General features: G+C 42.7%; 2 protein-coding genes across 5 annotated transcripts; one reads left to right on the plus strand and one right to left on the minus strand.

Annotated features, from left to right (window-relative positions):
* Nucleotides 1–19,350: 19,350 nt before the first annotated feature.
* On the plus strand, nucleotides 19,351–157,806 carry SGSM2 (small G protein signaling modulator 2). Of its 4 annotated transcripts, XM_087957329.1 has the most exons (25): nucleotides 19,368–19,705; nucleotides 41,750–41,825; nucleotides 97,529–97,691; nucleotides 99,417–99,488; nucleotides 101,183–101,344; nucleotides 103,360–103,427; nucleotides 105,476–105,621; nucleotides 109,701–109,835; nucleotides 111,927–112,051; nucleotides 117,792–117,859; nucleotides 119,680–119,843; nucleotides 120,245–120,380; nucleotides 123,331–123,465; nucleotides 127,905–128,052; nucleotides 129,028–129,092; nucleotides 132,708–132,853; nucleotides 135,342–135,470; nucleotides 136,242–136,418; nucleotides 141,352–141,756; nucleotides 143,177–143,301; nucleotides 146,460–146,542; nucleotides 150,493–150,602; nucleotides 153,036–153,132; nucleotides 153,889–154,056; nucleotides 156,082–157,806. In XM_087957329.1, exons 1-25 carry the CDS (start codon nucleotides 19,649–19,651, stop codon nucleotides 156,168–156,170), a joined length of 3,249 nt encoding a protein of 1,082 aa, XP_087813455.1. In that variant the 5' UTR covers nucleotides 19,368–19,648; the 3' UTR covers nucleotides 156,171–157,806. The 4 variants fall into 4 exon arrangements, with proteins under 4 accessions (XP_087813460.1, XP_087813463.1, XP_087813455.1 ...); XM_087957334.1 differs by lacking the exon at nucleotides 99,417–99,488 and having other exon boundaries at nucleotides 19,351–19,705; XM_087957336.1 differs by lacking the exon at nucleotides 123,331–123,465.
* A 4,463-nt stretch (nucleotides 157,807–162,269) lies between these two features.
* On the minus strand, nucleotides 162,270–234,285 carry MNT (MAX network transcriptional repressor). Its single transcript, XM_026682693.2, has 6 exons — nucleotides 233,898–234,285; nucleotides 206,372–206,948; nucleotides 202,507–202,548; nucleotides 200,651–200,762; nucleotides 164,577–164,769; nucleotides 162,270–163,550 (listed from the first exon to the last, which is right to left on the minus strand). Exons 1-6 carry the CDS (start codon nucleotides 233,965–233,967, stop codon nucleotides 162,844–162,846), a joined length of 1,701 nt encoding a protein of 566 aa, XP_026538478.2. The 5' UTR covers nucleotides 233,968–234,285; the 3' UTR covers nucleotides 162,270–162,843.
* Between the last annotated feature and the right edge of the window lie 54,073 nt (nucleotides 234,286–288,358).

Below are 288,358 nucleotides of genomic sequence, written 5' to 3' on the forward strand. Positions count from 1 at the left end.
GATCTTGCAGATACTGGGTGTCTGGCTGGTGTTGGAAACTTTTAGTTTCGGGTGGAGGTGGGGATCGCTGAAAGGGAAGAAGAAGCAAAGCAAAAAGCAGGAAGACCCAGTTTCCTAGGTCTGTGGGCAGAGATGCTTGCTCATTCAACGATAGATAACATGGCCTGCATAAGCTGGAATTTGATGATTCTTCCAGAACATTTTTTTACAGCAATCCTTTTGGTTCCCAAGGCCTAGTTAATGGAGAACAATGGGTGGGAGGTCTAAAAATTGATTTCTCCAACCTGATGCCCATTGGATAATTGGGCGAACTCTTATTAGCTGTCTGTAGGATACTAGAAGTGGGGTGCTCAATGCTTTGACGCGTTTCTGGAGACTATTCTCCCCTTAGTGCTGACCTCTATAAAAGTGCTGGTGTATTGTAAAGTTAAGGGGTTGGTGTATTGTGTCCCAACACGGGATGGCTCAGTGGCTAAAACCCTGAGCTTGTCAATCAGAAAGGTCGGCAGTTTGCCGGTTCGAATCCCTAGCAACGTGTAATGGAGTGAGCTCCCGTTACTTGTCCCAGCTTCTGACAACCTAGCAGTTCGAAAGCATGTAAAAATGCAAGTAGAAAAATGGGGACCACCTTTGGTGGGAAGATAACAGCGTTCTGTGCGCCTTTGGGCATTTCGTCATGCCGGCCACATGACCACGAAGACGTCTTTGGACAGCGCTGGTTCTTTGGCTTTGTAAAGGAGATAAGCACCACCCTCTAGAGCCGGAAACAACTAGCACGTATGTGTGAGGGGAATCTTTATCTTATCCCAGCTTGCTTTCAGAAATCATGGGCAATCCATCACTGGAGGTTTTTAAGAGGAGACTAGACAATCACTTACCTGAAATGGTATAGGTTCTCCTGCTTGAGCAAGGGGCTGGACTAGAAGACCTCCAAGGTCCCTTCCAGCTCTGTTCTATTCAGTCCCCTAGGCTAGTCTTTCTCAATAAGATATGAGGACTTCAATTCCCAGAATTCCCCAACCAGCCATCTTGGCTGTGGAATTTTGGGATCTGAAGTCTTCATAATCCTACAGTAGCTAAAGTTGGGAAGCGATTCCCTGAGCCTTAGACCATTGTTCCCAACTGGTTGAGCACTGCATGTGTGGATTACAATCCCCATGGTTCCTGGTCACTACATCATTATGGCTAGGAACTGTAGTTCCAGGAGGTGGAACTGCCAGTTGTATAAAGCCAACTTTTTCAAACAATTCTGGGAAGATGGGAGAAAAGACATGTTATCTGTTGAGATTTAGAAAAGGTAGACAATTTTTTTTTTTTTTTAGAAGCCCAGAATTGAGACATAAATTTTGGCTGGCAGGATGTAGGTCAGTGACTTCTCCTCCTCCTCCTGGGGGCAGAGTTTAGGATGAGTACCAGCATAGCATCATAGCAATTTAAAAGTATCAACTTCTAAATGGAACTTCCCTATTCAGGAGCGGTATATCTCAGTATCAGATACCAGTAAGGAGTAGGATATATTCCCTTTGGTGCCTTTGAGGTGGGTTGGGGTTAAAGACATATTCTTGTTCCAAACACATTTAAGGTCTCTCCTGGCTAGAATTCTCTCTTTCCCAGGGGGAAAAAAACTAGCAATATAAAATTGGATGCTTCTGTGTTGCTATGGTAAAAAGACCCAAAAGCTAAATTGTAAGGAACTGCTTTAAAAAAGAACCCCAGTTAACATTGGTCACACATGTGTAATGTATTATATTCTCTTGCATGAGACTAGATCTCATTGAGATAATCAGTCTTGGAGTATTGAAAAAGCATCCACGGTTGGAATATTTCTTCAAAACTTGAAATATCCACAGCAGGTGGAAACCTAACCCCATCATCCAACCAATTTTTCTCCATGATTTTTCTAACTTTCAACTCTGTCTAGTCCACTCAAGCAATCTCAACTGGACATAAGCCTATCTCATGTTACTGAAGATGGCGAACATTTTCCTTTCTGCAGTTCTGGTTAGTGTGCCCACATGGGCTTGAAATAAGCATCAACATTTTTGAAATGTGCAATAAGGTTTTTTTTGCTTAAAATGCTGTTGGTGCAGGCACAATAGCCAAGTGGACGGCTCCCAGCCTTTCTGTAAACATTTCTGGGAGGAAAATAGTTCCGGGTTTTATAAAAGCAGGTTTTTCTTTTTTGGCAAAAACGAAACAAGAAAAGCTTGAGCTGGAAATTGGCAGATTAATTCATGCAGATTCCAAAGTCAGGAGGATGTCATCCTTAGACACTGCTCCAGTAGCATTTCCTGGAGTGTAATTGTGCCACAATCATGACATAGGGATTAATTGGGAAAACAGGGAAGTTCCAAAGGCACAGGTTACTGATTTCTGTGGCCATTTAGCCATGTATATCCTTTTGCTTTAGAAATGGCCTGTAGCACTGGCCAGTGTTCTCCCTTAAATCCAGCATACAGGTAGCCCTCAAGTTAATGATTGCAGCAGAGCCTACCCATCATGGTCGTAACTTGTGGCAGTTATAAATCAGATCACCTATGTAAACCGTCCTAATTTTACAAACTTTGTTGTGACGAAAACCAGAAGTAAATGACAGTTTACCGCAAAATTGTCATGAAATGGCATCACTTGATCCAGGGACAGCCGGCTGTCAGAAATTAAAATCCAGGTCATAAGTACTCCCAGGGAGGTCTGTTGTAACTTTGAGCAGTCGCTAAGTGAACACTTATAAATTGAGGACTGCCTGTACAGACTCTTGCAACCTTTCAGATTTAACTGGGTGTTTAGCAGCCTAAGCCAGTGGGATTTGTTACGAGCATATGAACATTCAGCCTTCTTTAGATAACTTCAGATGCACCATCTCTACTAAGACCACACCTAGAGTACTGCATCCAGTTTTGGTCACCACACTATAAAAAAGATGTTGAGGCCGTAGAAAAAGTGCAGAGAAGAGCAACCAGGGTGATTAGGGGACTGGAGACTGAAATATATGAAGAACAGTTACAGGAACGGGGCTTGGCTAGTGTGGTGAAGAGAAGGACCAGGGGAGACATGATAGCAGTCTTCCAATATTTGAGGGGCTGCCACAGAGAGGAAGGGGCCAAGCTATTATCCAAAGCACCCAAAGGCCAGACAAGGAATAATGGAAACTGAACAAGGAGAGATTCAACCTGGAAATAAGGAGATATGTTCTGACGGAGAACAACCAATGGAACAGCTTGCCCTTGGAAGTTGTGGAAACATCCATCGCTGGAGGCTTTCAAGAAAAGATTGGACTGCTATCTGTCAGAAATGGTGCAGGGTCTCCTGCTTGGGTGGGGGGTTGGACTAAATGACCTGTAAGGTCCCTTCTAACTCTGTTAATCTGTAACTAGCTACATTAAATTACTTAGAATTGTGGAAGACCCCGGAAGCAGATGCTGTGGGAGAAAAATAAATAAATATGGTTCTAGAGCAGGGGTCTCCAACCTTGGCAACTTTAAGCCTGGAGGACTTCAACTCCCAGAATACCCCAGCCAGCAAAGCTGGCTGGGGTATTCTGGGAGTTGAAGTCCTCCAGGCTTAAAGTTGCCAAGGTTGGAGACCCCTGTTCTAGAGGATTCAAGTCAAAAACAAGGGACTCTGATTGCAAAATGGAAGAGGGGGAGGTGGGGAAGAGGGTGGGGTACGCAGTTCAGATGAGCAAGTCACATGGGGTGGGGTTAGAGCGATGCTATGGGAAACCCCACTTTTTATATGGCGACAGAGGAAAGTTGCGCTGGGAATCATGAAGAGGGTTCGGGAGACAGGGTAACCCACAGCCCTGGTTGATAACAGGTAGTCCTCGATTTACGCCCACAGTGGAGCCCAACATTTCTGCCGCTAAGTGAGACAAGCGAGTGCCCCATTTTGTGACCTTTCTTGCCGCAGTTGTTAAGTGAATCGCTGCAGTCGTTAAGTTAGTGACACGGTTGTAAAGAGAATTTGGCACCCCCAATGATTTTGTTCCATCAGAAGGTTGCAAAAAGTAATTGCGCGACCCCGGGACACTGCAACTGTCATAAATATGAGCCTGTTGCCAAGCATCTTTAATTTTGATCAAGTAACCATGGGGATGCTGCAGTGGGCATAAGTATGAGAACCAGTCATAAATCACTTTTTTTTTTTTTAGTGCCATTTGAACAGACACTAAAGGAATGGTTATAAGTCAAGGACTACCTGTATCCCGGTGGCTGAGACAAGTGCCGCCTCAATTCAAAAAAAGGTTTTGAGTTTGAGGGGGTTCATGCTGATAATCTTTGGTGCTGTATGAAGCCTTAAATTATTCTGTCCTTCCTACCTTAAAGCCTCTTTTTAACCTGCGGGAACCTGATTCCAGATGCTGGAACAGATTTTCTGTGAATGAAAGCCTTTGCATTACAATAAGCAGCTGGCTGTGTGAAAACTGGTTGCTCCAAATGCTGTGAGCCTTGTATTTTGGAAATTGGACGGTGACTTCACTCTGTACCTAGCACTGAACAAATAAAACAACGTTTTTTTGCTGAGTAGCACTAATTTTCAACTGTGTCTAGTTGAAAAAAATCTTGTGGGTTGGTTTGGACATAAGAAAAAGGGAGTCAAATGGAGTTTCCCCCATATATTTTTTTTCCCTGATAAATGGAGGCTTGATCTAATCATCCTTAGAATTGGCTACAGGTAGTCCTCGACTTACGTGTCAGGATTCCGGCAGTTACCCCAATTAAATAATGAGCCTGGAGCCAAACTTCCAAAACTTCAAAAGGATTTATTGGGAGTTAACATGTCCAGCACTGCCTGGGTGTAGCCGACTCTGATAGACATAATTCATTGTCACCCTTGACCCTGGTTTCCCCACCACCCCCTGGGTGTATCATAATTCATATTCTCCAATGGGACACATCCATAGCCAAGAGTCATCAATCATACTCTCCAGTTAGAATTTTGCGCGGCAGAAACTTCAGCCGCTTAGTTACTATCTTTGAAAAACTATTTATGGAATGCACTTTCGATTTCCAAGCTGCCACACTGCTCTTACAAACCCCTTTCCCCCCCTCCCTTTCTGTTGTCAACTCTAAAAAGAACGTGGAAATATTTTATGAGTTGACATTACGACCACAATTGAGCCCAAAATGTATGTTTCTAAATGAGTTTTGCCCCATTTTACGACTTTTCTTGCCACAATTGTTCAGTGAATCACTGCAGTTGTTAAATTACAGTTGTTAAGTGAATCTGGTCACAAGGTTGCAAAAGGCGATCATGTGACCCTGGGACACCGCAACCGTCATAAAGACGAACCGGTTGTCAAGCATCCAAATATAAATCACATGACCCCGAGGATATCTGCAATGGTCCTAAGTGTGAAAAAGGGTCATAAGTCACTTTTTTCAGTGCTGTTGTAACGTTGAACATTCACTAAATGAACTGTTTTAAGTAGAGGAGTACCTTTGCTAGATTAAAATGGAGGATGGATGCATAGAGCGATGGCCGTTATTGGACCCACAAAATGTGGAAGTTTTGAGTTTCTTTTAACATTAAGAAACTAAGTTCTGAGGTTCGTGATAAATTAATCTGCTGAACTTTAACGACTGTTACATTCGTACATTGGTGAGTTGACATGATAGCAGTGCCTCAATATCTCAGGGGCTGCCATAAAGAAGAGGGAGTCAAGCTATTCTCCAAAGCCCCTGAAGGAAGGACGAGAAGTCATGAATGGAAACTTGATCCAGAAGAGATTCAACCTAGAACTAAGAAGGAAGTTCCTGACAGTGGGAACAATTAATCAGAGGACCAGCTTGCCTCCAGAAGTTGTGAATGCTCCAGCACTGGCGGTTTTTTAAGAAGAGGTTGGAAGCCATTTGTCCAGAATGGTATGAGATCTTCTGCTTGAGCAGGACGTTGGGTTAGAAGACCGCCAAGGTTCTTTTCAACTCTGATTCTCTCTGCGCTTGGCATAGAAGGTAAGAATTTAGCATTATTATTCCAATATTAGAAGCATCTCACATTTACTCACTCGCTCATTGGGTCCATATATAACAGTGAAAGCTCCTTGTGGCTAGTGAAGCAACAAAAGGATGTGGAGTTGTGCTTAGAGGAATTGCTGAGATCATCTTTGATGGAACAGAAGATGGAACTTCAATCTTCTCTTCTCTCCATCTCTCTTTTCAAAGCAGAACTGGATTATCTTACATGAGTTGCTGGTACCCTTAGCTCCGTTCATCAATTTTGAATGGTCGCTCTTCTAATAGTTTGGTTAGTTATCAAGGAATATACTCTTGCATTGTCATCTGTTCCAGACCTCTTTTCCAGCAAATACAACTATTTAGTCCTTTAGTATCCAGCTAAAGAACATTGCCATCAGAAAAAATAAGATTGTTTCTAAGAAACTCCATTGCTTTTGAAATAGATTTCAGTTAGGTTTCTAGTCCTCATGAAGAACAACCTGGAAGGAGCTTGCTGTCTTTCCTCTTCCTGTTCAATCTAATAGCTAAATACAAATCAGGGAAAAAAAATCTGCAATTGCAGAAGTCAAAGCAATTACAATTACAACTGCTGATGGCACCATGTTAAGGAGAGCCTTGTTACATGAGGGAATTATCCCACTGCCTCCAGCCAGGTTCTTTCAAAATTGTCCAGTAATTTTTTTCCCCAACAAGAAGGCTGTCAAAAAGAGGGCAGCCTGATGAGAACTCCATGTCACCCGTGGCTCGATAAATGCCAAGCCAAATCTAGAATGTTTAACCTTCATCTGATATTTATTGACATTTATCCATCAGTAACGCTCCGTTCCGCTGGCATTTTAAAAGATCGCTTTGCACAGTTAGAAAAGCTGATAAATTACATTAAAAGGGAGTGGTGATGATGGAATAATCATGGCTAAATCTGCCCTCCAGTGGATCAGAGTTAATGTGGCGGCTGCTCAAAGGCGGTGTCTATTTGCTTTAAAACACAACTTGGGGTACGTCCATTTTCACGGTTCAGAGCCTCACTTGCTAAATTCAGCCATACAGCTCTGCCCTAGACAAAGGATGGGGATTAGGGTTAACTATTTGCACTTGAATCTATGAAGAACATATCCAATTTAGCTTTATACAAACAAAAATATTGCCTATTATCTGATTTTTGGTGTTTCAGACTTTTATTGCAAAATAAATGCAAATGGGGAAATAAATAAAAATCTATCTATCTATCTATCTATCTATCTATCTATCTATCTATCTATCTATCTATCTATCTATCTATCTATCTATAGATATCTGTAGATATATAGATATAGATATATACAGTATATAGATATAGATATATATACCGTAAAGCCTACAAACTAGAAATGTGGCACATATGTTCCTCTTGGCTTCGAGGTGCTCACTGAGAAAGGATTTTTGGAAATGACCATCAGAGCATTAGTATTTCGTATATTATTATTAACACACTCTGATGCTAAGGAGTTCTACTCCCCTCCCTAATCTGTTCCAAATGCAAAACACAAGCAGAGGAGAGGAGTTTCAATTTCAGTTTTACTTTCAAGCATCAAGCAGCTTTAGTACAGAACAGTTGAGCTAAGCCACGTCCAGGCTCCTTGCTATCTCCTTGCTCACACAGCAAATACTGTTTCAGTTTCCTAACAGCCCTCAACTCTCTCACACACTGACAGGACACTAGCCAGATGAATACTGATGGATGCTGGTAGGCAGAGCCAGAATTCGTTTTCCTTATTTTTCTCCCCCAAAACTAAGTCCGACCACATAGTTTCATAGCAAAGCATGGGTATCGAGCTAGTAAATAAATAAAACTAAATGCAAATCAGAGGCTCCCAACCTTTTGTGCTCCGGGGACTTGTTCTGTGTAGGTTTTTCTGCAGATCGGGGCAGTTTGGGGACCTGTTGTCAAACCTGAAGTTGGCCTGGCCGAAGGCATCGTGGGGCTTCAGTGCTGCCACAGTGATGGGGGGGGGGGGGAATAGAGATAGCTGGGGTTGTGTAGTCAAAACAAAATACTTTCTCTTGGGAACCAAGAATGTTCTCACACCTGGCTGGAGGAAGGAGGAGTGATGTCAGCGGGTCAACAGATGGTGCCGTGATTGGACCGTGTGACTGATTGTTCGGGGTTGAGGGAAATTTTTTTACTTTTAACTAGGTGAAAACCACGGGACCCTTCAGAGTCGGTTTTCAACAGATTTGTGCCAATATAATATATCTAATAATCCGTCTGCCTCGGAGTTTTCCTTAGTATGGGTCTATAACTTGGAGCCCTGACTCCTGTGAGGTAAATGGGAACAAGGTAAACCGGTAAAACCATCAATTAACCCAAAGTTCTCCTCCAAGGGATGAATAACTAGGCTCAAATTAGCCTACTACAGACCCAGGTCCCTGGAGAAGATTCTCATGCTGGGAAATGGGGAAGAAAAGAGAATAAGAGGATGAGCAGACACAATTATGGTGGCAACTGTTGAAAGAACTATCCATCTAGTTCAGTTCCAAGGCAGGAGAAAGACACTAGAGACAAAATGGAGGCTGGAGGCTGATTGGAAAGAAAGAGAACCACCAAGCATAGGGTTCTGTGGTGCAGCTAAACACATGGAGTTCAGTGTGGGGGAGGGGGCTTTTATACCTTCTCTTGGGCTTCACACTTGAGCTTCCTGTTCCTGTGTAAGAACATGTATTGTATTGGCTGTTGTCAGATTCCCATGGGGCCATCTGGGGTCTTGTTTCTCTGAGATAAGTTTGGTTGAAGTTTGCTGGGTGATGCACTGTCCTGAGGAGATTTTGCAATGCTGCTAGATAATCCTACAGTGTCCTGGAGGGTCATGTCTTAATCCCATCACCCTGGAGCTGAACGTCTTTTGTCTTGTAGAGAGGATGGCCCAGTCTTTCTTAATGGGCACCAAATAGCTGTTGGAGCAGGGCGTTTCTGTCTCCCTTAAGATTTCTATTTCTCTTTTACAGGAAATATAATAATCTGCTTTTTAAAATTTTTCTCATAATACTTCATTCTTCTAGGAGCAGTGACTTCCATCATAACGAATGCACCATTGGAAGACTTGAAAGAATAGGTTAGGGACAGATCGCCATGGATTAAAATCTACACTCCTCATTTAACAACCAGCAACTATCGAAGTTATGATGGTCTTCCCCAAATAGCAATAGCACTTAGACTTATACAGGTAGTCCATGAGCTATGATCACAATTGAGCCCAAAATTTATGTTGCTAAGTGAAACCTTTGCTAGTGAGTTTGTCCCTTTTTACGACTTTGCTTGCCACATTTCTTAAACAAAACACTGCAGTTGTTAAATTAGTAACACTGTTGTTAAGCGAATTTGATTTCCTCCATTGACTTTCCTTGTCGGAAGATCACAAAGAGGGATCACATGGCCCCAGGACACTGCAACTGTCGTAAATGTGAATCAGTTGTCAAGCATCCGAATATAAATCACATGACCATGGGGTTGTTGCAATGGTCATAAGTGTGAAAAATGGTCAAAAGCCACTTTTTCCAGTGCTGTTGTAACTTTGAATGGTCACTAAGTGAACTGTTGTAAGTCAAGGACTACCTGTATACCGCTTCACAGTGCTTTACAGCCCTCTTTCTAAGAGTTTTACAGAGGCAGCCTATTGCCCCCAATAATCTGGGTCTTCATTTTACCAACCTTGGAAGGATGGAAGGCAGAGTCAACCTTGAGCTGGTCAGGATTGAACTGCTGGCAGTTGGCAGTCAGCAGAATTAGCCTGAAACTTGCATTCTTACCATTGTGCCACCCTGGCTCTTAATGGCTATCAATGACCCATTTTTGAAGTTGTGATGGCTGCCTTCACAGTCACATGATCATATTTTGGGTGCTTGGTAACCAACTTGCATTCATGGCTGTTTGCAGTGTCATGCAATCCCATAAACATGCTTTTGGAGCTATTTTGCTGATCTCCAGGATTTACTTTTGAATTTCTGGCAAAATAGATTTGTTTGATATCATGTGTTTGTTTAATGACTGGTGTTTAATTTGTTCAACAACTGCTGTTTATTTAATGATCTTTGCAAAAACAAAAGGTGTAAAATCAGGCATGATCACAGGGTGACCTGCTTCATGACTGTCACATCTTACAACTATAATTACTAAGCCATGAAAGCCAGCTGGGAGACTTTAGGCCTGTCACTCTCTCTCACCGTAAGCCACCTCACAGGGTTGTTATGAGGTAAATAGAAGGTGAAAGGTTGGCTGCACCAGAGACAAATTTCTTGTTATAGAAAGAATTATAGATTATAGAATTCTTTATTGGCCAAGTGTGATTGGACACACAAGGAATTTGTCTTGGTGCAAATATTCTCAATATACATAAAAGAAAAGATACATCCGTCAAGAATCAAGAATCATGAGGTACAACACTTAATGATAGTCATAGGGTACAATAAGCAATCAAATCATACTAGGAAACAGTCAGTGTAAATCGTAAGAATACAAGAGACAAAGTTACAGTCATACAGTCACAAGTGGGAGGGGATGGGTGATAAGGAGTGATGAGAAGATTAACAGTAATAGTAGTGCAGACTTTGTAATAGTTGGATAGTGTTGAGGGAATTATTTGTTTAGCCAAGTGATGGCGTTCGGGAAAAAAACAGTTCTTGTGTCTAGTTGTTCTGGTGTGCAGTGCTCTGTAGCGTTGTTTTGAGGGTAGAAGTTGAAACAGTTTATGTCCGGGATGTGAGGGGATTGTGTGTCCAATCATACATGGCCAATAAAGAATTCAATTCCATTCTAATGTTTGCTGTCTTGAGTTATTTGTAATAATAAGAAAGGCAGGATAGAAATAAGATTACAAGTAAAAAAAACCTTGCATACCCAATTTAGTGCACATTTTTAAGGTATGGAAGCTGTGATGGATTTCTGTGCTGAAGCCCCTGTAGAAAAAGGTTTGTGTGTGGTGGCAAAACACACACTTTTCTGAGTAACACATTTTTATTAAAAGACATACGCTTTCTTGAGCTGCACTTTAATAACATTTGTTAGTCAGAAAAGGTGCTACCAGACTCTTTCTGACTATTTGCTTAAGCCAGAAATCCCCACTACACCTAAATTACCCATCTGTTTCAACGGTAGCATACTACCTTTCTCTTTAAAATTAACATTTCTCTCCTGAATTCTCTGAGGAGATCCTTTACTTCTGTTTCACATTTCCATGGTCTCTTTTTTTAGACATCTGCTTGCATTTCTGGCATAAACAGTTGGCAAATAGCTTCCCAGTTATAGATTTTGGCCATGCTTTTGATAGGAATTGTAATTTATGCATTAAAGCCAGGGTGCTTCTACCGTTCACTCCTTGTATAATCTTTAGCAAATCACATCTGGCTCTCTTAAAGGGATTTGCCTGAGGTAAAGTGGCCATAATTCCTCCAGTAGATTTCAGCTTTACCAAAAAGTCCTGTTGGACTGTCTCAAGAGTGCATTTCAACTTACAACCATTCAATTAGTGACCATCAAAGTTACAATGGTGCTAAAAAAAGTGACTTATGACCTTTTTTCACACTTACGACCGTGACTGCATCCCCATGTAATCAAAATTAGGATGCTTGGCAACTGGTTCATATTTATGATGGTTGTATTGTCCTGGGGTCATGTGTCATCATCTTTTGCAAACTTTTGAGCAAAGTCAATGGGGAAGCCAGATTCATTTAACAACTGAGTTACTAACATAACAGTGATTTACTTAACAACGGTGGCAAGAAAGGTCTAAAATGGGGCAAAACTCAATAATTCATGTTTAGCAATGAAAATTTTGGGCTCAATTGAGGTCGTAAGTTGAGGACAATCTGTATTACAGACTAATCAGTGGTGGTAGAATTTAGTTTCTTCAGATATATAACTTAGCTAGCAAATGCAGACAGATGTAATTAACCAGATGATTGTAGAAGAAAATATAAATGCATATAGACATATATTACAATAGAGGAAAATATAAATGCTATAAAAATATAATATTTTTTAATAAGATCCGCTAAGGACCAAACTCTTGTTAGAAACTAAAATGTTCCATGCTAATGAATGCTGTCTGGAAAGCAAGTTATGAGCCATGGTGGTGCAGTGGTTAGAGTGCAGTACTGCAGGCTACTTCTGCTGACTGCTGACTACCTGCAATTTGGCAGTTCAAATCCCACCAGGCTCAAGGTTGGCTCAGCTTTCCATCCTTCCGAGATGGGTAAAATGAGGAATCAAATTGTTGGGGGCAATATGCTGATTCTGTAAACCACTTAGAGAAGGCTGTAAAAGCACTGTAAAGCAGAATATAAGTTTAAGTACTATTGCTGTTGCTACCAGTCAAATAAATAATAACTAATAATTCTAATAGTTGGAACAAAGCTTTGGGTCTTCTTGCCTGATTCCTAGATAAATACAATTGCACTTATGTTGTAAATCTTTATCCCCCTTAATGTAAACTAATATTTCTTATTTTTAACACCTATTAGCCACGCACACACAAAAGGAACTCTCCACCTTATTTTTAGAGCTCTTAAGTTTGCTATTTGATAATGATACGAATTCATATACTATTGTTGTGCCCCCCTCTCTCTTGCTTTGGATGTTTATTTTTATTTTTATTTAGTTAACTTCCTATTCACGAATGCTTCCAACTAGTAAATATTTGGTTGTTTTTCAGAGGCAACATGTAGAAGTTCAAAATCTGTCTGCTTGCTAGTCCCTAGATGCTTCTCCTTCCAGCTTGTAATTAGATAGCATAGGGGGAAAAAAGTGTCAAAATGCTCCTTTGAAAATTCCCCGGCTCCGTGATTTTGTTTTCAAGCTGCAGATAAAAGTTGTTGGAGAACAGATGGTGCGGGCAGTCACACTGCAAAAGAGACTTTCCATCACTCTGTAAACAGGCAAGAACCGTTCTGGTTTCAGAAAAACAGGAACCTAATAGAACAGGAAATTCCTTCTGCTGCTACAGGTAGTTCTTGACTTATGAACATAAGCGAGGCGGTTGTTAAGTGAGTCATGCCTGATTTTAGCAAAAGCAATAGCAATAGCACTTAGGCTTATATACCGCTCCATAATGCTTTACGGCACTTTCTGGGCAGTTTACAAATGTCGGCATATTGCCCCCAGCAATCTGGGTCCTCATTTTCCCCAACTCGGAAGGATGGAAGGCTGAGTCAACCTGGAGCCTCATCAGGATCGAACTCCAGGCTGTGGGCAGAGTTTGTCTGCAACATTGCACCCTAAATCATCGCAATGACACAGTTCCTATTTTGTGACCTTTTTACAGATAAACAGATTAACAGAGCTGGAAGGGACCTTGTAGGTCATCTAGTCCAACCCCCTGCTTAGGCAGGAAAACCTACACCACTTCAGACAAATGGTTATCCAGTCTCTTCTTAAAAAATTCCAGTGTTAGAGCATTTACAACTTCTGAAATGATGATTATCCAAATGGAAACAGGGAGACAATGATGTGTGCATGGGGGATACTACCTGAATTTCATTGATGTCATTTTCATTTAAGTCCAATCGATATTTAATGGAATCAATTTCCGTTTGGGCCTGGTCCACCTATTTATTTATTTTTTTTGGAATGCTGCTCCCAATACCTCAATATGGCTCTCAGCCAGCAAAGCCCCAGGATCAACCAATACTTGGTCCACAGGAGCAAAAATCTGCTTCTTATAATAGTTTTTGCACCCGGAGGAAGAGATTCCTCATTCCCAGGCCAGCATCATAACCATGATACTGTACTGGATCAAGGAGAGGTTCTTCTTATTTAGTTTTTTTTTAATCCCACCTTTATAATTTTTATAAATAATTCACAGTGCCAAATATATTTAATCTCCTTCCTCCTATTTTCCCCATAACAACTACCCTGTGAGGTAGGTTGGGCTGAGAGGGAGTGATTGGCCCAAAGTCAACCAAACTGGCTTTCATGCCTAAGGTGGGTTTAGAATAGAATGAATGAGCTGGAAGGGACTATGGAGGTCTTCTAGTCCAGCCCCTTGCTCAAGCAGGAGAACCTATACTATTTGAGATAAGTGACTTGTCTAGACCCTTCTTAAAAACCTCCAGTGATGAAGCATCTACAACTTCTGGAGGCCAGCTGTTCCACTGGTTAATTGTCCTCACTGTTAGGAAGTTTCTCCTTAATTCCATGTTGTTTCTCTCCTTGATTAGTTTCCATCTATTGTTTCTTGTCCTGCCTTCTGGTGCTTTGGAGAATAATTTGACCCCCTCTTCTTTGTAGCAGCCCCTCAAGTACTGGAATGCTGCTATTATGTCATCCCTAATTCTTTATTTCTTTTAGACTCACTAGCCAAACCCAAAACCTTCTTCATATGGTTTAGTCTCCAGGCCTTTGATCATCTTAGTTGCTCTTCTCTGTACTTTTTCCAAAGTCTCAACATCTTCTTTCTAGTATGAGCTCAGTCTCCTGGTGATTGGTCCAAAATCACCCAGCCGGTTTTCATGCCTAAGGCAGAACTAGAACACACAGTCTGCTTTCTAGGTCAGCACCTTAACCATTACACCAGACTGTTGCTTTTTTGCTATTTGCTTACTTGATATTAGGTGATGGAGTGAGTGCCATCCTAGAACTGCTGTGCAAGGCAAGATCAAATTAATGAAAAACTGGATTAAAAAAATATACTCTGTTAGCTGTGTCCCCTAACACTAAGACATAATTTTGATTAAATAAAAATCTTCTTCAATGTCGGGTAGCTTCATGCATCTTCATGGGTTTTTTTTTTCTTTGTGGCAATAAGATAGTGGGGTCTGACTCTGTCTCTGTCTTTGTGTGTGTGTGTGTGTGTGTGTGTGTGTATTGCAGTGGTGGGATTCAAATTTTTTTTACTACCGGTTCTGTGGGCGGGGCTTGGTGGGCGTGGCAGGGGAAGGATACTGTAAAATCTCCAGTCAGAGGTGATATTTGTTCGTTCTCTGAACTACTCAAAATTTCCGCTACCGGTTCTCCAGAACTGGTCAGAACCTGCTGAATACCACCTCTGGTGTGTTGGAAGAAATATCCATCTGGGTTCAGTTCCAAGTGGGAAGAAAGACACTGGAAACATGGAGGCTGATTGGAAAGATGGTTTACTGATGGACAGGACCACATGGGTTTTAGGTCCTGGGCAGCTGAACACATGGAGGAGAGAGAGAGAGAGAGAGAAGGTATTTATACTCTCTCTTGGGCATTGCTCTTGAGCTTCCTGTTCCTGTGCATATCTTATGTATTCTATTGGTTTCATATCTTATGTATTCTATTGGTTGTCAGACTCCCAGGGGGCTATGCAGAGGTTATAGCTGAGGTAGTCTGAGATAAGTTTGGTTGAACCTTGCTGGATGATGCCATTGATGAGCTCTGCTGAGAGGTAATCCTATTATGTCCTGGACAGTCATGTCTTAATCCCATCACCCTGGAGTTGAAAGTCTAATTGCCTTGTAGGTTGGCTGGCCCAATCCTGCTAGAGCTATTGAGAAAGGTGGGGGCTGCTTTCCAAGAGCATTTTTCTCCTTTAAGGAAATATAATATTCTTCCTTTTTAATATTTTCTAAAATATTTCATTCTTCTAGGAGGGGTAGGTACTAAACTTTCTACATGTATATAATATAGTCATACCTAGATATTTGGTCAAATGGTACTTCAAACATCTTTCCCACTTCAGCAGAATGCTTATATAGTTAACCACCATCTAGCATAGTGTCTGAACTGAAAAGTATTAATCTATAGCTAATTAGGCTCTAAATCAGTGTTTCTCAGCTCTGACAACTTTAATGTGTAGATTTCAATTCCCAGAATTCCCCAGTCAGCAATATTTATGCCTCCAATGGCGACTTTCAAAGGAGTAGTATTGTTAGGGATATACACCCTAGCAGAACCTGCATGGCAGTCAGGCAGGCAGGCAAATATGTGAGACAAACGTTTTTGTAGCTTACACTCAGTAAAACAGATACAATGTGCTAGTTAAATAGTTTATTCCAGTAATAGTTTTAGCATAGTCAAAACAGTCCATATATCATACACTAGTTCAGTCCGTCCGGGGATTATTCAGTTGCAAAGTCCAGAGTCGAAAAAGAGGTCAGTAAACTTACAAATATCAGTCCAGTAATATATCTCTTCGCAGTAGAGATATGAAGAAGTCAAACCTCCTTTCTTCCTTCAGCAACAGCAAAGAACACGCAGTTAACGAACCATCAATCCATCATTGTCTGCAAGCAATCCAGTAAGCCAGCAATCAATCCAGTTCTCTTGCTCCCTCTTATGGCGATTTACAGCCGCACCCAAAATTACAAACTTTGCATTTAAAGTGACACACACTTAAACTCACTATTATAGTCTATATATATTATTTTACCCAAACTACGTTAGGTAACCTATGTTATTCCTAACAAGTATTTTCAGTCCACAATTTATTTTGTTGATTTTGCAATGTTTATAGCCTGCTCTAGTCCTGATGAACTCTGTGTGGCAAACAACAAAGGCCTTAAATCACCATGACAAAATATAAGAATGAAACAAGCAGCATAAAAAAACCCTAGATTTCTGCTGGGTAGTCTACCTTAGGTTGCCTTTGAAGACTAATCAAAAACTACAATTGATTCAAAATGCAGTATATTTGCGAATCAAAGTGACCATAGCCATTTCATACTTGCTCTACTGTCTGAATGTTCACTATAAACAGTTTTCTAAGTGCAATTCAAAGGGTATTTCTCTATTTGCATCCTGCCCAAAATATTAGTTGTTTTTCAGTTTTCAAAGTGTTTTTCAGTGATGCTCCCATATTTAAGGGATCCTGTTGCTCTTTGAAGTTAGCTTTTTCTATTGCTTCAGAAAATGAGCTGCTTTGGGCAATGAATGGTGATTTTAGTAGCTTTGTAGTAATTGCATCACCATATTCTTCTTGATTCTTTTACATTAATATACTATTTTTACCTTGTTGGGCTTTCATGACCTAAACCAGTAAGAACCATGTTCTGTGGGAAGAAATATCCGTCTAGTTCAGTTCCAAGCTGGGAGAAAGACACTGGAAACATGGAGGCTGATTGGAATGATGGTTTAATGATAAAGCAGAACCACATGGGTTAGTGGTTCTGGGTAGCTGGCAAAATGGAGTTGAAGGTGGGGTTATACCTTCTTTGGGCTTTGTATTTGAGCTTCCTGTTCCTGTGCAAGAACATGTATTCTATTGGCTGTTGCCAGATTCCTTTGGGGTCATGTAGGGGTCATGTAGCTGGCTCTATAGGCAAAAGAGGAAACACAAATTCCTAGGTGTTTGTCTGAGCTCCCAGGTTTGGTTAAAGTTTGCACTGCTCTGGGGGTGATGCAATTCCTATTGTGACTTAATGGCTTTTGTCCTGTTTTGGCTCTTGGGTGAGGGTATTTGCTTATGAATGGAGCTATACTTGTCTTTTTTCAATAAGCTCTTTATCTCTTAAGTGTTGACATCTGCTGTAGGCTATTAAGAAAAGGAGGGGTGTTTTCTGCCTCTAATTTTTTTTCTCCATTTCTCATTTAGGGAAATACAATATTCTGCATTTTTAATATTTCCCAAAATATTTCATTCTTCTGGGACGGGGGACTTTCCACAATATAAAAATGAATGAATGGATAAAGAAAATCCCTAGCTTTTGCTAAATGAATGTTGAATAATGAGTTACCTACACTGTGGCAAATATTTTCTCCCTTCCCTTCCCATAGCAACCATTTTGTGGCAGCTCTCACGAGAGAATCTCCAAATTCCACACCCGTTTTCTATTCCCTAAAAATTTGCTCCCACTATGCCGAGTATGTTTGCATACAATTGTGCTCTGTTAGATCTGAGAGCTACATGATAACTGAAATCTAATATTTCTAATTTATCATCTGCTGGCCAACCTTCAACCAAGGGAAATAAAACATTCCTGTTTTCGAATACTCTAAACCTCTTTAAAAGAAAACAAAAACAACCCATTAGAACAGATTGGTATTTTGGATGAATGGCCCCAAAGTGCACAGAAGGCTAAACATTACTCTTACTGTACCTATCAAACACTTTTTGGAGATTGAATGTGAGAACTTTACAGCTTTAATAACCCAACAGCAGGTGAGTGACAGGTACAGGTATGATGTGTGTTCAAAAATGATGACAACTGTTCATTATCTTGCAGGCGGGAGCCAGCTCTAACACAGATTCTAAAAACAAATTTTCTTTGCTGCATCAACTCCTTAAGTTATTAAATCATATATTCAGAGATACATCCAGTCTCAGCCATGGAAGAGACCTCAAGGGCCAGTCCTATCGTCTCACTGCAACCTATCTCTGCAGGGTTGTTGTATGGAGGAGAGGGGAGCACTTGACATACTTCCAAAAGGTGCTTTTTCTAGAGGCAACTGGACTTTCTAGTTTTTCTTGAAGATGTTTTGCTTTTCATCCAAGAAGCTTCTTCAGCTCTGACTGGATGGTGGGAAATGGAAGGCTCCACTATCCAGTCAGAGCTGAAGAAGCTTCTTGGATGAGAAGCGAAACATCCTTAAAAAAAACTCCAGAAAGTCCAGTTGCCTCGGAAAAAGCACCTTTGCGACAACCATGACCTGGATGGCTGAGAATCTAGATAGACACTTGACAAACTGCCTTAGCTCCTAAATGAAAAGCTAGGATTATCAATCCAATCAATTAGACTGCAACTGACACGGGAGTGCTTTTCTCTCTCTCTCTCTCCCTAAGTTTGCCTTTGCAAATCAACTAACTGCACATGTTTTTACACCCATAAGCCCCGATTACCTCATGATTTACTGCGGGCACCTGCAGATTCAAACCAACGTTTCCTACCCTTTCTATACATGGGAGTTAGAGAAGTTGAGCGGCAGAATCTATACATCAGGGTTTACCCAACGCCGTTTTCTGAGTGGCCAGAACTCTTGTGAACCACCAACTAATCCCACGAGTTTGCCCAACACACTTTGATCCCGTCTGAACCCAGAACACGGATAGGACGAACAGGGGCCCTTCAAGCGAGGAGCCTATAACCTGGAACAACACAGCTCCCGCCCCCTGTAGTCTACCTCGCAGGGCTATTTTCTAATTCAAGCAGGACGGGAGGTGGGGGGGAGGACAGAACGAGCTTTGCAACCAGGATTGCAGGGTTAAGAGACACCTTCCACCCCACCCCACCCCGGCGTTCTGTCCATGCTCTGGAGCCCTCCATTTTTCTCCAGGGTTTGGAGATATCCACCCACCCCTTGCCTTGCCCAGGCAAGGGACAACCCCCCACCCGCCGCCTGCGCGCCCCTCCCCCATCACACAAGTGTATTGTTACTCGATAATTCCCCCCCCCCGCCGCCGCTTCCCTCCTTCCTGCTCTTGCCCCCCCCCCCCGGGGAAAACCAGGTTGGGCCAGCGGGAGTGACGTCAATGTGGGGGAGGCCGCGGAAGATGGCTGCAGCGGCGGCGGCGGCGGCTGAAGGGGTTGCCCGCTGCAAGAGCGAGCGCAGGGCTGCGGCGGCGGCGAAGCAGCAGGAGGAGGAGGAGGAGGACGAGGAGGAAGAAGAAGGCGCCTGGCTGGCTCGCCTCTCCGGGGCCGGTCGGTCCCAGCTCTGCAGAGCGCAGCGCGAGTGGGAGACCCCCGCCCTGCCCTCGCCCCCGGCTTAGTTGGCCCTTTCTCCCCTTCCGATCGCTCCGGACCCTTCGTCCCCCCGCGGCACCATGAGTTGCTCGGGTGATGCCGCGAAGGAAAAATTGCTTTGGAATGTGAAAAAGGAGGTAAGGAAGGCGTGGGGTAGATTTTATTTGTGTGTGTGTGTATGTTAGTGGTCGTGATGCTGATTAGTAAGAGATCCACTGGAGCTGCAAGATTCTTCACTCAACATACAGCCTAAATAGTCGATAGTCAACCGTTTGTCTGAAGTAGTATAGGGAGTTGGGCTAGAAGACCTCCAAGGGTCCCTTCCAACTCTATAAATCTGTTGTTAGCTTCTTTACCTTACTTTGACCGATTTTGGGAAGGGAGAGTAGGAGAGAACCGGACCATCCCTCTCTTTCTCTTGCCGAGGTTGGTTTGCATTTTGGGGTTTGCTGTGGTTGGCATCCTACGGTGACTCTGGGGTGGCTACCAGATAAGTCACTAAGTGGGAAAGTCCTCGCCTTACGGCTCCTAACTACGAGTTGGACGCTGCTCCGGTCTTAAAAAGAAATAACAAGGAAGGCGAGTCATTCGCGGCCGTGTTCGCACGACTCTCTTGCCTGCTTCCCAGCACGGATCTGTTTTCCGCTAGCGCAACCGACCTTAATCCGCCAGCGAGCCACTCGGGTTTGGGTTCATTCAAAACGCTAAGTTGAAATGAAGTTGGCTTGCATAGTGGCTCCGTGGCTGCTTTCGCACAACCTGTAGTACGTTCGAGCAGAAAACGTTTGACGAAGCTGGTTTAGACCTTGATTTTTCTTTCTTTCTTCCGGCGTAGTGTCTGGTTATGGACCTGGCTGTGTGAATCCAAAGAGTGAGTTAATTCAGTAGGGAAATCCTGAGAGGTGTCTGAAGAGAACCAGTATGTTGTGTGAAACCAATTATTAACACCCTATTGAGGGAATAGAGCTGAATGCACAGACACACCAAAAACGGGGTGAGGATTAAAATTTGCAAAGGGCATTTATAGAGCATCTCTTTTGGAGTGAAACTGCAGCTGGTGGATGGTTTCAAAATCTTTGAGAGAGAAATGGAGAATTTCTCGTTCCTGAATCGAGCAAGTCTGCCTGATTTTGATCAAATATGCACCCTTTACAAGCTCAGAGACTCCTTTGTCTCTCCCTTGTCTAACCAGGTGAGATGAGGGAGGACAAACACAGGAGCCTTTTACCCTTTTCCTAATCATATTTACTTTGGCACAAGCTGTGTTTGATTATGATGCAACTTAGTCAAGTTCATTTTTATCCATCTTCAGCTTGGCAACCAGTCAGCTTTCAGGTTGCCTTTGTGGGGTGTATGCAGGTGGTAGTAGAATTTCTGGAATCATGCAACTCAAAAACAGAATATTGTCCTTAAAGGCTGTTTCTCTCTCTCTCTCTTTCTCTCTTTTTTTTTTTCCCATCGAAAGGCTTCTGGTTTAATCCTTGACATGTCTAGTTCAAAAGGGATCAGTTGATGCAAAGGACCTGTTTATGAATAGGATCTTGGAAAGGGAAACGAATGTAATACAGGTAGTCCTTGACTTACAACGGTTCAGTTAGTGACCATTCAAAACTACTATGGCACTGAAAAAAGTGACTTTTATGAACGTTTTTCAGTGACGACCCGTTCAGTATCCTCATGAATAGGTGATCAAAATTCAGATGCTTGGCAACTGGTTCATATTTATGACCGTTGCAGTGTGATTCTCCTTTTGCGAACTTCTGACCAGCAAAGTCAAAGGGGAAGCCAGATTCACTTAACAACGGGGTCACTAACTTATCAACTGCAGTGGTTCACTTAACAACTGTGGCAAGAAAAGTTGTAAAATGGAGCAAAACTCATTTGACAAATGTCTCATTTAACAAGAGAAATTTTGGGCTCGATTGTGGTTGTAAGTTGAGGACTATTTGTATTAGGCAAAATGTTTAGTCTACTGGGGCTGATCAGGGCCAGTCAACTTTGTCTCTGCTGATAAACAAACAAGAGTGCCTCTGAGGGCATGCAGAATATTATTGTCTCACAAAGGACCTGTTGCTGACAGATATTTTCCTAGGACTGGTGTGATGGTTGTGGGGTCAAAGGAGCAAAGTTAGAAAGCTGCCTACATCCTCTGAATCATACATATCAAATCTTAAAGACAGTGATGGAGAAATGCTCCAATCACTGTAAATCTTGGCCTGTTTTATTTATGTATTTAAAAAAATCATCTAAAATCACGATTCAGCATTGAACCCAATTCCTAGAGATTTCATAGATCCATCTATGCAGTTTCCTTGGCATGAAACGATTTGATTTATTACAGCTTCCTTTCAAGTTATTTTTAGGACTTCTCAGCGCTGAAATTTCCTGGTGGTATCCCATCCAAGCACCATCCAAGCACAAACTTGCTTTTTCTAAGATCTGTCACAGTCCATTAGGGGTATCACCTAATTGGGCTGGAACTCCATTATGCAGTTGGTGTGCGTCAGGACTACAAAGCCCAACATTTTCAGCCATGGAATTTTGGAGATTATATTCTCAGGTGAAGGTAAAGGCCACTGGCCGACCGTAAGCATGTACATTTGGAAAACATCAGTTTGGGGAAGGCTTGGTATGGCTTAGTACTGTGCTGCTCAACTTTGGCAACTTTGAAGATGCGTGGACTTCAACTCCCAGAATTCCCCAGCCAGCTGGGAAATCTGGGAGTTGAAGTCCACACGTCTTATAGTTGTCAAGGTTGAGAAACACTGGCTTAATATATTTAATAGTCTTCATTGCATGCTTATGGCCAACAGTGGCTTTCACTTGGAAAGGAATCTTTTTTTTTTTTTACCTAGAGAATCAAACTGCCAGGTGGTCTGCCTGCTTGGCTCCTGTGCCAGGGTGCAGTTAAGAGGGCAGAGAGCTTTATGGCTCTTCAGAAGCTGAGAGGTATGTTGCTGCAGAAGCCTTTATACAAGGAAGATTGCAATTTAACGATCAATCTCTGCAGGAAATTGACAAAGATTTCGTTTGCCTTATTGCTCCAGATCTGCAACAGCAAAATAATTTATGTCCCTGTTCTTGACAAGGAAGATGCCTGGGGTAATCTGCTACTCTGAATAAATTCTTCCGCTCAGATTTTTTTTTTTTTTTTAAAAAGTGTATCTTTCTTGCATCCGGACCGGTTGGTGGAATTTGGGAATTTCCAGTCCAAATCCAATGGCATCTTGTATAGCTGAATTGCCCACCGGTGCATTACTTTCTCAACATTTCGCTGGATGCATTTGAAAATGTTATCTTTAGCTGGCAGGAATGTGATCATATAAGGCTTGGGCAGTGTCAGGAGGGGTGTGGGGGAAAGGATTGCAAAGAGCAGAACAGAATGTCCCTTGAATGCATCTTTTAAGAAAAGATGCTAAAGCCTTTTTCTGGAAAAGGACAGTGATGAGCAATATATGGGCTTTATCGTAATACTCAATTTCTCTATCTTCTTTCATTATCTCCCACCCATCAGTGGCTCTGATCTTGATGACGCAGATGCTACTGTTGTCCTTGCAACTGTGAATCTGTGTTTTGGGCAGGAGGGGCTGTGCAGGCTGGAGGGTTGGGGGGGGGAAGATAGATCAGCATTCATTCAAAAACTAAAACCTTACCATCTTCTTCTATGTTACCGATGCAATTTAAGTTCTGCTCTTTCCATGGTTCAAACAGGTCGTGGCTGATTAACCGCATGAGCATGAATTCATCCGATAGCCGACTTTAAAAAGGTGCAGCTCCGTGGGTGAATAAATCCGGTGTTTTGTTGGGTCTGCAGAGAGCAAAGTCATTATTTCTTTGCTTTACAATGTGGGGTTGCAGCAGTTGTGGGCTCAAAGCAGGCATTCCCTTTTATTAGACAGAAGGAGAATAATTTGGAATCTATATATAAAAGCGAAATACCACTCACTCATCATCACAAAACCTCCAGAACCGTAAAGCCTACAAACTTGAAATTTGGCAGGTATGTTCCTCTTGGCTTATAGGTGCTCACTAAGAAAGGATAGTATTTCGTATGTTATTATTAACACGCTCTGATGCTAAGGAATTCTACTCCCTCTCCCCACCTGAAAAGAAATCTGTTCCAAATGCAAAACACAAGCAGAGGAGAGGAGTTTCAGTTTCAGTTTTAGTTTCACAGCAGCAACCAGCTTTAATACAGAACAGTTGAGTTAAGCCACGCCCAGACTCCTTGCTGTCTCCTTGCTCACACAGCGAATACTGTTTCAGTTTCCAAACTGCCCTCAACTCTCACACACACTGACAGGACGCTATCCAGATGAATACCGATGGATGCTGGTAGGCAGAGGCAGAATTCCCCCTCCTTTAATTTGCTCCCCAAAAACTAAGCCCGACCACATAGTTTCTTAGTGAAGCACGGGTATCGAGCTAATCTCTTCTAAAAGACATGTCATGTATTGGATAGACATCTTCCCCCCTTGCAATTTCTCCCACCCCTCCCCTATACAGGTAGTCCTCGCCTTAAGAACAGTTCATTAGGTGGCGGTTCAAAGTTACAGTGGCGCTGAATAAAGTGATGTATGATCACACTTACAACCTTTGCAGCATCCCTATGGTCACCGCGATCAAAATTCAGATGCTTGGCAATTGGGACGTATTTACGACGGTTGCTGTTTCCCGTGGCCATGCGATCCCCTGACGAGCAAAGTCAATGGGGAAGCCAGATTCAGTTAACAACCAGGTTACTAACAACATCTGTTCTGACCAAGGCTTCCTGAGACACCAACAAACACACATAAAATCCAAGACACTTTTATTTTAGTTCAACGGCTGTGAATTATCGTCATTCACAGCCCGGAATGAGTCTTAACGGGTTATAATTAGTCTCAGGGATGTTTGCCAAAGTTCTGCCAACGACTAAAGTCCCAAATTAGTCTTTCCAAAACCAAACAGAGAACAAATTCACCATGGAGCTTTCAGAGTCCAAACCGATCAGAGTGAATGACGTTGCTTCCTGCAAAGGTTTTCCTACCTTTGCACTTCCGTTATACCTTATGGGAAGAGCAATCACCTCCAAGCCTTAGTCCCGAGTTGCCCCTTTCATCTTAGCTGCTCTTGCCTTTTAGTAGCTCTGCGCACACGCGCACTGGGAACAGGCTCTCCTTGTTCCTCTGCCTCGCTGCTGCCAGATTCTGGAGGCTCCGGAGTCAGCACAAAACTCCCAGATGGCCCTGGCCCCATCTCTGCATCGGATGCAGGACCCTCCTCTGAGTCCTCCCCAGACTCCCAGACTGGTCCCAGATTCTGCTGCCATCTGCATTGGTGAACCACAACAACATCTGCAGTGATTCACTTAACAACTGCGGCAAGAAATACCATAAAACGGGACAAAATGTTGGGCTGATTTGTGACTGTAAGTCAAGGACTACTAGTATAATCCACATATTTTTCCTGTCATTGGAGAGTAACATTTCCCATATCCCAAATCTGTATGTGATTCCAGATAAGTGTGAGAGTGTGAATGGGAGAGAGAGGGCGGGGTTGGGGGAGAGAGTGGTCATAAAATCAGGCAAAATTCACTTAAATGTCTCACTTAGCAACAAAAATTTGGGGCTCTTTGGGGTTACAAGTCGAGGATTACCTGTAGTTTGAGATGTAAGCATATTTTAAAAATATAATAAAGTGAGCCCAGTTTCATAGAGCATCAACATGGTGTCATTAAATATTGGAAATATTTAAGACTTGCATATATGGTAGTTGCTTAATTCGTTTCAACTGTTTTGTATGCATCAAAACTAGCTGAAGGGAATCCATGAAATCTTTCCTAAAAACATGCAAATCATTCATAAGCCTATGCTCTTTTTACACAACTTTGTTATATTTCAAGAAAAAACTACAAAATACCAATATAAAGAGCAAAATAGTCAGAAGGGGAAAAAGTTAAAAAGTTAAAAAAAAATGGGGAAACTATTATGTGTAGGAGAAGATCAGGCTGAGCCTGAGGGAGGCGTCAAATGCACCATAAGTCAAGAGACCCTGGTGGTATTCTACCAGTTCGGCCCGGTTCTAGCGTACCGGTAGCGCTGAAAATCGGCGGAGATTGAACCGGTTCTCTCTGAGGAGCTGCTGGAGTTGCTGTTGGGCTCATCTGCTCGTCTGGGCTCCCATACTAACCTTTATGTCCTGCTTTTGAAGCGCAGTTGCTTTGCGTGGTACAGCAGATTGCCGTGCGTCAGCTGCTGAAGCAACAGGGAGAGTGCAGGATTGCAGGAGGTGAGTCGGAAAGCCTCTGCGCCTGTGCAAAGTGAGTGCGCGTTTGGTACGCGCGCGCACACAAAGTGTGCCCACTAAGCCATGCTCACTGAACCGGTGGTAATCTATTTTGAAAGGTACCACTGCCCTGCAGACCCACAAGAGATCTGACTGCAGCCCACCTTGAATTCCTTTCTACTCTTATCTCCTGCTAATTTCCCTTGGCTGTTAGTGGTTCAGATTCTTCTAGAGAGCTTATGCTTGCAATAAATCTTTATATTCATTTGAACTGCCTCAATCTCCTGATTTCCTGGCACCTAGTGTGTGTGTGTGTGTGTGTTGGGAAGAAATGACATTAACTTTCCTTAGTACCAATATAATTATATAATCAGATAATCTCTTACTCTGAGGTAAATCTATGCTTTTCTGAGTCTATGGAGTGTACTCTTTTATAGCCATGAGGAACTGACAGGCCTTGTGATAGGCTTAATGTAGGTTGGTGTGTTTATATAAACAGGTTAGGTGTACAGGTGGTCCTCAACTTATGACCATATTTGAGCCCAAAGTTTCTGTTGCTATGTGAGCCATTTGTTGAGTGAGAGTTTTGCCCCATTTTACAACCTTTCTTGCCACACTTGTTGTGGGAATTGCTGCAGTTAATTAGTCACACAGTTGTCAAGTGAATGTGGATTCTCCACTGATTTTGCTTGTCAGAAGGTCACAAAAGGTGATTACATGACCCCAGGACACAACAACCATCCTAAATATGAGCTTGCCAAGCATCTGAATTTTGATCACATGGGGATGCTGCGATGGTCCTTAGTGTGAAAAACGGTCATAAGTCACATTTTTCACTGCTGCTGTAGCTTTGAACGATCAATAAACAAATTGTTGTAAGTTGGGGATTACCTATATTGTCACCGTCACCGTCATCATCATCATTATTATTATTTGACACAAAAAACAACAGTGTACACAGCAAACGAGATAACTACGCTGGGTTTCGTATCACAAATCACTAGTTGAACGCTTCCCAAGCGTTTGGGACTGCATGATGTATCAGCGGATTATGCGAGCAGATCCCAGTAAGGTGGCCTTCTGCAGCTGACCAATGGTGATTTTGCCAGCACCAATTGTTTTCAAGTGCTTGCCTAGGTCTTTAGGCACAGCACCCAGTGTGCCTAGTACCACTGGAACCACCTGCACTGGTTTATGCCAGAGTCTCTGCAGTTCGATTCTCAAGGACTGATATCTGGTGATTTTTTCAAGTTGTTTCTCGTCGATTCTGCTGTCATCAGGTATGGCAATGTCGGCCATCCACACTTTTTTCTTCTCCACAATCGTGATATCTGGGGTATTGTGTTCCAAAACTTTGTCAGTCTGCATTCGGAAGTCCCACAGTAATTTTGCATGCTCATTTTCGACCACTTTTTCAGGCTTATGATCCCACCAGTTCTTTGCTACAGGCAGACGGTAGTTGTGACACAAATTCCAGTGGACCATCTGAGTGACTGTGTTGTGACATTGTTTGTAGTCAGTCTGAGCGATTGTCTTACAATAGCTCAGTATGTGATCGATGGTTTCATCTGCTTCTTTGAAGAGTCTGCATTTGGGGTCAGCAGCAACTTTTTCTATTCTGGCTTTGATTGCATTCATTCTGATGGATTATTATTATTATTATTATTATTATTATTATTGTTGTTGTTGTTGTTATTCTTCCACCAAGCAAAGTCAACAGGCAAATCCAGATGCACGGTCTACTTAACAGCTGGAATATTTCACTTAACAACCATGGCAAAAAAAAAGGCTGTAAAAATCGGGTGCGCCTCACTTAACAGCCACCTTGCTTAGCAACCTACATTTTTGCCCCCAATTGTCATAAATGGAGGACTGCCTATTTTGCATTGGGAAAAAGAGAAATGGCTGGTGGGCTCGCTTTCATAAAGCCTAGAATAGTTGCTGGTCAAAACCTCATGAAGCATTTTTGTAAACTTCTATGTAATTGCTTTCTTTTTTTTAAAAAAAAAGTGTATTTCATTCTTTGCAGGGCTCGATTGTAAATCTCCTTCTGTGCTCTTTAAATGTTTAAATGTAAAGGTGTTAAGTAAACAAAATGAAGGAATCTAATTGAATTCTGCTGAAATCAGCCTTGTCTTTTCCCATATTGAAGCATTTCAAAGGGAAGCTCATAACGCCGCTTGGAAATTTGACTGGAGTTGCTTGCTTTTAAAAAGCTCCTGTGTCTTAACAATTCGCTTTTCTGTGACAAAATGGAAAGGGGACACCAAGTTCTACAAAACAGCATGCTGTTCAGCAGGCCTATCCATCAGATCCCGGATCTCTCTGCTTCCATTAACAGCTTAAGTCAGAGGTCCCCAAACTTGGCAACTTTAAGACTTGTGGACTTCAACTCCCAGAATTCTCCAGCGAGCTATTCTGGGAACTGAAGGCCACAGGTCTTAAAGTTGCCAAGTTTGGAGACCCCTGGCTTAAGTGATCTGGTTACTCACAGCCATCGAAGTTTCTAACACAGGTAGCTTTTTAAAGGCTCACCATCTTTCCCAGCAGGGGAGTGAAACTGGAGAAGGCCTGTCTTGCATCCCAGAAAGATTGGCTTCTGAATGAGAATAACAAGTCTTAGAATAACAGAGTTGGAAGGGACCTGGGCCTTAGTCCAACCTCCTGCCCAAGCAGGAAATCCTATACCACTTCAGACAAAGGGTTGTCCAATCTCTTCTTTAAGAAGCATTCACAGTTTCTGGAGGCAAGCTGTTCCATTGATTAATTGTTAAATTTCTCCTTAGTTCTGGGTTGCTTCTCCCCATGATTAGTTTCCACCCATTGCTTCTTGTCCTGCCTTCAAGTGCTTTGGAACAGTGGTCGCCAACCAGTGGGCCGGGGACCCCTGGTGGTCCATGAGAAAATTTTGGTGGTCAGCAGAGAAATGTCACCCCCAAAGCAATTAATCCAGGCTGCACAGGAACACAAAGCTGTGCCGCCCACATGGCCTACGGGAACACAAGGCTTGTGTGGCTTGTGTTGCAAACAACACGAGATAGTGAGGGGAGGGGGGAAAGGGCGGAGGGGGGAACTTGCCCCATGCGCCTGGCCTGGCCACCGGGCTGCTTCTTTCTGCTTCTTTCTTCTTCTGCTTTTGGCTGCACGCAAGGAAAGGAGAAAAAGTTTTTCTTTCTCTCCCCCAAACTCCACCAGAAATGAGTCTTTGGGGCCCTGCAAGGCATCTTGCTCCAAGAGGCTGCGCCGGTGTGACAAATCTGACAAAGACTCATTTCTGGTGGAATTTGGGGGGAGAGAAAGATAGACTTCTGCTGCTTTCTTTGCATGAAGCCAAAACTCACTCACTCTCTCTTTCCCCTGAGAATGGAGGTGGAAATGGTATTCTGTGGTCCCAAATAAAGAATGATTGATTGGTAGGAAAACGGGGTGGGAAATTTTCCTGCAGACTTTTTTGGGGATTTTCCTAGGGTCTCTTGTCCGAGTTTGGTGGTCCCTGAGGTCCAAAAGATTGGCGACCCCTGCTTTGGAGAATAGCTTGATTCCCTCTTCCTTGTGGCAGGCTCTCAAATCCTGGAACAGTGCTGTCATATGTCACCCTAGACCAGGGTGTCCAACCTTGGCAACTTTAAGACTTGTGGACTTCAACTCCCAGAATTCCTCAGCCAGCAGCTGGCTGAGGAATTCTGGGAGTTGAAGTCCACAAGTCTTAAAGTTGCCAAGGTTGGACACCCCTGCCCTAGACCTTCTTTTCATCAGACTACACATATCCAGTTACAGCAACTGTTTTAGCCTCCAGTCTCCTAATCATCTTTGTTGCTCTTCTCTGCACTCTTTCTAGAATCTCACCGTCTTTTTTACATCGTGGCGACCTTGACTGAATGCAGTATTCCAATCATCTTCTGAAATGGGGCAAGGAAAGTCCCCTTTAGCAAAGCATTTCAGATCCTGGAGATTTTCCAACTGTTTGGAAAATCAGAGGACTGTTCCCTCATCCCCACCCCTCATGGGCTAATAATATTATTATTTTTTTAAACGATGGGACATCTGGTGGGAAATGTCTATGGAGATTCTCAGTCCTCCAGGTCATGGTCAAAGGTGCTTTTTTCAAAAGGCAACTGGGCTTTCTTCATCTTTCCTTGAAGAGGTTTCACTTCTTATGCAAGAAGCTTCTTCGATTCTGACTTCAGTTCTGACTTTTTCTGGGGTGTGTGTGTGTGTGAATTGCTGAAGAGTGAATCAGAATGAGTTTAGGAGGTGAGCATTGGCGAAAAGCAGCAGCAGAATGATTATTCCCAGATTGCTCAAGTTGCCTTCACACATTGCCTGTATTTCAAGCCTGCTTGCTTTCCCAGCTTGTCTGTTGCCAGCTGCCTGGTGAGCAACACAGCTTGAAAAGGGGAAAAGGAAATCAGCTCTCCGGGCACCTCACAGTCCGTAGAAGTTTCCACGTTTTGTTCAAAAGCTGTTGCAGCAGAAAAACACAGTTGGTAGGTTTTTTTTTCCCCCTCCGTCTTTGTTTTCTCATTCCTGGCTGTGAAGCCTCATGGAGGAAGAGAAATGACGTTGGATGATGGAGCCCCAATGCATGAGTAGAGACTGATGTGATTTGGAGTAGAGAATAATAGAATAACAGAATTGGAAGGGACCTTGGAGGTCTTCTAGTCTAACCCCCTTGCTCAAGCAGAAAACCATTTCAGACAAACACTTGTCCAGTCTCTTAAAAGCCTTGATGGGTCATCTCTTCAGTGGTATTTCCTGCTATTTATCATGATGCTCTCAATAGCTCTTCGCATCCATTCCCAGTTGCAAAGCCTGGAGAAATTCTTGCCCTTTGGGCAACCCATCCATGGGTCTAACGTTCTGACCAAAGAGATCACGAATCTATCTTCTGGAGACTCAAGTCCAATGGGCCTTTTGCTTTCTTCAGAACTGTGTTCACCAGAGAGGGCAGCTTAACTCCTCTTGTGGCCACTTGTTCAGAGCAAATCGCTCTGGATGAGCTAATGCGCAGGATCATAGAACACAGAATATCAGAGTTGGAAGGGACCTTGAAGGTCTTGTAGTCCAACCCTCTTCTCAAGCAGGAGACTGTACTCTATATCAGGGGTCCCCAACCACCGGGCCCCGGACCGGTACCGGTCCGTGGGTCATTTTGTACCAGGCCGCAAAGAAGTGGGCGCCGCCATCTTGTTTTGACGGCGCTTGAGAAAGTGCTTCCGGGTGAGCTTGTTGGAAAGCAGCGTTTGGGTGCTGAAGGAATCCTCGTGCCTTAGTTTCGTGGAAGAGGGTGGTGGCTTCGAACAAAGAGCCGTCCCGATGGCGGTGGAGTCTCGCGTTACTCAGGAGGAGATTAAGAAAGAGCCCAAAAAGCCCATCAACCACGAGAAGGTACAAAGGAGGAGTTGAAGGTGGCGGGGAGAAGCGGGGGACAGCTGGCTGGCCGGTCGCTCGGCTCGCCTTGCCTTGGTCGTGCGTGCTGATGCCGGTACCGGTCCGTGGATTGGTCCGTGGATTGTACCAGTCCATGGTACAAAAAAGGATGGGGACCACTGCTCTATATTATTTCAGACAGGTGGCTGTTCAGTCTCTTCTTAACTGCCTCCAGTGAGGGAGTGCCCACAACTTCTGAAGGCAAGCTGTTCTATTGATTGACTGTTCTCACTGTCAGGAAATTACACCTTAGTTCTAGGTTGATTAATTTCCATCCATTGTTTCTTGTCTTGCATTCGGGCACTTTGGAAAAAAGCTTGACTCCCTCTTTTTTGTGGCAGCCCTTCAGATATTGGAACACTGCTGTCATGTCACCCCTGGTCCATCTTCTCACTAGGCAAGCCATACCCAATTCCTGCAACCGTTCCTCATATGTTTTAGTCTCCAGGCCCCTAATCAACTTTGTTGCTCTTCTCTGCACTTTTTCCACAGTCTCAACATCTTTTTTATAATGTGGTGACCAAAACTGGATGCAGCTTCCTTGCTTGCAATGATATTTCCTACTGAATGCCAATCCTGGAATGTTGCACAGATCTTTCATAAAATTTAAGTATTATCATATTTATGGTGACGTGATAGCAATAAGCACATAAACATGCTTTTCTCCCAAATTTTGATCTCTTCCTCTCTGTCTAGCATTCAGAATAGCTTGCAGCAACAACACTAATTATAAAAGATAAAAATAAAAGCAGTGCCATTAAAATGTTCCCATCCTGATGTCATCTAGGTTCATGCAATTGGTGGAAATTAAGATATAAAAGATTGAGAATCTCTGATGTAGATGGACACCTGTTTTGTTAGGTCACCCTGGGCTTTTTTCCCTCAGAAATGGATGGTTATGTAGCTACCTGGTATCAGGCTGGAGCAAATTTGGCAGCTGTTTAATTTAAAAGCCAAGAAGATGAATGTTTTTGACTCGGAGGTGGAGATGATTACTAAAAAGCACCATGGACAGCAGGAGAAATCAATTAATCGTGGACCAAATAAAGACAAACTGCTCTCGTAAAACTATAACGCATAAGGAGAAACTCGCAGGTCTTGAACCTGTGGTGCAAGTGGAATGATGGATTAGGGCAGGGGTCTCCAAACTTGGTGACTTTCAGGCTTGTGATTTCAAATGTGGCTGGCTGAGGAATTCTGGAGAGTTGAAATCCACAAGCCTTGAAAGTTGCTAAGTTTGGAGAGCCATGAGTTAGGGAAAATACAATTCTTTGCAGCTTCTTTTTTTATATCTTCAAAGTCTTGACTTTCACACAGCACTTAATCACACTTTGGAATTTACTACCATGATTTGTGATGTTGGGCACCATCTTGGCTGGCTTCACAAAAGGTTGGACCAACTCATGTCAGAGTCATTCAGTGATCTTAGCATAGGTGGCTGCCTCTGAAGGTCTTCTTCTAAGAGATTGGTGGACTTCCTTGTAGAATTGGTCAGTCACTGCACAAAGAGGTTACTGGACTGAATGATCCAGAGGTCCAATCCAACAGAAAATGGCTTATGTGGCGATGATTCCTGGGAACTAGCTGGACAATGTTCCAATATTTGAGGGGCTTCTACAAAGATGAAGGGGTAAACTATTTTCCAAAGCATCAAAAGGCCAGACAAGAAACAACGGATGGAATCTAACCAAGGAGAGAAGCAACCTAAAACTAAGGAGAAATTTCCTAACGGTGAGAGCAATCAACCAGTGGAATAGCTTGCCCTCAGAAGTTATGGGTGCTCCATCACTGGAGGCTTTCAAAAAGAGACAGGACATCCATTTGTTAAAATGGTATAGGGTCTCCTACTTGAGCAGGGGGTTGGACTAGGAGACCTCCAGGGCCCCCTCCCATGCTATCATTCTGGGTTCTAAGTCCATGGGGTTTTGGGGGGAAACATTTTCAGAAGGGTCAATGGAGAGTCTCAGTCATCCAGGTCATAATTGTTCCAAAGGTGCTTTTTTTTTGCAAGAGGCAACTGGACATTCTTGTTTTTTTTCTTGGAAGATGTTTCGCTTCTCATCCAAGAAGCTTCTTCAGCACATTCAGTTGCCTTATTCAGTTTCCTCTTGAAAAAAAAAACACCTTTGGGACAATTTTCAGAAGGGGTTCTTAGGCTGAGAAAGAATGAGAGGCACAAAGATCCTCAATTGGCTCTGTGCCTAAGACAGGACAAGAAATTCATGTTCTTCTAGTAGTTTCTAGCCTGGTGTCTTTAAGCACTACACCAAACAGACTGTTTCTGGAAGTAGCAGAAGACACAGATTGAAACGTCAAACATTACAAATGCAGAAATTAAGCTTAGATTGGTCTCACCTAATTAAACGAAGAAACTATTCAAGGTCCTTTCTGTGGCATTACATACATTGCATTGCCAATTTGGGGCTCAGATTGGATGGTTATGGCCTGATTATGTGCTTTGGGTTTCTGTTGTTGAAGCTAGAACTAATTTGTTTTATAGTTGCACACTGCCTGGTGGAACCTATTTGGTGAGTTGGCCATCAAGTCATTGTCCTAGTGACTACCTAGAAAGATTGTCTCTGGGATGATATGTTCCCTAACCTGTTCCTTCTGCTCTTTCAGTGGTGACTTTCTGGAGAATTCTGGGAGTTGAAGTCCACAAGTCTTAAAGTTGCCAAGTTTGGGGATCCCTGCTTTACATTATTGCTTAGCATAATGGATGACTTTTTCTGCTATCCAGGTAGTCCTTGACTTACAACAGTTCTTTTAGTGACTGTTCAAAGTTATAACGGTATGGAAAAAGGTGACTTATTATGACCGTTTTTCACACTTAAGACCATTGCCGCATCCCCATGGTCATGTAAACAAAATTCAGAGACTGGTTCATATTTATGACGGTTGCAGTGTCCTGGGGTCATTTTTCAACCTTCTGACAAGCAAAGTCAATGGGGGAGCCAGATTCACTTAACAACCATGTTCCAAACTTAACAACCGTCACGATTCATTTAACAAATATGGCAATAAAGTTCATTAAATGGGGCAAAATTCATTTAACAGATGGCTCACTTAGCAACAGAAATATTGGAAGACTGCTATTATGTCTCCACTAGTCCTTTTCTTCACTAGACTAGCCATGCCCAGTTCCTGTAACCGTTCTTCATGTGTTTTAGTCCCCAGTACCTTAATCAGTGGTGGGATTCAAAAATTTTTATTACCGGTTCTGTGGGTGTGGCTTGGGTGTGATGTGGCTTGGTGGGCATGGCAGGGGAAGGATACTGCAAAATCCCATTCCCTCCCCACCCCACTAACCTGATTTCCTGCTCCGTTCTCCTGTGCAGGGCAACAAAAGAAGATCCAGCCAATCAGCTGGGACTCAGGAGGCAGAGAATAGATGGGGGCGGGGCCAGTCAGAGGCGGTATTTGCCGGTTCTCCGAACTACTCAAAAGTTCCACTACGAGTTCTTCAGAACTGTTCAGAACCTGCTAAATAACACGTCTGCCCCTAATCATCCTGGTTGCTCTTCTCTGTACTTTTTCTAGAGTCTCAACATCTTTTTTATAATGTGACCAAAACTGGATGCAGTACTCTAGGTGTGGTCTTACTAAGGCTTTATAGAGTGGTATTAGTACCTCACTTGATCTCGATTGTATCCCTCTGTTAATGCAATTTAGGATTACATTGGCTTTTTTGGCTGCCGCTGCACACTGCTGGCTCTTATTTAGCTGGTTGTCCACTAAGACTCAAAGATCCCTCTCACAGTTACTGCTATTGAACCTGGTTTCATCTAGTCTATATGTGTACTTTTGGTTTTTCTTGTCTAAGTGTAGGACTTTACTTTTCTCTATGTTAAATTTCATTTTATTAGATACGGCTCAGTGTTCTACTCTGTGAAGATCCATCTGGATCTTGAGCCTATCTTCTTGGGTGTTAGCTATTCCTGCCAGCTTAATATCATCTGCATACACCCACAGAGCTGTTTGGAGATATTTTCAGGTGAAGATGAAGGGAATGCTTACCCCCGTGGCCTGTTTTTGGCCGGCAAAGGCACCTCAGGCTGGTCCTTCGATATTTCCAGGTCGGCCCTGTGGGCCAGATCTAAGCAACCCACAAGCCTGGCATAGACTTTTGGGCTACTCATGATCAAATTCAAAGTTATGACGGCCCTGTCACTGTGTTTTATGGTACTTCCAGTTTTAAACAAAATCATGTCATAGCAAACATTGAGTTCGCTTAATAACCACAGCATTCACCTAAGAACTGTCACAAAAAAGCCATAAAATGGCGTCGGTCAGGTAGAATTCAGGCTGTCCTGGTGATTGGCCTAAAGTCATTCATGCCTAAGGCAGGACTAGAACTCCTGGTCTCCTGGTCAGCACCTTAACCACTATATCAGACTGGCTCTTCTGTTCTGGTATTTCACACATTCCTCCATGCTGTTCGTTCTTTGCAAACTTTGTGGTTTCCCCAAAGCATGGAAATGCTCTTGCCTGTAAACATCATTGTAGGAGATGGGTGTAAAGTCCGTGGCAGTCCAAAATCAGGAAGAATCGTCCAGCATCTTTTCCACCTAACAAATTTTATGACGAGGCAGAAATCTTTGCAAGTTACAGCTGACTTGATTCAACAAATAAAACTGCCTGGAGGCAATTGCCTGTAGGTTATCTAAGGATCCCTGCACAGAGAATAAATGGGCAGTTAACCTGTAACATAACCGATTTACTGTGAAGATAAATACAACAGAGCTAGCCAATACAAATACTATGAATATTATTACCAATCTCTACTGTTATTAAAAGATTAGGGGCGGGGTTGTTTTGTTGTTGCACTTAAAAAATGGCAACACACAAATAGCACTTAGCAATAGCATTTCAATTTATATAGTTTTACAGCCCTCTCTAAGCAGTTTACAGAATCAGCATTATTTCCTCCAACAATCTGGGTCTTCATTTTACTGACTTCGGAAGGGTGGAAGGCTGAGTCAACCTTGAGCTGGTTAGGATCGAACCCCTGGCAGTGGGCAGAGTTAGCCTGCAATACTGCATTTTAACCACTGTGACACCATGGCTACTACCTGCCAGAAACCTATCGCCACCTACCACCCAGGAAAGAATAGGCTTTGTCACTGAAAACCTTTCCCTCTGTTGTCTCCTTCATAAGTCACATTTTTCAGTGTCGTAACTTTGAACAGTCACTAAACGAACTGTTGTAAGTTGAGGACTACCTGTATAGACAATCCTTGACTTACAATCACATTTAGGACCAGAATTTCCATTGCTACAAGATAATTAAATGAGTCGTGCCTGATTTTATTATCTTTTTACCACAGGTATCACCAATGTGCTGGTGTTCTCCATAGTTACTGGTACCTCAGAGAATTCATCTGTGTTGTCAGTATCTCATTCAAATGACATGTCATTTTTAGCCTTTCCTTTTCCTCTTCCTGTGTTTATAATAGAAGCAGCAGCCATTTTAAAAAGTGGATTTGATTGTAACTCTGTGGAAAAATGATTGGAGCCTTTTAAAGTAGCTGTCAGCATTCCAGCAACCCCCCATTCCTCCCAATAACTCCGAGACAGACATCTTCTCAAAGGTTCCTTTCTGTTTGGATAGTAACTGGCACAACTGGGGAATCCCGAATCTGAAAGTTCCAGGCTTCCTTACAATAAGTAAAAAACTACAAATCCATCTCTTGCACCCATCATCACATCACATGGCCCAATCGCCATCCATTCCAAGTTAAGACTTCCTCTCACTTATGTACAAAATAACCTGACCTTGAACCAGAAAAAGAATGTTGTTATATCTTACTAGATATACTCCAATAAATTCCCCCCTCCCACTTTCCCAGACTAAAATGTGGCAGTGTGGGAGCATCTGATCTTAATATAGCTTCCAAAGCTGACAGGAGCATCACCATAGACTGAGAAGGTCACATATGGTGATCACATGACCTCGGATGCTACAACGGTCACAAATATATGTCAAATTGCCAAGTGCCCAAATTTTGATCATGTAATCATGGGGATGACCCCTCATATCCTGGATATAAATTGTTTCATCTTCTACCCTCAAAACGACGCTATAGGGCACTGCACACCAGAACAACTAGACACAAGGATAGTTTTTTCTCAAATGCCATCACTCTGCTAAACAAATAATTCTCACAACACTGTCAAACTATTTACTAAGACTTTACTACTATTATTCTTCTCATCCTTCCTATTGCCTATCTCTTCCCACTTATGACCATAACCTTGTTGCTTGTATCTTTACGGTTTATATTGTTTTATTTAGTTTCCTAGTAGGATTTGATTGCTTATTTAGTATCCTATGACTATCACTAAGTGTTGTATCTTATGAGTCTTGATGAATATATATTTTATGTACATTAAGAGCATATGCACCAATGAGAAATTCCTTGTGTGTCCAATCACACTTGATGAATTATTATAAGTGTAAGGACCCGTTGGTTGTAAATTGCTTTTTCCAGTGCCATTATAACATTGAATAGTCATTAATGAATGATAAATTGAGGGCTCTCTATACAGGAAGTCCTTGACTTACAACCACAATTGCACCCAAAATTTCCCTTGCGAAGCAAAACATTTGTCAAGTAAAACATGCCCCACTTTACGACCTTTCTTGCCACTGTTGTTAAGTGAATCTCTGCATTTAAGTTAGTAACATAGTAGTAAAGTGACCCTTGACTTCCCCGTTGACTTTGCTTGTCAGATGATCGCAAAAAGTGAATTACATGACCTTATAGAGGATACTGCAATGGTCCTAAATTGCCCCAGTTTCCAAGGGACTGAATTTTGATAACGGGGATGTTGCAATGTTTGCAAGTGTGAAAAATGGTCATAAGTCACTTTTTTCGGTGCTGTTTGCACAGTCACTAAACTAATAGTTGTAAATTGAGGACTATCCGTAACTAGACATGATGCTGAAGCAAAGAATGAGTGGATAAAGATTGTACAAACAGGAGCAGAGGGGCACCTTTAGTTTAACAATATTCCACAGATCTCTCAAGGATGCTATTTACAGGCTAATCTCGTCTGCTAATGTTTCCTATTTCTTAAAAAGCAACAACTTCCACCTCCCGCTGTTTTCTGTGGATCGAAGCAATTTGTTTCTGGAATGATACCTTTCCCTCCCTTCTGGATCGATAGTGTGTGGCAAGGAACCAACAGTCCAAGATTATCTTTGGCTGAGTGATTATTATTATTATTTTGTTTGTTTAAATTGGCAAGTGGCATAAGTGTTGCCGCCACCAAAGATACGTTTGTTTGCTGTGGGGTTTATTTCCTCTCAATCATGGGCTATTTAAAGCAGGGGTTGCCAACCATTTGGACCTCAGGGACCACCAAACTCATAATTTTAAATCCTGTGGACCAGAGACCCTGGGAAAATGCCCAAAAAAGTATTCAGGAAAATTTCCCACCCCGTTTTTCTACCAATCAATCATTCTTTATTTGGGACCACAGGATACCATCTCCAGCTCCATTCTCAGGGGAGAGAGAGAGGGAGAGAGAGACTTTTGGCTTCATGCAAGGAAAGCAGCAGAAGCAGCAGAAGCCTTTCTTTCTCTTCCCCCAAACTCCACCAGAAATGAGTCTTTGTGAGACTTGTCATGCCAGCGCAGCCTCTTGGAGCAAGATGCCTTGCAGGATCCCAAAGACTCATTTCTGGTGGAGTTTGGGGGAGAGAAAGAAAGACTTTGCTGCTTTCCGTGCGTGCAGCCAAAAGCAGAAGAAAGAAGTGGAAAGAAGCAGCCCGGTGGCCAGACAAGGTGTGTGGGGCGAGTAGGACAAGTTCCCCCTCTCCACCCTTTCCCCCCCTCCCCTCACTACCTCGTGTTGTTCGCAATGCAAACAACACAAGCCTTGTGTTCCCGCGGGCCATGTGGGCAGTGCAGCTTTGTGTTCCTGTGCAGCCTGGATTAATTGCTTTGGGGGATGCTTTGGGGTAACATTTCTCTGTGGACCACCAAAATTTTCTCGCGGACCACCAGTGATCCCTGGCCCATTGGTTGCCAACCACTGATTTAAAGGACACCACAACTGTTATTAAGTTACTTTTGTCTCTGAAGCTCTAGGACAATGGTGTCCAACCCAACTTTAAGACTGATGGACTTCAACTCCCAGAATTCCCCTGCCAGCATGGGAAAACTGCTGAATTTTTGCAGGATTTGTTGTTCTGGCTTGATGTATTTTGAATGTTGAGGCGAGAATGACCAAATCTTGGACATTTATTTATTAATATTTAGTTTTCTTATGTTGACACTGAGTTTATCAGTGGTGGTTGTTAGGATATGTGCAGAGTAACCCTTGTATAAAAAGGATATGCACACAGAAAACAGTTTATAAGAACAGTTATGAAGAAATATACAGCTACACAGAGTTGAACAAGTTGTATTAATGTTTACTTGAAGAAATAGCACAGCCCAATAAACAGTCCATGTCATACACGTTTTTAACAGTCCAGAAATATCCAGTTATAAAGTCTTTTTACATATAGTTATAAAGTCTTCTTACCAGTTCCATGTCTTTTACAGCAGACAAATATCAAACCATAATATAACAAATAACCTTTGATATCAACAGAATATCAAAATAAACAGGGTTAGTCAGTGTCAGTCTGTAGTCAGTTAGTATCAGTATCAAGAAAGATCATCAGTGAAAAAGAGAAAGAGAATTAAACCATGATCTATAGCTACCTCTTATGGCAACTTATAGCATAATTAACCAACCAGAACACGGCATAATACATTGCAGTGTTTTTCCTTAAAGCTACAAGCATATATATTTGTAGTTTATATATTGTCAACCCAACTACGTTATTTACATATACATAATAGTGGTCTTCAAAATGCTGAATGGGATGCAGCAGCAATTCCTATGGTGAAAATGTCTAATGAAAAATATACACTGTTTTGCTAATTTCTAGCTTTTAGTTAGCCTTCCTGACTAATAGATCATGCTGTTCTAGGTATTTTCCTCCCTTCTCTTAATGGACCAGCAATGTAGGCTGTATGTTTGTTTTTAAAATTGACTATTCCAAAGGTTTAAGGGTTCTTAATGATGTTTACTTTTGCGTGCCATTTGACATAGCCTCTGCTTTGAGCTAAGAGCTATTTGAATCAGGCCCGTAATGGCTGTTGCTATTTATATTTATTTATTGCGTCTTACTGTCCATTCTGACTATATGGAACATCAGATGTCCTCTGATCTATAAGCTATCACCAGGTATGGCTGTTATCATGCAAGCTGCCACAAAGAAAAGCACCTGAAGGCAGGACAAGAAGCAACGGCAGGAAATTTAATCAAGGAGAGAACCAACCTAGAAATAAGGAGAAATTTCCTGACAGTGAGATCAATTCATCAGTGGAATCACTGGCTTTCAGAAGTTGTGGATCCTTCAGCATGGAAGTTTTTAAGAAGAGATTGAACAACCATTTGTCTCAAATGGCATAGGGTTTCTATTTTCCACACAACAACCCTATTTAGGTGGGATGGGTTCAGAGGGAGTGACAGGGCCAAAATTACCCAGCTGGCTTTCATGAATTAAGGTGGAACTAGAACTCTCCATTTGCTGGTGATTGGCCTGTAGTCACCCAGGTGGCTTTTATGCCTAAAGCAGGATTAGAATTTTCCATTTCCTGTTGAATGGCCCAAAATCACCCAGCCAGCTTTCATGTCTAAGGCAGGATTAGAACTCACAGCCTTCTGGTTTCTAATCTTGTGTCTTCACTGCTAGACCAGACTGGCTTTTGGGATGTTGCCTCTAATGATAAGTCAAGTTCTTGGCTTTCTATGTGGAAGGTTGAAGAAGATTCCATTTCTAGCATCTCCAGTTAAAAAAATCTGGAGCAAATGATGACAAGCCATATCCTGCTGAAAATCCTAGCGAGTCATTGCCAGGAAGAGAGTGAGTCATGGTACTTTGGGATGTTTTTTTTTTTTTTTGAATGAAAAGTGGACTAAAATATTTTTTACAAATAATACAGCTGTAGCTGGAGATCCAGATTGACATCTACTTATAGCCCATAGAAACAAATTGTGTTTGTGCTGATCTACCTCTTCCAACCAAACCTACCTCACTGAGTTATTTTTATGTGGATACAGTGAAAGGTAATTTGTGGGCAAACCACTGAGGTTCCTTGAAGGAAGGAACTCGGGGAATTAAACAACCTGTCTTTTATTAGGCTTTAAAATGCTTTTATTTTGTCACCTGCAAAAATTAGGGAGCATGTGTAAAATCAATAAATGCTTTAATTTTGAATATGCTGCTCTGGCATATTGATTGGGGAATTCTGCAAGTGAGTCCATGTACCTTACACTGGCCAAATTTGAAAAACACTGGTTTAACCCTACGTGAAAATCCAGCATTAGTTTAACGTGTTTAATTAATTAATTAGTTAATTAATATAACTTAACATTATGCCTATCGGTTTCAATACCTTTTACATTCTTTTCATTTTCAGGTCAAGCAAATAATGGAAGAAGCTGTCACCAGGAAGTTTGTGCATGAAGACAGCAGTCATATCATTGCCCTGTGTGGTAAGCGATGAAGGGGGCACCTTTTGGCCCTGCCCTTGCGATATTTCTGCTTTGTGAACATATTTTGCTATCAGTGGTATCCCAGTGATATCACAATATCCCAGAATAGAGGCAAGAGATATGTTCGGAATCCTTGTCTCGGGTCCCCAGAAGACACAGCCTGCTTACCTGAATTCACTTATCATTTACTCCAGTGTTTCCTAACCGTAGCAACTTTAAGATATGTGAACTACAACTCCCAGAATTCCACAAATAGTCTTGCTGAGTGCAGAATTCTGGGAGTTGAAGTCTACATATCTTCAAACTGCTACGGTTAGGAAACGCCGATTTATTCAAACCAATTTTCTGGCATGAAAAGTAGACCACTCAGTGAGCCATATGGGTTAAAATACAGTCGGCTAATTTGTGATTCGTTGTGTTTTCTGAATAGAACAAGCACAAGTTAGTATGATGTAGTGGATAAAATGCTGGATTAAGACTAGGGTCAGTCTTAAGAAGCTCCCTGTGGACATTTTGGCTAGTCCATCTTTCTTAGCTTGGCCTACTTACAGAGTTGTGGTTTGGGAGATAAAATTAAATTATAACCCTTTGAGGTCCTGCAGTCAAGGCAAATTATTGATCTAATAGTCACATGTTTATCTATTTTGTCCCACTGTATCTTCTGAAATCCAGTTGGGGATGATGGTTGGGGGTAGATTAGGGATACGAGACTCAAATTTGTGTCACCCTGAACCATGGAGGCTCACTTCATGATGTGGAGCCTGTAAGTTTATCTCAGCCAATTCTATCTCACAGTTTTCTCATGGGGAAAAAATAAGATGATAAAGTGCTGTGAATGCTGCCTTGGATTCCTACAGGAAAAATCAAGCTACAAATTTAATAAATAAAATAGACCATCTTATGGCTGAAAGAATGACCAATCCACAGCCTTGTAAGCATGGTGGGGTCACAATTTTGAGCAAGGACCATGAAACTTTTAAGACCAGGGCTGGGAACTACTGTAGTAGAGCAGAGCCTTCTTACAAATCCAAAACTTTGACCTGGGGAATCTGCCTGAAAAGACCATTTTGACTGAAGAGAGGACACGATGCTCTAGAGCAGTGTTTTTCAACCTTGGTTACTTTAAGATGTGTGGACTTCATCTCCCAAAATTCCCCAGCCAGCATGCTGTCTAGGGAATTCTAGAAGTTGAAGTCCACATATTTTAAAATTGCCTAGACCGGCAAACACTGCAGTAAACAGCATTTCATTGTTTTTGTATTTTATTTGAATATTTTGGGTTTTGATTAAAATTTTCATTTAAAATTTTAGTATTATATTTGTTTTGCTTTATTTTATTTGCTGTGTAATTGGCTTATTTTGTCTCCCTTTGGTCGTCCTATGTAAACTCTGCCATTTAACTCAACAAAATTTGGTAAATGAAGAATTGGGTGGCATTCAGTTATCTAAGGGTTTGATCAATGCTTCATTTTATCCAAAATTTGCTTATCTATCTATTTCTCTTTCTGGGAGTAATTGATTTTCATAGCCAAGTCACAAAATCACTGGGTGAAGATTTGCATCCTTTTTTTAATGAATGCAGCATTTGTATATTTTGGAAATAGTATTTTTCCCTCAACTGATAGTATAACAAAAGAAAGGAAAAAAACAAAGGAAACACAAACAGTGTGTGTGTGTTTCTCTCTCTCACTTTGGAATAATAACAAATGCAGCTGTTCAGAGACACAGTTGCTTAATCCAGACACAATGTGCATTTATTTTTATCTCATTCTGAACCATTCTTCCTTCTCCTCTCCTTTTTTCATTAAAAAAAATGTTCACAGCTGTGAAATCAGAAACTGTCATGCCAAGGCTAATCACTGTCAAATGCCCCAGTGATTTATTTGAAGTGTGGTTACAGAGATCAAGCCAGCTTCTAAAATAAAAAAAAGTTTGTCTATCTTGTTTCTACTCCATTGTAGTAAAAAGGAATTGTAATCTGCCAAACCATGATTGGAAATGGGGAGGTGAAATTTGTTCCAAAGTTGCTTTTCAAAAGGCAACTGGACTTTCTTGGAGAGTTTTTCTTGAAAACATTTCACTTCTTATCATGAAGCTTCATAAGCTTCAGTAAAGTATATTCTTGGCAAAAAACAAAAAACAAATGGCCAGGAATCTTTCTTTGCTGGATGACTGAGTGGCACAGTTGACAGTTATATTCTTGTGAATAAACTGTGAATTTTAGATGTCAAAATACACCATAACAATTCACATTATCTTCTCCACAGATGGGCTTATCTGCAAGCATAAAGAGTAATACTTATTTTTAAAACACCCATATATTCTTGCAGATAAGCCCTTCCGGGGATAAGCTGACCCTTATTAACCAAAATACCATGAAAAATGAATAATCCATGGATTACCTATGATTAAGGCAATCGTGAAAATTAAAACACACAGACATTTTGAAGGTCGGCTTATCTGTGGATAGTATGTTTTTCACAGTAATTTGCTTAAAAATTCCAGAGTTGGTTAATCTGCAGATGGATTCATATGCAAGCATATTTAGTTTTTAAAAATATACAGGGTAGGCATGAAACATATAATAATATGAAGGGGCATCAGACAACTTCTATGAACCTAGAGCTTTGAATTATGTATCCAAATCTATAAACCATAGTCTTCTAGAAGGTACAATATGAAGCATTGGCCACAAGGAAGAAGGCTGGTGACATCATAGTCATTAAAAACCCCAATTTTTCTAACAATAGATAGTATAAAGGATGTAGCTTTTTGTTATATCTGAAATGGGTCGAAATAGAAATCTAAGATGTGATCTCCACAGTGTTATGCAAGGTTTGTGCCTCTGCGTCTCCTCTTAAGATGCTGAAACAGGGAAGAAGAGCATCCTTGTGGTTTGAGATGGTTATTCTTAGATGTGGCCCCCTTTCCCAAGATGAAAAGAATAGCAGCACTTTATAGAAGAGTCAGCAGAGCTGAAGGACACCCGACTGGGAAAAGCTGAATAAGATTTGAGGGCTGACTGAAATGCCCTAGAGTCGGACATCACTGGCAGGTAAACCTTTACATACATGGACATACATACTTACATACATATATACATGGATACGTACGTACATGCATATATGTAAAGGTTTCCCTGTCGTGTTCGACTTTAGGGGACGGTGCTTATCTCCCATTTCTTGCCTGAGGGAGCCAGCATTATCCAAAAACAATTTCTGTGGTCATGTGGCCGGCATGGCTATGTGCCAAAGGTGCATAGATTGCTGTAACCTTTCCACCGAAGTGGTACCTATTTATCTACTTGCATTTGCATGTTTTCAAACTGCTTGGTAGGCAGGACTGGGGCAAATAATGGGCGTTCACCCTGTTGCGCAGAGTTCAAGTCTTGAACCTGCCTGTCTCAGCATCTTTAACCATATCTATCTATCTATCTATCTATCTATCTATCTATCTATCTATCTATCTATCTATCTATCTATCTATCTATCTACTGTCTATCTACTATATCTGTCTCTATCATCTGTTGTCTATCATCTATCTACTATATATCTGTTTATTATCTGTTTCTATCAATCTATCATCTGTTTTGTATCTATCTATATCTAACATCTATTCTCTACATCTGTCTGTACCTACCTACCTACCTACCTACCTACCTACCTACCTACTAGCTTAGCCTAGGAAATAGATGAAAATAGCAAATTGTACAGCCATTCGGTTGATACTTAGAACAACTGGGCGAGGTGGGCCCACAGATCACCTCAGGATGTCTCATGATTCAGTGTGCACTTTGCAATCTGTTTGAGCGGATCATTTCCTTTGCTGTTGTATGGCATTGAGAAGGTTATTAGATTTGATCAACACCTGCTGTTCTAAGCTAGTTGCTTTTTATACTGACTCATCATTTTAAGGATGAAAAAAGAGAAAGAGAGAGATTCCTGCCTTATTAGTCACAGGGCTTGTGTTTTTTTAAAGTTGATGGACAAAAAAAGTTAGCTCTTTCCGCTGCATGTTGATAGTAACAAGTCCTTCCCGGATAGGATAATTCAAATAATTAGATGCACTTTCTGAAGAATTGGTTTTTGTTTGTTTGTTTGTTTCAATAATGGGTAACAAGTGAAGGTTTTTGATTAGAGATTCTTAGTCTTTATTGCCAGAGACTCTTTTGAGATGGACGCATTCTTGAGAAAATATATTTAAATGCATAAAATAGCATGCATAGATGCAGATAGGATGTCCTTGACTTATGACCACAATTTGGACCAGAATTTCCAGAATTTCTATTGTTAAAGAAGGTGGCTGTTAAGTGAATGGTGCCTGGTTTTATGACCTTTTTTGCCAAGCAAATCACTGCAGTCATTAAATGAATTGTGTGATTGTTAAGCAAATCTAACTTTCCCCATTGACTTTGCTTATCAGGAGATGGCAGTGAAGTCCACAACTGTGATCCCATGATTGTTGTAAATACACACCAGCTGTATAATATGCTTGCTTCCTATTTACTTTTAGGTAAGTGCCCATCAAGGTGTCTGTGGGCACCATGGTAGTAATCCAGAGGTGATGTCCAAATCCAACCACCAGCCTCACCTAAGGCATTTTTTTGAATGCAGATGTTACGACATCCAGATTAGCTTCCTGGATTTGTGTTTGGAGATTAGAGATTAGATTAGATCATTGTTTGTGCAAACCTGTCTCCAGCCCATCCAGAAACCGACTCTTTTAAACGCAGCTTTAGCAATTAAACCTGCCACTCATCCCCTTACCAAACCTACTCTGCTTTAGTAAGACTTGGAATACTGCATCCAGTTTTGGTCACTGTATTTATAATACGGTGGAAAGAGTGCAGAGAAGAGCTACAAAGATGATTAGGAGGCTAGAAGCTAAAACACATGGGGAACAGTTGCAGGAATTGGGTGTGTCTAGTCTAGTGAAAAGAAGGGCTGGGATTACACGATAGCAGTCTTCCAATATTTGAGGGGCTGCCATAAAGAAGAGGAGGCCAAGCTATTCTTCAAATCACCTGAAGGCAGGACAAGAAGCAATGGATGGAAACGAATCAAGCAGAGATGCTAGAGACCACAAATTATTTCATTGCCCACGATCCTTAATTTTATGAAAAGCTCCATTTCAGTTAGAGCCGGGGTGTTAAACTCAAGACTCATTGGGTGGATCTGGCCTGCAAGGTGCTTAGATCTAGCCAGGGGTGGGATTCTACCAGTCCGGACCAGTTCTATAGAACCGGTTGTTACGATTCTGTGCAGTTCAGAGAACCGACAAATTGTGCCCCTGGCTGGCCCCTCCCCTTTCCACCCACCCCTCCCTGGCCAGTCAGTCCTTATTGTGCACACGCAACATTGTGCGCATGCCTGACATCACTGATGGCGTTATCCCCTGCCCAGTCACTCCTTAAGGTATTTCTTTTTTCCCCCTCCCGACGATCACCTCTTCCGATGATCAGCTGTGCCGGGATCCCCCTCGCTGTATTACTGCTTTGCTCAGGAGGCTTTCCTGAGGCCCAGGAGGCAAAAAGGGGCACATGGGGTGTAGGTGCTGCCCCCAGGGGTGGGATTCAAAATTTTTAACAACCAGTTCTGTGGGCGTGACTTAGGTGGTGGGAGTGGCTTGGTGGTCATGTTATTGGCTGGGCGTGGCCAACTCAATATCACTCACATCGAGGCATGCATCTCCTCGCCTGGGCCTCTCATGACTGTGGGGATGCTGCAACAGTTGTAAGTGTGAAAAATGGCCACAAGTCACTTTTTTCAGTGCCATTGTAACTTTGAATGGTCACTCCACACAAGCAAAGTACCAGCAAAGGAGGGGAAAAAACTCCAGAGATGTTTCTGAGACAGGAAGTCTAGTCCTGCCAAGAATGTAATAAGGGTTAACGGAGAGGCAGTTTCTGTAAGCAACACCAGAATGTTTCCTTCCTGCCTTCCTTACAGGATTAGGCCAGTAATTTCTTCTAACAACCGGTTCTCCAAACTGCTTAGCATGAACAACTGGTTCTAGAGAATAGGTGCGAACTAGTAGAATCCCACCCCTGGCTGCCCCCCCACCCCGTGCGTTCCGTTTTTTGCCTTCCTGGGCCTCAGGGAAGCTTCCAGAGAGCAAAAACACTCCCTCAGGAGGCTTCCCTGAGGCCTAGGAGGCCAAAAATAAAGAGTGCGGGGTGGTGTTGCTGCAAAAAAAGAAGCCATGCCCTCCCAGTCACATAACCATGTCCACCTAGCCATGCCCACCTAGCCACACCCACAGAACCGGTTGTTAAAAAATTTGAATCCCACCCCTGGATCCACTCTGGAAATAGTGAAGGACCGGTCCGCGGTGCCTCTGCCAGTGAAAATGGAGCCTCGGCTGCAGGAGGCTGGGGTGGGCTGCAGGAGGCTGTCGCGGCTGAAAATGGAGCCTCGGTGAGTGACATCAAGCTGGACATGCCTCCCCCAGCTCTCCCCCCCCCCGAAGTCAAACACAACCCTAGTGCAGCCCTCAATAAAATCAAGTTTGATACCCCTGAGTTAGAGGTTAATAAAAACAAGGTTGTTATTCTTCTCCTCATCCATTGCCCCACCTTCCGTGAATATCCTTTGTTCCAAATATCCTCTTCCAGAGTGATGGTTGAATGAGAGAACATGTTAAGCATACTTGAAATACAACAGTTAGCGGTTGATTGGATGCAATTCACGGGTGAATTAGGATGATCAAAGCAGGTAAAGCTGTTAACGTTGGCCGAAACAAAAATTCTTCCAAATCTATGATCAAAAGCAAATGATGATGTGGCTTGATTTGGTTAAGATTAGTTGTTTGTGCGAACATAACTATGCAGTTAACAAACAGCTGTTTATGGTTTAACATATTGGGTTGATCATCGGCAGATTTTGGAAGCTAGTAGGGCACATCTGGAATTTTAACTCAACAAAAGGTCATGGGTGGTATTTGGTGTGACAGAAAACACTATTGTACAGGTAGTCCTCAACTTACAACCACAATTGAGCCCAACATTTCTTTGCTAAGAAATTTGTTAAAAGAATTTTGCCCCATTTTATGATATTTCTTGCCACACTTATCATAGCAATAGCACTTAAGACTTATATGCTGCTTCACAGTGCTTTTCAGACCTCTCTAAGTGGTTTACAGAGTCAGCATATTGCCCCCAACAATCTGGGTCCTCATTTTTACCGACTTGAAAGGCTGAGTCAACCTTGAGCCTAGTGAGATTCGAACTGCCAAATTGCAGTCAGCTGGCAGTCAGCAGAAGCAGCCTGCAGTACTGCACTCTAACCACTGCGCCAGTGAATCACTGCAGTTAAGTTAGTAACACGGTTGTTAAGTGAATCTGGCTTCCCCATTGACTTTCCTTGCAAAAGGTGATCACATGACCCCAGAATATTACAACCGCTGTAAATATGAGTCAGTTGCCAAGCATCTGAATTCTGATCAGATGACCATGGGGATGCTTCTCCTTGCCTGGCCTCTCATGACGGTGGGGATGCTGCAACGGTCATATGTGTGAAAAAACATTATAAGTCACTTTTTTCAATGCTGTTGTGACTTCAGATGGTCATTGAATGAACTATTGTAAGTCAAGGATTACCTGTAACCCAGTGCACACACTTCCAAACAAAGCACTGGACTGCCACTTGCCCTTTTATCTTCTAAGAATACCTCCCAGGAATGTGGAGGAGGCTTGGAAGCATCCTAAGTAAAAGAGGAGAAGTTAACTCCTTTTTGTCAGCCAACTTGTGGTTGCTAAGCTCCTCTGATTACTTCTGGGAATCTAACCAACCACCTGGCCTGACATGTGGGGAGGTTCCTGTGATAATTGCACTGAAATAACCCGCAGGAGACATCTGTCCGGGTGTTGTGATCACACCATGACCAACTGGACCAAGAAAGACCAAGCTGTTTGGGAGAAATGGCATTTCCCTTGGCACTGACTCCCGGATAATATATTTAGCTTGTTTTCCGTCTCATTGGGATCCTTGCAAGCATGTTCCATTTCACACACACACACACACTGAGTGAGTCACTTGCTGCAAGCACAGGGCTTGGCTCTGGGTTTGTGTGTGTGTGTTCTTGATCTTATGCCATTACATCACTTAGCAAGTGCAAGAGGAAATGGTCAGCGGTGTCTGGCATCTCATTTATTTGCCCATTCATAAATTCGGATCACATGGTTACCTGTATCTTAAAGCTGCCAAGATTACAACACACAGACTTAGAGAAACAAATTCACAGTGAAAATTGTTGCTTCAGTGGCAATTCATTATGACAAATCTCTCTCTTACTTTCACTAGATTGTGTGTCTTAAGACCAGATTTTGGGTGAAAACCACAGTGAGAAGATGAACAGAATGGAATGGAATAGGAATAGGATAGAATAGCTGGAAGGGATCTTGGAGGTCTTCTAGGCCAGGGGTCCCCAACCGCCGGTCCGCGGACCGGTACCGGGCCGCGGAACAACCCTTACCGGGCCGCTGGTTGCTGGGCGCCGCCATCTTTTTTTGGTAAAAGCGCTTCTGGTGAGCTTTTCCGGTAGAAAGCTCACGAAGCGCTGTTTCATCATAAAAGATGGCGGCGCAGCGTTCGGTGAGCTTTTCCGGTAGAAAGCCATTTCTACCCGAAAAAGCTCACCAGAAGCGCTGGCGCCGCCATCTTTTTATGACAAAACAGCGCTCCCGTGACGCCACCGGAAGCGCCTTTTCGTCATAAAAGATGGCGGCGCCCAGTTGACGCCGGTACCGGGTCGCGGCGCCCAGCTGATGTCGGAACCGGGCCGCGGCGCCGAAAGGTTGGGGATCCCTGTTCTAGGCCAACCCTCCTCCCATCTCAAGCAGGAAAACCTATACCATTTCAGACAAATGGTTGTCCAATCTCTTCTTAAAAACTTCCAGTTTTTCACAACTTCTGAAGGCAAGTTGTTCCACAGATTCATTGTTCTAACAGGAAATTTCTTCTTAGTTCTAGGTTGTTTTTGAAGTCAACCACTCTGAATAAAATGATATATTGGACAACCTTAAGATCTGACTTAGTAGTGGTCTTATGGTTTATTTGCCTGTCTGCTTTCCAGATGATTGGTTTTATTCAGATGGAAGTGATGTTCTGCTTGGCTTTAGTAAAACCAATAGGGGTAGATTGCAGTGCACATTCTATCAGTTTAATTCTCTCTTTCCCACTGTACACATACTTTTATAAGTTACATGTGGGACTCCATCGTAGATATCTCTCTTACCAATAAAGGAAAGTATTTGTAGCTCAAGGTTGAAATGATTTCGCAGTTCAGTTGTTTTCTTGCAGATATGTTCTATTACCTAAACTAGTTAACATCAGTGCAGTTGATATAATCTAGTTTGGGTAATAAAACATCTGCAAGAAAACAGTAACAGTAACAGGGATGCAAGGGACCTTGGAGGTCATCTAGTTCACCCCCCTGCTCATCCAGGAGACCTATATTATTTCTGACACATGGCTGTTCAGTCTCTTAAAAGTCTCCAGTGATGGCACACCCACAACTTCCAAAGGAAATTTGTTCCACTGGTTGATTGTTCTCACTGATAGGAAGTTTCTCCTTCATTCCAGGTTGCTTCTTTCTTTGGTTAGTTTCCATCCATTGTTTCTTATCTTGCCTTCAAGTGTTTTGGTAAATTGTCAACCCTGAAGCTTGCTATGGGACTATTACTTGGAACCCTGAAATCGATAAGTTGGCCTCCTCTTCTTGTGGCAGCCCTTCAAGTATTGGAAGCCAAGCTCAGAGAGCACCAGGGACTCCACAAAATTATGTTGCTTTTTTTCATCTTCTGAATGATGGCGTGTGTGTGTGTGTGTGTGTGTGTGTAATTTGGGGCAACTTTTTTGGGGAAAAAAGTGGGGCCCCTCTGCTTTGCTTTGCTTTAGCTATGACATTTGAATAATGCACTATTGGCTTCGTTCATTTGACACAAGCAAGCTACATTATGGTTTAGCATCGTGAAGGACATACTGAAGATGAAGCTGAGATACTTCTGCCATCAAATGAGAAGAGAGGAGTCCTTGGGAAAGACCCTGATTGGGAAAGCAAAAGGAGAAGGGGATGACAGAGGGATGAGATGGTTAACTAGTGTCATCGACACAATGAACATGAATTTGTGCCAACTCTGGGAAATGATGGAGGACAAGGGGACCTGGAATGCTGTGTTTCATGGGTCATTAAGAGTCTGACACAACTTAGCAACCAAACAACAGCATCATGATTTAGAAACAGGTCAACCTTTTACTTGGGGAACACATATTTGGCTAATGCTCCAACCCCAAATTTGGCCTCCGGCTCACAAAATTGCTTCTCTTCTTCCACCCCACCCTGACTCCTCTACATGGTCCCTCTGAGAGCAAACAACCATCTTGTTTGAAGTACCGCTGCCAGACCCAGTTATATAAGCCTGCTCGGGTTGTTTCTGAAAACCTCCGGAGACACTGCATCGTTAGAGCTTTAAAATTAGAATTTTAATATGATTCCAAAGAGCTCTGTTTTTTTCTCAGTGCAAGCAGCAGCAGCAGCAGTGGCAGCTCTAACTCTGGTTGAAGCCACCATGCCCCTTGTAATGCTAATGTCTGAATGGGAAAACAACATCTTTTTCACTTAGCATTTACTAAAGATATGGGAAACAAAGTATTCCCAGGGTGCCTATAAAACAGCAATTTAGCGCCATAATTCTCCAAATAGGGTTTACTTTGCCTCTGTGCAGCAAACCAACAGGGAGAGGAGGATGTAGCTTGCAAGGAGCCATTTTGCATGTGTGCGTGTGCATACAGACATGCGTGCCTGTGTCTCTTCTAGGTTTCTAAGCAATCTTCCATCTGGTGTCCCATTTTCAGGTGGGTGACAAAGAAATATGTGGGAAACCGAAGTTCCTTGCAGCTAGTAGAAAACCTTTGGATTTTTTGACCCCCTACAAAGCCCAATTGCCTATTTATAAATTTTAAGAATTTAAGAAGGCGTAATCTATCCATTTGCAGCAAAATAACAAAATCTTAGAGCACCTTAAAGATGATTATTTTGACTAAGGTATATGTAGCCATAAACACTGTACCACATTGGGTTATGTTTAAATGCAGGTATCTCTTTCAGATCCATCAGAGATCATTTAGAGGCAGGATCTTCTCCATTTCCCCCCCACTGTAATTGTCACGCCTTTAATTTGGGCCCAGTTTGAACCGCCTCTCAGAAGAGAGAGGCAGAAAACTGTTTTTTCTCTCTCTTCTCATTGATGGAGTAGAAGACTGGCAAGCAGAAATGGCTTAGCCTATTGTTTTCTGGCCGAGATACAGTATGTCTGTTCGTTACATAGCCAGTTTGATGCAGTGATTAAGGAGCTGGCCTGGAAAAGGAAAGCTAGCTGGGTGACTCTGAGCCAATCAGTCTCCTTCAGCCAACTCAATTAGAATTAGAATTCTTTTATTGGCCAAGTGTGATTGGACACACAAGGAATTTGTCTTGGTGCAAATGCTCTCTGTATACATAAAAGAAAAGATACAACATCACTGTTGTTGGGAAAACAGGAGAAGAAAGGAGACTGTTGGGTATGTTCACTGCCTTGAGTTACTTGTAAAGTAAAGATGGGATAAAAGCCTAATAAGCAAATATTAAAGATTCCTGTCACACCTCTATTCCGGCATGCATAATACTTCCTCTTCTAGTTTTCCCATAACAACTCTGTGAGTAGGTTGGACTGTGTAGATAGTGTCCCAGGTCAGGATGAAGGCCTTGCTAATAATTGCATCAGCTAATAATTGCAAAACTAAAATAGTGTGAATTCCACTTAACTTTTTTTTGTAGCTTAGCATGTTGCACAAACCCAATCTATTAAGGGAGAGGTGTCTAACCTTGGCAAGTTTAAGACTTCTGGACTTCAACTCCCTGAATTCCCCAGTCAGTCATGTTGGCTGGGGAATTCTGGGAGTTGAAGTCCAGAAAACCTAAAGTTGCCAAGATTGGACACCCTTGGTTTAAGGAGATGTGTAAAATCTGTATATTGCATAAACACCCCTCACATACATCTTGGGTTTAATCTACTAACCAGATTAATCATGTTGCATGATTGGGTTGGATGAATTTTGTGGTTAAAGATGGACTTCAATCTGGGTTTATCCAGTCCTGTTCTAAAATGTTCCTCAGGACTCTGCACTCAAATGATGGTTTCAGTCCAGATCAACGCAACAAGCTTGTGGGACAACAGGTTCTCCAACCTCATGTCTCTCTTGTTTTAGCCTCCTGTTTCTTCACCGTGTCTGAACCATCTACCAGCTGCCTCTGTCCATTTGAAAAGACAGAAAATGCAGATGGACTTGGCTGGCTAAAGTGAATCTCTCAAGGGTGATACAAGAGTGCGGTTGTGTCTTGTATAATTGAACCAGCTCTGTTCTGAATTTCCAGTTTGCTGCCGTCATTACAGTGATTATGGGAGCTTTGGTAACATCCCCAGTGCTGGGGTGGAGGAAATATTCATAAGTGTCAGTCCATTAAGGGCTATTAATAACTGCTGGCAATCTCAATAGAAAGGAAGCGCATGGCAGGAATGAGAAAACAGCTCAGATCTCTAGATAGCTGTGTGGGCTGTAGAGAAGACAGCAATGGAAAATTTATCTCGTGGGCAGAAGCAAGCGGTGAGCCCACCTGCCTCTCTCTGAAAGACGCTGGTTATCAGGCTCTTGACATGAGGAAGAAGTGCCCTGTGAGAAATGCTGAGCTAGACTGGCTGTTAGGAATGTGAGTCACCTAACAGCTATTTGGGATGGAAATATATAAACCAAGATAGACATTTTAAAACTGTAAGAAATTGCGAAACTGTAATTGGGTGTGTTTTCTCAAACGGCCATAAGATGGAGCCAGAAACCTGGGTTGTCTTAGTCTTAGTCTCAGAAGAGAGTGTGAGTAAGTCTCTGTTTCCTTCTGTTGGAGAGTATTGCCGTTCCTTCTATTGACTGCTATTTTTGGATTTGATTTAAGTCTGATACTGAACTGTTTTTGACACTGGACTTTGTTATTGGATTATCCCTGGATGAAAACTGACATTTAACCTGTGAATGACTTTGGACTGCTTGTTTGAACTTTGCTTAAATGTTTCTGGAAGTAAAAACCTACTTTTACTGTACAGTGTATCTGTGTGCTGTGTTTGTATTATTCAAACACTACTCTCAAAATACGTCTCCCTGTATGCGCTCATTCTCCTAACGGGGAATTACCTCAACACTGGTTATGGGCCCAGGCCATACCAGGCTCAGATAACTGAGAGTTAGTGTGAATGCACAGTACTGTATACAGACAGCTGTTTACTGTTTAATTGTGGGTTACTATCCTGGTAAAGATGGCACAAGTCACTTCAACAAGTCTATCACTGATAACCTGATTGGATGGAACAAACTATGTTTCCTGGTCTATGAAGTGCAGTCTACTTCTGCGTAGAGAAGGGTTATGGAATGTAGTTCAACACCCACCGGATGTAAATGCTTGGGATCCAGAAAATGAGGATGATGCCAAGAAGCTTGTTGACTTTAAACAGAACAACGAACGAGCTCTTTGTATAATTGAACTAACACTGAGTGACCAGCAGCTAGTCCAGGGGTGGGCAAACTACGGCCCGCGGGCCACATCCGGCCCGTTGGTCTGTCCAATGCGGCCCGCCCCTGAAAAAAAATCGCTGCCATTGGTCTGTCCAATCCGGCCCGCCCCTGAAAAAAAATCGCTGGGCGTGGTGTATTGCCCTGTGCCGCGTGGCCTCCAAAGCTGCAAAACAGTGTGGAGCGATCTAGGGGTAGGAAAGAAAAGAAATTTGCAAAGGCCTCGGCTGGGAGTTCGAAATCACCTTCGAGTGCGACCTCTCCGAAGGTGAGTCCCCACCGATCCCCCCTTTTTTCCCGGGGCTTCCAGGCTTAAACTTTGCAAAGGCAAAGCTTGCAGGCTGGAGCGTCTTCCCGCCGAGGAGCGGGAAGGGTTCCACCCGGCGGGCGGGCGGGCTGCTTGGAGCCACCTAAAGCTAGGCCGCTGCTGGTGGAGCCTTGCCCTGCCATGGTGCCCCGTTTCCCGGCTCGGCGGTCCTGCTCGGGCGGCACCCGAGCAACTTCCCAGCAACTTTCCGCTTTGTTTTAACTCGCGGGCGCTCGCACCTGGCCCCGAGCTGTGCGGCGGAGGGGAAGCCCGGCGGGCGGGCGGGCAGGCGGGCTGCTTGAGGAGGCGACCCGGCGGCGCTCCGGGCTTCCCTCCGCCGTGCGGCTCGGGCGAGGCATGAGCGCCCGCGAGTTAAAACGGCCGAAAGTTGCTGGGAAGTTGCTCGGATTTCCGGGCTTCAGGCTTAAACTTTGCAAAGGCAAAGTTTGCAGGCTGGAGCGTCTTCCCGTCGAGGAGCGGGAAGGGTTCCGCCCGGCGGGCGGGACGGGCTGCTTGGAGCGGGCTGCCGTGCGGCTCGGGGCGAGGCGCGAGCGCCGCAAGTTAAAACGAAGCTGAAAGTTGCTGGGAAGTTGCTCGGGTTTCCGGGCTTCCAGGGCTTTGCAAAGGCAAAGTTTGCAGGCTGGAGCGCCTTCCCGCCGACGAGCGGGAAGGGTTCCGCCCGGCGGCGGGCGGGCTGCTTAAACTTTGCTCAGGCGGCACTTTAAAAGCCTGCTCCCAGCACCCGAGCAACTTTTCAGCAACTTTTATCTCGCGGGCGCCGTGCCTCGCCCCGAGCCGCACGGCAGCCTGCTCCAGCAGCCCGTCCCGCCGCCGGCGGAACCTTCCGCTCCTTGGCGGGAAGACGCTCCCGCCTGCAAACTTTGCCTTTGCAAAGCCCTGGAAGCCCCAGAAACCCAAGCAACTTCCCAGCAACTTTCAGCTTCCTTTTAACTCTGGGCGCCGCGCCTGGCCCCAAGTCGCGCGGCGAGGGGAAGCCCAGCGGGTGGACTGCTTGAGGAGGCCCCGGCTTCCCTCCGCCAGGCACGAGCGCCTGCGAGTTAAAAGGAAGCCAAACTTGCTGGGAAGTTGCTTGCTCGGGCTTCCAGGCTTAAACTTTGCAAAGGCAAAGTTTGCAGGCTGGAGCGTCTTCCCGCCGAGGAGCAGGAAGGATTCCTCCCGGCGGGCAGGCGGGTTGCTTAAACTTTGCTCGGGCGGCACTTTAAAAGCCTGCTCCCAGCACCCGAGCAACTTCCCAGCAACTTTCGGCTTCCTTTAACTCGCGGGTGCTCGCGCCTGGCCCCGAGCCGCGCGGTAGAGGGAAGCCCGGTGGGCGGGCAGGCTGCTTAGAGGAGGCGACCGGCGGTGCTCCGGCAGCAGCAACAGGCAGTTTCGCCGGGCTCCGCTCAGGTGTCCTGGGGCTGTCAGGAGTTGCTACCGCCGGCTCAGCTCCGGCGGCTCCAGTCCCGCGTTGCCTTGGGAAGGAAAAGGCAAAACCAGGAGCCGCTGAGCCTGAGCCTCCGGTGCCGCTGCTCCCGTTGCAAAGCACTGCCGCGGCTCTTCCTTTTTGCCTTTCCCTTCCCGAGGCAACGCGGGACTGGAGCCCGCGGAGCCGCGCTGGCGGTAGCAACTCCTGACTCAGGGGGCCTCCGAGGGAGGGGAAGGAGGAGAAGAGGGGGGGAAGGGTGGGGGGGGGCGATTCCCAAAAAATCTTGTGCTGACCCGGCCCATCTGTCAAATTTTAAAAGTCAATGCGGCCCCCAAGCCAAAAAGTTTGCCCACCCCTGAGCTAGTCCATATTCGTGGAGAAGAGTCTGCTGCTAAGTGTTGGGAGAATTTGAAGAGGATTTATGTTCGTGACAGTGTAGGTGCACACATACATCTTACACATAAACTGTTTAGAGCACGTCTTCTGAAAGGTGGAAATATGTTAGCTCATTTGAACTTCATGAAAAGAACTTTTCAAGAGCTACATGAAAAGGAACCAATATTTTCAGAACTGCATCAAGTTTACATCATTCTTTCCTCTTTGGATGAAAGTTATGATGACTATGTATCTTCACTGGAAGTCCTGCCCAGAGATAAACTGACATTGACTGACATAACCGGAAGGTTGTTAGAAGCAAGAAGACGGCTGGATAGGGACCAACTGAGGAAGAAACAACCACAAGAAAAGGATTTGTGTTCAACTGCCTATACTGTTAGGAAACGTTTTTCTTGTGGGGCTAGGGGACATATAACTAGATTCTGTAAAAAGGGAAAAAGACAGAATGCTGGTAATCACCAGAAGGCCAAGAAGAATGTTAGTTTAGCTATGTCTAGCAATTCAACTGTAAACCATGATTTGTGGGTTGTTGATAGTGGATCATTGCAATGCATTACTAAAGATAGAATAAGGTTTATAAAGATGTCTACAAGTAAACAACATGTATCATTGGCAAATGGATGGAAGATTAAAGCATCAGGTGAAGATACTACATATTGTTCTTGTATAAACAAACATTTAACTATGTTATATATACCTAAACTGAAATTTAATTTATTATCAGTAAGGGCTTTAGTTAATCTTGGTTATGTAGTAACCTTTAGGGGAGATAACTGGATAATAGAGAAAGAGGGTAAAAGTGTTACTGCTAATTTAGAGAATGATTTATATGTGATACATGATGACCAGTTGAAGATGGCTAACTCGGTTTATAACAATGTTAAGCCACATGATGAATGTATACATTTATTACATAGACATCTAGGTCACATTAATTTCAAAATGCTCAAACAAACTGTTGAATTGTCAGAGTAAAATTGAAACCCTGTAGCAAGTATTTAAACTGTAATGCTTGTAGCCAAGAGAAGAGTAAGGTTACTCCTGCAAACAGACTAAATGGGTTTAAGACCAAAGAACCTTTAGAGGTTGTTTTTGCTGACATAATTGGTCCTAAAAAACCAAGTTTAGGAGGTGCCTGTTATATTTTGAGTATTATGGACCATTATTCACGATATGTTGCTGAAAGAAAAATGAAAAGTAAAGTAATTACTTTAGTTACTGATAATGGGACTGAATTTGTTAACAAAAGATTCTGAACTATGTTGAAATTGGCTGGTATTGAGCATAAACGTTCTGCACCTTACAGACCACAACATAACTCGTTTGTAGAATGAAGAGGGCAAACATTACAAGCCATGGCTCGCACTATGTTATCTGACTCAGGTTTACCTGAAACACTGTGGGGTGAGGCCATAATGTGTAGTAACCATGTTTTGAACAATGTAGTTAGCACAACAATTGGAGAATTGCCATTCACTCTTTGGCATGGCAAAAAGCCAAATTTTAAGTTACCTACACACATTTGGAGCTCCAGCATGGGTGCGTATTCCCTCACAAGTAAGACTGAAAGGGCAACATAGAGCTAAGAAGTTATTTTTTGTGGGTTATGAAGCCAACCATAGATCATTTAGATTTTGGGATCAAGGCACAGCTCATGTTTATTGTAGTGCTAATGCAAAATTTCTTGAGCACGTTGGGTGGGATAAAGTGGAACAGGAATCCAGCAATAATAATATTATTGACACCCAAATAGTCCCTACAGATCATATAGATAAACCAAGAATAGCCATTAAAGAGGAAGAACAGGAGAAAGTAGGAGAACAGGCACAGGAGGAAGTAGAAGAACAGGAGCAGGTGGCACAGGTGAGTCCACCAGTAAGCCCTGTATTACCAAGACGTTCAACCCGTGTAACACGACCACCTGATAGATATCAGGCTAGTGTTGTATGCCAAGTGAATACAGTTCCAAGTAATTATAGTGAACTAAAACTGTATCCTGCTAAGGATCAGGCTGCTTGGCAGGTAGCAATGAATAAGGAACTGGAATCATTAAAAAAACTGGAGGTATATGAAAATGTTAAGTTACTACCAGGTAAACATGCCATAGGATGTAAATGGATTTATAAACTTAAGACAGGTGTGGATGGGACTGTTACCCATAAAGCCAGGTTGGTAGCACAAGGGTTCAATCAGACAGCAAATGACTATGATGAGGTGTTTGCACCTAATCTGAAGGCTGCTACATTAAGGGCAGCATTAGTGTGGGCAGCTAAGGAGAAATAGGTTATAAATCATTTGGATGTAGAGACTGCATATCTGCATGCACTGTTGCAACACACTATATATTTAAAGAAACCTTTAGGTCTAAAAAATGATAATACAACTGATTGCTGGAGATTGAAAAAGAGTCTTTATGGCTTAAAGCAATCAGGATATGAGTGGAACCAATGTATAGTTAAGGAATTAACTAAGATAGGTTTTGTAGCTGGCATGGCTGATCCATGTTTGTTTAAAAGAAAAAGTAATGGTGTAATTTCATTGTTGCTATTGTTTACTGATGACATAGCATTAATCACCAAAACTGAACAAGAAGCTACTAAAATAATCTCACTGTTAGAGAGGAAATTTAAGATAAAACAGTTAGGAGAAATCAAACAATATCTTGGTTTAAAGATAGATAGAACTAGGGGAGGATACAAGATCTCACAGGCAGATAAAACTAACCAATTACTAAAAAAATTTAAAATGGAACTTTGTAAACCGGCTGAAACACCAATGAGCCAGGAGTTTAGCAATAGTGATGTTCAAAGTCCTATTTTTGATAAGAACATTTATCAGTCTTTGATTGGTAGTTTATCTTATCTCAGTAATTGGTCAAGGCCAGATATAGCATACAGTGTTAATCAATTAGCGAGATTGAACGCTGAGCCGACTGAAAGGCACTGGCAAGCTACTAAACGTGTGTTAAGATGTCTGAAACAAACAATGCACTATGCATTGTATTTGGAGCCTAAAGATGAACTGAATTTAACCGCATATGCTGATGCAAGTTTTGCTACAGACATAAATACACGAAAATCTACATCAGGTACTGTAGTATTATTGGGAAAAGCATTGATTGGATGGAGGTCTATTAGACAGAAACATCTAAGTTTGTCAACAATAGAGGCTGAATTCTCATGTTTGTATTTATTATGTACAGATTTAGTTTTGTATAAACAATTACTAACTGACATGGGAATTGATGTAACAGATTCTTATTGTAGTTTACGAAGACAACCAATCAGCAATACAGATGGCTTCAAATATTGCTGTTAAAACAAGAACGAAACACACAGATTTAAGATATTTAAATGTGAGACAATGTGTGCAAAGTAAAATGATTAAGCTGGAATACTGTATGTCAGAAAACAATATAGCAGATCATTTTACAAAGGCCCAAGGCTCTATAAAGAATAAGGCATGCTGTGAAGATTATGGACTTAGAATGTAAGGTTGTATATATTGTCCTACCCAAAAGGGGAGAATGTTAGGAATGTGAGTCACCTAACAGCTATTTGGGATGGAAATATATAAACCAAGATAGACATTTTAAAACTGTATCTTTAAGAAATTGCAAAACTGTAAGTGGGTGTGTTTTCTCAAACGGGCATAAGATGGAGCCAGAAACCTGGGTTGTCTTAGTCTCAGAAGAGAGTGTGAGTAAGTCTCTGTTTCCTTCTGTTGGAGAGTATTGCCATTCCTTCTATTGACTGCTATTTTTGGATTTGATTTAAGTATGATACTGAACTGTTTTTGACACTGGACTTTGTTATTGGATTATCCCTGGATGAAAACTGACTGATTTAACCTGTGAATTACTTTGGACTGCTTGTTTGAACTTTGCTTAAACGTTTCTGGAAGTAAAAACCTACATTTACTGTACAGTGTATCTGTGTGCTGTGTGTGTATTATTCAAACACTACTCTCAAAATACATCTCCCTGTATGCGCTCATTCTCCTAACGGGGAATTACCTCAACACTGGCCAACAGTCAAACCATATTAATTTGTTTCTGGATTTCTTACAGTTTAATTGATCAAGTCCATTGCTCTAAATGTCTTTGGCTTCTGATGTTGAGATCTACTAGATCACTCCTTGGATGATGATCTTCCCTCTTCGGTTCCTGAGTCTGAAAGCCTTGAATTGAAACTTGAATTGAAGTAACAGATGGAAGCCTATCAAAGAGAGATTGAGCCTAGAACTAAAGAGAGATTTCTTGACCGTGAGAACAGTGGAACAGGTTCTCTCCAGAAGTTGAGGGTACCTCCATCACTGGAGGTTTTAAAGAAGAGATTGGTCAACCATTTGTCTGGAATGGTATAGGGGTCTCTTGCTTGAACAGGGGTTTGGATTATAAGATGTCCAAGATCCCTTCCAAATTCTGAATCAGGAGTGGGTAAAACTAGATATTTTGGCCAAAACTGTCAGCAGTATCTTCGAGCATTCAAATGGTTCTTCTGTTGGAAGAAAAATGCAGTCTGGTTCCAAGCCGGGAGGGGAAAAAAATGCTGGAAGTAAAATGGAGACTCTATTTATTTGGTTTCCAGAACCTTCAGTGACAGCAGTAATGTATCGGGGGTAGCTGACAAAATGGCCGAGTGAGTGGATGGAACTTTATAGGGTTCTGAGGTTTTTGTGATTGAGATGCTCCAAGGGGTTGTACAATGTAGTGAGCCTTGTGTCTTTTGTTATTCTAATAGTGATGGGAAAGTCCTATTATGTCCTAAAGGTCATGTCCTGTTCTTAGAATTTGGGGTGTGTGTGTGTAAATTCTTAATCCCACCAGCTCCAGACAGCCTGGGGGAGCTGTGGCTGAAGGTTTTTTTGTGTGTGGATAGGCTGGCCTGGATTTCTGTAAATGGATACTGAATGGAACACTCCAGTTTTCTCAATAGATATAAAAATATCTCATTCGTAAAACTTAACTGTTGGAGGGAGTGCCTGGAGTGTTTTCCTGACAGTGGAGAGAAGTAAATAATTTGATCCTTGGAAAGCCTTCTTTTTATGGAGTGTGGGTGCTGATTTCCTAAACCTGCATGAAGCTAAAAAGACATTATGGGTTTCCAAGCTCTTCAAGAGTCTATCTCTTGAGCCAATAGATAGTATAATACTGATGCCTGAAAAAAACAATCTTCAGCCCAACATGGTCTCAAATGACAAAGAGGGAAGTAGGGAGGGAGGGAGGGAGAAAGAAGAGAGAAAGAAAGAAAGAAAGAAAGAAAGAAAGAAAGAAAGAAAGAAAGAAAGAAAGAAAGAAAGAAAGAAAGACTGTCCACTCTGGATAGATAATAGTCTGCCTTTTCCTTTATACATTTTTCATATTAAGTTTATCATTGTAAACCTTGCTGCTTACGTATATCTATCTCTGTAAACTAGCATAAATAGCCGTTTTTTTTTAAAAAAGTGCTAAAGTTGTAAGCATTGACTCAGATAAGTTAGTTTTGTTCTATTGATCTCCAGCTGATTTTTTTTTTCTTTAGCTGTATTTTACACTATGAATATACTGTGCTATTCATTCCTTGTGCTGCTTATTATAACCTCTTTTTGAATGCAGTAATGACTTGAGAATGATTGGGTAGATTTTAAAATGCACATTCACACACACACACCTCACCACCAGGAAAAAAAATGCATTTTCAGAATTTCTTGGCAAATGTAAATATATTTTTACAAGAACCCCTTGGGAGACAAACTTTATTTTGACGAGGTGGGATTGGAATCCTCAGTGGAAATTTTTGCTGTTGCTAAATTAAACCGTTAGATTCATAAGTAGACAAGAAGGACTTTAAGAAAACATTAGGAAACACTTCTTGATGACCAAGTTTTTGTCACTCTTAAATCTGGATGATTCTTTGCAAGAAATGTAGGGTGCTGAATCGGTGATAGGCTAATAGGTGACTGTTGAGGCTGCTCTTGATTCTGTGATTCATGAATTTGCATGAATTTTATGAAGTCTCCAAAATAGTTATTTTTCTTCCCTTTTATCCCCCAGATCATTTATTTCAAAATTTTCACAGGGCCCATGTTTTTATATCCAAGTGCTTTGGAAGATGTAGTACAGGAAGTCCTGGACCTATGACCACAACTGAGCCCAAAATGTCTGTTAACAAGGCAATTAATGGAGCTTTGCCCCATTTTATAACCATTTTTGGCCACAGTTGTTAAGCAAATCACTTAGTTGTTAAATGAATCATGCAGTCGTTAAGCAAATCTGGCGTCCCCCTTTGACTTTTCTTGTCAGAAGCTGGCTGGGAAAGTTATAAATGATGATCACATGACCCCAGGACAATGCAACTTTCATAAATAGCTGCCAGTTGCCAAGCGACACGTTTTGATCACATGTTTGTGGGAACTCTATGAAGGTTTTCAGTGTGGGATCCTATCATAGGTCACTTTTCTCAGTACCATTGTAACTTTGGTCATTAAATGAATGGTTGAAAGTCAATATTAATTGGCTGTATTAGCCAATATAATTTTGTTCACACAAAGTATGGTATTCCAATAACATCATAAGTCAGAATAGAGCTGGAAGGGACCTTGGAGGTCATCTAGTCCAACCTCCTGTTCAAGCAGGAAACCCTATGCCATTTTAGACAAGTGGCTGTCCAGTCTCTTCTTAAAAACCCAAGTGATAAACACCCACAACTTCTGAAGGCAAGCTGTTCCACTGGTTAATTGTCCTAATTAACTAATAGTTAATTAACTAATAGTTAATATACATGCTGTAGTATTAACTATCCACTTTTATTATCACAGACATGGCTGTGTGAATCCAAGCTGCTGCTCCCTCGATCATATCCAGTACCTTTTTATATATGAAAAATCATCTGATCATTGTTTCTCCTTTATGCCTGGAGCCAAAAATGACCTTCCATTTTGTCTAAAGACAGGGAGAATTCATTGTGGAATCTTATAAGTACTCTGACATATTTAATGAAGTTTGTTTGTTTATATAACGTAAAATCTCTCTATATAAAAGCGAAATGCCACTCACGCATCATCACGAAATCTCCAGAACTGTAAAGTCTGCAAACTTGAAATTTGGCACGTATGTTCCTCTTAGCTTCTAGGTGCTCACTAAGAAATGATTTTTCGAAATGACCATCACAGCATTAATATTTCGTATATTATTATTAACACACTCTAATACTAAGGAGTTCTACTCCCCCTCCCCACCTGAAAAGAAATCTGTTCCAAATACAAAACACAAGCAGAGGAGAGAAGATTCAGTTTCAGTTTTAGTTTCACAGCAGCAACCAGCTTTAGTCCAGAACAGTTGAGCTAAGCCACGCCCAGGCTCCTTGCTGTCTCCTTGCTCACACAGCAAATACTGTTTCAGTTTCCAAACAGCCTCAACTGTCTCACACACTGACAGGACGCTATCCAGATGAATACTGATGGATGCTGGTAGGCCGAATCCCCCCCTTATTTTCCTCCCCAAAAACTAAGCCCGACCACATACTTTCGTAGGGAAGCACAGGTATCGAGCTAGTATCCTAATAAAATGGTAAACTGGGGACTCTATGTGATGGATATCACATTGGCCTGAATTTTATGTATGAATTTAAAGAAGATCTGTTGTTCTAGTGAATAAAGACTTGATCCAATGTACTTTTGCTCTTTTTCTTCTTTTTATCACTGTAACTCCATTTTGCTCCAATCCTTCATCCCACTCATTTGCAATTTTAAAGCACGCATAAAAAATCCGTGCCTGTCTCCTTGCACATTCCTTCTGATTTTTGTACACATTTCTGCATATATGAATTTTGATCAGCAACTTCCTTTAATTATATATTCCCTTTACAAGTGTGTATGCTTTTCCCCCAAGGGTGTGAATTTGAGCGCCTTTCCATTGCATGCTCATTTTTGGGGCGTCCCATCTCCTTTAGAAGACTGGCATTGCCAGATTTAGAAATGTTCAGAGACGAAGGACGTACCGTATTTGCCGGCGTATAAGACGACTGGGCGTATAAGACGAGCCCCCAACATTTCCACTCAAAATATAGTTTTTGTTATATACTCGCCGTATAAGACGACCCCCCACTTGGAGGCATGCTTTTCAAGGCAAAAAGTCGTCTCATACGCCGGCAATACGGTAAGTTGTAACACTTGGGGTATTCTGGATATAATTCTTGATTGACACCCCAACCCCTTTCCCCCAAACTTACAAAGCCACCAAAATGCTTTAGAGAGGCAGCTTCGCCTTTCTCAGGCTGGCACTCAATTCCTCTCCCTTTCTTTGTGACAGCCCCGCGTGCGTGCCATCGGGACTCCAAGGGTGGGAGATGGACAGCTGCCAACTCTCTCTCTCTCTCTCTGTGTGTGTGTGTGTGTGTGTGTGTGTGTGTGTGTGTGTGTGGTGTGGAGGGTAATTCCGGCTATCTCTGGCCTCCGCTCGGTTTTAAAGTCGCTTGGCCGGTTCCCAAGTCGCAGCGCGCTGGCTGGCCGGGAGAGACGCGGCGCCGGGTGGCAGCTCGGTGCAGGGGAGGCAGATCTTTCTCTTAAGCGGGGAGGGGAGGAGGGGACAAGAGGAGGGACGGGACGGGACAGGGGGCGGGAGGAGGGCGCTCGCCTTCTTCCACCGCCCACCGGACCCTTTCTTCCCAAGGGGACCCTGGAAAGCAGCTCGGGAGCCGGGTGGCCCTGCCCAGCGGGTCCCATCAGGAACTTCCTGAGGACATCCCCCCCGCCCCAAGCACAGCCCTCCCGGTCTTTCAAAGAGGGAGGGAGAAGCGGAGGAGCAAATTGCCGCCCGCCCCGCTGCCCAGAAGGAGAGGCGCCACAGTCCACCCCCACCACCTTCTCCCCCCACTCCCTGGGCCATTCGCGGCTCGGGGCTGGCTGGCGAAGCGGCCCGCCAGAGACCCTCCCGCTCCACCCCCACCCCACCTCCAAATTGGCCTCCGCAAGTGCCCGAGCCAGGCGGTGGGTGGGAGGAGGAGGAAGAGAGACTCCGGCTGGGCTTGAAGGGGCTTCGCAAGTTGCGGAGCTCCACCCCGTCGCTCTTGCACCGAGTGACAATGTATTTACCGGCGTATAAGACGACCCCCCCACTTGGAGGCATGTTTTTAGGGCAAAAAGTCGTCTTATACGCCGGCAAATACGGTAACTGAATTCCGACTAGTATTCCAACTCAGAAAATATGCACGAAGGAACATTTGAATTATTTTGTCAATGGAGGAAATTTAACTCCCATTGGCCTGCTGTTTTGTGCTGTGGCTATTATCAGCTTTTCCAGATTTCAGCCAGAAGGCTCTTTACACGCACTGCTCTATCGTTTTATTATAGTATTTTTCTATTTCTAATCAAGAACCATTCCCACGGCAGGGAAACGGGTTCCAGTTTTCTATTTTTACAGGTACTTCTCAACTTACCACCTTTTTGTTTAGTTGACCATTCAGAGTTACAACGGCACTGAAAAAAAGCGACATGACTGTTTTTCCCCATTTAAGACCTTTGCAGCATTCCCCCATGGTCGCGTGATCAAAATTTAGAGGTTTGGCAACTGGTTCACATTTATGATGGTCACAGTGTCCCTGGGCTCACGGCGATCCCCTTTTGCGACCTTCTGATAAGCAAAGTCAATGGGGAAGCCAGATTCATTTAACAAATGTGTTACTGTCTTAGCAACTGCAGTGATTCACTTAAGAACTGTGGTAAGAAAGGTCATACAATGGAGCAAAATTTGCTTAACAACTGCCTCGCTTAGCAACATAAATTTTGGGCTCAGTAGTAGTGATAAGATGAGGACAGCCTGTTTTTTTGGCATGAAAAAATGGGGATTGACATTGATAATTCAGAGAGGGATTTGTCCAGGGGTGTGTTTCAAATATTTTTACCACCCGTTCGGTGGGCTTAGCTTAGTGGGCACGCTTTGCACGCATTTTGAGTCACCTCCTGCAATCCTGCACTCTCCCTGACGCTTCAGCAGCAGCTGCGCAGCAATTGCTGTGCCACGCAAAGCAGCGGCACTTCAAAAGCAGGATATAAAGGACCGTACGGGAGCCCAGGCAGGCGGGTGGGCCCAACAGCAGAGTGTCGGAGAGAACGGGTTCGGTCTCTGCTGCTCATCGCCGCTACCGGCTCGGCAGAACCGGGCCGAACCGGTAGAATACCGCCACTGGATTTGTCCCTGTCTACACTGCCAATTGTATGCCTTATAGCAGGGGTGTCAAACTCAAGGCTTAGATCTGGCCTGCAGGGTTGGGCTGGAAATACGAAAGGACCAGCCTGCGGTGCCTCTGCTGGCCAAAAATGGGGCACGGGGGGATGACGACAGACATGCACGATCTGCCCACAGCCCGTTTTTGGCTGGCAGGGTGCTGCAGGAGGCCGTCCAGGCCAAAAATGGGGCGCAGGGGCACACATGGCCCATCCATGCCCCATTTCAGCCGGCAGGGTGCTGCAGGAGGCCGTCCAGGCCAAAAATGGGGCGCAGGGGCACACATGGCCCATCCATGCCCCATTTCAGCCGGCAGGGTGCTGCAGGAAGTCGTTCAGGCCAAAAATGGGGCACAGGGGCACACATGGCCCATCCATGCCCCATTTCAGCCGGCAGGGTGCTTCAGGAGGCTGTCCGGGCCAAAAATGGGGCACGGGGGGCGCACATGGCCCATCCATGCCCCATTTCAGCCGGCAGGGTGCTGCAGGAGGCATCCATCTCCCCCTCCCCTCCCTGCCCCCTTTCCCCTCCCCCCCTGGCCCACGGAGGAGAACTACAATGCTGATCCCGTCCTCGAAGAAATCCAATTTGACACCCCTGCCTTACAGCTTCAGTAGATGGTTCCTAGTTCAGCAGCTCTGCCTGATGATCAGATTGCCCAGAAGTGAAGCATGTATTTTACTACAGGGGTGGGGAACCTGACTATAAAATCTGAGTGGTCTGCGTGATTACTGTTCACGCTGACTAAAAGCTGAGAGTTCAGCAACATCTGTGGACAGTGGGTTCCCTATTGCCCGTACTTCACCGCTACGGCTTCTGTGAGTGGGAGTTTACAATCTCCCCCTTCGAGTCGTTTTTGCAAACTGCCAAATCTAATTTGGTCAATTGTTACCAACAAGGGCTTTTCAATGGCACTTGACTAGGTTGCGGCGTTCCAAATTAAATTGGTTGAAGTGCAAGTAATAAGCTTTTGCATTCAGGTGGGAAACAGATTTCCATATGGATGGACTGATCCCCACTTTTTGGGGTATTGTTGTGGAGGATAGCAACGTGGCACTTAAACCACCACATTTTAAAAACCCTGTCCTTGATTACACGAGAATCTAGCCACTGTAGAGAAAATTGTATTTAATGCTGGATGGGGAAATGGCTTTTCTAGCTTAGGGCGAGAGTACAGGGGATAACCTTTATGTTCTTATAAAACATGCAATGTTTGGGGGGGGAAACGAGAGCATTTACATGCAGAAAAGCACACAGGGGAAACCGAAGGAGGATGTGAAGGGCTTGCTTGCACATCGCACTAAGCTATAACATTGTTTTTCAGTTTTGAACCCAGCCAGCTGTGGTTTAATCGACAATGGTTTAATTCATGTGTAAATGTGGCTCGTGAAATGAGCCATTATGGTTCCTAAAACATTTATGGTTCATGAACCATACATGAACAAGAGCAATGGCAGTTTATTTGACAAACTAAAAACCCACTCCAGAAGCCAGGACTGAATGTAAGGTGCATTTCAGTTAAGAGAAACATTAAGAGCCATGATGGCAGAGTGGTTACAATGCAGCATTGCAGGCTAATTCTGCTGACTGCCAGGGGTTCGATCTTCACAGGCTCAAGTCTTCCATCCTTCAGAGGTTGGTAAAATGAGGGCAATGTGCTGACTCTATAAACTGCTTAGAGAGGCTGTAAAGCACTGTAAAGCGGTATATAAGCCTAAGTGCTATTGCTGCTGCAGGAAAACTCTGCCCACTGCCAGGTGTTTGATCCTGACTGGCTCAAGGTTGACTCAGCCTTCCATCCTTCCGAGATCGATAAAATGAGGACTCAGATTGTCGGGGGCAAGAGGCTGACTCCGTAAACTGATAAGAGAGGGCTGTAAAAGCATATATAAATCTAAGTGCTATTCCTGTTTTGATTGATAATCAATCAATGGTTCTGGGAACCAACCAGGGGTGGGCTTCAAAATTTTTACTAACAGATTCTCTGCCTGGCAGGGGCATAGTGGGTGTAGTATAAACGACCGTTGCTTGCGTTCACGCATTCTATGAAATCATACACTAAGTTTTAGGAAACGTTAATGGCTGGTTTCGCAAGCCACACTGAGGCATGATTTAAACCTGCCCTCAAATCACTGTCAGCTCCTAGTGACTGCAGAGATACGATACAGCACCACTGTAACTTTGAAGGATCAAGGCCCTCCACAGTCACATGACTGAATTTTGGGCACTCCGCGACACTGCCACATTTGTGGCTGTCTGCAGCCTCCCAAGATCACATGACCGTGTTTTTAATGACAGTTTTGCAGAAACCCAGCAATTACTTCTGGTTTTCGACAAAATCCACCCCATGGTGAATTTAGCAGCTGCAGCATTTGCTTAACCACTGCTGCAAAAAAAATCCATAAAACCAGGTGGTTCACATGACCAATCCAATTTACAGTTGTCACGACTTACGACCCTGATGCTTTTGTTATGATCGCAACTGAAGGACTACTTGTAAATTCTTTTCTATATGCATCATTGAAGCAATCTTAGATGGGCTAAAAACATATAAGCAGCTTTGAATCTAGTTCATACTTGGTTAGGACATTGTTGGGACATTCAAGGGATGTTGCCCAGACCTGGAAGTTGGAAAAATATCCTGAAAGAAAACAGTGGTCAACCACTTCCATATATGAGCAGCTTCTGTGAGGCCCCTAGCAATTGATTCTAAGGTAAAGATAAAGGTTCCCCTCGCACATACTTGCTAGTCGTTTCTGGCTCTAGGGGGCGGTGCTCATCTCCGTTACAAAGCTGAAAAGCCAGGGCTGTCCAAAGACATTTCCGTGGTCATGTGGCCAGCATGACTAAATGCCGAAGGTGCACGGAACACTGTTATCTTCCCACCAAAGTGGTCCCTATTTTTCTACTTGCACTTTTTTACATGCTTTCGAACTGCTAGGTTGGCAGAAGCTGGGACAAGTAATGGGAGCTCACTCCAGTATGCGACACTAGGGATTGGAACCGCTGAACTGCCAACCTTTCTGATTGACAAGCTCAGCATCTTAGCCACTGAGCCACCATGTCCCTTGAGCAGTTGATTCTAGGGTATCTTAATTTTTTAAAACTTTTTTTGTGCAGACCTGTAGGGTATTTTTTTTTCTTTTTAGCACAAGTGCATCACTTTTCTAATAAACCAAAATCTCAACTTTGAGTGCCACTTTGGGGAATTAATTCCTGAACTCTCTAGAAGTGGTTTTTTCCCACTGTTTCTGTGTCCTACCTCAGTAGCCAGTAGCTATCCATGCTCATTGAGGGAATATCTCTGAGCTGACAAAAGCAATTTGAATAAACCTCCCCAGCAGCTTTTGAGCTGTCAGGGTTCATTAGCAAGCACTCCAGTGTAATTAAAAAGAGAAGAAGTGTGTGTGTGTGTGTGAGGGAAACAAAGAGATCTTTTCGCTTCACGGCCAATGTGTTTCCCTCTGCAAACCATCGCTTGTCAACCTTACAGCTGGAATAAGCACCAAGCTTTGCTGCGTCCTGCAGATCACATCTGGAACCATTGCTCCCTTCATTTGTTGCCATGGTAGCCCCTGTCAGCTTTTCTGATTCTTAAACCTCTCTTCTGTCACTTGAGGACACGTGGAAGTTTGGCTGCATAAGTTCCTCTGCTATCCTTCTGAGCATTGGATCATTATTCTTCAGCTATCAACAAGTCTGGGTTTTTTGAGCCAGCTAATGAGTGATTGCTGTGTTGACTGTAATGAGACGATTAGTGCAATTGACTCTGTCTCTCTTGCCCTCTTTCTCAGTGCTGTTAAATGAGCTGGGGGTGTGTGTGTAAGTGGGGGCATTGCCTCTTTGCCTAAGAAAAATAGAGCCCAGGATTGCAAATCAACAGGACCCAGGAGGGGAAAAATAAAGAAAACAATGCAATTTGCACTGTCTGGCTTTCTACTTTTTAACTTACTACATGCAAAACAATTCTGTGCGCTCATTTCAACCATATCTGCTTAAGTACTATTGTAAGAAATATTCATCAGGGTTCAGTTCCAGGTGGGGAGAAAGACACTGGAAACATGGAGGGTGATTGAAAAGGTGGTTTATTGATGAACAGGACCACAGGGGTTTTAGATCCTGGGCAGCTGACCATATGGAATGGAGAGTGAGGGTTATTTATACCCTCTCTTGGGCCTTGCCCTTGAGCTTCCTGTTCCTGTGCAATAAATGTATTCTATTGGTTGTTGTAGGAGTCACTGCTAACTTTGTAGGCTGTCTGAGTCCCAGGCTTGGTTGAAGCTGCTGGGTGATGCAATGAAGGGGCTTGTTGTGCCATGTGGTGAGCTCTGTTGTTAGATGGTAGAGGGCTAATCCAATTATGTCCTGGAGGGTGATGTCTTAACCCCATTATCCTGGAGCTGTTTTGTTTTGTAGATAGCCTGGCCCAGTCCTTCTGAATGGGTACCAAATATCTGCTGGGGGCAGAGAGTTGAAGCCCTGAGTTTCTGTCTCCCTTAAGATTTCTATTTCTTTTTTAGGGGAAATATAATATTCTACCTTTTTAATATTTCCTAAAATATTTCACTCTTCTAGGACAAGTGTGGCTGCTAACTTTTCTACAGTAGCATCTGTTGCATATTGAGAATTGAAATTTCTGGGCAATTAGGAGATAGGACTTGGGTCTCAGACCCATCTTAATGATGTTACCTAGCTTCTTAGCTATTTTTTCCTCCTTCAGAGACATTACAAAAGAAATGCTTTGTTTATTTATTCCATCAACTTTTTTTTTTCAGGGAAAAAATCAAAAGTGGAGAATGGCATTAAAACAGAAACATTGTTACATCACAATTTTAATTCACCCTGGATTTTCTGAATCTCTCTTTTCTTTCAAAAGAAGTTGCGAGCCCACATTCTTTATATGGAGACACTGAAAATGTATAGGTGTAGGAGGGATGATCATATTTTCATGACTCAGATGATAAGCTCCAATAATTAAAAACAAAATAATAGTGATGTGCTAAACTAGGGGTGTCAAACTCAAGGCCCATGGGTCAAATCCGGCCCACGGGGTGGTTATATCTGGCCTATAGGGCCTCCATGGAAACAGCAAAGGACTGGCCCGCAGTGCCTCTGCTGGTGGAAACAGAACTCGGGAGGGCTGCAGGTGGCCCTCCCGAGCTCCGTTTTTGCTGGCAGAGTGTTGCTGGAGACCGTTACAGCCAAAAACGGAACTTGGGAGCCCGTTTTCACTGGCAGAGGATTCAGGCCACCACAGGCATCCTTAACAGTGATGTCAAGCTGGCTACGTCCACCCTGGCCATGTCCCCCTGCCCCCGAAGTCAAATACAACCCTGATACAGCCCTCAATGACACCCCTGTCCTACACAATCTTTAATGTAATGTATTATGTTTTTTATTTTGACAAAAAAATGCTCTTTGGCTAGTTCAGAGGTAACTCTAGATCCTAGGACTTCTGGGTCTTCAGAATGAAAGGTGGGATGGTGAGAAAATTAGACCCGATAGACTCCTTTAAGACTCTGAAGGGCTGCCATGTTGCAGGCTGAGCAGACCTGAGCAAAATTATTTCAGAAAAAGACAATGGCTCTGAATGAGGGAGACTCGGGGTCTGTCCTCAAAGTTGCAACGGTCATAGCATCCCTGTGATTGTGATTCGGGTACTTGGTAAATGGTCCACGTTTCTGACGGTCACAAAATCCCACCATTTGTGATCACCATTCTCTATTAGCTTCCCACAAGCAAAGTCAATGGGGAAGCCTGCAGAAAGTCAGAAGTCTTGGTCATCTGAGCATCTGAAATCCAGTCATGTGACCGTGGGGGACATCGTCGTCGTCTGGCTGTTGAAACTTTGGAATTGGTTTGTGACTCCCTTTTTTTTCAGGTAGGTCATAACTTTGAAGAGTTGCTAAGCAACCAGTTGTAAGTCGAGGACTACCTGTATCTTTTCAAGTTAGCACCAACACTAGCACTCAGACTTATATCCCGCTTCGCAGTGCTTTATAACCCTCTCTAAGCAATTTGCAGAATCAGCATTATTTGCCCCCAACAATCTGGACCCTCATTTTACCAACCTTGGAAGGATGGAAGGCTGAGTCAACCATGAGCCAGTGAGAATCTACCGATTGTAGATTGTAGATTGCAGTGTATTTCTCGATTGCTTGTTATTTTACTATTGACAGTCGATCATTATCAATTGTAAGGCTGCTTATATTGATTGTACCACATGCTATAATATTGAATGGAGGACGGTGAGCAAGGGAAAAGCTACAGAAGAATTAGTGAGGCCATCCTGTTTTATGGTCATTAACCCCAGTAATGGTATATGCTTATTTAATGAATTAATCATTTGGCTGCTACTTGAAAGATATATACAGTATTTCACTCTTGCTTGATTAGCATTCCTATAATCATGCTCCATTTGTGTATGTGTGTGTTTGTGTGTGTATATATATGTGTGTGTGTGTTTTCCTTGAAAACTTATGGCAGTATCTTGATGCCTGCCAAGGTTGTTTTTCACCAGTCTCCTACAGCAGCCGATAGGGCAAAAGAAAACTGTGCTGTGGAAATAATTAGATTCCCCCACCATCTTACAAATGCAATTAGGAAGCCCTGCTTGCTTGGATTCTGAAGCAGTGAACTGTGGATGTGTGTTTGTGGTGTATTTCACCCCAGCCATCAAAATAGTCAAACTGTGTTCTTTTTAAGCACTTGCAAAATGACAAACGGGGAAGGCAAGATTGCAAGGCAATTCTAGTTTCACAATATCCAGAAATTCAGGGTGGGATGGATGATTACCACCTATGCTTCAATTTGGAGGAAACTGGGAAGCACCTGCTATGTATGTAGTGAAAGAACAAAAAAAATAATTGATTTTTTTTGTCTGGGTTTTTAGATGGAGTGATGGGAGGCTATTGTAAAGATTTGTTTTTGATTGTTTTAAGCTCCTTTAGAGGTTATACCAGTGCTTCTCTACCTTAGCCATTTTAAGATGTATGGACTAAATCCCAGATTTCCCAAGCTGGCATTTTAAGAGGTGTGGACTTCAACTCCAAGAATTCCCCAGCCAGCAATGCCTAAAGTTAAGAATCACTGAATTGATTATAGTTTTTATGTAGGGTCTTGCTAAAGTATTAGGTTTGGACTCTGATCTAAGTGTGGAGCTCACAGCATGCCTTTTGAGTCTGTTGTGGGCCTACGTCACAGGACTGTGAATGCAAAAGGACAAAATGAAAGTAGAGAAACCTGTATGATAAAACGAGAAGATAACATCCAAACAGAACATGAATGAGTGCCAACTGATTAATTGACGAGACTGATAGGTTGTTTCAATCGTGAGACTCTTGGTGGCCTACCAAAATAAAATATCTGTGGTACATAGATGGCGCAAACAATTAAAATAAGCAAACAGCATTAATCTAAAACTGCAGATGAGCACGGTAGCTCACATGTTTAAGAAACTGGGTCTGATAATCAGCAGGCTCTTGTTTGAGACTCGGTTGCTGCCGCGTGGTGGGGTGAGCTCCCATCACTTTTGTTCCATCTCCTGCCAACCCAGTAGTTCAAAAGCAGGCAACTACGAGTAGATAGATGGGTATCAGTTCAGTGGGCAACTAAACAAGGACATAAAAGGAGTCCCCAACTGGGCATTCATCAGGCAGTGGTGATGTCACCAGTTGAATCTGTGCTTTCAACATGTAAATATAGTATAGTATCTAAAACTGCAAAAGCATCTGAACAATTCCTGAGGGATTAGCTAAAAAATGCCCTTGGAGGGTCATCAACTCAACATATAATGTCATTAGTTCCTCAAGGTTTTCAGTTAGTTGTACCCTTACTATGTGCTGCATTCTCTACTAACGGTGACAAGTGTTTTGATTTTGGCACAAGTTGGCCAGTAGCAGCATAAGCAAGCTTTTTAAAAATCCATTTTTATCCCAGGCATACGCATGTCATTGCAAGCAAGCTATTATCTTTAATCCAAGGACTTGTCTTGCAAGCCGACATATTGTTGCTCAGTTCTCACCAGCTAGGAATTATCTGCAGTTTGCTGACACACATCAAGGATGGACAGATAGACTCCCATGAAAATTACATAAGAGGAGATCTCCCCCCTCTTTTTCCTTTAATTTTTTTTCTGTGCTTTATTGAGCAAATGAAAATAAAAGCAATAACAGTATGGTAGCAATACAAAATATGCAAGTGAAATTCACCTCTGAAAGATAAATGCTAACCACCAATATACAGGTACTCCTTGTTTAGCGACTGCCTCATTTAAAGACTATTCACAGAAACAACAGTGATGAAAAAGTAAATTTACAACCAACCAGTCCTTGCATTGATGATGAACGCCAAGGAAAACTGTAGTAAAATCATAAGCACGGTTGCAGTTTCACTTAGTAGCTGCTTTGTTTAATGACAGAATTGCTGGTCCCAATTGTGGTTGCTAAATAAGGACTACTTCTAATCTCAAGAAATAAACGAAGATGAATAGATACAGCAAAATTATTGGATTTGTGTGACACAATTTCCTTTTCCCATAATAATAATGTAACTTTTATTTAAGGGGTAGAGCTATATTTTTAGTCCTTCTTTGTTCATTTATTGGAAGGAATATTCCTTCCAAAAAAAAAAAGAACAAAAAAGGACTAAAAATACAGCTATGCCCCTTAATTCAAAGGAGTCCCGGAATGCTTTCTGCAGCTGTTCAGAATGTCGTGAATCTGAGTTACAAGTCAAAATCCATCATATGTTGCCCATCCTGTTATAAACAGTTCATATTTGAAGAAAAAATTAAATGATATTTTAAAGATTTTTAAAGCCCCAGCACCTTTTCGCAGATTTGAGATGTACAAGGAACAGATAAGATCCATGAATTTATGGATTTAGCTTATGAGAGAACGTTAATATTTCTCTCTGGAAATTAACCTGCCCTTGGCCAGCTCTGAGCAGACCTCAGTTAAACAATTTCAGCTGGAAAAGTTCAATTAAACCTCCCTGCTCCATCATCTCCACCTCGAGGTAGATTTTGTAGAAAACTCACTTTCCTGTCTGCCTTATTACTGGGTTTTTCCTTTCTGTGATCTATGGGGTTTTATTCCTGTCAGCTTGCAGTGTTGGTTGATATATAGTTTAATTAGTTTCCTTTCCTAACTCACAGGGCCACTTTAAGAAAGCTTTTGAGTTCCCACCACTACCAAATAAATTCCATTTATGATTCAGCCCATTCTTCAGTGATTGGGACAGCCCTGGCCAATCTCAGAATATGTAAAGTTTGAAACAGAATAAGAGAAGTTGGAAGGGACCTTAGAGACCTTCTGGAGCAGGAGTCGTCAACCTTTTGGACCTCGGGGACCACCAAACTCATAATTTTAAATCCCGTGGACCAGAAGACACTGTGAAAATCCCAAAAAAAGTCTGCAGGAAAATTCCCCACCCCGTTTTCCTACCAATTGATCATTCTTTATTTGGGATCGCAGGATACCATCTCCAGCTCCATTCTCAGGGGGAGAGGGAGGGAGGGAGGGAGGGAGGGAGGGAGGGAGAGAGAGAGAGAGAGAGAGAGAGAGAGAGAGAGAGAAGCAAAAGCAGTAGAAGTCTTTTTCTCTCTCTCCCAAACTCCTGTCAGAAATGAGTCTTTGTGAGACTTGTCATGCCGGCGCAGTCACTAGGAGCAGGATGCCTTGCAGGTTCCCAGAGACTCATTTCTGGTGGAGTTTAGGGGAGAGAAAGAAAGACTTTTGCTGCTTTCCTTGCATGCAATCAAAAGCAGAAGAAGAAAGAAGCAGCCCGGTGGCCAGGCCAGGCGCATGGGGCGAGTGGGGCAAGTTCCCCTCCTCCGCCCTTTCCCCTCTCCCCTCACTACCTTGTGTTGTTCACAATACAAGTGATGCAAGCCTCGTGTTCCCACGGGCCATGTGGGCGGCACAGCCTTGTGTTCCCGCGCAGCCTGGATTAATTGCTTTGTGGGGTGTTTTGAGGGTGACATTTCTCTGTGGACCACCAAAATTTTCTTGAGGACCACCAGTGGTCCCCAGCCCACCAGTTGGCGACCACTGTTCTAGAGACCAACCCCTGTTCAAGCTGAAGGCCAAGCTGAAGGTGTCAAAATCAAGGCCCATAGGCCAGATTCGGCCCACGAGGTACTTAAATGTGGCCCATGGGGCTGGCCTGAAAATAGCAAAGGTGGCGCCTCTGGCAGCCAAAATGGAGTGCGGGGGAGGCTCGTGGTGTCTGGCAGCCAAAATGGAGTGCCGGGAAGGAGGCCATCCAAGCCAAAAAAGGGGCACAGGGAGGCTTCGCACGGGCCCCTTACACCCCGCTTTGGCCGGCAGGGTGCTGCAGGAGGCTATCCAGGCTGAAAACAGGATGCAGGGAGGCCCCACGCTGCTCTCCCATGCTTTGTTTTGGCCAGCATGGTGCTGTAGGATGCATTAGTCCATCCAATCTCCTCCCTGCATCAGCCCGCAAAAGAGAACAATTCTGATCCGGCCCTCGAAGAAATCCAGTTTGATACTCCTGCCCTACACCACTCCAGACAAATTCTTATCCAATCTCTTCTTAAAAAACTCCAGTGTTAAAAAACTCCACCCATAACTTCTGGAGACAAGTCATTCCTCCGATTAATTTTCTTGCTGTCAGGAAATTTCTCCTTATTTCTAGATTGGTTCTCTCCCTCATTAGTTTCCATTAGTTGCTTCTTTTTCTTCCTTGAGGTGCTTTGGAGAATAGATTGACCCCTTTTTCTTCATGACAGCCTCTCAAATATTGGAACACTGCTATCATGTCCATACATTGCAACTGGGAAAACCATAGCCTTGACTATATGCCCTTTTGTACATTAACATAATCTTGCAAGTCTGAAAGTACCCCTCTCTCTGGTTAGAATGCAGTATTGCAGGCAACCAGTGGTGGGATTCAATTTTTTTTTACTACCGGTTCTGCTACCGGTTCTCCAGAACTGGTCAGAACCTGCTGAATACAGATTTCCGGTGGCACTTCCGTCAAAGATGGATCGGAGTCCATGATTGTGCACGGCTTCGATTCATGCTCTACCTGTTGGGGGGTCCCAAACGGGACCGGACCCACCCTGGAGGGGTGGAAAAAAAGGGGGAGACCGCCTGCTGAGTTGAGGGAAGCAGCATCTCCCTCCCTGGCTAGGAACACTCCTCCCGAAGACAGGCTGTAGCGGCAGACTTTAATGGCTGCCTTGAAGACAAGAAGCTATCCGGGAACTAAGTTTGTGCTGGAGCAGTGAAGTGATGAGCAGTGTGTGACCAGGTGAAATACTTTGGACTTTTTAAAAGTAACCACGGGAAACAGAAGGAAAGAGTTAAAAATGTTAAATTGTTAAAAATTGTGGAAGCGGCGATTTGAAAGAAAGAGGAAAATTATAAAGGTAAAGAAATGGGACTGTAAAAAGACCTAAACGGAAGTGATATCACTCAGAGAAGAATTCTTAACAATAACAGAATAAGAAACTAAAATTGGATAAAAATGATATTAATTAGGCATTGATTAGAATCCTGGAATTGACTATATTTAAAAGACATAACAGTTAATGATTGAAAATTTGCGGAGTTAATAAAAATTTAAAAAGTGAAATTTAAATGTGGAAAGTGAAAACTGATGTAAGATCGCCATCTAATGGTAAAAGGAATTCTTTTTTCTCTGATTTTATGGAAAATTACTGATCTAGTAAAGGTGTGAATTTGGAATGAAATAAAAGACTATAATACAACAATAACCTCAGAAACAAAAAAGATTATAGTAAAGGGATAAGTGAAGAAACTACCTTGGGATTGATTGGTGGACTGGGACTGTGATAAAGAAATAGAAGGATTAGCAATGGAAACCAAGGTAAATGGACACTGTTGGTAAAGACTAAAGTAAAAGACACTATTTTTAATAAGCTACAGAACAATTTAATTGGATATAAACATTAAAGAAGATAAAGAGGAAGCAAGTGAAATGAATGAATTATGCAAAGAATCCAGATTGGAATTGCAAAGCGTGAGGGGAATAATAAAAGAAAGCTTGGAACTATGGAATGTCCTGGCAGAAAAATTAAAAATGGAGATGCAGTTCACAGAAGAACAAAGAAAGCCCAAGGAGGAAGAGTTAAAGAAAGAGGAAACCAGCTTAAAAGAGCAAAGAGAACAATGGACATTGCAAAAAGACACAAAAGGAATTAAAACTAAGAATTTAATGAAATGTGATAAATAAAGGGGAAAATATCTCCAAGAACAAATAAAAGAAGAAGAGGCTACAGAAGAAGAAACTACAAAAGGAAAATCAGGAGAGGGAGGGGGAAAATAAGCAAATGGGAGATGAAAACAAGAATAATAACAGGGGGAAAAATAGGAATTAAGAGAAAGGACCGAAAAAGGGTAGAAAATGAAAAACAGGCAAAGATTAGAAGAAATTACAGGGCTGACAGATTAAGAGACGATGGTTAAAGATAGAAAAGGGGGGATTCCACATGATGGGGGGGGGGGGGGCCCCCCCCCCCCCCCCCCCCCCCCCCCCCCCTCCCCCCCCCTCTCCTCCTCCTTTTTCCTCTTCTTCCCCCTTTCTTTTTTTCCCCCCCCCCCCCCCTTCCCCCCCCCCCCCCCCTTCCCTTTTCTTTTTTTTTTTCCTTTTCCCCCCCCCCCCCCCCCTTCCCTCTTCCCCCCCCCCCCCCCCCCCCCCCCCCCCCCCCCTCCCCTCCCCCCCCCCCCCCCCCCCCCCCCCCCTCCCCCTCCCCCCCCCCCCCCCTCCGAAATGTATTTTGGTATTTTAGAAATAAAGATTAGGGAGTTTGGAATCTAAAGTCTATTGGGAATTACTATTAAAAATAAAGAAATTTAATTGAAATTGAAAGGGAAACAAGAATTTATTGTAAGAACATTATATAACGACACGATGAGGAAAATGATTATAGAGTAAGAGAAATTAAAATGATTGTATTGTTATTCACACACACACACATACACACATATATAGGATTAAATGTGAATGTAATAGAAAATATAATTTGTTATATAAATGGTATTAGAAAAACAAAGAATACGGAAATTACAAATGATCGTATTGCTAATCAAAGTATTTAAAATGAGTTTATCATATTATAACTACCAAGGTGATGAATAAAATTAAATATAATGCTATATTTAAAATTGGCTAAATGGAAACAAATATAAAATATGAAATGGTTGTATGAATATTCTTGGAATAAATGTAAGATTCATTGTAGATGCGGGGGAAATACCATGTAGATCCTGAATGGCGGGGGGGAGAAAGATATGCAAATATAATAGTAAATAGGGAATTATTGTTGCTAATGGGAAGGTAGTAATTAAGAATGACTATATTGATATTAGTTTTCTTTTTGTTTTTTATTTGCTATACGTCGGCTTTGAGAAAGTAAAATGGAAAGAACATATAAAATAAAATAAGTGGTAAAATGGAATTGACAATAAAGGGGATAAATATTAGATAATATGTTCTAGGATGAAAATGTTTTTCTTTCTGGAAATGATGAATGAAATAATATGAAGTGAAAATTCATTAAAAGAAAAATGAAATAGATAATGATTTGATATGAAACTAGATAAGAAAGCTGAAAATATAACTATGACTATGTATGTATGTTATAACCTGGAATCACATTGCTATGCTGACTGGAGAATTCTGGGAGTTGAAGTCCACAAGTCTTAAAGTTGCCAAGTTTGGGGACCCCTGATATAGACCATTGTCTTTATAATGTGGAAAATAAATCTCTCTCTATATATATTTCCTGCTGCTTTTTCCTCTTCTCTGCACCCATCTCAGCATCTCCATAACGCTGGCTTTTTACAACCTGTGAGAATGGCCTTCAGATGGGATTAAAACCATTTATCTAGCCGAGAAGGAGAAAGCAGATTTCAAAAGCCTAATGAAATAACCTCCACTACCTGTTGCTTTTTCAAAAAAATAGATATTTGGGGCCACAAATAAGGTGTTGGAAGAGACTCCAAAGGAGAAAACAAAACAAAAAATAATGAAGGCATGGGTGATGGATTGATCTAGGCTGCTTTTTAACCTTTTCATTCAACCTGTTTTTCATTTTGTTGTTTTTTTTCCTGTAGAACAGTGTTTCTCAGCCTCTGTTACCTTAAGATGGGCAGACTTCAACTCCCAGAATCCTTCAGGATGGCTGGGGAATTCTGGGAGTTGGTTCACACATCTTCAGGTTGCTGAACTTGAAGTATCTGCCCAAAGGGATGATGACAATGTTAAGTAAACTCCTGGTTGCCTTGTGAAAGATTGATGTGTCTTGCACACCTTCTCTCAAAGCATCCCATAAACTTTGCTTGAAATGGCAAGTTTGTATGTGATTTTTTTAAAAAAAATTTCCTTGATGCTATCGGATACTGCTCTGGAAGGTGGGCAGATAGCTTATGTTGGCATTGGGATTTGGGTTCATATTCTACTCCGGTGTTTCTCAGCCTTGGCAACCTGAAAATGCATGAACTTCAACTCCCAGAATTCCCCAGCCAGGAATTCTGGGAATTGAAGCCCACGCATCTTCAGGTTGTCGGAATTGAGAAACGCTGTTCTACTCAATGGTTTTGGAGGAATAAGATAAACATTGAATTGATTGCACCAGGGTATCGTTGAGGGACATAAAAGTCAAGATGGCTAAGTATTCTACTAAATATGATAGATTTAAACATGGAGAAAAAATATCAATATTTAATTTTGTACATCATAACTGCGGCCAGAATAACCTACGCACAAAACTGGAACCTGTCTTTCATTCCTTCAGAGGATATGGTAATTAAAAAAAATACATGAATGTGCTGAGATGGATAGCCTAACCAAATTGTTAAAAAATAAACAAGATAGTGACTATTATGAAATATGGAACATTTGGTATGATTGGTTAAAGAAAAGGTAATATTTGATATTTGGATAAGTTATGGAAATTACAGAAGACGTGCATTTAATTATAAACTATATAGAGAAATTAAAACATTAAAAGAACGAAGGAGTTATTGTAACAAGGCAGATCACGTCAATGATAAAGATAAAGAAAAAAAATTAACCAATGCTCAATATATGCTGTAAAATGTATATATGTATATGTCTGTCTGTCTGTCTGTCTATCTATCTATCTATCTATCTATCTATCTATCTATCTATCTATCTATCTATCTATCTATCTATCTATCTATTGATTTGTCTGTTTTAAATGTATGTCAAATAAATGTTTTTTTCTAGAAAAATTTTTAAAAAATCAAAAAAAAATTCAAGGTGGCAACCGCAATTATGTTATCAAAGCCGCACCCTTTTTTACCTGTGTCGTGGCAGACATAAAAAGCAGCAGGATATCGATTGTATGTTTATGGCCACTCGACTTTTTCTCCATCCTCACAGGCATGGTTGGATTGTATCTCTGAGCCATCAAACTGATGTTCTTCCCTTCCATGGTGGACTCCAAAAGATTAATGACCGGTTCCAAAAATGGTTTCTTGGCCTGAATTGGACTCTCTGACAGACCATATCTTTGAAGTTGGGTTAACTTTGAGAGCTAACCAAAATGAATAAGGAACATTGCAGAGTAATTCCTTTTGTTTTCCCCTAAAAGGAGCTTCAAACTAGGCATGTTGGAAGTTACCCAAGAATGTTGACTTCTGACAATAGTTTTTCATGCAGTTGTCACTATTTGGATAGTGCCAAGGCTGATAAGGATAAGATTGCTTTGGATATCAACTGCAACCCCGAGAACAATGAAAACCTTGATCTCCTGCCCGTTTTCGCTCTGGTTTGTTTCATTAATATTTGATTGATCTCTTTCGAAACAAATTGAAACAACAGCAGTAGAGCTACAGCAGGTTGTTCCTAAGCAACACGGTCACTTCTGATGCCCACTCTTTTTTTCAAAGCTTTATTAAGGATTTGGAAGCTGAGGGTGCTCCTTGGTATCCGTTGTGTTTTGTTGAAACCCTGTTGAAATACAAAATCTGCCAGCTGTCCTTTCCAAGACTTCTCTTCCCACTCATTTGACACACATTTTTTTCCCTGTCTTCCTTGCTCCACCCGTTTTCTAAAACATATATCAAATGTGCTTTCATCATTGGGAATAGATCAGTGCTGGGATTCAAATTTTTTTACTACTGGTTCTGTGGCCGTGGCTTGGTGGGTGGGGCAGGGGAAGGATACTGTAAAATCTCCAGTCAGAGGTGGTATTTGCCGGTTCTCTGAGCTATTCAAAATTTCCGCTACCGGCTCTCCAGAATTGGTCAGAACCTGCTGAATACCACCTCTGGAATAAAATACATTGGTGGGGTCTTTGGTGCTCTCTGAGCTTGGTTGTTTTCTTGAAGTTGTCTCATCACCCGATTCGGTAACATCATCAGTGCCAAGGACATGGAATTTGTGGTCCTTCTGATGCTGTGGGAGTTCAACTCCCTCCCACTCCAACTATAATAAGATCAAGGAGGAAGGGAGTTGTAATCCGACTGGGCCACCACAGTTTGTGCAAACTGCCTATAGTTTGATAGAATAGGAATAGGAATAGGAATAGGAGTGCAGTGGAGTGAAGTGGAGTAGAATGTTCTGACCCAAACCTTGTTCCAAGGAAATAAACATGAAACGGAGGTAACAGCAAAACCTTTTAATGATTCTTTATGAATTCCATTTCTTCACGGTTAAAAGGCTGTTTCAAACTAATTGTCTCTGATAAGAACAAGCCTTGCCAAGGTTGTGCAAGGCTGCCAAGAACACTAGATAAAGTTGCCAAGAAATATTTCAAACACAAAGAGTCTCCAAACACCAAGCAAGATACTCTGAACATCCACAAGGCTTGAGTGCAAAAACTTCTTTGCTTCCTGCAAAGAACTCCAGTTTCTCAGCTGGCTTTTATCTCTTGAGGGAGGGGCCATTACCTTGTAGCCTTACTCCCGAGTCACCCGTGCTGCTGCAGCTTCTCTTTCCTTCGAGCAGCCCTGCGCACACATGCACGCACTGGGCACAGGTTCCTCGGGGACCTCTTCATCACTGCTGCCAGCCTCCACAATCTCCGAAGGCAGCAGTCCACTCCCTGATGGTCCTGGCCCCATCCCTTCATCACACGCAGGCCCCTCGCTCTCCGAGACCTCAGCCGTCCGGACCTGCTGCCAGCAAACCACAACAATACAGAATACAGAATACTGGTAAGAGTTGGAAAGACCTTGGAAGTCTTTGAATCCAACCCCTGCTCAAGCAAGAGACCATATGCCATTCCAGGCAAAAGTTGTCCAATCTCTTCTTAAAAGCCTCCAGTGATGAAGCAACTACCCATTCCACTGCTTACTTGTTCTCACTAGGTCCTCGACCTATGACCATTCATTTAGTGACTACTCAAAGTTTAACACCATGAAAAAAATGACTTATGAGCATCACAGTGTCCCCATGGTCAGGTGATCAGAATTTGGCAACCAACAAGTATTTATGGTGGTTTCAGTGTGCCAGAATCTCATAATTGCCATTTGCAACCTTCCCAGCCTGTCTCTAACAAGCAGCGCCAATGGTGGAAGCTGGATTTGTTTAATGACTATGGGATTCATGCTGACTGTGCCAAACATCGTCATAAAATTGGGCATCAATCAGAATAGAGTTGGAAGGGACCTTGGAGGTCTTCTAGTCCAACCCTGCTGCTCAAACAGGAGACACTATACTATTTCTGAAAAAGTGGCTGTCCAGTCTCTTTTTGAAAACCTCCAGTGATGAAGCATCCAGAACTTCTGAAGGCAGCTGTTCCACTGATTAATTGTCCTCACTGTTCGGAAGTTTCTCCTTAATTCCAGGTTGCTTCTCTCCTTGATTAGTTTCCATCCATTGTTTCTTGCCTTCTGGTGCTTTGGAAAATAAATTGCCCCCCTCTTCTTTGTGGCAGCCCCTCAAAGACTGGAATGCTGCTATCATGTCTCCCCTAGTCCTTCTTTTCTCTAGACTAGCCCTATCCACTTCCTGCAACCGTTCTTCATATGCTTTTGTCTCCAGGCCTTTACTAGTTGCTCTTTCTGCACTCCCCTCCCCCAATGACTCACTTAGAATCTGCTGCACTTAGAAGTGGAAGTTCTCATCTCAATTGTGGTTGTAGGTCAAGGACTACCTGTGGTTAGTAGCAGCAAGGTAGAAATTTAAGAGGACAACGCTTCAGATTCAGTGCTTAAAAAAAAAAAGAAAGAGAGAAAATGGTTTGGAACGAAGAATGGAGCTACAAATACCTGTCAATTTCCCTTTAAAACAGCCACATCTTTTTATAACAACTGATGATAGCTGCAGAGGGCAATTATGCCATCTTGGGAAAAGAGAGTTATCTAAGTCCCTCTGCTAGTTTGGTCTAGTGGTTAAGGTGCTTAGTCTAATCCCACCTCAGACGTGGTAGCTGGCTGGTTGACTTTGGGCCAGACACCAAGAGACTTAGAGTTCTAGTCCTGCCTTAGGCATGAAAGCCAGCTGGGTGGCTAGTCATTCCTTTTCAGCCCAACCCACCTCACAGGATAGTTGTTGTGGGAAAAAGAAGAGGAAGAAGGAGTATTAGGCATTCACCACCTTGAGTTATTTATAAACTAATGAAGGTGGAATACAAATAAATATATGCATCCCAAATCTACAATTACAGGTGAAACAAAGTGAAAATATCCAGAGGTGAAGAATTCTGGAGTCAGGTGGAAAAGATAACAGATATTCAGAGTTGGAAGGGACCTTATAGGTCATCTAGTCCAACCCCCACCCAAGCAGGAGACCCTACGCCATTTCTGACAAATGGCAATCCAGTCTCTTCTTGAAGGTCTCAAGTGATGGCGCTTCTACAACTTCCAAGGGCAAGCTGTTCCATTGGTTGATTGTTCTCACTGTCAGAAAGTTTCTCCTTATTTCCAGGTTAAATCTCTCCTTGTTCAGTTTCCATCCATTATTCCTTGTCTGACCTACAGGCACTTTGGAAAATAGCTTGACCCCTTCCTCCCTGTGGCAGCCCCTCAAATATTGGAAGACCTCTATCATGTCTCCCCTGGTCCTTCTCTTTCTAGACTAGCCAAGCCCAGTTCCTGCAACCATTGTATGTTTTAGCCTCCAGTCCCCTAATCATCCTGGTTGCTCTTTGTACTTTTCCTAGAGTCTCAACATATTTTTTAATAATGTGGTGAACAAAACTGGATGCAGCATTCTAGGTGTGGTCTTACTAAGGCTTTACAGAGTGGTATTAGTACCTCACTTGACCTCAGTTGTATCCCTCTGTTAATACACTTTAGGATTGCATTAGCTTTTTTGGCTGCTGCTGCACACTGCTGGCTCATATTTAGCTGGTTGTCCACTAAGACTCCAAGATCCCTCTCACAGTTACTGCTATGAGGATGAGTTGAGCTTGCAGTTACACAGATATCAAGATGGACCCCACAGGTGCCCCCCATATTTCCTAAAATGCTTCTCCAATATTCAGATAGTTGCGTAAAATTTCTTATGCATTATGGTTGCTCCTCATAACTGATTTCGTATGTGTTGCATGCATGATATTTATTTAAAGTATATCTTCTCCTTTTAGTCTACAAGGAATACACCACAATGGAGCATGGCTGGCTAGGGAATTCTGGGAGTTGAAGTCCACAAATCTTAAAGTTGCCAAGGTTGGACACTCCTGCCGTAAAGTCTTACCTAATAATAAAAATAGGAAGTTGCTGTCTTTGAGTTTATTTACATTATAAAGAGATTCAATAGTAAAGAAAAGAAGGTCGGGAGGAAAAAAATAAAATAAATTAACTCCACTCCTAATTCTTACGATTTAATCAACAGCAGCTGTGGTCAAAAAGTAGAAGTGAGCAGTGAAGGAGAAAGGCCAAAAGACTAATATCTCTAGAATTTATGCTCTTAAGGCATAAATTCCAGAGATATTTTAGATCCTTTTAGACCTTTATTTCTGGTATAAAGAGTTTAATATTGGCTTTTCTGGACAGCAATATTATAAATGAGAGACCACTAACCCAGACATAGTAACAATAAGTGGAGCTGACCTTTCATTTTTCTGAAGATTTCTGTGTATTTTTAATGTGTGTTTCTTATCACCATTCACACAGAAGCATAGAAGAGATTTCGCTTCTTATTTTAAAGAAATAAAACTTACACATTGGCTAACTTGTACCCCCTTTTTATACAATACCTGCAATTTTACATTCCTTGCAACCAAATATTTTTTCTTTTGGTGTTTCTCCTCAACTTTTGAACCCAAGCAAAGTGTGTGAGCTTGTATTAGTACTTCTGCAAATCATTGCATCAGTTTTAGCTCCTTATTGCCAGCAATAAAACTCAAAACAATTTTTTGAGAGAGGGCCTGGTTTTGCAACAAGTGATCATTTTGTGTGTGACAGCAATTTGATTTGGGATTGATTTTAAAGAGGATCCACTGAGGTGTGTAGATGTGCAGTTTAAATTGATGTAATTGATGCAAGCATTGGAAAGCATTGTTTTAAAGAAGGCGTCTCATCATTCCCTCGCAGAGGAGGGTTGGCGTTAGGTTTATGCATTGATTCAGTGAAATTAAAATTGTTTGGGGGAAGTGAAGCTCATGGCCCAGAGGATGCTGGTTGAAAATGGGCTCTTGTTGGTCTGATGAATGAAGGCAAATATATGTGATCCAGGGTTATGTTGCAGGAGCCAGTCTTGGTCGGTTTTGTCTTCCGAGCTTTTGCACTTGTGATGGGGCTCATCCTCTCAGGGACCTTCTCTCGTATGTGGTATTTATAGGGTGCCTGTTGTGTGGTTTTTTTTTTAATATATTCAACCATAACAATACAAGAGCAAACAATAGATACAAACTCAAGGTTAATCCACCAAACTTGATTGCAGGAAATACAACTTCAACAACAGAGTGGTCAATGTCTGGAATACTCTACCTGACTCTGTGGTTTCTTCCCCAAACCCCAAAAACTTTAACCTTAGACCAGTGGTCCCCAACCTTTTTGTACCAGGGACCAGTTTCAAGCACAAACACTTTTTCAAGGACCGGGGGGGAAGAGTCCGAGTTTGGTGGTTTTGCTTGCAGACGTTTCATTACCTGACTAGGTAACATCTGATGTTGTTATCTAGTCGGGTAATAAAACGTCTGCCAGCAAACCACCAAGTTCAGAGCGCCTCGGCCCTGCCTCCCTCAGCCCCATCCCTCAGGTGTCTCCCTCCCTCCCTCAGGTGTCTGCCTCGTTCCTCTCTCAGTCGCTCTCTCGCTGCTCCACCAGCCCAGGAAGAAACTGCTTCAAAGAAGCCGGGGGTGTGTGGCTTTTCCTGTCACCGCAGCTCCTCCGAGCGCCTGTTTACCCCCACCCGCCCGCCCACGCGGTTCAATCCACAGTGCTCCGTTCTGCCTGCCTGCCTGCCTGCCTTCTTCGTTTGGAGCAGCTTCGGCTGATAAAAAGAGGCGAATAGTTATTATTCTCAGCGAAGCTGCTCCCAGACAACCAGACAGGCAGAACGGGGCACTGAATTGAAGCGGGCGGGCGGGTGTGAAAGTGCGGCGCCGGAGGAGCTGGCGACAGAAAAGCCACCCGGCTTCTTTGAAGCAGTTTCTTCCTGGGCTGGTGGAGCAGCGAGAAGCGACTGAGAGGAACGAGCGGGAGAACCGAAGCCGCTGAGTCAGAGAGCAGGACAGGCTTCGGTTGCTTCCTCCCTCCCCTTCTTTCATTTGTGTCCTTGATCCCGATCCCAGCAGGATTCACCGAAGGCGAAGAAAGCCGCCATTTTTTTTAATTTTTATTTTTTGCGGCCCGGTACAGAGTGCTCCACGGACCGGGACCGGTCCGCGGCCCGGTGGTTGAGGACCCCTGCCTTAGACTGTCTACTATTGACCTCACCCCTTTCCTAAGAGGTCTGTAGGGGGCGTGCATAAGCGTACCTACTGTCCCTGTCCTATTGTTTCTTTTATTTTTCTTATATGTATCCATAACTATATTTTTACTTATACCTATTACCTTGTAAGCAATTGACAAACCAAATAAAAATAAATGTATGTATGTATGTATGTATGTATGTATGTATGTATGTATGTATGTATGTTGAGGTGTTGATGGCTGGTTAATTATATAGTTGGTTGTTGTTTTCTTGTGCTGCCAAGCCTTCACTTCCTAAGTATTTGATAAGCTGGCAGTAAATCAGTATTTCTGTTGACTGGCAAAGGGCCCGTTTCCCAGGCTTCAATCACTTCCCTGGCTATTTTTGTGCCTGCTCGCCCAACAATCTTAATAGCTGCAAAATTGAATGTATTGGTCTTGTTGGTCTGGGCAGAATTAAATAGAAATAACAGTAGCATTTAGCCTTATAGACTGCCCGATAGCATTTTTCTGCACACCCTGGGCAAAAATAGAAGCATTATTTGTATATTGCCCCCAACGAAGTTGGGTCCTTATTTTACCGACCTTGGAAGGATGGGAGGCTGAGTCAACCTGGAGCCCTGTCAGGATTGAATGCCAGGTTGTGGACAGAGTTTGCCTGCAGTACTGCATTGTGCCATCAGGGCTCCTTAAATACAGTAGAGGGGAACAGCCTTAACTCAGTGCCTTTGTCTGCGACATGTGAACAATGGCTGAAATGCAGGTAGTCCTCAGCTTATGGCAATTCATTTAGCAGCCACTCTAAGATAACACCACAGGAAAAAATGACTTATGACCAGTCTTCACATTTAGGACCATTGCAGCATCCCCACAGTCATACGATCAAAAACTCCAGTGTTTGGCATATATTTATGATGGTTGCAATGTCCCATGGTCATGTGATTGCCATTTGTGACTTCCCAGCTGGCTTCCGACAAGCAAAATCAACGGGGAAGTTGGATTTGCCTAATGACCGCACTATTAACAATTGTAGGGATTCGCTTAACAACTGCGGCAAAAGGGTTGTAAAATCAGGCATGATTTCCTGAACAACTGCCTTGCTTAGCAACAAAAATTCTGGTCCCAAATGTGGTCGTAAGTCAAGGACCACCTATAAAAGTCTTAATGTCTGCAGGTCATATGGCTGCCAATCACTAGATAGATATCCTAAGCAGGAATATTTCTTATTGAAACACTTACCTTCCACAATAAAAAGTGTCCTCTCATATTGCATGATGGTTTTGGTATGCTGGATAGAAAGATATTACAGAGGTTGGTGAGCACATCACTAAACATTGTGGGCTGTTCCCTGACACCACTAGATGACCTCGCTAGGGCTCACTGCCTTAGAAGAGTGAGGAGAATTCTCAGGGACGACTCACATCCCAGTCAGCGCTTCTTCACTCTCCTACCATCGGGTAGGAGATATAGAAGCATAGCCAGCTGCACCAACAGGCTGAAGAACAGTTTCTACCCGTGGGCTGTCAGACTTCTGAACGGAAAATAACCTCATGTCAACATAGTATGATACACTTGCAGGGACGGCATGGTGTGCAACAAGGTCACATAGTGTAACAAAATTGGGACTGGGTTAGGGACTTCTGTCCTCACTGTGAGTTGTGTTTGGGGGGAAGGTGCACGAAGGGAGGCTCAGCCAATCTCATTGTACACATGTTGTACTCTGACAAGAAAGGTAATAATAACTTAGTAGTAGTTCTCGACTTATGACTGCCAAATTTACCTGAAAAGGAGGAAGTTACGATTCAGATTTGAAGTGCTGATGGCCGTCTCCTGTCCCCCATTCCCGAGGTCACATGATGGCATTTTGGGCACTTGGCAAATGGCCTGCAATTTACGGTTTGTTTTCGTGTGTTTGCAATCATGTGGATTGTGATTTACAACATTGTTTTGTCTGAAAGGACGCATTTTCAAACAGGTGAAAGGATAGGCTGAAGTGGTCTTTAAGCTTTCTGTGTGTTACCTCCCACCTTCCCTCCGTAGAAAAATGTTTTTTTTTAATTACTGTAGCAAGCTAGCTAATTGGATTTTCAGTCGCTTAGTGGATTAAGTTAGATTAACTCAACAATATATAATCAACCCCCCCTCCTCTCCCTGCCTGGTTCCCCCAAGGTCTATAGATCTCTTAGCAGAAGAAATTATTTGCATGTAAAAAAGAATCATGGGTTTCTTTCCTGGCAATTGCAGGTCCCAACCTATAATAGATTCTAAATACTTTAAAGAAATTCTAAATAAAAGATATCCATTTACCTCGCTAGTTATCTCTTTAGATAGATAGATAGATAGATAGATAGATAGATAGATAGATAGATAGATGATAGATAGATAGATGATAGATATCTGTCTGTTCATTTATCCATTCACCTTCTGTCTGTCTGTTTTCCATCCATCCATCCATCCATCCATCCATCCATCTATCTATCATCTACCTACCTAGCTATCTCACTATCTTTCTCATTGGCACGTATGTTCTTCTTCATTTCTAGGTGCTCACTAAGAAAGGATTTTTCAAAATGACCACCAGAGCATTAGTTTTTCGTATATTATTATTAACACGATCTGATGCTAAGGAGTTCTACTCCCCCCACACCTGAAAAAAAAATCTGTTCCAAATGCAAAACACAAGCAGAGTAGAGGAGTTTCAGTTTCAGTTTTAGTTTCACAGCACCAAGCAGCTTTGGTATAAAACAGTTGAGCTAAGCCATGCCCAGGCTCCTTGCTGTCTCTTTCTTGCTCACACAGCAAATACTGTTTCAGTTTCCAAACAGCCCTCAACTCTCTCACACACTGACAGGAGGCTAGCCAGATGAATACCGATGGATGCTGGTAGGCAGAGGCAGAATTCTCCCCCCCTTATTTTCCTCCCCCCAAAAACTAAACCCGACCATATAGTTTCGTAGCAAAGCACAGGTATCGAGCTTGTGTGTGTGCGCGTGTGTGTATTCATTCATCTATCATCTAACTATCTCTTTCTGTCTCTATCTGTTTGTCTGCCTGCCTATTTATCCATCAAGCTCTTTGTCCCTCCATTTGTCCGTCCATCCACCCATCTTGATAAAGATATTATAACGAAGTGAAACACCTGGTTAGACCCAGCCATTTCCACTTATCTGATAAACCATTTTCCCCTGCAGAAGGCTTTCTGCCATTTCAGTGTGTATCAGTACTTTGAGTGTAACTGCTTAAGGCTGAAAAGCCAGCAAAGGTCAGTCATCTTTCAATTCAGATTCTCATCTAGACTAGAGAACATAGCTGGCGTTGAATAGCATGAGAATGCTTGGGGCAAAACTTTGGTTGAATTTATAACGCACTGGCCCATTTTTTTTATTTTTTCATTTAGCACATCTCACAAAAAGAGACTCTGGGCAGCTTCTGAGCAAAGTAACAATTAAAACCTTTTCAAAATATTTAAAAACAGAAATAAAAACGTAAAAGAATCAAACTTAAAAGAACTCCAAGATAATTGGAGCACAAGCATTATTAAGCCTCATTAAACCATTTTTAGGTTCACCCTGGGATGTCCAAGGTTGATGGAAGGACCATGTTTTCAGAATAACAGAGTTGGAAGGTCTTCTAGTCCAGTGGTTGCCAACCAGTGCCGGGGACCATTGGTGGTCTGAAAGAAAATTTTGGTGGTCCGCAGAGAAATGTCACCCCGAAAGCACCCCCCAAAGCAGTGCTTCTTTCTGATTCTTTTTTCTTCTGCTTTTGGCTGCACGCAAGGAAAGCAGCGAAAGTCTTTCTTTCTCTCCCCAAAACTGCCAGAAATGAGTCTTTTGGACCCTGCAAGGCATCCTGCTCCAAGAGGCTATGCCGGCAAAGACTCATTTCTGGTGGAGTTTGGGGGAGAGAAAGAAAGACTTCTGCTGCTTCTGCTGCTTTCCTTGCATGAAGCCAAAAGTCTCTCAGTCTCTTTCTCCCCCTGAGAACGGAGCAGGAGACTGTATCATGCGACCCCAAATAAAAAATGATCGATCAGTAGGAAAACAGGGTGGGGAATTTTCCTGCAGACTTTTTGGGGGATTTTCCCAGGGTCTCTGGTCTATGGGATTTAAAATTATGAGTTTGGTGGTCCCTGAGATCCAAAAGTTTGGTGACCCCTGTTCTAGTTCAACTGCCTGTTCAAGCAGGAGATCATATACAATTCTGAACAAATGGTTGTTCAATCTCTTCTTAAAAACCTAACACCCACAATTTCTGGAAGCAGTTTGTTCCACTGATTAATTGTTCTCACTGTCAGCAAATTTCTCCTTAATTCTAGGTTGGATCTCTCCTTGATTAGTTTCCATTTGTTGCTTCTTGTCCTGCCATCAGGTACTTCGGATAAATTGTCCTACTTTTATTTTGATAGCTTCCCAGTCTTGGGAGACTGATATCATGTCACCCCTAGTCCTGTTTGTTAGATTACACATACCCAGATCCTGCAAACATTCATCAAATGTTTTAGCCTCCAGCCCCTTAATCATCTTTGTTGCTCTTCCCACAACATACTTTTTATATCCTGGTGACCAGAACTGGATGCAGTATTCCAAGTGTGGTCTTATCAAAGCAATATATAGAAGTACTAATACTTCACATGATCTTGATTCTATCAGTTTGGTCCTGTGACCAATCCATTTCACGACCGTCATGACTTAAAATTGTGATGGACAAGCTCCATTACATTCATAAGCTGAGCACTACCTTGTCTTGGAGAACTTCAGAACATCCCATTCTAGTCAATTGGTTTCCAGCTGTTTTTTTTTTTTTTTTTGATGGAGTACAATCTTTTATCCCTCACTTTTCCATCGTCCTCAGCTGTGGAACTTAAATGAGAGCTGCCTGATGTTATATTTCTCAGAGCTAGAGCCCTGTGTGGCCTATGTTTTTGTCAATATTTATTGACTGCCATTTACCACTGACCATTTGCTGCAAACATTATGCCATTAAATTTCATTCCAGTTCTTTGATTAAAGTTAGTCCTGATGGAGCTGGTAATTAACCAAAACAGCAACATCAACCCACCACTGCTGTCATTTGGCAAAGAGGTGTGTGTCTTCAGGCAGCAGTTATCAGCATGGGTCAGAGTTGTGGCACAGTGTCTGGATGTACAGCAAGAGGTTTTCATGAGAGTTTAAAGGTGGAGTCCCAATCTTTTCCCGTGGTATATTTCTGAGATAAGCTGTCTTGGAAGGAGAAAGATTTTCTGCCTTTTTTAAAGCAAAAAACCCCCACCTATCCTTTCCCCATGGATCATGATTTTTCTGTTGCTTTATTATTATTTTTTAAGCTGCAAAAAAGCCAGCTTGTTTGCTTAGAAATTGCTTGCTCTAATTGGCAGGCCAGACAGACCTCTGTGGTTAGATTAGTCTGGAAAAGATGAAATCTATTTTATAATGCTCCTTTCAGGAAGGGTGCAGAAATTTGTAGAGTAGACTGGGAACCAGGCTATCTCTAAGATTTCTGTGCCCTCCTGTGCTGTGCATCTCTTTTTGCTATTGCATTTTTTTTTAATGTAATCACAGATCAACCGAAGTTGTTCATAGATGAAATATTCTGTGGGTGTTAAGCACAAAGAGAACCGTGCAGTTCAATTCAATTGATAGCTTCAGAATTTAATACGTGGGCATAAACGGTGAGATCAAAGAGGAGAAGGAGCTAAATTCAGCCATCGGTAATTTAACAAATGAATTACATGTCAGATGTCTTTATCAACATTGTAGAGTCACAAACATTTCTCATTTCTTGTAATCTAAAGTGGTGATTCATAAGCTTTCATGTTTCTGAGAGCTCATTTTACATGATCTGGATTGTGTTGGAATAATTGATGCCAATTCCCAGAGAGATTGATGGATGACTCTTACATTCACAAAGGCTGCAACTGTTGGAATCAAATGTTGAATTTGAACTAAACGTCCTTGGTTTAAACTTCAGTGTTATGGGTCCTTCCTTGTACACAGCTGGCTATGATCACACATTAAACACAACCATATCAACTAAAGAGGGAATACACTTCCATTTTCACAAATGCAGCTTGGCAAGTGTTAACTTGGTGTACAATTTTAATGGTTTGCTGTGCTGTTTGAGATCCTTGGTGTTCTCTGAGTTGAGTTGTTCTCTTGCAGATGTTTCATTACCTATCTTGATTACACCATCAGTGCTGATATCTGCAAGAAACATCTGCAAGAAAACAACCAAGCTCAGAGAGCACCAAGACCTCCACAGTTCAGCCCCACAGTGTGCTATGCTCTATGAGGTCCTTGGTGCTCTCCGAGTGTGTTTTCTTGCAGACGTTTCATTACCCAACTAGGTAACATTATCAGTGCTGATATCTGCAAGAACCATCTGCAAGAAAACTATCAAGCTCAGAGAGCACAAAGGGCCCCACAGTTTAACCTTGAACTACAAATATTCTGTGAATCCAGCACTTTTCCTTAATTTGTGGTTCAGTATCCCAAATATGATTTTTTTCAGGAGCCAACTGGACTTTCTTATTTTTTCTTTTGAAGACGTTTCGCTTCTCATCCAAGAAGCTTCTTCAGCTTCTTGATAGGATAGTGGGGAATGGAAGATAATCCTCCAAGTGCTTCAACAACTTTCTAAAAGGATGCAAATGACCAGCTGTCTGCAAGGAATATAAACCCTTCCATTTCTCATGCTGCCTGAATTCCCTTGTTTGCGTGGCCTGGGTTCTGGCATACCGCACCCAGTACTGGTTCCCAAACCAGGGGTTGGTGACTCCTGACAGAGGCATGAATGTATGTATGTGTTAAATTTGTATCCTGCCTTTTTATAGAAGCTCAAGACAGCAAACATTCTGCTTCCTTTTTCTCACTTGTACCTGCAAGTCTAAGATCTATTTAACGCCTATTTTGCCCTCGGATCTTGTCTCTTTAATTTGTGTCGTGCCTCCCAGCATGCTGTTTGGAGGGCCAAGAATGTGTCTACTGAATGTGTCAAGCTTTCCTTTACCTAATTTTAATTCTTCCCTTTATTTAAAATTTGAAAAGTTGATTGAGGAGCCTCTGCCTACCAGCATCCATCGGTATTCATCTGGCTAGCGTCCTGTCAATGTGTGAGAGAGTTGAGGGCAGTTTGGAAACTGAAACAGTATTTGCTATGTGAGCAAGAAGGAGACAGCAAGGAGCCTGGGCATGGCTTAGCTCAACTGTTCTGTACTAAAGCCGCTCGATGCCATGAAACTAAAACTGAAACTCCCCTCTTCTGCTTGTGTTTTGCATTTGGAACAGCTTTCTTTTCAGGTGGGGAGGGGGAGTAGAACTCCTTAGCATCAGAGCATGTTAATAATAATATACGAAATACTAATGCTGTGATGGTCATTCTGAAAAATCCTTTCTTTGTGAGCACCTAGAAGCCAAGAAGAACATATGTACCAAATTTCAAGTTTGTAGGTTTTACGGTTCTGGAGCTTTTGTGATGATGCGTGAGTGGTATTTCGCTTTTATGTATATAGATTTCAGAAGTTGTGGGTGCCCCATCACTGGAGGCTTTCAAGAAGACATCCATTTTGTATTTATAATTACATATGTATGTATGTATGTATGTATGTATGTATGGTATGTATGTATGTATGTATGTATGTATGTATGTATGTATGTATTATCTTGTCATATTTATGTTTATATTAGAGGTGGAGACCTTTCGACAGCTGTATGCAGTGTAATTTCATTTTAATGTATGACGATGAGTGTGCATTCAACGTGACAATAAAGTTATTCTAAGTTCTACATTTCTTGTCCAAAATAGCATAGCCTCTCCTGTTCTAGCAGCGGGTTGGACCAGATGACCTCCAAGGTCCCCTCCAACTCTGTTATTCTATGATTTAAACATGTGTTTCTGCTACAGGAGGCTTTGGCTCACTGGCCCTGTGTCCTGTTTTTTGTTTCTCTTTTCCCAGGGATGGTAGAAATTTGCCTTCTCCACATGCTGAAGCGTCGGGCATCTGGCTTCTTACGGACGGACAAGATCGCTGCACTTTTCACCAAGGTTGGCAAGACCTATGACGTGGCCAGTGAGATATGCAGGAAAGTGCAGGAGTTGCTGCAACAGGTTGAAGGCAGGTGAGGGTGATGTTCATTTTGTGTGTGTGTGTGTGTGTGTGTGCTTCCTAGTGGCCAGTCAGATGCCTCAGGCTGCTCACCATCCTATTCTTGGGTGGCACAACCGGAAGAGATAATTATGCATCTTGCACTCTCTGCAGCCACCGTGATTATTTTTAACGTGATGATTCCAGGATCAGAGCATTGTTGATAGGGTCCATCATGCTTCTTTGGTATAACAGAATATAACGGAATAACAGAGTTGGAAGGAACCTTGGAGATCTTCTAGACCACCCCCACCCCCACTCATGCAGGAGACTATACCATTTCAGACCAGTGGTTGTCCAATATCTTCTTAGAAACCTCCAATGTTGGAGAATTCACAGCTTCTGGAGGCAAGTTGTTCCACTGATTAATTGTTCTAACTGTCAGAAAATTTCTCCTTAGTTCTAGGTTGCTTCTCTCCTGGATTAGTTTCACCCAGTGCACAGCCTTTTTGACCCAGTGCCCTGGAATCTAACCAAGTAAGATTAGGGAAATGAAAGATAGTTCTCCTGACATAGTGAGATAGTTCTTTCAAGTTATATATGATTCCTGGGAAAGGCACAGTGAGGGAAGGAAAAAAAATAATCTGACCACTATTAATCGAAGTATCCTCGACATACGACCTTCGTGGAGCCTGTCCATTGGGGTCATATGTTGTAACGATCATAAAATTATGACTTTTTTGCAGCGATTTTTAATCAAATCCTATAGTAGTGACAAACCCTGCAGTCATTAAGCAAACAAAAACCAAACCCACAGTTTTGCCAAAAACAGGAAGTAAGTGGTGGGTTTTGGCAAAACCATTCTAAGATCCAGTCACGTGACCACAGGACACGGTGAACCGCCATTAATGCGGCCATTTTGCTGAATGCCCGAAGTTCAGTCATGTGACCATGGAGAGGGTCTAACCATTAGAACTTTGAATTCAGGTGGTAAATCTCCTTTTTCAGGTCAGTCATAACTTCAAACAGTTGTTAAGCAACTGATGATAAGTCAAGGACTAACCGTGTAATGCTGCCCAGTTGATTCCCTTTCTACTGGGTCTCCTAAAGCTCATGGTAGGCCTTCATGATTGAGTTTATCTTCTCCCTATATCTTCCAGAGACTTAGAATCAACCTTGGACCCACAAAGTAGATTTTTATTCTCTAATAATTTTGCTCTGTGAGGGAGATGGCCAGTTTCCAAATTTGGTAATTAAATAGCCCAAATTGGTGCTTGAGTCTCTCTAACCAAAACAATGCAATTAGATCAGCAGATAAATTGTGGTGCCTTCTAGACCAGGTGTCTCCAACCTTGGCCACTTTAAGACTTGTGGACTTCAGCTCCCAGAATTCCTCAGCCAGCTTTGCTTTAAAGTGGTACCTATTTTGCTGGCTGAGGAATTCTGGGAGTTGAAGTCCACAAGTCTTAAAGTGGCCAAGGTTGGTGACCCCTGTTCTAAATGTGTCATTCTCCAGTTTCCATAAGCCCACGTCAAGTTCTTATGCCGTGCACCTGTGAGAGATTGGAAAAGTTTGCTCTGGATCTAAGTTTTTCAAACTTGGCAGCTTTCCTTTTCTCCTCAATTTAGCAAGGAATCCCTTGGGGATCATGTTGACTTCTGTGTCTGTTAAGTTGAGATCCCAAATTCTATCTGTGCAAACTCAATCCCACAAAGAGCTTCAAAAGAGAACGTGTCCATTTCTTCTTTTCCTTTGCAGGTCATCTGTAAGCAACGGGGAGAATGTAGGCAGGTGGTTCAGCTTTCCGACTGGGTTTCCATCTCTGTTCAGGTCACTAGTTTTATATTAAGTAAGAATCAGATGTAGTAGAGAAAAATAAGATCCCCTTTTCTTCCTTTTGACTGGGAAATTCGAAGAGGGAAAAACGATTTCCAGATGTTTTGTTTCTCCCCCCAATTCCCATTTTTAACTAGTTTGTCCGTAGCCATTTGGGTGGTCAGGAAACACTTTGGAAAAATATGGATTTTTCCCCCCACTTAGTGAACATTTCAGAATTTAAACAGCAATTGAGTTGGCTGCGAAAGGAATTGGTTGAATTGGCAAGCAATGTCACTGCCTTTGCCAGTGAAACCACTAGTTTTCTTGGCCGCTCTTCCCTCTTTAAACTCGGTTTTCCACCACTTTGTGGCTGGATTTTACATAGCAATTGCCAAGGATGGAGACAATTCATGATGAAGAGACACAAAATAAAATACTTATTTAGGCTGCCCTGCCTGGCAGATTTTCTTCTGGCAGACAGGCATAAATGGAGCCACGGATGCAACCTCTCATTATATACGGTACAGGGGAGAATTACATAATTTCTTGTGTACTTTCAATATATTTGAGAGAGTTTGTTAAGTCATTGCCTCTGCTCACTTTCAGTTGGGCAGCAAAGGGGTTGACCGCACAGGGATGAAATCGGTTTATTTAGCAGATGCAACATTATTCCAGGATTTTTATTTATATCCGCCTTTACTATTATTTATCAGTAACTCAAGGCGATGAACACAGATAGGACAGCTCTACAGAGGGTTAAACGTCATTCCCAGAAGATCATTGGTTGCCCTCTCCCCTCTTTGGAAGAGCTTTATAGCTCCTGCTGCCTTAAGAAAGTTCAAAACATTCTCAAAGATCCATCTCATCCTGGGCATCCTTATTTTGAACTATTACCACCTGGCAGGCGGTACAGGGCAATAAAGACAAGGACAAATAGGCTGAAAAACAGCTTCTATCCCAGAGCAGTAACTCTATTGAATTCTACTGTATAGTGCAATATTAATGCAATCAGGGGTTTTCAATTCAGTTGCATAGAACGTGAAGGATGTGTGTTTTTATTTTATTTTTTATAGTTTTCTTATGTTTAATGTACACTGAAGATGGCATTTATTTTCATTGTACGAGGTGCAATGACAATAAAGTACTACTACATCCTCCTCCAATCTTTTTCACAACAACCCTGTGAGATGGGTTGGTGCGACTAGAACTCACAGTTGCCTGGGGATTGGCTCAAAGTCACCCAGTCGGCTTTCATGCCTAGGGCGGGACTAAAATTCATGGTTGCCTGGTGATTGGTTCAAAATCATCCAGCCGGCTTTCATGCTTAGGTGGGACTAGAACTCACGGTTGCCTGGTGATTGGCTCAAAGTCACCCAGCTGGCTTTCATGCCTAGGATGCAACTAGAACTTACAGTCTCCTGGTGATTGGCTCATAATCATCCAGCCGGCTTTCATGCCTAGGACAGGATGGTCTGCTGAAGTCCTCACATCTTAAAAGTTGCTAAGGTTAAGAAACACTGTTCTAGTTAGTTAATAATTCCGTGGGAAAATTAAAATGAAATAGAAATTGATACTATTGGAGCCTCCTTTGTGGTGACTGAGACTGGGGCATCGGTGCTCTGCCAGTATTTGGAGATAAGAGTGTACGTTTTGCAAATACAACCTTTGATGTGGATTCTGCTTCTTTTTTTTTTTTTTCCTAACAGAAAATACCAGCCAGCTGGCCAAGAATCCCTGAAGAGGCAAGCTTCAACCACAAACAAACCCTCTTCGTTGTCCCCACAAGCCATCAAGCACATCTGGGTGCGCACTGCCCTGATCGAGAGGGTGCTTGATAAAATTGTGCAATACCTTGTGGATAACAATAGGTAAGAAGAGTGCCAAGGTTTACTTGGGTTATTTTTGTTGTTGTTGTTGTTGGGATGGTATATGCCAGGGGTCTTCAAATATGACAGCTTTAAGACTTGTGGACTTCAACTCCCAGAATTCTTCCTCCAGTCATGTTAGCTCAGGAATTCTGGGAGTTGAAGTCCACAAGTCTTAAACTTGCCAAGTTTGAAGACTCTTGTTGTAGAGGCTGATGGACAAAGCTGGGGCTTGGATCTTTGGCCCCATCTATAGGTAAAACAGTGCTATTTCTCCCCTTTAAGATAGTTAAGTCTTCCTGGGAGCACAGAAAATCATCTGTTTTAGGGACTTGGAGATTAGGTGGAGACTAGGTTGAGATGTTGTGCTAAAAATTCATATGGCATGCTTTATATATGAAGTCAGCCATAGTGATACACTATGGGTTCAAAGAAAGCAGGGACTATGAGAGTCCAGCTGAAATTTGTCCATCTAACTTCTGCCTTGCAACAAAGATGATTAGGGGGCTGGATGCTAAAACATATGAAGAACGGTTGCAGGAACTGGAAATGTCTAGTTTAATGAAAAGAAGGACTAGGGGTAAAATGATAACAATATTCCAATATCTAAGGGGCTGCCACAAAGAAGAGGGGATCAGCCTATTTTCCAAAGCACCTGAAGGCAGGACAAGAAGCAATAGATGGAAACTAATCAAGGAGAAACCCAATCTACTACTAAGGAGAAATCTCCTGATAGTTAGAATAATTAACCAATAGAACAGCTTGCCTTTAGAAGTTATGGATGCTCCATCACTGAAAGTTTTTAAGAAAAGATTGGACAACCATTTATCCGGAATGATATAGGGTTTTCTGCTAGGGGAAGGGGTTGGACTACTCCAAGGTCCCTCTCAACTCTGTTATTCTGTTATCCTCTTGTCACCAACTGAAGCTTTTCACGGACTCAAGATGTTCCCACCACTTGCTCTGTGGTTAAGGAATAACTCTTTCCACCCCTTTGATTTCTTTAGCCTCACTTGGTAGGTCAAAAGTGGTTTGCCTCTTAGCTATTATTTTATTTATTTTCTGTTGTACTTTTTTATTGCATTTATATCCCAACTTTCTTCAGGAGTTCAAAGCAAGCATCTGTAGGGGGAATTCTTGGAGTTGAAGTTTATTTTCAAGCTGCTGAGATTTAAAACACTGGTTTTTGTTGGATTTTGCAAGCGATCCAATCAGCGCGCAAGTAAATAATTCAGCAGGATTCATTTATAGAAGTTTAAATTATTTTATATTATTGTTTATATACAATAATATAAAACATGATGCATATATACAATACCCATGCAGCTCTTGCATTGTGGTAGCAAGCCGAAGCAACCAGAACCACCAGAATTCCAGAATCATAAAATTTATACAGACCAGTTACCCTAAGCCATGGCCAGGCTCCGAGCTGTCTCCCAGGTGCTGTTTCTTAGTCACCAAACAGTTCCCATTGGCTAACTCCTTGTTATGGCTATCCCAGCTCATAATGTCTTATATACTGGCAAGATTTAGGATAAGAAGACTGAAGCCGTAGATCTGCATACATCACTAAGCAACATTTTTATGATGTTATCCATTCAGTCATGTCCGATTCTTGGCGATTCTATGGGTCAGGTTTCTCCACACCTTCTGATCTTGTATCCCAAAGCAGAGTTCAATTTCTGATGGCAGTTGACTATCAGGTGTAAAAATAGAGAAAAGGAAGATTTCATAAGAGGAAAACTTTGACTGCATCTAAACTTAAGTGAGCATGTAGGTTGAAGAGGTTTTGATCCCCCATTGAACTTTTCCAGATGTTCCCCCTTGCCATAACTTTTCCAGATGTCCCTTTTCACACATATGCACATAAAAGAGGGAACAAGCCAGGATTAGGGTCACTTTAACTTCTATTCCATTCAAAAATTTGCCTTAAAAATATTACCTCTACATACTACAAAATATATTGTGCTCACATTTTTCCTTTGTTTTAATTGATCGTGGGGATTGGTTTCTTCTAGCAAATATTATGAAAGAGAGGCATTATTGGCAGATCCAGTATTTGGACCCATCTTGGCCTGTCTTCTAGGTAAGTATCCTTTCTAAATGTTACTTCTATACAATTTTGAAGAACTTGGTTCCCTATGTTGTTTTCTAAAAATTAAATGGTGAACCCCAAATGTAATAGTTGCACCAGAGGAATTTGTGTGTGTGTATGTGTGTTGTGAATTGGTATGTTTAATCCAATATTTCTTAGAGTCTCCTAAACTATTTTGTAAGATTGTGAAAGTTTGAGAATAAAAGATATTAGAAATCTTTTGGAGAACATAAAATGTAACTGTTCAAAAGGATTTAAACTCCCATATTCACTGCATTCATTCGCCGTTTTCCTACACTCTTTCCTGCAAATCCAAAGTTTTCGTAGAGGCCCTTGCAAATTTTATCTCCAACACAGATCTATCAAGATATTTTAATTGGCTCAGAGTTACCCAGTGAACTTTGTGGTTGGATGGGATTTGAAGATGAGTCTCTCCAAACCAAGTCCAACACTTTAATGGTTAGATTACAGTTAGTCCTTGACTTACCACCATTAGTTTAGCAACTATTTGAAGTTTTATACAGCACTGAAAAACCTATGCCTGGTCTTCATACTTAGAACTATTCCCATAGTCACATGATAAACATTCTTGATAACTGGCATATATTCACAATGATTGTGGTGCCTTGGAGTCATGTGATTTCCATTTGCAATCTTCCCAGCTGGCTTCTGACAAGCAAAGTAAAGGGGGAAACCTGGATTCATCTAACAATTTCAGTGATTCATTTAACAATTGTGGCAAAAAAAGTTTATGAAAGTGAGTGTGACTCTTTTACAACTGCCTTGCTTAGCACTTAGAAATTCTGATGACAACTGCAGTTGTAAGTCAAGGACTACCTATACACTATATAACACAAATAGGAGATTTAAATGCACTACAGTTTCCTCTTCCTCTTCTTTTCCTTCCCCCAGAACTTGTGTGCTTCATTTATCCTTAGGGACAAGTCAGAGAAACCTCTGGATTTGACATTTAGAAAAACAGATAATCAATGCCTGTTGTTTCCAGCATTTGGGGTTTGAACCTAAATACATCCCTCCACCAAATAGAGTCAAGTTTCAAGATTGACTTGGAGGAAGCCAAATGGCGAATCTGGGGGAGGAATTAAAAGATGGATTAGCCTAGAATCCTTACATAGCAACAAGTGAACTAAATCTAATCTCCCTTGAATTCCATGGACCCTTAGCTAACTCCAAGCAGGTGTTAACTGATAGTTGAGAAGATTTCTATGCATAGGCTGTTTAATTAGACCTTCAGGTGCAGGCCTGGTCATTCAAACCTGACACCACTAAATCTACAACAGGCAAGGTTGGAAGATCTGTAGCCTTCCAGATGTTGTTGATCTGCAGCTTCTAACATCCTTCCTCAGTAGCTGTGATGGTTGAATTATAGGCCTGTGGCTTGAAAACCAGCCAGCTTTCCCCCCAGCATCATGCCCAGCCGGAGATAAAATTAGCTAGTATAAAATTTCAGGCATTTTGTAGTTTTTATGTATGCCTCGCTTCCCAGCTGTTCACCACTTTTACTATCCTGTGGCTGAACAAATTCATAGCTAGTTGAGTTAAGTCAATATTTTGTTGTTCACAGGATTGGTCTAGTAGGGACCAAAATGCCCTTCCCTCCTCTTCCAGGTACACAAGCAGTTCATTTTTGAAACAAAATGGCTGCTCTAAGAGACCCAGGCCTGACCACCAAATATTTTGCTGACATTTCCAGATCTAGTATTGGAAATGAATACTTTCTTCAATCTAATGACAGGGATAACCCTGACCTTCCAATTTGGGAGGGAAGCAAAATCTATTTATCATTTAAATCAGAATCTCTCAGTCTTAGCAGCTTTAGGATGTGTGCACTTTAACTCCCAGAATTCCCTGGCCAGAATTCTGGGATTTAAAGTCCATACATCTTAACTGCCATGGTTGAGAAACACTGGTTTAAACAAATGAATATTTACTTTGAGGATTGGCCAGCCGACCTCAATTTTTAGGCCTCTTTGGGGGAAGAGAAGCATGTGACTCCATTTTCTCTGTCTGGCTTTCAGTTGGGCCTTGCGCCCTGGATTACACCAAGCTCAAAACGGCTGACCACTTCTGGACAGACCCTTCGGCAGATGAGTTGGTCCAGAGGCATCGGATTCATGGAACCCATAGTCGCCAAGACTCTCCTTCTAAACGGCCAGCCCTAGGAGTAGGTGATTTCTTCTCCTTTAATATCCCTCAAGTCTTTTTTTTTTAAAGTAATTTTGGAATACTTATACATACTGCTTTCCATTTCTTATATTTCAGAACATTTTGTAGCAGAAGCATGAGTTTATATAGGTATCTTCAGAACATCAGGTGGTAGAAACAGACAGTGAAAGAGGTGTGCAAACCATTTCAAATGCAAACGGATCTGAATCCAAACACCCCATTTTGATCAAACATGGGCTCTTGATCATTTGGAAGTGTTCTGAACTCAAAACAACTCTGTTTTGATCTCACAATACTCCCAGAGTAGCAGGAACAGCTTGTATTGTGCTCAAAAATGCTGTTTTGATACATTCTATTGTCTCCCTTTTATGAATGGTTTTGCACAGCTCTACTAATATTAATTACCAGGATTTATATTGCAAAGTAGGGTGCTGAATTAGGTGGCCAGTTCTGACCTTTGTTACTTGAACATGGCATTGTAATATAATTTATCTTTTTTCCGGGGGGAATCTCAATATTGCAGGGATTAGTAAATTCTTGGTTCTCTGGATTTTGCTGAACTAAAACTCCTAGCAGCTCCTGGTGTCTGCATCTGCTGGGACTTGTAATTTTCTCTGAAATTTACAAATACTCCCTTTCCATAGAAAGGGAACTGATTGATGGGTAACCACGATGCAAAAGAGATATTGAGATCCGAAAAACAGTGCAGAGAATAGCAACGAAGTGATAAGAGATCTGGAGGCTAAATTATATGAGAAATGACTGAAGAAACTAGATATGTCTAGTCTAATGAAGAGAAAAAGACTAGGGGTGATATGATAGCAGTCTTCAAGTACTTTGAGGGGCTATCACAGAGAACAGGGGCTCAACCTATTCTCCAAAGCAGGGGTGTCCAACCTTGGCAACTTTAAGCCTAGAGTATTTCAACTCCCAGAATTCTCCAGCCAGCAAAGCTGGCTGAGGAATTCTGGGAGTTGAAGTCCTCCAGGCTTAAAGTTGCCAAGGTTGGAGACCCCTGCTCCAAAGCACCTGAGGGCATGACAAGAAGTAACAACTGGAAGATCATTAAAGAGAGATCCAGCCTAGAACTAAGGAGATAGTTCCTGGCAGAGTGAAGAATTAATCAGTGGAATAGCTTGTCTCCAGAAGTTTTGGGTGCTCCATCACTCCATCAAGTTTTCAAGAAGAGATTGGACAGACATTTATCCAGAATGATAAGATCTCCTGCCACGGGCAGGGGATTGGATTAGAAGACTTCAAAGTCCCTTCCAATCCTATTATAGTATGATCCTCACTCAGGGTTATTTCTATTTCAATCCTATTATAGTATGATCCTCACTCAGGATTATTTCTATTTCAATCCTATTATAGTATGATCCTCACTCAGGATTATTTCTGTAGACCAAGGCGTTTAGTTCATACTAGACAACCTGTGTCCCATTAGGTCAGTGGTGGCTAACCTTTTTAGGCTCCTGTGCCAAAAATTGCGCATGCACCGGTGCGTACACACTTGTGTGCTAGCACCCAGAATGCAATGCATGCGCCCCTCCCCACACTCCCTGTGCATACGCGTTCAATCCCCCCACCGCCCCCTTTCCTGAACTGCGCCTCACAGCCGATTTTTTTTCCCCAGTTGGTTTGAGGCCTTTTTCGGCCTCTCAGAGGCTTGGAAAAAGCCTCTGCAAAGCTTTTTAGGTGAATTATAGGCCCGTTTTGTCACTTTCGGAATTACAGGAAGTGATGAAATGGGCCTATAATTCGTCCTAAAATGCCTTGCAGAGGCTTTTTCCAAGGGAGGAAAAAGGAGGCCGGGAAAAAAATGGGGGAAAAAAATCAGCTGTGAGACGTGCGCATGAGCAGTGAGCAGTTTGCCTGCAGCTTGCGTGCCAACACAAATGGCTCTGCGTGCCACTTGTGGCACACGTGCCATAGGTTCTCCATCACGGCATTGGATCATAATTTCAGAGATATTTTCTTACCAGATTCCCCAGTTCCTTCAATACAACTTCTCAAATACTGCCTTCACTCAAAAAGTTGGGATATCTTGAGAGATATATCTGCCTTGAAAATAACCCGTTGAATTGTATAGCGTAGCTAAACAACAGCACAGGAAATGCTTTATAACATTCAGTATTACATCATAATCACCTTTATGATAATGTTTATGTCATAAACTGTTATATAAAATTTGCCAAATCCACGGGAGCCATAGGTTGCAGAATTTGGACCTATTCTGTAAATTAGCCCATTTGAGGGTACCTTGGTTCAAAAAATGATGCTCAGTGATGCACCATTTCACTCAATTCAAGGTTACAGGGAATCACAATTTTAGTAGTATGTTTTATATATCTCTCTCTCATTTGGAAACATAAAATCTTTCTTGAGTTGACCTCAACTCAGTGATGACATCTTGGCAACAATAGTTTAGCCATTACCTTCTTCTGGTATAGACATCTCCTGATTTATTTACTTTTATTCAATGGCAAACATGAAAAAGTATTTGTATCTTAGGGACCACCCAGAAGAGCAGCGCAGAGAGAGGGGGGGAGATAAAGCTTGTTGTAGCTCAACGGACAGATCCGCAATTAAAAGTTTTATCCAGCAAGGAGGCAAGCAGCCATAGCACACTAGGACTGCCCGAGGGTTATCAGTTTGCAGCCAGGTAGAAAATAGGGCGCTCAACTCACAAACAACAGTCCAATGAGTATCTCTTTTGCAGTCAGAGATAGAAGCAAATCAACTCTTTTCTTTTCCCCTCCTTTTCTCTCCTTACCAAAAACGCGTAATCACCACATCCTTCTCTGCAGCTCCAGAAGCCGGGCCTCTCCCCCCTCTCTAGGCATTTAAACCCCCCACTTTGATTACAGTTTAAAGGACACACATTTAAACTAACAAACAAATATTTACCAACAGAGTAACCAAACGTATCCAGTGATGTCCACCATGGAGGATCATAACAAGCACTATAGTAGTCAATGGCAGTGTGAACCTAAACCCTGCCCCTTTGCACATGTATGCAATGTCAAAAAGCATAAAAAGGCTTGGTCTCTACTACAACAACTGCCATCTGGTTTTTTTTATCATCCTCGTGGATGTCCCATTTTCTTCTCACGTCCCAATGCGCCTTTCATCCTTTTTCATAACTTCAGTTAAGCGAACATACCTATGGTTCTCAGCATTTTCCAACTTTCCACTCAATCCTGCTTTGTTTTTTTAGATCAGCCAAGATCATCTTGACTGATTTTTAGATCCAACCTCGACAACTTTTAAGATTTGTGGACTTCAGCTCCCAGAATTCTCCAGCCAGCATGGGAGTTGGCTGTCTAGGGAATTCTGGGAGTTGAAGTCCACAAGTCTTAAAGTTGCCAAAGTTGGACATCCCTGATCTAGGTGTTTCCACCTGCTGTAATTTATCAGAAAACGCAGGCAGCATGCTTTATGTTAGAAATTGAATTGTTCATGAAGATATTTGGAATGGATGGGGAAGATTCAGGAAATAGTTGATTGATGATAAGGAAACAAAATCTTTCGTGGAGACCAGGAATGGAAAGGACAATTTATTCAATTAATTAAAAAAAATTGCTGTAATAGAGGTGTTGGTGGACATTAGCTGAATGGTGAGTAGCTTGCAAGGTTGTCCTTGGAGACAACCTCTATAGACATAAATGTTTTGTTAACCTGGACTTAAAGTTTAATTCATTATATAGAGGTAAGTATTTTATGGGAAGAAAGGCCCTGAGAAGCATCATCTCAAAACTCATTTTCTGCTTGATAATGTGGGATGGATACATTGGTACAGGGAGTCCCAAAGGTGCTTTTTCAAGAGGCAACTGGGCTTCCTTGTTTTTCTTTGAAAATGTTTTGCTTCTCATCCAAAAAGCTTCCTCAGCTCTGACTGGATGGTGGGGAATGGAAGATTTTACATATATTCCTTACAGGCAGCTGGTCATTTGCATCCTTTTATAGAGTCATTGAGGCCACTTGGAGGTTTATCTGTGTCCTCAGGGTCATCTGAGTAGTGCTCAGCTTTTTCTTGTTTGTAACTTGATGTCAATGTTGGATTCTTTTGTGCCTCAGATCAGGAAGCGCCACTCAAGTGGAAGCACGTCAGAAGACCGCTTTGCCGCTTCGGCCAGAGATTATGTGGAATCGTTGCACCAGAACTCACGGACACATTTATTGTATGGAAAGAACAATGTGCTGGTTCAGCCGGTAAGTGCTTAAGAGTACAGGAAGCCCTCAACTTACGACCGCAATTGAGCCCAAAATTTCTATGGCTAAGTGAGACAGTTGTTAAGTGAATTTTGCCCCATTTTACGACCTTTCTCACCACAGTTGTTAAGTGAATCACCGCAGTTATTACATTAGGAACACGGCTGTTAAGGGAATCCGGCTTCCCCGATGACTTTGCTTGTCACTAGGTCACAAAAGGGGATCACATGACCCCCGGGACACTGCAGCCATCATAAGTATGAGTCAGTTGCCAAGCCTCTGAATACGGATCATGTAACCATGGGGGTGCTGCAGTGGTCGTTAAGTGTGAAAAATGGTCATAATGGTCACTTTTTCCAGTGCCGTTGTAACTTCATTCACTAAACGAACTAACTGTATAGTAGGTCATATACCAGTAATCTTTGACTTACAACCACAGCTGGGATCAGAAAATTTGATAGTATGGTTGTTAAGTGAGCTATCGTGACTGCACCCAATTTTACATATTTTTTTGCTGCAGTCTTTAAGCAAATCAGTGCAGTCAATAAGCAATGTATCATATGAACTCGATTTGCAATTTCCCTGCCAGCTTCCCCATTGACTTTGCTTGTTGGAAGCCATCTGGGAAGGTTACAAATGGCAATCACATAATCCTAGGGCAATGCAATTGTCGTAAAAGTGAGCGCCGAGGACCCAGATCACAGTCAAAGGAGTCCCAGGGATTCTGCAACAGTCGTAGGTTTGAGGACTGTGCTTAAGTCATTTTCTTGTTGTAACTTCAAATGGGCACTAAGTGAAAGGTCATAAATTTAGGATTACCTATCTATGGAGATTCCCAGTCATCCAGGTCATGGTTGTCCCAAAGGTGCTTTTTTTTCAAGAGGCAATTGGACTTTCTTGTTTTTCTTTGAAGATGTTTCACTTCTCCTCCAAGAAGCTTCTGCAGCTCTGACTGGATGGTGGGGAATGGAAGGATTTATATTCCTTGCAGACAGCTGGTCATTTGCATTCTTTTAGAGAGTTAAAAAGAAAAAGGCTACTCATTTGAGGACACAGACAGAGAGTCCACATTTTGGACAGAGAGGCCATCTATGTCAAAATTGAACTGGTTTGAAAGAGGCCATCTATGTCAAAATTAACAGCCCTCCCTCAACAGAAGGGGAGGGATACCAACATCATCTATCTCCAGTCTACAACACGGTCCTTTCAGCAGTTCCAAGAAGGCTCCACATCCATTTGCACTACTCAGGTGACCCTGAGGATACAGATAAACCTCCAAGTGGCCTCAACGACTCTCTAAAAGAAGGCAAATGACCAGCTGTCTGCAAGGAATATAAATCCTTCCATTCCCCACCATCCATTCAGAGCTGAAGAAGCTTCTGGGATGAGAAGCGAAACTTCTTCAAAGAAAAACAAGAAAGTCCAGTTGCCTCTTGAAAAAGCACCTTTGGGACTCCCTGTACCAATGTATCCATTCCACATTATCAAGCAGAAAATGAGTTTTGAGATGATGCTTCTTAGGGCCTTTCTTCCCATAAAATACTTACTTTTTTTGTAATGGATTAAACTTTAAGTCCAGGTTAACAAAACATTTTTGTCTATGGAGCTTCTCAATCATCCAAGTCATGGTTGTCCCATAATTATCCTGTGGTTGGAAAAGCACCTTTGGGACAACCATTCATTTAGTGACCATTCAAAGTTACAACAGCAGTGAAAAAATTGACATGACCATTTTTACACTTATAACTGTTGCAGCCTCCCCCATGGTCAAATGATCAAAATTTGGACACTTGGCAACTGGCATTTATTTATAATTTAAATACATGTATTTGCAGTGTCCCAGGGCCTTTTGATCACCTTTTCCAACCTTCCAATAAGCAAAGTCAACTTAACAACTGCAACAATTCACTTATCAACTGTGGTAAGAAAGGTCATAAAATGGAGCAATATTCATGTAACATCTGTCTTGCTCAGCCAACTGAAATTTTGGCTCAAGTGTGGTCGTAAGTCAGGGACTACCTGACCTTCAGCAAATGTCCAATATTTCTGTCTTGTTGTTTCTTATCACCATTGGGGTCACTTTTGGAACAGAAAGACGACATGGAGGCCATTCCAGGATATCTGTCACTTCATCAGTCTTCTGATTCTTTAACTCTGAAATGGACACCAAATCAGCTCATGAATGGGAACCTGGGGGATTCGGAACTGGAGAAAAGGTAAGTCATTCCTTGGGCGAAAGATTAAAGGTAGCAAGGAAAAAGACATATAGATGTGCTCCTAGCAAATTCCAAAGTATTTTCAGCAAAGTATCCTTATTAAATTCTAAATTTAATAGCAAGAGCAACAGTGTGGAAGAGCAATTCAAGGGCAATAGTGCATGAAGAAAGCTGTGTTAATCTATGGTAGCAAAAAAACAGGAGTCTGCTAACATCTGTTTCTCATTCGCAAATTTTATTCAGAATCGCAACTTTTGCAAGGTGTGGCTGGGTTTGTCAGATTGAAATGTTTTTCAGCCTTGACATCTTTAAGAAGTTTGGACTTCAATTCCCCAGCTGGGGAATTCTGGGAGCCATCTTAAAGTTGCTAAGATTGACAAACACAGGACTAGACTGTTGTAGGATTTAAAGTAGGATGATGCCAGGGAAGCGGGAAGGGGAGGTGAAGACAAAGTTTTAATACAAATACAAGTTACAGGTTGTTGAGGTAATTCCCCGTTAGGAGAATGAGCGCACACAGGGAGACGTAGTGAGAGTAGTGAAGAATAACACACACGTAGCACACAGCCACACTGTATAGTAAAATGTAGGTTTTTATTTCCAGTAAAACGGTTAAGCAAATTCCAAACAAGCAGTCCAAGTCATTCACAGTTAAAGCAGTCAGTTTTCAGTTCAGGGATAATCCAAATAACAAAGTCCAGAATCAAAAACAGTTCAGTAACAGACTTACATCAAATCCAAGACTAACTATGATCAGTAACACTCAATAGGAACGGCAACACTCTCCAGGACAACAGAACAGGACTAAAACAACCCAGGTTTCTGGCTCCATCTTATGGCTGTTTGAGGAACCACACCCAATTACAGTTTTAGCATTCTCTTAAAGAGACAATATTAAAATGTCTATCCTGGTTTATATATTTTCCAACCCAACTGTTAGGTGACTTACATTCCTAACATTCTCCCCTTTGGGTAGGACAATATATACAATATATACAACCTTACATTCTAAGTCCATAATCCTCACAGTAAGCCTTATGCTTTATAGAGCCTTGGGCTTTTGTAAAATAATCTGCGATATTATTTTCTCACATACAGTATTCCAGTTTAATCATCTTACTTTGCATACATTGTCTCACATTTAAATATCTTAAATCTGTGTGTTTTGATCTTGTCTTAACAGCAATATTTGAAGCCATCTGTATTGCTGATTGGTTGTCTTCGTAAATAACAATAGAATCTGTTACATCAATTCCCGTATCAATTAATAATTGCTTATAACAAACTAAATCTGTACATAGTAAAGACAAACATGAGAATTCAGCCTCCATTGTTGACAAACTTAGATGTTTCTGTCTAATAGACCTCCATCCAATCAATGCTTTTCCCAATAATACTACAGTACCGGATGTAGATTTTCGTGTATTTATGTCTGTAGCAAAACTTGCATCAACATATGCGGTTAAATTCAGTTCATCTTTAGGCTCCAAATATAATGCATAGTGCATTGTTTGTTTCAGATATCTTAACACACGTTTAGCAGCTTGCCAGTGCCTTTCAGTTGGCTCAGCGTTAAATTACGCTAATTGGTTAACACAGTATGCTATATCTGGCCTTGACCAATTACTGAGATAAGATAAACTACCAATCAAGGACTGAAAAGTGTTCTTATCAAAAACAGGACTTTGAACATCACTATGGCTAAACTCCTGGCTCATCAGTGTTTTAGCCGATTTACAAAGTTTCATTTTAATTTTTTTTAGTAATTGGCTAATTTTATCTGCCTGTGAGATTTTGTATCCTCCCCTAAGTTCTATCTATCTTTAAACCAAGATATTATTTAATTTCTCCTAACTGTTTTATCTTAAATTTCTTTTCTAACAGTGAGATTATTTTAGTAGCTTCTTGTTCAGTTTTGGTGATTAATGCTATGTCATCAGTAAACAATAGCAACAATGAAATTACACCATTACTTTTTCTTTTAAACAAACATGGATCAGCCATGCCAGCTACAAAACCTATCTTAGTTAATTCTTTAACTATACATTGGTTCCACTCATATCCTGATTGCTTTAAGCCAGTGATCCCCAACCTTTTTGACGCCGCGGCCCGGTACCGGCATCAGCTGGGCGCCGACCAGTACCGGCATCAGCTGGGCACCGCCATTTTTTTGATGAAAAAGTGCTTCCAGTGACCTCACGGAAGCACGCGTTTTCATCAAAAAGATGGCGGCCTTGCGCTTTCGTGAGCTTTCCGGTAGAAATGGCTTTCTACCGGAAAAGCTCACCGAGCGCTGACGGCGCCATCTTTTTTGATGGCGTGCTTCGGTGAGCTTACCCTGAAAAGCTCACGGAAGCACTTTTTCATGAAAAAGATGGCGGTGCCCAGCTAAGCCGCCCGGTAGGAGTTGTTCCAGCGGACGGTGCCGGTCCGCGGACCGTGGTTGGGGACCCTGCTTTAAGCCATAAAGACTCTTTTTCAATCTCCAGCAATCAGTTGTATTATCATTTTTTAGACCTAAAGGTTTCTTTAAATATATAGCGTGTTGCAACGGTGCATGCAGATATGCCGTCTCTACATCCAAACGATTTACAATGTATTCCTCCTTAGGTGCCCACACTAATGCTGCTTGTAATATAGTAGCCTTCAGACTAGGTGCAAACACCTCATCATAGTCATTTGCTGTCTGATTGAACCCTTGTGCTACTAACATGGTTTTATGGGTAACAGTCCCATCTACACCTATCTTAAGTTTATAAACCCATTTACATCCTATGGCATGTTTACCAGATGGTAACTTAACATTTTCGTATACCTCCAATATTTTTAAGGATTCCAGTTCCTTATCCATTGCTTCCTGCTAAGCGGCCTGATCCTTAGCAGGATACAGTTTTAGCTCATTATAATTACTTGGGACTGTATTCACTTGGCATACAACACTAGCCTGATATCTATCAGGTGGTCGTGTTACAAGGGTTGAACGTCTTGGTAATACAGGGCTTACTGGTGGACTCTCCTGTTCCACCTGCTCCTGTTCTTCTACCTCCTCCTATGCCTGTTCTTCCGCTTTAATGGCTGTTTGTGGTTTACTTATTTCATCTTTAGGGACTATTTGGGTGTCAATAATAACATCATTGCTGGATTCCTGTTCCAGTTTATCCCACCCAACGTGCTCAAGAAATTTTGCACTAGCACTACAATAAACATGAGCTGTGCCTTGATACCAAAATCTAAACGATCAATGATTGGCTTCGTAACCTACGAAAAATAATTTCTTAGCTCTATGTTGCCCTTTCAGTCTTACTTGTGAGGGAATATGCACCCATGCTGGTGCTCCAAATGTGTGTAGATAACTTAAATTTGGCTTTCTGCCATGCCAACGAGTGAATGGCAATTCTCCAGTTGTTGTATTCACCGCATTGTTTAAAACATGGTTACTACACATTATGGCTTCACCCCACAGTGTTTCAGGCAAACCTGAATCAGATAACATAGTGCGAGCCATGGCTTGTAATGTTTGCCCTCTTCGTTCTACAAACGAGTTATGCTGTGGTCTGTAAGGTGCAGAATGTTTATGCTCGACACCAGCCAATTTTAACATAGTTTGGAATCTCTTGTTAACAAACTCAGTCCCGTTATCAGTAACTAAAGTAATTACTCCTCATTTTTCTCTCTGCAAACCTTAGCCAATTAAAGAAATGTTGGAATGTTTCTGTTTTGTTTTTCATGAGATAGCAGAAATCGTACCATGAGTAATGGTCCATTATACTCAAAATATAGCAGGCACCTCCCAAACTAGGTTTCTTAGGACCAACGATGTCAGCAAAAACAACCTCTAAAGGTTCTTTGGTCTTAAACCCATTAAGTCTATTTGCTGGAGTAACCTTACTCTTCTCTTGGCTACAAGCATTACAGTTTAAATACTTGCTACAGGGTTTTAATTTTACTCCATCTGACAATTCAACAGTTTGTTTCAACAGTTTGAAATTAATGTGCTCTAGACGTCTATGTAGTAAATGTATACATTCATCATGTGGCTTAACATTGTTATAAACCGAGTTAGCCATCTTCAACTGGTCATCATGTATCACATATAAATCATTCTCTAAATTAGTAGTAACACTTTTACCCTCTTTCTCTATTATCCAGTTATCTCCCCTAAAGGTTAGTACATAACCAAGATTAACTAAAGCCCTTACTGATAATAAATTAAATTTCAGTTTAGGTACATATAACATAGTTAAATGCTCATTTGCCTAAGAACAATATGCAGTACCTTTACCAGAAGCTTTCATCTTCCATCCATTTGCCAATTATACATGTTGTTTACTCATAGACATCTTTATAAACCTCTCTCTTTCTTTAGTAATGCACTGCAATGCTCCACTATCAACAACCCACAAATCATGGTTTACAGTTGAATTGCTAGACATAGCTAAACTAACATTCTTCTTGGCCTTCTGGTGATTACTAGTATTCTGTCTTTTTCCTTTCTTACAGAATCTAGCTATAGTCCCTAGCCCCACAAGAAAAACGTTTCCTAACAGTATAGGCAGTTGAACACAAATCCTTTTCTTGTGGTTGTTTCTTCCTCAGTTGGTCCCTATCCAGCCGTCTTCTTGCTTCTTCTAACAACCTTCCGGTTATGTCAGGCAATGTCAGTTCATCTTTGGTCAGGACTTCCAGTGAAGATACGTAATCATCATAACTTCCATCCAATGAGGAAAGAATGATGTAAACTTGATGCAGCTCTGAAAATATCAGTTCCTTTTCATGTAGCTCTTGAAAAGTTCTTTTCATGAAGTTCAAATGAGCTAACATATCTCCACCTTTCAGAAGACGTGCTCTAAACAGTTTATGTGTAAGATGTATGTGTGCACCTACACTGACACGAACATAATCCTCTTCAAATTCTCCCAAAACCTAGCAGCAGACTCTTCTCCACGAATATGGACCAGCTGCTGGTCACTCAGATTGCAAGAATTTTATCAAATAATAACTGCCATATGTTAAAACACATTCCAACTAACCAACTCCTAACCAATAGCCTCTGAAACAAGCATTTTCTCAAAGTTCCATTTTGTTAGAGTTGTCATACTGGCACATTTGGGAAAACCCGAATCTGAGACTTCCGGGTATTCCCCTCCCAAAGAAATTCAAAGATCCATCCCCTGCACCCACCAGTCCATCACATGGCCCAATAAAATGCTGTCCAACTGGAGACATTCCTCCAGACACTCCTCTCCAGGTGCAGGGTAACATGTCCTTGACTTTCTAAGAAAGAACGTTGTTGAGTCTAATCTTCCACCTCTCTGTGAAATCCCCCCTCCCAAATTCCCAGGCACTAAATGTGGCAGCCTCGAAGCTTCCAAGTAAAATATGGCTTCCAAGGCTGACAAACTCGTTGTGTTGTAAGACTTCTTGGATATATCTGGCTTGGCTGTAAGCTGAGGGCATATATACCCATCCAGTACCTGATTTTTTTCATGTAAACAATGCTGCACTTCATTGACGAGATGGATTAAGGGCCATCTTCATAGTTGTTGTCATTGAATATGATTCCACGTCCAATGGTGTTGTTTAGTATCTTAAAGTCCAGTTTTCTATGCATGAATCCAAATTACAGCTTTCTTGATAGATGGTGGCCTTGCCTCTGTTTAAACCCCTGAAGGGAATGGAAATCCATCCTTCTCTTTTCAACTGTTGTCACACTTCAGTGTCATTATGATCTCGTTTTCAGCATCTACTGGGACTACGCCTTGATTGTACCGTTCAGCCAAATTGTCTGCATCCACTGCCATCAACAACGTAAGTCTTCGTATGTGATGGGTTTGAACACCTACAACAGAAGCTAGCAGTGATTTAAGAGAGCATCTTTTCTCAGAGTTGCCATAACTGGTGAAATCTGTCTTGAAATAACACATTAATCACATTAATTTATTAATGAATTGCACCGATTTCATGTGGTGGGTGATTTAACTTGGTACGCATCCACTTTAATTGAGTGCTGTCAGAGAAGGAATTTGAAGTGGCTGGAGAACTTTGTGATGATCTCCAGAACATAGGATGATTAATGTGTTGAATAAAATAAACTAGTAATTGATGAAACAAAATGATAGGATCAAGGTCACATGAAGTGTTAATACCACTTTATAATGCCTTAGTAAGGCCACACTTGGAATACTGCATTCAGTTTTGGTCACAGTGTAAAAAAGATGTTGAGATTCTACAAAGAGTGCAGAGAAGAGCAACAAAGATGATTAGGGGACTGGAGGCTAAAACATATAAAGAACGATTGCTGGAACTGGGTATGTCCAGTTTGATGAAAAGAAAGGACTAGGTGTGACATGATTGCAGTGTTCCAATATCTCAGGGGCTGCCACAAAGAAGAGGGAGTCAAGCTATTCTCCAAAGCACCTGAAAGCAGGGCAAGAAGCAATGGGTGGGAAACTGAACAAGGAGAGAAGCAACCTAGAACTAAGAAGAAATTTTCTGACAATTAGAACAATTAACTAGTGGAACAACTTGCCTCCAGAAGTTGTAAATGCTCCAACGCTGGAAGTTTTTAAGAAGAGATTGGAGAACCATTTTTTTTTGAAATGGTATAGGGTTTCCTGCCTAAGCAAGGGGTTGGACTAAAAGACTTCCAAGGTCTCTTCCAACTCTGTTATTCTATTCTATTTTAAATAAGCAGACAATTTCTTTTGTATGGGGGTAGGGGAGAGAGAGAGTGCTGCAGTGACAAACATGTAGCCTATGAAAAATATATCTGACCCTCCCCACCAGTAAATGCTCATTTGGAGTGGCATTCTGTTTATGCAGTCTAGAACTCTGTTGGCTTTTTTGGCAGCTGCAGCATGCTGATGGCTCATATTTAAATGATTGTCCACTAGGACTCCCAAGATCCCCCTCGCAGTTACTTAGGGGAGTGGAGGCTAAAACATATGAAGAACGGTTATATGGGCATGGCTAGTCTAGTGAAGAGAAGAACCAGGGGAGACATGATAGCAGTCTTCCAATACTTGAAGGGCTGCCACAGAGAGGAAGGGGTCGAGCTATTTTCCAAAGTATCCAAAAGCCAGACAAGGAATAATGGATGGAAACTGGTCAAGGAGAGATTCAGCCTAGACATAAGGAGAAATTTTCTGACAGAGACCAATGGAACAGCTTGCCTTGGGAAGTTGTGGGAGCTTCATCACTGAAGGCTTTCAAGAAGAGAATGAACTGCCATCTGTTAAAAATGGTGCAGGGTCTCCTGCTTGGGCAGGGGTGGTTGGATTAGGTGATCCATTCCAATTCTGTTAATCTGTTTTTAAAAAGCTTACCTCCAGTTGCAGATCACTAAAGGTTTTTAAAATAGACTAGACAACCATTTGACTAGGATGGTATGAGACTCCTGCATTTAGCAGGGGGTCGGACTAGAAGACCCACAAGTTCTCTATCAGGCCTATGATTCTATGATTCTGAGAAATAGATGTGCAAGGCATTCCTAAGTAATTTCTTTAAAATGGACTTTGGATCCTGCTTCACTTCAACAACGGGTTGTGTTTTAGGATTGCAGTTCTATTGTGCCTTTTGTTGCTGTGGTTTTTAAAGAAACCAATAGCAAGGAACATTTCTCCCTGCAGCTGACCAAGGTGGGACTTTGGTGCTGGTGAGCCAGGATGGTATCCAGAGGCCCCCACTCCATTTTCCACCTGGTGGACATCTCCTGGCCTTCCTTTCTTGCCTTGAGAATGGCCTCCTGCCCCGTGGACAGCTGGAGCCTCCATTGTGGTCCCAACAGGGAAAGGTAAGGCTAGAGACTCCAACTCTGTAGAATCATTGCTCTGCTTCAGCCTTCTCCAACCTGCTACTACCTCTAATTAACACATAGTCCTTGTTAAGCAAGGACTATCTCTCTGGAGGAGGATTGATGGGCATCAAGTTCTAGAGTAGGGATGTCCAACCTTGGCAACTTCAGCCTCTTGAATGGGGCTTGGGGAGGAGTTTCCCATGTGCTCAGATACAAGGTTTTATCTGGTCCAGGTGGCATTTTTTTCCTTTTGTTTCCTTAACAACTTGGCACTTTCTAAACTTTCCCAAGGAATCTTTTAAATAACATTCTTGGCTTTTGGTCCTCTCTGCTTACCTGCCTGCTTCATCTTTAGGTATGGCAGCTTCAGCCTCATCTCACACCACCTTGTCTTGCAGGGCAAAGTTTTTCCAAAGCTCCGGAAACGAAACAGCTACAACCGGTCGATGGACATGGAAGAAATGCCATCGGTCATGGAGACGGCTACTGATTACGTCTTCCGGATTATTTACCCAGGTCACAGGCACGAGAACAGTAAGGATTTCTCCTCTTCTGGTTTCACAGACTATGAGAGAAAGGGAGCGTGCAGAAATGGAGGCTTGCAATCCTGGCATTTCATCCAAACAAATTCTTAAAATGAATTCCAGGTGGTCCTCGAATTACAGCCACAATTGAGCCCAAAATGTATGTTGCTCAATGAGAAATTTGTTAACTTAGTTAGTTTTCCTCTTGTTATGACCGAATCACTGCAGTTGTTAAATTAGTAACCTGGTTGTTAAGTGAATCTGGTTTCTCCATTGACTTTGCTTGTCAGAAGGTCGCAAAAGATGATCACATGATCCCAGGACACTGCAACCATCATAAATGGAAGTTAGCTGCCAAGCATCCAAATATAAATCATATGACCATGGGGATGCTGGAATGGTTGTAAGTGTGAAAAACTCTCATAAGTCACTTTTTTCAGTGCAGTTGAAACTTTGAATGATCACTAAACAAACTGTTGTAAGTTGAGGACTACCTGTATAATATAAGCCTCTTAGTATGATGTACGCTGTGGGAGATGGGGAAATTTAATCTCTCAATATCCTCAGGTCTATGGTGACAGCCAGAACTTCTGTTCTATTCTGCAATTTCAGGGAGCTGACAATCAGGATTTCGGTGTCCGCAGAATAAGGAGAAGTAAAATTCCTATAGTGGTCATAACCCAAATCTTTTGTGGGAAATTATATAAGATTGTTGCAATTCTGATATTGAGGTTGCTAAACCAGAATTGGAAACCTACAATCTTGCAAGAATTAACTCTGCACCCTTTGTAGGACCAATGTGTTCCCACTCCTGCGCTAACCCATAATTAAGTGCTGAGATAAAACAGCTTTATAAGCTGTATTGTGGATGTTGCTTTGGTTAGCCAAAATTAAGATTAACATCAAATGTGTCTGTGTTTGAATGGCCCAGCAAAAATAAATGAAAGGACAGCCAAGCCTTTAAGTTTTCTTGTCACATCAATGCATAATGTTGGGACTTGTGTAATTTATTCTTATTATTCTGAATTACTGTTTTTTTGCTATCAGATCAGAATCAGCTAGGTGAGTTCTACTTTACGTTCAGGCCAGGGGGATTGACTGGTGACATAATACTGAGGCATTTGGAGGACATTTTTATGCCTTTTATTTTTTCTGTGTATGCAAGTTGACCAACTCCAGATGGATTAGAAGTAGAAGAATCTGTTTCGGATCCATTCTAGTTGATCCATTCTAGTGATTTCTCAACCGAAATGTTCTGACCAAGATTTCCTGCAACCGTAATTAAGCACACGCTTAGTCCAAACCACTCTTGTTTTATTTCAACGCTGGGAATTATGTTCATTCCCAGCCCGTAATGAGTCCCAAACAGTCTCTCGAGATAAGCACCCACCTTTATCTTTGAATTGCTGCCAACAACTAAAGTGCCAAATTAACTGAAAAAAGCCAAATGAAGTACAAAGGCCACTCAGAGCTTCAAGGTTTAATCCGAACAGAGTGAACGACTTTGCTTCCTGCAAAGGTTTCTCTACCTTTGCATTTCCTTTATACCTTATGGGAGGGGCAATCACCTCCAAGCCTTACTCCCGAGTTGCCCCTTTTGTTTTAGCTGCTCTTGCCTTCTGGCAGCTCTGCACACTTGTGCACGGGGAACAAGCTCCCCTTGTTCCTCTGCCTCGCTGCTGCCGGATTCTGGAGGTTCCGAAATTAGCACATAATTCTCAGATGGCCCTGGTCCCATCTTTGCATTGGATGCAGGACCCTCGTCCGAGTCCTCTCCAGACTCCCTGGCTGGTCCCCGTTCTTCCCCACTGTCCGATTCTGCTGCCGTCTGCACAGGCTGCCAGCAAACCACAACACTAAACTACTTCATTGGATAGTCCTTCTGAATGTAATTGAGCCCTGCAGTTATAGTTATAAATCGTGACAGTCATAAACTGGGTCACTACATAACCAGACCTGATTTTACAACCACATTTTTTACGGTGGTTGTTTAGTGAATGTGGCAGTGCCAAGACATTATGTGAACCCATTGTGCAGTACAGGGCTGTTTTTGCCAGAAACAGGATGTAAACACTGTTTTCTGGCAACAATACTGTAAATTGTGAACCTATGACTGTGAAGTGCTGCAAATGGCCATAAATGTGGACCTCTTGCTAAGAGCCCAAAATGTGATCATGCGATCATAAATGTGGTCTGGACATCGTAACTAGGAAATGAGATCCTAAGTTGGTTTTTTTGTTTTATAAAACTTGTTGGCCGCCCATCTTACCCCAAGTTCCTTTTGAGGGGAGGGGTCAATTGCAACTTTGAACAAGTCCCTAAGTGACAGGTCATAAGTTGTAAAGAGAAAGAGAAATACATGCGGTCTTTTGCTCCAGGAGAAGTGGAAAATTGATGAAAAAACATTCACTGCATTGTGTAACATCCTAAACTAGGCTAAAACTGAGCTGGGTCAATTGTAGATCATCACAGTGTAGAAGCCAGCCATTATTTTAGGCTATTGAATGAACCTGGCCCTCATTTTAAGCCAAGATACGGTTAATAAACCATATGATGATTCATAGGAATAATATATTATCTGAATATGGAAATTTGGCTTTGTTCATCTTAGTCTAGGGTTGCATGTGTGCCCCTGAAATGGCCTTCCATGGAGGAAAAGGTAAGGATTTTATGAGCAGAATCTGGTGGATTACATGCAAGTTTGACCGATTGAGTAATCTACTAGCTAACACCTTACGAAAACATCACCTGTTGTGCACCAGTATTTGGATGAGAGAGATACAAACTCAGGGTTGGGTAGAGAAGAAGTTGGAAACTAAAAGTTCCGCAAATCCATGAAGGTGGAATGATATACTGACCCCTAAAGGAGGGGAGGACCACATGTCCTTTTAAGACTTGATTGTCAATCCTGGCACCCGTTTTGTTTTCTTATGCTCCTCTTTCACTATTTTTTTGAGCAGTAACTATTAACTACCACCACTTAGCTGCCAGCCGCTCTGCCTCCGTCGACGATGACGAGGAGGAGGAAGACAAACTGCACGCAATGCTATCCATGATCTGCAATCGGAACCTCACAGATTCTAAAAGGATGAAAGGTTTTTATCCTTCTCCTCCCTGCCCTCACTTCATTTCTCCCACTGGCTCTGGAGCAACACCTGCCCACTCAATGTACAACAGTGTTGGCATTACTGCAATGTCAGCCCACTGCTGGGGCACCCTTATGAGTCAGGGAAAGCAACGGCATGGAAAGAGGAAGAGAAGAGAACACGGTCTCTCTTTCCAGCCTATCGAAGAGAAGGATTGGGGGTGAGGGGGGAAAGAGAAATGATAACTGTCTTCTGGGACGAGGGGCTGTCACAGAGAGGAGGGGGTTGACTTATTTTCCAAAGCACCAGAGGGCAGGACAAGGCACGATGGGTGGAAGCTTGTTAAAGAGAGATCCAACCTAGAAGGAAGGAGAAATTTCCTGACAGTGAGAATGATTCATCAGTGGAACACACCTTGCCTCCTGGAGTTGTAGGTGCTCCATCACTGGAGGTTTGCAAAAATAGACTGGACAGTGCAAAAATAGACTAGACAGCCATTTGATGCTTGTCTTTTGACCTAGGCTTCCCCAACAGCATGAAGCCATCTTGATAAACCCCTTTTATTTAATTTAGAATGAATTTCCTCTCCAACAAAGTCCCGCCCAACAGTCTTTCAAGGTAGTTCCCAATTACAGACTTTTATCAGGCTTGGAGAGTGGCCAGGCTGATATCTTTCAGATGCTGGAATACTTGGCAAGCATGCCGGAATGAACTAATTGTCTCCTGTAAAGCCCCACTCCCCTTTTGCTCCTCTTTTATATTCTAGGAGAGGGGTCATTCACCATCCACCTGTGGCTTTAATCCCAAATCTGTCCTTGTTCCTCAGCTGCTCCCTTCTTCTGCCAATTCTGAGCATGCGCACACTGGGAACAGGCTCCAGCTGTTCTTCTGCCTCACTGATGTCCGACTCCGAAGGCAGCTGATAACTGTCAGAAGGCCCTGGCCCCATCTGACGCAGAGCACTTGTCAGAGCCTTACCCAGACTCCAAGGCTGGCCCATTTTCCTCCCCAACCTCCTCACTGTCCAGATCTGTTGGGCCACAACAGCTTGCTTCAGAAGTTGTGGGTGCTCCATTCACTGGAGACTGGACAGCCACTTGTCTGGAATGGTATAGGGTGTCCTGCTTGAGCAGAGGATTGGACTAAAACAGGGGTGTCAAACTCGATTTCATTGAGGTCCGCATCAGGGTTGTGTTTGACCTTGGGGGGCTGGGGTGGGTGTGGCCACGATGGGCATGGCCAGCTTGATGTCCCTTGTGTTGGGGACACCTGTGGTGGCCCGAGTGCTCTGCCAGTGAGAACGGGCTCCCAAACTCCGTCTTTAGCTGCCATAGCCTCCTGCAATCCTCTGCCAGTGAAAACGGAGCTCGGAAGGGCTGCACGCGGCATTCCTGAACTCCGTTTTCATTGGCAGAGGGTTTCAGGAGGCTGTGGCCGCCGAAAAGGGAGTTTGGGAGCCCATTCTCACTGGCAGAAGCAGGCTCCCGGGCCTTGAGTTTGACACCCCTGGACTAAAAGAACTCCAAAGGTCTCTTCCGACTTTGTTATTCTGTTATATTCTGTTACGGTCTCCTGCCTTGAGCAGGAGGCTGGACTAGAAGACCTCCAAAGCCCATTCCAGCTCTATGATTCTATGCTGCATGTTTCTTCAATCCATGAGAACCAATTGCTAGTTCCTTCTCCTTTCTTTTACTTACTTAACCAGGGAGGGTGAAAACGGACTCCCCGGGCTCTGGAGTCTCTCTGGAAGCCAGAAACAGGCCCATTTCCGTCTTTCTGGAGCCTCTGGGAGGCCCGGTTTTTGCCCTCCCCGAGCCTCCGTGCATGCCCTGCACTTACCTGCATCCAAAACGGGCCACGTGTGGACTCCTGGGAGGGGCAGGGTGGGGTGGGCGGGGCCAGCCAGGAGTTGGATTTGGGAGTTTTCTGAGCTGCACAGAATCTTAGCTAGGGGCTCTCCCAAACCCCTGCAAACCCCCAGTAGCCCCACCCCTGGTTATATCAGACTGAGGAGCTATTTGTTACTACTTCACATTGCTGATTCTGTCTTAGGACAGTGGAGTCCTTGGTGCTCGCTGAGTTATCTTGAGGGTCCAGTTTGACTCATGAGGCCTATCTACCTGATGGCTTAATGGAGAGTCTTTTCTGGAATGCTGTGCCAATGAACCTCTACTCAATGTGATGTAGAAAAATATTTCTTTTGGGTATAAAACTATCTCAAGCCAACTGCCCTGAATAGTTTATACCCAGAACCAGGCATCTTGGCCATAGAGAGCCCAGTTCAAGCACCCCCTCCTCATCCAAAAAGAAAAGAGCCCCCAAACCTGGTCTTTCTTTGCCGATAAAACAATTCCCTCAGAGTATGCAGATGTTTCTAGTTTGAACTACATCTCCAAGAGGGATCCTGTTGAGCTAGGAAAGTTGCAGAAAGAGACCAATGGAATTAAGAAGTTCTGACTTTAATTCCCATGGCAAAATAACAGGAGGTACGATTGGGGTATGTAAAACTATAGGATTTGATGTGAAGAAATTCTCCGCATCACAAATTATCCATCCCAAGATTGTCCATTGGAACTACATTATGCAGAAAGATTCAGGACAGCTAATTTAACCTACGGAATTCTCTGCCATAAGACAGGATGAACATGACATACAGAGCCAGTTGCAAAGGGGATTAGACACATTCAGGGAGGAGGACGATATCCATCATCCACAGTCATGGTGGCTTTGCATTGACTCCAGCAACAGAGGAGGAAGGCACCTCGTTCCCTGTTTCTGGGGAGCAGGATGACCACGGTGCTTTTCAACGCCGCTTTGATTGAGGGTCACCTGGGAATAATGTTCTGAACTGGTTTCCTCCTTTGGTTGTTACAATTTCTTGGAAGTAAATAAAAGATCACCTACCCCCTTACCTACCACAAGGGAGACCCTCTAAAACGTTGAGCTTTGAGATTTCGGGTTGGTGTGCTCCCTGATGTGCTTAATGACAATACTGTTGTACCTGGTTTGCTCTTCATTTTGCTTTTGAGTCCCTTGCAATTTCTTTAACCTTTTGCATGTGTCTAAAAATTTGGCAGAGATCCATCGCCCGCAAACCAAAACCTTTAAGCTCATTCTGAAGATGCTGTTCACTCTAATTCTTCACTAATTCAGGTACCTTTCATCTGAATTCTTTAGGGTCTGTGGGGTTCACCTTAAAAGGACAGTGTTCATTCTTTTCTTAATAACAACAGTAATAATTCCAAGATCTTTTCTTACCAATGGAAGAGAAAAGTGGGAGGAGGAGGGGGGGGAACTCTCCCATCCCTTTATGATTGACTGTAGGAGATGTTGCCATAAATACTGGCTCGTTCAGCTCGTTCCTGAAGAATTAAAGGTGAAGAGCACTTGGTTGTTTGCTTGCTTTTTTTCCTCCTGTTGTCTTTCATGGCCCTGATTTGCTTTTATAGCTTGATCTTAATTTTTGTTAAACATTTTTAATCGCACTAACAACAGTTGCCTGCTCCCTGCTCCTCTCTTTTGCTATGAACCATCTGACAACATCTGTTACTTATCCCTCTTTCCCTAACATCTCATCGTCGCCCCTAAAATTAAGTTCCAGTATTAGTTGCAAGAATGCATGCTTGGCATAGTGCCGTTTCCCCCCCTTTTTTGTTTCCGCCACAGTTTTGAATGTGCTGCTGTAAAAACAAAGCAAAAAACATTTGCCTGCATGGTTTTAATTAGCTGGCCTTTCCGGCTGAATCGTTTGCGTTAACAGACATGGTGGATGAGCTGAAGGCCAGACATTTATGTAAAAAAAAAAGCACAATCTGGAGTTGGTGTAGTCTTCTTTTGTTTAAAAAAAAAGTTAAGAAATCCAGTCTGTGGAGATTCTCAGTTATCCAGGTCATGATTGTCCCAAAAGTGCTTTTTTTCCCCCAAGAGGCAACTGGGACTTTGTTTTTCCCTGAAGATGTTTTGCTTCTCATTCAAGAAGCTTCTTCAAGTTCTCCAGAATTAAAGTTCTCCAGAACTGAAGAAGCTGCTTGGATGAAGAGTGAAATGTCTTCAAGAAAACAATCAAGAAAGTCCAGTTCCTTTTTACGAAAAGCACCTTTGGGGTTAAGAAACCCGGGTGGGTTTTGTTTTTTTAACAAAGTAATATTTTGCAACAAATCTACTTTGGTTGCCCTCACCCCAAAAGGTGATATTAAGGTGGAAATAAATTCGTTATTGTAAATTGTCCAGAGTCTCTTAGGGGAGTGAGATGGGCTGTGTAGAAATTTAATAAATAAATATCATTGTATATAGAAAATATAGAGAACATGTTGGAAAAATTTTGCACAGTATACCCTTTTCTTTCTTGTCCACATGTAGCTCAGCAAAGCATGATCTGCTCCAGTCCAAGAAAAAAACCAAGAAACTTTGTGCAAGATTTAATCTTTGTCCCTTCCTCTTTTGCCTAGATATTAATGACATCACTGAGATGCAAGGATATGGTGCTGGCTTCTTTTCATGGCAGCTGGACCACTACAGTCAAGGTTCCTTATGTCTCTCATGCTCCACAGCTGGCTCTCCACACCTCCCCAGCTGCTGCACTTGTATCCATGACAGGTGAAGTAAACTCTTTAGAACAAGGGACTCCAAACTTGGCAATTTTAAGACTTGTGGACTTTAACTCCCAGAATTCCTCAGCCAGCTATGCTATGCTGGCTGAGGAATTCTGGGAATTGAAGCCCACAGATCTTGAAGGGGCTGAGGTTGAGAAACATTGTCTAAGCTGAGAAACTAAGAAGGGTCAGGTCTGGTTAATTCTTGCATGTGATAGCACCAGGCCAATAGAAGGCTAGGAAATTGATTGACATTCTGGAAATGACAACCTAGCTTTGTACTGTTGCTTAGCATGCTTGCTAAAAATTGTGCTCAACTCAAAGGAGGTTTTCCTTTTTTAAAACCATGCCAAAAGCTACCCGTGGTTTAATTTAGTTCAAAAATTCATTACTTTACCTTAAAGTAATTGCTGACTACCAGCTGAATGTCAGCAATATCATGTGTCCTAAGAGTGGAAGTAGCGGTGGTGCATACTAAAATAAAGGGGGTTTGATAGTGCATACTAAAATAATGGGGGCATAGGGAATGGAGGGATATCTTTCATTAGATTTATTCAAGTGGAAGCTAAACAGCCTTTTGCAGGAGAAGCTTTAATGTGGATTTGTGCACTAAAAAGGGTTAGACTCCATGGCCTAATTGCTCTTTCTAATGCTAATTCTAGGTCTTTACCTTGGTTGGGTGTATGATGGGCACCTGGTCAGGGGAGAGGACAACGAGAACTAGTGGCTAAAATGTCAGGTTAACAGTAGGAGACCCTAGATTTAAATGGACTATGATATTCTCATTGTAATTACACTGTGAGGTGATTAGCCCATCTCAGCTTGTTGAACCATAGTGAAGACACTGCAGAATAATCGTTATTACAACATCTTTAGGACCTTTGGGGAGATGGATAAATGAGAGGCAAAGATTGTTGTTGTTGGTAGAATAAATGTGTTTGATGCATGTGTTCTGAATGTTGCTCTTTTTTCCTAACAGGACCCCTCTAAAACTGTTGTGTGAAAGTATGAAGAGACAGATTGTTTCCAGAGCCTTCTATGGATGTAAGTTCTGTTTGTGAGGCTGGATCCCAGCTGAACATCAAACTAACTGCCTACCACATCTGGTGCCATCCAGGCAAAAACATCCATAGAAGGGCTCAAAATGAGGAAGTTGGTGGACAGAGCAGGGGTTGAGAAACACCTCAAGTGTTAGGGGAGGACTCAAGTGCAGAATTAGCCTTGAATCCTTGTGTACCTGCAAGTGATCCAGAACTAATATCTCTTAAGCTCCATACAACCTTATCTGTCTGTTCCTAGGGGAAGGCTGGTACCCTGGGAAGATTCCTGTGAACATAATAAAGTAATTGACTTGAACCCTATGTGTGGGGATCTAGTTGCTTGTAGCTGACAGCAACCAAGACCAACCCCCTCCTTTTTATTATGTGTGTTGACATTGCACACACATGGAAAACAGGCAAGGGTTTGTATCTCAGTGCTCTGTCCACCATCTTGCTAATTTTGATCGCTTCCCTCCCTCACATGGTCACCAATGTAATTGCATACACCATTTTTATTTATGAAGAAAATGTATATGGCTGCCCAGTTCACTCACAATTCACTGAGAGGCTCAAGAAGTAAAACCTCAAATACAAAACCCAACTCTTTGGTGGCAAGAATCAAACCAACCACTTGATGGTCTCTGTATCACCCTGTGGGCCCCCAGATCCATAGGAAAGATGTTTCGCAGGGAGGGAGCCACCATGGAGAAGGTCCTTCTTCTTCATCCCATTAGATGGACCTCCTTCAGAGCGTGGATCTGTAACATACTGTGTCTCCTCACTCTGGTAGGTCAGGTAAATGTAACTGAGAAAACATGGTCCTTCAAATCAGGGGTTGCCAACCTTTTGGACCTCAGGGACCACCAAACTCATGATTTTAAATCCCGCGGACCAGAGAAAGTCTGCAGGAAAATTCCCTACCCCATTTTCCTATCGATTGATCATTCTTTATTTGGGATCACAGGATACCATCTCCAACTCTGTTTCAGGGGAAGAGAGAGAGAGGGAGGGAGGGAGAGAGGGAGAGAGAGAGAGACTTTTGGCTTCATGCAAGGAAAGCAGCAGAAGCAGCAGAAGTCTTTTTCTCTCTCTCCCAAACTCCGCCAGAAATGAGTCTTCGTGAGACTTGTCACGCTGGCGCAGCCTCTGGGAGCAGGATGCCTTGCAGGGTTCCAAAGACTCGTTTCTGATGGGGTTTTGGGGAGAGAAAGAAAGACTTTTGCTGCTTTCCGTGCGTGCAGCCAAAAGCAGAAGAAGAAAGAAGCGGAAAGAAGCAGCCGGGTGGCCAGGCCAGGCGTGTGGGGCAAGTGGGGCAAGTTCCCCTCCTCCACCTTTTCCCTCTCCCCTCACTACCTCATGTTGTTTGCAATGCAAACGACGAAAGCCTTGTGTTCCCACGCAGCCTGGATTAATTGCTTTGGGGGGTGTTTTGGGAGTGACATTTCTCTGCGGACCACCAAAATTTTATTGCAGACCACCAGTGGTCCCCGGCTCCCTAGTTGGCGACCACTGCTTCAAATAACACTGCAACTTCCATCAGCCTCAGCCAACATTACTGATGCGTGGCCAGGTTGAAAAAGGTGCACCTCTGAACAGGGCCAAGAGCATGGATTTCTCACCTAAAGGACTACTATATATTTATTGGCCTTCATGTGCCTCTGAATGGTACCAGACTGGGGGGAAAACCAAACAGCCATTTTGTGTGCTTTTTATGGTCAAGAGAGAAGTCTGTATTTGAGAAGATGATGGATTGGAAATAGATCAACATTATGATGTTTGAGAGAATTGTTTTGAGTTTGTTTAGGATTTAATTAAAAATCTTCCTGGTCTGTAGCCTTAGGAAATAATCTTGATATTGGGAATGATCAGAACATTTTTTAAAAAATATTGGGACATTTCAATAGAATAAAAATATACAAAATTAAAAGATTAAGAACAAAATAGAAAATAAGAACAAAATAGACAGAAAATTAAAAATTATTATTTCTGTCCTTTTTTATTAAGTAATGATTATCTTATTCTTTCCCCTTCCTCTTTGATTCTTTTTACTCCTCAAAGCCATGAATCATCAGTTCAATCTTCTTTCAACAAAAAAGTCCATATAAGATTTTCTGTCTTTTAAAAAAAAAAAGTCTTTATATTTCTTCCTTAACTAAATTGGTCGACTTTGCCTAACTCTCCATCAGTTTTGTAATCCAGTTTTCTACTGTGGACAGTTGCCTATTTTTTCATCTTTGTACGTGCAATAATTTTGCCTCAGTTACCATCTACAATATTAGTTTCCCATATATCTTTCATTCATAAAATCCGATAAAAATTCCAGTTTCATTGTAATAGTAATCTGCAGTATCTTTTGCATCGTTGTGCGAGCTTGCACCTGAAATTTCTTTGTTTTTTTTTTTCAGAAATCCACCATGCATGATAAAAAAAAATTTCCTCTTCCTTTTCACGCTTCCAACACTGGTTTACTATTTCTTATCTATTTTTGACAATTTACCTGATGCCAAATATCAACAATACATCATTTTATAAAAGTTTACCCATAAATTTTGACACAATGTAAATTTATATCAGCTTCCTACATTTTTAACCATGCACCCATATTTATACGATAACCAAACTTTGCAGCTTGAGAATAATCAAAATTCTGTACTGTAATCCCAACTCCGATGACCTCCCTTCCGCCAGAAGTCTGCTATTTTAAGCCAAGTTCATTTATTACTTTTTACAAGCTTGCTGCCAGCCAGGCCACTCCTAGAGTGTGCTATAAAATAGTCAACAAATTGCTGTTGTCTCAGAGCAATTCCTGGGAAAGCAAGTTGGACTGTGTAAGATCTAAATTTAATGACAGTGGCTAAAGACATCTGATAAATTTCAGTTAGAACAATTTCAGTTAGAGGAATACAAGTAGCCCTCAATGTATGATCATTCATTTAGTGACTGAAGTTGGAACGCTGCTGAAAAAAGTGACTTACATCACTTTATTAAGGAGCTGGGGTGGCTCAGCGATTAGAATGCAGTATTGCAGGCTGACTTTGCCCACTGCCAGCAGTTAGACCCTGACCAGCTCAAAGTTGACTCAGCCTTCCATCCTTCCAAGGTCAGTAAAATGAGGACCTAGATTGTTGGAGGCAACAGGCTGACTCTGTTAAACTGCTTAGAGAGGGCTATAAAGCACCGTGAAGCTCTATATAAGTCTGAGTGCAATTCCCCACGATGACATGGTCAAAATTTGGACATTTGGCAACTGGCGTGTATTTATGACGGTTGCCATGTCCCAAGATTATGTGATTGCCTTTTGCGACTTTCCCAGTTGGCTTCCGAGACACAAAGTCAGTGCAGGAAGCTGGATTAACTTAACAGATATCTGATTCATTAATAATTATGGGACTTGCTTAATGACCTCCAACCAAAAGTTTGCAAAATTGGGCCCAACTCCTTTAACAACTGCCTCGCTTAGCAAAGGTGTTTTCTGGTTCTGAACTTGGTCATAAATTGAGGACTGCACACGCACTGCCTCCTGTTGGTCAGTAGGTCACAATAATGCCATCATACTTTGCTGGTTTGAACAATGAATGCCAGACATGTTCAATATGTATGTTGTCTTTTCCCTCCACAGGGCTTGCTCACTGCCGTCACTTGTCCACTGTCCGAACTCACTTGTCTGCGTTGGTGAACCATTCCATCATCCCACCGGATAAACCCACGAGTGCTGCTGAGGGATTGACCAAAGAGGTCTGGAGCAAGTACCAGAAGGATAAGAAGGCAAGGCTGTGTAGATTTATATTTAGAGAGCCCTTGATTGTGACTGTTCGTTTAGAGCAGGGGTGCCAAACTCAAGTTTCATTGAAGACCACGTGTTCTGACTCAGCCGGGTTCCCAGAAAGCAAACACAGACAAACTCAGTAACACAAACCTTCACAGCTTTAATCTACAAATAAACTTCTTTGTAGATAAAAGATGCCTTGCAGCCAATTAGTCCAACCAGAAAAGCCTTGACAGAATTCTTCAGATAAGCCAGTATCACTACACACAATGCTGGGTCCCTAGAGCTTCTTAGAACATTTTTGCGTTCTACAGAGCAAAAACCCTTTGAAACCAGGCTTATGTTCCCTGGAGGAATATAATTAGCATTCTTACTTCCGAGTCGCCTGTGCTGCTCTTCTATGAATCATCCTGCGCTCACTCGCACTTACCACAGGCTCCTTGGGAATGTCCTCCTCACTGCTGCCGGCTAACCACAACACCACATCAGGGTTGCGTTTGACCTCAGGGGGGCTTGGGTGGGTGTGGCTGGGGTGGGCATGGCCAGATCAACGTCACTCATTTCATACCTGTGGTGGCCCAAGTGCTCTGCCAGCAAAAACAGGCTCTTGAGTTCCATTCTCGGCTGCGGCGGCCTCCTGAAACATTCTGCCGGTGAAAATGGAGCTCGCGAGGGATGCACGCGGCCCTCCCAAGCTTCATTTTAACTGGCAGAGGCACCGGGGACCGGTCCTTTGCTGTTTCCAGGGTAGCCCCGCAGGCCAGATCTAAGCACTCGAAGGCAAGGGTGGGATTCTACTGGTTCGGCCCGGTTCTATAGAACCGGTAGCTCCGAAGAGCAGCTGACACCGAGCCAGTTCTATCTGAATCTCCCTCTCTGATCTTCTTCTCTTTGGTTGGGCCCACCTGCCTGCCCGGGCTCTAGGCTGTCCTTTATTCTTACCTTAGTTGCTTTGCGCATCAGCAGCAGCTGAGTGCCGCGCATCAGCAGCAGGTGGTGATTGCTTGCAGGAGAAGTTGTTTTGCAAGTACTGTGCGTGCGCACCCAGCTCAAAGTGCACGCTCACTGAACCGGTTGTTACGCTGGGAGGATCCCACCCCTGCTTGCAGGCCTTGAGTTTGACCCTCCTGGTTTAGAGACTCTTCCACGTTACGATGCGGCTGAAATAAATAATGGTGGTGGTGGTTTGTTCTCCGAGCTTGTTGTTCAGTTTCCAAACGTTTCGTCAGCAGACTTGTTAAAGTTCAGTGGATGACGTTACCCAGCCTGGTGACAAAACATTCAAAACTTGAACAAGAAGCGCAGAGAACAAACTACCACCAACGTTTGAAATAGTATAGGGTCTCTTCCTGGAGTAGGGGGTTGGACTAGAAGACCTCCAAGGTCCCTTCTAGCTCTATTCTGATTGATTGATTGATCTACCACTTGAGCTATAAATATTTCCCACCATTTCTAAATAATTATGGACTATCCTGCACTTGCAATCATTTCAGTATCCCCACAATCAAAATGATTGTGATCTGGAAGCTCGGCTGTTGTCCTTAATGGCTCAAATAAAACTTGCATGTTCAGTGGCGCCGTATCTCTGAACATGGAATAATAATAACACTAGAGGTCTTTGGCATTGGGCGAGCAGCAATTTTAAATAAACAAACAATGCCTATTTTAGAGACATTGGCTGACCATTGTGTGCTGGACTGGATGTAGCTTTCTTTGATCCAGCTGGATTTCCTTATATTCTTAAGCGGAATCATTCATCACATGATGTTTCATTAAGAAAAGTTCTAGATTGCAGATTTGTTCTCCTTTTCTTGACCCTAAATGGAACAATCCATGCATAAGAGAGAATTTGTCAGCTTCTTGATGAGAGGGATTAGCTTTCTGCCCACAGAATTAATTTTAAGAACTGGGAAGGGGGAAATGGAAGATGGTTTGATTGGCTATCCTGGATAACAAATAGTCTCCCACTACTATACTATTTACTTATTTATTAGATTTTTATCCTATTTTTATTATTTCACAAGTAACAAGAAAGCAAATGTACCCAATATTCGTCCTCCTATTTTACCCACAGCCACAAACCTGTGAGGTGAGTTGGGTTGGGTTGAGAGTGAGTACCTGGCCCAAAGTCACCTAGCTAATTTCCATGCATACGATGGGACTAGAACTCACAGTCTCCTGGTGATTGGCCTAAGTCACCTAGGTAGCTTTCATGCGAAAGGTGGGACTAGAACTCACAATCTCCTGGTTTCTAGCTAGGTGTCTTAACCACTAGACCAAACTTGTTGTGCATTTTTGACTTTGATCAAATCCTAATTTTACAACCAACTCCATCTAAAGCAAATAGTTGCCTTACCATATGAATCAGTTATCTTTAGCTATAAAAAAAGGGAAGCTTTTCCATCTCTGAGCTGGTAGGTGTTAGCTAAATTTCCCATAATTTCTCTGTGTCAATCTCACTCTCAATCTCACTTCCTTACCTATTAGAATTACAAGGAATTGGAGCTGCTGCGACTAGTCTACTACGGTGGGGTGCAACATGACATTCGGAAGGAGGTGTGGCCATTCTTGCTGGGACACTACAAGTTTGGCATGAACAAGAAGGAAATGGAGCTGGTACTTGTTTGTCTTCAGTATTTCCAGGACGGGTTCTAGAAGATGATAATCCAATTTATCGGGAGGCTCAGTCATACGATATACAGAGAGATTCTAGCTTCAGGCCCAGCATTTTGGTTAAAAGGACGAGAGGATGGGAAAGACTTCTCATGATGTCCCTGAAAAACCATTCTCAGTTGCAATAAGAAAATACTCAACTTTGCAAAGTTTGTTGGCTGGGATTTTGAAAAGCAAAACAAATGGAAATGTTGACTGTCCCCCTAGATTTTTCATCATGAGAACTGGAAAACACACCCAACAAGCTCAATGTGACCTTCAGTGTTTCCGCTTAGGATCAAGCAAATTTGTCACAGATTGTATCTTGTAGAACAGGGGTCTTCAAACTTGACAGCTTGAAGACGTGTGGACTTCAACTCCCAGAATTCCTCTTCCAGTCATGTTAGCTCAGGAATTCTGGGAGTTGAAGTCCACAAGTCCTAAACTTGCCAAGTTTGAAGACTCTTGCTGTAGAAGATGACCAGACTGAGCCTGAGGGAATGCGTAATCAGTCACGAGTCCCTTTGCACCCACAAGAGATCTAAGTCCAGTCATCGTGAATTCCTTACCTACTGCCAAATTGCCTGTTAGTAGTTCAGATTCTTGTAGGGAGCTTAAGCTTACCGTAAATCTTTATACCCATTTGAATTACCCAAATCTCCTGATTTCCCTGGTGGTTGGCTATCATTCTGTGGAATTGCTAGCCTGAAATAAATTCTTCTCTTCCTTCTTCAGGTGGACGGGGACATTGTACGCCGATACCAGAAGGTGATGAGTGAGTGGAAAGCCTGCGAGGTGGTGGTGAAGCTTCGGGAGAAAGAGTCTCAGACGACCACCAAGTTTTCCTCCGGGAGCAGCATAGATAGTCACGTGCAGCGGCTGATCCACAGGGACTCCACCATCAGCAATGATGTAAGACAGAGCGGGGGAAACAATGGCCTTTTTATGACATGTGGACTTCAATTCCCAGCTTGGCTGGCTCGGGAATTCTGGGAGTTGAAGTCCACAAGTCATAAAAGGGCTATTGTTCCCCACTCCTAATGTAAGATGATGGGTTGGGTCCATCAGTCAAGTCACATCTCACTCTGTCGTAAAAAAAAATCTGCAAAGTAAACACCAAGCAGCTGTCATATCCTTCCATATTTTTATATTTTAGGATTAACCAAGCAGTCTTTGGCGTACAACCATTTCTTTATTCAAGATTAAACCATTCAAGATTAAACAAAAATTGCACTTATAGGTGGTCCTCGACTTACGACAACTGAGCCCAAAATGTATGTTGCTAAGACAGTCGTTAAGTGAGTTTTGGCCTCATTTTACGACCTTCCTAGCCACAGTTTTTAATTGGATTAACAAGTGCAGTTGTTAAGTTATTAACACGATTGTTAAATGAATCTGGCTACCCCATTGACTTTCCTTGCCAGAAGATTGCAAAAGATGATCACATGATCCCAGGATGCTGCATCTGTCATAAATATGAATCAGTTGCCAACCATCTAAATTTTGATCGCAAGGCCATGGGGATGCTGCAACAGTCGTAAGTGTGAAAAACGGTCATAAATAACTTTTCAGTGCCATTGTAACTTTGAATGATCACTGAATGAACTGTTGTAAGTTGGGGATTAGCTATATAATCACAGCAACATCAACATTGGGGTGCTTGGCAACCAGCATGTATTTACAACGATTGTGGTGTTCTGGGGTCATGGGATCACCATTGGCTACTTCTGCTGACTGTCAGCTGCCAGCAGTTCGATCCTGACTGGCTCAAGGTTGACTCTGCCTTCCATCTTTCTGAGGTGGGTAAAATGAGCCAGATTGTCGGGGGCAATAGGCTGACTCTATAAACCGCTTAGAGAGGACTGCACAGCGCTGTAAAGCAATATATAAGTCTAAGGGCTTTTGCTATTGGCCATCTTCCCAGCCAAAGACAGAGAAGGAAGCCGGTTTCATTTAACAACGGCAGCAATTTGCTTAACAACTGTGGCAAACAAGTCATATAAACCAGACACAATTCACTTAACAACCCCCTTGATTAGCCATGGAAATTCAGGTGCCAATTGTAGTCATACAAGATACAACTGCTACATCTAAGGACACCATTCAATGTTTCCCTTGCTCTTTGGTCTCCTAACAGCCACTCTCCAAAAGTAGAAGCTTCAAACAAATGTTATGGCATCACATATTTTCTTGGGAAAAAAGTATCCAGCTAGCTATTCCATCTTTTGATTCAGCTATATTGATCCAATTTGTGTTTTTCCAGGTGTCCCTTTTATGTTCTGAGTATGCTCGGGGGTTTATTGGATTACATGGGGAGGATTATATAATTATTTTTCTCGATATTGTAAATCTTGGGATTCTTTCAGCTGCGCTGTTAACTTCCTTTTTAGACCCCATAAGTTCCCTTAGATCCCATAAGCTCCTTTAGATCCCATAACACACACACACTCCGCCGCCAAATTTGGTTATAATTTCCTTGGCAGATGCCACCTGCATTTTCTTTTAGAAGGAGTGGAAAAAAGGAGCCGTGCAAAAATTAAATCTGCTTCTATTTTGTTCTGAACTCCAGCTGTTTTGTTCTTCAAAACACTTGGTTTCTCCTTTGTTCTTAACAATCATGCCACTTTTTTCTTAACTTTGTTCTTAACAATCTTAACTTTTCTTAACTTTTCTTTCTTAACTTTTTCTTTCTTAACTTTGTTCTTAACACTTTGTTCTTAACAATCATTTTCTTTCTTAACTTTTTCTTTCTTAACTTTGTTCTTAACACTTTGTTCTTAACAATCATGCCACTTTTTGTGACTTGGGCATCTTATGGCCCCCAGACCATATCCAGCCCTTTGGGGCTGCCCTTGTCTGACCCACGTGGATTGCTTTTATTTTGAAGGGGCTATTTTCCCTCCCAATTTACGCATGTGCCTGAATGCATGCCTACACTCTACACAGACAGGCAAGACACCAGCATATAAATTGACAGCAAACAGCACTCTTTTACTAGCACTGAGAATGTTACCTAGTTAGGTAATGAAACGTCTGCAAGAAAATAACCAAGCTCAGAGAGCATCAAGAAGTACATACATGCCTACGCATCTTCACAGCCCTGTTGGTTTGGCCCTCCACCACAGCCTCAGTTTCTCATGTGGCCTCTTGGGACAATTAATTGCCCACCCCGTCATGGACCATGCTGTCTTTCGGTTAGCCAGTTTGGGGGAGAGGGTTTTTTCCTCTTGGCCAAAAAAATCTGGAGGAGTCAGGTAAGTCTTTTTCCAGTTATGGATAGTCCTCTACTTGCAACCACAATTGAGATGCCTTTTAGCAAGAAGCTAAATAGATCAAACATGGAAGTTTAATGTTTTTTCCACCCTGCATGGAAATTGGATGACTTCAAGGGCTTGCCTCCAGAAGTTGTGGGTGCTTCCATCACTGGAGGATTTTAGAAAGAGATTGGACAACCATTTGTCTGAAATGGTGTAGGGTTTCCTGCATAAGCAGGGGGTTGGATTAGAAGACCTCCAAGGTCCCTTCCAACTCTGTTATTCCTTCAGTTCTGTGGCTATGTTTGCACCTCACATTTTTATTTTATTTATTTATTTATTTATTTATTTGATTTGCCAATTGTTTACAAGATAATAAGTATAAGTGTATACATAGTTGTGAATACATGAAATGGGTACATATAAGAAAAATAAAAGAAGAATAAGAGAAACAATAGGACAGGGACGCGGTAGGCACGTTGGTGCGCTTATGCACGCCCCCTACAGACCTCTTAGGAAAGGGGTGAGGTCAATAGTAGACAGTCTAAGGTTAAAGTTTTTGGGGTTTGGGGAAGAAACTACAGAGTCAGGTAGAGTATTCCAGACATTGACCACTCTATTGCTGAAGTCGTATTTCCTGCAATCAAGTTTGGTGCGGTTAACTTTGAGTTTGTATCTATTGTGTGCTCTTGTGTTGTTATGGTTGAAGCTGAAGTATTCATTGACAGGTAGGACATTGCAATGTATGATTTTATATACCATGCTTAAATCAGACCGAAGACGGCGTAATTCAAGGTTTTCTAGTTCTAGAATTTCAAGTCTGGTGGCATAAGGTATTCTAGTTCTAGAATTTCAAGTCTGGTGGCATAAGGTATTCTACAACGAGTGGAGAACTCTTCTTGTGAAATATTTCTGGACTTTCTCAATTGTGCTAATATCAGATACGTAATGTGGGTTCCAGACTGATGAACTGTATTTGAGTATTGGTCTAGCAAATGTTTTGTATGCTCTGGTTAGTAGTGTGATATTCAACTTGCTACAAACCAAGAGCTGAGTTCACCCACCGTGGAAATACTAGTTTGAAACTTGGTCATTATTTTGTGGCTCAGACTGGCATGTGAATTTGATGCTCTATGGTTCAGGCTACAGCAAGGACCAGGGGATGAGTTAATCCACTAAGTATGGTCAGCAGTGTTGTGAGAAGAGAGAGCCTATCACTCTTTTCTTCAATTAATTAAGAGCCCTGGTGGCACATTGGTTACAATACAGCATTGCAGGCTGACTCTGCTCACTGCTAGCAGTTTGATCCTAATCTGCTCAAGATTGACTCAGGCTTCCATCCTTCCGAGGTCGGTAAAATGAGGACCCAAATTGTTGGGGGCAATATGCTGTAAAAGCACTATGGAGCGGTATACAGGTAGTCCTCGACTTACGACCACAATTGAGCCCAAAAAGTTTGTTGCTAAGTGAAATATTTGTTAAGTGGTTTTTGCTCCATTTTATGACCTTTGTTGCCACAGTTGTTAAATTAGTAACTTGGTTGTTAAGTGAATCTGGCTTCCCCATTGACTTTGCTTGTCAGGAGATTAGAAAAGGTGATCACATGGCCCTGGGAAACAGCAACTGTTGTAAATGTGAATCAGTTGCCAAACATCTGAAGTGACCATGGGGATGCTGCAACGGTTGTAAGTGTGAAAAACGGCCATACGTAACTTTTTTCAGTGCCATGGTAACTTCGAACAGTCACTAAATGAACTGTTAAATGTAGAATAGAATAGAATAGAATAGAATAGAATAGAATAGAATAGAATAGAATAGAATAGAATAGAATAGAATAATTATTTTATTGGCCAAGTGTGATTAGACACACAAGGAATTTGTCTTGGTGCAAATGCTCTCAGTGTACATAAAAGAAAAGATACATTCGTCAAGGATCAAGAATCATAAGGTACAACACTTAATGATAGTCACAGGGTACAACAAGCAATCAAATCATACTAGGAAACAGTCAATAAAAATCGTTAGGATACAAGTGACAAAGTTACAGTCATACAGTCACAAATGGGAGGGGATGGGTGATAAGGAGTGATGAGAAGATTAATAGTAATAGTAGTGCAAACTTTGTAATAGTTGGACAGTGTTGAGGGAATTATTTGTTTAGCAGAGTGATGGCATTCGGGGGGAAACTGTCCTTGTGTCTAGTTGTTCTGGTGTGCAGTGCTCTGTAGCATCGTTTTGAGGGAAGAAGTTGAAACAGTTTATGTCCAGGATGTGAAGTGTCTGTAAATATTTTCACAGCCCTCTTTTTGACTCGTGCAGTATACAGGTCCTTGATTGAAGACAGATTAGCAGTAATTGTTTTTTTCTGCAGTCCTAATTATCCTCTGAAGCCTGTGTCTGTCCTGTTGGGTTGCAGAACCAAACCAGGCAGCTATAGAGGTGCAGATGACAGACTCAATAATTCCTCTGTAAAACTGTATCAGCAGCTCCTTGGGCAGCTTGAGCTTATACTATCTATATAAGTCTTAAGTGCTATTGTTATTAATGTTTCTGACTTGCTTTCTCCCTGACTGACCTATTGCTCTTTGCAGGTGTTTATTTCTGTGGACGAAATGGACTCTGTAGACCGAGACCTGAAGGCCCACGAAGAACCATCTTTGACCAAGGTTTGCCTAGATGCACCCACGGTTGTGGTGGCAGTTGACCAACAACAATCAGTAGAGTTTGATTCTCCTGACTCCGGGCTCCCTTCTTCTCGGAATTACTCCGTCACATCAGGCATCCTCTCCAGCATCGATGATGGTCAGAGCATCTGCTTTGAGGATGCGACCGAAGAGGAAACCGGCCCAGAACTGCAGAGACCGGATCTAGATCACGTTTCACCAATCAAGGGCTTGGCTTGTTCGAGCTGTGCAACGGAGGAACGGACATGTTCCCAAACGGACTCTAAAACAGCTGCAGAAGAGAGCATCTCTGTGTGCTCTGCTTCCTATACGGTAGGTAAGGGCCAAGGGCAGGCATAGGTATGCACAGGAAGTCCTCACTTAACGACCTTCATTTGGACTGGGATTTCACATCCTCTATTAAAAGGGCATTGCATTTATGAAATATCCGTCCCAGGGAGCAATCCAACTTCCTCCCCCAAACTTTTATTCACTCAGAGGTGCCACCTAGTTTTAATTGTGTTTTTATTATTTATTTCTTTAAAAATCTCAGTGGTGTAATGGCTTAGTGGTGAAGACGCTCGCCTCCCATTCAGAAGGGTGGGTTCAATGCTAGGTAGCGGCATCTTGCGGCAGAAAGAAAAAAAATCTGCTGTGAACTCAGCATAGGCCTTAGAAAGGGCATCCAGCCAGTAAATGCTCAGCTCCACTCAAGTCAGCCCAACTCTATCCCGAATTAAGGGCTTAGAGCAGAGGTCTCCAAAATTGGCAACTTTAAGACTTGTGGACTTCAACTCCGTAGCATAGCTGACTGGAGGATTGTGGGAGTTGAAGTCCACAAGTCTTAAAGTTGCCAAGTTTGGGAACCCCGGGATTAGAGGGTCATGAAAAAGGAGTTATTTATTTATTTAAAATCCTGTCATGACCACTCACCTTAAAAAACAACAACACAGCTCTGGGTGGCTCACAACCATCATGTAAAACCAAACATTAAAATCAATAAAAACAAAAACACTGGAAAATAAAATCTGGCACCACAAGCAGTCTCTCCACTGATGCAACCACACCTCTATTTTTCAACTTCCTATTTTTATCCATTTCATGGAATCGCTGCCCCTTTTCTTTTAACTTAAACTGTGACATCATTCTTTTGCTGTCTGGTGTCTTAGAAACGTTTTAAATAAAATAACAGACCACGTTAAAAGAAAAAGGATGGGGATCATGACACTGATATTATCTCAAACATGGATGTTTTCTGGTGTTTAGGAAAAAAAGTTAGAACATGGTTTATTCAGGTCTCTTTTTAAAAAATGTATGCATCCAAGATCAGAATCAGTTTGGTACAATTATAAAAAGATCAATTTAGACTGAAAGCTTCTAATTTTGAAAATCCTTGTGATATAAACAGATAACCTTAGATATGGTAGTTCCCTTACTAAATATTTCACACTGTCTGATTTTTTTTTTTCTGCAAAAAGCTCAGGGTGATCAACGTGGTATTTAATCCACTCATTTTTATGTTGTTGTTGGCTTTGTATGTCATTGATTAAGCTGAAATGGTAACAATAAAACCATAGGAATAAGAGTGCATTTAGCACATGGTGGCATCTCTGGTTTTACAAATTTACCTGCAGAAATTGATTTAAAACGAATGGACATCTAAAATCCTGTCATTCTTCAAAGATCAGACACAACAGGCAAATACCCTCCTTTGTTTAGCAACAGGTTTATAACAAGTCTTTGTATTTTCCAGATAGAAATGCTGGACACTGTTGCCTTAAACTTACATAGAATTGACAAAGATGTTCAGAGGTGCGATAGAAATTATTGGTATTTCACTGCTGAGAATCTGGAGAAGCTTCGAAATATTATGTGCAGGTAAGTTAAACCAAAGAGAGAGGTGTAAGAGAGCCACATCTGAAAACCTTAGGACAATGTTTGTCAAGAGAAGAATTGAGCCTTGGCATCTGGAGTCAGATGCAGCAGAACAGAGTGAAATCTTGAGATTACCCAATAGAACATCTGTGGGTGGCTTTGATCTCCTAGAATTGGTTGATTTGCTGGTCTGGGTAGATAGCAATAGCACTTAGATTTATATACCACTTCACAGTGCTTTACAACCTTCTCTAAGCGGTTTAGAGTCAGCCTATTGCCCCAAACAATCTGGGTTCTCATTTTACCCACCTCAGAAGGATGGAAGGCTGAGTCAACTTTGAGTCTGGTGAGATTCAAACTACCAAATTGCAGTCAGCCGGCAGTCAGCAGAAGTAGCCTGCAGTACTGCGCTCTAAGCACTGTGCCATCATGGCTCCGGCTATCTGGGTTAGAATCTATGGAATGTTCTCTATGGTGACATTATTGTCTATTGGAGGCCCTGAACACCACATTTTTAAATAAAAAGTGTGCCCCTTGGCCACCAAAAGGTTGCCTGCTTTTTCATTCTGTTTTCATGATAAATGACTGCTATCATTCTCAAAATATTTATGTGTATGCTTTTATACATATTACGCACACTCATACCCATACCCATAGATATGGTGGAGTCCACCTTGAATTAAACTCAGGTCTTAGTAACAACTATATGGATAAATGTCTATGGAGATTCTTAATCATCCAGGTCATGGTTGTCCCAAAGAGGCTTTTCCAAAAGACAGCTTGGACTTCCTTGGTTTTTTTTCCTTGAAGACATTTCACTTCTCATCCAAGAAGCTTCTTCGGTTTGACCCACCACCTACTCCCTGTCTATAACACAATTCTTTTGGCAGTACCAAGATAGTTCCACACCCATTTGCACTCTGATTCAGGTGACCTTGAGGCCCCAGATAAACCCCCAAGTGGCCTCAACGACTCTCAGAGTGCTAATGACCAGATGGATGCTAAGAATATAATCCTTCCATTCACCACCATTTGAAAGCCAGAACTGAAGAAGCTTCTTGGATGAGAAACAAAACATTTTCAAGGAAAAAACTAAGAAAGTCCAATTGCCTTTTTGAACAGCATCTTTGGACAACTATATGGATACATGGTTGCTAACAATATAAAAGTTTTGCCATTTCCTTTTTCCCAAATGTTTTCTTGACCATCCAATCCAAAGGCCATTTATGTTACAGCCTACATAGCTTTCTTCAGGGTCCATCAAAGTTGTTAACATTTGCCATCTTCCTCATACTCTCAAAAAAACTCTTCAGCTTTGCAATCGCTTTGTATTCCTGTTTGATTCCTTTTCTTTGGGTGATGAGTTCAGGTAGTCCTCGACTTATGATTACAATTGAGCCCAACATTTCTGTTGCTAAGCAAGACAGTTCTTAAGTGAATTTTTCCCCATTTTATGACCTTTCTTGCCACAGTTGTTAAGTGAATCACTGCAGTGGTTAAGCTAGTAACATGATTGTTAAGTGAATCTGGCTTCCTCATTGACTTTGCTTGTCAGAAGGTCGCAAAAGGTGATCGGATGACTTCGGGACATTGCAACCGTGATAGATATGAATCAGTTGCAAAAGTGTCTGAATTAAATCACATGACTATAGGGATGCTCCAAGTGGTTGTAAGTGTGAAAAATGGTCATAAGTCACTTTTTTCCGTGCCATTGTTACTCCAAATTGTTACTAAACAAATTGTTGTAAGTCAAGGACTACCTATACCTTTATGCCAAGAGAATGGACCCAGAACTGCTTTATCATGGAGAATCTTTGTACCGCTAAACATGCTTAGTTCTCCTATCGAGATTTTGAAATTCTTTCCCTTGTCATTTTCTAGAAGATGGGAGGCCTTATAGGTAGGTATGTAGGTAGGTAGGTAGGTAGGTAGGTAGGTAGATAGATAGATAGATAGATAGATAGATAGATAGATAGATAGATAGATAGATAGATAGATAGATAGATAGATAGATAGATAGATAGATAGATAGATAGATAGATAGATAGATAGATAGATAGATAGATATGGATGGATAGATATATGGATGGATAGAACATGGATTGATGGATGGATAGAGATGGATAGATAGATAGATAGATAGATAGATAGATAGATAGATAGATAGATAGAGATGGATGGATAGATATATGGATGGATAGAACATGGATTGATGGATGGATAGAGATGGATGGATAGATAGATAGATAGATAGATAGATAGATAGATAGATAGATAGATAGATAGATGGATAGATAGATGGATAGATAGATAGATAGATAGATAGATAGATAGATAGATAGATAGACGGATGGATAGATAGATGGATAGTTGGATAGTTGGATAGATAGATAGATAGATAGATAGATAGATAGATAGATAGATAGATAGATAGATAGATAGATAGATAGATAGATAGATAGAAGACGGATGGATAGATAGAGATGGATAGATAGATGATAGATAGATAGATAGATAGATAGATAGATAGATAGATAGATAGATAGATAGATAGATAGATAGATAGATAGATAGAGATGGATGGATAGATAGATTAGATAGGTGACTCATTTCCCTCTAGGAGCAGGTGACAAGAATTATGTAGGCCTAAGTATATGGAGATTCTCATTCATCCAGGTCATGGTTGTCCCAAAGGTGCTTTTTCAAGAGACAACAGGACCGTCTTGTTTTTGTTAAAAAACGTTTTGCTTCTCATCCAAGAAAGCTTCTCCAGCTCTGAGAGAGAGAAACGTCTTCAAAGAAAACAAGAAAGTCCAGTTGCCTCCTGAAAAAAGCACCTTTGGGTAGGCCTTAGTGGTGCCACACCAAACAATTTTTAATTCATTAATTTTAGTGCCTCATTTGGGGAAAAGGGGTTGGGCTTTTACTATTTTAATTAATGATGATATTTGCTGCTTGTGCTATCTTTAATTTTGCGAGGTTCTGTGAAGGCCATGGAGTTTCATGCGGTGGACCAATCTCATAAAAAAAGGGTCTTCCTGATTCATTTTGGTGCCAATGACATTCTGAGTTCTTTTAAATGCACAGAAAATAAGGAGCAGCCATATTTTAATGAGCCACAATGTGCTGAAGATACATTTGTTCTCTTTTTGCTGTTGCAGCTATGTTTGGGAACATTTGGAAGTAGGATACGTCCAAGGAATGTGTGACCTTCTGGCTCCTCTCCTGGTTATACTTGACAAAGGTAAGAAATCCCATGGTTGCTTTTTCTAGCTTGTGTGTCAGAGCGTTTGCTATTATGAGACAACCCAGGAGCAAAACACAACAGATAACAGATAATCAGAGTTGGAAGGGACCTTGTAGGTCATCTAGTCCAACCCCCCGCCCTACACCATTTCTGACAAATGGCAGTCCAATCTCTTCTTGAAAGCCTCCAGTGATGGCGCTCCCACAACTTCCGAAGGCAAGCTGTTCCATTGGTTGATTGTTCTCACTGTCAGAAAGTTTCTCCTTATTTCTAGGTTGAATCTCTCTTTGATCAGTTTCCATCCATTATTCCTTGTCTGGCCTACAGGTGCTTTAGACAATAGCTTGACCCCTTCCTCTCTGTGGCAGCCCTTCAAATATTGGAAGACTGCTATTATGTCTCCCCTGTTCCATTTCTTTACTAGACTAGCCATGCCCAGTTCCTGTAACCATTCTTCATATGTTTTAGTCTCCAGTCCCCTAATCATCTTGGTTGCTCTTCTCTGCACTTTTTCTAGAGTCTCATTTTTTTTATAGTGTGGTGACCAAAACTGGATGCGGTACTTTTAGATGTGGTCTTACTAAGGCTTTATAGAATGGTATTAGTACTTCACTTGATCTTGATTGTATCCCTCTGTTAATGCAGTTTAGGATTGCATTAGCTTTTTTGGCTGCATAGAGCACACAGAGACTTATACATTTAACAGTGGTTTATCTACAACAGATATGTACAGAAAATACATGCAGTAGGCAAAATATCTTTCAAGCAAACTTCTTCTGAACTACACGGAGAACTCTGCAATGAATACTGGACACAATATATCTTTGGTTATTCGGGTTTTCTCCCGCCTAAAATTGGAAGTATCTAGGCGACGTCTCGGAGTAATGTGAGCTTGCAGCTGCTTCTTCCTTTTAACTGCTAGTGGGGGTGTGACTTGATTGGGTGGGGGGTTGGCCCCCACCCAATCAAGTCACACCCCCACTAGCAGTTAAAAGGAAGAAGCAGCTGCAAGCTCACATTACTCCGAGAAGCACAAAGCCGAAGACACAAGCCTGAAGGTGATGTATGAGACTTCATCGAAACGTGGCCTAGATACTTCCAATTTTATGCGGGAGAAAACCCGAATAACCAAAGATCCACATACAAATACCCGCGAAAACCTCAGAAAACATAGATAGATAGATAGATAGATAGATAGATAGATAGATAGATAGATAGATAGATAGATAGATAGATAGATAGATGATAGATAGATAGATATAGATATATAGATAGATATACATACATAAATACATACATACATACATACATACATACATACATACATATCTCTTAAAGGGATAGAACCCATCCCCAATGTTAAAGGGAAATACCCATGCTATGCTGAATCACCTTCATTTCATCAGCCACATCTGGCAGCTATTACTGCTGCTGGTCGGCTTTTAAATCTTAGTATTTCAACATTGTGCAGCCCTTAGTGTTTACATAGACTTTATGTTTTTATGTCAGCCTGTCCATAATATCATATATACATACAAACAACCTTCTCATTTCTCAGTATATCCTGAAATCACTGGAGATGTATCTGTGGGCTCAGAAGAACTGTAAATTTACAAAACCCTAGGCAGAAAAACTGAGCCAGCCTCCCACTTTTAAAAGGAGCCCCAGGTGGACTGAGCATGCTCAGTGGATATGTCAGGACGATGGTTTAAGAGCTGACCAGCTGCTATGATGATGTAATGCTGGGAATGAGTCAGCAAGGGTTTTGGGCACTTTAAGAGCCTGTAATAAAAAGAGGCCGTTGGGGTGTATCTCTCTCTCCGTGTGTGCTTCCGTGCTATAATGGTCGATTGCTGTTTGTTTTGAGGTCTGACTAAAGTATCTGTAAGTATATATTCTTTGTAGATAAAACCACTATTTAAAATACAAACCTCTGTTTACTGTATTTGCTCCTGGATTGTCTCACATAGTCACACTGTGTGCACTCTGACAGGGTACATCATATTGATTACTAGGGAGAAAGAAAGGAACGATGGGTGATGAATATACAATCATAGAGCTGGAAGGGACCTCTGAAGTCTTCTAGTCCAGCCCCCTCTCAAGGCAAGAGACTTTATACCATTCCGGTCAAATGGTTGTCTGGTCTATTTTGGAAAACCTCCAGTGATGGAGCACCCACCACTCTGGGAGGCAACCTATTCCATTGATTTATTTTTTCTTAAATAATTTAAGATGGGTTGTAAATAGGCTCCCTTAATATTACAATTTATCTATAGGCTGTCACACTTTCCTTCCTACCCTAATACAGTACTAAATCGATAATCTGAAATCTATCACTAGAGATTTTCCTTGGGCTTCAACTTCTCTCAGGCCGATCCCGACCCCCCCCCCCATCACTCTCTCCTAAATCCCCCCTCCCTCTGCAAGTTCATCTGAGAAGGAAGCACGTTGCATTGACCTGTTTTGATTGATTGATTGATTGATTGAGAGTTCTAACTAACATCCATTCATCTGATCAAAGAGAATATTTGTAGCTCAGGGTTGAATTCCGGGATCCTTTCATTACCAAACTAGGTAGCCTAATCAGTGCTAGTTTAGTAATGAACTGGCCAATCCACCAACCTGAAGCCTTCCAAACCCATTGGCATTGGCTCCCAGAAATCTTCAAATGATTGCATGTCATTTTCAGTATGAGCAAAAAGGAAACTATAAAACATGGGATGATGTGATTACTTTCCACTTGCAGTACAGGGCGTCCTTGACTTACGACCACAACTGAGCGCCAACATTTCTGTTGCTAAGGGAGACATTTGTTAAATGACTTTTGTCCCATTTTACATCCTTTCTTGCCACTGTTGTTGAGTGAATCCCTGCAGTTCCAATCCCTGGAACAGCTTGCCCTCGGAAGTTGTGGGAGCGCCATCAGTTGAGACTTTCAAGAAGAGATTGGACTGTCATTTGTCAGAAGTGGTGTAGGGTCTCCCGCTTGGGCGGGGGGTTGGACTAGATGACCTACAAGGTCCTTTCCAACTCTGATGATCTGTAATCAGTTGTTAAATTAGTAACCCGGTTGTTAAGTGAACCTGGCTTCCCCATTGACTTTGCTTGTTGGAAGGTCTCATGACTCCAGGACAGCGTAACGGTCATAAATATGAGTCAGTTGCCAAGCGCCTGAATTTTGATCACGTGACCCTGGGGATGCCGCAACAGTTGTGTGAAAAAAGGTCATCGGTCACTTTTTTTCAGGGCCATTATAACTTTGAACGGTAATTAAACAAACTGTTGTAAGTTGAGACTACCTGTAATAATTAATAGCAATGTTCCAGTATTTGAGGGGCTGCCACAATGAAGAGGGGGTCAAATTATTCTCCAAAGCATCAGAGGGCAGGATAAGAAACAATGGATGGAAGCTAATCAAGGAGTGAAGCAACTTGGAATTAAGCAGAAACTTCCTAACAGGGAGGACAATTAACCAGTGGAACAGCTTCCCACCAGACATCGTGGGCGCACCATCACTGGAGGTTTTTAAGAAGAGACTAGAGACAGTCACTTATCTGAAATAGTGTAGGTTCTCCTGCTTGAGCAGGGGGCTGGACTAGGAGACCTCCAAAAGTCCCTTCCAGCTCATTCTATTCTATTCTATTCTATTCTATTCTATTCTATTCTATTCTATTCTATTCTATTCTATTCTATTCTATTCTATTCTATTCTATTCTATTCTATTCTATTCTATTCTATTCTATTCTAATGTTCTGGTTCCTTCCATTATGATTTGGAGTGTTGTCCTCAGCATGCTACTTCAAGACTGGCCTGGAACAGTTTCCTCCTTTGTGTTGTTCAATGTCCTGGGCGCTGCTTGCTGGTTAAAAAGCAGATAATAAATATTGGTTTCTTCATGCAATTATTGAGAATCGGTGGAGCTAACGCCTTCCTTTGCCTGGTTTTAGATGAGCTGGCTTACAGCTGCTTTACTCATCTCATGAAGCGAATGAGCCAAAATTTCCCCAACGGAGGTGCCATGGACACACATTTTGCAAACATGAGGTCTCTTATCCAGGTGGGTTTTATTTCGGTATGTGTATTTAAAAGATTTTTTTTTTTTAGCTCTTCTTGTCATCTTTCAGAAGCTCGGAATTTTAGCCAAGCCTCAAAGCAATACAAAAGTAAAGAATAAAACCAAATACATCACAGGATGCTTTGACTATCGGGCAGATAGAAGTTATTGTAATCGTAAATAAAATGTGTAATTGCAATAATATCTTTTCCCCCACCCAGAAAAAGGACAAGGTCAACAATAAATCAACTGTACCTCACACTTTATGCCCATTAAATGCTTTGGTAAATAATATCTGGATTCTGAGCCACACATACCATTCCCCCGAAAATACGACCTACTCAGAAAGTAAGTCCTAACTTGATTTTTACATGTGCGCCCAATATAAGCCCTACCCGCCAAAATAAGCCCTAATTAAGACCCTGCCCACTCCAGGGTGCATAGGTAAACATTAAGCTAGAGTGGGGATGAGGGGGTGGAGCTTCCTTGCTACTTATCTTCGGACAGTTTCAGCCAGTCTTGCACACCTCGGCCCATTTCTTCTGCAGCCGGCAAGTTTTTCCTGAAGGCCTCTGTAGCCAATAACAGAGCTCCGGGCTGTAGAGGCCTTGCTGGATGAAGAAATGGGCCGAGGTGTGCGAGACCTGGTTGCAACTATCCAAATAAGTTTTTGAAGGCCTCTGACAGTGAAAAGGCGGCCGGGGACAACGCGCATAAGTGAGGTGAGTCAGTAGATGACATCCCCCTTGAAAATAAGACCTGGTGCCTTTTTTTGGTGGCAGAAAAAATACAAGACAGGGTCTTATTTTCAGGAAAAACACAGTAGCTTGTTTCTTTCTGCTGTAATGGGAAGCAGAACGGACCATATGTTGCTCTTATCTACTAGAACAGGGGTCTCCAAATCCTGGCAACTTTTAAGACTTAATGGACTTCAACTCTCAGAATTCCTCAGCTGGCTGGGGAATTCTGGGAGTTGAAGTCCACAAGTCTTAAAGTTGCCAAGTTTGGAGATCCCTGTACCAGAAGATGTGGGAAGAGGAGAAAGGAGGTTCCCAGCAAAATTCCCTTTAAGTCAGGAGTTTATAGTTGACTAACTTGAAAACCTTAGATTGGAAAAGGGTTAGGGTTACAACCGTTGGAGCATCCCCATTTTCACACGATCAAAATTCAGATGTTGGACAGCTGGTTCATATTTATGACGGTTTCAGTGTCCTGGGGGGGAGGGCGTCATGAGATCGGCTTTTGTGACCTCCTGACAAGCTAAGTCAATGGGGAATCCAGATTCCCTTAACAAACGTTACTAACATGACAAATACAATGATTTACTTAACAACTGGGGCAAGAAATGTCGTACAATGGGACAAAACTTGCTGCCTGTACTTAACTCTGAGCAGCTAACAATAATTAAGAAGAGAATATAGATCCATCCTCTTTTCTAGAACTCCAGGTGTCACACCTAATGCAGTGGCCTCCTCTTTTCTCTGCAACAACAAACCCGTGGTGTGAGTTGGTCTGGGAGAGAGGGAGGAACTGGTCCATAATCACCCTGCCTACCTTTATACCCAGAGGAAGACTACAACCCACATTCATCCAGTGTCTAGTCCAGGGGTGTCCAACCTTGGCAACTTTAAGACTTGTGGACTTCAACTCCCAGAGTTCCTCAGCCAGCTTTGCTGGCTGAGGAATTCTGGCAGTTGAAGTCCACAAGTCTTAAAGTTGCCAAGGTTGGACACCCCTGGTCTAGTCCAACACCTCGACCACTGCATCTTTAATAATAAACACCTTTAATGATTAGCCCATTTAATTTAAACCGATTAAAGGCAGATACGAACTGGTAATCCTCACAATCACCATAGGAAGCAGACTTTCTACTCCCTATTAAGTGAATAGCACCTGATTTTACACTTTTTTTTTTGCCATGGTTGTTAAGCAAATCACTGCAGTTGTTAAATGAATCTCAGGGTTGTTAAGTGAATCCAGCTCCCACCATTGTCTTTACTCGTCAGAAGTCATCTGGGAAGGTTGCGAATGGAGATCACATGACTCTGGGACAGTACAACCAAGTGCGTGAATTTTGATCGCTACGAGCTTGAGGATGCTGTATCGGTCATAAGTGTGAAACCTAGGCATAAGTAACTTTTTTTTTCAGCGCCGTTGTAACTTTCAGCGGTCACTAAATGAATGGTTACAAGTCAAGGACTACCAGTACTGATTTTCCTAGTACCATACGGTATTTCTATCTCTTCCCCCTTAATCGGAATTCTTGCAGGAGGTTAAAAAAAAAAAGATGGACAATATGGGAGAAGGAGGATGATTGAAGGAAAGAGAGCATTCTAGATTCTTCATAAAATTGTATTTGACATGATTGCGTATACCAAAAAATGTATAAGTACCTCACAGCATGTATTTTTTTTTTTTCTGTGTGTGTCAAAAAAGATTTTAGATTCTGAGCTCTTTGAATTGATGCACCAGAATGGAGATTATACGCACTTCTACTTCTGCTACCGGTGGTTCCTGCTAGATTTTAAAAGAGGTAAGGAATTTTTTTTCCTAGGTGTGATGACCCAGGCCGTGGCACAAAAATAACAAAGTCACAAAAATGGGTAAATTCCCTTTAATACCTCCAACTTGGCCCCCAATGTCCAGTTATCCTCGGCTGGAGATCAAACTCTTCCAAAAACAGTCTACAAAGGGAAGAAATGCAATCCGAACCCAAAGTACAGATAAATTAGAAATAAAAAAACCAACACAAACCATGCTGAAGTAATTAACACAACAAGCCAGGATAATAAATTGCAGACTTCCAAAAGATAATGAAGCACACACAGTTGGGAGGACGTCAAAACTCAGATAAGCCTTGACAAAAATAATGCACGCTTTGCTTCCAGCTGCAACTAATGCACGCTGTTCTCCCAGCTGCAACTAATGAAAGGGGTCAAGGCCTTTTTCTCTCCCATAAGCCATGTTGCTCCCTTCTCCGTTCCTCCCAGCGTGCCCTAGGATGAAGAGGGGGTGGCCCTGGGTCTTCCTCTGAATGCACAGCCGGACTGTGCCCTTCCCCCGTTTTTTCCACAGCCACCGGAGCCACACTCCCACTCCACTCCAACAAGGGCATGACGTAGGGCACTGTAGAATTCCCCCATGATGGCTGGGGAATTCTGGGAGTTGAAGTCCACAAAATCTTAAAACTTGCCATTTTAGAGACTCTATGGGGTGAAATCTTTTCGTCCATTTTGATTGTGATGCGCTGAAGTAATTCCATGCTCTTTCTAATGTCTGTTCCATTCAGAATTGTTGTACGAGGATGTATTTACAGTGTGGGAAGTTATCTGGGCAGCGAAGCACATCTCTTCCGAACATTTTGTCCTTTTCATTGCCTTAGCACTAGTGGAGTCTTATCGAGAGATTATCCGCGATAACAACATGGACTTCACTGACATCATCAAGTTTTTTAACGGTAAGGAAATAAGAACTGAACAAGATTCTGTCCATTTTTTATTAGTGAGAGGGTTAATTCCCCATTTGCAGATAGTCCTCGACTTATTTGCTTAGTCACTGTTCAAAGTTACAATGTTGCTGAAAAAGTGACTTATGGTCGGTTTTCATACTTACAACTGTTGCAGCATTCCCATGGCCACATGCTCACAATTTGGGCGCCTGGCAACCGACGTATTTATGACAGTTGCAATGTCCTAAGAACAAGTGATAATTTGTAACCTTCCCAGTTGGCTTTTGAAAGCATCTGGGGAAAACCAGATTTGCTTAACGTCCGCATGTTTCACTTACTAACTGACATTTATGCTGAAATGTAGGAGATAGAAGGAACAGTGGCAGATAGTCCTCAATTTACGACCACAATTGGTCCAGATTGCTAAGGAAGACAGTTGTTGAGTAGCAATCCATTTTACGTATTTTTTTTTTGCCTGCTTGTAAGCAAATCACTGCACTTAAATTAATCAGGCCTTTGTTGAACAAATCCAGTTTCCCTCATTGTTCAAAGGCTGCTGTGAAGGTTGCAAATGGTGATCACATGACCCTGGGTACCACAACCGAAAATACATACTTTTCCACTGATTAATTATTCTCACTTTTAGGAAGTTTCTCTTTAATACCAGGTTGCTTCTCTCCTTGGTTAGTTTCCATCCATTATTTCTTGCCTTGCCTTCTGGTGCTTTGGAAAATAAGTTGACCCGCTCCACTTTGTGGCAGCAGCCTCTGAAATACTGGAACACTGCTATCATGTCCACCTTCTTTCCTCTAAACTAGCTATATCCAATTCTTGCAACTGTTCTTCATATTTTTTTGTCTTCAGGCCTTTAATCGTCTTAGTTGCTCTTCTCTGTATTTTTTCCAAAGTGTCAACATCTTTTTTGTAATGTGAGCAAAACAGGATAGAATTCTTTATTGGCCAAGTGTGATTGGACACACAAGGAATTTGTCTTGGTGCAAATGCTCTCAGTATACATAAAAGAAAAGATACATTCGTCAAGAGTCAAGAATCATAAGGTATAACACTTAATGATAGTCCTAGGGTACAATAAGCATTCAAGTCATACTAGGAAACAGTCAATATAAATTGTAAGGATACAAGCTGCAAAGTTACAGTCATAAGTGGGAGGGGATGGGTGATAAGGAGTGATGAGAAGATTAACAGTAATAGTAGTGCAGACTTTGTAAATGGTTGGACAGTGTTGAGGGAATTATTTGTTTAGCAGAGTGATGGCTTTCGGGGAAAAACTGTCCTTATGTCTAGTTGTTCTGGTGTGCAAGTCTATAGCGTCGTTTTGAGGGTAGGAGTTGAAAGAGTTTATGTCCGGGATGTGAGGGGTCTGTAAATATTTTCACAGCCCTCTTTTTGACTCCTGCAGGTCCTCGATGGAAGGTAGGTTGGTAGTAATTGTTTTTTCTGCAGTCCTAATTATCCTCTGAAGTCTGTCTGTCCTGTTGGGTTGCAGACCCAAACCAGACAATTATAGAAGTGCAGATGATAGACTCAATAATTCCTCTGGATTAAACTGGATGCGGTTTTCCATGTGTAGTCTTACTAAAGTTTTATGCTCCAAAATACTTCACATTTTGATTCTATCCCTTATACAACCAAGGATTGTATTCGTTTTTCTGGCTGCCGCCGCATACTATTGACTCACATTTAAGTGATTGTCCGCTAGGACTCCAAGGCCCCTCTCACAGTTACTGTTTTTGAGTTGGATTTCGCCTAATCTGTTCTTGTTCCTTTGTCCTACCTAACTGTAAAACATTGCTTCAAAGGGGTTGAATAGAATTTCTGGTGGGGGGGGGTCTTCTTAAACCAGCAATATTCAGCCCCCTTCATGATCTGATAAAAATGTGGACAGTGGCTGAGATTGGTCAAGTTTCTGCCCCTTATCAAAATTTAAATGCACATTGGGTGAGCCTTAAGATAATCTTGTAGCCTTTGCTGTTGCTAATCTTTTCCCCAATGCCTTTGCTATTTTGTGTGCAGAGATGGCCGAACATCACAATGCCCAAGAGATTCTGAAGATAGCAAGAGATTTAGTCTGCAAGGTCCAGACGCTGATTGAGAATAAATGAAAGTCGGAGCTGCTGGGAGAACGTGAAGTTTTAGCATCACTGCAAAAAGCTTTTGAAAAGGGGGAGGGAGGGGAGTGGGGATTTTCCTGCACTTGTCACTTCAAACAATGTTTTAACAGCATCTTCCATGTAATGAAGTAAACATTCAAGATATTTCTAAGCCTTTAACAAGCAAGGAAAAAAAATATATAAAGCTGAGTTTTGAGTGTGCACAAACAAGTCCTCATTCTTGGACTCATTTCAGGGCCAAAAAATCATTCTTGTGTATGTTTTAATTCTCCCATTTGTTCCAGTTTTGTCGTGTTCGAAATTGCCTCTTGCCCTGGGGTTGGTAAGCAAGTGTGTAGAGCAAAGAGTTCTTCCAAATTTTACCATTGCTATAATTTTGCAAAATGTTTGTCTAGGTTTCCAAAGGAAGCTCTTCAGTTGACTATAGGAAGGATATCCTGTAGATTTGCCCAAAATTGTACCAGATTTAGGAGTAAGGAACCCCCTACTCTTATCAAGCTAGTAGCTCACAGCTTACACAGTCATGAAAAAAAACTTGTTAGATTGAGATTGCTCTGTTTGTATATTTGATCAGTCATTCCAAAGCTGAGTTCCAGCAGTGACTGATCAAAAAGTGGGGAACAGGGGAAAACCCTTGTATGTTTCTGCACAATCTTGAGGGCTAGAGTCTTGATTTTTTGCTAGGAATCCAAAAGAAGGTTGAATTAGCTGGATTTGAGAGACCGGTCGCTCTATAGTGCCCATTGGAGGATGCCCCTGTCTGTTTTTCATTTTGTTTTGTGAATCTGTCCCCATGTAAAATTTTTATGCATCCAGCATGTCTTTATTTATCCACTTGCCTTTAACCAAGTCTGTATTTGTGGCTACACTCCCAACAGCTTCCAAGCTGAAGCGACAGCCACGGAAAGGGGAGTTTGACATAGCTCTAAAGTGCCAACAACTTCTGTCCAATGTAATAACTCTTTTGTTGTTTCTTTCCTTGGAATGCAAAAAAACAAGTATTTTTTTGGTGGTGGTAGTGGCATGCACGCACGCACGCAGTCCCTTGGCCCTGCTCGTTTTATTTTTGTGTGTGTGTGTGCAAAGTGTTTGACCCATGCATGGTTCTGCTGGACAGTTTCATGGCAGAGGAAAATGCTTTCTCCTTTGTGCATATTTTCTTTGGATCAGGGGTCTCCAACCTTGGCAACTTTAAGACGTGTGGACTTCAACTCCCAGAATTCCTCAGCCAGCTGCCAAAGTTGGAGACCCTTGCTCTGGATAGCAAAGTGAAATCTTAACCCTCTCCCAGCCACCCTTATTATTGAGGGATCAATGTTTTAAACAAGGAAAACTCTGCACTACTTTTTTGGAGAATGTATCATATGGTACACTTTACTATATAAAGACAAAAACAAAACAAAAAAAAGAACACCTCACAACCAAACAAAAAATAATTTAACTGTGCAAACTTTGTTGTACTGTTTATTATAATGTTCCGCATAATGGTATTTTATGAATATTGTGTATTTGCCTTATTTATTTTTGTCCAGAGCAAAAATATTTTCTTTATTGCTCAAGAATTTATCTCAAGTGCAAACATATGTATAAAGAAGAAGAAAAAATACATATTGTCAACAAAACTTTTTTTAATGGCTATGCAGTGCTCTTTGTTTCCTGTTTGATTCAGAAAAAACAACAACCAGCAGAGTGTCAGGTTGTCATGAGTCTGCCAATCATAAGTCAGTATCTCCAGAAAAACAGGTCAACAGATCAAGGATCAAATATTTCTGTAATATTCAGTACAAATCCAGATCAATTGAAAGATGTATTTTACAGAACACAAGCACCTATCTTATCACCAGGCTTGATCCTAGACCACCCAGCTGCCCAGAATTTTGAGGAAAACTTATTCAGGTGGTTCCAACTTTTTTTTCCTTTTCTAATTATTTTTTCAACCATTTTTTAAAAAATAAAAAAAAATCTTAAATAATAAACTGCTTTCTTGTAAATGCAATCATGTATTGCAGGATCAAAAGATGCTGAGATACATTCTAAATCTTTAACAAGCAAGAAAAGGTGGCTACTTTTTGAGTGCACACACAAATCCTCATTCTGGATTATATTTTGGGGCCAAAAAAATCACCCATGTGTTTTCAGAGACATCAATTTGGTGAAACAGTTTGGTGTGGTGGTTAAGGCAGGTTAAGTCTCAAACTTGGCTAATTTAAGCTGCCTGAACTTCAGTTCCCAGAATTCCCCAGCCAGCCATGATGGCTGAGGAATTCTGGGAGTTGAAGTCCACACATCTTAAAATTGCCAAAGTTGAGAAACTTTAGATTAAGGAACTGGTTTAGAAACCAGGAGTCTGTGATTTCTAGACTTGCCTTAGACATGAAAGCCACTTGGGTGACTTTGGGGCCAATCACTCCATCTCAGCCCAATCCCCCTCACAGAGAGAATTAACAAAGTTGGAAGGGTCCTTGCAGGTCTTCTAGTCCAACCCTTTAGTGTAGATCTAGGAGGAGATCCTATACAATTCAGGACAAGTGGCTGTCCAGTCTCTTCTTAAAATCCTTCAGTGTTGGAGCATCAACAACTTCTGGAGACAACAAGTGGTTGTTGGGGAGGGCACAGGAAGCAGAAGAATTAGGTTATGCCTTCAGGCTTGAATTATAATCAAGGCAGGATAAAAATAGTGTTGTGGGGGCAGTTGGCAGTCTCCCCCCCAATCCAGATACAGAATGCAAAGTACAAGCCATGATCAGTGGTCTGCTCATTTCAGGCTAGTCTTGGGACAAACCACATTTGCCAATTATCCACACTCGCTGATAATTCAGGTGGATGTTCCTAACGCCCTCAATCAGCAAACTCAAATGATGAACTCCTCCAGCACTCTCCAAGTAGGTATATCCTAAGATGGACACTAATATCTCTCCACCCCCTAAAAGGCTCATCTGTCCAATCTGTCCAATTGCGCTGGAAGGCTGAGATGGAGGGACTCAGAACAGGTTTTCTGTAGGAGAGGCACAGATCAACTGTTGGCTGAGAAAAAGGGAGTCCGTTGGAAAATCCTGTTGAGTTACCTCAATGCACGCCAGTCCCTTTAAATGTCAGCGGAAGGTGGCAGGCTATTCTCTTGCAAACGCAGTAATTGAGGGGGATTTTTTAAAATCAGAGTTTCAACCAGCCCTGGTCTCTCTTTTAGGCAAACGCATTTCAGAACGTTCCACTTTTCCAGCCCATTCGCATAGCCAGAAAGCATCAACACTTGTATTTTGCATTGCCAAATTGGGCTATATGCACCTCAAGATTCTTAAAAATGTAGCAGGGGCTTTGTGGTCCCAACTGAGCCAGTCTTGGGATTAAGGATAAAAAAGGCCTTTCTTAGGAAATAACTTTACAACTGCGCCAGCATCCAAAGCTGGTGCAGTCTTATCTCTGGATGTGGGTGCTGTTTTATGTAAGAACCTTCTCTTTAAAGAATTTCCTAGGACATCCCAAAATATTCAACTAGGCAGGAAGTCAAATGGGAGATATTTAAATACAGGGAGTCCTTGTTTAGCAACCACAATTGGAGCTTGCAATTTGATTGTTATGTGAAGCACTAAGTGAAATGGTGACTGTGCTTTCCTGTTTACAGGCCTACGAAGGTCATAAAAACAAGGATTGGAAAGTTACCTTTTCATCCCTGGTGGAACCGTGAATAGCAATAGCACTTAAGACTTATTTAGTGCTTTACAGCGATTTACAGCCCTGTCCAAGTGGTTTACAGAGTCAGCATATTGCCCCCAACAATATGGGTCCTCATTTTACCCACCTCAGAAGGATGGAAAGCTGAGTCAACCTTGAGCCTGGTGAGATTCGAACTGCCAAATTGCAAGCAGCTGGCAGTCAGCAGAAGTAGCCTGCAGTACTGCATTCTTAACCACTGCGCCACCGTGGCTCTTGAATGGTCACTAAATGAGGCAGTCGCTAAGCAAAGACTACCTGTGTGTTAGAATCCTATGCATTTGTCATAAGTGTCATTCATTCAGACTCTAGCTTCTAGGAACATTTTCCCAAAACAAAAAGAAACATTTTCTAACATGGATTATTAGTGTTTCACTGCCTGGGAACCTGCTAGTTAAAACAGAAGAAAAAGGAATTGCAGAACTCTTCTGTCGTAATTATGTCAGCCATGCTAAGCACACTTAAAATTTGAAAAAGCCACTTTGGATACAGCAATGGATTCCACTAGAAACTCCTACTTACTGGAGCCCATGACAGATTCAGTATAGCACCTAAATACAGAATGATTGAGATTGACCATTCTGCTGGATTTATTCTTGGCAGATTGTTAAACTACAAGTCAACAAGAAAACAGACCCAAACTATGTAAAAACACAGGCAAACCAATTGAATCCTTTAGGCTGGGTTCACACATCATCCGTAAGAGCCCCTTTGGTTTTGCAAGCTACATTTGAGTCCCCCAAACCCAACCCTCCTATACCACAATTGAAGCATGTGGAATAAATGCAATTGTTACATCTTTCATCAAGATTGTGGTGTGAATGCTGCTGTTAGGGGGTTTATCAACTGAAACTAAATACATATGTGTTGGGCACCTTAGTATTTATTTTTTTTCATCCAGAATGAATGCAATGGTCAGCACTAGCTTATGGCAAGAGATGATTGGTCCCCAAAGATGGGAATTATAAATTTTCACCCACCTCAACAGATAAAAGTTTTCCTGTCTCTTTTACCTAGTCTGTGTTACTTTTGCCCCAGCAATACAATTCTAGGCAGGCCAAAGGGATGTAGTTTTGGGGTAGGCTTAGCAAATCCTAGTAGCAGAGGATCGGTTAAAATAGGTGATCTCTGGCTGTTAGCTTTTGGTGGCTTTCATTTTGATTAGAAAGAACCCCATCTAAAATCTCAAAGAATTAATGTCAGCATAATCCTGGGTACTGGCAAGCAGCTTAGTCAAGCATGAAAATAAGTTTTTCTCCCCTTTTTCTATCAAGCACAGCTAATTCACAGAGGAATTTCTCTCCTAGGCAAACCATGGAAAGTATGCACACAACAGCCTCTTCTCAGTTGCTTGTTTAACGCTACAGCATTGTTTATTTTAATCACGGTTTACTGAATTAACCAAATCACTTTGATCCACCCAAGTGTACTTCAAAGTTCTCCAGCTGGGTTGATGCAACCCAGAACTGCCAATGAGCTAACAGTAATTTTGCTTGATAAAATCCAGCGGTGTGCTTTGCATGCTACTCTGAACATTTCACTTCCCTGAACATCTAACAAGAAATAAAATGTGCAAGTAAAAAAAAATAAAAACAAAATCCCTAAAGCTTATTCTTAAAGTCACTTCAAGATTTGGAGGCTCCAACATTTCACTACCCTCACACAAACCCTCCGTGTTGACTACCAACTTCGTACCACTTAAAAGATGGAATAAAACTTAAGAGCAAGGAGCTATGGATGAATTATGCATTTCAACAGAGAGAATTATGACTTGCTCCCTGCTCTTCAGATCACAAGACCTTTTTTTTTTTTTTTTGAGTTTTCATTTCTATCTGGATCCAAGCCACAGGTTGGATCCATGCCATGCAGGAACCATTAGATGTTCAAAGACCCAGAATCAAACCCCAAATCAGGCATAAAAGCAGGTAAGAAAACGAATTTTTTTAAAAAATCAATTGATCAGGAGGTTTGAACATTACAATAAATCACAAATTCCACGGGTGTGCAACCTCATTTTTTTACCTTTTTATTAGACAGAGGGTATCCTTAAAATGCCATAACAAGTCACAGTGATTATGGATGATTTTACTGAAATGTAAATATAATGAGGAGTTGGGAAAGGAGTAATGTGTTTTGCCTTTTTTTTTTTTAAATACCCTGGTCCACAAAACCATCTTTATCTTTTCAAGATGCTTTAAAAAAAAAGAAAGGATGCTATCTCTTCTCTCCTTTCAAAGCAGGAGGAGTGATGTTGACCATGTGTCCATTATTCCTGGAAACAAAAGGATTTTCCCATCGATGGTGTTCATATTTTTATACATATGTAGCTATATGCAGGTAGATATATATATATAAATATATATATATATATTTTCTATGATTTCTTTTTCTTTTTCCTCTATGCAAAGTCTTAATAAAAGAGATCAGCCATTAAAAAAAGGAACTATGAAGAAGCAACACATCAAAAAATAAAATAAAATAATGGAAGTTTTTTTTAAAAAAAAACGGTCGTGACGGCTGGGGTGGTTGAAAGGAAAAGTCAATGTCTTAAGAACTTTATTACAGTCTTATTTCACTGATTACATGTCAAAAGAAAAAAAAAAATCACTGTGAAGGACAGTTTATTGATTTATTTATTTTTCTCTCTGATTAGGGAAAATTCAAGTGCAGAAGCAGCCCTTATGGGTTTTTCTACTCCCCACCCACCCCACGCCCTCCCTCCCATGACCGAGTTTCTTGAGAGAAATCAAAACAGGAAAAAAAAAAAAAAACTGGGGAAGGGACAGGTGGAGGGAGGAAAGGTTATCTCTGCCTGTCCCGCAGCCCTCTCTCTCTCTCTTGCGCCATCTTCTCGCTGGAGGGTCAGTGCCTCCAACCCTCTCTCACTCCTAACTTCTCTGCCACGGGGCAGTTGGAATGTATGGAGTTTTATCCAGTTGTTTTGCAGCTGATTCTACGCCAGCTTCAAGGTGCTTACGGGAAAAGGGGGCATGGTAACCATGGTGACGGGGTTCAAGACTGTTTGGCCCACCAGCTGTTGGTGGTGGATAACTTGAGTTCCAACGCCGGGCTTCGCCATGACCGCTGGCTGGCCAAGGCTGGCAGTTCCATTCACTTGCTGGTGAGAGATGGCGTGCGCAATGTGGCCCACCACGGGCTGGCTGACCGCCACGGGCTGCGGGTACAGGGGGAGCTGCTGACCCAGGTGGGTTACGTGGTTGAGGGCGGCCGGGTGCACAGTGATGTGGCCGATGGGCTGAGCCGTGGTCGTCAGCTGGACTGGGCTGGAGGTGGACGAGGGTGCGAGGTGGGCAATGTGCTTGGGCTGGGGGCCCGGGAGGACATGGTTGACAGTCTGAATGACGGAGGCGTGGGTAGTGGCCGTGTGGGCGATAACAGTCGATTGCACGGTGGAAGCCGCCACGAGGTGAGTCTGTGCAGGGACAATCGCTTGGGGCTGAACCAGGGCCTGGGGCTGGAGGGGGGGTGGGACATGGGGTGGGACGTGCTTCTGGGCCAGCGGCAGAACCGATGGGCGATGGGCAGCAGCGATGGGGGCCACTGCTTTCAAGAGCTCGGGATGCTGGCGGTGCGTGAGCTTCGGCAACGAATTGACAGGGCTGTTGTCTTCCATGTCCTCATCCATATTGTCTTCTCCTTCTGCGGGGAGATAAAACAAAGGCAGATGTCAAATTCTGGGCGAGGGAAAAGGTGGGAACCCACAGGAGGCCAAATCAGGTCATCTGACCACTGAAATCGCTATTTCCTCTGCCACATGTTGTAAACTGCCCAGAGTCACTTTGATGCGATGGGTAGAAATTTAATAGAGATAGATAGATGATAGATAGATAGATAGATAGATAGATAGATAGATAGATAGATAGATAGATAGATAGATGATAGATAGATGATAGATAGACGATAGATGACAGCTGATAGATGACAGGTGTAGATAGATGTAAATAGCTGATAGAGATAGATGATATATAGATAGATATAAATACATTAGATAGAGAAATAGAGATAGATGTTAATGATATATAGATGATACTGTAGGTGCATGGATGGATGATGGATGGATGAACAGCAAAACTTACATACCACTTTACAGTGCTTTACAGCCCTCTCTAAAAGGTTTTACTTCTTGCCCCCAACAATCTGGGTCTTCATTTTACCCACCTCGGAAGGCTGGAAGGCTGAGTCAACCTTGAGCCAGTGAGGATCGAACCCCTGGCAGTCTGCAGAATTAGACTGCAATACTGCATTCTAACCACTGCGCCACCACCACAGCTCTTAGATAGAGATGATAGATAGATGATAGGTAATGCAATGCAGTTCATGCAGTAGTAGTGTTACTTAGAGTAACAGAACATCTTTTTATGTAATTAATTTATATGCCATTCATCTCACCACTGAAATGATTTCTCCAGCACATACAAGTTTTATTTGCAGTGCACATTTCCTTCCTTCCTTCCTTCCTTCCTTCCTTCCTTCCTTCCTTCCTTCCTTCCTTCCTTCCTTCCTTCCTTCCTTCCTTCCTTTTCCTTTCGTCTTGCTTTCTCTCTTTCTTCCCTCTTTCTTTTCCTTCCTTTTTCTTTCCCTTTTATATTTTATTTATTTTTAATTTTTAATCTTGCCACAAAATGGAATCGTGCCATGAAATGGCACCAAAACATTCCAACATACCTGAAGCAGTTGAAGTGGATGCCTGATCATCTTCTGGTTGAACTGTCTGGCGGATTATCCGATCAATTTCCAAGACATCCATCCACTGACTCAACTCATTCTTCAGCTCTGCCAAACGTTGCTGCGTGGCAATTTTCTCTCTCGCCAGCCGCTCCATCTCATGCTCATACTCTTTCTCTTTGCGTTTCAAGGTCTGCAAAGAAAAGCACAAGGTGAAATCAGAAGAAAGGAGGTTCCAAAGGGAGATGGGGAGATTTTTTTTTCTCCTTGGACAAAAGAAGCATTCCAGGGGTCTCCAACCTGGGCAATTTTAAGACATGTGGACTTCAATTCCCAGAATTCCTCACCCAGCTTTGTTGGCTAAGGAATTCTGGGAGTTGAAGTTCACAAGTCTTAAAAGTTGCCCAGGTTGGAGACCCCTGAAGCATTCCACAGAAACAGAGCTCTGGAAGAAAAATCTCATCGCTTGAACTTTGCTCGACCATGCAAATTACAGGAAATCCTCATTTTCTTGGCACGCCCAGATAAGGGAGAAGCTGAGCTACAAAATTTTGTATATCACACTTGCAAGAATGTAGGCCATTAGTTGTCCTCTTCAAGAAAGGCCGGGTTTTTCATGGACCTTTAGAAAAATAGCGTGTTTTAAAGATTTTTAGAAGAAACTGTTCAAAAGGAACACGGAATGCCTCTTCTAAGAAGTTGCCACATGCTTTCTCAGGCATGGGCTGCTCCTAACATTTATGATTTCATCTCCCATCATCCTCAGCGACTGGGATCAATGGCTCACACAGGACAAAACAATTTAAGGACCCAGGATTGGGATGATTTAAAGCAGCGGCATCTTCCCTGCGTTGAATGTGGTAATGCCTCTTTTATATTCCTGTTGCAGCAACTAAAGGGCACAGAGGAGGGTGAAATACTGTTTTTAATTATCTTAAGCAGAAGTCTCCAAACTTGGCAACTTTAAGACTTGTGGACTTCAAACTCCCAGAATTCCTCAGCCAGCCATTCTGGCTGGGGAATTCTGGCAGTTGAAGTCCACAAGTCTCAAAGTTGGCAAGGTTGGAGATCCCTGGCTCTTAAGCAATGAGGGTGACCAGCAACGAATCCATCAAGATCACTTGAGACAGGCTGCGGCCTTGATCTCCGTGCCAAGCCAAGTGTCCCTCTTAATAGCGAGCAGAAAGAATTACAGGTAGTCCTCAACTCACAACAACTCACTTAGTGACCATTCAAAGTTCCAATGGCATTGAAAAAGGTGACTTATGGTCCTTTTTCACACTTTTGTATGACCTTTGTAGCATTCCCATGATGACGTGATCAAAATTCAAGCGCTTGGTAACTGGTTCATAGTTATTATGACCGTTGCAGTGATCCAGGGTCATGTAATCATCTTTTGCAAACTTCTGACAAGTGAAGTCAATGGGGGAGCAAGATTCACTTAACAACGATGTTGCTAAGGTAACTCCTGCAGTGATTCACTTAACAATTGTGGCAAGAAAGGTCATAAAATGGGGGGGAATTCACTTAACCACCGTCTCGCTTAACAACAAAAATTTGGATTCAATTGTGGCTGTAAATCAAGAACTACCTGTACACAAATCCCGAGGGAGGGGAGTATTTAAGAGATTTCCATTCTTCGGATCCACACTAGCTTTGGTGCGCAAGGAAATCTGAGTATCTATAGAGATTCCCAATCATCCAGGCTATGGTTGTCCCAAAGGTTTTTTTTTCAACAGGCAACTGGACTTCCTTTATTTTTCCTTGAGGATGTTTCACTTCTCTCATCCAAGAAGCTTGTTCAGCTCTTTGCTCTCTGAAGAGGCTTCTTGAATGAGAAGCTAAACCGTCTTCCAAGAAAAACCAGAAAGTCCAGTTGCCTCTTGAAAAAGCACCTTTAGGAAATCTGACTTCCAATGCAATTGGTTTCTACTGGGAAGGAAGGAAAAGAATAAGGAATGAGCAAATGTAGGGCTGATTCAGGGTTTTCTTCACTGGAAACAATATCCATCATTTCCCCTAAGTGTGCATTTGTCCCTCTCCGAAGCCTGAGAGACGAAGGAATCAGTGGCTAAACCAACATTGGGAGAAACGGTGTTTTAATGATCCGAGGAACCGGATGAATGAGCGTATGAGGTCATAGCTCCTCTACTCAAACATGATTCAGTTACGCTCTGCTCGTTCGGTGGCATGAAGGAACAACTGCTTGAAGCTGAAGGGAGTGCAAGCATATTTCTATAACACAACTGAGGGAGTTTTTAGATTCAGCCCTTTGAGTCCTACGATTCCACAGCTGGTCTGCCATCACTGGCGGGGGGACACCCAAGGCTGCTTTAAAGAGGTGCAACTGTTTTGCCTCTGTGCTCCACATCCTTTGGGGAGTTACATTTGCTGAGCCCACTAAAGCGGGGGGTGGGGAACAATGGCCCTTTTATGACTTGGGGACTTCAACTCCCAGAATTCCTGAGCCAGCCAGGAATTCTGGGAGTTGAAGTCCACAAGTCATAAAGGAGCCAAGCTTCCCCATCTCTGCACTAGAGAGATTTATCTTGTAACCTGAGAGTTTTTTTTTAAAAAAAACCTAGCTAAGCAAAATGCTCCTCTTCCAAAGTTAAACGCAATCGCTGCTGAGCATTCCTGTCTAATTTAAGCTCTGAGCAGCCCCTTATGATAAAAAAAATAAATAAGGTTTTCTTAAAAAAAACAAAAAAACAATTTAATAGAAAGGAAAGGGGATCTGGTTACAAAAATCTTGGCAATGGATAGGCTGATTTTAACATCCATCTGATTTCCAAGTTCATGAACAGTGAGCTTTTTCAATCCTCTTGACGCACCATTCTCCTAAAAACAAAAGAATGTGCCAATCTTACGTGTTTTTAATTCTTGACAAACTGCCATTCTCTGTCCCAAGCTCTGGAAAGGCCGTTTGGAGCTATACTAGCCATGCGTTGAGGTCAACTCTACAAAACAGTCATTTAAGGAAAGTGAATTTAAGTCTCACTTTCTTCCTTATGTGCCAATTCTCTGTACTGTACCTCAAAGCAAACTGAGGATGGAAAAACCACCTCAGCATAATTCTCCTATCCTAAATGATCCAGTTGTGACTCCAGATGAAGAAACTCCATGAGGGCTAGGACCTTGAAAAGAGGGAAGGTAGGAATGAGCTGAAGGAAGTGCTGTCTCGGCGGGCCTGATTCTCCTTTTTCTTTAGGGTCTGTGACAATTTGCCACAGCCAACTCGCAGGACAACTGTGAGAAGAAAGGGCGTAAAAAACAAAGGGCAAAACTCACTAAACGTCTGTCATCACTTGAGACTTTCAAGAAGAGATTGGACTGCCATTTGTCGAAAATGGTGTAGGGTCTTCCTGGTTGAGCAGGGGAGGGGTTAGACTAAATGACCTATAAGGTCCCTTCCAACTCTGATTATCTGTTATCTGCTCAGCAAGAGAATTCTGGGGCTCTGTTGCTATCGTAAGTCGAGGACTGCCCATAAGGAGTGAACTACATTGCATTTAGAATGATTAAATATTATCGGTTTGTATTAAGCATCTCTTAATGAACACAATCCAGGCCTGAAAATGTCTCTCGAGACAGATTATAAGGTTTTGCAGGCCAGGTTAAAAATCGAGCACTTCCCAAAACACTTAAGAGAGTAAATCTCCCTCCCTCCCTCCCCCTCTCTCTCTCTGTGTATGCCCACATGGCCAAGTACATTCTTGTGATTTATGAGTTTGTATTTTGGGAGGGGGGGGGAGGAGCAGCTTCCTTCCTTTGGCCTATTTCACTCCTTTCAGGCATGGCTGGGCACCCCCCTCCCTCCCAACTACCTCACCCCACCCGGGCTGCTAATTTCGGCTGACGTCTATGCGTCTTCTTTTCAGAACAGCCTTATCTGAAGGGTGCAGCAGAGAAGGTGGCTGGGTCTGATTTTACACCAAACAGAAAATAGCTAAAGGGTGGGGATGGGGGGGGGTGAAGGCAGGGAGGAGGAAACACAACGTATATCAGCCTTGGCGTAAGATCCACTTAACGCAACAAAGGGATGTTTCTGAGGGAAAGTTTGCAGAGAAAGGTCTTTTAACTGATTTAGACTGTCAGTCCTTAAACCAGGGGTCCCCAAACCTGGCAACTTTTAAGACTTGTGGAATTCTGGGAGTTGAAGTCCACAAGTCTTAAAGTTGCCAAATTTGGAGGCCTCTGCCTTAAAACCATCCTCCAGCGGATCTTTGGGGTTGAAAAAGGGAGCTTCTCCGGGGCTCAGAAACGGGCCCTTTGATTTGAAAAGGGTTGCTTATATCGCTGCAGCTCTTTCTGTGACCTAATGGGTGGCCACAAGTTTAGGAAAGGCAGGTGTTGATTCACCAAACCATTCAAAATTAATTGCAAACTTTTTCTGTGAGTCTGTGAACCTTTCTCCATGCTATCACTTTCCCTGCATTGAACTCAGTTAAATTGGCAGTTCGGCCTGGAGGGACGGACGGGGACACGGCTTTCAAGAAGATTGCAGGTGAAAAATGTATATTGTGTGTGCATGAGTATATATTAAAAAGTGTATATTGTGTGTACTGCTTGTGCCGAAGAGGCCACAGAGAAGCAAAGTATATTATAACGTAATTATTGTCTTGAGAAAAAAGAGAAACGAGTAAGCTTAAAAAGTTCTGCTCCTTGCAAATACGGGTAATCCTCGACTTACAACGGTACATTTAGTTGACCGTTCAACGTTACAACGGCACTGAAAAAAGTGACAGGGCCATTTTTCACACTTACAGCCTTTGTAGCAGCCCCGTGATCAAAATACAAATGCTTGGCAACTGAGTTATGACGGCTGCAGCGTTCTGGGGTCACCTTTTCCAACCTCCTGACAAGCAAAATCTGCGGAGAAGCCAGATTCACTGAACCATCATGGTACTAACTGATCAACCGTGCTGATTCACTTAACAACTGTGGCAAGAAAGGTCGTAAAATGAGGCAAAACTCACTTAACAAATGTCTCACTTAAGAACAGAAATGTTGGGCTTCATTGGGGTCGTAAGTCAAGGACTGCCCGTGTACACAGAATCTTTATAAAGTGAAGTCAATATGCAGAACAATTTGAAAAGTCACAAGAAAGAGAGAGAAGCTGTGAGGGAAAAGTCCTAGACATCAAGGGTCCCCAACTTGTGGGCCATGGCCTACTACCGGCCCACGGCCTAATTGACATCGGGCCACATGAGTGGCCAGCCGGTGCGCAAGCCTCCATGAACACGTACAGCCTCACTTGCGTGAGTGTCGCAGGCAGTTGCAGCCCCACTCACGCGAGTCTCATAGCGGGCACTTACGCCCCCACTCACGCGGTCACCAACGTCGTAGGCATTCGTGTGCGGGTACGCATGCACGCCTGCCCCTCCCACCAAACCATCCCCTCTTTCCCTCCCCCTCCCACTCCGGGGTGCCAACTCTGCTTAACATAACACAACTACCTTCTCTATGCAACTTTCACAATTATAAACCCATATAAATATTTAACAGATAACTAAAATGACAGGTTATCCTAAATGATAACAGGCTGCAACGCTTTGTCATTTTGACCCTTTTTAACACAACACACGCACACACAAGGATGCAATTGCTGCCAAGCAGCATGACTCATATATTTGTGCAAAAGCAGAAGGCATTCATTACGCAGGACCAACCAACATCATCCTGTCTGGTGCCACAACACAATTTGCAAAGTCATTCCCCCTCCCTCCCCCATCTGCAGATCCGCCTTGTCCCGAGTGGCAGAACAAGCACTGAAGTAAAATATACAGAAACATAACACTGAACATGCATACAGAACAAACACTAAAGCAAAGTATACAGAAACACAGCATAGACTACACCATGGTGGGGCTTTCATTCAAGAAAATCAGAATATATTACATTCTGGAAGCCTGGAAAAAGTAAACTGCAGGTTGTCCTTGATTTACAACCACAATTTGTGTCCAGGATTTCCACTGCTAAGTGAGACAGTTGTTTAGTGAATTTTGCCCCATTGTATGACCATTCTTGCCACAGCTATTAAGTGAATCGCTGTCGTTAAGTGAATCTGAATTTGCTTGTCAGAAAATCACAAATGGTGACCTCGTGAACCTGAGACACAGCAAGAATCATAAGAGTCAGCTGCCAGGTGTCTGAATTTTGATCACGCAACGGTTGTAAGTGTGGAACATGGTCATAAGTCGCTCCTTTCAATGCCGCTGTAACTGTGAAAAATCACTAAATGAATGGTTGTTAAGTCCAGGACTACTAAGATGAAAAGAAAAAGAGGCAGGCAGGCTTAAGACCAACTTCCCAGACCTTGGCAAGCCATGGTTTCTCAATGCTGACGCAACAATTACAGCAGCTGTATTTGCTGGCACAAAAAATGCACTGGGAAAAATGTGGCTTATTGGGGCTTAAGCTGGATTTCCAAGAAGAGAAGATCAGCACACTTGAGCAAGGATCTCTGATCAAGACTTGTGCAATGAATTAAGCAGGGGTGTTGCCAGAATGGGCCGCAATCTACTTTAGGGGTGTGGTCCAACCTTGGCAACTTTAAGACTTGTGGACTTCAACTCCTAGAATTCCCTAGCCAGGCATGAGACACCAGAATTCCTCAGCATGGCTGGCTGGGGAATTCTGGGAGTTGAAGTCCACAAGTCTAAAAGTTGCCAAGGTTGAAAATCCCTGTGCTAGGAGATGTGGTTGGGAGGAGTGGAAAGAGGCTCCCTGCAAAATTCCTATGTTAATAGTTACAATATCTTCCCACAAGCCAGAAAAAGGACCAGATCAACCGTTCTTCATAATTCACACCCATTAAATGCTTTAGTAAATAACACCAAGATTCTGAGCCATACTTGGCTTGCTTCCTGGAAGCAGAATGGACCAGATGTTGCTTTTATCTACTAGAACAAGGGTCTCCAAACCTGACAACTTTAAGACTTGTGGACTTCAACTCCCAGAATTCCCCAGCCAGTTGCCAAGATTGGACCACCCCTAATCTACCTGAGGAAAAAAAAATCACAGGGAATCTTGGCTAATCGAATTCAGGGCCAGCATTATCTGTTCATTAAGGATGCACAACTAAAGAAGTGCTTCAGAAAAGCCTCTTGGTGTCTCTTTAATTCCAGCAGACTATCATTCTAAGGTCCTTGCCAGGTCGAAAAAAAGGCAAAGCAGGAACAGATGTATGCTGTACACACCTACACCTGTCCTAAACTATTTCAGCTGTACATCTCTAGGATAGGGTAGCTGAACATTACAGTTTGGGAAGTAAGCAACAATAAAGTTTGTGCTTTTAATACAGGCAGAGAAGTACAGTTGGTCCTCAGCTTCTAACCGTTCATTTAGCGACTGTTGAAAGTTACGGTGGCACTGGAAAAAGTGACATACAGCCAAGTACTCACTGGAATTAGAATAACAGAGTTGGAAGGGACCTTGGAGGTCTTCTAGTCCACCTCTTACAACCATTGTAACATCGCCATGGTCATGTGATCAAAATTCAGGTGCTTGACAACTGGCATGAATTTATGACGTCTGCAGTGTCCTGGGGTTGTGAAACATCATTTGTGACCTTCCCAGCTGGCTTCCAACAAGCAAAACCAATGGAGGAAGCCAGATTTGCTTAATGACTATATTGTTATTAATAACTGCAAATGATTTGTTTTACAACCGTGGTGAAAAAGGTTGTAAAATCGGGTGTGACTCACTTAACAACCAATTTGCATAACAACAGGCGTTTTTATCTCAATTATGGTCATAAGCCAAAGATTACCTGTATGACTTAAGGATGACCTGGGGGGGGGGGAGGCTTTTCATCACAAACAACTTCAAAATTACCATTTGTTTTCCAATTTTCCCAATATTGGAAAACTGAAGAAACACCGTGAGATAAAGAGATAATTAAGAAGATACTAGACTGTACAGAAATGGATAGATTGACATTGAAAATTAAGCAGAAAGAAGACACAGAATACTATCAAACATGGAAACTATTTTACCAGTGGCTGGAAAAAAGGGGTGGAGATTGAGTATATAATCGGTATTGTTAAGCTAATTAAATGCCCAGACAACATGATGTTTATTAAGCACTAAGAAATGTAAAATGGCGCCAAAGAATTGAGGCCTTTGAACTATGGTGCTGGAGAAGACTCCTACGAGTCCCTTGGACTGCAAGGCGATCAAGCAGGTCAGTCCTAGAGAGGAGATCAACCCTGACTGCTCTTTAGAAGGCCAGATCCTGAAGATGAAACTGAAATACTCTGGCCACCTAATGAGAAGCATTAGGCTGGGAAAGATTGGGGGCAGAAGAAGAAGGCAGGGACAACAGAGAATGAGGTAACTGGATGGAGTCACTGGAGCAGTTGGCGTGAGTTTAAATGAACTCCGGGAGATGATAGGGGACAGGAAGGCCTGGAGGAACATTGTCCATGGGGTTGCGATGGGTCAGACACAACTTCGTGACTAACAACAACAACAAGAAGAAATGTAATTAACAAAAAGTCAGTATTTTTTTTTTTTAAAAAAACCCTACTATTTGTTAAGAAACAATTAAAAAAAATCTTCCCACCTACCATTCCAGTTCAGAATGAATGAACTTGACAATGCTGGAGAGAGAATCTGGGTTAAAAGAAGGGGAGGAACGAATCCAAGCAATAGCTTTGTCAGTGTTCCTATTACCCACCGTCTGTTGGGAGACAAGCGCAGCCAAGTTTAAGGCTTCCAGGAAATTCCTGACTTATCTGGCTGAATATTTTCCCCTTTAGAGGGTGGAGGAAGGGATGGTGGAGAGGATCAACTGTGCCAGACTTGATAAAAATCAACAGGGAGACTAAGTGGGAAAACTAGAAGAGGCAAACCCCTGGCCTGGATGCTTGAAAAGTTCTTTTTTTTTCCTTTTCTTTTTCTGCATACTGCTGAGTTGGACTAATGAGTTTCTCAAGGTTAGCCATTTTAAGATGTGTGGACTTCAACTCCCAGAATTCTCCAGCCAGCGAGGGAAGTCCACACATCTTAAAACAGCTAAGGTTGAAGAACACTGGACTGAGATCATCCTTTTCACTACTTCTATGGTTATATACGTTATATACTTAGTCCTCTACTTGCGACAGTTCATTTACTGACAGTTCAAAGTTACAGCGGTACCGGAAAAAAAAAAAGTTTAGACGACTGGCAACTGACTCATATCTAAGTCGGTTGCGGTGTTCCAAGGTCATGTGATCACTTTTTGCAACTTTCTGACAAGCAATGAGGAAGTCAATGAGGAAGCCAGATTGTCGAAGTGTTTGGAGCATGACTACTATTGTGAGACAACCCAGGAGCACAACACAGCACACAGAGTATTTGCCTTTTAACAGTGGTTTATATACAAGCCGTATACATAAATATACATGTTAGGCACATACCAGGCAAGCAATCAGTCTTCATTACTCTGCATGGAGAACTACAATGGAGATAGAACATAAGGAGAGAGAGAGAGAGACACCCTCTCATAGCCACCTTTATATAGACAACTTCTTAAAGTGGCAATAACCCTGCTGACCCAACCTCAGTCATAAAGTGGCCATACCGCTGACTCATTCTCATTGCATGAGCATTTACAGCAGCCTTACAACAGCTGGTCAGCTCTTAAATCTCAACACCTTAACACAGATTCACTTAACAACTGTGTTATTTACTTAACAACTGCAGGGATTAACAACTGTGGCAAGAAAGGGGATAAAATGGGGTAAAATTGACTTAACAACTGTCTCACATAAATTTTGGGCTCAAGTCTGGTCGTTAAGTCGAGGACTATCTGTATTTAAGGCAAAAGGAACATTTGACACTGCCACCCCCCAAATTCATACTCACAAATACACCTTTCTTTCTGGGTGGGGAAAGGAACCCTTTCTCTGTAAGTTCTTACAGATGTACGACAGCAACTTTTAATAATTTTGTGTGAGTGTGTGTGCATGCACCACCATCAGACAAGGCTACCTCAAGGGAGTGGTTGCTATAGCAACTATGTACCTACCAGCTCCCATGGCTGTGCTAGGCTGCATATCTAAACCAGGTTTTGCACCTGGGTGGCTTTTACTTTTTTTTGTTTTTTGGGGTGTGGAGTGGATAAGGGCCTAGTTCTTCTGGTACCTTCATGTCTTGTACCTTCAGCAAATCACAACCTGAACAGTAGAGGTCACAGTGTCCCATCATTTCTAAGGCAGATGTAGCAAAAGAAAACTGTATGCCCCTGTGCAGGGGATTTTTAAAAAGGGTGTAAGTCAATCAGATCTAAACCTTCGATGTGGATTTCACAAGTGATTAAAATGTGTGTCTGTCTATCAATAAATTTGGAAAAAAGCAGAAGAATGAATTTTAGGGGAAGATTTTTTGCATAGAGTGACGTGCAGTTCTCTATAGTTTCCCTTTATCTGTTTGTATATGTAAATTCCTAACTCTAACGTATTTCTTATAGGCAATGAAACATTAAATCATGGTTGCCCAATCTTTTGGCTTGCCTGAGTTGCATTCAGTGAAGAGGCATTGTCTTGGGCCGCATATAAATATATATAAAATAGTTAATGTACATAAATAACAAACTCCCTTCATTTTTTATTATTTTATATCATCTTGTGGGGCTGCATGATTCCACTCATTTGACCATTGGTAACAGTAGAAAATACTGTATATTACAACCCTTGTGTTTGAAGTGAAAATAAAGAATTGCCTACCAAAAAGAGCCCCTGCAGTTTGAGGTGTCATAAGCACTTGTATTAAAAAAATAATGGTGTCCGTGTTATGTAAATACATGACACTGTTATCTGAGTTAGCTCTAGGAACACTGCTTATTGGATTGAAGTCTGATATTAGCAGAAGCATTTAGTTCACTTTACTTTACTGTCATTGCACCTCGTACAACGAAATCAAACACCATCTTCAGTGCACATCATGACCATGACCATGAAAATAAACACAAACACACATCCTTCACCCTTCACATATTGAACCGAAACCCCCCAACACTGCACCAATACTGCATTATACAGCAGAATTCAAAAGAGCTACTGCCCTGGGATAGAAGCTGTTTTTCAGCCCGTTTGTCCTTGTTTTTATTATTCTGTATCATCTGCCAGACGTAATAGTTCAAAAAAGGGTCCCCAGGATGAGATGGATCTTTGAGAATATTTTGAACTTTCTTCAGGCAGCGGGAGCTACAAAGCTCTTCCAAAGAGGGGAGAGGGCAACCAGTGATGTTCTGGGCAATGACGTTAACCCTCTGGAGTGCTTTCCTATCTGCCACTGTGCAATTGGCAAACCATACAGAGGTGCAGTAAGTGAAGATGCTCTATGGTGCAGCAGTAGAAGGTCATCAGCAGTTTTTCATTCAGTTGTTATTTCCTGAGAAGTCTCAGGTAGCATAACCTCTGCTGGGCCCTTTTGACCAGTGCTGCAATGTGAGCAACCCCAGGTCAGGTCCTCTTTTATGGTAACACTTAAAACTGGCCACTTGCTCCACTCGGTCTCCATTGATAAGCAAGGACTGGATGTCTGATCTGTTCCTTCTACAGTCCACTATAAGCTTCTTGGTCTTATTGGTGTTGAGGACCAAGTTATTGTCTCCACACCACAAAAGCAACCAGTCCACCTCATCTCGATAGGCAGACTCATCCCCCCCCCCCAGAGATGAGTCCCACCACTGTTGTATCATCTGCAAATTTAGCAATAGTATTACTTTTTTTTCCCAAAGAAAAAACTGCTAAAACTGATAAAATAATTTCAGTGCTTTAGATATCCCATTCCAATTTGTTTCATGCTTTAGTTTCCCCAAATTTACATGTTAGTAATATAATTCAACATCTGAATTGGGTGTTGAACCAGCATCTTTCTCCAGGTTTACAGCCATATGTATTTTGAATTCCTCTCTGGAGAATCTGGGTGAAAAAAAACGAACAAACCCACAACGCTTCAGGAGTACTTCCTACCACAGTTCCTTCCATTTGACTGCTGTGCGCTTTGGCATTGGGAAATTTATTGAAAGGTTTTATTAAGTGGTTGGGGGGGCGGAGAGAGTCACATTATACCTGTAAACATTGTAGTAGAAATAGGGAGCCTGCGAAATACTGCTGATCTGTGAATTACAGAGACAGCGATGGTGGAATTATGAGCTGCAGGTAGGAAAGCCATAAATCTGAATGGCATGCCCACTGGAAAATCTACCCGCATGTTAAAAAAAAAAAAGCACAGTAGGAAGAAATGCTAAAATTTCCATTGCTAAGCAAGACTGTTGTTGAATTTTGCCCCATTTTACGACCTTTCTTCCACAGTTGTTAAGTGAATTGCCACAATTGTTAAGTTAGTAATACGGTCGTTAAGTGGCTTTGCTTGTCAGAAGATTGCAAATGGTGGTTACATGACCCCGGGACATTGCAACCATCAACAAATACATGCCAGTTTTGTCTAGCATTCAAATTCTGAACATGACTGTAGGAACTTTGCACGGGTCGCCAAGTATGAAAAGCAGTCAAAAGTCACTTTTTTCAATGCCGTTGTAACTCTAAACGGTCACTACACAAATGGTTGTAAGTCGAGGACTACCTGAATTGTACAGCTACAACTCATGAAATCTTGCAAGTCTGAAAGTACAAATCTCCCGCCAACACTTTACAGCCCTCAAAATAGAGAGGGTCCCTTCTGAATCTTTTGTCCTGCCCACTATGCAGCTGTAAGCTTGGGTCCCTCTTATCTGACCCCAGGCAGCCTCCGTCGGCCCACCTCCCAAAGCCATATACCATTCCTCTGAGTGACCTGGAGCCAGTCCTTTTCTTTCATTCCGACCCACCTCACAGGGTGGCTGTTTATGGGGAACAGCGGGAGAGCAAATATGAAACACAAGGAGGAAAGGAAATGGGTCCAGTATATAGAGAAACAAATATACAAAGACGTACCCAGTAGGTGCCTGTATGCGCATGTGTGTCTTTGAGTCACTGACAACTGTCTGGACCCTGCAGTTTTCTTGACAAGATTTCTGAAGTTGTTTGCCTGCCTGCCTGTCCGTCTATCTGCATATCCATCTATAATCTACCTACCGACCTATCTACCCACCTTTCTATCTACCCATCTGTCTCTCTGTCTCTGTGCCTGTCTATCTATTTACCTTGTATGTCTGTCTATCATCTATCTATCTATCTATCTATCTATCTATCTATCTATCTATCTAGTCTGTGTGTTTGTGTCTGTCTGTCTATCATCTACCTACCTACCTTGTCTGTCTATCTGTCTGTCTACCTACCTACCTACCTTCTGTGTCTATCATCTATCTACCTACCTAGTCTGTGTGTCTATCATCCATCCATCCATCCACCTACCTTGTCTGTCTGTCTGTCTGTCTATCTGTCTATCTATCTATCTATCTATCTATCTATCTATCTATCTATCTATCTATCTATCTATCTATCTCTATCTATCTATCTATCTATCTATCTATCTATCTATCTATCTATCACTTACCTTGTCTGTCTGTCTGTCTAACTGCTTACCTTGTCTGTCTGCCTGCCTGTCCATCAATATTTATTTTTATTTATTTATTAATAAGCTTATTTGCTACCCATCTTGTTTCCAAACGAATCTGTGTGGCTTATACAGCACTGTCTGCTTTCCCGGGCTGTGAGGGAGGGGCTGGCTCAAAGTCACCCAGCTGCCCTTCCTTACAAGGAGAAAATCAACCCAAGCAGCAAAGCAGCACATTGAGATCCTCCTGATTTTTACCCCTTCAGAAAAATGCCTTCTGAATCTGATACACATGCAGAATACACGGTGAAACAGGTCCTGGGTATGTTTGTGCACTTTCTATGAGTTTGCACGGAGAGGGAGAAGCTCATGATGCAACAGATGCCAAAGGCAACATTGCTCAGAGCCAAGGTTTCTACTTCCCTTCCCTTGTACAGGTATCAATTACCATTCAAAATCAACCCTCTGGTGCAGAAGACAGGGAAAAACAAAAGCTTAATTCAGCACCATGGATGAGACATACTTACACAGATTTGCATAACTGTCTTACAGCTGCATAAATTATACTAATCAGTGGGAATCCTGAAAAGAAGCCTTTCCTTTTCACAGACAAAAACTTCTGTCATTTCACTGGAGTATATTCATGAGGTCTAGCAACCTGCACCTTGTTTTGTAAAGCCAGCCCTTCTGTCTGGGCCTTACGCAGCAGAAGGTGCCGATGCACAGAAATATAAAGAATGCAGCCCTGGTTCTGGCAAGCCAAAGCCATTAATGACGTCTACAAGAGGTGCCGGAACCGTGTGTTCATCTGCTACGTGTGTGAAAACTCCACTTGTTTCCTAGGGAACAAAAGTGAGGGTTTCCATAGCAACCGGTTTGTACGACTGGCTCATTCGGCGCTGCCAACAGCGGCGCCAATGGCAGAGGTTTCCTTTCTGAAATTCTCCTTCCACCAATGTAGAAATATGGGCAAGGAAGTGGAAATTTCTGCACAAGAGTCTTGTGTTTTTTAAAACATTGGGTTTTTCTAGAATAATCAACCAGTGGAAGGACTTGTCTCCAGAGGTTTTTGGGTGCTCCAACACTGGAGGTCTTTAAGAAGAGATTGGACAACCATTTGCACGAAATGGTATAGGGTTTCTTGCTTTAGCAGGGGGTTGTTCTAGAACACTGGTGCCAACCAGCGGGCCGGGAACCACTAGTGGTCCATGAGAAAATTTTGGTGGTCCACAGAGAAAAGTCACCCCCAAAGCACCCCCCAAAGCAATTAATCCAGGCTGTGCCGCCCATATGGCCTGCAGGAAGACAAAGCTTGCATCGCTTGCGTTGTGAACCATCGAGGTAGTGAGGGGAGGGGGGAAATGGCGGAGGGGGGGAACTTGCCCCACTCGGCCCACGCACCTTGCCTGGCCACCGGGCTGCTTCTTTCCGCTTCTTTCTTCTTCTGCTTTTGGCTACACACAAGGAAAGCAGCAAAAGTCTTTCTTTCTCTCCCCCAAACTCTGCCAGAAATGAGTCTCTGGGATCCTGCAAGGCCTCCTGCTCCAAGAGGCTGCGCCGGCGCGACAAGTCTCACAAACCTGAGACTCATTTCTGGTGGAGTTTGGGGGAGAGAAAGAAAGGCTTCTGCTGCTTTCCTTGCATGAAGCCAAAAGTCTCTCTCTCTCTCTCCTTCCCTGAGAACGGAGCTGGAGATGGTATCCTGCGATCCCAAATAAAGAATGATCAATCGGTAGGACAATGGGGTGGGGAATTTTCCTGCAGATTTTTGGGGGGATTTTCCCGGGGTCTCTGGTCCGTGGGATTTTAAATTATGAGTTTGGTGGTTCCTGAGGTCCAAAAGGTTAGCGACCCCTGGTCTAGAAGACCTCCAAGGTTCCTTCCAACTCTGTTATTCTGTAGGTCAGGCCAGAAAATAGTCACTCCAAGAAATACCAGAACCTTGGACATCACAACATCTGTCACTCCCCTATGATGCCAAAGAGAATCAGGGCATGGTTATTTTTTAATTTATTTCTGATGCTTTTCTCTTTCTCAGGACTATGTGGATGTTTGCCTAACATTGTTTGCGCTTTTTCTACAAGGTGAACTCGAGATTCCTCCATGCAAGTTTAATTTTTCTAGCCTACATCACACGCCCAAAATATGTGAGTTTCTGCTTATGGATTTGGTCCAGTACGGAGTGATAAATCTTGCAATCCATGGAAGTTTGGGAAATTACAAGTAGGCCTCGACTTACGACTGCAATAGAGCCTGCCCAGCACTGAAAAAAGTGAGTTATGACTGTTTTTCACAGTTATGACCTTTGCAATGTCCCGGGGTCATGTGATTCCCTTTTGCGACCTTCCGACAAAGAAAGTCAATGGGGAAGCCAGGTTCACTTAACAACGGTGTTTCTAATTTAATCACCGCAGTGATTCACTTAACAACTGTGGCAAGAAAAAATGTAAAATGGGTCAACAATTCATTTAACAGATTTCTCACTTAGCAACAGAAGTTTTGGGCTCAATTGTGGTCGTATGTTGAGGACTACCTGTATATGTGAATAGCAATAGCACTTAGGCTTATATACCGCTTCATAATGCTTTCAGCAGGGGTGTTCAACCTTGGCAACTTTGCTGGCTGGGGAATTCTGGGAGTTGAAGTCCTCCAGGCTTAAAGTTGCCAAGGTTGGACACCCCTGTTTTATAGCACTCAATAAGTTGTTTACAGAGTCAACATAATGCCCCCAACAATCTGGGTCCTAATTTTTCCGACCTCGGAAGGATGGAAAGTTGTGTCAACCTTGAGCCAGTCAGGATTGAACTCCCAGCTGTGGGCAGTGTGTCAGCCTCCAATACTGCATTCTAACTACTGCACCACCGCCCACACCTCTATGCCCACTCCCATGTGAAGTGTTTTTCATTTCACTCATTCTCCCAGCTTCTTGGCACATGGACACATTTGCGCAAAGGAGCAATCAGAAGTGGGACTAAAAATGTACAGAGGAGCACTTCATCTGCCCTCCTGCACGCTTGATGAAAGGTTTTTCATAGCCCTAGTGGCCCACTTGTAAACACATTTCAGTGAGGTCCATCTGCAAAATACTTTCACACCTGGTTCTACAGTTATTAGAGATACATTTCAAGAGCCTCTGATGCATATCGCTGTTACTCACAACCTGCTGTTTCAAAAACATGCCATATTTTTCAGGATGGGTGTCAGGATAGTGCTTTGGAGGTTGTGCTCCAGGTGGTAGGTTGGGCTGATAGAAAAAGTGGGATTTGAACTCAGGGCTTCGTTCGTTCACTCATCTACTGCCTCAAATCCTGATCTTATTTCTTTCTTTCAGCACTGGTGATCGCCGAGATGCCTTCTCACAGCCCCATCTACGACGGACGCCCATCATCCATTCAAGATACAGATATTCCTCAATTTGTGACCACAGCTGAGCCCAAAATTTCTGTTCAAGTAGGTCACAAGCACCTGGAGGGGGAGCATTGTAAGTGGAAGGCCATCAGTAAGTGAAAATTGCCAGCCGTACTGAATGCAATTGGCCTGGATTTAGTAAAGGGTAGAATGGATCAGGGCAGGTAAACAAACAGATGCAGATCCAGCCTGACACATGAAGTCTGACTGCCTGCTGATTTTGCAAAGAAAAGTTAGCAGCCCCAGTTTTACAGGACGCAATTTTGCCTTTTCAGGATGGATGACATTATAAAGCAAAATGAGGATTAACCCAGATACCTCTGAACTTAAGGAAGAAGAAAGGAAGGGAAACGTGGTAGATGAAAGACACCTCATACAGCTCAAGTTACCCGAAGAGAAAAACCCACCAGGCTGCAATGTTTTCTAAAAATTCTCTCTTGGACAAGGAGGACTAGAAGCTTAAAAAAAATTGGTTTCAGACCCCTATTGGAAAAATAATTTGCTTTTAAGGTTTTTTAAATCTGGTCTCAATTGGAATATAGCTAGAAGGGGCCTTGGAGATCTTCTAGTCCAACCCCCTGCTCAAGCATTTCAGACAAGTGCCTGTCCAGTCTCTTCTTGAAGATCTCCAGTAATGAAGCACCTACAACTTCTAAAGGACAGCTTTTCCAGTGGTTAATTGTCCTCACTGTTAAGAAATTTCTCATCAATTCCAGGTTATTTGTTTCCTTGATTAACTTCTATCTGTTGTTTCCTGTCCTGCCCTTTGGTGCTTTGGAAAATAAGTTGATCTCCTCTTTATGGCAGCTTCTCAAATACTGGAAATACTGCTATCATGTCCCCCTTAATCCTAGTCTCTCGGAGCTTTGAGGGCTAGAAGTTTGATTTTTTAAAAAAATAAGCTGGGATTCCGATCAGAAAGAACGTAAAAGCCACATAGGCAAGCACTGAATGCAATGATATACAATCTGTTCTTTGGAAGAAGAGAGAAGGAGAAAGCATGACAGTTTCTTGGGCGCAGCACAAGGGGGCATGCTTTAGAAGCAAAAATGTTTTAAAAGCTTGCAAAACATCCTGTTGTATCTTGCTAGGAAGATCTGCACTACATCCCTGCAACTCATTCTTTCCATAGTCGGAATTCTAAAGGAAGAAGTGTTAAAGGTCATTTACCGGAGCCTCTAGTTTGTCATGCTGCTTATGCCCGGATTGCTGGAAAATTATCCAAAACTAGAGATCTGGAGAATGTTAACAGACCAGCGCTGTTGCAAAGAAAGTCTGAAAAGATCATTGGCGTTTCTTTCTTTTTTCTTTTCTTTTGAAACCTAAAAAGCAAACAATTTTTCCAGCATGGACCTGAAATATAGCAATTTTTCATCTACTGGTCCTCTTTGCCAAAGAGAAAATTTTGAAAAACAGGATGCAAATGCCTTTCTCTAGCTTATTCCTTTTTGTTATTTATTGAGCCAAAAGGGTTGTTCAATGCCTAGACACAGGTAGATATATAAACGACCCCATGTTTTGAAGTACCACACCAGCAATGGTCAACCTTGAATAGGATTCGCACCTCACACGGTGTCTGCTGGGATTCACTATATAAATGGGGAACAGCATCCTCCCATCAGTGTGATGTGGGGAGACAAACAACACAAGAGTCGTCCCCAACAAGCTTGTGTTCAATAGTGAAGGAACTCAGGGGAGAGAAAAACATCCCGCATAAAGCACAGCTCCACAACACAGTCCTTTCAGCAGTTCCAAGAGGATGGATCCACACCCATTTGCATGACTCAGGTGACCCCTGAGGACACAGACAAACCTCCAAGTGGCCTCAATGACTCTCTAAAAAGAATGCAAATGACCAGCTGTCAGCAAGGAGTATAAATCCTTCCATTTCCCCACCATCCAGTCAGAGCTGAAGAAGCTTCTTGGATGATAAGGGAAATGTCTTCAAAGAAAAAACAAGGAAGTCCAGTTGCCTCTTGAAAAAGCACCTTTGGGACTTGTGGGTCCCTCATCAAAGTGTAGATCCTATTGTGACAGGCTGTAAGCTGAGGGCAGGTACCAGTGTCTGATTTTTTAAAAATAATGCTGTAGGCTTCAATGGTTAGCTGGCTATCTGAATTTGTTAACTGAACATTGCTTTCTGACTATATATATTTTTGGACATTCATATTTTTCCGAGTTTTTAACAGTAAATGGGTGAAATGCTAATATATATTGCAAGTTTTTAACTATTTGGACAACTATTTGTCTGAAATGATATAGCGGTTCTTGCTTCAGTAGGGGGTTGGGCTAGAAGACCCCCAAGGTCCCTTCCAACTTACTGCATAGCTTCTGTTATAGCTTTTGTTAAGTCCATGTAGGATATGCCATGTGCTAAATAAATAAATGTATTGAGTAACAATTACTCCTGTTGTCTAACTGCCTAACAAAATGTCAATTAACTATGCGGCTAATTTAATTGAAAGGAGCTCTACCATTATCATTCTTAAAATACATTAACAGGAACTAAAATAAAATAAAATGGATCCATCTTTCAAATTAAATAACCTAGAGCAAGATATAAATAACATTTCAAGCCTTAGGTATAGATTGCCAATATGCCAGTTCCTTTACAATGAAAACAAAACACTCCCAGAAAAAGATAGCAACTAAATAACAGTACTAGCTATTTTTTTAATTTGCCGTAATAAAATAATATTTATTTCTTTTCCCAGTTGATAGTATAAAAACTATTACACACCCCAATCTTCAGATTCCGGTGGGTCAAAATTCCCAAAAAGCAATTCAAAGCTAGCAAAATGAGGACAAATAACGTCCAAAGTCAGCAAGAATCTAGAAGGACATGTTCCCTGGTTCAACTTGACTTACAACCATTCGAAGTTACAACAGCACTGAAAAAAGTGACTTAGGATTAGTCCTTGCACTTATGACCATCACAGCATCCCCATGGTCATGTGATCAAAATTCAGGCACTATTTGTGCTGGTTGAGTGTCCTAAGATCATGTGATCCCCACTTGCAATTTTCCCAGCCGGCTTGCGACAAGCAAAGTCAGTGGGGAGAAGACAGATTTGCCTAATGACTGGGTGATTCACTTAACAACTGCAGTAATTTGCTTAACAACCATGCCAAAAATCACATGCAACTCACTTAACAACTGCCTAGCAATGGAAAATTCTGATCACAAGAATTACCTGTGTTTGCAATATTTGCGCAACGAACTACTGTTTGTGACCCAGCAGATTCATGCGTTGCACCACCAGACTGTGGGGCAGCTTCTGTGAAGAGGGAGGAATTACAAGCAGTCCTCAACTTACGACCGCAATTCAGCCTAAAAATTATGTTGCTAAATGAGGAAAGAAGGAGGGAGGGAGGGAGGGAGGGAGGGAGGGAGGGAGGGAGGAAGGAAGGAAGGAAGGAAGGAAGGAAGGGTCTTTGAAAAGTTTAGGAGCTCCTCTCCAGGAGCAAAATACAGATAGTCCTCGACTTATGTTTTGCCTCACTTTGCAACTTTTCTTCTCACATTTGTTAACAGAATAACTGCAGTTATTAAATTACTAACACAGTTGTTAGGGGAATTTGATTTCCCCATTGACTTTGCTCATCAGAAGGTCGCAAAAGGGGATTCCCATGACCTCAAGACACTGCAGCCGTCATAAATGTGAGTCGGTTGCCAAGCATCCAAATATAAATCAAGTGACCATGGGGATGCTGCAATGGTCGTTAAGTGTGAAACAATGGTCGTAAGTTAACTTTTTTTCAGTGCCGTTGTAACTTCGGCCACTAAGTGAACTGTTGTAAGTCGAGGACTACCTGTACCAAACCAAAATTTTAAGCAAACCCTGCCCTATAATTCTCCAAGATGCTTGGATTTTACTTTAAACATTGGCTTAAACAAGTTCTGCTTGCTAGAAGAATTACAAAATCCCAGACGTGGTTCCATGCAACAGCATTTTGTTCACGTTGGCAGGTTTTCTAGTAGTTTTAGCCACTGGCATTATGAGGAGGAGCTGCTGAAAAGGAACATCTAGGCACGTTTAAGCTGCCCAACAGCTGGAATTGACTTTTTTTAATGTAGGTTAAAAGCATAAAAACGATGCACAAAACAGCGCCAAGCAAAAACCAGACGTGAACGGAGTTGCCTCAACACGGCTAGAAATGAAATATAATGTGCACTAATCCTATTAATATCGCCTAATTGCCTTTAGAGATTATCAGAGTCTTTTTTGGGGGTGCAAAGACAGGCTTCACCCGAGTCAGATTGCTGTAATCTGCTTTCAGCATGAAACTTCTGCACTTAAGCCGGGAGGGGGGGGAACCATGTTCATAAGCACATACAGATAGTCGTCAACTCACCACAATTCACTTAGTGACTATTCAAAGTTACAACGTCCCTGACAAAAGTTACTTAGGACAAGTTTTTAACACAATCATTACAGCCTCCCCATGATCATCACATGATCAAAATTCAGACGCTTGGGAATTGGCTCCTATTTATGATGATGGTAGTCTCCCAGAGTCATATGATCCTCTTTTGCGTCCATCCAACAAGCAAAATCAATGGGGAAGCCAGGTTCACTTAGCAACCGTGTTGCTAACTTAAGTGCAGTGATTTGCATTAACAACTGTGGCAAGAAAGATCATAAAATGGGGGCAAAACTCACTTCACAATCCTCTCACTTAAGTGTTGTGGATAGCCAGCGGCAGGTGCAGAAGGCTGAGGAGAGCAATGACTCTGATAAGGGGCCGGGATCATGAGGGAATGGACTGCTGCCTTCAGGGTTGTGGGAGCTGGCAGCAGTGACGAGGAGGTTCCTGAGGAGCCTGTGCCAAGTGCGCATGAGCACAGGATGATTTGCAGAAGAGAACAGCTGCAGCAGCACAGGCAACTTGGGAGTAAGGATGCAACGTAATGGCCCCTCCCTCCAGGGAATATAAGCCTGGTTTCAAAAGGTTTTTGCCTTTGCAGAAGGCAAAAACGCTCTAAGGATCCAGCATCGTGTGTAGAAACTGGCTTATCTGAAGAATTCTGTCAAGGCTTTTCTGGTTGGACTAATTAGCTGCAAGCCATCTTTTATCTACAAAGAAGTTTATTTGTAGATTAAAGCTGTGGAGGTTTGAGTCGCTGCGTTTGTTTGAGATTTTCTTGCTGGTAACCGGGTTGGGTCAGAACACTTAGCAACAGAAATTTTGGACTCAATTGTGGTCGTAAGTCGAGGACTGCCTGTATACCAAACTTTTCTTCTTGGGTTTTAAGCCAGGACAAGCTGACTTCTGGAAGAGGGAAGAACACCACACATTCTGCTTTTTGAAGACTTTTAAACGAAGTCTGGAAATGACTTGAGGGCAGGGGAAGAAAAAAGTGAGTTTGAAACTAAGGCAGGAATATCCATGCAATTTTGCTCAAAAGGCAGACTTGATTAAAATGAACTTCTGGTGGGGGATAGTGCCTTGGCAGAAAAATAATAACAATAGCCGTTTTTTCTTAATACATTAAATCACTCCTTAAAATGCAAAGATTTATTTTGGAGGTCCTGTATATTGAGGGATAAAAGCAAAAAGAACTGAATTCACACTGGCCATGGCAGATATGCACTCTTATAAGTGAGGCAAAATACCATCACCCAACTGTGACTATAGGGCCAAAAAACAAATTATCCAACATAGAATGTCAGAGGGCCCAAATATGGCCTATATTGGAGGTTTTACTGATGTCTTGTCTGTGATAAATGAAGTAAAAATAGTAGAATGCAGAATTGCAGACTAATTCTGCTGACTGCTGACTGTCAGCTGTTCGATTCTCACCAGCTCAAGATTGTCTCAGCCTTCCATCCTTCAGAGGTTAGTAAAATGAGGAGCCAGATTGTTGGGGGGCAATATGCCGACTCTGTAAACCACTTAGAGCTGTAAAAGCACCGCGAAGCAATATGTAAGTCTAAGTGCTATTGCTATATCTGTTATCTAGCCATACATTTACCATCTTTTTAAATTTTATATTTTATCTTTTGCATTTTTACCTCTTGTGTTTTTATCAAAATGTGATGCGAACGTGCCATTCGATAAATAAATAAAGCAGGAAACTTGGAAAACCAAAGCAATCATGTAACCTTAAAAAAGGCTTTTTCTATTTATTTATTTTTAAAGGCAAAATAAAAACAAATGAAGAGGACGGAAAGAAACAGAATAGAAAGAGCAGTGAGTCCAAGCCAACCTCATTTTACAGGCTTCTGAATTCTGCCCTTTGACATGGGGAAGATTCCACCGCCTGGCATAGAAATAATAAAAAAATTATTATACCTTTTCCCAAAAGGGTCTCCTCAGTTTCTTGGGCATGAGCAGAGAAGCTAAACGATTTAAAAAGAGCCTATTTAGAAATTTAAAAAAGGGGAAATGGGACTTTTGGGGGGGGGGGGGCGACTGAAAGGGCTTTTTACTTAACTCTTGCCTTCCAGATTTCTAAGGAGAGAGAACGGTGCGTTTCTGAGGGAGGGAAAAAAAGAAGGGGAAAAAAAATGGAATTCATGGGGAAGATTCCACCACCTGGCATATTTAGAATAGAAGAGAATTCTTTATTGGCCAAGTGTGATTGGACACACAAGGAATTTGTCTTTGGTGCAAATGCTCTTTACGTAGAAATAATAACAATTTATTATAGTCTCTCCGAACAAGGGTCCCCTCAAGCTTCTTGGGCACGAGCAGAAAAGCTCCACTTTTTTAAAAAAAAAAAGAAAAGGCATTTTTTTTTTCAAAAAAGGAAAAGGTCTTCTTTGGGGAACTGAATGGGCTTTTCACTTAACTCTTGCCTTCCAGATTTCCAAGAAGGAGAAAGAACGGTGCGTTTCTGAGGGGAGGAAAAAGAAGCGGGGCGGGGGGGGGGGAGAACGGGATTCGAACAATTGGCAGGGCAAAAGCTTTGAGCCACAGAAGGTACTGCTGGCTGCAAAGCTTTTGCACGTTATCCGCCCATGGAAGGGAGGGGCCCCTTCCCTCCTTCCAGGCCTCCCCAGTTCGTTCCAGCTTGCATTCCTGTCTGGGCAGGCAGCCCTGGTGACGTCAGACGCCCAGAGCCAGCCATGTGCTCTCTTCCCACGTGGTTGTGCTGGCGAGCACAGATGAGCGCGGCAGGACTCCAGGCCGACCTTCGCCCCCCCCAACACCACCACCCCCGCAACAGGGGTGGGAAGCGGGTTCTTGGACGGCGGCCATACTCCTAGCTGTGTAGCTTACTAGTAGGGCCAGGCGCACAACACCCACAAAATACAGATATAGTCCTTGATTTACGACCGTAATTGGGCCCAAAATTTATGTTGCTCGGTCAGAAATGTGTTAAGGGAGCTTTACCTTTCTTGCCACAGTTTCTGAGTGAATCACTGCAGTTGATAAAGTTAGTAACCTGGTTGCTAAGCGAATCAGGCTTCCCCATGGACTTTTACTTTGTCGGAAGGTTGCAAAAGGTGATCCCAGGACACTGCAACGGTCATAAGTATGAACCAGTGGCCAAGCGTTTGAATTTTGATTGCATGACCATGGGGATGCTTGCAAAAAGTCACCCCTGTGGAAAAACGGTTGTGTGTCACTTTTTTCAGTGCTATTGTCACTTTGAACGGCCACTAAATGAACTTAAATCAAGGATTACCTGTATACGTGTGTGGGAATGCTGGCTGGGTTTGCTAGGACGCCCCAATCTTAATTATGAAACAAAGAAGAAAATATTTGGGAGGGGGAGGGGGAAGCACTCGACTCAAGGAAGGGAGTGTCTCCCAACTTTACCTTTTGGAACAAAATTGGGTCTGTTTTTCCTTTTACTTTAGTTTACTTTAGTTTATTGTCATTGCACCCCGTACAACGAAATCAAACACCATCTTCAGTGCACATCATGACCATGACCATGAAAATAAACACAAACACACATCCTTCACCCTCCACATATTGAACCGGAAACACCTGACACTGCACCAATACTGCATTATACAGCAGAATTCAAAAGAGCTACTGCCCTGGGATAGAAGCTGTTTTTCAGCCCGTTTGTCCTTGTTTTTATTATTCTGTATCATCTGCCAGACATAATAGTTCAAAAAAAGGGTTCCCAGGATGAGATGGATCTTTGAGAATATTTTGAACTTTCTTCAGGCAGCGGGAGCTATAAAGCTCTTCCAAAGAAGGGAGAGATCAACCAATGATCTTCTGGGCAATGACTTTAACCCTCTGGAGTGCTTTCCTATCTGCCACTGGCAAACCATACAGAGGTACAGTAAGTTAAAATACTCTCTATGGTGCAGCAGTAGAAGGTCACCAGCAGTTTTTCATTCAGTTGTTTTCTGAGAAGTCTCAGGTAGTATAACCTCTGCTGGGCCCTTTTGACCAGGGCTGCAATGTGAGCAACCCCAGGTCAGGTCCTCTTTTATGGTAACACTTAAAACTGGCCACTTGCTCCACTCGGTCTCCATTGATAAGCAAGGACTGGATGTCTGATCTGTTCCTTCTACAGTCCACTATAAGCTTCTTGGTCTTATTGGTGTTGAGGACCAAGTTATTGTCTCCACACCACAAAAGCAACCAGTCCACCTCATCTCGATAGGCAGACTCATCCCCCCCAGAGATGAGTCCCACCACTGTTGTATCATCTGCAAATTTAGCAATAGTATTACCTTTTTTCCCAAAGAAAAAACTGCTAAAACTGATAAAATAATGTCAGTGCTTTAGATATCCCATTCCAATTTGTTTCACGCTTTAGTTTCCCCAAATTTACATGTTAGTTATATAATTCAACATCTGAATTGGGTGTTGAACCAGCATCTTTCTCCAGGTTTACAGCCATATGTATTTTGAATTCCTCTCTGGAGAATCTGGGTGAAAAAAAACGAACAAACCCACAACGCTTCACACATCCTTCACCCTCCACATATTGAACCGGAAACCCCCGACACCACACCAACCCTGCACTATACAGCAGAATTCAAAAGAGCTACTGCCCTGGGATAGAAGCTGTTTTTCAGCCTATTTGTCCTTGTTTTTATTATCCTGTACCGTCTGCCAGATGGTAATAGTTTAAAAAAAAGGTGTTTTTAAGGATTTTAAAGGTTTGCAGGTTGGAGAAGATGCAGACAATCAATCTTTATTGGTGATGCCGTCAAATGAATGATAGCCAACTTCATCTCAAGAAGATTGGGTCAGGGAAGAAAAACATGCCTTGTGGGACACGCAGGTAGTCCTAGACTTATGACCATTCACTTGAAGATGGCTCAATATTAGGACGGTGCTGAAAAAAGGGACTTAAAACCCATCCTCAAAGTTGTGACCCATTGCACCACCTCTGCAGTCGCGGGGTTGTGATTCAGGCACTTGGCAACCGGCTCGTATTTACGACGGTAGCAGCATCCTGCGGTTGTGTGATCATTATCTGCTACCTTCTCAGCCTGCTTCCGACAAGCAAAATTTGGACCAGACAAATTTTTTTTAAAAAAAATCTGGTCTGCGTTTTCCAATACAGGTAGTCCTTGACTTACAATCATTCATGTAGTGACCATTTAAAGTTACAACAACAATGGAAAAAAGTGACTTATGACCATTTTCACACTTATGACCGTTGCAGCATCCCTATGGTGACATGATCTACATTTGGACGCTTGACAACTGGTTCATATTATGACTGTTGCAGAATCCCGAGATAATGTGGTTTCTTTTTGTTGGACCACACCTTTTGTTACCTTTTAACAAGCAAAGTCAATGGAAAAGCCAGATTCACTTAACAACGGTGTTACTAATTTGACAACTGCAGTGATTCATTTAACAACTGCGGCAAGACAGATCGTAAAATGGGGCAAAACTCACTTAACAACTGTCTTATATAGCAACATAAATTTGAGGCTCAATTGTGGTCGTAATTTGAGTACTACCTGCAGTGGGCAGTCAAATACTTTCAAGTACCTTGCAAGCAGCTTTCTCAATCTTTTCTGCCAGTGTACAAATATGGACACCAGCACAACTTTCAAAGCACTGCTAGGAACAACTCATATATTCACATATTACACAACACTGTTATGTTTTAACCATGCTTTATTGAACAAACCAGTTATAAGCTAGAATCTATGTTGCAGTTAAAAAGTCATCATGGCTTGTTTAGCCAATTCCTGGTTTGCTTCCCCTCTCTCCTTTCTCTTCTACCTTTGCGTTTTGTGGATTAGGAAGAAACCTGGGTAGAAAAATTATTTATTTTTAATTCACATTTTTAAATCTCCCTCAAAAAGGGACTCTAGGTAAACAGGGCACAGTAAAACATCAAAACATAAAACTGTATATAAAAATTAAAAAGTTAAAATTTTAGAATCAAAATAAGGGGGCGAGAATAAACCCTGTTTAAAAAAAATGGTTGACAAAAGCGAAGGGAGGATTCTCGTGGCACCAAGCAACCCCACAACTTTTGGCTCCCCACACAAGGGTGCAGAACCATGTTTGAATCTTTTGAGAAAGAGAGGAGAGTAGGAGGCTACCTCAGTTCTGGAAAGTGAATATTCGATAGAGTGGGGGCAACGGCAGAGAACAGCCTCTTCCTAGACCCTGCCAATAATCCAGGTCAAACCAAACACAAACCAAGTGCAATTCTCCATTTCCAGATGCCACACAAAGCCATAGTTGTCATCAATACAGGGCTTGTTATGGTTTACTGCTGTTAAATAAACCATGGCTTATTTCAATAATGCCATCTGCACAACACAGACAAAACCAAACAGTATTATTTCAACGTTGGCTGAGAGATTTTTGTTCCGCTTTCCCTAGTGCAAGAAGAGGTAACCTGGGGTAAGAAATTGGAACTTGCTCTCAGGTCCATTAAGCTTAAACAGTAAATTTCTGTATTCAATGCCTCTTATTTTTAATGTAATTTAACTGCTAACAAAAAGCATTACAAAAAATATGTTTGAGACTTTGGAAAAAATGCAAAAAAGAGCAACTAAGATGATTAAAAGGCCTGGAGACAAAAACATATGAAAAATGGTTGCAGGAATTGGGTATGGCTGGCCTAGAGAAAAGAAGGACTACAGGTGACGTGATAGCAGTGTCCCAGTATTTCAGGGGCTGCCACAAAGTAGAGGGAGTCAAGCTATTCTCCAAAGCACCAGAAGGCAGGACAAGAAACAATGGGTGGAAACTAATCAAGGAGAGAAGCAAGCTGGGATTAAGGAGAAACTGCCTAACATTGAAATCAATTAACCAGTGGAACAGCTGGCCTCCAGAAGTGGTGGGTGCTTCATCACTGGAAGTTTATAATAAAAAATTGGACATTCACGGTCACTTATCTGAAATGATTATCTATCCTACTTGAGCAGCAAGGTGGATTAGAAGACCTCCAAAGTCCCTTTCCAGCTCTATTCGGATTATAAAGCAATGGGAGACATACAGATGGAGACAGTTAAATCCTTTCTTCTCTCTGCCCCAAATCAGGATATTCATAATATACATATATAAATATACACGTACATACATACATGCATACATACGTACATACATACATACATATTCTTGAGTTTTCGCGGGTATTTATATGTATGGTATTCAACTTCGTTCGGGTATTTTCCCAAGTCATTATAGTTGTGGTTTTAAAGTTGTAGCAAAGTTTCGGCAGAATCTCATCTGCCATCAGACGACACAATACAGAAGTCTGATGATGGCAGATGAGATTCTGCAAACTTGCTACAACTTTAAAACCACAACTATAATGACTTGGGAAAATACCCGAACGAAGTTGATACCTACATATAAATACCCGCAACACTACTAAGAAAACAAACACACACACACACACACACAAATTCCTTTCTTACCCCTTTGGGGGATCTCTGTCTTCCTCAATCTCGGGTCCTTTACCAGAGACCTGAGAATTTAAGGGTTGTGTACAGCAGCGGTCCCCAATTTTTGTGCCATCAGGAACCGGTTTTGTGGAAGACAATTTTTCCACGGATGGGATGGGGGGAGAAAGAGAAGTGTGCAACCTAGATCCCACTCATGTGTAGTTTCACTCACCTGCTCTGCACCTCTAACGGTACAGCCCAGTTTCTAACAGGCCATGGACCAGTACTGTTGTACAGGATCTTAGCTGTTCCTAGCACTGAATCTTCTGTACAGAGAGCACTGATGTCATTCCTGTGATCTATTGGCCTCCCTTTCCCAGCTTAGGAGCCACAATCCTAAGTGTTCCTACCCTTTTTACTTTCTGTATCTCTACTCTAGTCTTCCTCTTCCAGGCCCTGTTATTTCTCCACCTTCTGCTATTTCTTCTTCTAGATGTTGCTGTCTCTTGGCACCACTATCTATCTATCACCACTGCTGTCTTCTCATCCTTGTCTGCTACTACAACATCTGGTTAATTGGTCAATACTTGCCTGGATCAGGAAGTCCCACAGTATCTTAGCGCTCTTATTCACAATATTCTGTGGACTTTCTCATCTGGATTTAGGACGGTCTAATCCAGTGGTGGGATTCAAAAATTTCTACTACCGGTTTTGTGAGCGTGGCTTGGTGGGCATGGCAGGGGAAGGTTACTGCAAAATCCCCATTCCCTCCCCACCCCACTAACCTGCTTTCCAGCTCTGTTCTCCTGTGGAGGGCAACCAAAGAAGACCCAGACGATCAGCTGGGACTCGGGAGGCAGAGAATAGATGGGGGCAGGGCCAGTCAAAGGTGGTATTTGCCAGTTCTCCGAACTACTTAAAATTTCCGCTACCGGTTCTCCAGAACTGGTCAGAACCTGCTGAATACCACCTCTGGTCTAATCCCTACACTGTGCAAATGTTTCTGTACACAATGCCAGCTATACCCGGGACATAAAAGTTATGCCAAGGAACTGTGTTTGCACACCGGGCTTAGCATAAATAGCTGCACTGTAGCTACTGTGTTTGCTCAACATGTTAAATTTGTTGAGTATTATCTCAGTGAGGACCTTTTGTGCACTTGTGGTCCATTAGATTGTGAAAACCCACCAATTTACTTTATGGTTCAACATTTTTTACAAACAGTGAGAATTGGTTGAGTGAAGCACTGCATTAGTTGTATCTTGTGAATACAACCACAGTGCACATCCGGATCCTTGGAATGCCAAATCTTTCCCTTTTATCTTAGAAGTTTTTTTTTTTCTTTTTCTAAGCTCTGATGGGCATTTCATTTCAAATAGGACAAAAGTAACACAGATTCTTAGTTGGGATAAAATAAAATAAAACCCCAACTTCAAATCTAAGAACAGGTCATCCTTGACTTACAACCACAACTGAGCTCAACATTTCTGTTACTAAGCAAGATGTTTGCTAATGGAAAGGTCCGTTTTGTGACCTTTCTTGCCAACGGAATCACTGCAGTTGTTAAGTCAGTCACAGGGTTGTTAAAGCGAATCCGGTTTCCCCATTGACTTTCCTTGTCGGATGGTTGCAGGAAGGGATTACATGACCCTGGGACACTGCAACCGTCATAAATATGAGTCAGTTGCCAAGCGTCTGAATTTTGATCATGTGACCAGGGGATGCTGCAACAGTCATAAGTGTGAAAAATGGTCATGCCACTTTTTTCAGTGCTATTGTAATTTCAAACTGTCATTAAACTGTTGTAAGTCAAGGATTACCTGTATTTCTATAATAAGGAGCACTCAAAATGGCACAAAAAGGGTTTCCAGTGTTTTTCTCCAAAGCTGTTGGTCAACTAAGGTGTCACTACTATCATCACCGCCCTAAAAATATTTTAAAAAAACAGGGAACACTAAAAAAAAAACACACCAACATCTACCTCATTTTTAAACTCTGTCTCTCCTGTCCCAGTTTTCAGCTGGCATTGCTTGGTTTGTGATTTTTAGTTGGTATTGTTTATTTTGTGTAGGCCTTTTTGTTCTTGGGTGTGTTGTACAACACCCAGAGCTGCATTGTTTGAGCTAGGAAGGCATCTAACCCTATTAAATAAATTATTAATAAGAAATAATAATAAGTAACAACTTGCCTCATGTAGAACGCTAGAGAGCATTTGGCAAATTGCTCATTCTTTTGCAATCCTTTGGGATTACAGTTTGAGGTTTTTACTTTTGGCCGCTGTCCCTTTGGATTATATTGTGTTTTTGATTTAGATCAATGTTTCTCAACCTAGGCAATTTTAAGATGGGTGGACTTCAACTCCCAGAACTCCCCAGCCATCATGAGTTGAAGTCCATCTATCTTAAAATTGCCTCAGCTGAAAAAAAATCCAATTTAGATTGTTGTCCATCCCTGTTCACCTCCTAAAGTTGTTTTGGTAAAAAGAGGCAGCTATATAAATCAAAATAAATCGTAAACATTTGAACCAGTCCTAATAAAGGCATTGCTCAGATAGGAGCTGGATTAAGCTTACTTGTTAGCTGAGCTCAATAAGCTGTGTCAGAATTGGTTAATACCGTACATACTTACATATAAGCTCATATACAGATAAGCCGACTCTTGAATGTTTCACCAAAATAGTATGAAAAATGTGCCACCCACGGATAAGCCAACCAGCATTTTTCATGGTATTTTGGTTAAACATTCAAGGGGTCAGCTCTTCTTTGGATTTATTCCCTGAATAAATATGTACAGGATTTTTTTTTCTTCCTTTAAATCATGTCTGATTTTCAGAGACCGCAGTTTTTTGGGCAAGATTTTTCACAAGTGGTTTGAGAGAAAGTGACTGGCCCTAGGTCATCCAGCTGGCATTGTGATAAGACAGGATTAGAACTCATGGTCCCTCAGTTTCTAGCTGGATGCCTTAACCACTAGAGCAAACCGGCTGTCAATACAGGATACAAGGGGGAATACTTTTAAAAACCCATCCATGTTGTATAACCCAATAGATAAACCCATCCATGCTATAGATTTGGGATTTTTTTCTCCCATGGACCAATCCAGCTGTTTGCTGCTTTTTGTTTTTGTTTTTTAGTTAGCTGGAAAAATTTCATCACCTTCTACAATGGGATGGGCATTACATTCCAAAGGTGTTAGAAAAAAGAGATGGACAGTCTTTGACTTATGACCAGTATCATGATCAGAACTTTTGTCATAAGTCGAAATGGACCTGATATAATAACAATTTTTATGGAGGTCATTAAGCAAATCCAGCTTCCCAATAGGTGTTTTTTGCTGGAAATTGGCAAAATTCCCTCCCCTCTCTTCCCGGTCCAAAATGCAAAGGGCCAGAGTGACATCTCCCTGTTATCAATTTTCTTTTTAAAAAATACACATATGGACTCTTGCTTAGTTCTTTGAAGATGCCAAAAAAGCCAACAGAGTTCTAGGCTGCATTATCAGAGGGATAGAATTAAGATCACATGAAGTGTTAATACCACTTTATAATGCCTTGGTAAGGCCATACTTGGAATTCTGCATCCAGTTTTGGTCGCCACGATGTAAAAAAGATGTTGAGACTTTAGGAAGAATGCAGAGAAGAGCAACAGAGATGATTAGGGGACTGGAGGCTAAACATACAAAGAACGGTTGCAGGAACTGAGTATATCTAGTTTGATGAAAAGAAGGATTAAGGGTGACATGATAGAAGTCTTCCAATATCTCAGGGGCTGCCACAAATAAGAAAGAGTCAAGCTATTCTCCAAAGCACCAGAATGCAAGATAAGAAATAATGGGTGGAAACTAATCAAGGAGAGGAGCAACCTAGAACTAAGGAGGAATTTCCTGACAGACAGAACAATTAACCAATAGAACAATTTGCCTCCAGAAGTTATGGCACTCCAACACTGGACGTTTTTAAGAAGAGACTGGACAACCCTTTGTCTGAAATGATATAAGGCTTCCTGCCTGAGCATGGGGGCTTGGACTAGAAGAACTCCAAGGTCCCTTCCAACTCTGTTATTCTATATGAGATTAAAGAATTTCCCATATACCAAACGAAAAGCAAGAAGGTCTCTGAGCATCGATGTAAACACTCATGTGTGCAAAAAGGCCAGGGTTGCCATCTTGACTTTTTTGACCACTTTTTTAACCTTGCTTCCCTTTCAGATGCTGGCATAGTGAAGAATGCCAAGAGTGGGTGATAAAAGCAGGGTTTGTCCAGCAACTGCCTGTTTTTAAAAATATCCCTGTCTGATTCCCAAACTTTGGTAAAAAGGCACAGAAAAGGGGGCCAGATCTCATTTAACTGCCTTTGCAGCCTCTCTCATCCAGACTAAGCTATAGGACCGTGATGGCAAACCTACGGCATGCATGTTGGAAGTGGCATGCAGAACCATTACTGCCAGCACGCGAGCCCTTGCCCAGAGCAGGTCTACTGCATATGCGCCTGCGTCCACGCTCAACAGCTGATTGTCAGGTATTTGGCCCACTGAACAAATGTCTCACTTAGCAAGAGAAATGTTGGGCTCAATTGTGGCGGAGTTGAATACCGCCAGTATTCATTTAGGATTTTGATTTTGATTGACTGATAAACGTGAGTTACATCTGCTGGACATTTGAGGATACAGTACACAGTGGGATAAAAGTCAAACACATTACTTAACACACAAACAGGTTTTACAACAGTTAAGCTTCCTGCTTAACTGCCAGCTGACAGAGGTGAGGGCTTAACTTAACCTGGAACAACAGCATCCTGAGTCAGTTACATTATGCAAACGACAACCATCTTGTGGCAGAGAGTTCCACAGGTTAGCTGAGATTGCAGGAAAGCCGCCTTGCCCTATTCATTTGCTAGTAGACTCTTGTCTCTTATATTCCCATCCTTTTTTGCAGACATCAACACGAAGTAGAGAAGTTTTCGATTTTCTCTTCAGTGAAAATCATACTTTCAATAACCAACATGAGTAAAACTTTGGCCGCTGCCACTATGAGAAAAATATTTGCATGCTTTTCCAAGGAATAGCTTCACGCCAGCTTCTGGCATATGTAAGCCATGAGAATCATATGCAAGCTGTCAGCAAATCAATACATAAGGTCATTTGGCACAAGCTGGGTTTTCTACTGAAAATATATATATACCAATAATATTTTTCCCCTCCTTCCACCACAAATGCCACGTTTGCTTTCTAAATTCTCTTCCCCTGCACACCACTGAGACCAGAGGAAGGATCCCTTCAGCTACCACAAGCTGTTAAAAAAAACACACAAGTTTAAAAACTTTGTCATCTGTTTTCAAACAAAGGCTGTTCCTCTAATGGGATGGTACATCAACACATCCAATTACGCAAGGGTTGTTCAGTTCAGCCAACTAATGTCAACACATAGAAGAGGGCTATGACCTGTTGGCATGAAATAGAACACAGCTGCACTAGATTCACCACAGCCTTCAGACACCACATCAGATTCCAGCTCAAGAAATTTAACCATTTATCTGAATGGGACAAACCACAGCTCCCTATCATCATGATCTTCTTTTAACGATTCCATAATCCCTTGCGGGGTGGACTGGGCAACTGAATGGAGCTAGCAGAGTGCTTTTTAATGGCCGGATGTCCTTCCTGTCACCAATGCAGTTTCATTCGCCAGATATATTCTCAGTGTGCCGAGAGAGAGAAATATCTGCCGCTACTTGGGATCAAATTCACTGCCTCCTGATTGTGAGGCGAGAACTCCACTTCTAGGCCACCGCACCCATTCCTGATCCACTGTCAAAAACCACAGCTGCCAGTCTGTCCCCCTTGATTTAATCCACACACAGGCCACTGTTCTAGACCAACACCCTGCCTAAGGCAGGAATCCTTGAACCATCTCAGTCAAAAGGTTGTCCAATCTTTTCTTGAAAACCTCTAGTAATGGAGCACCCATGACTTCCAGAGGCAGGCTCTTCTGTTGCTTAACACAGGTAGTCCTCAACTTACAACCACAATCGGGACCAGAAAATTCATTGTTAAGCAGTACAGTTGTTAAGTTAGGTGTCACACGACTGCCCCTGATTTTGCAACTTTTTTTTTTTTTTGGTCACCACACAATCACCATTTGTGATGCCAGCTTCCCCTGCTTGTTGGAAGCTGGCTGGGAACTTCACAAACAGCCATGATGCAGCCACAGGATGCCGCAACCATCAAAAATACATATGGTTGTCACACACCTGAATTGCATTTACATGACTGTGGGAACACTGCAATGATTTTAAGGGCAAAAAACCTGTTTGTAAGTCACTTTTCCAGCACTGTAGTAACTTTGGTCACTAAACAAACGGTCATAAGATGAGGACTATCTGTAGCAATCATAACCAGGAAGTTCCTCCTTCTTTTCAGTTTGGATCTTCCTCTTTTAAGCTTCCACCCACTGATTCTTTTCCACTTGTCTTTTCTGAATCAGAAAAATGAACCCACGTGCTCTATGACATCTCTTCATGTAGTAGAAGATTACTATTATTACAGGCAGTCCTCAACTTACAACCATTCGTTTAGTGACCACTCGAAGTTACAGTGGCACTGAAACAAACTGACTTATGGCCATTTTTCATACTTATGACCGTTGTAGCATTGCCATGGTCATGGGATCAAACTTTGGATGCTTGGCAACTGGCATGTATTTATGACGGTTGCAGTATCCCGGGGTCATGTTTTTTACAACCTTCTGACAAGCAAAATTAATAGGAAAGCCAGATTCACTTAACAATGCCACTAATTTAACAACCACAGTGATTCACTTAACAACAGTGGCAAGAAAGGTCATAAAATGGGGCAAAACTCCATTAACAACTTCCTTGCTTAGCAACGGAAATTTTGGGCTCGATTGTGGTCATAAGTCAAGGACTACCTGTACCTAATTTCAGAGAACATCCCTTATCACATTCTTCTTCCCATATACATTAACCTATTATACATAGGACATTTTTTACAGCACCAGTCAACACACTGATTTAATTAAATATATATTACACAACCAGAAATCTTTGTCTGCTTGTCCTGAAGTTTCCACCTATCAGGAAATAGAAAGACAGTGGGAAAATCCCTCCTAGCAGATGACATAATGTTAATTTCAATTATCCTTTGCTACACAAGCCATTTCGACTTTTCAAAAAGGAAGAAGGTTCAATATTTAGCTGGGTTTCCCCAATCCATGCAACTTCAGCTTCTATCATTCTAGGTCAAGGGGATTCTGGGAACAGAAGTCCCAACATATCAGTTTGGACGAGATTGACACCTGATACTCCCAATGGTGTTCTTCACATCTCAGAAAAGAGTCAAACCCCGCCCTCCCAAACAATCCATGTTGTAGGCCCTACCTGGATATATCTCAAGGCACTCCTTAGGACGCTGAGGTTTGAGGTTTTCTTGTCGTCGACATTGGGGATGTTTCTCTTGAGGGTCTCAAAACATTCTTTCAAGTGGGCACGTCTATAGAAACAAAACCCCAAATTTAGTCAGCCTGCAGAATGAACTTGATCTTGACATTGATCAAGATGACGTGCCGATTGGCACAAAATGAGGAAACCATTGGGCATGAGGTTTAAAGTAGGACAACAACACAGCCCCTCAGTGCCGTTAATTCAGTGTTTGTTTCTCAACCTTGGCCACGTGAACCTTGGCTACCTGAAGATGGATGTGGACTTCAACTCCCAGAATTCCCAAGCTGGGAATTCTTGCTGTCTAGGGAATTCTGGGAGTTGAAGTCCACACATCTTCAAGTGGCCAAGGCTGAGAAACATCGGTGATCTCAGTGAACGTCTCAAATTAATTTTAAAAAGTATTTTTAAATTGCTTCAAATTTTACAATATTCTGGGTGAATATAGTTAATGCATGAAATTATTGTGCAAAACTGAGTAGGCTCGATTATTTTGTGATTTTTTAAAAAAATGTTATTTATAGGAGGCACCAGATGCTTCTTAAGGTGACTAAATCCAAACCTAATGATTTAGGTTGTTGCAATGCTTAGGACTGTTGAAGCTAACTTGCACAACTGCTTCATTCAGAGGCATCTGCTGAATGAAGCCAGTGGAGGTGTGGTAGCAGAACAAATAAAAGTCCCCACACCCAAAGACATAAACACACCTGTAAATTTGACTTTTTGCACCGCCTTACAGGAGTACAAAGTCAACAGAAGCTCCAGATAACTCACATCTTCTCCATTGCCTAACATAAAAAGGCTTTATTTATTAAATTTATTTGCCACCCATCTCGTTTCGAAGCTATTCTGGGCGGATGCAAAATATTTTGCGGCCTACCCAACCTGCTCAGGTCAGCTGACCTCATCTAAGAAATTACTCAGTTGAGATTCTTAAAATGTCAGCAGATGTTTTGGACATCCAGGGATGATCTTTGAAAGAGACAAATCAGAGCAAGAAAAAAAAATCTGGCCATGACAGGCAGGGGATAAAATGTAGGTTTGGGGGAATACATGTTGAGGTAAAGCATTTGAACTGATCCACTCAACAAATCAAAGTAAGACATGGAATGAGAAGTTATTAAAATGAAAAAGGGCAAAACACACAGAAGAAAAAACTGGTCAGCATTGCTGTGGCCCAAAACAGGAATTCTCATAGAATATATTCACTATGGGTTAAATTGTCAGATTCTCTTTCTCTGAATTTGGCTGTTTTTCTGGAGATATTTTCATTACCAGGCTATGTAAACACTTATTGGTGCAACCATCAGCTCGGAAACTGGAAATCATGCTTGGAAGTGGTTTTGCACGTCAGTTTGGCCTAAAACCCGCTTGATGGACAGATCAAGCCAAACCAAAATGAAAAAAAAAAAAGGTCAAAAATTGTTTGAAGAGGGCATCTAACATAGTTTACACATAGCACATTGATACAGCATCCAAGTAGGCAAAACCACCTATAGCTACTGTTTTGCACAAATTTGGAGAGATGTGAGGTAAAAAAGCAGACAAGCAGCTTCACACTTGGTTTGTATACTGACTTCGAGAAATGCAAACCATGATTAGTGCAAATCATGGTTTGGCATGGTGCTTTAACCGAACAGTTTCTTTTTTGGCACATTCACAAAGCACAACCGATATTCTCAGGAATCTTTGTATGTTCAGAAGAACAACTGGAAAACATCCTTTTTGGAAAACTCAAAACTTTCTCTACTGTATGTGAAAAGATGATTGTTTTGGAATTGAAAAAAGGTACATACCTGTTCTTCTCCAATTTATTATGGACTTCTCGGGTGCCAACTCTAAAATACAAAATATCAGAAAAAGCAAAGTCATTGCCAAGCAGCCAAGTTGTAAAATTAGAAATATTTCTGGAAGAGAAAGCATCTTAATTTTTACACTCTGCAAAGTGTTGTTAAAAGCAGTAGAAAGGAAGTATTTTATTTCGTAAGGAGGGTGTGCCTGCACATGTACAGGTTAGATATCCTCGACTTATGACCATAATTGAGCTCAAAATTTCCATTGCTAAGCAAAGCGGTTGTTAAGTGAGTTTTGACCCTTTCACCATAGTAGTTGTGAAGTCCTCTATTTACAACAGTTCATTTAGTGACCGAAGTTACAATAGCACTGAAAAAAATGACTTTAAACTGCTTTTCACACTTATGGCCATGGCAACATCCCCATGGTAACAGGATCAAAATCCACCTGCTTGGCAAACTGACTCATATTTATGATCACTGTGCGGTGAAGTGATCTCCTTTTGTAACCTTCTGATAGGCAAAGTCAATGGGGAAGTTAGGTTCCCTTAACAACAGTGTGACTAACTTAACTGCAGCAATTCAATCAACAACTGTGGCAAGAAAGATCATAAAATGAAGCAAAACTCACTTAACAAACGTCTCACTTAGCAACAGAAATTTTAGGCTCAATTGTGGTCGAGGACTACCTGTAATGTGATGGTTAAGCAAATCTGGATTCCCTCATTGCTTTAGCTTGTCAAAAGCTGGTTGGGTAGATTATAAAAGGTGATCACATGACCAGGGGTGAATGCTGCAACAGTCGTAAGTGTGAAAAATGATTATAAGTCACATTTTTTGGTGCCGCTATAACTTCAAGTGGTCACTAAACAAATGGTTTCCAGTCGAGGGCAACCTGTATCTTCTCCCTTCATTTTTCTTGAAGCAATTCAGAAGGACTGCAGCCTCTTGCAGCCTCATTGAGCCAAACACACCCAGTCCCACATCACAGACACGCAAGATGTGCATGGCGCTCTGATTGCCACATCCTTGTTGCCCTGGTAACAAATGCATCTGTTGTTTGCAGGCAACCTGCTGAGGGAAACGCGCGGCTCTTGCACCCTGTTTCTGACAAGGAAAATCCAGGACATTAGAAATGTGTCATCACGATCAGACAAGGCGAGATTATTTTAGGAACCACAAGGGGAAAAAACATCAGGCAAAAATGGAACTTCTCAGGAATTCTGAAGGGAATCCGACGTACATATTAGATTTGGCATCGTTTACTTTAGCTTGCGGGCTGCGGCCTGTTCAAAACCAGGCTGCAAAAGCCGCGGATGAGGGCGCATGCGTGCAGCTCCACTAGTGCAAGCGGCAAGCATGTGTGTGCACACACAGCTCCATTTGCACGAGTGGTGGGCCCGCCGCTCACATAAATGAAACCATGTGTGCTAACTAACCTGCTGCTCAGGCAGAACCACCCCCTGTCCCTTCACCACCACCATATCTGCCCGTTTGCAAAGCGGGAGGTGTTGGGGCCCACTACCTTAGCTTATTTCCTGGCATCTCTGCAGGTATTCCACATGCTTGGTCACGTGTGCATTACTGGATCTTCCCCCCCCCAGTTGGTGTCTTTCACACAGGCTGGGACTTCAGATCCCAGAATCCCCTTGCCAATTGAGACAAAAGACAGGGTGGGATTCTGGGAAGTCCAGCCTCAGCCTATTTCGAGAGCACCAGGCTGGAGAAGGCTGGTTGTTCTAGTTCAGGCATCTGCTTCCCACAATGGCCAGTTTAAAAAAACTGCAGAAAACCACCAAACCCAAATGGTATACAATTTCAGCCGCTAGCATTAGTACGTGTGTGATAGCTCTGAACACTGAAAATTGAGACCAATTCTCTACAAAGGAGTGTTTTGTTCCATGGCTCTCGCGATGTCAAAGACCGGACAGCCATTTGGTTAGAATGGAAGGAGGGTTTTTGCACTGGGCAGGGGGTTGAACTAGAACCGTGATGGCGAACCTATGGCACGCGTGCCAGAGGTGGCAAGCAGAGCCTTCTCTGTGGGCATGCAAGCCGTCGCCCCACCTCAGCTCTGCCGCACGTGTGCATGCGCCTCCCGCTGGCCAGCTGGTTTTCAGATCTCTGCCGCACATGCTGGGGGGCGGGGCGCATGCAGGGGCGGGGCGCATGCATGTGGGGTGGCTTCCAAGAGGCTGTTTCGTGAGGATGGCTGGTGTGATCGTTAGGTAAGGGCGTGTGGGGCAAGTTCCCCCCTCTCCCCGCCTTGTCTCCTCACCTCATGCTCTCGCCACTGCAAGCAACCAGAGGAAATGGCAGGCAACTGGCTGCGCAGGCACTTAAGTAGGGCTAATTTTGGGGGTAGGGCTTAATTTTAAGCACATGCGTTTAAAAACAGGATAACTCTTCTTTTCGGAGTAGGTCTTCTTTTCAAGGGAAACACGGTAGTTAAGGGGTCTTCATTTTCAACAGCCCCCCCCCCCCCCCAAAAAAAGAAACCCCGAAATTTAGCTTTAGGATTGAACGTTAAATGGTAGGAGAAATTTTCATCTAGATGTGCTCACTAAACAAACAACCTCTGAAACCTTCCCTGCTGGCTTCCCTATTGATTTTCCTTGTTGGAAGTTGGCTGGGATGGTTGCGAATGGTGATCATGTGACCCCGGGACAGTACAACTGTCACAAATACATGCCAATAGCTGAAAACCCAATCATGATCACATGACCATGGGAAGGTTACAAGGACCAATTGTGAGTCACTTTGTTTAGTGCCGCTATGTCTTAGGTACCTAAATGAAGACGACCTATAGCTCGTTCTATCTCCCAAATCTTTCTACTGTCAATGCACACAACAACCTCCTTAACCAAGTCAGTTCAAAACACAGAAGGGGATCTTAGGACATGTGTGAATACCGCCCACTGAACTACTTGGTTGTGCAAGCTCAGGAGATGGATTAACTCCATAAGGGTAAGGATGCTGGGTGAATGCAGCCCCCAGGTCTGCTGCAGCCGGGCAAACCACTCAGGAGTGATATTAATCATGAAGATGGCAGTGAGGATTATGATAATAATAATAATTCTTTTTTCTCCTTTATTCTCATCCTTCCTTCCCTTAACGGAAGAGAAGGCCATTTTATCAGGAAGAGACCAGACCCTTTTCTGTATTACGGGACTGAATCGACCACCATTGAGACGGGAATTTCTGTAAATAAATCATTGCTGTTGTAAGTGAAATCGGGCTGAATTTTTACAAGGATTTTTACAGTGGTCATTAAGTGAATCATCACAGTCACTAAGCAAATCACACTATCATAAATCAAATCCAGCTTCTTCATTACAATGCTTCTTCAGGCATTTTTTTTTGCCTGAAATTAGCAAAAAAGGACATACCGTATTTTTTGGACTATGAGAAGCACTTTTTTCCTTCCGAAAAGTGGGTGGAAATGTCTGGGCATCTTATAAAGCAAATACAGGCCCGTTTTTGGTCTGCAGAGTCCTTCTGGACAATGGGGAGAGCAAAAACAGGATGCGCGGAAGCCAAAAACTATTTTTTCTTGTTTTCTTCCTGCAAACCAAGGTGCGTCTTATAGTCCGGTGCGTCTTAATAGTCCAAAAAATACAGTACATTTAGATCATGGGATTGCAGGATATTGTAATTGGTAATAAATCCAGGGTGGGCTTGATTGCAAATTGCCCTCGTGTAACCACGAGGGTGGTACAGCTGTCATAATGCAAATGCAGGTCATAAATCACCTTTTTTCCGAGGCTGTGGTAACTTGGAACATTCATTCAGCGAACGGCTGTAAGTCGAGGACCACATGTCCTGAAACACACGCGGCCCAGAGCTGCACACAGGCCCTTCTACTCACCCGCCAGGTCTCTTCTTTTGTTCGCTGGGCTTGGCCTCTTCTAACGGGTTCACCTTGATGTTGAGTGGTGGAGGCACGTGATGCGGGAGGAGTGGCTGGTGGGTAGGGGGCTGGGGCTTGATTGGCGGCTGGGCCATATGATGTGGAGAAATAGCCAAGACGGAAGTGGCATAGTGGGGCAGCTGGCTGGGGCTGGCCGAAGGGGGTGTGGGGACCTTGATGTCCGGAAGAAGGGACCCCGAAGTCTTCTGGATCACGGGGGCCATCAGCGGGGGCTCCTTACTGAGACCCATGTTTAACATGGGTGAGTGCCGCTGGATAAGTGGGGGGGACAAGGTACTCTGGGGGGCTGGCTGAGGGGGGCTGGTGACGACCGGGATGGGGATGACGGAAATGGGAGCTGCCAGGGAGGGGGGAAGAGGAGGGGGAGGAGCTGGAGTGGGCGGAGACAAAGGGAGAGCCTGGAGGTCTTTGTGGGATTCTTCCGGCTGGGCGACATGGTTAACCCTTTGCACGCTGGCCTTCTTCTGTTCCTGTTCACGCTCCTGGCAGAGTTTTTCATGTTTTTCATTTTCTTCTGAAAGAGGGAGAAAGAAAGAAAAAAAAATATCTTTAATAAGCAATGTGCACAGCTCCATCCATTGTGAAATCACCACAAGAGAATTTTCAAGAATCCACAATTTGTGGCTTGTTCCTGAGATACGCTGGACTTTTTTGCGAGCTGATGCAAACAGGAATGAGAAAGGGGTCAATGGAAGACCACCAACCTCTGGCCCAAAGGAAGATCCCATCTCAACTGCGAAATAATTGTGTAACAGCAATTCAAGATAAGTAAAAGGATGGATCTGATCCCCCCCCCCAAAAAAAAACCTAAAAAAAATGTTTACCTCTCAAAGGGAAACTTCTCACTTATCAGCATTATCTTGTTAACCCCATCCTTTCAGCCACATGTAAAAAGCTGCTAGTCCACAGGATTAAAGTTTGTTTTATTCTCCCTAATGGCTTTTCTGATGCCACCCTTTCTGATCAACACCAATTTGTGCTATCAGCCCTTCTGTCACTTTTAATTAGTAACTAACCTTTTAAGGTATTTTGAAATATTACTTCAAGAACCATTCCAATAAGCTCTTAGTTGTCATTGGTATACAGAATTTATTAAACAATAACCTGGTGCTTTCTGAGCTTGGCTGCCTATCTTGCACGTGTCTCATGACCCAATTAGGAAACACTACAAGTAGTCCTCGACTTACGACCACAACGGAGCCCAAAATTTGTGTTAAGTGAGACGTTTGTTCAGTGACTTTTGCCCCATTTTACGGTCTTTCTTGCTGCAATTGTTAAATGAATCAGTGTGGTTAATAAGTTAGTAACCTAGTTGTTAAGTGAATCTGACTTCCCCGTTGATTTTGCTTCGTCAGAAGGTCGCAAAAGGGGATCACATGACCTTGGGACACAGCAAGCGGACATAAATATGAAACAGTTACTAAGCATCTGAATTTTGATCACAGGTGATCATGGGGATGCTGCAAAGGTTGTAACTGTGAAGAACAGTCATGTCAGTGCCACTGTATCTTTGAGCTTTCACTAAATGAACTGTTGTAAATCGAGAACTCCCTTTATTGACATGCTCTCTGTCATCATCATCATCATCCCATCCACTGTTGATGTTACAGAGTTGAGTCAGGAAACAACCCAACACAGAGAGCACCAAGGATTTCACAATTCAACCACAGCCTACAAATATTCTCTTCGGTTGGAATCTATCTATATACTACTAAAAACTCTTCTATCTATATATTACTAAAACGCTCTGGTCTATTTGTAACAACCAACTGGGTGAAATTGGAGGTGTATGTCAGAGTGTTTGCAGCGTGACCACAATTGTGAGACAACCCAGGAACAAAACACAGCACAGAGGCTTTGTCTTTTAACAGTGGTTTATATACAAGACAGCTATATACGTGGTAGGCAAATACCTGACAATCAATCAATCGTCTTTACTCTGCACAGAGAACCACAATGGAGACAGAACACACGGAGAAAGAAGTAGGCCCTCTCATGGCCTCATATAGACAGCTTCTTAAAGTGGTAGAACCCTGTAGACCCATCCTCAGTCTTAAAGTGGCAATAACCATGCTGATTCATCCTCATTGCATCAGCCTTACAACAACTGGTCAGCTATTAAATCTCAATACTTTAACAATATAGAGCAACAATGATTGAACCAAGGCAATTCAAATGGACTAACTTACATAATGCCAGAACCCATGACTCCTGTGGGAGTGAAATTTGGAGAAACTGTGACCACATTAACATCACCACTCCTTCCAATGACGCTTCCCAGAAACCTGTAGGTTGTGTGGCACAAGAGAAGACAGGAAGGCTATATCCACTGCTCTTGTTCTAACCTCCGACTCCTCCATCAATTGGCTGGTGCAAGATTTGACAGACCACTAACATTTAATAACTTGCCTAATAAATATTGATCAAATATGAATTTGTCCTTTACTCAAAAGTTTTTTTTTCTTTTCAAAATTCTGTTACTGGGTTAATTTTGGGCAAGATAATTTCTCAGATTTTTAAATATCACTGGGCCAACAAAATATAATTTAGTTTACCACAGTGAACAATAAAACTTAAAACTGATTTCTTGTGTTGGGTCAATTCACAGGCATTAGGAAACAGAGTCAGCACATTAATCTCAGAATTCAATGAGTGGTTTTCCTCACCTCACAGAAACTTCTGGACCAAATTCATGTCGGGGGGTTTCACCAGTGATCATAAGCAGCCGTCCATTTTCTGATTGATCTCAAAAAAGAATCTGAACATCTAACATCAAATATCTATGCAGTCGTTTGATAAACCAGATTTAACAGGAAGTTGAAGCCAAAAAATAAAATAAAATCCCAACGAGATTCATTTAAGCCTAAAGACTTTCAAGAAAATCTGACCTGCTTAACTACAAAAACTTAATTACGCTGATGGAAGAGAAAACCATGTTCTTTACTTACAACGGCAGAAGAAAATTCATCTCGCACATTAAATTTTGTTCACAGAGATTGCAATCCTCAAATTTCGAACAGAACCACAACAGAATTACTAGAGAACAAAAAAGTCAAAAAAAAAAAGATGATGACCATGATAGTTTGACCAAGGCCCTGCCCTTTATACATGGGGCATGGCTTAAACCAGGGGTCTTCAACCTTGGTAACTTTAAGATTTGTGGACTTCAACTCCCAGAATTCCTCAGCCAGCAAAGCTCCTAAGGTTGGAGACCCCTGGCTTAAACCACACCATTGCCACCACCATCTTGAATTTTCTGACCCACTCTAAGGAAACTCAAGTACAGATCTGAACAAAAGTCATCCTGACATGCTAGTAGACTTCTAGTGTACCCCAACACTTTTAAGATGCGTGGACTTCAACTCCCAGAATTCCCCAGCCACCATGGCTAGCTAGGGAATTCTTGAAGTTGAAGTCCACCCATCTTCATCTGCCAAGGTTGGAAAACACTGCTCTAGAAATTCTCTGAATTTCCAGAAAAAAATTGCAGACTACAGGAACCAGTAGCACTACTCAGGTGACCCTGAGGACACAGATAAACCTCCAAGTGTTTCAATGACCCTCTAAAAGGATGCAAATGACCAGCTGTCTGCAAGGAATATAAATCCTTCCATTCCCCACTATCCTGTCAACTGAAGAAGCATCTTGTATGAGAAGTGAAATATCTTCAAAGAAAAAAGTCCAGTTGCCTTCTGAAAAAGCACCTTTGGGACAACCATGATCTGGATCAGCAGTCGCCAACCAGTGGGCTGCGGCCCACTGGTGGGCCGTGAGAAAATTTTGGTGGGCCACAGAGAAACCTCACCCCAAGAGCAACCCCCCAAAGCAATTAATCCAGGCTGTGCAGAAACACAACTGCTGCGCCGCCCACATGGCCCGTGGGAACCCTCCCCACCCACTCACTCCTTACCCGGTAAACTTGCCTGCTAAATTTTTATTTTTCCTTTTTCTGACCATCATCTGTTGTCTGTGCCGGGAGATTTAGATTAGCTAGAAAGCAGGAAATGGTTGGATTTCTTGCTTTCTAGCTAGTCTTTAGATCTTCAGCTCAGCACAGCCGAACCTCCTTTAGGACTGAAGGTTTGCTTGCAAGCAAATTCAGTGCAGACTCATGGCAAGTAAATTTGAGAGACTGAGCTAGCTGATGGCAGATAGATAGATGGATCATTGAATGATTCTGTGAGCAACTCAATCTGCCTGCTTTGCCTGATTTTGGGTAAAAGTTGCTCTTTTTAAAAAATAAAAAGTTCAATATTTACATGCATGGTGTGTTGTGAGTTAATTTTATGAGTTTGCTTGCGAGCAAATTTTATGACTGACTGAGCTAGCCGATGGCAGATAGATAGATCTCTGAATGAATCTGCGATTCTGTGAGCAACTCAATCTGCCTCCCAGCTTTGCCTGATTTTGGGTAAAAATTGCTCTTTTCAATATTTATATAAATATTTATACTTACATACAAGCCATGCCCAGCCAGTCACATGACCACCAAGCCACACCCACAAATTAGGCCACACCCACAGAACCAGTTAGTGGTCCCTGTGATCTAAAATTATGAGTTTGGTGGTCCCTGAGGTCCAAAAGGTTGGTGACCCCGATCTGGATGACTGAGAATCTCTCCAGACTTTTTGCTCTAGAAAAGCTACAATGATTCAATGTTCTCCCTCCCATCTAAAAAATAAAAAAAATGATTTTTCCTCCATGTTTGCAAGTTATGAGTATGACTTGCACATTTTAAGATTTTTCCAGATTCATGAACTGCTACATTCAGGATATGCCAACTGCAGGGATGGGCAGTGAAGGTCAAAATTAGGTGAAGCTGCTTCCTCCAAGGTCAGATACTTCATCTCCAAGCTTGAAGGCAGAAATGTGAGAAAGCCAAGCAATGCTGTTTCAGTGACCTTTGTACCTGGGGATACAGAGAGCAACCACAGAACTGGATGAAAGGATGTAGCTGGTTTAAAGAGTTGCACAGATGTGCTACAATCCTGTCCTTAAATAATTCAGAGCAGCTTTTGGGAATCAAAATCTGTAGACTGCCTGATCCTATGTGAACCCCACCCTGCTCGGTAAACACATATTTATACTTTCAAAATAATCATACTCAAATTTCTTCAGAAGGAAAAGGATGTCAGAGCGTTTGGCAGCGTGACTACCTTTATGAGACAACCCAGGAGTAACACACAGAACACAGAGACATTAACAGTGATTTAATATACAACAGGTATATACAGATAATATACACGTGGTAGCAAAATACCTTCACAAGCAAGCTTTTCTACTTCCTAACACAAGGAAAACTTCTGCACTGAATACTGGCCACAAGGAAAGAGAACTACGCCCTCTAATAGCTGCCTTTTATACACACACCTCTTAAGGAAACTTTACCCTCCAGCCTTAAAGGGAAATACCCATACTCTGCTGAATCACTCGTTACATCAGTCAGATTTACATCAGATTCACAGCATCGTGCAGCTACTCACTGCTGGTCAGTTTCTAAATCTAAGGAACTTACCTTAACAAAGGATTTGTAGTACAAGGTTCTGTTTTGGCTTTCGAGTTATTCTATGTGTTCATAAACGATTTGAATGAAAAGTTAGAGCAATGTTTCTCAACATTGGCCACTATTAAATTGCCTGGACTTCAACTCCAAGAATTCCCCAGACAGCATACTGAAGTTGAAGTCCTGACATCTTAAAATGGCAGAAGTTGAGAAACGCTATACGATAATCATGTTTGTAGATGAGTCAAAGACAGGAGGAGTAGCAAACACCTTAGATAAGAGTATAATCATTTCGGAGTATCTTGACAAGCTGGAACAACAGGCAGGAACCAGGAGATGGATTTTAACAAGGCAAATCCTACCTACACACTTGGATAGGAAAATAATAATAATCAAAACTAAGAATATAGCATGGCGGATAGGCAGCAGCACACACAAAATGGATCTTCGTGAATCACCAGTTGAATAGGAGACCACAGTGTGATGCAGTTACAGAACAAGCCAACACAGTCCCAGATTGTATCAACAGAAGGTCAAAGTCAAGATTGAGAGAAGACATTGTTCCCGTCTATCTGATTTGATGACATCACAGCTAGAACTACAAGTTTGGTTCTAGGCATAGCATTTAGGGTGTACCCATTCAGATCAGAGTAGCTGAGACAAGCAGTTTAGTTACAGTTGTTGAGTGAATCACTGCAGTTGTTAAATTAGTAACACGGTCGTTAAGTGAATCTGGCTTCCCCATTGACTTTGCTTGTCAGATGGTCTCAAAAGGGGATCACATGACTCCATGACACTGCAACCGTCATAAATATGAGCCACTTGCCAAGCATCTGAATTTTGATCACGTGACCCTGGGGATGATGCAATGGTTGTGTGAAAAATGGTCATGTCACTTTTTTCAGTGCCATTGTAACTTCAAACAGTCATTAGATAAATGGTTGCAAGTTGAGGACTACCTATATTTTAAGAGCTATCATCTAAAACTTGTGGAGAAATTCTTCAGAATTACCCCAAAGGCGAGACAAAACACCTACAACAGATTTACATTACAATGACGCAGGTGACGGTTTGACATTAAAAAAAATCCTAATAATAATAACAATAATAATCCTAACACAGGTAATGCTTAATTTACTACCACAATTGAGATTGGAACGTCCATTGCTGGGTGACACAGTCATTAAATGAGTTATGTTCAACTTCACAAACTTTTTTGGCCACAGTCATTAAAGTGAATCACTATGGTCATTAAATGAATTGTGTAGTGTGCCAAGCAAATCCGGTTTACTCTATTGAGCTTGGTTCTTGGAAGTTGGCTGGGAAGTTGGCTTGCAAATGGTGCTCATGTGACTTATGACACTGCAATCATTGTAAATACAGGCTGGGTGCCAAGCACAGATTCACAATCACGTTGACCACAGAGACACTGGAATAGCCATTAAGTGCAAGGACCTGTCACTTTTTTTTTTTTAGCACCACCATAACTTTAAACAGCATTAAACAAATTGCTGTAAATTGAGGACTACCTTTAAGAGCTATTGCACAGACTGTCTCTGAAGATGGTGGACTCCCTTGACCAGGGGTCGACAACCTTAAACTGAGCCACAAAGGTCCTAACCGGAAATCCCATATTCTATTCTGGAGCCAACCGGAAGTCTGGTTCCCCCACCATAGAGTCTCCTCCTAGAGCAGTGTCCTTTTTCCTCTGCCGACCAGAATTCTGGTTCCCCCACCCATAGTGTCTTCTCCCAGTGAGGCATCCTTTTTCCTCTACCTGTCCTAACCGAAAGCCCTATCAATTGTGGAGCCACCCGGAAAACCCGCCCCTTGCCATAGTCTCTCCTGGCACACCCTACATTTCCTCCTCCCCAACCGGAAGTTCAAAATTGTGGCGCCGACCAACAACAGGGAGCCACAGCAGAGGGGTGAAAGAGCCACATGTGGCTCCAGAGCCTCGGGTTGCCAACTCCTGCCCTTGACCAATGTGATTAACAGGAATATTCTAGTAATGGAAACCAAAAAAAAAAGGGAGTGGAATCAGCGGTCCCAGCTTCGCTTGTGTGTGTCTGTTTCAATGGTTATCATTCAGTTCCACCCCCCCCCCCCCCCCCCCCCCGGGGCCCATGGAGTAGATGATCTTCAAAATCCTTTTCAACGTTATCATTCAGTGTTTCTATGATTCAACAGGACTAGTTAAAACAACAACTGGAATGCATGGATCCTGTGCTGGTACCTATAAGTGCATGGATAATAACTTCTCACATAATACTAATTTTAACACCCAGTTTTTATATTAAAAAGACTAGAAAGAGTTTATGACAACACAATCCCACATCATGGATGACAATCTCCCACATCAACCTCCAGGAACTGGCGTTCAAAGCTACGCTGCCTTCTAGACAAGGAGGTTCCATACTAGATCACAGTCAGGTAAAGGCTTAGCACCTGAATATACACTGCTCAAAAAAATAAAGGGAACACTTAAACAACACAATGTAACTCCAAGTCAATCACACTTCTATGAAATCAAACTGTCCACTTAGGTAACAACACTGATTGACAATCAATTTCACATGCTGTTCTGCAAATGGAATAGACAACAGGTGGAAAGCATAGGCAGGTAGCAAGACATCCCCAATAAAGGAGTGGTTCTGCAGGTGGTGACCACAGACCACTTCTCAGTTCCTATGCTTTCTGGCTGATGGTGGTCACTTTTGAATGCTGGCGGTGCTTTCACTCTAGTGGTAGCATGAGACGGAGTCTACAACCCACACAAGTGGCTCAGGTAGTGCAGCTCATCCAGGATGGCACATCAACATGAGCTGTGGCAAGAAAGTTTGCTGTGTCTGTCAGCGTAGTGTCCAGAGCATGGAAGCGCTACCAGGAGACAGGCCAGTACATCAGGAGACATGGAGGAGGCCGTAGGAGGGCAACGATCCAGCATCAGGACCGCTACCTCTGCCTTTGTGCAAGGAGGGACAGGAGGAGCACTGCCAGAGCCCTGCAAAATGACCTCGTGGGCCACAAATGTGCATGTGGCTGCTCAAACGGTCAGAAACAGACTCCATGAGGATGGTATGAGGGCCCGACGTCCACAGGTGGGGGTTGTGCTTATAGCCCAACACCGTGCAGGACGTTTGGCATTTGCCAGAGAACACCAAGATTGGCAAATTCGCCACTGGCGCCCTGTGCTCTTCACAGATGAAAGCAGGTTCACACTGAGCACATGTGACAGACGTGACAGGGTCTGGAGACGCCGTGGAGAACGTTCTGCTGCCTGCAACATCCTCCAGCATGACCGGTTTGGCAGTGGGTCAGTAATGGTGTGGGGTGGCATTTCTTTAGGGGGCTGCCCAGCCCTCCATGTGCTCGCCAGAGGTAGCCTGACTGCCATTAGGTACCGAGATGAGATCCTCAGACCCCTTGTGAGACCATATGCTGGTGCAGTTGGCCCTGGGTTCCTCCTAATGCACAACAATGCTAGACCTCATGTGGCTGGAGTGTGTCAGCAGTTCCTGCAAAACGAAGGCATTGATGCTATGGACTGGCCTGCCTGTTCCCCAGACCCGAATCCAATTGAGCACATCTGGGACATCATGTCACGCTCCATCCACCAACGCCACGTTGCACCAGACTGTCCAGGAGTTGGGGGATGCTTTAGTCCAGGTGTGGGAGGAGACCATCCGCCACCTCATCAGGAGCATGCCCAGGCGTTGTAGGGAGGTCATACAGGCACATTGAGGCCACACACACTACTGAGCCTCATTTTGACTTTTTTTAAGGACATTACATCAGTTGGATCAGCCTGTAGTGTTTTTTTCCGCTTTAATTTAGAGTGTAACTCCAAATCCAGGCCTCCATGGGTTGCTAAATTTGATTTCCATTGATAATTTTTGTGTGATTTTGTTGTCAGCACATTCAACTATGTAATGGATAAAGTATTTAATAAGAATATTTCATTCATTCAGATCTAGGATGTCTTATTTTTGTGTTCCCTTTATTTTTTTGAGCAGTGTAGTCCAAATTGCTAATTCTAATTAGTCTTTAACCCAGTTCGCTTAGGCTGTTGTGCAAGGGGTTTCATTAGTGCATAGTTTAACATACTGTGTCAATTAAGAAAATAAATCAATTCATCAGGTTCAGGGGCTGGTGTGAACGCAACCTATGAGATTAAATCCTATGACCAGAATTGACAGGGATGGTTTTAATCAGTCTTCTCCAAATTGGCCTTTTCCAGATAGGTAAGGACTTATCCTATCTCAAGAACGTCAGGATGGGAACACTGATTTAAAACTAGGCTTCCTAACCCTCTCTAAAGAATAATAAAGTCTGTTTGATTTTACCAATCAATCTTGAGCACAGTCCAGTGTGTTTGCTTTGGAGAGCAACATCAAGTAAAAGATAAGGTCCATCGAATTTCCTAAAACCAACACACAGGATGATAACATACAGTAATAAAAGAGACAGAAAATGCGGATTTCTACCTTCCTGCACTTTCTGCCTCTCCTTGCAATGGCACCGCCCAGCAGGACTAGTTGCCCAACAGAATTCTGCTACTTACCATTAGGATTCTGGAGTCAGTGCCTACAGATAGGTCATTTACATTAGAAGTCACTGGGAGCACGCTTTATTCTGAAAACCAGGATGTGTGCATGAGTGTGTTGTGGGAAACCAGGCAGTTCTTATTTATTGAGCAAACTATGGATTAGAGCAGGGGTGTCAAGTGCAATTTCATTGAGGGCCGTATCAGGGTTGTGTTTGATCTTGGGGGGGGCTGGGGGGGGCATGACCAGCTCGACATCACTCGTTTCAGGGGGCCCTGTGGTGGCCTGAGCGCTCTGTCAGTTAAAATGGGCTCCCAACAGTGGTGGGATTCAAATTGTTTTACTACTGGTTCTGTGGGTGTGGCTTGGTGGGCATGGCAGGGGAAGGATATTGTAAAATCTCCAGTCAGAGGGGGTATTGGCCGGTTCTCCAAACTACTTAAAATTTCTGCTACCGGGTCTCCAGAACTGGTCAGAACCTGCTGAATACCACACGTCTGGCTCCCGAGCTCTGTTTTCAGCTGTGATGGCCTCCTGCAACCCTTTGCCAGTGAAAACAGAGCTCGGGAGGGCCGCATGTGTGGCCCTCCCGACCTCTGTTTTCGCTGGCAGAGGCACTGTGGGCCAGTCCTTTGCTGTTTTCGGGGTGGCCCTGTGGGCCAGATCTAAGCATCCTGCGAGCCAGATTTGGGCCTTGAGCCTTGAGTTTGAGAGCCCTGGATTAGAGTGATGTGCGAGTCTCGTCTAAAGTCAGGCTTGCTACGCTTAAATCCCAAATGAGCAATGAAACACATCCCTTACCATGTTTGAATTGCTCAGAAGTTGCGGGTGCTCCATCGCTAGAGGTTTCTAAGAAAAGACTGGACAGCCATTTGTCCAGCATGGTATAGGTGTCTCCTGCTTGGACAGAGAGTTGGACTAGAAGGCCTCCAAGATCCCTTTCCAATTCTATTATCCCCAAACCTAGCTTTCTGTAACCTTTACCACTAGACACGATGCAAGTCTGCATGTCCTGTCTGGCCCTGTTTATTTAAAACACAAGACAGGACCAGCAGCCAGACAGATTAAAAGGGAACTGCAGCCAGATCATTTCTCTACCTTTCTCTGCAACAGCCAGACTCTGTTGACTTACCTTCATTGACTTCTGAAGTTCCACCTCTAAACATACCTGAGATTAACCTGTTTCAGCCCTTTTGAAAGCTAAGATTCAGTGCATAGGCAAACTCAGGTTTCAGAATTCACAATTTCTCCCCATGCTAATATCTGGGATAAATCTTCTGGATAGAAATCAAATGATGGCAAAGGGCAATTCAGTTTGTTGACATTGTTCAGTCCCATATTTTCAATAAAGCCAAAACGAGTGCAGAGAAGAGCAACCGGGATGATTAGGGGACTGGAGACTAAAACATATGAAGAATGGTTGCAGGAACTGGGCATAAACTTGCCTTCAGAAGTTTTCAAGAAGAGACTGGACAGTCACCTGTCAGAAAAGGTATAGGGCAGGGATCTCCAACCTTGGCAACTTTAAGACTTGTGGACTTCAAAGCTGGCTAAGGAATTCTGGGAATGAAGGCCAAGTCTTAAAAGTTGCCAAATTTGAGACTCTGGTTAAGAGGATTGTGCCCCATTTCATGACCCTTTTGCCACAGATGTTAAGCAAATCACAGCAGTTGCTAACCAAATCATACAGTCGTTAAGCGAATCTGACTCCCACCACCTTGATTCTTCTATCCGTTAGAACCCCGGATGGGAAGGTTGCAAATAGTGATCACATGACCCTAGGACAATGCAACCATCATAAACACATGCCAGTTACCAAGCATCCAAATTTTGATCACATGACCATGGCGATGCTACAACAGTTCTAAATACAGTTAGTCCTCGACTTGCGACCACAATTGGGCCCAACATTTCTATTGTTAAGGGAGTTTTGCTCCACTTTATGACACCTTTCTTGCCACAGTTGGTAAGTGAATCACTGCAGTTGGCAAGTTAGTAACCCGGCTGTTAAGTAAATCTCGCTTCCCCATTGACTTGCTCGTCAGAAGGTCGCAAAAGGGGAACCCATGACCCTGAGACACAGCAACGATCGTAAGTATGAACCAGTGGCCAAGCATCTGAATTTTGATCACGTGATCATGGGGGAATGCTACCAATGCTGTGACTGTGAAAAATGGTCATAAGTCGAGTCTTTTCAGTAACCGTTGTACTTTTGAACGGTCACTAAATGAATGGCTGTAAATCGAGGACTACCTGTAATGTGTACAACCATCTTATTAAGCAGGGTGAGCTTCAAGAAGCCGGCCAGTGGTAAAGGAACCCTTTTCCTAAGAAAACTTCAGGTGCTTCAGACAGAACAAGCACCCGGAGTGGATCATATTTCACCCTGCCTGGATCTCTGGAGGCTTTTCCTTGATGCCAAACATCTCATAGCTTCCAGAAATGACTCATACCTTCTCCTGCCTGGCAGGGTGGAGACCTATCAGCCTATGACCAACAGGCAGCACCTGACCCCAATTGAAAGCTTCACTAGGGAGTCACCTGTCCGGGGAGAATTTTTCCTCTCACTTCCTGTGGGAAAACTAACTCACCTGGGTTCCTAAGGGGAAGAGAGAGGCGTTTCCCCCGTCTTCAAGCAAGAGGCATTCACTAAATGACGCAGGGCAGCCTGTTGAACAGGTTGCCGCTGACTTATTCCAGGGAACCTACTCCCTGCCGGCTGCCCAACAACTTCCCAGACCCAAAACAAAGACACCGGGGGTGCCTTGCAAGGTGGAAATTCAGAGGCAGCACGGTGTACTGGTTAAAGAAGCCAGGGAGATTCAGGTTCATATCTGCCTTCTGCCGTAAAGACTAGAAGTTTGACCAGGGTCGAAACCAGGGCATTACCTCGTGGGAATGATGCCAACCTCATCAGAGTCTAGAAAGTCTAGAAAGAGGGCATGCAACGCAAAACTGCACCAGTTTTTGCATCAGTTCTTAGCCTGCTATGATGTGCAACCCTGTAAGCCAATCAGCTATGGAGCAGTGTCTAAGCCCCACCCCATACAAATTCAAAGGAAGGGATAGAGCAGGGAGGGGTCTTCAAACTTGACAGCTTTAAGACTTATGGACTTCAACTCCCAGAATTCCTCCTCCAGTCATGTTAGCTCAGGAATTCTGGGAGTTGAAGTCCACAAGTCTTAAACTTGCCAAGTGTGAAGACCGTTGCAATAGAGTGAAGAGCAGCTCAAAACAGAAAATGGTAGACCCATGAGTGAAGCCCAACATTGATTGGTTACAGTGCACAAGCCATACCCACCGCTACATTCCTGACCAATGGGAAAAGAGTTACCCATGCAATGAAGCTTTTGCCAATAATTCTTTTAATTAATGGATGGAATTGGAGGAAATGGTGGAGATTATTCTCCAAAATTGCAGCCTCTGACCTGTGTTCTGTTAATCCTAGCCAAAATAAGCCATGACTGTTTAGCAGCTATGCAGAACTGAGTTGTCTGAACAGAGCCACTTGAATTAATATGGGACCCTCCAACATTCTTCAAAATCTCTCTTCATTCAACCTGTCTTCTCCTCAGCATTCAATTTTGTCTTTGGATGCAAACACCAGGTTAAAGAGCAGTTTGCTTAATCATGGTTTATGGACTAAACTGCAGCTGGCTTTCATATACATTACATGCTGAGCCATAAATTGTGAATTTATAAGGCCGGGTTCACCAAATTAATTTCAAAATCCCAATCCCTCTCAATGTTTAGCATATTGGGTGAAGAACAAGAGCAAAAACATTCTCAAGCGTCTGACAGCCTCTTTGATCACAGCTGGAGTTTGACGCTACCAGACAGCATAATTCTAGGTTTATAAACATACATTTCAAAACCAAGTTTTCAACAGTGGCTGGCCAAGCAAGGTCACAGTTTGGCCATCTCTCTTTTTGTTCCTCTTCATGAGAATAGGCCCTGCTGAGATTAGGCCAAGGCAGCAATTCAGTCTCTTAAAAGTGGTTGATCACATGCATTTAAGGAGTCCACAAACTGGAGATGAACAAAAAGAAATATTTTCTGCTATAGACACCAAAATCTAGGCTGGAGTGACTCCATCCTTGGAGGTAGCATCCATTCAACAAGCCACTAATACACATGTCCTCTGATACAGAGGTCTCCAATTTTGGCAACTTTAAGCCTGGAAGACTTCCAACTTCTAGCATTCCCAAGCCAGCTTTTCTGGCTGGGGAATTCTGGGAGTTGAAGTCCTCCAGGCTTAAAGTTGCCAAGGTTGGAGACCCCTGCACTAGTAATTGGTTTGGTATCTTTTTGAAGCTAATTAAACTAGCTTACCAGCTAAAGGTTGATTACTGTAGTCCTCAACTTGCAACCAGTTTTAGTGACTGTAGTTACAGAGGCGCTGAAAAAAAAAGACTTACAAACAGTCCTTGCATTTATGACCGTCACATGGGTCATGTCCATGGTTACATGATCAAAATTTGGGAACTTGGGTCAGTGGCGTGTATATATGACGGGGTCACATGATTGCCATTTGAAACATTCCTAGTCAGCTTCTGACAACCAAAATCAATGAGAGGCCAGATTCATTTAACTTTGTGATTCACTTAATGTTGAGTCACTAACGACAGCAAAATTGTTGTAACTTTGAACAGTCATTAAATGAGTGGTTGCAAGTCGATGGCTACCTGTATATTTTGATATATTATTGCCAAGAAAAATAGACAGGGGGGAATTGCTCTGCTCAAGAACACAACAACTCATCTTGCAATTTATTAAACTATTTCAGCAGAAACAACAATAGTAATAGCACTTAATATACTGCTTCACAGTGTTTTACAGCCCTCTCTAAGTGGTTAGTAGAGTCGGCATTTTGCCCTCCAAACAATCTGGGTCCTCATTTTACTGAACTCAGAAGGATGGATGGCTGAGTCAACTATGAGCTGGTCAGGATCAAACGCCTGGCTGTGGCAGAGTTTGCCTGCAATACTGCACTTTAATCCCTGGGCCATCACAGCTCTACATCACCAAGGGAGTCAGAATAACAGTTGGGAGAGGACAGGAGGGGGCCAGCCCCTATTCCACCTGTGGAAACTACTCTTGGGCATCCCTATTGAGCCTCTATGAGGGTTTAACTGTTGGGGGTTGAACCTCCTGTAGGTGTCCAGCTTCTTTGTGGAGTCATTCAACTGCAACAAGCAAAGTCATAGCACAGTCCACGTCCTCAAATCCCCAAAAAGCTTTTTTCCTATCGAGAGATCCTTCCTCTTCTGCCACATCTGTGGGAATCAAAAAAATGCAAGGTAATTAGAGATCCAGCCAGCCTTGAATTAAGGGAGAAATTTCCTGACAGAACAATTAATCCGTGGAACAACCTGCCACCAGAAGTTGTGGGTACTCCCAACACTGGAGGTTTTGAAGAAGAGATTGGGCTGCAATTTATCCAGAATAAATGGCAGAGGGTCTCCTGCTTGATTAGGGGGTTGGACTAGAAGACCCCCAAAGTCCCTTCCAACTCTACCCTACCCTACGGAAGGGAGAACAGCCTCACTGTGCTAGAATTCTCACACCTTGCCAAAGCACATTAGTGGGCTGCGTTTTGTCTTAAAAGCAGTACGTGAGAACAGACCCAGGATCATTAACCAAACAGAAACTACACTGGCAGCCCGCACAATGTTGCTATGTAAGAAAGTTCCTACCCTTGTTCCCCAGGATATGTCACCCTCTTCCATCTTCCCCTAAAAATGCTTGACTTTATGCAACACCCTTCCTAAACAAGCAAATATAGTTTGTGCCTATCAGGGGACAGGACTGGACTGGACTATCTGTCTCATTTCTTCCTCTACAAGACTACCAAGTTACTCAGGCTGAACATGGACAAAAAACGATCACAATTCCAAAGGATTCTTCTGACTGAGACCTGCCTGTCAGATATCCACCTTATCACTGGAAGATCTGAATCCCTTCCATTCACACTCCATATTTCCTGCCAGTTGCATCTCTCTCTGCCCACTTAAGGTATGCAGGATCCTCCCTCCCCACCCCAGGGATCCATTAGAAGCCACAATGATGTTTTACTCACATCGGTCCTCACTAGGCAATAGATGCAGATCGCACCATTTCCCCTTGCATGCACAATGACATCACAATCTGTGTGACATCACCTGCCTTCCCCGTGCCACCATCGTTCCTGCCAACCAAGGAAAAGCGCAGAAGCCTTTTGTTTCCCTTTCTCTGCACAACCCTCTAATTGCACACACAGAAAGTTTAATTGCAATTGTGCACAGCAAGTGGCTTTTCAATGGAAAAACTACAAGGCTTCCTCCAGACAAGAAACAGGGGGAAAGATATTACTACTCCCTTGAATGACACAAAATTAAATAGTGAGGTTCCCTTTGGTCCCAATAAAATCCAAAAGTGTGTCTGTGCATGTGTTGTATGCCAGCAATATGGACAATGCTTGTATTATTATTATTTTTACAAGTCACACACACCTAGGGGTCATCTAGGGCATGGGGTATTCCTATATCCAAGGGGATCCCACAAAGAAGGGGTCAACCTATTTTCCAAAGCACTTGAGGTCAGGACAAGAAGTAACAAATTAAAACTTATCCAACCAAGAATTAAGGAGAAATTTCTTGACAGTGAGAATAGTTAAATCAGTCAACCAACCTGCCTTCAGACATTATGAGTGCTCCAACTCTGGAGATCTTTAAGAAGAGACTGGACAACCATTTGTCTGAAATGGTATAGGGTTTCCTGCTAGAGCAGGGAATTGGACTAGAACAGGGGTCTCCAACCTTGGCAACTTTAAGACTTGTGGACTTCAATTCCCAGAATTCCTCAGCCAGCAAAGCTTGCTGCGGAATTCTGGGAGTTGAAGTCCACAGGTCTTAAAGTTGCCACAGTTGGAGACCCCTGGACTAGAAGACCTCCAAGGTCCCTTCCAACTCTGTTATTCTGTTAAATCCTCCTGGTCACTACCTTCTATATATGGTTGCAAAGATTTGACACAACATGATGGCATCCATCCATCCATCCACCCACCCATTTTGATCATGGCATTGGAGCATGATTGGTTTTCTTTGTACAGACAGTCTCAACTTATAGCTATTGTTTAGCAACCGTTCAAAGTTTACAACTATAGCAGAAATTATTCTATTTCTACCTATTATCTGCCAGACCCCTCTCCAGCCCCACTTGTAACTATTCCAACAGTTCTCACCCCCCTGGTGCTGGCATCCATTATATTATCTTCTGCACCACTGTTTTAATATTACGGCAAGGCACCTGACAGAATCTTAGTGGTGATTGGGAGCTTAGAACCAAATTCCACAGCTGACCCTGGAAATCCAAGAGTTGAAGAGATACTCTCACTTATTTGGGGGCACACTCTTAAACCAGTCTGGGTCCAAGGGCAGGATCAACCCATGAAACAAGATGCCCAAAGGTTTCAGGAGATGGTATGAAGAATCATCGATCAAATTCAGATCAAGTGAAAGGAATCGCATCTTGCTGAGATCTCATGAAGTTCTCCAGAGATAGGAACTGTTCACCCTAGGAGAAGCACTACTACTGAACCAGACAACTGTGGTCCTAGTATTCTCTATGTAACCTCTGCTGAGATGGAGAATGTGTGCCGTCGGCCCATGCTAATCGTCATGTGGCCCCGAATGACCCTTGATCTGAATCCACTCTAATTGTTTACACAAGCTTTGACAGTAATATTGTCTGTCTACCCAACTAAGGCCCTCTCAGAGCAGAGAGACAGGCTTTTCAGAGAAGTAAATAGACTTCAGTTAATATATTAACCCCCAATCATAGTCACACACGTATTTAATCTACATTATTTTAGGCGAATGAGGAGTGTTATGACTGCATTTCAACGCTTTAGAACCACACCAGAAAAAACAATTATGTAAGTTTTAAACTGTCAAACCGGTCCAAAGTAGAAGATCTTCCAGTACACATCTGTGCTTCAGAGACAGCTGTACTGTCCTCAATTTCAATGGTGTAGGGTCTGCTTGGCCTGCAGGTTGGACTAGACGACCTACAAGGTCCCTTCCAACTCCGTTAATCTGTAATCTAATATATTTGTAGACAATGAATCAGGATCCTTGCAGTAACCTGTTTGGAAGTGGATCCTTGCATCTTTAGGCTCACCTCAGCAGCCCTCAGTAGCGTTCCCCATACCAGGTATCATGATGGGTCTACCTTGCTTGACACTCTCATGCACCAGTGAAATCAAAATAACAGAGTTGGAAGGATCCTTGGAGGTCTTCTAGTCTAACCCCTTGCTCAAACAGGAGATCCTATATTATTCCTGACAAAGGCTGTCCAATCTGTTCCTAAACATCTCCAGTGATGGAACATCCACAAGTTCTGGAAGCAAGACATTCCACTGATTAATTGTTCTGACAGGACATTTCTCCTTAATTCTAGGTTCAATCTCTCTCTTCCCATTGTTACTTCTTGTCTTGCCCTCAGGTGTTTTAGAGAATAGACAGGCCCCCACTTTTGTCTGTGGCATCCCCTCAAATATTGGAAGACTGCAATTCTGTCACCCCTAAGCCTTCTCTTTGTTAGATTAGAGCAGAGGTCTCCAAACTGGGCAGCTTTAAAACTTATGGACTTCAACTCCTAGAATTATAGGGGGATAAAAGTTGGCTGAGGAATTCTTTAGTATAGCTGGCTGAGGAATTCTGGGAGTTGAAGACCACAAGTCTTAAAGTTGCCAAGTTTGGGGACCCCTGGACTAGAGACATATCCAGATCCTATATCCATTCATCAGATCACCTGGCAATGAAATGAAGAGGGCAAGTCCATTAGACATTATAGTCCTGCAGTGTTTCCAGTGTCACGAAGGTCAGTTCCACAGCCCTATAAAATCTAAAAAAGACTCTTTTACTCCATACTGAAGGAGATTTCCAGGTATAGCATTTGCTCTTGGCCAAGCTGAGCAGAGATACATACTCCTAGAGGTTGTATGTTGGGGTGCTCACTGCTTTCTTCACAGGGGATGTTCTGAGAAGCACATTATGCGCATAAGCACAAAGGAGGACGTCTTCATGTATCCCACAAAGGCCAACCATCGCTCTGGTAAATACTGGAAACTAGGACCAAACCAAAGAGCAGTTTTTGGTAATGGGACTCATTCTTCCTATATACCCGTGATGGCAAACCTATGGCACATGTGCCACAGGTAGCACGCAGAGCCATTTGTGCGGGCATGCGAGTCTCAGCCAAAGCTACCTGCACTGCACATGACTACCTGTACTAACTTGGGAAAAATCCCAGCTGATTTTTGGCTCATTTGAGGCCTTTTTCGCCCTCCCGAAGGCTGGAGGGAAGCTTCTGCAGCCTTTGGAGGCCTTAAAACGGGCCTTCCGGAAATACCGGAAGTGCCGAAACCGGAAGTGCCGAAACGGGCCTGTTTCGAGGGCGAAAATGGCCTCAAACGGTCAAAAATCAGCTGGGAGGCGCACGCATGCACAGTGCAGGTGTTGGGGGGAGTTGTGTGCACATGTGCAGGGGGACGGGGCGCATTTTCAGCACACCACAACAAAAAGGTTCACCATCATTGCTATATACCATTTTGAGGAGCTTCCAACTGGAAGACTTGACTTGGATTAAGTAGACCATGAATAATCCATCCAAACTAGGAAATTGTATGAGAGCTTCTGCTTTACAGCTTCTGGGCTTTCAGGTCTCCATCCAGGTTCAATGCCTGATATGTCTGCCCAGCAGTCTAAAACTCAGGCCATCTCTCCAGCTCCCATTTTCTTCAGCAGGATCAAAAGAGAATGGAAAATAGCTGAAGAAAGTCAGAAAAACAGAAAGGAATTCTATTGCACAACATCCATAAGTGACGTATCACTTCCTTTTATCAGGAGTTGCTTCTCGTTGTTTCTGGAGTTGGTAGAGAGCATAAAACTTGGCTCTTTGTTTACATGCGATTTCCAGAACGTACCGTCCCAGGACTCATCTGTCCTTGACTATGACCTCCCAAACGTGCTAAAATTTTAAAGACGCACACGGGTAGTCCTCAATTTACAACCCCAATTGAGCCAAGAATTTATGTTGCTAAGCAAGACAGTCATTAAAGTCAGTTTTGCTCTATTTTACAACCTTTCTTACCACAGTGGTTAAGTGAATCACTCAGTTAGTTAGTTACACGGTTGTTAAGTGAATCGGCTTCCCCATTGACTTTGCTTGTCAGAAGATCCCAAAAAGTGATCAATGACCATGGGACACTGCAACCCGTCATAAATATGAACCCATTGCCAAGCATCTGAATTTTGATCATGTAGCCATGGGGATGCTGCAAGGATCCCAAGTGTGACAAACGGCCATAATTCACTTTTTTTCCAGTGCTGTTGTAACTTCAAATAGTCATTAAATGAATAGCTGTAAGTCGAGGACTACCTGTACTAACTTGGGAAATAGTGGGGCAATGAGAGTACCGTTTTTCTTGGTTCCTGCCTGCACTAGCGGCTGAAGATTCAGAAAAAGGAGATACACTTTCATCCCCATTCTATGTCTCCAATCCTTCTCAAGCAGGTTGAAATCTCTCTTTTTTTTGTCTTCGCAATTTTTTGGGACTTCATTCTTCTCTTTACTCCTTTACTGCATGACAATGAGAAGAATCACGAGTAGGATTCACTTGTCAATTTTGACTGGTCCACTCTTTCCACTTGCTCTGAAATAACACATTTTGCATGACCCGACCCAAGATTGTGGCTTCCATGTTATGTGTGAATGGATGGGAACGAGGGGTGTGTGTGTGTGTTCCTTCTCAGGATTTTGAGCAACCATGCTGGGCCTTATGAGAATGGCTCAGGATCTCCCTTCTTCTACCAGCCTCACCTTCTTGATTTTTGGTTGCATCTGGTTCTCCAACCGCCTTCCCAAACAAAGATGGAAATTTCCCAACCTGGAAAGCTTTGAGTTCTGCTGTGTTGCCTTTTATGGCCTCTGCAATTTTCACAGCAGTTGGAAGGTTTGGTGCTACTCCAGCTGCCAAAAGAACATTATTGGTGGTGGTGTCGGCAAGTAAACATTTCCCTTCAGGTGACCTAAGAACTTACTTTTTTTTCTTATAAGAATAACCAGAAGAACAGAAGATAAGCACAGACCTGTAGTTTTGCATACTCCCCAAACCAAAAGTCAATGAGATCCAACTTAGAATTAAGGAGAAATTTCCTGACAGTGAGAACAAATAATCAGTGGGACGACTTGCCAACAGAAGTTGTGGGTGGTCCACTGCTGGAGGTTTTTATGGACAGCCATTTGTCCAGAATGGTATAGGACAGAGGTCTCCAAACTTGGCCACTTTGCGACTTGTGGACTTCAATTCCCAGAATTCCCCAGCCAGGCTGGGAGTTGAAGTCCACAACTTCACAACTATATTTCCTCTGAGCAAAATATTTAATTCCAACAGAGAACAGTCCAGACCTATTAACTGTAAAGGTTATCACCATGCTTCCCTCCAGATGTTTTACACTGCACTTTCTACCACTGCACTGCTTGCATTGGCAGGCAGTGTGGATAGAAACCATATCTGTACGTGTGTGCACGCACATGCACGCACACACACACACACACACACACTGACTTTCAACTTTTTAAGACCAAGGCTGTAAATTAACTTGGAAAGGCATTTCTGCATTTAATCAACTTCCTGTCAACTGGTTTTCCACTATGTATGTCGGGGTGACACGGTGACTAGGCAGCATGGTCAATTTTCTCCTTTTGCAGGTGGAGTAGGAAGAATAGCAACAACATGAAAGGAGGGGTAATTTAAGGAATAAAGAGATGGTTGAGAAACATCTCACTAGTTAAGTCTTGGAGGAGTTTGCGAATGTCATCTCAAAGGTCTTTCCAGAGATCACTGAGAAGTCAATGGAGGATGGCAGTGGTGAAATGCTGCCGGTTTGGCCCAATAGCAAAAAAAAAAAGCTCCAACGATCAGCTGAGAGAAGAAAGAAGAGAAAAGTGCAGGATTGGCCCTTCCACCAACCCGTGCTTTATCCTATCAGCTGATTGGTGTGGCAGAGCTTCAGCTGGTGTTTGGAACCTGAAGGGAAACTGGTAGAATCCCACCACTGGAGGATGGGTACAATGCTAGAAGATCAGAGAAAAGCAGAGTTTTTTCCCATCTTCAAAAGGGGGCAAGAGGACTTAAGTACGTATAGACTGGTCACCTTGACATCAATGCCACATAAAACTTTGCAACGAAGTATTAAACAGTCCATTAGTGACATTTTGGGGTGGAGGGGGGAAACACAGCACTGCCTGGCAGCACGAGTTTATAAAAAAATCATGACAAATAAACCAGATATCCTTATTATGATACAGCGACCAGTTCAGTTGATCAGAGGATGGCGGTGGATATAGTGTACTTTGGCTTTAGCAAAGCAAGAGAAAGCCTCTTTAAAAATCCGAGCAGAGAATGTGGTAAAACAGGGACCAATCTATGCTATCATTAGAGTTTGTTGAACAAGCAAAACCAAATAATGTCCATCTCTTATGAAATTGGGAGTGCTGAATGGAGTTCCGGAAAAGCCCAGCAAAATGAATTTCAGTAGAGATGGCTACGAAAATCCTTTATTTGAGTAAGAAAAATCAAAGGCATGTGCATCGGACATTGGCAACATAGTAAGGAGTAGGCCATGTAAAAATTTAACATATTCTGGAGGGCTACCAACTGAACAATAGCCAAGAGTGTAATGCAACAGGGAGAAGAAATGAATTTCTATTCTGGATCAACAGAAAGTATTAAGATCAAGAAAAGTTACAATTCCTCTCTATTCTGAGCTGCCAGATAGCATTTAGAATACCGGGCCTGAACCTGGACACCATATTTTAAGGAAATAACATGAAGAGGTTGAAATCCAAAGAACGAGAAAGTGGAACATTTCCAGAGAGATCAAACCACGTAAGAAAAAAAAAAAATATGAGGGACAGTTCATTTCTGGGTATGCTTAGCTTGCAGGAGAAAAACTGTGGTGAGAACAGGCTTGTGCAGTATTTGAAGGGTTATCATGTGGAAGACAAGGTAGAATTCTTCATTGTTATCTCAGAAGATAAGACACAATGGGTGTAAATTAGAAGAAAGCAATTTCAGTCAGATATCTGAAATAAATCATAAAAATTGTTCAGCAATGGGACAGACTGGAGGTGGTGGACTCCTTTTCAGAGGCTGAAACAGAAGCTAGATGACGATTTATCAGAGGTGCTGTAGTGGCTTCTTGCAATGAGCAGGGAGTTAACTAGAACATCTCCAAGACCACATCCCAGCCTCATATTATACATCCATGAAAACATTCCCGAGAAGCTGGGTCCACAGTCCAGAAGAATAGAAATAGGGTCCAGGAGACCTATGAAGAAATCTTGTTGACCAAGTTAGGGTGTCCCCAACTGGAAGATGGTTAATATGCCATACAAGAACCATCAAGTGTCTGACACATCCACTGAACTGCATGCCAAGAAAAGGATTCCTTGAAAATAAAATCTTAATAAGACCTTACGGGCAATAGGAACAGTTTTAAAGGGAAAGATTCTCACTATTTTCCCATAACAGAGATGGATTAGGTTAAAATGCTTTGAGATTCCTGGCTCTAGGTCCAAAGCAAACAAATATTCATTCCAACTTAAGAGTAACATGTCAATTCAAATCTTATGCCTGGAGGCAAGTTCACAAATCAGATGCAAAATAATCCAAACTCCCTCCTGCTCCCCCCCCCCCCACCTGATTCTCTGGGATATATTATTTATAAACATTGATTTAACCGTGCAATTAACCAGCAGACCAACTTTGAGTATGTCTACATGCTTTTAGATTGGTGGTCACACAATAGGACCAACCCAATCCAAACCATTGCTGCTCTATTATTTTTAGCAGCAACACCTAGTTGTTTTTTTAATTCCTCCTGAGATGTAGATTTAAAATGGGGTACAGGTCATCCTCCCAAACATAAATGGAGCCGGAATGTCTGTTGATAAGCAAAGCGGGTGTTTTAAGTGAATCACAGAGTTGTTGAGCAAATCCAGTTTCCTCCACTAGCTTTGCTGGTTGGAAGCTGGCTGGGAAGGCCACAAATGGCAATCACACAAATCTGGGATGCTGCAACTATTATATACACAAAGCAATGGCCAAGGGCCCAAGTTTTGATCATGTGACCCTGGGGATGCTGCGAAGGTAATGTGGGTCCTTGGTTACTTTTTTCAGTGCCCTTGTAACTTCAAATAGTCACTAAGCAAACCACTGTTAAGCCAAGAATTATGTACTGGGGACATGTCATTGCTCTGAGATTCCCTGTACTTGTGATGCTATCATTAGGAATGTTTGCTGTTATATAAGGAGAAAGCCAGAAGGTTATTAGAATTAGGGGGCCAGGGCAAATTCAGTATAAATATTAAGCGTTTTTTTCTTTTTCAGAAGTAAACAAGGGGGACTGCGGGACCAAACAGGGGAATCTTGTTCTTCAACTATTTCCAGAATCCACTAGGATTGTAGAGAAGTAGCCTGTTAAGCAGCTTTAGTTTTCTTTATAAACGTTAAAAACACAAAAAGCAAGCAAAACAAAACAGAAAATATGGCAATTTCAAAAGGGGAATGAGGATGGTCTCAGAAGCAACCTTCCTTATACTTTGCTGGAATAATAATGATAGACAGATTGCAGTAAAAGGGCGTTTTTTTTAAAAAAATAAAAAATACATTGCCCCCTGGCACGAATCTTTCCTGAATTGTCAAATACACAAATAGATCTAAGATGATCATGGATGCAGAGAGAGGTCGGTTCCAGAAGCCGGAAAAACCCATAAAGGATTTATAAAAAAAGAATGCCAAGGGAAAGGGAGGGGGCCCCACATTGTAGCATTATGTCGTAATTCTGATCATCTCCCCCTCTCCCTTTTTTTTTTTCTTTATTCGCGCTTCCCTCAGACAAGGGAAGGCACCTTCCTTTTTTTTTCTCTCTCTCCCTCCCCCCACCTCGCGGATACACACACACACACACACTCTCTCTCTCTCTCGCACGCCTTTCCAGGCACGCAACCCTCGCAAGGCCGGAGCAGCCGCCCCAGAGGGATGTGTCCCCCAGCGCACGTGGTCGGGGGCGGGGCCTCGACACGTCATCCGCTTCCCCTCAGCCAATGGGAGGCGTTTGGAACGCAGAGCAAACACGCAACGTTCCAAAACCTTGGGGGGGGAGGGCGAAAAGGAGGAGGGAGAAAGGAAAGGGTGGGGGGGGGTTGAGACAGAGGCGACGCCAACGTTCCATTGTGCCCTTAGATCCCGACCACGCGCTACCGCATCTCTCCTTCAAGCCCCGCCCACTTTTTATTTTTACTTTCAGCCCCGTCGCCACCAGCGCTTTCTCTCTCCTCCCCCGCTTCCACCCTTCCCAAAAAATCCCCCAGCATATTCAAACGAGCGGAGCCTTCTTGAAGCACATTTCTCATAAAGGCGTCTCACTACACGGGGGCGGGGGGAGGACAGAGACAGAGAGAGAGAGAGAGAGAGAGAGGCGGAACAAGTATTAAGTATTATCATATGATTTCCCTCCTCCTCTTCCCCCCCCCCGTGTCATTTTCATCATGCAAATAAAAGGGAGGGGAGGGGAAAAACGGGGGTGGGGGGTGGGAAATAGGCACTGCCTCGCCGCCACCGCCCTGGGAAGCGCCAAACGGGAGTGAAAGGCATGTGTGTGTCGTTTTCCCCCCCCTCCTCCAAGGAAATCCAGCAGATCCAAAGCAATCCAGCAGATCGGGAGGGCTGGAGAAGGGACATGCATCACCCTACCCCAAAGGAAAACTGGGGAGCGGAGAGGGGAGGGTCTTCCCCTCTCAACAGCTTTCTCTTGGTTTTTGTTTTTTTCCAATTTATTTTAATTTAGGCTTGCGGGGAAGGTCGATTCCAATCCACCCACCCGTTTGGCGCATAACTACATGACATCTTAACTCACCCCGCCTCTTTCAGTCTGCCACGCGTTGGGATTAAAAGTTGCGGGGGGGGGGGTTGGGAAAGGAACCGGGGGGGGGGGAAGAAAAGGAATCGGGGGGCACAGAAAAAGCAGCTTTCGGACGCGGAGAAGAAACCGGGCGCTGCCTGGCGATGGAGGCGGGAACCTATTGGAAAGCCTTCCTAATGAATCGAGGTTAATTTTATTGGGGGGGGACTGCTTTAACTCAGCGATTAGATGGACCAAGGTGTTATTTCGCCCCCCCCCGCCGCCGCTCCGTCTCATTGCAAAGCGGGAAAAGATCGATATTTTTTTTATGTGTGTTTGTTTAAGGGAGAGCCTGCAAGGAAGGAACCGCTGTTAAAGTCTGCAGGAAACGAATTTTTTTTTTTTAACTTTCCGGCTAGCATGTGTCAGCAAATCTTTAGAAAAGAAGAGTCCAAGCAGAATCCGAAACTAGACTCGGTTCGGAAGCTGCGATCCTTTTTAAAAGAAGATACGTGCTGTGTTGCCCGGCAATCAACCCCCCCCCCCCGATTAAGTCATCATCGGCGCTTTTACTTCAGAGTAGACGTGTGGAGAGACAATGGCGAGGAGGCTCACCCAGTCGCCCCTTGCGTAATCGGCCCCCTCCCTTGAAAACACCCCGCTTTTCTAGTCTCCCCGCCCATAATTTCGATTCAAACGAAATATAATCTCTATCTATTTATTATCTATCTCCCGGACGGGGGGGAGGAATCTTGAGGTGGGGGGGTAAAGGAGACAGAGCAGAAACTTCCAAATAGGAAACTGACGACAAATCAGGTGACTTCTCTTTCATTACAACATCTCAGCCGAGAAACAGCCCCCAAAAACACGCTTCTCAGGATCAAAAGGGAAATCAAGCGCCTCCACACGCTCCCCCCACCCTCACGTTCGATCCAACCCGCACCAAAACGGGCACGATCCACCACCGTGCTTTTTTTTTTTTTTTTTAACACGGAAGCGAGTTCCGACGAAGGCAATGGGGCGTCGTGCAAAAAAAAAAAAAACACGAAACCAATCACCCCCAAAAACCCACCCATCCACCCAAGTGTACCCAGGTCACGAGCGATCCATAGGCGCGCTTTGCACGGGTGTGTGTGCGTGGTGGGGGAGACAACTTCCCGAATCCCACTGCATTCACGCGGGTTTCCTTCCCGTGTTTGGGGCTTCTTGGAAAGAAAAGGATGCCCTTGCCAAATTTGCGCTGCAAAAACTTTGTTCGCTTCCTTTCCGCAGCAAATTCCCTTTGGGAAACGGAGGGGGATTTAAGAAAGGGGGGGTGCTGCCTCTGTCACCCAGCGCCGCGATCCTTTTTCTCTCTCTCTCTCTCTCTCTTTTTTTCATTCCGAATTTTGCACGCTCTTTTGCACACCCTCCCGGGGGTGGTGGTGCCTCTTCTTCCACCGCCTCCCCCCGCGCTCACTTACCACGTGTTTTCTGTTGCTGAGCTTGCCATTCCAGAAATCTGGCCGCTTCTAACAAGGTCTCAATGCTCATTGCTTGAAGACGGCGCCTCGGGGAAGGATCCAAAGTCTTGGGAGACTTCAAAGTTCCCCTTCCCCCACCCGCCCCCCAAAATAAAAATTAATTTAAGGGGCAAAAAAAAAAAAAACCTCCTCACTTCCCCCGACGCCCTCCCTCCCCCCTGCGGGATCTTGCTGGGCTGGTGGATCTTCTTCCCCCGCCTTCCAAAAATAAAAATAAATAGAAAACCCGCAACGCCGGCCAAAACTATCGCCCGCCAAAGCCGAGCTTCTACGAAGCTTCCAGACGAGAAAAAGGCTTTGTAACAAGATGGCGAAGTGTAACAGAAACACAACAAGAAAAAAAAAAAGGCACTGACACTGCCCTCGGCTACTATACTCAAGAGTTGCGTCCAAAACCCGGCCCGGAGTCTTGCGTTGGACGGGACAGGAGCGTTTTGGGGGGGGGGGGAGGGGGCGGAAAAAAGAGAGTTTCCCTTTCCAGTAAAGAGGCTGATCGCTTTTCCTGGGCGGGACCCTTTCAAACGTGCACGTGGACGCCAGCCTGTTAATGTCTTTCCCTGTCAATTTAAACACACACACACACACACACACACACACACACAGACTTTGTTAGCAAAGTAGGAGGTCAGGCCAAGCCCTCTGGAGAAGCGAAATAGTTAGTACCTCTTGGCATAATTACGCCGTCTTCGGTCTGATATTACGCCGTCTTCGGTCTGATTTAAGCATGGTATATAAAATCATACATTGCAATGTCCTACCTGTCAATGAATACTTCAGCTTCAACCATAACAACACAAGAGCACAAAATAGATACAAACTCAAAGTTAACTGCACCAAACTTGATTGCAGGAAATACGACTTCAGCAACAGAGTGGTCAATGTCTGGAATACTCTACCTGACTCTGTGGTTTCCTCCCCAAACCCCAAAAACTTTAACCTTAGACTGTCTACTATTGACCTCACCCCTTTCCTAAGAGGTCTGTAGGGGGTGTGCATTGCCCTGTCCTATTGTTTCTCTTATTCTTCTTTTATTTTTCTTATATGTACCCATTTCATGTATTCACAACTATGTATACACTTATACTTATTATCTTGTAAACAATTGGCAAATCAAATAAATAAATAAATAAATAAATAAATAAAAATAATTAAAAAAATAATAATGAGGTCTTCCCACCTCACCCCGATTGTATCTGGCGACGGGATGGCGTTTGCACGTTTGAACTGAACTGCAATCACACGGCAGGGCAAGGGGGCGAATTCCGGTTTTTGTTTATAGAAAAAAAAAAAGGAAAAATAAAAAGGCAGGTGACAATCACAAGGCAAAGGGAAGCCGGCAGTTTAAGTGGGGAGTTTCCAAGACAGCCAAGGGGACTCACAAAGTTGCAAAAGAAAGAAATCGCCTGAACAGGGCTGGTGGTGGATGAGAATAGCTTCATAAATGACTTAGATGAGGGGACAGAAGGGGAACTTATCAAAATTTGCAGATGATACTCATCAACTGGCAGGAATAGCCAACACGCTAGATCAGGGGTCTCCAACCTTGGCAACTTTAAGTCTGGAGGACTTCAATTCCCGTTGCCAAGGTTGGAGACCCTGGCCTAGATCAGTGTTGGCGAACCTATGGCATGTGTGCCGGAAGTAGCACGCAGAACCATCTCTCTGGACATGCCAGCCCGTCTCCTGTTGCTCTTCTGGGTTCCGGCGCGCGCATGTGCACCAGCCAGCTGGTCTTCCCATCAAAGTGGTACCTATTTATCTACTCTCATTTGCATGCTTTTGAACGGCTGGATGGGCAGGAGCCAGGGGCAAGTAATGGGATCTCACCCTGTTGCGTGCAGTCTTTCCAGCTGACAAGCCCAGCGACTGTTTCGCGCTGCCCCTCTGATTGTAATACCACTTTATTTATTTGGGTTTAAATGAATTCTGCTCAATCTCTGAAGTCCTCCAGGCAGATTACCCTGTCGTTTGAAACAGTAAAACAGCATAATTTGCTGCTCTTCCCTTTCAGGCCCAGAAATATTAATGCAAAGGTTAAAAAAGGGGGGGGGCACAAAATAGTGAACCGCAGAAATTAAAGGCACCCGATAAGAAAAGGAAACACCACAACGTAGGTGTGCTCCTGGACTCGTGGCAGAAAAGTCTTTGCATAATTGTATCTTCTTCGACAACTGTGCATCCCGATATGCTGTCAGTCACATCACTGTCGGCTCATCAATGGCCTGTTAGAGTTTGCCCTACATGGGCTGCCCTTGAAGACTATTTGAAAGCTTCACTGGTTCAGCATGCATCATAATACAGTCTACGAAGACAGGCCGTTATTTATGATACCACATTAAGGGAGCTGCCCAGGTAGTTCTCGGGTACAATTCAGGTGACCCTGTTATCACCTTTAAAGTTCTCCAAGGCTAGAAGACCTCCAAGACCATACCTTCCATCATGAATCTGCCCAAATTTCACAAGATCTAGGACAGAGGGCTTTCTGATGGTCCCACCACTAATGGAATCTGTAGGGACAACACTGTTCAGCTTCTTATTTGAAGCTGCTTCCTGTGGAACAGCCTGCCTCATGGTATTTAGACAATTGGAATTCCAAAGACCCACAAAGGCATCTCTCCTCAGAAGATTTGGGGGGGAAAGGAGAGTTACCCCCTAAACTCTGGTACATCAGGATTCTCATCGGTTGCAGACCAACCACCATTTCAGCAATCTTTTCTAGAAAGAGGTTAAAGATTGGTTGGTAGTTATTGAAGACCACTGGGGTCCAAGGATCAAGCGGTGAAGTGACCTAGCGGTAAAGCCTCTTGCCTCACGATCAGGAGGCTGTGAGTTCAATCCTAGGTAGAAGCAGGTAGATGATTCTCTCTCTGGGCAGGATGAGAATATATCTGCTGAATATAACTCCACATTGGCAACAGGAAAGGCATCCAGCCAGTAAACACTCAGCTCCATTCAGTTGCCCTGGCTCCACCCCGCAAGGGATTATTACGGGGTCATTAAAAGATGATTGGGTCCAAGGATGGCCTCTTAAGGAGGGGGTGCACCATTGCCTCTTTCAAGGTTGAGGACACTACCCCTTTTGTCATAAAGGTCAATGCTGCAGCATGGGTGTCCCAAAGGTACTTTTTCCAAAAGACAGAGGGACTTAAGGTTTTTTTTTTTTAACGTTTTACTTCTCAGAACTGAAGAAGCTTCTTAGATAAAAAGTGAGATGTTTTCCAAGAAAAAAAACCTAAGGAAGTCCCATTGCCTTTTGGAAAAAAGCACCTTGACAACCATGACCTGGATGATTGAGAATCTCCATAGTCATACAGCACGGATGTAACTATGGGTCAACTCCTTGGCCATTTTAACTCCCCAGGAAAGACCTGGACCCAGCAAACAAATGGCTGAACTGATGGCAGAGAGACATATTTGCTTTCCCTTCTTTGAACTTCTCACCTCTCCCTTCCTGAGGACCCCTTCCACTCTACCCAACTTATTCAGGGTTTCCCTTTCTCTCAGCCGGAGAAGACAATATATATGTGTGAAAAACATCACAGTAGTGGCCACAACCATGTTTCTGTTGCATGGTGGTAAGGGAACCCTTTTCATTTTTCACGCACATTCCTACCAACACCCCTGCAGGAAGTATGGGGGGGGAAAAAGGAAACACAGAGAACGTGAATACTTTAACAGCAGGTATCTTAATTTTTTTAAATGGGATGAAACACTTTTTTCTCCCATCTCAGCCTGGCCATGTTCTTTGGCACAAAGGCCCTTCCTTGCACCCCAGAGCAAAGGGGGGGAGGGGGAAGGGGGGGAGGAACGAGAGAAAGGGGGTTTTCAGTGCTCACCTAAACCAAGGGTGTAGAGTTGGAAGCCCACATGTCTTAAAGTGGCCAAGATCGAGAAGAACTGCTTTAAAGTAATTTTTGACTGCAGCTCCATCTTCTGAAGGGATCCTCTGTGTCCCCTGCATCTGTTAAAATAGCAGCAGAGCTGAACTGTACTAGCAAAAAGGTCTCTGATCCTAAATAAGCTTACTTATTTAAGGAGAAATTTCCTGACAGAGCAATTAATCAGTGGAAACGACACCTCCAGAAGTCGTGAATGCTCCAATACTGGAAGTTTTTTTTAAAAAAAAGATGTTGGATAACCATTTGTGTGCAGTGGTGTAGGGTTTCCTGCCTAGGCAGGGGGTTGGACTAGAAGACCTCCAAGGTCCCTTCCAACTCTGTTATTCTGTTCTGTTCTATTCCTAGGAGGAAGTCCTATTGATGGTTTTTAGACACCAGGTCATCTGCATGGCACACTCCTACAAATAATCCCCAAAATACAGTATGAAGTAGAGATCACAAAAGATCAATTGTGCAGGCAGCGTTTCTGGATTTAAGGACAATAGAGATTATCCTGATTAGGTCAATCACAGAATATGGTCTGCCTAGAAATGTAAAAGGGGGACGCAGTGGCTCAGTGGCTAAGACGCTGAGCTTGTTGATTAGAAAGGTCGGCAGTTCAGCGGTTCGAATCCCTAATGCCGTGTAATGGAGTGAGCTCCTGTTACTTGTCCCAGCTTCTGCCAACCTAGCAGTTCGAAAGCATGCAAAAAAATGGAAGTAGAAAAATAGGGACCACTTTGGTGGGAAGGTAACAGAGTTCTGTGCGTTCAATCATGCTGGCCATATGACCACGGAGACATCTTCGGACAGCGTTGGCTCTTCGGCTTTGTAACAGAGATGAGCATCGTCCCCTAGAGCCGGAAACGACTAGCATGTATGTGCGAGGGGAACCTTTACCTTTACCTAGAAGTTTAAAACTACCACTATCCATTGCTACTGACATGCTGGCTGGGTCTAATGGGAGATGAAGTCTAAAACACCTAAAGAGTACAGGTAGTCCTTGAGTTACAACTGCAATTGAGCCCAACGGTTATGTTGCTAAGTGAAACATTTGTTAAGAGAGTTTTGCCCCATTGGATGACTTTCCTTGCCCCTGTTGTTAAGTGAATCATTGCATTAAGTTAGTCACATGGTTGTTAAGTGAATCTGGCTTCCCAGATTCACTTTGCTTGTCAGAAGGTCGCAGAACCAGTTGCCAAGCCTCTGAATGTTGACCCTGTGACTGGGGGAGAAGGCTGCAAGAATCGTTTGGTGTGAAAAATGGTCATAACTCACTTTTTAAAGTGTCGTTGCGACTTTGAACAGTCACTAAATGAACTGTCCTAAGTCAAGGACTACCTGTATTTGTTGACACCCGCTGATCCATATAGCATTACTTCAAAAGGTAGTAGAATACTCTACCTGACTCTGTGGTTTCTTCCCCAAACCCCAAAAACTTTAACCTTAGACTGTCTACTATTGACCTCAGCCCTTTCGTAAGAGGTCTGCAGGGGGCGTGCATAAGCGCACCAATGTGCCTACCGTCCCTGTCCTATTGTTTCTTTTATTTTCTTATATGTACCCATTTCATGTATTCATACCTATGTATAATACCTATTATCTTGTAAGCAATTGACAAATCAAAATAAATAAAATAAATAAATAAAATAGTCTCCATCCTGATACTCTCCAGAGGTCAGGGAAGCTGGCACTGATGGGAGTTGTGGTCCAACTCTTGTGGAAGGCTCTAAAGCAGAGGTCTCATTCTCGCGGCCCGTGGGCCAATTGCAGCCCGCAGGACGATATCCTGTGGCCCCCACCGTGATATGAAAGTATAACATTTGAGGATATTTTTTTAACGTTTTTTGTGGAATCCCTTATGAAGCCCAGCCTCACCCAGACTCTGCCTCCAGCGGCCCCCAGGTAAATTGAGTTTGAGACCCCTGCTCTAAAGGTTTCTTTTGTTGGCTGGGGAATTCTGGGAGTTGAAGTCCACAAGTCTTAAAGTTGCCAAGTTTGGAGATCTCTACTCTAATATATCCCTGCCCTAAGCTAGGGGTCAATGTCTGGAATACTCTACCCGACTCTGTAGTTTCTTCCCCAAACCCCAAAAACTTTAACCTTAGACTGTCTACTATTGACCTCACCCCTTTCCTAAGAGGTCTGTAGGGGGCGTGCATAAGCGCACCAACGTGCCTACCGTCCCTGTCCTATTGTTTCTCTTATTCTTCTTTTATTTTTCTTATATGTACCCATTTCATGTATTCACAACTATGTATACACTTATACTTATTATGTTGTAAAAAATTGGCAAATCAAATAAATAAATAAATAAATAAATAAACCTTGGCAACTTTAAGTCTGAAGGACTTCAACTTTGCTTTGCTGGCTGGGGAATTCTGGGAGTTAAAGTCCTCCAGGCTTAAAGTTGCCAAGGTTGGGGAGCCTTGCTCTAAGCCATTGCTTTCCCGATCTTCCTTGCCTCCTCTTCCTTTTCCTCCTCCTCCCCACGGCCCGAGTCTGTTGCACAACCAAGTTATTTTTCACGCTTGCTTCTCTCTCTTTCTCTCCGTTCCGTTTTTTTGTTTTTCCTCTTTTAGCTGGGCTGCGGCAACTTCCCTTCTCCGGGTTTTGCGGCCGATCGTGCCCCCCCCTCCGCAGCACATTTGCAGGCTGCTCAAAGACGTCATCCGCGGCTGGCCCAATCGCCTCGCAGAACAACAAGGCATGGAGCAACTCCACATGGGCACTCCGCGCCGCGTGTCCCCGACAGCGTCCTCTTTAAAGGGGCCGATCGCTTTCGCCGGAGTTCCTCCTCGTCTCCCCCCCCCCACCCCCGGACAAGACCACGGGGAGAGGAGGGGAGGGGGGGTAGGCGAAAGCACGTGGTTCTTCTTCCCCACCCCGGAAAAGGGAGCTGCTCCTCCAGCTTGCGTGCCAAAAAGGCGAGGATTTTCCTTCCCACGCTGCTTGCTGCAACAGCTCCGAATGGGAGAGGGGGAAGGGGGAAATGGAGCTTTGCTCATGCGGAAATAAAATAGTCGAGTTCGAGTCAGTCTTGCATGTATGCAATATATATATTGCATATATATATATATTGCATAGATATATATAAGATATCTGCGGAGTGACATTTCCTACGATTCCCGACGAGCAAGTTTAGCCTGCCGCCGATGTGTCCCTGTCTACGTCGGCTGGACTACAATACCCATCTTCCCAGCCCGATCGGCCTTCGGCGGGCTCCAGTACCCATCATCTCCAGCCAGGGCAATGCCTACGCGCACGTGCTGGGCGTTGCAGTTGTTTTCCACCCCACCCTTCCCACAACCTTCTGACCCGTCCTATGCAGGGTAATTGGCGAGCGTTCCGGAAGGCTTTATTGGTAGGAAAGTTCACGGAGGCTTGAAAAGCGTCCTTCGGGCGATCTTTCTTGGGGGCGATCTTCGGTCATATCCCTGCAGGGCAAGAGACCCACGGATTTGGTTAAGAGGCGGGTCAGAGGTAAAGGTTTGGGTTAGATAAGCTTGTTGCTCCAGCTCAACAGGCATCAAAGGGCTAAACTCAAGGAGAAGCATCCAAAGGAAGCAGCTCAAACATTGCAATCCTATTGTCGCTTTTAATATTCTCTCTTGAGTTGATTTGCTCCCAGAGCTGCAAATAGAACAGAATAGAATAGAATAAGCTGGAAGGGATCTTGGAGGTCTTCTAGTCCAGCCCCTGCTGAAGCAGGAGAACATACTATTAAGGAAGATAAACTTGATCCTCCAAGCAAGACCCTCACTGAACACCTGGAAGGCCACGGTGACCGAGGAGATTCAACCTAGAAATAAAGAGGGATTTTTCTGATGGTGAGAACAATCAACCGAAGGAACAGCTTTTGCCTTTGGAAGTTGTGGGAGCTTCATCACTTGGAAATGTCTGTGGAGATCTTCAGTCATCCAAGTCATGGTTGTCCCAAAGATGCTTTTTGTTTTCAAGAGGCAACTGGACTTTCTTGTTTTTGTTTCGCTTCTCACCCAAGAGAAGGACTGAATGATGGATGAGAAGAAAAACCAGAAAGTCCAGTTGCCTCTGGAAAAAAAGTACCTTTGAGGTCATCACTGGAGACTATCAAAAAACCTTGTTGCTTGTATCTCTTGTTTCCTAGTATGATTTGATTGCTTATTTAGTAACCTATGACTATCACTGTTGTATGCTATGATTCTTGATGAATGTGGTTTTTCTGTTTATGTACCCTGAGAGCTTATTGCACCAGAGACAAATTCCTTGTGTGTCCAATCACACTTAGCCAATAAAGAATTCTATTCTAAATGGTGTAGGGCCTCCTGTGTGGGGGGGTTGGACTAAATGACCTACAAGATCCCTTTCACCTCTGTTATTCTGTTCTGTTGTATTTAACTCTCCTCCCTCTTTCTATTTTCCCCACAATAACAAGCCTGTAAGGTACGCTAAGAGTGACTGGGACTGGCCCAGAATCACCGGGCTTTTATGTCACAGACCTGACTAGAATTCACAACCTTTGTTTCTAGTTCGATACCTTAACCCACTGGACCAGATTAGCTCCAGTGAGAGGATTTTACTGTCCACGGAAGAGAACCGCGAATGGCAACGTGAACCCCTCCACCCCACGCGGTGCTTAGCAATCCCAACAAGGGCAGATTTCGTTTATTCCCACAAACCTGGCAAAATCGACCTAACGGGGCTACGCTGTGCAACAGGGAGAGAGGTGGGAGCCAATACTTAAAGGGGGAAGGTAGATCGGGCTCTCCCTGCCCCCTTAAGCATTTTTCCCCCAAAAGTCTCTCCTTCAGTGCCCCAGAAATGCGCACCTCACGCGGACGGGGAGAGCAAGCCCGTCTGCCTTTTACATATATATGTGTGTGAGTGTGTGTATATATATATATGTGTGTGTATGTATGTATGTATGTATGTATGTATGTATGTATGTATGATGTATGGTATTCAGCTTTTGGTTATTTTCCACGTCATTATAGTTGTGCTTTTAAAGTTGTAGCAACGTTTGGCAGAATCTCATCTGCCATCATCAGGCTTCTGTATTGTGTTAGTCTGAACCCTGATGATGGCAGATGAGATTCTGCCAAAACGTTGCTACGACTTTAAAAGCATAACTATAATGACGTGAGAAAATACCCGAACAAAGCTGAATACCATACAAGTACCTGCGAAAACTTAAGAAAACAAATATGTGTGTATGTGTGTGTGTGTGTACACACACGCCTTTGGGTCACGTGGTGGTGGTGGGTGTTTAAAAGCCGCATGGGAGCTGTAGTCCCAACGCCTTGCGAGGCCGGGCGCCGATCGGGGCGAGGCCTGGCCCATCTGCAACGCCGAGAGAGCGAGAAAGAGAGGAAGCGCGCGCGCTCACGCGCTACACGAGGTTTTGCAGCTCGGGGCGGGGCCAGCCGCCTGCACGAGACGTGCTTCCTTTCACAATAGCGGGGTGGGTGGGTGGAGGGGGAAACAAAAAAAAAAAAAAAAACGAGGCGAGGAGGCGGGGCTTGCGCAGACCCCGCCCACGTGCCTGACGGGAGCGAGTGGGTGAAAGGCGGGGCTTTGCTCGAACCCGGAGACCTTTCTAAGCCGGTCTGCCTAGTCATGGCCGGTGGTGGGAGCGGCGCGCTCGCTTCCTTTAAAGGGGACGCCGCCGCCTTTCGCCGAAAGAGGCGGGAGGAGAAAGCACGTGGGGTTGCGGTGCGCTATAAACCGGCGGCGGCGGCGGCGGCGGCGGCTCCTCCTCTTCTTGCGTTGGAGGGGTGGGGTTGTCGTTTCTGCCTTAAAGCGGGAACGGTGCCGCTTAGTTTGCAGCATCGCTTCTCTGTTGGGCTGGAAAAACAAGGAAAGGCCATTCCCCAGCTGCTCTTCCTTTCCCTGGAGAATAAATAGCGCCTCTCTCTCTCTCTCTCTCTCTCTCTCTGAATCTGTCTCTGTGTCTCTGTCTAACTGTCTGTCTCTCTGAGTCTGTCTCTATTTCTGTCTGTCTGTCACTCTGTCTCTCTGTCTAGCTGTCTCTGTCTCTGAATCTGTCTCTGTGTGTCTGTCTGTCTCTCTGTCTAGCTGTCTCTGTCTCTGAATCTGTCTCTGTGTGTCTGTCTGTCTGTCTCTGTCTGAGTCTGTCTCTGTGTGTGTCTCTGTCTCTCTGTCTCTCTCTCCTTCTGTGTCTATCTGTTTGTCTCTCTCTCTCTCTGTCTCTCTTGTATGTTGTTGCTTGTATCTTTATGATTCATATTGTTTTATGTAGTTTCCTATTATGATTTTGATTGATTCTTTAATATCCTATCTTATGATTCTTGATGAATGTATTTAATGATGACTATGATCCTGATTATCACTTACATCTCTTATGCACACTGAGAGCTTATGCACCAAAGACAAATTCCGTGTGTGTCCAATCGTACTTGGCCAATAAAGAATTCTACCTGTATAATTATTGCTGTATTGGACTACGGCTCCCATCAGCCCTATCTATTACAGCCAATGGAAGCTGCATAGATCATCACATCTGATTGGGAAAGATGTGTTCAGTCTCCTCATCGGTTTTGGAGTTCTCTCTCCCGTCATTCCTAGTAGATGAACAGTATATGTCCACCCTCTTTTTAAAAAACTCCCCCCATCTCTGTCGATAGATGGTTTCATTGTTGTACAGATCTTGCAGTCAGGATTTTTTTTTCACTTTCCAAATTAGCTATCAAATAATAACTACATAACAACAGCAGGCAAAGGAGACAACAGAAAGACCTGGCCGTGACTAAGAGCAGGAAAATTGATGAAAGAAACAGGGGCTAATTCTGGCAACATAAGGCCAAGCCTTAAGAACAAATTCACACGTTTTGCAAACAAGGCAGAGATAGATACCGATAGCAAATGTCGCCTCTGCAAAGAAGTTGAAGAAATAGTGGACCACCTAGTCAGTTGCTGTAAGAAGATCACACAGACGGACTACAAACAGCAGCATGACAAAGTAGCAACAATGGTACATTGGAAGATCTCCAAGAAATACCATTTGCCAGCAAGCAAGAACTAAAATAGACAAAGTCATAGAAAAATGACTAAGCTGAAGTGACTTTAGAATTCAAAGAGACAGGCAGCTAACATCCCAGATTAACAATTACCAATAAAAAAGACAAAAATGGTCTAGATAGTGGATGTTGCAATACCTGGAGACAACAGAATGTAGGTAGTCCTCAATTTACAACAGTTCATTTAGTGACCATTCGAAGTTACAACGGCACTGAAAAAAGTGACTTATGACTATTTTTTGCACTTATGACCTTTGCAGCATCTCCATAGTCACGTGTTTTATATTCGGATAGAATAGAATAGGAGCTGGAAGGGACTTTGGAGGTCTTCTAGTCCAACCCCCTGCTCAAGCAGGAGACCCTATACCATTTCAGACAAGTGACTGTCTAGTCTCTTCTTAAAATCCTCCAGTGGTGAAGCACCCACAATTTCTGTTTTGACAACTGACTCACTTTTATGGTGGTTGCAGTGTCCCCGTCTCATGTGATTAAGGAGGAAACGAGATTCACTTAACAACCGTGTTATTAGTTTAACAACTGCAATGATTCACTTATCAACAGCAACAAGAAACACCAAAAAATGGGACAGAAATACCCTTAACAGCTGTCTTGCTTAGCAACATAACTTTTGGGCTAAGTTGTGGTCATAAGTCGAGGACCACCTGTACCAAATCCAGTCCGAACATTTTGGTTGGTTGTGGGGAGCCATAATGCAATACTCTAGGACAGGGGTCTCCAACCTTGGCAACTTTAAGACCTATGGACTTCAACTCCCAGAATTCCTCAGCAAGTCTTGAGTCTTATTCCTAGATTTTAAAAAAACTTTCTAAGCTAGTTATAAAATAATACTAACCATTTATTATTATTATTATTAATACTACTACTACTAATAATAATAATGCAACAATGTAGACCTGTCTTGCCCTTTTCTAGATTTTTTAAAAAACTTTCCAACTAGTTTTCTGAGTTTCTTTTTCCCTTTCCCATCCAACAGGTAACTAGGCCAAACCCTGTTTACTTTCAAAGTGCAGCTCAGTGCTGCCACCTTCTGACGGACACTTTACATCACCCAAGCCTGTTTTACCCTAAAGTGAACTCAGACCCTGCAGTTAGCAGCATGCAGTCAAAATGTCTATACAGGTAGTCCTCCGCTTATGGCCACAACTGAGCCCAACATTTCTGTTACTAAGTAGAGACATTGGTGAAGTGAGTTTTGCCCCAGTTTGTGCCTTTTTCTTGGCCACAGTTGTTAAGTGAATCACTGCAGTTTTTATGTTAGTAACACAGTTGTTGAGTGAATCTGGCTTCCCTGTTGACTTTGCTTGTCCGAAGGTCGCAAAAGTGGATCACATGGCCCCCCCAGGACACTGCAACCGTCATAAATATGAACCGGTTGCCAAGAAGTTGAATTTGGACCCCGTGACTACAGGGATGCTGCAAGGGTTGTAAGTGTGAAAAACGGTCATGTCACTTTTTTCAGTGACTTTGTAACTTTGAACAGTCAGTAAACAAACTGTTGTAAGTTGAGGAATATTTGCACAGAATCCATTCCCACCCACCCCAGTTTTCTGCACTTAACAAACAAGAGTGTTGCAATATACAGGTAGTGCTGGATTTAACAGCCCTTTGTTTAGTGGCCGTTCGAAATTAAAACGACACTGATAAAAGTTATTTATGACTGTTTTTCATACTTTATGACCACTGCAGGATCTCCATAGTCATGGGATCAAAATTCAGATGCTTGGCAACTGCTCATATTTAGGAGAGCTGCAGCCTCTTGCGGTCACATGATTGTGATTTGCAACTCCCCCGTGGTTTCCAACAAGCGAAGTTGGCACCAGGGACCAGTTCTGTGCAGAGAGGTTTTTTCCATGGATGGGAGGGGGCATGGTTTTGTATGCTGCCTGCATCCCACAGGTGGTGCTTTGCTTGTTTGCGTGGCCCGGTTTCTGGCATGCCACGGACTGCTGCTGGTCAACAGACCGGCGGGGGTGGGGGTTGGGGATCCCCGGTGGTGGGATTCAAAAATTTTGATTATCGGGTCTGTGGGCGTGTCTTGGTGGGCATGGTGCGTCTTGGTGGGTGTGTCATGTCTTGGTGAGTGTGGTGTTTTGACTTGGTGGGCATGGCTTGGTGGGCGTGACAGGGGAAGGATACTATAAAATCTCAATTCCTACCCCCACTCCTGGGGGAAGGCTACTGCAAAATCCCATTCCACTCCCACCCCACTAACCTGCTTTCCAGTTCCATTCTCCTGTGTAGGGCAACAAAAGAAGACCCAGCCGATCAGCTGGGACTCGGGAGGCAGAGAATAGATGGAGCGGGGCCAATCAGAGTTGATATTTGCCGGTTCTCCAAACTACTCAAAATTTCTACTATCGGTTCCCCAGAACTGGTCAGAACCTGCTGAATACCCCCTCTGGGGACCCCTGAGCTAAATCAAGTGTCCCGAACTTGTGGGCCGTGAGGGGTTTGCAAAATGGGTGGTGGAAATGGTCGGCGAGCAAATGGGGATGTCAGTGTTCTTCTGTTTATAAGGGCTTCAGGTATGGGTGTGTCCAGTGAGAGTCTTGTGATGGGTCAGCTGTGGGTCATCGGTGAGTTTTGTCATGGGTCTTGTGATAAGGAGATTATGGAAGACCACCTCGATTCCCACAATGGATGAAAGCTGATAGCGTTAGCAGAGAAGGGTGAATTGACTGCTTTGATTTAAAAAAAATACAAATACTTTCATTTCTACTTGGAAACCACTTCTGGACTTTGTGCCTTGAGTTTGACACCCCTAGGTCATCTAACCATTGAAGTGCAGCATTGTTTATACTAAAAAAAATAATAATCAGATACTGGACCGGTATATGCCCATAGCTTACAACCGGTCACAATGTGATTTAAGTATGTTTCTATCTTACTGGTGGTATACCTCGGGCATAGCTCTCAACTTCAACAAAACACACAAGCCCCTCTCCCGCAACAAGGGGGTATCCACATGGAGGGGACCTCTCTCTGAACATTTATTTTCATTTATTTTTATTTGTCAATTGCTTACAAGATAATAGGTATAAGTAAAAACATAGTTATGAATACATGGATACACATAAGAAAAATTTATATATGTGTGTGTGTGTGTGTGTGTGTGTGTGTGTGTGTGTGTATGGCCTTCGGCTTTGTTCGGGTATTTTCCCACATCATTGTAGTTGTTCTTTTAAAGTTGTAGCAACGTTTCAGCAGAATCTCATCTGCCATCATCAGGCCTCTGTATTGTGTTAGTCTGAAGCCTGATGATGGCAGATGAGATTCTGCTGAAACGCTGCTACAACTTTAAAAGAACAACTACAATGACGTGGGAAAATACCGAACAAAGCCGAAGGCCATACATGTAAGTACCAAACTTAAGAAAACAAATATATATATATATATATAAATATATATATATATATATATATATATATATATATATATATATATATATATATATATATATATATATATATATATATACACATATATACACACACACACACACACACACACACATACATACACATATGGTATTCAGCTTTGTTTGTGTATTTTCCCACGTCATTATAGTTGTGCTTTTAAAGTTGTAGCAACAAAACCAAGCCCCCACCCAATCAAGTCACACACACCCTAGCAGTTAAAAGGAAGAAGCAGCTGCAAGCTCACATTACTCTAAGAAGCACAAAGCTGAAGACACAAGCCTGAAGATGATGAATGAGACTTCATCAAAACGTCGCCTAGATACTTCCAACTTTACGCGGGAGAAAACCCGAATAACCAAAGAGATAGATAGATAGATAGATAGATAGATAGATAGATAGATAGATAGATAGATAGATAGATCTAGATAGATAGATAGATATAGATATAGATATAGATATAGATATAGATATAGATATAGATGATATAGATATAGATGATATAGATATAGATATGAAACAATAGGACAGGGACGGTAGGCACGTTGGTGCACTTATGCACGCCCCCTAAACATGAGACTAAATTTTTAAAAAAACTTTCAATCTTCCTGTTATAAAGACCTGAGCAGGCTGTATCTCACCGGATGCCCAGAAATCTCCATGGTGTGTGTGTGTGTGTGTGTGTGTGTGTGTGTGTGTGTGTGTGAATAAATACTGAATATTTGTCAGGAAAAAAGCAAGGACTGGATTTCTAAAGTCTGCCTCTCCCCCTTGTGCAACCACAGCATTTCTTTAGCTCTGAGATCTCTCTCTCTCTCTCTCTCTCTCTTGTGTGGGTTCAGCCACACAATAGCCTGTTTGTTTGCTGCGTAAGTTACTTCCTTGCCAAGTTGAGAGCTGCCCCCCCCTCTCCCCAGTCAGGGGGAAAACATAAAGCAGATCCTTGATCGGGAAGCTTTGTCAACCCAAGATCGGTTCCCAGGGACATTGTGGGAGCAGAAAGTGGCTCACTGTTTAAACCCTGGCGTGGCAGGAAGGTCCCTAAAATTACAGCTGCGGCTTTAAAGCAAAATCCTTATCCTGCTGTAACCCCGTTTCTTGGAACCCACTGTAGGAAGTTAGCACCCAACCCTCTCCTAGAAAAATGAAATATCCTAGGAAATATTAAAAAGGCAGAATATTTCCCCTAAAAAGATTAGAAACTCAGAAGCAGAAGCTCACCCCCACCTTTGTTAATGGGGGGGCCATTAAGGCCTGGGCCAGAATATTCTACATAACAAAGATTTCCAGGTAAAGCTATAGCAATTGCTCAAAAGCCCTTTCATCATCATCCAGCAAGGCTCAACCAAGCCTGGAACTCAGGACAGCCTACAGAGTTGCCGCTGCATGGCCCCATGGGAGTCTGACAACCAAACAGAATACAAGCTCAAATTCAAATCTCAGCAGAGGGTGTAAAACCCAGGCAGTCTCAGCATCTTGGCCCTTCCTCCTTCTCTTTTCCTTTACCTTGAAGCATGTGATCATCCTTTTCACTCTGGAGCTCCAGGCCATGTGGTCCTCCTGTCCACCATTAAACCATCCTTCCAAACAGCCTCCATGTTTCCAGTGTCTTTTCCCCCACTTGGAACTGAACCCAGAAGGATCATTCTTCCAACAATATAATGTATGCAAACTCAAAGAGTCTATCATTTGGGATAGATGCTGGATGATAAAAGATTGCAAAAAAGGCAATTGATGGTTGGTTGGTGTTATTGTTTTCTGTACAGGTGTGGAAATGGGGTTTAGATTTTCAGCTTTGTAGACCAGCATAGCATCCCTGGGCTGATTTGTGATGTGATGTTTTGTGACTTGAATTGGGGGTTGAGGTGGAGGAAGCAGTCTGTTTCACTCTAATTAAATTCCTGTAATTATAATTGTTTCTATATTTATAATTGCTTCCATATTTCTATTTTTATTGCACTCTAAGTCACGTGGTGTCGCTCTGGAGACCAAGATGGGGGAATATAAATTTAATAAGTAAATAAATAACATTTTAGGCAATGCATGGTTCTGGTTGCTACAATTGCTACATTCGTAGAATGTTTAACCTTAAAAATGAATTTATATAAATGTAAGGCACAGACATGTGTCTCTACCATCCATTTTCTTCTTACAGCCACATCAAAAATGAAATCAGACTTGAAAAATAGTAATAACTATCATTTAAAATGGGTTAAAATAAAAGCAGTGTCAATTAAATGAAGAAAAATAAAAGAAACACACTTTAAAGAAGGAGTGGCTCGGTGGTTAAGGCACTGGGCTTGTCAACTGGAAAGCTGGCAGCCCAGGTTTGAGACCCAAGTGCTACAACGGGGTGATCTCCTGTTCGTGTCTCAGCTCCTGCCAACCCATTACTTTGAAAACATACCAATGCAAGTAGATGAATAGGTACCACTTTGGTGGGAAGGCAACAGCACTCCATGATGTCTTGCTGACCACATGACCATGGAAATCTGGCTCAATGGCCTTGAAACAGAGATGAGCAGCCCCCCCCCCTATAATTGCCAATGACTAACGGATTAAAATCTGCAGGGAATCAATATTTTTACATGACATTGTTGGGCAGCAGAACCCAAGTTACAGTAATTTCATGAGCAGAGGGCGTTCCATAGAACCCTACATGAGAGTTAAGAAAGCTCTCGTGTGTCTTGACAGGCCGTGGACTTCAGAAGGCTATTGAAATGTTCAGAGAACAGACTGAGTCACATGGGAGGGGTTAATGGGGGTCAAATTTTGTAGAGTTTTTAAAAAGGTCCCTTCCAACTCTGTTTATTCTGCATTCATAAAAATACTAAAAGAAGGGCTGAAAACTTCTGAGTGCCACAAAGATCTGGATTTTAATGCCAACACTGCCATCTATTGATCACAGTAGGAATACAAAAATAGCATCTTGTCTTCTCCTGGTCTTTTCTTTAATGGTCTTTGATTTTTTCCCCAAGCATCAGGTTCTTCTCCAGGGCATTTTGACAAAATGGATCTAAGATTAGTAAATTTCACCTCTATAGGTAATCCTTGAACTATTATAACTGTCTGGTTTGGCATAGCAACCAAACAAGACAGAGACAGACTTCAAATGGATTGCAGAAAAAAAGCAATTTCAACCAACCTGCCTCCCATTGAGGACCTGTACCAGTTAGAAAGAGGGCTGTGAAAATATCTACAGACCAATGGTGGGATTCAGCCAGTTTGCACCAGTTTGGGAGAACCAGTTGTTCACTTTCTGAGCAGTTTGGTGAACTGGTTGTGGGAAGAAATCATTAGGTCAGAGAACCAGTTGTTAAATTATTTGAATCCCACCACTGTTACAGACCCCACCCTTATTGAAACCCCACATATCTTGGACATAAACTATTTCAAGACAACACTACTACATGCTAAAACAACTTGATACAAGGAATAGTCATCCCCCCCCATGCTATCACACTACTAAACAACTAATTCCCACAACACTGTCTATGCCCTGAAATGTCAAACCACACAATAGGGTTGTATTACTATTATCCTTTTCATCTTTCCTATTATCTATTTCCATAGCTTCTTATAAATTTGTTGCACGTATCTATTATTTATATTGATTAGTTTTTATTTAGTATCCTATTATGATTTATGTTGTTTGCTTATTTAGTATCCTAGGATTATCACTGTTGTATCTTATGATTTATGATGATGGTATTTTATTATTATGATCGTGATTTATCACTTGTTGCTTATGTGTACGCTGAGAACTTATGCACTGGAGACAAATTCCTTGTGTGTCCAATCACACTTGGCCAATAAAGAATTCTATTCTGTTCTGTTCTGTTCTGTTCTATTGTGTCCATTATGATTGCATATTTTTCTGGTGGTCTCTCATCCAGGTATTATTTTTTTGTTTAATTTATTTGCCACCTATCTCATTGTGGGACCACTCTAGTCAGTTTACAACAATAAATAAAAACAGTGAAATGAAAAGAACTGTAAACATAACAATAGTAAAGGAACCATAGAATAAACAATGACCAGACTCTATTAACCAGATTTAGCCAAGCATACTTTTCAGGTAAGGAGTGGGGGGCTTCCCACACAACCTTGATAAATATATGCCAGTTACCAAGAGTCCAAATTTCGATCACATAATCATGGGGATGTTGCAATCGTCATAAGTGTGGGAAATGGTCATAAATCACTTTCAGTGCCGTTGCAACTTTGAATGGTCACTAAATGAACTGTTGTAAGTCAAAGACTCCCCGTATTTTGTTTACATTTGGCCAAAGGTTTCCAGAATAGTTCAGGAAGCAGACAAGAGTTAGTTGGGATAGGCTTAAGCCTGGACCTCTTTGCAAAACAAAATCCATTAGTCTTTCCCCCCAAATCTCCCATTTCCCCAATCTTTGACCATTCAAAATTGTTTTTAAGACATGCTTTCAATTTTCTTCCTCAGACTCTAAGCCATTGTTTCTCAGCCATGTCAACTTTAATATGAGGGGACTTCAACTCCCAGAATTCCTCAGCCAGCGTGCTGGTTTCTGGGAGTTAGTCCATAGGCCTTAAAGTTGTGAAGGTTGAGAGACACTGACCAAGGATAAAGACCAGATTAGCCATTAAGTCAGTCTTGTTTGGAGTGGTGGTGCAGAGATGGTATTCAGCAGGTTCTGACCAGTTCTGGAGAACCGGTAGCGGAAATTTTGAGTAGTTTGGAGAACCGGCAGATACCACCTCTGACTGCCCCTGCCCCCATCTATTCTCTGCCTCCCGAGTCCCAGCTGATTGGCTGGGTCTTCTTTTGTTGCCCTGCACAGAAAGGAGCTGGAAAGCAGGTTAGTGGGGTGGGGAGGGAATGGGATTTTGCAGTAACCGTCCTCTGCCATGCCCACCAAGCCACACATGTCCACCAAGCCATGTCCACAGAACCGGTAGTAAAAAAAAAAAATTAATTCCACCACTGGGGGTGCGTGGGATATTTTATATTTGTGTGCAGCAGAATTGGATGGGAGAATGGTGACTAGCTACTTCAATCTTTCCTTGCAGGAAATTATGTAGGATGGTCACACTTGGTTGTGGATTAAAAAAAGATATACCGGTAGTTAAGATTTCCTCCCCCTCAATGAATGAAATTTCCAGTGTTCTATAGTTGCATTTCCATCTTTAAAACGTATCAGAAAGTGCCTCGTTTATCTGAATTATTTTTCAACCAGGATCAGATTTTGTTCAATTCTTTGCATTAGGATCCTGCAATTCTAATTCATAATCCGGGATTTAAAGATGGATGATGGATGATAGCTGCAGGCTATATATATGTATGGATGGATGATGGATGATCCTGCTTGAGCTGAGGGCTGGACTAGAAGACCTCCAAGGGCCCTTCCAGCCAGTAGTGTGATTCAATTTTTTTTACTACTGGTTCTGTAGGCATGGCATGACTTGGTGGGTGTGGCTTGGTGGGTGTGACAGGGGAAGGTTACTGCAAAATCCCATTCCCTCCCCACCCCACTAGCCTGCTTTCTAGCTCCGTTGTCCTATGCAGGGCAACCAAAGAAGACCCAGCCGATCAGCTGGGACTCGGGAGGCAGAGAAGAGATGGGGACGGGGCCAGTCAGAGGTGGGATTTGCCGGTTCTCCAAACTACTCAAACTTTCTGCTACCTGTTCTCTAGAACTGGTCAGAACCTGCTAAATACCACCTCTGCTTCCAGCTCATTCATTCATTCATTCATTCATTCATTCATTCATTTTATTCAAAAAGTCTGAAGGCAGTCATTATTTATTTATTTTATTAAGAAAATGTATATGGCTGCCCAGCTCCCTCATGGTGACTCTGGGCTTACAGAAATAAAATCCCCAATGTAAAAGTCAATAAATCCCCACTCACCCTGGTGACAACCATCAAACCAACCACTTGCTGGGCTCCATATCACCCTGGAGTCTCCAGGTCGCTCAGCAGAACCAATGTCTTCAGGCTTTTTGAAAGAGCATCAAGGTGGAGGCCAATTGTATCTCCACAGGTATGATGATGTTCTCCAGGGAGGGAGCCACCATGAAGAAGGCCCTTCTTCTTGGTCCCACTAGATGGATCTTCGTAAGAGGGGGAACCCATAACATATCTTTCCTTCCCGCTTTGGTGGGTTAAGTAGACATAACTGGGGAAAAAAGCTTCAGTTATCACTGGAGAAGGAGGAAGCTGTCAGATCCAAGGCTGGTATATACTTGCTTCCAAATCGATTGACATATTTTGCCAGGTATGTCCATCAGCAGCTGTCTTGAGTTCATGTCCCATTACACCAGATCATCAGGTTGCAAAATCAAACTTCTATCCCAAGGCAGTAACTCTATTGAATTCTACCGTATAGTGCAATATTAATGCGATATCAGGGATTTTAAGTTCCATGTGTGGAGTGTGAGGGATGTGTGTTGGTGTTTATTTTCATAGTCATAAATTGTACACTGAAGATAGTATTTAATTTCATTGTACAAAGTGCAATGACAATAAAATAAAGTAAAATAAAGTGTGTCAACCTGAAGCTGACCTGACCAAAGCCATCTTGGAGCTTCAGTGCTGCCACACTGGAGCTGAGGGATAGGGAGGGCGGAATAGAGATAGCTGGGGTCTTGTAGCCAAAACAAAATACTTCCTCTTGGGAACCAAGGACATTCTCACACCAGGTCAGAGGAAGGAGGAGTGACAGCACCAGGCAACCAGACAGCGCTGTGATTGGACCATGTGACTGATTGTTTTGGGAAAGTGACAAACTTTTAATTAGGTGAAAACCGCAGGAATCTTCAGAGTCAGTTTTCACCAGAACTGTGCCAATATGATATATCCAAATAAAATTATTCTTTGAGGAATCTACCAGCCTTGGAGTTTTGCTCACCATGGGTGTATTACTTGGATCCCTGACGTGACTCATTTAATGACCATTGTGCTTAGTGACGGGAGCTGGGCACAATGAGGCCTCAGGGTGGTCACAACCCAATGAACCTCTCTTTCATACTTGCAACATCACACATCATGGGTGTGTTATCACACACTATATATAAGGGTTGGAGCTTATGTCCTCCCATCCCTTTTACCAGTTGCTCCCGTCCTGCAGGCACCCATACGGTAGAGCTGGCCATAGCCTCATTCGTATGGCAGCTGAATTGTCTATCCGTTTTAGCCCTTTGTCGGCAGTTGCCTTATCTGGAATAGTATTTGCACATCTGGATTGGCATTATTCATTGATCAAGGGGGGAAAATGCTTTCTGATGCAGCACGTGGTGCCTTAGCTGTCTAGGAGGAGGAGGGGGAAAAGGGAAGTTGCCATAGAAACATGCAATCCGTCGAATTGGAGAATTTTCAAATGGGAATATCGGCCAATATTTCTGCTTAAGTGGGTCTCCAGGTTCGGTGCACCAATCTATTTACCCAGATTCAGCAACCCCGAATGGTCCATGGGCTTCCCCAGTCTTCCCCATGAAAAAAGGACATCACATGTCCCTTTTCTCTCCCTGTACCAGCCTTCTCGTCAGTTTGAAAAATCATCAGCTAAACTGATACTAAAAAGCTGTTGCTGGAGTTACTACACATCAGCAAGTATTCCTCCTCATCTTCCCCTGCTGGATTAAGTACCTTATACAAAGGACAGATAGCTATATTTTACTAACTCAAGCTTGATAGCAATAGCAATAGCACTTAGACTTATATACCACTTCACAGTACTTTACAGCCCTCTCTAAGCAGTTTACAGAGTCAGCCTATTGCCCCCAAATAATCTGGGTCCTCATTTTAACAATCTTGGAAGGAGGCAAAGCTAAATCAACCCTGAACAGGTCAGGATTGAACTATTGGCTGTGGGCAGTGTTAGCCTGCAATACTGCATTCTAACAACTGTGCCATCACAGCTTTGATGGCAACCTTCTTGCTACCGCTACCGAAATATGAGGGGCTGAAATCTGTTTACTGGGCTGCTTCTGCAGACGGGGTGGGTGCTTGGGAATATGACAGTAGATGAAAAAATGAAAAGATTGCCAGACAAACCTTGCAGCTCTAAGACCAGGTCTGGATAATATTGCTATGTCTGGGTTGCAAATTCCAGAGGACCACTAGATGGCAACACAGAGATAGAGGTAGCTCTTGACTGCCATCTCCTGATTGAAAGAGGTCTTGCAGCCCAGATATGGCAATTGTAGACTTATGATTCCTGTTGTCTGGCTTTTCTGGGTGTGTCTGTGTTTGTCTTATGCAATGAGGAAACCTAGGTGAGGTGAGGACTGAGCAGAAGTAGATTCAATTTCCGTTGCTATTGTGATATTCATAAAGGACAAGCTTTATTTTTCAACTTAACCTTCATAACAAGGTTGTTTGTATTTAATGATGATTTGATAGAGTGTTTTTCTCTAACATGATGAGGTATGGTTAATTCTATAGGATGAGGTATGGTTAATTCTATAATGCTGAAGGCTGGTTATTTTTATGCTTGGTTGTGATGAAAAGACTTCAGGCACTGTTAATCCAGGAAGAGAGAGAGTTTGCTGTACAGGTACTCCTCAACCTACAACCACAATTGAGCCCAAAATTTATGTTGCTAAGTGAGAAATTTGTAAATTACATTTTGCCTCATTTTATGACTTTTCTCGGCACATTTGTTAAGTGAATCACTGCAGTTCTTAAATTAGTAACATGGTTGTTAAGTGAATCTGGTTTTCCTATTAACTTTGCTTGTCAGAAGGTTACAAAAGGAGATCACATGAATCTGGGACACTGCAAACCATCATAAATATGGGTCAGTTGTCAACTATCCAAATGTAAATCAGATAACCATGGAGATGCCACAACGACCATAAATGTGAAAAACGGCCATAAGTCACTTTTTTTCAGTGCCATTTTAACTTCAAAAGGTCACTAAGTGAGCTGTTATAAATTGAGGATTACCTGTAGTGGCTAGAACTGGGATATTGTTTTAGTCCTGTCTAAGGTACATAACCAGCTTCCAAAAAACCTGTGGAGACTTGCGCAGATAGATGCTGAGAATCAGACACAAGTGAACTGAGGAAAAAATAAATTCAGGAAAAGTTAGCGTTAAACCTAATTATGTCCTGTCAGGTGACATGGATTAGAGGCAATGTCTTGGCTAAAATCAGATAGTGAAATTACAGATGGCTCCTTCTCTGCATGGTATATTCTGGATCTCAGCTCCTCCACAGTCTTATCAGTGGATTCTTTCAAAAACTGAATGGTCCTTTTATCCAAATTGAATTTTTCCCTCCAGTTTCTTTCTCAATTGGCTATTTGGGGTGTGTGTGTGTCCGTTATTGCTTTTGTTTCCATTATTATTTTTGTTTCTGTTATTCTGTTATTGAAATAGGTATGTCTAGTCTAGTGAAAAGAATGATTAGGAGTGACATGTTAGCAGTGTTCCAATATCTCAGGGGCCGCCCCAAAGAAGAGGGAGTCAAGCTATTCTCCAAAGGACCTGAAGGCAAGGACAAGAAGCAACGAATGGAAACTAATCAAGGAGAGAAGCAACCTAGAAATAAGGAGAAATTTCCTGTCAGTGAGAACGATTTGCCTTCCGAAGTTGTGGGTGCTCCAACACTGGAAGTTTCTAAGACTTATTTGTTCGGGTATTTTCCCACATCTTTATAGTTGTGCTTTTAAAGTTAATAGCGACATTTCGACAGAATCTCGACATTTCATTTGTCTGAAATGGTATAGGGCAGTGGTGGCAAACCTTTTTCAGCTCCCATGCTGATGATTGCCTCTGCGCTCATGCTCACATGCCAGCACCCAGAAGGCAATGCGTGCTGGCCCACCACCACCACCACCACATGCGCACGCAATCCCCCGCCACATGTTGCATGTCTGCGCACGCGATTCCTGTGCCGTGCACCTCTTTGCATGTGTGTACGATCATCAGCCCCTGCGCTGTGCGTTTGCACATGCGCACACGGTCACCCTGCGCACGCCACTCATCTCTGCGCATGTGACCCCTTTGTGCACGCTGCACGTCTCCGTGCATGCGCGCGGGTCTGAAGTGCACCCCCACCCCATCACGCATATGCACCAGATACCTGACAATCAGCCATAGGTTCGCCAACATGGGTATAGGGACTCCTACCTGAGCAGGGGTTGGATTAGAAGACCTCCAGGGCCCCATCCAACTTCTGTGTTCGATGTTTTATCCCTGATGTAAGAGGTAGCAGTGGCACATGATAAGGAAGCAATGAAGATCTTGGGGAAATTATACAGATGATGGGTTTACAAATAGAAAGGACAGAATAATACAGGCCAGTTGTTCTCAACCTGCGGTCCATGATGTCATCACGAAGGTTTGAAAAAAGTGCTATGATTCACATAACAACCCTGTTCCTAATTTAACAACCGCAGTGATTCACTTAAGAACTGTGGCAGGAAAGGTCGTAAAACGAGGCAAAATTCACTGAACCGTCTTGCTTAGCAACAAAAAAATCCGGGGCTCAGTTTTGGTCATAAGTTGAGAACTACCTGTGGTCCTTGAGTTACAACCATTCCTTTCGTGACCGTTTGAAGTCACAGCAGCAGAGAAAAAAGTGAGAAGAGCTCCTTGCACTTACAACTCTTTTAGCGTCCCCTGTCACATGATCAAAATTTAGGAATTTTGATTCCGTGCTTTTATGATAGTTGCAGCACGCCAAGGTTATAGGATTGCTGTTTGTGACTTTTCGTCTTCCGATAAACAAAGTCATTGGGGAAGCTGATAAATTTAATGACCACATTTCAAAGTTTAGCGTTCCACATTTGCTTAACAATTGTGGCCACAAAGGTCATAAAATCACCTGTGACTCACTTAACAACAGACTGGCTTAGCTATGTACATTCTGATCCCTCATCCTGGTCGCAAATTGAGGACTATCTGTAATAATTAAAAGTATTTTTCCTAGCTGTGGATGTAGAGAAAAGACACTGAAACAAAAGCAGCTGCAAATGGTTTGAAGCCATTCCATAATTATTACGGAGATAATGAGGTGGAACAATTTATTGGCCCGTCGTTGCTAAACAAATGAGTTCCAGTCATATCAAAGCTGTAATGAAGCTGTCAGAGTTGAACCACCTTGAAAAGCCACCAGTAGCTGCAAGAGAGGTGACATGGAGGAATATACATATATATATGTTTTATATATATGTTTTCACAGGTATTTATATGTATGGTATTTAGCTTTGTTCGGGTATTTTCCCACATCTTTATAGTTGTGCTTTTAAAGTTATAGCGACGTTTCGGCAGAATCTCATCTGCCATCATCAGGTTTGTGTATTGAGTCCGATTAAGACGTGGGGAAGATGTGGGAAAATACCCGAACAAAGCTAAATATCATACACACACACACACACACATATACATACATACATACATACATACATACATACATACATATATGTAGGTCTAGGTGTGTTCGGGTCTTTTCCCATGTAAGATAATCTTACACAGGAAAAGACCCAAACACATCTAGACCTACATACCTGTATCCGTGAAAATCTATGAAAACATATATACACACACACACACACACACACACACACACACACACACAGGGGTGGCCTTCAAAAATTTTAGCAAGAGGTTCTCTGCCCAGTTGCTGGGTGGGTGCAGCCATGGTGAGTGTGGCCTAACTGGCCTCTGCACCACGGCGGAGGGGCGTTTTCGCCCTCCCTGGGTTTCAGAGGCTTTGCTCAAGCCTCCAGGAGGGAGAAAACGACCTTGCCGGGCTCCGGAGAGTCTCCGGAAGCCGGAAACAGGCCCGTTTCCAGCCTTCCCAAACTTCGCAGAGGCCCGTTTTTCGCCTTCCCCGAGCCTTTGCGCGTGCCCTGCACTTACCTGCATCTAAAAGTGGCCGCATGGGGACTCCTGGGAGGGGAGGGGCAGAGTGGGCGGGGTCAGCTAGGAGTGGGATTTGGGGGTTCTCTGAATTGCACAGAATCTTAGCTAGGGGAATCTCCTGAACCCTTGTGAACCCCCAGCACCCCACCCCCAGAGGTGAGATTCCCAATTTTTTAACAACTGGTTCTGTGGGCGTGGCTTAGGTGGTGGGCGTGGCTTGGTGGTCATGTTATTGGCTGGGCGTGGTCAACTCAATATCACTCACATCGAGGCACCATCTCCTCGCCTGGCCTCTCATGACTGTGGGGATGCTGTGACAGTCGTAAGTGTGAAAAATGGTCATAAGTCACTTTTTTCAATGGTCACTCCACACAAGCAAAGTACCAGCAAAGGAGGGGAAAAAACCTCCAGAGAGACAGGAAGTCTAGTCCTGCCAAGAAGGTAGTAAGGGTTAATGAAGAGGCAGTTTCTGTAAGCAACACCAGAATGTTTCCTTCCTGCCTTCCTTACAGGATTAGGCCTGTAATTTCTTCTAACAACAGGTTCTCCGAACTGCTTAGAATGTTAACAACCAGTTCTAGCGAATAGGTGTGAACTGGTAGAATCCTACCCCTGCCCACACCTGTGTTTGTGTGTGTGTGTGTGTGCAGTAGAAAGTTACACCCACCCTTCTCCTAGAAGAATGAAATATTCTAGGAAATATTAGGAAATATTCTACCTCCCTGGATGAGAAAAGGAGGAACATGCTCTTGGAAAGCAAATCCCACCTTTGTTAATAGCCCCAGAAAGACTGGTGCCAACCTATCCACAAGACAAAAGGCCGGGCCAGCTTATCTACAAAACAAAAAGACCTTCCCCTCAGGACAGGATAGGATTAGCCCCCACTCTAGATCCAAACCAGGATAAAGCCATTAAGCCACCATAGGAATTGCCCACCACCCTTTCAGAACACAACCCTCTTAATTACATCATCACCCAGCAAGATTCAGCCAAGCCTGGGACTCAAGACAACCTACAAAGTTACCCCTGCATGGCCCCATATGGGAGTCTGACAACCAATCAGGATACATTTCTTGCCACACGGAACAGGAAGCAAGTTCAAAGCCCAAGAGAGGGTATAAATCTCTCTCTCACCCATGTGCTCAATTGCTCGACCTACGACCACAGTTGAGCCCAAACCTTCTCTTGGGAAATTTCCCTGAGACAGACAGTTGTTAGTTGTGCATTATTATTATGCATTTACAACTTTTTTGTGACCGTTGCTAAGTGAATGGCTGCAATTGTTAAGTGAACCATGTGGTCATTAAGTGAATCTGGCTTTCCTCACTGACTTTGCTTATTGGAAACTGGCTGGGTAGGTTACAAATGGGGATCCCAAATCCCTGGAACAGCGCAGATCCATGCCGGTTGCCTAGCTAGGGTTGAGCAGGGGAGTGGGTCAGACTAGAAGACCTCCAAGGTTCAACTTGTTATTCTGATGTTCTGAATTGTTTTTAACTCCAGCCCTCTCCCCGCTTCCCCCTCTTGCGTTCCCCAATTGCAAGCCAAGAATGTGAGGTTTGAGACACCAGATTTGTTCCTCTGCCACCAATTTCACTTGCTCTCTCTCTCCTCCAAATCTGAATTTGCTTCTAAAATACCCCTATTAAAGGCTTTCTCCCCACACCCAGCTCAGATTCCTTGAAGTGTCACAGTTCCTTCATTGTGTGGTTTAATGGACCTTGAAGCCGGCTGCCGTAACCTGAAAGATTTTCATGCATGACAGAGAAAAAAGAAATAACTACTGGGGTCTTTTTGTAAACCCCTCTTTTAAAAAATAAATAATTAAATTCCTTCTGGCTGTAGCTTCATTTTTCTGCTCAGATGGAGAGGCTAACCAGCTTTGCCAGCCTTACAAACAGAAAAAACAGCCCTCTAATCTGATAAACGGCAACCTACGTTTTGCTCTTCAATGGTGCACAGAAAAAGGGGAGATTTATTTATTTAGCATATGGCACTTACAGAGGACATGCAATCACTGATATACAAATTTAGCTTAAATAAAGCATAGCAAATATATATATATATATATATATATATATATATATATATATATATATATATATAAATATATATATATATATAAATATCAACACATATATATATATATATATATATATATATATATATATATATATATATATATATATATATATATATATTCGTAGATTTTCACGGGTATAGGTATGCAGGTCTTGGCGTGTTCAGGTCTTTTCCCGTGTAAGATTGAGAGTATCTTGGACAAGATACTCTCAATCTTACACGGGAAAAGACCCGAACACACCAAGACCTGCATATATATGTCTGTCTGTCTGTCTGTCTGTCTGTCTGTCTGTCTGTCTGTCTGTCTCTCTCTCTCTCTCTCTCTATCTATCTATCCATCCATCCATCCATCCATCCATCCATCTATCCATTCAGGCTTCAAAAATTTTAGAAACGGGTTCTCTGCCCTACCTACCTACCTACCTATCTATATGATATGTGGACAATACAATATAGGAGATAAAATATTAAATTGAGATAAAGCCATAATAAAATTACCATAATACGGAGCTATAAAATTGCAATGGGATAGTCCTTGACTTACAACAATTCCTTTAGTGACTGTTCAAAGTTACAACAGCACTGAAAAAAGTGACTTAGGACCATTTTTCACACTTATGACCATTGCAGCATCCCCACAGTCACATGATCATAATTCAGGCTCACGTTTATGACGGTGGTAGCGTCCCAGGGTCATGGCCTTTTGCAACCTTCTGACAAGCAAAGTCAATGGGGAAGCTGGATTCTCTTTAACAGCTCTGTTACTAACTAAACAACTGCAATGATTCACTTAACGATGGAGGCATGAGAGGTCATAAAATGGGGCAAAATTCACTTAAGAATTTTCTCACTTAGCAATAGAAATTCTGGGCTCAATTGTGGTCATAAGTTATTCAGCCTCTAATTCGATATCTAAGGAAGCTAACCATCTAATCACTTCTGGTGTGGCTGTGACAGTGGTGGGATTCAATTTTTTTACTACCGGTTCTGTGGGTGTGGCTTGGTGGGCATGGCAGGGGAAGGTTACTGCAAAATCCCCATTCCCTCCCCACCCCACTAACCTGCTTTCCAGCTCTGTTCTCCTGTGCAACAAAAGAAGATCCAGCCAATCAGCTGGGACTCAGGAGGCGGAGAATAGATGGGGGCGGGGCCAGTCAGAGGTGGGATTTGCCGGTTCTCGGAACTACGCAAAATTTCCGCTACCGGTTCTCTAGAACTGGTCAGAACTTGCTGAATACCACCTCTGGGCTTTGATGAGATTATCCCAAATTTCTTGAAAAAGGAGAGGTGAAATCTAAGACCATTTGCCATCCTGTACCCCTTTTTAGCCCTAAAAGGATGTTGGAAAAAAAGCCACATTTCAGGCAGACACGAGACACGAGTTTTTCAGGATTTTTTTTCTTTTTCTTTTGTGGCAGTGAAGGAGATGACTAGTCAAATCCCTTTTGCATTTGTAACACACGCTCATGGGGTCCTCCTCACAAAGGGGTTTATTTAGAAACTGCTCATGCATTGAAATTCAATCATGCCACTTGACTGACGTAGGTTATGGTTGTTGAGGTGGGGCACGTCTTCCATGGGGCTGTCCAAAAGTCAAGGGCAATCAACCAGGCATTAGCAAAATTAGGAGGAGACAATGTAGATCCTCTCTACAGCCTTCCCCCGTGTCCCCCTCCCATCATTACAAATCCAAAAGAATCCTAAATGAAAGGAGAAGAAAGCTTTAGAGCAGGGGTGCCCAACCTTGGCCACTTGTGGACTTCAGCTCCCAGAATTCCCCAGCCAACAAAAGAAACCTTTAGATCAGGGGTGCTAAACCTTGGCCACTTTAAGACTTGTGGACTTCAACTCCCAGAATTCCCCAGCCAACAAAAGAAACATTTAGAGCAGGGCTTTGCAACCTTGGCCACTTTAAGACTTGTGGACATGGTTGGCTGGGGAATTCTGGGAGTTGAAGTCCACAAGTCTTAAAGTGGCCATGGTTGGACATCCCTGCTTTAGAGAGTAAAACAGAAACTTTAAGGCAGGGGCAAAGCTGGCTGGGGAATTCTGGGAGTTGAAGTCCGCCAGGCTTAAAGTTGCCAAGGTTGGATATCCCCTGCTTTAAGGTAATGCAAAATGGAATAAGCATGCTTGAATTCTCCATCTAAGGTCCTCATGCAGCCATGTTTTCTTAACAGTATGCAGTGCACATATGCTTTCCCTCAAAAGACATCTTTCTCTGGGGTGCCAGATGGATAGCTAGGGAGGAGAAGGGAACCTCTGTGTCAGTGGTGGGATTCAAATTTTTTTACTACCAGTTCTATGGGTGTGGCTTGGTGGGGGTGGCAGGGGAAGGATACTGTAAAATCTCCATTCCCTCCCCACTCCACGGGGAAGATTACCACCAGTTCTCTGAACTACTCAAAATTTCCGCTACCGATTCTCCAGAACTGGTCAGAACCTGCTGAATACCACCTTTGCTCTCTGTGAGTGTGTTTGTGTGTGTGTGTGTGTGTGTGTGTGCGCGCGCGCGCGCGTGCATACAGGGGTGGTATTCAGCAGGTTCTGACCAGTTCTGGAGAACTGGTAGCGGAAATTTTGAGTTGTTCGGAGAACCAGCAAATCCCACCTCTGACTGGCTCCGCCCCCATCTATTCTCTGCCTCTTGAGTCCCAGCTAATCGGCTGGGTCTTCTTTTGTTGCTCTGCACAGGAGAATGGAGCTGGAAAGCAGGTTAGTGGGATGGGGAGGGATTTTGCAGTATCCTTCCCCTGCCACGCCCACCAAGCCACGCCCACAGAACTGGTAGTGAAAAAAATTGAATCCCACCAGTGTGTGTGTGTGTGTGTGTGTGTGTGTATGTGTGTGTGTGTGTGTGAGAGAGAGAGTTTCGTAGTCAAACCAGGATACACAAGGGGAGGTCGGCGAAATCCTTTTATGAAAGATTCTCTTTGCTGAAAGATGCCTGAGAAATTATCCCGTTTCTTCTCTCTCAACAGCCTGTCGTTTCCTTCTCAACCCTTCTGTAGCTCCTGCTCAGATCAAGGGCTGTGCAGAATAAGGGCAAAGAACAAAACCCCAGAAGTTTGCTTCTCTCTTTTGGAAGCAGAGGGCTGTGACTCAAGGGCATATCTAATTAATCTCAACCTCTGAACCTTGAAAGCATCAAGACCTGCTAATCAGTCCATCACGCTGTATATCCAAAGCGGAACAGGCCATTACATCCTCACACAAAATAATGAACGGAGCCTTCCTGCGCTAATTCTCTGGGTGGCAATTAAAATACTTGGCAGATGAGCTTTTTTAACCAGTTCAGGGCTACTCATGACTTATGACTCGCCAAACAATTGGGAATATCTGTTCCTCCATTACTAAGAGAACCTCTGTCTGTGCTGAATAGAATAGAATAGAATTCTTTATTGGCCAAGTGTGATTAGACACACACAAAGAATCTGTCTTGGTGCAAATGTTCTCAGTGTACATAAAAGAAAAGATACATTCGTCAAGAATCATCTGGCACAACACTTAATAATAGTCATAGAGTACAATAAGAAATCAAATCATACTAGGAAACAGTCAATATAAATTGTAAGGATACATGCGACAAAGTTACATTCATACAGTCACAAGTGGGAGGGGAGGGGCGATAAGGAGTGATGAGAAGATTAATAATAATAGTAGTGAAGACTTTGTAAATAGTTGGACAGTGTTGAGGGAATTATTTGTTTAGTAGAATGATGGTGTTCTGAGAAAAAACTGTCCTTGTGTCTAGTTGTTCTGGTGTGCAGTGCTCTATAGCAGTGATCCCCAACCTTTTTATGCCACGGCCCGGTCGGCATCAGCTTGGCGCCACCATCTTTTTGATGAAAGGTGCTTCCGGTGAGCTTTCTACCCGGAAAAGCTCACCGGAAGCACTTTTCATCAAAAAGATGGCGGCGCCCAGCAACCAGCGGCCCGGTAGGACTTGTTCCACGGACGCACCGGTCCGCGGACTGGTGGTTGGGGACCCCTGCTCTATAGCGTCGTTTTGAGGGAAGGAGTTGAAACAGTTTATGTCCAGGATGTGAGGAGTCTCTAAATATTTTCACAGCCCTCTTTTTGACTTGTGCAGTATACAAGTCTTCGATGGAAGGGAAGTTGGTAGTAATTGTTTTTTTTTTCTGCAGTCTTAATTATCCTCTGAAGTCTGTGTCTGTCCTGTTGGGTTGCAGAACCATAGAGGTGCAGATGACAGACTCACCAAAGCTTCACCGATGCTTTAACTTCTGGACTCAGTGACATTCATGGGTACCAACGCATCTCAGTTTCCTTGACATCCATCAGTCTCCTTCTTCCAACTGTTGTTATTATTATTAGAAGAGTTATATTGCCGCCTATTCGCACATGGCAACTCAAGATGGCTTACAGGGGTATAAAAACATCATATATATATATGATATATTTATTTTATATATATAAAATAAAATGAATAAAACAAAATAATCAAACAATAAAATAATAATATAATAGCCCCCCACGTGTTAAGATTTTTTACTGTTAAGATTTGACAATGTCCATCAAATCAGTGTTAACACTTAGCAACCACATAGATGAGTTTTCTCCAGAGGGGCCTGTCTTCCAGAAGGACCACATTTGAAATATTGCATCCAGTTCTGGTTGCCGTGATAAAACTCTAGAACTCTAGAAAGAGTGCAGAGAAAAGCAACAAAGATGAACTGGAGGCTAAATATATATGAGGAATGGTTGCAGGAATTGGTCGTGTCTACTTCAAGACAATCAAACCGGCCAGTCCTAGAGGAGATCAACCCGGACTGCTCTTCAGAAGGCCAGATCCTGAAGATGAAACACAAATACTTTGGTCACCTCATGAGAAGGAAGGACTCCCTGGAGAAGAGCCTAATGCTGGGAAAGATTGAGGGCAATAGAAGAAGGGGACGACAGAGAATGAGGTGGCTGAATGGAGTCACTGAAGCAGTCAGTGTGACCTTAAATGGACTCCAGAACATGGTAGAGGACAGGAAGGCCTGGAGGAACGTTGTCCATGGGGTCACGATGGGTCAGACACGACTTCACAACTAACAACAACAAGTTCAATGAAAAGAAGGACTAGAGGTGACATGGCAGCAGTGCCCCAATATCTAAGGGGCTGCCACAAAGAAGAGGGGGGTTCAACCTATTCACTGAAGGCAAGGCAAGAAGCAATGGAAGGAAACTAATCAAGGAGAGGACCAACCTAGAACTAAGGAGAAAATTCCTGATAGTTAGAACAATTAATCAGTGGACCAACTTGCCTCCAAATGTTGTGGCTGCTCCATCACTGGAGGGTTTTTAAGAAGAGATTGAATGGCCATTTGTCCACAATGGTAGAGGGTCTCCTGCTTGAGGAAGGGGTTGGACTAAAACAGCAGTAACCAACCGATGGGCTGTGGCCCACTGGTGGGCCGCAAGAAAGTTTTGGTGGGCCACAGAGAAATCTCACCCCCAGAGCACTCCTCCAAAGAAATTAATCCAGGTTGCGCAGAACACAAGGCTGTGCCGCCCACATGGCCCGCGGAAACCCTCCCCACCCACTCACTCCTTACCCTGCAAACTTGGCTGCTAAATTGCTATTTTTCCTTTTTCCGACCATCAGCTGTCCTACTGTGTAGGGAGATTTAGATTAGCTAGGAAGCAGGAAATGGTTGCATTTCTTGCTTTCTAGCTAGTCTTTAGATCTTCGGCTCTGCTTTTAAGCACAGCTGAACCTCCCTTAGGACTGAAGGTTCTATTATTCAGTGCAGACTCATGGCAAGCAAATTTTATGTGACAGACTGGGCTAGCCGATGGCAGATAGATAGATCTCTGAATGAATCTGTGATTCTGTGAGCAACTCAATCTGCCTGCCTGCTTTGCCCGATTTTGGGTAAAAGTTGCTCTTTTTTTATATATATAAGAATTCAATATTTACATACATAGCGTGTTGTGAGTTAATTTTATGAGTTTGCTTGCAAGCAAATTTTATGTGACAGACTGAGCTAGCCGATGGCAGATAGATAGATCTCTGAATGAATCTGTGATTCTGTGAGCAACTTAATCTGCCTGCCTGCTTTACCTGATTTGGGGTAAAAGTTGCTCTTTTTAATACAAAATTCAATATTTATATAAATATTTATAATATTTACATACAAGCCATGCCCAGCCAGTCACATGACCACCAAGCCACACCCACAAATTAGGCCATGCCCACAGAACCATAGTGGTCCCTGGGATTTAAAATTATGACTTTGGTGGTCCCTGAGGTCCAAAATGTTGGCAACCCCTGGACTAAACCGTGATGTCCTTTACTTCCCTCCTGGGCATCCTGTTAATATTCCATCACAGGATGAGACGAATGAAACTAGCAATATTTGCTCTAATGCAGTGGTCTCCAAACTCCAAGCAAGTTTAAGACTTGTGAACTTTAATTCCCAGAATTCCCCTGTCAGCGTGGTTCATTCATTCAGAATAGAGCTGGAAGGGACATTGGAGGTCTTCTAGTCCAACCCCCGACTCAAGAAGGAGACCCTATACCAGCAGGGAGCTGAAATCCATATGTATTAAATTGGCCAAGTTTGGAGACCCCTGCTCTAATGAGAATCAAAGTGGCTGTCAGAACGTGAGTAAAGCAGTTCATTGGTGAAGTTTCATCGTGTTCCAATGGAAGCTGACAGTGGCCACATGCTTAACAGAATCGTCAAGACTGCATAGCTGCATTTGCAAATCTTGCTAACCTTACTGAAGCTCCTGGTAGCATTTGTGAATTTGTCCTGGTCAGTAAATATAGGTGCACAGACCCAGAAAATAGATTAATTCCTGAAAGCTGGGTAAGGAAGTGTTGTCAGGGGAAATTAAAAACTCAGTAAAACATCAGCCATGGTTGACATGACATATTTAACCTGAATTAACTTAGTCACCATTCTCCAATAAAGAGTAATGAACTATACTGCATTTGTGCCATACATTGTTGGCAAGGGAGAACTCACAGCTTGGAATCGTGGCCCTGTGGTCAGCTGAATGAAGAAAACAATCATAGGATTAGAACAGTGTTTCTCAAACTTGGCAACTTGAAGACACATGGACTTCAACTCCCAGAATCCCCAAGCCAGCTTGCCAGGGAACGAGTGTCAGAACTTAGAAAACTGGGTTGTAAATACCATTTTGGGGGAGGGTCTGTTGGAATTTGAAACAGTCCTTAAACAATTGGTCGTAAGTCAAGGGCTACTTGTACAAGGACACTTATTTAGGATGGGAGTCTCCAACCGCTGGTCCATGGAGCGGCACCAAACTGCAGCATGCCAGCAACTGATCTGCACAAACAAGCAAAGCCCCATCTGTGGGATGCAGGCAGTGTCAGCCCTCCAAGTAATGCACCCATTGAAAGCAGAACTACAAGGCAGGTAGATTCCTCAAAGAATAACTTATTGGATACATCATTTATTTATTTATTTATTTTTATGTATTGATTTGTCAATCGCTTACAAGATAATAGGTATAAGCAGGGGTGGGATTCTACCAGTTCGCACCTATTCGCTAGAACCGGTTGTTAACATTCTAAGCAGTTTGGAGAACCGGTTGTTAGAAGAAATTACTGGCCTAATCCTGTAAGGAAGGCAGGAAGGAAACATTCTGGTGTTGCTTACAGAAACTGCCTCTCCGTTAACCCTTATTACATTCTTGGCAGGACTACACTTCCTGTCTCTGGAACTTCACTGGAAGTTTTTTTCCCCTCCTTTGCTGGTACTTTGCTTGTGTGGAGTGACCATTTAAAGTTACAATGGCACTGAAAAAGTGACTTATGACCATTTTTCACACTTACGACTGTTGCAACATCTTCACAGTCATGAGAGGCCAGGTGAGGAGATGCGTGCCTCGATGTGAGTGATATTGAGTTGGCCACATCCAGCCAATAACATGACCACCAAGCCATATCCATCCAGTCACATGACCACAAAACCACGCCCACCACCTAAGCCATGCCCATAGAACCGGTTGCTAAAAAATTTGAATCCCGCCCCTGGTTATAAGTATAAACATGAGTAAGAATACAGGAAATAGGTACGAATAAATAGGGACAATAGGACAGGGACGGTAGGCACGATGGTGCACTTATGCACACCCCTTACAGACCTCTTAGGAATGGGGTGAGGTCAATAGTGGATAGTTTGAGGTTAAAGGAGTGGGGGTTAGAGGATGTAACAACAGAGTCAGGTAGTGCATTCCAGGCATTGATCACTCTGTTGCTGAAGACATACTTTCTGCAATCAAGTTTGGAGTGGTTTACATTGAGTTTATATCAGTTGTGTGCTCTTGTATTGTTGTAGTTGAAGCTGAAGTAGCCATTGATGGGTAGGACATTGTAACAGATAATTTTGTGTGCTATGCTCAAGTCAGTGGTGGTATTCTACTGGTTCGGCCCGGTTCTCCCGAGCCGGAAGCACCGATGAGCAGCCGAGACTGAACCGGTTCTCTCCACTGCTCTGCTGTTGGGCCCACCTGCCCACCTGGGCTCCCATACTCACCTTTATCCACTGAATTTGAAGTGCAGCTGCTTTGCTCGGCACAGAAGAGTGCCACGCAGCAGCTGCTGAAGCGACCGGGAGAGTGCAGGCTAGCAGGAGGTGAGTTACAATGCCTCTGCACCTGTGCAAAGGCCTCTGTGCCTGCGCAAAGTTTGCATTTAGCACGCACGCGCATGCAAAGTGCAAAGCGCGCCCACCCACACCACGCCCACCAGTGGTAAAGCTACAGGTGAAACTCGAAAAATTAGAATATTGTGCAAAAGTTCATTTATTTCAGTAATGCAACTTAAAAGGTGAAACTAATATATCAGATAGACTCATTACATGCAAAGCAAAATAGTTCAAGCCGTGATTTGTCATAATTGTGATGATTATGGCTTACAGCTCATGAAAACCCCAAATCTACAATATCAGGAAATTAGAATATTACATGCAATCAATAAAACAAGGATTGTACAGAGAACAATATTGGACCTCTGAAAAGTATAAGCATGCATATGTACTCAGTACTTGGTTTGGGCCCCTTTTGCAGCAATTACTGCCTCAATGTGGCATGGCATGGAAGCTATCAACCTGTGGCACTGCTGGGGTGTTATGGAAGACCAGGATGCTTCAGTAGCGGCCTTCAGCTCTTCTTCATTGTTCGGTCTCATGTCTCTGATCTTTCCCTTGGCAATGCCCCATAGATTCTCTATGGGGTTCAGGTCAGGCGAGTTTGCTGGCCAATCAAGCACAGTAATCCCACGGTCATTGAACCAGATTTTGGTGCTTTTGGCAGGTGCCAAGTCCTGCTGGAAAATGAAGTCAGCATCCCCATACAGCTCGTCTGTGGAAGGAACCATGAAGTGCTCCAAAATCTCCTGGTAGATGGCTGCATTGATCCTGGACTTAATGAACCACAGTGGACCAACACCAGCAGATGACATGGCTCCCCAAATCAACACAGACGGTGGAAACTTCACACTGGACTTCAAGCATCTTGCAAGGTGTGCCTCTCCATTCTTCCTCCAGACTCTGGGTCCTTGGTTTCCAAATGAGATGCAAAAGTTGCTCTCATCAGAAAAGAGGATTTTGGACCACTGAGCAACAGACCAGTTCTGTTTTTCTTTAGCCCAGGTAAGACGCTTCTGACGTTGTTTGTTGTTCAGGAACAGCTTGACAAGAGGAATACAACATTTGAAGCCCATGTCCAGGATCCGTCTGTGTGTGGTGGCTCTTGATGCACTGACTCCAGCCTCAGTCCACTCCTTGTGAAAGTCCCCAACACTTTTGAATGGCCTTTTCCTGACAATCCTCTCCAGGCTGTGGTCATCCCTGCTGCTTGTGCACCTTTTTCTTCCACACTTTTCCCTTCCACATAACTTTCTATTAATGTGCTTTGTTACAGCACTATGGGAACATCCAACTTCTTTTGCAATTACCTTTTGAGGCTTTCCCTCCTTATGGAGGGTGTCAATGATGGTTTTCTGCCCAACTGTCAGGTCAGCAGTCTTTCCCCTGATTGTGATTCCTACTGAATCAGACTGAGAGACCATTTAAAGGCTCAGGAACCCTTTGCAGGTATTATGGCTTAATTAGCTGATTAGAGTGGGACACTTTGAGCCTAGAATATTGAACCTTTTCACAATATTCTAATTTTCTGAGATTGTGGATTTGGGGTTTTCATGAGCTCTAAGCCATAATCATCACACTTATGACAAATCATGGCTTGAACTATCTTGCTTTGCATGTAATGAGTCTATCTCATATATTAGTTTCACCTTTTAAGTTGCATTACTGAAATAAATGAACCTTTGCACAATATTCTAATTTTTTGAGTTTCACCTGTATTTGAAACCCCACCACTGGCTTAAGTCCAACCATAGGCAGCGTAAGTCCAAGGTTGTCCAAGCCCAAAATCTCAAGCCTGGTGATATAGGGTATTCTGTTGCAAGCAGAGGAGTGTAGTACTCTTCTCGTGAAATACTTCTGGATTCGCTCAATTGTATTAAAGTCTGATATCAGTGCAGATTCCAGACAGATGAGCTGTATTTGAGTATTGGTCTAGCAAAGGTTTTGACTGAAAGTTCCCACAGTTTTCACCTGATTAAATAATGAAAGTTTTCCCCTTCTCCCAAGTCATCAGCCACATTGTTTAATCGAGGTGCTAGTGGTTGCTTGGTTACTTCATTCCTCCTCTCCCGGCCAACTGTTGGAATGACCTTGGTTCCCACAGGAAAACCTTTTTGTTTTGACTGCAAAATCCCAGCTAACTATCCCCACTCCCTGTCCCCTCTTCTGCCTTGAACCCTGAAGCCACAAAGATGGCCCCAGCCAGGTCCACTTTAGGGTTGACAAGCAGCCTGCAAAACCACGCCCCTTCTGGTCCACGGAAAAAGCTTTCTCTATGGAACCGGTCCCTGGTGCCCAAAAGGTTGGGGTCTACTGATGTAGGATACTGCTGCCCCATGCTGCAACTAATTAAGTATTCTGTATTTTCTGCCTCTTTCAAAATAACGTTATTTTCTTTTCAGTTGCTCCTGCTTTCCGTATGCCGGGTGGCAGGTGCAGTTCAGCTAGCCACTTTTTCCAGCAGTGGCTTTAAGAGAAAGATATATATGTAAAGAAATGAATGATTCAGAAGGTGTATAAAAGATTTATAAGTATAAGCATGTTATATAATGAACTGTATTTATTATTGATGGAAGAGCATTGTAAGGCCGTATAGATCAGGCGGCGCTTCGCTTTATTCTGCAAGCACGTTCCATCTGTCCCTCCCTCCCATAAGGTTTTACACTCCATTCATTCTCTTAGATCTCTGAAATATAACACTTCAGTAATATTTGGAAGCATTTTGAGTTACCCATCTTTTATATTTGCATGCAGATCAAATAGGAATGGAGAACCTAAGAATGTGGCTGACTTACAATCGATGGCAACCTCAACTAAGAAGACCAACTGTGAGGAATCACGTAGAGATTTGTTGAGTTTGCATTTGAATGCAACCTTATATTATGCTGTATGTTGGAATGAATACATGTACCAATCTGTAGGAGTACTTTGAAATTCACAGTATACTTAATGTTTGCCATGCAGTTTCTCAACCATTTGAAACAGAAAAGCCTAGAAAAATTCATATACTGAAATGTTCCCGAAACATTACTTGAAAATAAAGCATTTTGCAAAAAATGTGCCGGTTAGTCAAAATGACAAAGAAAATGTTCTGTTAGGCCAGAGGTATATCCAAATAATTGAGTGCAAAGTATTTTTTTTAAATAAAATGTTTAAATAAGTGAAACTGAGCTTGAGCTGTTCACAAAGCTGAGAAAACCCAGTGTGATATAGTCATACAAAAATACAACACCGAGGTGGTCTAATTCATCCATCTCTGATGAAGCTGGTAGTTGTAATTCAACAATATCAGAGTTCACCTCCTTTCATGTCAGAAACAACAATTAAGATCAAGATGTAGAACAGAGCCAATTGCCCAGCACCTGAATTTTGAATTTTGAGAATGTGTTAACAGTTGTAAATGTGAAAACCAGCCATTACTTTAAGTCACTTTTTTCAGTGCTATTACTTCGAACAGTCACTAAACAAGTGGTTGTAAGTCGAGGACTACCTGTAATGGGTGAGACAAGAGGCTCAGAAGAGACTCTCCCCAGTTTCTGGGGCTATAAAAATTTGGGGGCGGGGAGAGGATTGTGAGTTCTAATGTAGCTTTACAATAAAGTAGAATTAGCTCACCTGGTTGTGATCTCTATGTCAGTGTTTCAACTAACAAACTCCAAACCAATAAGCTCTGAGACAGGCATTTTCTCAAAGTTCCATTTTATTAGAGTTGTCATATTGGCACATCTGGGAAAACCCGAATCTGAGAGTTCCGGGTTTTCCCTTCCCCAAAAGAAATTCAAATATTCATCCCCTGCATCCATCAGTCCATCACATGGCCCAATCAAATCTTCATCCCAACTGGAGACATCTCCCTCCAGTCACTCCCCTCCAGGTGCAGGGCAACATGTCCTTGGCTTCTAAGAAAGAATGTTGTTGAGTCTCATTGTCCAACTCTCTATGAAATGCCCCCGCCCAAATTCCCAGGCATTAAATGTGGCAGCCTCGAAGCGTCCAAGTAAAATATGGCTTCCAAGGCTGGTTTACCCCATGAGCCAACAGCGGGAATCTGCCTTCAACTTTTCTCGGGAACACATTTTATGACAAAGCATATATTCTTGCAAGCTGCCTTTTCATGAAACTTGTTCATCTGAAAGGTGCTAGAAGACTGTTGATTTATTTCATGCCAAACTAGCTCTAGACTTTTATAGCACTAGCACTTAGACTTATATACCGCTTCATAGCGCCCTACATCCCTCTCTAAGCGGTTTACAGAGTCAGCGTATTGCCCCCAACAATCTGGCTCCTCATTTTTACCAACCTCAGAAGGATGGAAGGCCGAGTCAACCTTGAGCCGGTCAGGATCGAATCCCTGGCAGTGGGCAGAGTTATCCTGCAATACTGCATTCCAACCACTGCGCCGCCATGGCATTTTTATGATGGAAGTTTCCAATCTGAAATCTGATTTAGAGAGAATCTGGTTTGGGAGATGGGGGAAAAGAAAATTGGAAGGTGCTCAGTTAATTTTGATTTTTTTTTTAATTTGTTAGGTTTGTTTCCTCCCCTTCCTCCTTTTCCCATTCAGCTTTTAATTGTATCTGGATTTGAACCCAGAACCCTCTGGGGTCCTAATCCAGCACCTACATTAGCCTTTCCCAGCCTGGGTGACTTCTGCATGTAAGACACTTGAATTCAGACTTCTCCAACCAACATGGTCAATGCTGAGAATTCTGGGAGTTGAGAAGCTCACTTCTGGAGGCATTTAAGTAGGCACAAGAATGTTTATGATTGCTCAGATAGATACAACTATTCTAGAGAAAAACTTTGTTATGGGAGTGTAAAGTAAGGATTAAGAAGCTTACCAAGAAATAACTGAAGTTAACTATACAAAGTCAGTAGACGGAAACCTTTCAAAAACTATTCAGAAAATTTGACTCAAGAACATCAGCTGCCCCACTGTTTGAACCAGAAAGGAGTGTGGATCGGTGTAATCAGGTGCACAGCAAATGAAAGGAAAATTGTCGCTTTAAAAGCAATTACTTATTAACATCCAGATGGCAGATGTGACCTCACCCACAAATGTGTTTCAAATATTTATGGGGGAAAAATATGGTAATTATTTTTTTTTCAGGATGTTTGGCAGGAAAAAAAAGAAAAGAAAGAAAAGCACAAGGTCAAAAGCAATGAACGGTGGGCTTTGTTCAAACTTAATTAGCTGCCCAAGTATTAACATAAAAGAAAGTCTAACACACACAGCCATAGGTTTGGAAAAGGGTATAGATTGTAGGATGGAGATGGATTAAGAAATTGCAGCCGAAAGGATGTTCACAGTGCAGTTCGCCATTATTATTTTGGTTGATTGCACCATCAGTCAGAGGCTGGATTTGGCATTTTTATCCATCTATTGCAGGGGTGTCAAACTCGATTTCATTGAGGACCGCATCAGTGTTCTGTTTGACCTGGGAGTGGTGGTGAGTGGGTGTGGCTGTGATGGGTGTGGTCAGGGTGGGCGTGGCTAGCGCCATATCCTGCAGCCTATGTGCGGCCTTCCCGGGCTTCGTTTTCGGCTGCGATGGCCTCCTGCAGCCCTCTGCAAGCGAAAACGGAGTCCAGGAGGGCTGCACGCAGCCCTCGTGGGCTCTGTTTTTGCTGGCAGAGGCACCGCAGGTCGGTCCTTCACTATTTCTAGGGTGGCCCCGGGGGCCTGGACAGTGGTGGTATTCAAATTTTTTTACTACTGGTTCTGTGGGCGTGTGTCAACTATAAAACATGTATACCAAGGCTTCTGCTGTGCAAAAATCTAATTGGAGAGCATGATTGATGACTATGGACGTTTTTTGTTGGATGATACACCCAGAGAAGGTGGGGAGAGGAAGCAGGATCAAGGGTGACAGTGAATTACGTATCTCAGAGTTGGCTACGCCCAGGTTAATGCCGGATGTAGAACGTTAACTTCTAATAAATCCTTTTTAGTTTTGGGAATGTGGCTCGAGGCTCATGATTTAATTGGAATAACTGCCAGAATCCTGACAGCGTGGCTTGGTGGGTGTGTCATGGCTTGGTGGGTGTGTCATGGCTTGTTGGGCGTGGCTTGGTGGGCATGGCAAGGGAAGGATACTGTAAAATCTCCATTTCCACCCCTCTCCAGGGGGGGATACTAACCTGCTTTCCAGCTCTGTTCTCCCGTTCAGGGTAACGAAAGAAGACCCAGATGATCAGCTGGGACTCCGATCATCTGGGACTTGGGAGGCAGTTAATCGATGGGGGCGGGGCCAACCAGAGTTGGGGAGAGAATGGAGATTTTGCAGTATCCTTCCCCTGGAGCATGGTGGGAACAATGATTGGAGTCAATTTTTTTTACTACTGGTCCTGTGGGCGTGGCTTGGTGGGGAAGGCAGGGGAAGGATACTGTAAAATCCCATTCCCTCTCCACCCCCACTAACCTGCTTTCCAGCTCCGTTCTCCTGTGTAGAGCAACAAAAGAAGACCCAGCCAATCAGCTGGGACTTGGGAGGCGGAGAATAGATGGGGGCGGAGCCAGTCAGAGGCGGTATTTGCCGGTTCTCCAAACTACTCAAAATTTCCGCTACCGGTTCTCCAGAACTGATCAAAACCTGCTGAACACCACCTCTGACTTGGAGGCAGACATATTCCTCAAAGAACATTTTATTGAGACATATCAAATTGACATAATCTTGATGGAAAACCGGCACTAGGTTTCCACCAGTTTTACACCCGAATTAAAAGTAAAACTTTGTCACTTCCCCCTCAGAGTCTCCAGTCACATGGTCCAATCAGCAATTAGTCCAGTTGCTAGGCAACCTCAATCTCCACCTCTCCAATACCTGCACCAACGTCCTTTATTCCCAGGGGAAAGAATTTTATTTTGGCTACAGCACTTCAGCTATCTCTACGCTCCGCCCTCCCCCGCCCTCCCTGGCCCCTTCGCTCCAGGCTGTGTCAGCCCTGAAGCAGTGACAAGAGAAACCTCCCCAGAGGAAAGCTAAAAAAAGAAAATGGCCTCAGTTTGGCCAACTTCAGGATTGACAATGCCATTCTGAGTGGAGCTATTTTCCCCTTTTGGAAGAAGAATTGGGGAACTGGGGTTTAGCGCTCTCCCCAAAGCCCAACACACACACAAAATATGGCTTATTTCTGGCGGGGTAAGGCACTATAAAAAGTAACAGGTTAAGTCTCAGCAAAGTTTTAAGGGATCCATTTTGTCCTCAACCCCCCTCCATCCATGGACCAAAATATTTGTCCACAGACTGTGCCAGCCAGAACCAAGCGAAAGTGTAGCACAATCTTGAAAACTGAAGTCTTCTTCAAATGGCATTCATTCAAAAACTTTTTACAGTATTAGGTTGCCACATCTGTGCAATTTTCCTGCCAGCAACAGAGAAGTGATTTATTTGTTAGCTCTACTGTATTTATATATTTTGTCATTTGTCTGGCGGGGCCAGCCAGAGGTTGTATTTACCGGTTCTCTGAACTACTCAAAATTTCCACTACCGGTTCTCCAGAACCAGTAGTAAAAAGTTTTAAATCCCACCACTGGGTTTGATGGCTTAACTTGTCCCCTTTCAAAGTGGGACTGACCGCTTGGCTTCTCTCCCCTGATAACAGCTATTGGCTGCAACCTGTGTGGACTTAGAAGCGAAACCAGCCTGGTGTTCAGACAGGAGATGTCTAAAGCATAGTGTAGCTAAAATTAGGAGATGAAAAAGTGGCCTGGGAAAAGACAATAGGAAGCCACTTCTATTGTGTTGCCAAAAAAAGCAACACAAATATGTCTGTCTTGTCACTATAATAAGCTATTTGATTTCCTGCCATAGTCAAAAGACTTTCAGTAGATGACAATCACATCCCATTAAATCCAAACACCCATAGTACAAACAGGGAGAATAAATAAATGGGAGGATAGCTTTACATTTTAATGTTTGACTTTCTCTGGTTTGTAGAAAAGGAAAGTTACTTTGGTTTAGCAGTTAATTTTCCAGGCAATTGCACTACTCAGGTGACCCTGACGACACAGATAAATCTCCAGATCCAGGACATAAATCTCCTCAATGACTCTCTAAAAGAATGCAAATGTCCAGCTGCCTGCAAGAACTATAAATCCTTCCATTCCCCACCACCCAGTCAGAGCTAAAGAAGCTTCTTGGACATGAAGTGAAATGTCTTCAAATGGAAACCAGAAACAACCATGACCTGGATGACTGAGAATCTCCACAGACATCCAAGGCTATAAACTGGGAGACTGTAAATTCTAGTCCAAGGATCTTCAAACTTGGCAAATTTAAGACTTGTGGACTTCAACTCCCAGAATTCCTGAGCTAACATGACTGGAGGAGGGATTCTGGGAGTTGCAGTCCACAAGTCTTAAAGCTGCTGACCCTTGCACTAGCCTATTGAGGGAATTTTTGAGGGAATCAAAACGATTGAGGGAAATTATTATTGAGGGAACTATTATTACTGGGCTAGTGGTTTGGTCCAGTGGTTAAGGCACCAGGCTAGAAAGCAGGTGACTGTAAGTTTTCCGGTCTTAACCATGAAAGCCGGTTGGGTGTAACTTTGAGTCAGTCACTCTCTCAGCCCAACCCATCCTTCAAAGTTGTTATTGTTGTTGTGCAGAACATAGGAGAAGGAAAGTGCATTTGGGTATGTTTGCTACCTTGAGTTAATTGTAAAAATAATAAAGGTGGCTTAGAAACAAATGAACGTACGTGGAGGAGGTTCTCTTCTAGTGCCCATCAAGCTTTAGGAAAGTTTTTTTTTTTTTGCTGCTGGCCTGGATAAATTGACTTCCTTTTGAGTTATTGCAATGTTTCTTTGAACAGGCTTTTAAGAATTCACTTCTGTTTTTCATTGTTGGGATAGAAACAACAATTGTTGGACAAGAATCAACAGAGGTGAGCTGACCGAGCAGAGAAGTGACCTGGAGTGGAGGATGGGCTTCCTGGCAGTCGGGACAATTGACCAATGGAGCTGCTTGCCACCGGAGGTTGTGGGTGTTCCAACATTGGAGGTTTTTAAGAAGAGATTGCACAGCCACCTGTCTGAAATGGTGTGGGCTCTCCTGTTTGAGCAGCGGGGTTGGACTAGAAGACCTTTGAGGTCCCTTCCGTTATTCCATGATTCTGCCAGGGTCTCCTGCTCAAGCAGGGGGCTGGTCTAGATGTTGTCCAGTGTCCCTTCCATTGTTCCATGATTCTGTAAGGTTCTCCGTTTGAACAGGGGGTTGGACTAGATGACCTCCAAGGTGCCTTCCATTATTCCATGATTCTGTCAGGGTCTGCTACTTGAGCAGGGGGCTGGACTAGACAACCTCCAAGACCCCTTCCATCCTTGTTCCTCTATGATCCTGTAGGGTCTCCTGCTTGAGCAGGGGGCTGGACTAGATGACCTCCAAGGCCCCCTTCCGACTCTGTCATTCTATGAATAGATAGAACTCCTTTTGTTTAGATTATAAACCGCCAGAGAACCCTACAGTTATAGGAGCCATGCAGTGGTCTCAATAAACCGAAACAAATGAGGAGAAGAGAGGAAACTGACATAGGGTTTAACCAAAGGCCCACAGAATCTTTTCCCCAAAGAGAAATTCTAGCCAGACCAGGCTGCTGCAGGAAATACATTTTGAACCCTTTAAGGCAGGGGTCTCCAACCTTGGCAACTTTAAGACTTGTGGACTTCAACTCCCAGCATTCCTGAACCAGCATGGCTCCACGAGTCATAAAAGGGCCAGGGTATCCCTCCCCTGTTTTATGGGCTGGGCAAACTTTGCCCTTTGATGTCTGGAAAATTAGCAGCAAACAAAAATCTGGTTTTTCAAACCAGGATTAGATCAGTGCATTTTCCCTTGAGCCCTAATATACAGCATTTATGATCTTTTAAAAAGCATGATCTTCTCCACCAGTTATATTCCAAGTTGGAGGTGGAGGAAGCCCTAAGATGACTCCGCTCACAGCAATACAATAGTATTATAGTCGCTGACATATTGCTTTCAACGCCCAGAGCAGCCCAGAGTCTCCAAATTGACAACTTTAAGACTTGTGGACTTCAGCTCCCAGAATTCCTCAGCCAGCTATGCTGGCTGAGGAATTCTGGGAATTGAAGTCCACAAGTCTTAAAGTTGCCAAGTTTGAGGGCCCCTGGCCTATAGAAACCTACACCTCTTAGCTTTCAGTCTTCCAAGAATTTGGGGAAAGTAGTTTTTTTCTGTTCAAAACATACGCTCTCGAAACCATGCAGCACCGCTGCAGAACTACAGCTCCCAGAATTCTTTGGATGGCAAAGCTTTGGCCAGGCGAGCAATTTGAAGTTGTCTGACGCAGCGTGATGCAAGCTGGGTGGGGATGGGAGCGCGGGAGCGTCCAGTCACCAGTTTTGGCTTTGACTAAATCAAACCTTTGGATGTTAGAACCTGCTGGTTTGGTGTAATTTTAAATACACTTAGTAATGAGGAATGTGCTTACGTTTAAAGTAAATAGGTACAAGTATATCATCAGCTTGCTAGGGAACACCATCTTTATGAATTCTTTTCTGAATTCTTTTCTGAATTCTGCATATCAAGCCGGCTGATAAAAGCTTGCAAGTGTTCAGGCAAAAGGAAATGATGATGAAGAAGAGGAAGAGGAGGAAGAGGAGGAAGAGGAGGAAGAGGAAGAGGAAGAGGAGGAGGAGGAAGAAGAAGAAGAAGAAGAAGAAGAAGAAGAAGAAGAAGAAGAAGAAGAAGAAGAAGAAGAAGAAGAAGAAGAAGAAGAAGAAGAAGAAGAAGACAAAATACAAAGACCTTCAAATAGAAATAGAATGACTGTGGCAAAGGCAGGCAAGGGTAGTTAGTATCAATAGTAATATATACCTTGTGTGCAATCCCAAAACAACTAGAGCACCACCTGAACATGATCGGCATTGACAAATTTGCCATCAGTCAATTGCAGAAAGCGGCTTTACTTGGAACAGCTTCCATCCTGCGACGATATCTGTAACGCCGTATCCAGATTTGCCTATCCCAGGTCCTTGGCAACGACTCAAAAATACGAAACCCAGTCTGAAAATCTGGCTGACTGTACGATGATCAACAACAACAACAATCAGAAAATGAGAATGGGATGAGAAATAATGGCCAGTGTGCAATAGATAACCGTATTCAGGGGTGGGATTCAAATTTTTAACAACCGGGTCTGTGGGCGTGGCTTGGGTGGTGGGCATGGCTTGGTCGTGTGACTGGGTGGACATGGCTTGGTGGTCATGTTATTGGCTGAGTGTGGCCAACTCAATATCACTCACATCGAGGCACACATCTCTTTGCCTGGCCTCTCATGACTGTGGGGATGCTGCAACAGTCGTAAGTGTGAAAAATGGTCATGTCACTTTTTTCAGTGCTACTGTAACTTTGAATGGTCACTCCACACAAGCAAAGTACCAGCAAAGAAGGGGAAAAAAACTCCAGAGACGTTCCAGAGACAGGAAGTCTAGTCCTGCTAAGAATGTAATAAAGGTTAACGGAGGGGCAGCTTCTGTAAGCAACACCAGAATGTTTCCTTCCTGCCTTCCTTACAGGATTAGGCCAGTAATTTCTTCTAACAACTGGTTCTCCTAACTGCTTAGAATGTTAACAACTGGTTCCAGCGAATAGGTGCAAACTGGTAGAATCCTACCTCTGACCGTATCTACTCTATATAGCTTGTATTCCAAAGTACAGAATTATGTAGTGTATTAACACACTACATAAATCTGTTCTTTGGAATACAAGAATAGTAATTGCATTCTGTCAAGTCGCTTGACAATGAGATGGGTAGCATATAAATTTAAATTTAATAAATCACATAATCAGGTCACTGGAAACTGGTGAGGGGGTAGTTATTCTTGTTATTTTTGTGTTGATGTTTGTATAGTGCAATCCAGCTATTTTTATTGGACCGATCTGGAATTCTGCTTTGTTTACCACACTTTGGCAAAGGCATACAATAAATAATTATCATTGGCTAATTTCAAGATTGGGAATGTTATGCACAACCAACCACTTTCAGAAAGTGGATTAAAGTAATCATAGGTTACATATCGACTGCAGCCAGGGGATTCCTACACACTATATGATGGTTTCATAAAGCATATTTTGTGGGCTGGCCACAATTTGCCAAGTTTACACAATACACTCAAGCTGTACAACTGAGGCCGGGTTTATGCAAAACACTAAATCAAATAAACCATGTAGGTGCAATGTAGATGTGCACACCTAACACCAGTCCTAGAACAAATCCTGGTTCATACTATAGACTGGGTGTGTCCAACCTTGGCCACTTTAAGACTTGTGGACTTCAACTCCCAGAATTCCCTAGACAGCAATGGACACCCCTGCTACAGACTAAAACTTGTAACTTGATCTGGCTTAGTGTGTTCTGAGAGCCTTTGGGTCACTTGATAAATTATAGATTCTTGTGTTAACACAAGCCCAGTTATTTTCTCCTTATTTTGGTATAAGTATTTATTTAAGCCTATAGAACTATTGCTGCCTCTCTCCATTCACTTATTTCCATAAAAGTAATGTTTTTCGAGATCCAGTTCATCACTGAGCAGTTTCGGACTGAAGTCTGCTAGCCACTGACATTGTATTTGGCCTTGCCTAAAACAGCCTTGAGGAAGTAAATATCGCTTCTACACTGCAGAGATTGGAAACATTCCATGCCTTCCACATGATAGGAATGACCCTATCATAATAAAAATAATAATGCATCAAATCTGAAACCTCTTTTATACGGGGAGAAAAAGCTCCCTCTCATTTGTACAGGTAGTCCTCGACATACAACCCCAATTGAGCCCATAATTTCTGTTGCTAAGTGAGACAAAGGGAAGCAGTCGCTAAGATGCTGAGCTTGTCAATCAGAAAAGTCAACAGTTTGGTGGTTTGAATCCCTAGCATCGCGTAACAGAGTGAGCTCCCGTTACTTGTCCCAGCTTTTGCCAACCTAGCAGTTCAAAAGCATGTAAAAATGCAAGTAGAAAAATAGGGGCCATTTTGGTGGGAAGGTAACAGTGTTCCGTGAGCCTTCGGCATTTAGTCATGCCGGCCACACGACCACAGAGACGTCTTTGGACAGCGCTGGCTCTTCGGCTTTGTAACGGAGATGAGCACCGCCCCCTAGAGCCGGAAACAACTAGCACGTATGTGCGAGGGGAACCTTTACCTTCACCTTACCTAAGTGAGACAGCTGTTACGTGTTAAGTGCCCCATTGTACGACCTTTCTAAGAGCCATGCTGGTGCAATATTGCTTGGAATGCAATATTGCAGGCTAATTCTGCCAACTGCCAGCGGTTCGAGTCTGATTAACTCAAGGTTGGCTCAGCCTTCCATCCTTCCGAATGGGGCAATATGCTGACTCTGTAAACTGCTTAGATAGGGCTGTAGAGCACAGTGAAGCGATATATAAGTCTAAGTGCTATTGCTATTGCTACAGTTCTTAAGTGAATCACTGCTTGTTGTTAACTGAAAGTGGCTTCCTCATTTCCTTGGCCTGTCAGAAATTTGCAAAAGATGGCCATGTGATCCCGAGACAGTGCAACAATCATAAATACATGCCAGCTGCCAAGTGAATTTTGATCATGTGACCAGGGGGATGCCGCAACAATTGTGTGAAAAATGGTCATAAGTCACTTTTTTCAGTGCTGTGGTAACTTTGAACTAGACAAACTGTTTTAAGTTGAGGACTACTGTAATTTTTTTTCTGCCAATGATGCTGCCCATCCTTTTCTTCCTCCTGAATGCCCTTAGTTGGGATTCCTTGTCAATTCAATTTGAGGGATGGAAAGAGCTCCGGTATTAGAGGCCTCGTGGCTCCTTTCAACTGTATGCTGTCTCTGTTTGAGAGGGTGCTTTGTGGTTATATGCTTAACGTACTCAGTTGAGGTGCCGCCCAACTAGCAACAGCTCTGGGCAGCTCGCAATCCAGCAAAAGAAACTGACGCAATGCAATTCCAAAAGAAAACAACACAAAGATAAAAATGGATTGTTTTAAAAGAAAAAAAAAAATGCAAGGCGGAACTTGCCATCAAATGCTTCTTTCCAATCATTACGCCTTTATTGCTGGCCCTGAGCAAGTTCTGGCCAATTCCAGTTACATCTGGTAACGTTCACACATGCACACACCTCTTTCCAATATCTCCCTGGCTAGGGATTCCGTCATGGAGGTGGAGAAAAAGACAGTTTCAGCTCAACCCACCCTGCAGTCCTGCGTTAACCCCTGCGAGCATTCACCACGTCAGCAAAAAAATAAGAAGAAAAAAAAGAAAGAAAGCCAAAAGCCACGCCTTGGGGTGAGCCTTTGAAAGCGAGCTGAGAAGCCAGGAGTGAGCCAGTTTCTTCTGTTTCTCATTCGGCAGCTGTGGTGGCAGTCAGTAGCAGCCTTCGCTTAGGCAGGGAGGGGTGGGATGATGTAAGAATTTTGGCATCCTTTACTGCTATTGCGAGGCTGTGCCTTGTTTGCAAAGAGCAGGATGGTCTTTAGGGCGAAGGCAGGAGAGCCAGAAAGCAGAGAGAGTGTATAGATGCTAAAGAAAGGACAGGCATTCTTGCCTTATTTTATTCTTATTTTTATTATATTTATTTTTATTATATCACTATTATTATTATCACTATCGCTATCATTATTATTATTATTTGACACAAAAAACAACAGCGTGCACAGCAAACGAGATAACAGTGCTGGGTTTCGTATCACAAATCATTAGTCAAACACTTCCCAAGGGTTTAGGACTGTGTGATATATCAGCGGATTATGAGAGCAGATCCCAGTAAGGTGGCCTTCTGCAGCTGTCCAATGGTGATTTTGCCAGCACCAATTGTTTTTAAGTGCTTGCCTAGGTCTTTAGGCACAGCACCCAGTGTGCTGAGTACCAGTGGAACCACCTGCACTGGTTTATGCCAGAGTCTCTGCAGTTTGATTTTCAAGTCCTGATATCTGGTTGTTGTTGTTGCTGTTGTTGTTGTTGTTGTTGTTGTTGTTGTTATATTTGTTGGCTGCCCATCTCGCTTCTAAGTTTTTGAGGTTGGAGGGCTTATAAAACTCTTATTAAAATGCAGTAGCCACAGATCTAAGCAGTTTAGCAAGGATATATAGCTTACACCTCAAGAAAACAGTCCTGGACAAGATCCAGTCATTTGGGGGGGGGGGGAGCAGGAAAAAAAACAACAAAGGCTTTAAAAAAAATCTTCACCAAATGGGTAATTAATCACAATTAAGGAGGTCATTTATTTTTACTACAGCCTCTTCTGCCTGAGGCTGGAACTAGAAGTTCAAAGGTTTCTGAAAGAACCAACATATGTGAATGTAATGAGGAATCAGAAACACCAGGTGCTAACAACGAGAAGAAATAAATCCTTTTTATAAGCCAATTCAAGGTTCCATGATGGAAAGAGAAATAAAGAATCCACCAACCGTTTTCTTCAACTTGTCCTCATTAAAACAGTAAGGACAGGGCAACTCCTCAGCCTGGTAAATTGAAGAGAATAAGGCAATAGTATAGTAACTTCTATTGATTAGTCAATTGGCCATATTAAGAAAACAGAACATTGGGATCACAATCCAATGACAATTAAATGGAAAGGACAAAGAAGAAGATCTAGATGGACGTTAAATAATACTATTTTAAAGGGAAAAGACTTCATACAGTGGATGGAGAAAGAATTGGCCTTTTTCTTTGGAGAAAAAAAAAAAGAAAGAAGATACATCAATCCAGAATGTATGGGATACAATGAAGGCATATGCCAGAGGCTTGATAATAGACTATATAAGGAAAAGAAATACCATGAAAAGATTAGCCTCTAAGGCATTAGAAGATGAGTATAAAGGACTCGAAAAAGAGCTAAAGAAAATGCCACAGAGAAAGGACATTAAGTTAAAAATGGATATAACCAAACATAAAATGGGTCTAATAGAAAAAGAAGAATTAGCACAAAAATTAGAGGTGCCAAACAGAACTATTTTGAAGATGCAAATAAACCAAGTAGATGGTTAGCATATAAATTGAGAAAGGAGAAAGAATCAAGGAAAATATCACAATTAATAGATGACCAAGGCCAAGTTTGCTATGGTAGTAAAGAGAAGAAGGAAATTATTCGAGATTATTATGGGAAACTATACACACAAGAGAATATTGATGAGGAAAGAGTTAAACAGTATTTACAGAATGCTAATTTACCCCAGATACCTAAAGAGATTGAAACAATGTTAGAAAGCAATATAACGATGATGGAGTTAACTGAAGCATTAAGAAACAAAATAATGGAAAGGCACCAGGCCCAGATGGACTTCCGGCAGAATTTTACAAAACATTACAAGAATCATTGAATTTTCCACTTCTAGAAGTTATAAATGAAGTTATGTTAAAGAAGAGGATACCTAAATCATGGTCAGAAGTTTATATCATACTTGTTCCAAAAGAAGAGACCGATCCATTACAAATCAAGAATTATATACCTATCTCCCTACTAAACGCAGATTATAAAATCTTTTCTTCAATATTGGCAGAAAGACTTAAAAAATATTTAAATAATTTTATCCATCCTGACCAAAATGGATTTCTGCCAAAGAAACAAATCAAAGACAATATGAGAGTAATCTTGGACACTTTGGAATACTACGAGGCACATCCTGAAAAACAAATGGCTTTGATATTTCTAGATGCACAGAAGGCATTTGATAATGTGAATTGGTGATTCATGTTATTACTGCTGGAACAGATGGGCTTTGCTAGAAAATTTATTCAAGCAATAGAAGCTATATATCATAAGCAGACGGCAAAGGTAATGATAGAGGGAGAACTGACAGAATCTATCGATATAAGAAAAGGAACAAGACAAGGGTGCCCACTATCACCTTTGTTGTTTGTGTTAACTTTGGAAGTGCTAAACAGAAATATTAGAGATGAAAAGAATATAAAAGGGATGAAAATTAAAAAGGAAGAATTTAAGTTGCAAGCATTTGCAGATGATCTGGTTTTTATCTTAGAAGACCCACTAGAAACAGCATCAAAATTGATAGAAAAGATAGAGACATATGGAAAGGTAGCTGGTTTGAAAATAAATAAAGATAAGACAAAGATTTTGACAAAGAATATGCTATCAAGACAAAAGGAAGAATTGGCAGACCTATTGAAAATTCAGGTCACGAATAAGATCAAGTACTTGGGGATATACTTGACAGCAAGATGCAGTACACTAAAAGAGAATAATTATATCAAACTTAAACAGCAGATAGCGCTAGATTTGGTGAAATGGGAAAATTTACAACTGTCATTAATAGGGAGAATATCAACAATCAAGATGAATATATTATCCAGAATTTTATATTTGTTTCAAACAATTCCATTTAGGCTTGGAAAAGACTACTTTGAAGATTTAAATAAAATTGTGTTGAAATATATATGGCAAGGTAAGAAAGCGAGAATAAAGTTAAAACTTTTGCAAGATGCTAGAATTAGAGGAGGATTTGGTTTGCCTAATTGGGAGTTGTATTACCAAGCTACAAAT

Source organism: Notechis scutatus, chromosome 1 (assembly GCF_049901735.1).
Source record: "Notechis scutatus isolate UNSWTSFEM ecotype Mainland chromosome 1, rNotScu1.2, whole genome shotgun sequence".
NCBI lineage: Eukaryota > Metazoa > Chordata > Lepidosauria > Squamata > Elapidae > Notechis > Notechis scutatus.

Bases quoted from the DNA above. Each gene is read 5' to 3' on its own strand.
- SGSM2 (XM_087957329.1), top strand. From the start codon at position 19,649: ATGAGTTGCTCGGGTGATGCCGCGAAGGAAAAATTGCTTTGGAATGTG. The intron at 99,489-101,182 runs GTCACTAGTTTT...TTTTCCTAACAG, and splicing joins GGGTTTCCATCTCTGTTCAG to AAAATACCAGCCAGCTGGCC. The intron at 119,844-120,244 runs GTAAGGCTAGAG...CTTGTCTTGCAG, and splicing joins TGTGGTCCCAACAGGGAAAG to GGCAAAGTTTTTCCAAAGCT.
- MNT (XM_026682693.2), bottom strand. From the start codon at position 233,967: ATGAGCATTGAGACCTTGTTAGAAGCGGCCAGATTTCTGGAATGGCAA. The intron at 206,949-233,897 runs GTAAGTGAGCGC...TCCCTCTTTCAG, and splicing joins TCAGCAACAGAAAACACGTG to AAGAAAATGAAAAACATGAA. The intron at 200,763-202,506 runs GTATGTACCTTT...TTGTTTCTATAG, and splicing joins AATAAATTGGAGAAGAACAG to ACGTGCCCACTTGAAAGAAT.